The sequence below is a fragment of the Quercus robur genome, chromosome 12 (assembly GCF_932294415.1).
Source record: "Quercus robur chromosome 12, dhQueRobu3.1, whole genome shotgun sequence".
In the NCBI taxonomy this organism is placed as follows: Eukaryota; Viridiplantae; Streptophyta; class Magnoliopsida; order Fagales; family Fagaceae; genus Quercus; species Quercus robur.
The window spans coordinates 8,227,612-8,489,442 of NC_065545.1; the positions used below are offsets into that span (position 1 = coordinate 8,227,612).

Sequence of the window (261,831 nt, forward strand, 5' to 3'; positions counted from 1 at the left end):
ATATGTTAAATAATTTTTTTTTTTCCAAATAGTTGATGAAGAATTTTTTTATTTTACAATAATTCTTTTGAAATTGGCAAATGGGATAAATATAATATTTATAATGGTTTAGGGAAAAAGAACGAAATTCCTGCAAAAAATTAAAGAGGAAAGTAATACAGTAGTATTTTAAACCATTCCATTTAAGCAAAGTCAAACAATTTGGGTTTCCACGATTATAGTCCAAAAAGCCCAAAAGAGGGGTCTTGACTCGTGCCGTGACTGGCGTGGACATTACTATAGGACAAAAATATTATTATTTATTATTATTATTATTTTTTTATGGTCATGGCATTGAGTTTTCAATGGCCGCATATAATAATTGCCTAACTTTCACGGTCCAAACCTTCCAAAGGCAACAACAACAACGCGCCTAAACTAAATAATAATAAAAAACCAAAACAACAATCAGCCTCAAACTTGTTTAAATAGACTTTGATTATAAACCCAACACATCTTCCTCGTTTCTTAGCTTCGTGTCACTCTCTCTCTGTCTCTTACAAAAACACACACAGAAAATGAAGAACCGGAACTCTGGTTCTGGTAGAATCTCAGCCAAATGGATACCCATTATTTGCATCGCTTCCTTCGTTCTTGGCGTTCTCATCACAAGCAGGTTCATAGTTTTTTTTTTTTTTTTTGGACTAATATTTAGTATTTACATGTTTCATAGTTTGAAAAAAATAGAGTCAGTTTGGTTTTGATTATTTTAAGGTTTATTTGGGTTGTAGTTGTAGTTTGTTATTGTTGTTTTCGAAAGCCGACGAGATTGTGACTTCGGATCGTTGGTTGCACAGGATGTGGGCCCCACCCGAATCCAACGGTCAGCTCATGTCTCACCGTCGACAGGAACAGGAGTTACCAACTGTCGCCGACGATTGCAATACTAAAACGGTATATTTATTTATTTACAATAAAAAAAATTCTCAGCCCCATTTTTTTATTTTTTGAAAGTTGTATTTTGTATTTGAATTTTCATTGTTTTACATTAGTATATTTTTATTTATTTGGGATTGGTTTTTAATTAAAATCAGAAACCGGCACCGAATAGCGATGTAATGGAGAGTATTCACAAAACCCAAGACGCAGTTCAGTGAGTTCAAATTAACTAGCAATTGTCTTAGTTTCTTAGTTTCCTTGAATTTTTTTTTTTTTTTTTTTTTGGTTAACAATTATGAAAGCTCTTCATTACTTTGTGTTAATAATTTGGACGCTTTTGTGGGAATTTTTTGGAGGCTTGTTAGATCTCTAGACAAGCAGATTTCAATGCTCAACAAGGAGTTATCAACAACTCGGAGTTCTCGGGAAATGGGGATATCTGATGGCTCTGCTGCCACCTCTTTTTTGCCTCAAAATGGCGCACCAAGGAAGAAAGCGTTCGTAGTTATTGGAATCAACACTGCTTTCAGTAGTAGGAAGCGGCGTGATTCGGTTAGAATGACTTGGATGCCCCAGGGTAATTGTTACATCATATTATTATTGTCGGAAAGGCTGGCTACTAATCACATTTTTTATCCTGCAAAAGTGATAGTTTTGTGTTCTGAGTGACATTTGTTTATTGTTGTAGGTTCACTTGTTAAGAATGTCTGTGTTTTTATTTTGATTAGGTGAAAAGCTTGTCCAATTGGAGCGTGAGAAGGGAATTGTGGTCCGGTTCATGATTGGCCACAGGTAAATTACTTGCTTGTTTGGTTCCTTTTTGTAAGCACTAGCTCTATAATAGATATCCCTGAGCAAAAGAAACTTTTGGTATGCTTTGGAAGCTGGATTGATCATATGCTTCTTGATTTCAGTCCGCTCTCTATAGGATTTGAAATAATGGGGTTAATGGAATCTCTTTGAGTATTTTCATGCCAAAAAATCCAATAATATATATATATATATATTTTATTTTAAAATTCAATTTGGTTCAATAAAAGTTCCAGAGAAATTTAATTTCTCAGTCAATTAACATTTTGGATTTCTTTTCTCCATGTTATAATCCTTGCAAATGTAAAAACTTAACGGAAAGCAGAAATGGCTTGATAATGCTTTTGTATGTCACCATGACTTCATGTCCAGGAAGACTTTAATTCCTGAGCAGAAGAGATATTTATGAGGTTATTATGAAGTATTTCGATCAATGGAATCACTCCTTTTGCAGTTCTTAATGATGACTAAAACAAGTATGGGCAACAATACTAATGAATTCTTGGTTGCTTCATAATTATATATTTTTAGGAGCAAATTTGAGACAAGATTAGCTATCCACTAGCTCTGCTCCCTTTTTAAATGTAATTATGAGTATTGGTTAGTGCATGACTAGATTTCTGAAGTGTACTCTGCATAAACTGTTCACCAATTTATGAACTTGCCTGCCTAACCTTTTGAAACTTTTGGTGCCTTACAAATTCACTGTATTGTGGGCAGCATCAAGAAGGCTTGATGTATCTGCACATTTTTTTTTTTGCTCTTTCTTTCTTGCGTTGATGGTCCCTGAATATCTTAGTTTGGATTGATAGCAATACTTGCTCGAATTCTACCTGTATTTGAAGCATCTAAAGAGCAGCTTCCACATTAGCCTTAATAATTTACACCATTTTTTCCCGTCTTCTCATCATTTTGTTGCTAAAACACAATAGGTTTGCATGAAGCAAACTGTTAGCTATCCATTCTTTTCACTGATCTCTGCTACATTTGCTTTAACCTTCAGTCATTTAACCTGAATGTAAGCTGCTCTGCTCTGCTGTAACAAAGCCTTTTACTGAAATAACTATATTTAAATCATATAACCTTAGACCATGCCACAGAATATGACATGGTAATTCATGATGACTGCATTTGCATCTATAGGATCCATCATTTGTGACATTTGCCATATAATAATCTCTTTACAGTTTGTAGTATGTAGTTCTTCCGCTGCTGGTTCTTTTTGTCAGTAACATAATTGGTTTCACACTACTTATTAAAAAAAAAAAAAACAATTTTGGTTTCAGACTAGTTGTGTAACTTGTTAACCAATCAAGTCAATTATTCTGTATCAGAGTCATTTTGGTGTCTCCCAGTCCTGGACAATCAAACTGCCCATTTTTTGGGAGCCTGTTCAGCATAGCATGCTTCATCAATTTAGTTATAAAATCACATTTTGATTTTTGACATCAGAAATTATGGTTGAAATTTCTTTGCAGAATCTCTGTAGTGTATGCTGTGATATAACATTTGGGCTCATGCTTTTTCTGAACATTCAATTTAAGTATCATATTGTCATTGTTTCTTTGTTGCTTTTACTCAATGAAAAAAAAAATTCTTTTGCTTTAAATGGAATTGAACTGATTGATATTTGGATGATTGGTTCAGTGCAACAGCCAACAGCATTTTAGATCGAGCTATTGATTTAGAAGAGTCTCTGCACAAAGACTTTCTTAGGCTGGTAAAAAGATGTACATAAAGTTGTGTATTAAATATGTAAGACATTCTGCCATGAAAAGGGTAACAAACTTTCAATACGTTCCATTATGTTGTAGGAGCATGTTGAAGGGTATCATGAGCTGTCTTCAAAAACAAAGATTTTCTTTGCAACTGCAGTTGCAAAATGGGATGCTGACTTCTATGTCAAAGTGGATGATGATGTCCATGTCAATTTGGGTACGCACGGCCTCAACATCTCTGTTGTGTTATAGGAAAGAAAATATTATTTCACCCTTGCTTTGGTTGAGTTTCTTACATGTCTTACATTTGTAGGTATGCTAGCTACAACTCTTGCCCGTCACCGTTCAAAACCTAGAGTCTACATTGGGTGCATGAAATCTGGACCTGTTCTTTCTCGATCGTAATACTTCTCCAGATTATATGTTGAATGAAAATATTACCATTCCCTTTGTTTCTGCCCTATCACTGTAGTGTTATGTTGACATTTTAAGTTCCTTTTTTTTAGGGATGTCAAATATCACGAACCGGAGTACTGGAAATTTGGGGAAGAGGGGAATAAATACTTCCGACATGCAACTGGGCAGATATATGCAATCTCAAAGGATCTAGCCACATACATCTCCATCAACCAGTAAGGTTTCCTATAGGAAGTGCCTAATTTGGTACCCTGTGAGCTGCTATATTAAGGGTCATGGACCTCATCTTCATAGATTTTATGTTTAGAGCTTTTGTTCTGAGATAACCAATAACTTGATTTTTTTTTACCTGTTAAAGCATGAAATTATTTTGAAATTTGGACACTATCTTATATGTTTTTCTCTAGTCAAAAAGATATTCTGATGATTTCATTGAAACTGGAATGACAATTTTGACACTATGGGTTTGTTTGGGATTTGTTTATTTTGCTGAAACTGAAAATTTTTTGCTGAAAGTATTGTAGATAAAGGTAAAATTAACTGAAATAATACCGTAAGACCCATGAATAGTATCAAAAAGTGCAGTGGGACCTATGAATAGTAGTAAAAATAAGCTAAATAGTAAAATAAATTGACAAAAATAAGTGTTGCCAAAAGCACACTATATTTGGTCTTTGCCTAGGTCAAAAAGATATTTTGAAAATTTCATTGAAACTTAAAAATTATGTTCACTAGTTGAAATTGACATAAAATTTTGAGCGTTTAGAAGACTTTGTATTGGCCCAAAATAAAAACAATGTGCCCAAGAGTATTGAATCTAGTCAAAAGAGACCTGTTTATGGGTCTATATTTTCCTGGGAACGGCAAGACTTTTTGGTGTAGTAGTGTTTAAATTTGGAACATTTTCACATACAAGCATTCTTCTTTGTGAAATACACATAAAGTTATGAGAGGTGTTGATTGTGATTGCAGGCCTATATTGCATAAGTATGCCAACGAAGATGTGTCACTTGGTTCATGGTTTATTGGTCTTGAAGTTGAGCACATTGATGACCACAATATGTGCTGTGGAACACCACCAGGTACTGCTTTTAAAAGATATTTGTAATTAGAGAATACACAAAGGGGAAAAAAAGAGAGTATAATTTTCAGAACTAAAAAAGAGGTGGGGCACTAGTTTACTGCTACTAGATGATACACCACAAGATAATTAACATTGTTATACCAATCTGAGCTTTGATTTTGCCAGAAAGTCCTTTGGAAGTTCTTACTACTTAATACTTATTGCATCTTGGGTTGGATGTTTAAATGTTGGGGTCTTTAGATTTTGGTTTCTAAATGCAAGTCACCTCTCTTTCATGCATGAGGTGTTTATGGACATCGGTGTAAACTAATAGCTGTGTTTTCTCTCTTCTTAACTGAAATTAATGCCCCATTGTTGCAGATTGTGAGTGGAAGGCAGAGGCAGGTAATGTTTGCGTTGCGTCATTTGATTGGAGCTGCAGCGGAATCTGCAAGTCAGTGGAGAAGATCAAGTTTGTTCACTCGAAGTGTGGTGAAGGAGATGGCGCTGTTTGGAGCGCTGTATATTAAATCAATTCAAGAAGGTCCTTACACAGACAAGGTTTTGGAAAATTTATAAACCAGGTTCAACAACATAGACACAGGCAGTTCAGAGCATTAAAGTGGTGAAAGTTGTGCATATATTTATGACATTCAAGTCCATACGCTGTTCATTCAAACTTTTAGCAGTTCAGTTACATCAATACTTGTCAGATATCTCAAGATAGGGGTTTTTTTGGGGGGGTGGGGGGGTAGTATAATGTAGCCCCCGTTAGCAGAAGTAAATTACATGTATTATTGACGTTTGGTTGAACTGGTTTTACTTTGTGTAGTGAAATACAAAAATCGCATTGATTTTGCTGCAACACCATATTGTGTGATTGTAATTCCAATTTTCAAGTTTTGTGATGAAAATCATCAAGAGAAAAAAAAGAAAGAAACCCATCATATATGCAGGTTCTGAGTTGGGTGGGATTCCTAATTTCCTTGACTTAAAAAAAAAATTGAATTATTGAATATCCTTGCACAGACTTAAGATTAACTTAATGCACGATTGTGGCGGACCGAGTTTATGTACTTACTAGCTTGGACTTGTCCATCAAGCATGAGTTTTTCTGAAGGACCACCTCTATATACGTTTGGATTTGCGGCATTTGCCATATAATTTAGAAATAAGAGTGTTTAATTTGAATTTTTAACAAGTATTTTTAACAGGTTTATTACATTGTGATGTTACACAATTCTACTAAGCTAACTATAATTGTAATTTAAGGCAAGGGTTTTTTTTTCTTTCTCTTTGCTTAATTTAGATTTGTCTGGGATGTGGTATCAACATTGACTAATATTCGTTTGAAAATTGCTTATTTGCTTGAGACAAAAAACTAAAAGTTAGTTTATTTTTAAAAATCAAAAATTTAAATTATTTAATATAAAACTGAGACAAAAAGTAGTATGAGACGCACAAATAGTAATTTAATAAATGAATTATCCTAGTTTTTGTTTAACCCAAAAAAAAAAAAAACCGCCAGTTGGTCTTGGGCTTGGCCCACTTTGCCAGTTGGTCTTGGGCCTTAGCAATTCAATCGGAAGCGTGATTAATTTTTAAACGTTAATCAGAACTTTTAAATTTATTTTTATTTTTCTCCAAAAACTACACCATTATTATTACGGAGTACGGACTACGTATTATTTCTTTTCTTAGAGTCTCGTCCACGGTCCACCTCAAGAGAGAAAGAGAGAGAGAGAGAGACTCCGGAATCCGAGTTTGACAGTAATCGGACGGTGGCGGTGACGGTGGTGGTTAAATGGAGAACTCCGACGGGTTCTTAGGTTTGCACGATTTTCTGGATCGCATGCGACAACCCTCCGCCGCCGATTTCGTCAAATCCATCAAAAGGTACTTTCACTTTCACTCTCTCACTGTTACTTCCATTCAATTCCATCAAATTCATAAATGATCCAAAATGCATGCTCTAGTATAGCCAAGCCAACACGCCAGTGTGTCTCAGGACTTGGACTAGCTAAGCTATTTTAACTTACGACTTAGAATTTCAATTTCAATTTAGCATGAGTTTATGAAGTATAGATCATTAGCTTAGCTATCTTATTATCTATCAAATGTTTGCAAAAATATCATGGCAATTACAGACCAATACCTATTTCATCTATAAAATGTTTTAATTTCAAGTTTTTTTTTTTTTTTTTTTGGTACTTTAAAATTATACTCAAAGCATGATTTTTTGATTCAATTAACACGAAATTTGATGTGCATGTTAAGAACAAAAGGAATCTGTAATCCAATGGTGAGATTTCTAAAATATTATTTCGAAAAGTTTTTAAAACTTGATCGTCGACCCCAAAAAATTTGGGCCTAAGGCTTTGTTGTTGCTGTATATATATAAATATATATATATATATATATACATGCAAATATAAATGAAGTGTTAATTGGTGAATATATAGGGAAGCTGATCGGGGAGCATTTATTTATTACTATGGTATGTATGATGTATCAAAAGGATTTCTAGGCAATGGATGTAGAATTCCTAAGTTGACCTTACGTACATTTTATGGGGGAGTTATATTTTCGGCTGAGCCATCTTCTGTTATGAATTCCTTTGCAATTAGAGACTGTAAAATAGATTGCGTGAAGATACTTCCCCTAAACTATTGAATTTCAAGCACTGAAAATGAAAAAGACACATAATGGAAATCATATGGAGCATCTGAGTTTGGTCACACTCTTTTATAAAAGTTTGAGAATTGTGCTAGTCAAACATATTCAAAGGAGAAATAATTTTAAATGTTGATTGAGCGTGTACGATCTTTCATCAAATGTTATATTCATTTAAGTATTCTATCCATTGACTAGGCATGTGAGTCGTTATATGTGGGAGGAACCTAGAGAGGAAGAGAGCTCATAGAAGCTCATGGAGTCATGATGACTAGAATTCTCGATAGCCGTTCCATAAAAGATTTGCCATGTCTTTGTTTATATATTTATTTACCTAAAATGGTTCTTTCCTTCTGCATATTTTGGTTGGTGAGATGAAAATACATTTCCTTTTACAAAACAGTCATGTGCAATGTTTTGAATGTGACGTGTTCCATATGGCAGTTTTATTGTCTCCTTTTCAAACAATGCTCCTGATCCAGAGAGGGACGGTGCTTCAGTACAGGAGTTCTTTGCCAAGATGGAAGTAGCTTTCAGGGCTCACCCACTCTGGGCTGGTTGCTCAGAGGAGGAGCTGGAGAGTGCTGGTGAAGTGAGTTACTGGACGCTTACCTAGTATTTCCACACTTTGATAGCATGGTTGTTTTATTATGATGTCCTATTTCTTTTTTTGGTGGAACACATCTTTTCTACCTGACCATATTACAGAACAATACTATTTATAGGTTACTGAAAAGGTCTTCAAAAAGATAAAAATTTACTATATTGTGCAATAGTCAATCCAAGAATCTTGATTGAAATGACCAAAAAACAATTCTCTTTTTGGTCCTTATGGGAATTTCGCCAAGAGGTAATTGTAGTTGTTGAGGTGACATCACCATAGAAGATTGATTGTAGATACTTTTCAACTTACATTTTACTGTCTATGTCACTTTAGTTTGGATATTCATGAAACTAACATAAATGCTTACTGATAATAATAATACTTTAAAAAAAAGTACATGGAATGTAAGTTTAGTAAAAGTAGAAACAAAGAAGAGGGAGAGTTGCATTAGATGGTTTGGTCATGTTCAAAGAAGAACGATTAATGCACCAATGATAAAAAGTTAGTTAATTTAAGTTAAGGAAACAAAAAAAGGTAAGAGGAAGATAAAAAATAACATTAATAGAAATAGCAAAAAGAATATGTCAATTAAGTAAGTAATATAGAGTATGATTTTGAATAGAATAGAATGGTAGAAAAGAATACATGTGATTGACCTTGACTAGTCTGTTGATGATTCATAGCTAAACCCAAAATTTTGGGACTAAAGGTTGGTTATCTTAAATAATTATTATTAACAACAACAACTAACATAAGTTTTTGAAATCTTGAAAATAAACTAGTTCTGAGAAAGCTACCAAACCAACTAGCATTTTCCCTTACATTCACAGCTGGCTTTGCTCCCCTCCCCCCCCCTCCCCCCCCCCTCCTCCCCCCTCCTCTCCCTTTTTTTGATTCGCATGGCAGGCTTTACCATACAATGCAAACAATCTACCTGATTGCATAGAGTCATGACCCTTAACTTTGCACATTGCACGCGCTTATTCTTTCCAGAAGTATTGCGTTAAAATTATAGCTCAAGCAAAGAAGAAATAAAGACATAAAGGGATGGAGAAAGAAGGCTATATGACTCTAGATATAATTTCTGATTTATGTTACTTTATAAATAAATAATATCTAACTTCTGTATTTGGGGTTATGACACTGCTTATCTTCTTAGAGTGTGTACAGGGAAGGCCAATATAATGGCTCTAATAGAACAAATGAGCCCAGTATGTCTGCAATGAAGGTTGCAAAGTAGTCATAAAAAAAATATTAATTTAGCCTCAGTTAAAGCTACCAAGTTAAAATTTAATTTCTAGGCTCCTAGGCCTCAGGCCTTTGGCTAAGATGGTATTAGGGTGGGTGGGTGTTGGATTAGGTTCAAATTTAACTAAAGAAAACAAAAGAAAAATTGAAATGTCTGCGTTGTAAAAAGGTCTGTTTTCTGTTGGGAAATAGACTCCTGTTGTGTAGGTCTTTGTATCACAATAAGACTTCTTACTGAATTATAAAAAAAAAAAAAAAAAAAATTTCTGATAGTTCATAATCAGTTTTGATCCTCTGAAATTCCCACGTTTCTTTTCTCTACAGGGATTTATGTTATAGTTGCAAAGGGTATTATTATTTACCAAACGTCATAGTAAGAAAGCCATATACACTATACAGGAATTACTTGATGAGTTCAAAACTTCAAATTGAAACATCTGAAGAACTTTACACAGGCTGGTTAAGTAAAGATTTTAAAAGCTCAAAACCCTAGCAACTCTTTCTCACTCTTAATTGTATTTTTCTTTAAAATAAGTAGGAACTGTTTACTATTCTAGAGTTAGTTTACGTCTTTATGAGCTGAAACACAAGGTGAGCATCTCTGACTTCCTAGTTTTGGCAGTAGAGCTCTGGAAAATGAGTGGAAGATACATAGATAAAAAGGAAGCAAATTCTGATAGAAACAACTAGCATATAACCTTTCTTTAACGATACTAAGGTGCCTGTGATCACTGTTATGATCAGTAAACGTACACACCATGCACCAGACCAAAACACCACCTCTGTACAAAACTCTAATGAGTATAATATACAGGCAGACGGGCAGGTGACTGTGAGTCTGTGGGAGTCTCAGTAGAATTAAGGCCATGGAAGCTTTTTCTAACTCCTTTTTTGGTTGGTTTTCTCAGTGATTACCCCATCCTACATATATGACCAGCTTTTCCTTTTCTCTTCTTCTTTCTTGCTATATTATTTTTTGTAATAAAGTACATTAACATTAAAAAAAAGCTCATTTAAATTTTTTTTTTTTCCTTTGTATTTTTCTCTGTTGTGATTTTTTGAAGTTTGAACTGTAATTTTGATTTAGAGGCAACTTTACGACCCTTGATACCGTGTACTCTTTGAGATCAACAATTAGTATTTAGAGGCAACATTATGTGTCGTTGTAATAGGGAGACGGTGGATCATTTGCTACTACATTGTGGTAAGGCTTACCGGTTGTGGAGTTTGGTGTTTAGATCTTTTGGGATTTCTTGGGTCTTGCCAAGATCAGTTGTGGATACTCTCTTTGGTTGGTGGAATTGGCCTGGAAAGCATTCAACTGGCATTTGGAATTTAACTTTGCTGTGCTTAATGTGGTGTCTTTGGAGGGAGTGAAATTGGAGGACGTTTGAGGACATGGAAAGTTTTGATGACCAGCTATAGGCTTCTTTTAGTGGCTCCCTTTTTGACTGGTCTAGGGCTTGGGGACTCACCTCTAGTGATTCTCTCCTTATGTTTCTTAGCTCTCTTCTTTGTAATTAGTATCTTTACTTTCTGCTTTTTATCTTCTTTTTCTGTAATTTTTTATCTCTGCCTTATGACTTTCTGCATGAGGTAGTGTTCTTGAATATACATCTTTATTACTTATCAAAAAAAAAATGTAGCATATGGAGAGGGTGTGACCCAGGACACCTGATGTATACTGCAGGAATCTTTCTCTTGTGCCTGGAATTAGCAACTGGTTCAGAAATCAGAAATGACCTTAATTCTATTCTCTTCTTCTCTGAGTATGCTAAGCAACTTTATCTTTGGTACTTGCATTGTAGGGTAGTAGGATGGATTATGATTTCATCCAAAATGAACCAAAATAATGTCATTTGGTCAAGAATCAAGATGTATTTATTTCGTTAATTTTGCCACCTAAACTATAAGTTTTGGAGCTAAGGATAACTGAATGTCTAATGTTTTTTCACCCGGAGAACTAATTGAATTGTTGCGGGCAGAACAAGCAGGGCGCGCTTTGGAAGAAGAGATCTGTTACCGAACTATCTTATTGGGAATAACGAAAGCATCTCTAAATACTCAAAGTTTTATATCTGAAGCAAGTTTTCAAGAGACTGCTCGAGTTTTTGGCCTTTTGCCCAAAATGTCTGATATTTTCCCATTTGTTGGTGCAATTATTTATGGGATCGTGTGTGCAATAGTTAGCATATCATCAAAGTAGTAAGAAACTGGGTACTTCAGACTTACTGAACTGTACATCATTTGTTCGAATGAATTTTATGTATTTTTAATTTTTTTGGTAATTTTATTCTTTTATCTCCTTTTTTTCTTGGGTGTGTTTTTTCATAATGTATTTTGTTATAGGATCATACTTCTTCCTAAAATGATTTGTTACCTCTGGGCTTTATTGCAAATGCAGGGACTGGAGAAGTATGTCATGACAAAGTTATTTACTCGTGTATTTGCTTCACATCCAGATGATGTAAAACTTGATCACCAACTTTCTGAGAAGATGGCTTTGATTCAACAATTCATTCGGCCAGAAAATTTGGATATTAAACGGAACTTTCAGAATGAAACATCATGGCTAGTAAGTATAGATTCTATTCAATACTCCGTGTCTGTTCGCATGTTTGCATCCTTGGAGTGACATTCTTGGCATGTTTGTGTGTGAAGCAAGGCATTTTTAGATCTTTTTCTTTTTCCCATAGTCCAAAATGTCTTCAATGATTTTAGGTTTGGGATCCAACAAGACACACTCTGGTATTGTATATGTACTGTCTATTTCCTGTCCTTCTAACTCTAATTCCACTGTAAGGCGTAGCTTTCATAGTTCTTCAGCATGCGGACAAATAAATGTGCTAGTTATTGCACATACAAGCTTATATAAGTGGCTTTGCATATAGACAAAAATAAGCACATAGCTATTCTTTCCCTACGAAAGTTTTGTGACTAATTGCTTTTTAAGTTTTCCATCTGTGTCAAATTGTTTTGTTCTTTTGTCCAAGATGATTTGTTATAGTTAACCCCTCTCCATCCTAAGGGGTATATTCTTTTTTCAAATAAAACTTTATTTTAGTATCAGTTTTATATCTAAATAAATGGAAATCAACCTATCCAAAAAAGGGGGAGGAGGTAAGGCTGCTTACCATTCACCTCTCCTAAACCCCTCAAAAGTGAAAATTTGTGCACTAGATACAACCATTTAAAAAAAAAAAAAAAAAAAAAAGCCTAAATAGCATTTTGAAATTTAGTTTCCATAATAGTATTTTGGACAAGTATATGAATTGAGATTTTTCCCAGTTTATGCCAGTACTGTATGTTTTAACTAATAAATTACGGTTTCCATCTTTGGTATAGATTGACTGCTATATTTGTTGTACTAAAATTAATACTTTACCATGTAGTTGCATATCAGTTATGGCCAGTTTGGATGGAGCTAATTTCCGGCCAACTCTACTCTACTTCTCTCCACTCCCCCTCCCTTCCCCTCCATCCAAACTGGGCATTATGGCACAAAATATCCCTTTCCCCATTATTTCTTTTGGATTATTTTCTGCCTATGATTTATTACTTCATCTTCCTCAATTCTGAGCTTGATTGACCTTTTTTTTTTTTTTTTTTCTTTTAAGAGCAAAGTAATGAAAATCCTTCAAAAGAAAAAGCGCCAAAGGGAGCTCTAGTACACGGTGAGGTATACAAAGGAGAAGCCCAAAAAAATAAAATGAAAGTATATATATATTTTTTAAAAATAGTCCGAGAACTCAAGAAAGTCCACAGTGGAATAAGCCAGGGAAGTTGAAGTACAGTCATAGAAAATCTTCATGACTGAATACTTTAACTTCACCATATGCTTCTCTTGCCCCTCAAAGCATCAAGCATATCTGTCTCCAGCAACACTGCATTATACACAGAGGAACAATGTTCCAAATCTCCCGATCCCTTCTCTTACCAAAATTTTTCTTTCAACAAGATAATAATTCCAACACAGAAGAAGGCATTACCAGGGACACACCAAACAAGCAAAAAATCAGAGACCACATTTCCCAAGCCTCCCTACATTGGAGGAAACGATGAGACACACTCTTTTCCTGGCTTTTGCACATAAAGCACCAATCCATAATGATCAACCCTTGCTTCCTAAAGCACCAATCCATAATGATCTTACCTAAAAAGCCAGCCTTGATGGAACACAAACTTTCCAAAATACTCTGACAATGAATACCTTAAAAAAAAAAACTTCCGAGGAATAAAAATCATTCCTCCTCTTAGTGCTTTATAATAACTCCACTTTAAGTCCTTGTGTCTTTGAGGGATCTATTCTAATGTGTCTTCCTCCTGGCGACATAACTCTTTTGTGTGTAGGTCATCCTGTAACTGAACCGTATCTTCTAATTCCTGATTATACACCTATCTGATGAATAACAGGTTCCTATGAAAGCACCCATTACTGTTCTCTAAATAATCTGCCGCCATAGTATCTCTATCCTTAGCAATAAGGAAAAGGCTAGAATAAATCTCAATAAGGATAGTGTCACCATTCCACAGATCATGCCAATACCCTATTCTAAAGCCATCATCAATGACATTTCTAGTAAAGCCTAAAAAGCTGTCCCATCTTTTTCTTTCATCTAACTCATGAACTCAAAATAACTCCATCTAACTCATCATCAAATTAAGAAGAACTTATGTTTTCTCAATTCAAAAGAAATTCTTCCATGCTAAAAAAATTACCAAAAAAAAAGTATGATTTTATGCCGGCTGAAACAACGGTATAGGATGAAACACCCTGATATTTAAACCAGTACGTATCAAGGGGTTAAGCGTATGGAATATACCAATGCGGAATATTGTGGTTAATATGGTATTATATTTATAACTATGATTGAGAGCATATATAGGCTTGTTAAACTTCAATCCTTAACTTGGGGCTATCTATTTCTACTAAATTGAAACTCAAGGTGTTGAGGATCCTCCTTAAAGTGAGGATCTTTTCTTTAGCATGAAAAAACCAAATGAAGTGACAGGAAGAGATTGTAACTTGCTCCCATATAAATTCAGTACCTGTAAAGTGTGATACAACTAATTTGTTGGTTTTTATTGCACTTATTATGTAGATTTCACTATATTTGTGGCTAGTGAGCTCTAGCTTAAATGGCAGCTGCTCCCAATGTGCTAGACCTCCTGGTGTTTCCAACAAAGACGTCCAGTGTGCAAATCTGCCCACTCCCAACTATTAAATTATATGAAAAAAGAAAAAAAAAAAAAGACCCTTAATGGTTGAGAAGGGTAGCTGCATGTGGTGGCACCTTGCATCCATGTCAGCCACACAAACTTATGGGCATGAGGGAGGCATGCCATGGGCTGTGTAAGGTTCCTTGAGATAATAATAGGCCGTGTTGCCTTATTGTAGTGCATGAATACACGAGTTGGCATAATGTTAGTGTGATAGTGGCTTTGCAAAGGCAATGGTTTGTGGTCATGGCTTGGCAGGTTGCAAGCCATGCATGTGTTGTGGGCAGCAAGTGCAGTAGGATGAACCATGGTAGCCTTGTGTGGATTTAGTCTTGGGTAGGTTGTCATGCAGTGTGTGGCCTGTGTGACTGCTGCCTGAATGTAGCATGATGGTTTAGTGTACATGAAATTGGGTTGTGGTTTGCATGGCCAAGAAAGGTTGAATTTGCATATGGGTGGTGATGTGTGGTTAGACTAGAACATGGCACTGGCACATGGTGGTGCACAGACTAAGGAAGCATGTTGGCAAAGCTTTGGGGCTGCCATGGAAGAGCAAGGTCTGTGGTGGGCTGGAACATGTGCATAGGTTGTGCACGTGTCTAACAGGTGGCAGTAGCATGTTGTGGCAGTTATCAAGCAATGGCATGCTATGCGAACTTTTTTGATGTGCTAATAGCAGGGTAAAGGCTCCAAGACAACAGGGCAGTTTGTCCTGAAGACTGCTCCTGTGATATGGTTGCAAGTCAAGGGATAGTTATTTCCTGTGCATAATAAACATATGCTGTTGGGGGTGTCGACAACATGTAAATTTATGTATGAGGCAAAAACCAGAGTGTTCATTGTGGGGAAACATTGTAACACTCTTTGGGTTAGTAAGCATTGTTTTTGTGATTAGGCTAAGGGAGGTTTTGGTGAGGAAAAGCTTTTAGTGTTTCATCTGTGCTTTGAGTCCAAATAATAAAAGGTTGGAAGGTTTTCCATATGCTTTGTGTGTTTGATGTGCATGCTTGTTTATGTTGTGTTTACTTGATTCACACAAATTGTTATAGTGTCCCTTTATGTGAGTGTTGGGTGTTGGCTGTGACTAAGTAGGCATACTTAGTGCCATCACAAGGCAGAAAACTTAGGGTGCAATTCTGTCTTGTGGCACCTTGGAAGAGCAAGGTGGAGAATGAGGTTGTGGTTTAAAGGCCCAACAAGTAAATGTGTAACCTTACCGATCAAGGAAAAAAAAAGATGTTACTATATTTGTGAGTACCAATTATGGGATAATGATGTCATTACAAATTTACCATTGTTGAAGTTATACATCATTATTTGTTACCATGTTGATTCCACAAATGGCGTACTGAGTGTCGAGTATTTGCCAATTAAACAGAATCACTGGCTTCATATTGGTCCTTCCATTTTATATCTTTCGGTGACTGCTAGTTCCCAATATAAAAAATGTTGGCTGAATCATATCAAACGAGGCATGTTGATTAGATCATGAATACAAGATCTGTTATATCCATTACAGAAGTGCATAATGGAACACCCTTTAAATTGTGGGACGTGAAACCACAAATGGCTAACAAACTGGTTTCTATTCCCATGCACTTTCTTGCCCACTTAGTTGTATTTGGAAACTGGAGTAGGGGTTTATTTTGGGGGTCTTACCTGCATCTCTTGCTCTGTTTTGGCAGCTTGCACAGAAAGAACTGCAGAAGATCAACATGTACAAGGCACCACGAGACAAGCTTGTTTGTATCCTCAATTGTTGCAAGGTTATCGGTAACTTGCTGCTTCATGCTTCTATTTCTTCAGAAGACGTGCCTGGAGCTGATGAATTTCTTCCTGTTCTGATTTATGTTACTATAAAGGTGAGATTAAATATATACCATTACATGATTTACCTGTTGTAACCATACAGTTATATATCCAGAAGAGAGAGAGAATCTTACAATTGGTTCCAGATATAGGGTATTTGTGTTCAACACTAAAATTAGTATCTTCAGTCTGTTTTGGATTCTTTATGTTGATTGTTGCTTACTCTCATAATCATTGACTTTGAAGCATGGACATGGGAGATAGTAAAATCTTGAAAATAGGTTATGACATGGGGACAAGAAATATGTGAAATCTGTCGAAGTTACAGAAACCAGACAGGACCATCTGGTTGGACTGGTTGAATGAACTGCAGATTAGTCTTTATTTTGGTCTGGTCTTACCTCTGTTGACCCCTTTGACTATGGTCTCCTTTCTTAAGGTTTTGTGGAAAATGTTTTACAATTGCATGTAGGAGGATTTGAACCCAAACATCCGAGTAGTTACTCAAAACCTTCACCAAGAATTATACTAAATGAATAAAACATACATATATAATTTTTATTTTACAAATTAATTTAAAAATATGAAAATTTTATATATACAACTTTGAACTTCAAACCTAATAGAGGTTTATCACACCCCCATTATCAAGCTGATTATTTATATATTACTTCAATTTGACTATATATATAGATAGATAGATAGATACACACACAAAAACATTTATAATGTCATGTTCTGATCCAATTGGCTTGGTGACAGGACCTCGATGTCTATGTGCCTGCACGTCTTTATCCTAAAGATGCTATGCTTTCTAAAGTTGCATTTAAAAATAAAACCCCATTTAAAAATTTTGGATATTAGAAAGTTAGCTAATCTAATTCCTGATATTTTCATTAATATCAGTACTACTACCACTCAGTCCTGATATATTTTCAGGTATATTTTCTTTTTTTGGCTGTTTGCTTTCTACTCCAGTACTCCTATAAATTTTCTACTCATTAACCACCATAGATGGGTCTTGAAACATTTTCCTTCAGATTTTTTTTGGTTATATATTTTATGTCTTCCTATTCTTTCAAAAGTTAGAATTCAATGATGATAAAGTTATAGAAGTGATTCTACTATGGTGATACAATCAAAGACATTAATTATGTCTCATGATATCACGAAATGAAGTGTCCCTTTAAACTATCCATTTCAGGGGGAGAGGATGCGGAAGGTGGAAAGTTCAAAATATCAAAGGGCACAAAGCCTGATTTAGTATCAATAATGCTTTGCGAACTAGTAGCTTCCATGATTCATAAGATCACTGTTGGTTAATGGCCCTTGAAATGTGGCATTTAGAATGTTGTACTTACAATTGCATTGACAATATTATGCAGGCAAACCCTCCACAACTGCACTCAAATCTGTTGTATATACAAAGATACAGGAGTCAATCTCGCTTAGTTGCAGAAGCAGCATATTTTTTTACCAACATGCTTTCTGCTGAGTCCTTCATTTCAAACATTAATGCAAAGGCCCTTTCAATGGATGAAACCGAGTTTGAAAGTAACATGGAAACTGCTCGAGCACTTCTGTCTGGGATATCGTCTGATTTTGATGGTCAATCTGATCAAAGTGATTATAGATTTGGAGGAGACATATCTAGAGCAGAACCAATGGAATTCAAACATCAATCTTTGAATGTTTATAAGGATAAGGACTCCACAATACAACCCAAATCGTCTGAATCAAAATCCCGAAGTAAGGAGGTCCCATTTGCAGAAGATCAGTTAACAAAAATTCCATCCCTCTCGGATTTGGAGAATAAAGGGGCAACCATGCTTTTGAAGGAGGATATGGTAAGGCAAGTCTTTCGGGATTATCCATATGTTTTTGCCAGTGTTGGTGATCTAACAGTCAACGATGTAGAGGACCTGCTAAATAATTACAAGCAACTTGTTTTCAAGTATGTTAGTCTTGCCAAAGGGTTGGGTGTCACTCCTCTTGCTTCATCCAATTCACAATCTCAGAAACAACAGCATCCAGAAGCCACAAAGGAACCTGAAGATACTAGAGCTGTAAAACCCAACGAGTCACCTCTTGCTTCATCCAACTCAGAATCTCAGAAACAACAGCATCCAGAAGAAACAAAAGAACTTGAAGATACTAGAGCTGAAAAACCAAATGAGTCAAACAAGCAAGCTAGGACTGATGGTGATTCAGATAGAGTTACACTATTGGAAGAAGAAAATTTTGAATCCAAGTTGCCACAGGATGAGGCTCCTCAAGATGGGGTAAATGATGAGACTTCACAATGAAGTTTTTCTTAAATCATGTTTCTTCTAAAAGTTTGTTGAATTTTCGAATAAATGGCAGCCATCAAGCTATTTCCTTTCTCTTTTCCTGTGGTGAATGTGAAACTCTCGGTTGCTTTAACTTCTGTTGGCAATGAGTGGCTGCCATGCTGTCTGATTGGGAGTGCAATGAGAAAAATCAGGAAAGAAATGGGAAATATAGCCTATGGCTTGGAAATCGTTAATTAGCATTTCCATGAAGTTACAAGGTCACTGTAACTCAAGCTGGCAAAGCCTCAATCCTAACATGCAATGACATGTACTTGTAGATGCATATTTGTAAAAAGGTTGTACCCAATGCATAAACTTTTGCAAGGTCTAGGAGAGGTGATTGGTAGGTTAGTTTTATCCCTCCCCCCTCCCCCCCTGTTTTTTGGTAGAAGATGCTTGTCATCATACCAAGGACTGAGTTTTTTGTAGTTGCATATTTGTAGAATTGAAAATTGATAAGAAAGTATTAAGACACATGGAATATCTGGTTTTTGGTTTAGTTTGCCACTGTGCCATTGATCTTCCTCTTTGAAGGGGGCACATTTTTGCCTTTTGTTTCCCCCACTTCTTATGTGGATTCTTTTTCTATAGGCTCTTGAAGGCCTTCTATAAGCTTGGCCCCCATAGCATGCAAGCCCTTTTATGTTATTGGACTGCACCTATGAGTTCCTAGAGGCTTGACTGCTTTGCAGTTCTGTTGTCTGATTGCTCAAGTAAACCCAAAGAGAGTGAATTTTCCATGGTAAGCATGAAAAGGTTTTGTTAACTTCAATTTTCTGATTGTTACCTCAGGGGAAGAATATTTGTAGTACTTTCTAGTGAAATTTCATACTATATGCTCATTCCGGACCCATATTTTGAATGCATATTCACGCAATCAATGCTTTTCAAAGATTGTATGAACTACTACAATTGGGACTGCTTAGTCTGACTTTTGCAATTCTGGCACATGCACACTAGCACTACGATTAGATTAGGTATGGGCTTTGTAAACATACCGACCGCGACCAAGCATGAATAAGAGGAGCCCATGAAAACCATACCAGGATGTGTACAGTACAACTACCTGCTTGAAGCAACATTTGTCAACAAGCATGAATAAGAGGAGCCCATGAAAACCATACCAGGATGTGTACAACTACCTGCTTAAAGTAGCATTTGGCAACAGTCAAAACTAATACGTAGAAGATTATACAAGACTATTTTATTTCATACGTTGTTTAAACTAAACTGCCGGCAAAAAACAACACCGACTGATCTTTCGACATCTTGTGAATCTTAACTTTTGCAGCCAAGTCTTTGGTCAACATATATAGGCCAAAATGTTTTGAGTAGACGTGGTTTTTGGGTAGAAGATTGTTGTTGTACTCATGTTACACTCCTTAGCAAAGATAGCTGTATTGTCTTATGTGAAGATATGGAGGGTGAGGAATAATTGCACTCTGGATAGTGTGGAGATTTCAATTGTATTGTTGGAAAATTCGTTTTTCATAAGTTGTTGTAGTTGTCTTGAAAAGTATTCTGTTGTAGATTTCATAATCTCTCTTACTTTTATTTCTCTGTTGAAAATTTTAGGAAAGTTTATGCATACATTGCTGTACATAAGCTTTTCTTTTCTCAATAAAATAATTATTAAAAAAATAATAATATTTCACTTCTACTGTCCATATTAATAAGTCTACCTACTTAGCTTTCTTCGCCCAATTGTTTTTGCAATTGCTGTAGTTGCAAATTAAAATTAACAAAGATAAACAATAAAGTGATATCATAGTAGGCTCTTGTAAGAAAATCAATAACCACTAACCTTATTTTTAGTTGAAAACAAAAATTATGAAAATAAGTTGTGCAGTATTTTTAGGATACTGAAAATATGTCGGTTTGAGCTTTGAATAGTATTTTTCTGCCAGTAAAATTGGATTAGAATCTGGAGTCCTGGACTAAGAAATTTCCACAACCATGTGAGATCTAAAAGTTAATAGTATAAAAATTGAGTTGAGTCAGATTGCATGCATGGCATCGGATCTCAATCCAATAAAATCGAGTTAGAGTCAGATTTCTTAGGCATTTCCCAAGTTAATGTATCTTGGGAATTGTCCTAGTAAAATTTTATACTTACAGATTAAGACTTTAATGATTCTTTGACCAACAAATTTCGACATTCCATGTCATATCCAAACAGTAGCGAACAAAGCATTAAGACGCCGTCAAGGCTTTGCGCACAAAACTACAAAACTTGGTGGTGTTATTCCATCGTCTACTTAATACTTATTCTTTTGTGACCATAGGATAGGAGGGGAACAGCACCACACCTTGTCTGCTTCTCTCTGAAATTTTTCTTTAGGCCTTATTCCTTTAATAATTTTGTTATCATAGAGAATTTGACCCTTTCAACACAGTCTTCCAGAACAATTATTTTTCTTTGAAATAAATCGAATTTTACGTTTTGAAAGTATGATTTAATTTAAATTAAAAATTTGTGTATAATGAGTGTGCAATAAGATAAATATGGGCTAATTATCCAATAAAGCGTAGGGGTGCGATTTTCTAAACCTTTCCCTCACTTTTTTAGCTGTTGATCTGGATTTTTCTGGATCATGCTGGCTCGTGCATGCGAACCTGTTTGGCCGCTCTTATGTATTGTAGGTGGACAGACCAACAAGCAGCGAATCGGCCTCCATATCTCGTGCTTTACAACTACTACATCTTTGGGACAATGTTTCTATCAACAAAGGAACCTTTTTAATTATTCTTTTGGGACCAACAGCCTTTAATAATATGAACGTGGATGTGAGTCAAAGACAAAGCATGTTCTTTCTTACATAGCTTCTCACAAATACAATAGCAGTGTCTCCAAAGTAGTGCGTATATATAACTCTACTCTACCTGTACTTGTTTTCTTTCTGCACTTGCTATCCATTGCACACTCGCACTTTACCAATGTTTTTGGGCTTTTTCTTCTTTCAAAGCCTGTATAGGCTTATGAGTACCTTCATTCGTAGCCAACTTTATCTCCATTGCACTTTTCTTTTCTACTAAGTTTTCGAATTTGGGAGGAATATGAATCATGGATTGTCAAAGAAGATGATAGTAATAGAATGTGGTGGACTGGTGGATAGTCTTAGGACCTTGTTGGTGATAGTGGTGTTAACAATAATAATGGCGAGAAAATAATAATTGTAATGCCATAATAAACCAACAATTGTAGTAATGATTGATCAACAAGAAGTAATAGAATGAGACTATTGACTCGCTCTAATTTTGGTTTTTGTATTTTCTTAATAATAGAAGCGGGTGATTTAAGAAAGATGAAACTATAACAAGAATGTTTAATGAGATTCAACCTGAGTAGCTCTAATCAAAGATTCAATTCTCTACAAAGAAAAAAAATAATCTTCAGTACAGTTAGGATCAACTGGTGGGGGTTTGATCAAGAATGCTTTGATGGTTAAGTTAACACAAAAGTGTAAAATAACATGGTAATAGTAGTTGAAGAGTTGCATACCTTAGTTATTTATAAGGCAAAGATGACTTGGATTTGGCTGAAATGGTTCCCTAAAATCAGGTTTCTTGACAAGCAAGTGATTAATATTTTTGGTAGGTTGGGAGGATGGGTGCCAAGATAGCACCCCCAAAATTGCAATCATAACTACACAAGGGATAGGTTCAGTCATGTCAAATACAATTGATGATTAGTGGTGTGCAATAATTGTTGATATGCAAGGGAATTAGGGCTTTTTAAGGAGAATTGTACCAATCGACCAGTTAAGGAGAAGATGTCCTCAAAAAGGCAACTATATTACCTTCAGAAAAGTTGACCGTTATGGTCACTTGAGGTCGATAACCGAGTAAAGTCTAGCAACTAGACGTCCATTAAGGAGATCAAGGGTCCTCCATGAAGTTTAAGCCGCAACTCACTTTCGGTCAAGATGCCCTATCAAACCAATCCTAGTGGGCCTATAAATGGTGGGCTTGGCTGTGAGTTCAAAGGCTCTTTGGGGTGGACTAAAGTCCTGCTTTGGGCTTTTGAGGCCCAAACCAACCCCCCACCCACCCAACGCCCGCCCCCCCCCCCCCCCCCCAAAGAAAGGACAAAAGTTTTTATATGAAAATTCTAAAATCTCGTTCTTATTTCACAAGGAAGAGTTTTTCCACACAAGCTTCCAAGTTCCAACCATAGGCTGCTACAAATCAAAGTGAATTTTCAACTAGGCAGGTCAGTGGTCATATTTACTGATGGTCCTATCACCTCTGAGAAGCATATATTTGTCCTCTTATTCTTATAGTCTTAACTAATAGTAGCCTACTATTCTATTTCTATCCGGGGAAGGTAATAGTCTAATAGGCTTGTACTAGAAGGGAGAAAAAAAAAAAGAAGAAAAAAAAAAAAGTTAAAATTATAACAAAATTTACAATTTTTGTCATAATTCATCATGTGACAAGTTATGAGTGGTAAAAAATAATAATAATAGATTCATATAAGTTCATACCTTCACCAATCACCACTCACCATATAGTAAGTTGCGATAAAAATTGTGTAAATAATTGTTCCAGAATTAATTGAGGACAAAATGAGCCTTTCACGTGCCTCCCACATGTTGACATGCATGGCGTGTCGGTCAAGATGGATGCATCACCATTTATTTTCAATTTTCCACACACGTGATCTGCATGTGATCTGTCTCCTACCTGTGATTATTTTTTGGTACTATATTTTGCAACCAAAAATAAATAAATAAGATATCCTTTAGCCAATTAGTAAATTAATAAATTTACATATCTGAAACTTATCAAATCCGTACACGTGGATGAGATTAATATTTACAACAATATAACTATCAACACAACGGCACTCAATTTACAACCCGTTAATTTATACAATTGTAAGTGATTGAAGAAAAGTAGTGAGTCACACAAATTAATATAGACGCACTATTCACAACGGCATAAATTAGTAAGTTGTGAAATTTAATATATCTTTATATTTATTATAGTATTTAACATAGTAGTGATTATAGTTTTAAATTTTATTAAAGTGATTCAACATTAGCATTTTATTGTTCTCCTATAATAACACATTTTATCACAATTTTTGTTTAAATAGTACGTGCGATTGTGATTGGTGAAACATCATTTTTACATGGAATCTCTCTCTTTCAACATTGAAGACAAAGAAATAACTGTTCTCTCTCTCTCTCTCTCACAACATTGAAGACAAAGAAATAACTGTTTTTTTTTTTTTTTTTTTTGATAAGAAAATAACTGTTTTTTTTTTTTTTTGCTGAAAAAAGAAATAACTGTTTGTGTCTAAACATTGAAGACAGAAATAACTGTTTTCGAGAGGGATTTTGTAGTTACCACGAATGTGTGACGTGGCAAGGGCGTCCAGATTTGGATCCGACGGTGGATGTGGGGTATCTCTCTAATTTCATTGCATGTGGGCCACACTTTTGGGAGGCCACTTTGAAATTACACCAAAAAAGAGTGATAGGAATTGAGTAACAGTTACTCCAATTTCCTCGTGAATATGGTTAACAAAAGACTACACTATCTTAATCAAATCTCGAGCTTCACCATATCATCATTATTAGAAGAACCCAAAATCCAATTATGTTGGCGTTGGTCTTGTAATCTCTATATAGTATATGTTTACTCTCAATTAAATTAGGTCTTACTTTCAAATTTATATTTGAGCTTAACCATATCTCAACTTGCACATATATTGTTGACAGTCTTTTTAATGTTCTTAAATTTTTTTTTTATGGATAATATTTTTTAATGTTGACAGCTTAATTAATCTCATCTCAACTTGTACATACATTGTGTTGGATCTTAAAAAAAACATGAAATTTTTATTCAACTATTTATGCTTACTGTTCAATAATTTATTCCAGCATACATAATTGGATCTAGTATTTCAATTTCATCAAAACTAAGATTCAAAATACTAAAATAAAAATTAGTTAAAAAATAGTCACACTAATCAAATGAAAATTTTAAAATTTAGTTGCGAAATCCAAAAACAGTCACACTAATTAACTTTAAGTACATGTATTTGTTAAACTACTAATAGCATGAGTTTGGTCTATTTACTTTGGTTAAAGATATTGACAATCCAAACCCGAACCAACCTACCAACCTGTTAAAAACCAAACCAAAACCTAAGATTGAATTGGGTCAATTTATCAAGTTGGTGGGTTAAATGCACACAATTAACAAAACACATCCACTAAGCCTATAATTTGCCATTTAGCATCTGAATAAAAATTTTACTAATTCTAAAAATTAAATAATAAAAAATTCAAATTTTACTGTTACCATAAGAAAAATTTTCAAACCATTACTGGATTAAAGTTTGATCCAATGACATCCACACAACAAACTAGCAACGAGTGAAAATTGAAGGAGAAAAAGAAACCTTAAAATATGTGAAATACATTCCATAATTATTTCCCACATTGTATTATTAAATTCTCTTAGACCACATAAACAATAACAATTGTAGGGATGAAGGGCCCAGGAGTGTATATTGGGCCGTGGGCCCTATTCGAGGACAGGTATAGATTTACGACAAAGTACGAGTTAGTGAGTTATAGATGGATTATGGTCATGAGGATTTGAGAAGGCAATCCGAGGAGAAAGGCCTCCTCGGCTTAACAAAGTAGAGGTTAGAAAGGTTGACCTGCCATAAAGAGCAACGCTCAAAACAATTCTACTGGTAAGGATAAACATCAGGAGGGAATAGGACAAAGAGAGGCTAAGAAATATCTAAAGGAAAGCTGCTACCACCGCATTAAATGCTCTGTAACTAACTCTCTGGTCGCATTAATGTGGAGGTGATACCTGAACAGTAATATGCAGCCTTACAACTACCTCCAAAGACTTGAGGAAGGTGCCAAGGGGACAGGGATCAAAACAAGCTATTTGGCCTACACGTGGAGGGTGGAGATGAATCAGAAGAGGGGGATATAAGAAAGAAAGACACCATTATAGAGGGGCATCTAAGAATCTGTAGAAAGAAAAATGATTGTAGCACTGAGAACTGTAACTATAATCAAGTCCAAGAGAAATATATTCAAGAACTACTATCCTCGGACTTTGCCGAGGAAGGATTTCTTCACATAAAATCTATTTTTCTTTATTTTACTTCAATTTTTAATCTATTGTGAGCGTTGTCTAACTCATTGAAACCTAGTTTTCAACCCACTCTCTACAAATTCTTTGTATTGGGCTCTTTGGGTTTTAGTCCTTTTATCTTTTGGGCCTAGGATCCAAAAACAGCCCTTACAACAACAATTTGATTACTATAAGCCAGAAATACTACGTGAATGATACAACAAAATCAACATTATCAAAAACCAGCAATTTTACATGATGATATAATGTTGACTTGGAAAAATTGGACTCGAACCCTGTTAACTCGACCCGACTTTTAAAAAAAAAAAAAAAAAAAAAAAAAAAAAGAATTCAACTTAAAATGACTTAACCTGTTATCCTCTTTGAACGGTTCATGAGAAAAAAAGTACTATTTTTATGAGAGGAAAGTTCTGTTTATTTTGAATTGTTGTAACTTTGGGAATCATAATTTAACATAATTTGTTTTTGTTTTTGATTTTAGCCGAGTTCGGGGAGAGACGAAGGAAGAGATATGCACTGGCTAGCTAGTCATCATGATCGGTCCTTTAATTTTCAGAAAGAATTTTGAATTGCATATATAGATTTAGGCCACTTAGCTTTAAGAGCATTATCTACCCATAATTTATTGCTACTTAGACTTTGTGCTCTTGACCCTTGTCAATCATGCTTTCTTAAGTTCAATCTAAAGTAATTTCACCAAAAAAAGAAAAAGAAAAAAAAAAGTTCGAGCTAAAGGACCGCAAATTAAGAAGTAAGAACAGAAGTTTTGGATTGGTTTGTCAAATCAGAGAGAGAGAGAGAGCCAACTCTCAATGATTTGATAGGTTTTCAAAACCATTTCATAATGTGAAAAGTAAAGTACCAAATGGTAACTTTTGTCTAATAAGAGTGTAAAGAGCTTTCCAAATTGTCAAAGAAATTGATTTAAAGATATTATCATTGAGGGGGACTCCACGAAATTGATTTAAAGATATTATCATTGAGGGGGACTCCACAACCATACTTTCAGTAATTATAAATCATTAACACTCAAATAGATCCCGGGTAAGTCATTTGATTGAGGCTGCCAAAGGTGAGACCAAACACTTTAGAGTAGTAGTTTTCAACTATACTAACAAAAGTTGTAATAAAGTTGCACATACTCTAGCTTTTTAGGAGCTCAAAACTGTAAAAGTTGGTAAAAATTCAAATTAAAGAAACACCCCAATTCAGAAAAATCCGAGATTGATCAAAAGAACATTGCAATTAACAGATTAATTGTTACTTATGCCCTAAGTTAATAATTTAATAAAACAATTAAAGCAACGCAAAGGTTTTGGTGATGTAATGGAAAACTTTTGAAGAACTCTTTGAAAGAAAACTAATTTGGATTTTGGGGTAGCCAAACTCTGGGAAATTCACTATAGAATAAACACGTTACAATCGATCTATACTCACAAAACGTTTTGCAGACTAAACTCGATTCATATCCTTTGACAATCAACTTAATTATTAGCCTCCCTCTGTAGTGGGCCTAGCTAGTGGCCCCAAAACTCATAAATCTTTTATTGAACTTCCTTGACAAACAAACGCAGTCCGCATCAACTTGAAAGGAGAACTTACAATGTGAAAGGTTCTCTAACAGTTTAGGCTAAAATAATTGAGGTTCTCCCAATGTTAGAATAGTTGCATCCCCATTTTAAAAATATGAAATAGTTATATCCAAGAGTTAGGCCTTTTTGATATATACCACTGTTAGTTTCTTCAAGATTTTCTCAATCTCCCTATGTGTGTGTCAAATACTTAGAATTCACACCAAAAAAAAAAAAAACAAAACAAAACAAAAACAAACTTGATAAGAAATTAAATAAGGTAAAAATTTATGCAATTTTGCTCGAACAATAGTCAAGTGAATTCACGATGACACTACATTTGTGTTAACTTCGAATGATTGTGATTATATCCCTCTCATTTTAAATCTAATTAGGTTTAGATTTATGTATATTTTAAAATCTTATATATTTAATTTTAAATGAAACAAGTTTGACTAAAAAAAAATCATTATAGTGTAAAAGATTTTTTCTAAAAAAATTATCAATTCATCATCTTTAAATGGATCTTAATCCCGTCAAATTTGAACAACTTTTGAACTATACTCAAATTATGATAACAAAATTCTATTGATAGAGGTCAACAATAAAATATAAACGGTGTCTTTATTGAATCAAAAAAAAAAAAAAAAAAAAAAAAAAAACAAAAACAAAAACAAAGCTATAGTAATGTGGTCAAATAACAGGAACACACACAGATTTTCTTTCTATTATATATATATTCGACGGGGCAAGAAAAATTCTGATAAACTTATAGAGAATGGTTGAAATGAATGATAATGTGGATGCTCCGTACGAATTACGAAGATGAAAATGACAAACTTGCCGTCTTTTACTCTATGGTACAATCTTCATTTTTTATTATATTATATAGTTTTAACATGATGATAGTATATAATATAGTGAAGCCCGTGTTTTAATTGCTTCTTGGCAAACGTGATTCCACCTAATAATACGTGTTCCCATTAATTATTGTGAGCTGTCGGACTCTTTGACCGGTTTAAGATGTTTCCAGTCAAGGACGGTCATAGGTTTTTTCTGCAAAAAGGAAAGGAAATAATAGGGTTCATTTTAAATTAACATTAACTAATCTAAGTGTGTGCTTGATGACTTTGGAATTTGTACAACGACTTAAATATGCAATGATGTAAAATTACTAAAGTATTTTTCTTTGTATTTCACACTAAGGACATAGTATTTGATATGTTGTAAAAGTTCATCATGTAATGAATGACATAGTTATTCGATTATATGGTATAAATTGAAAAATAAATAAACTCATAAAATAATATAATATAAACTGAAAAAGTTCATATTAATTGATTTGGAGTTTAATCTATAATAATTTATAATAGTACTTTATGATATATATATATATATATAACATAAAACATTTAACTTTTAATTAATCTCATTATATTTTGCTATATAAGCTTTTGTCAGTTTGTGTCATCCTTTCTAAAAAAAAAAAGCTTTTTGTCATCACAATTTTACACATCAGTTTTCTATTATATATCTTTTAATTGGACTTAAATTTTATTCTATATTTAAACTCCTAATTAAATGATAGGAATCATAAAAACACAATTATAATAAATATTTACTTAATAATTATCACAATTATATTATTAATAGTTCCATATAAAAACACAATTATAATAAATGCTTATTAATAAATACCATAGTTATCACATTTCATATTTAATATTTCAAATATAAGCATAATCAAAGTAAATGTCTATTAATAAATATCATAATTATCAAATTTTGTATTTTATTTTACATACATAATAAAAGAGAAAGAAAAACATTTTTTTAATATAAAATTATTTTTTTTAATTTTCACGTGCATTGCACGGGTGGTTAACTAGTTTTTTTTTCTTTTTTTTTTTTTTTTTTTTTAATGAACAGAGTATCTGCTTAGTTGGGAGGGAGGAGAGATTAAAAATGATTTTTCATTGATAAAACACCCAAGTGAACGCCAGAATGATAGAGTCCTGAATCCTGATATTTCCTTGGAAAAATAATTTCTTAATTGATTTACATTATATGCTATTTTGTGTTTTGAACAATCACTAAACCTATGAATTACATCATGAAAAATGTGTTTTTTTTTTCTCCAGGATAGTTTACCAAGCTGAAGACAAATTGTTACTTGGGGCCCTAAGGAGACAAAGTGAGAGTCAGCGAATGATTCATCACAAGTAGCGTATGAACTTGGCATGAATCAATTGGCTATGGTTTGGTAAAATTGGTAGAAGGTGCATACTGGACCCTCCCTTTAATAATTAGTAACAAATAGCATTTTTTTTTTCATCCAATTTTACATGTACATACACAGCTACTCCAAAAGTCTCTAAAATATTGGTCCCCTTTGCTACCTCGTGTCCGAGACTAATTCGTCTTCAACAAACGGTGTCTTGGCCTTTTCCTTATGGTTTTAACTTTTAAGTTGTACTTCATAGACTAAGTAAACACAAGAGATAAAAGGGTAACCTCTCACTGTTGCGTAAGTACACAAAACTCTCTTCGTATTTGACAATCTCAACACTACTCTTTTTCTCTCCTTGCTTAGACCAAAACAAAGGCAAAGGAGACTTGAACAAAGATCAATTCCCCTGCCCATTTCCTTCTCTTGTTAACCTTTCATCTCACTGCTCTCTCTCTCTCTCTCTCTCTCTCTGAGTGTGAGTGTGTGTGCAAGCTCTTAAAATAACCAAGAAGGTTCGAGAAGTACTATTATATATTTATTATTATATCCCATATCCTTACTCTCTTTCTAAACTCCAAATGGGAAATGAATACGATCGATTCCCCCATCAAAAACTGAATCTCCATTCAAGAAACACATTCTTGCCCATGTTGTGTTCAAAACCATCCATCAAAGATGTTATAATTCCCAAATGGGAAGATCGCTGTGTGTCCTTCTCCAGCGACCCTTTGTCCCCCAGAATCAGCTGCATGGGCCAAGTGAAAAGGAACAACAAAGTAGTTGGCTTTCCAGCTACTCACAGCAAGCTCAACCAAAACACCAGACATAGTACTAACAACATCATCAACAACAATAACAGTGTCAAGTACTCCAAGCTCAAGAAAATGTTCTCTAGCAAAAACCTGCCCACCACAGTGGCCACCACCACCACTGCTAGCTGTGGAAGCAGGAGACAAGTGAGCATGACTGGTAGCAATGAGAATCGTACTTGTATAAGCATTGTTGATATGGATCCTCCATTGCCAGTCATCAAGAAGGAGCAAAAGCCTCAAGGAGAGGATGCAGACAGTCTTTGGAAGAGAAGATCTGGTGGGGTTGCACTGAAAACTTTACAGCTTCAACAAATTCATCATACTAGGCATCATCTTCAACCTACCACAGTTTGATGAGAAAATTTCATTGAGAGGTGAGTGAGATAGAATTGATGCATAAGAAAAGGGGGAGAAAAAAAGTAATGTAAATGTTCTCAGTTAGTTTTTACAAATTTTTTATTATATTATTATTTAATCCTGTGCTCAAAATTTGGTGCTGCTGATCATGATGTATGTGGTTACTGTTCTCATGTAGATCCAGGGATTTTTTTTTTTTTTTTCTTCTTAAACATAATAAATGAGTCAATGAGAAAAGCCACCAGTAGATCATCCTGCCTGAAGTTTTCTCGTAAAGCCTTTCAGAAGTTTGTTTACATGTAGAATTGACTTTGTGTAAATGAAACAGACAAGCCAAGTGATAGCAAAACAGATCGAACTTATCTCCTTATTTTATTTTTCCGGTAATAGGAAAAGTTAACATTACTCCAGTTAGAGAGAGAGAGAGAGTGAGAGAGAGAGAAAGAGTGCTTATGGTGATTGCCATAGTGTCATAGTGGGAAGTGGGAACCGAGTCTAAGGAAAGGGCAAAAGGTTTTCAAGAAAAAAGTTACAATACGTAATTGGAATCGATTGAATAGATAGTAATACTAGAATTGGATTGGAACGAAGACAAACCTAGTCTTTAAGCAAAGAAAAAGAGTGCAGAACGGAATGGGATATGAAAATTGAAATACCAAAGCTTTTTAGTTCATTTTTCTCTTCAGTGCATGGATTTCAAACGAAGAGCAAGAGAATTCAACTCATCATTTCAAGGAGGTTTCTCAAAACAGAAATCAAGCTGGAGATTGTAGGTGTCATCATCCGACTGTAGCATTAATAGGGAATTCAATGTCTTATCAAGGACAAAAAGAACCAAATGAAAAGGAAAGCCTTTTGCCCATAGTTTTCTCATGCTGAGAATTAAAAGGAGTACATGTACATGCGTTTTGCCGACATAAACAGTTCTTGCAACCACCACTCACTCCAAACCGAATGCAAATTTAGCCAAACCAGGATGACTCAACCAGTGGCAACACCAATATGGGGTTGTTTGCGTTGTTGGATTCCAAATGGCAGTCATGAAAGGAAGAAAGCCAGGGCATAATTTTTTTTTCCTTTTAAAGCTCAAACATTTACATACTTCCCCATATACAACCACACAAATTTGCTTCAAATTTCTGTTTTTTCCTTTAAAGCTCAAACATTTACGTACTTCCCCATAAAATCAAACAAATTTGCTTCAAATTTTGACAAGAAGATACTTCACTCATAAGTAAGAAGGATGATATAAATTATGCCTAAAATGATCTCGGACGTTTGGTTTTACAAAATATTTTCAAAGAGATGGAAATTCAATCTTATCCATTCTCACGGATCACCTTCCCAATTTTTTGTCATTTTGTCTCATCATCAGAAGAGAATTACAATGCATCTAAACAAGTAGTTCACAAATCTAAAATCAAAAAGTCAGTTGTAGCCTACACCTACTAAAGTAAGAATATACTAATCATTATTTGTTGATACATACATACAAAGTCATAAGATGGATAATGACAAGAAAGTCTCCAGGAAGAATACTCAGTTTCATACCCTAAAGCTTATATTTTATACAATCGGAGGTCAGTTACAAGTCTAAGTTGGCAGCCAGTATCTGGATAAATTGTTTGACATCAACCTTGTTCTTTATAAGGAGTCCATATCAATTTGCTAACATCAACCTCAAGACCCCCACGACCAGCAGCTTTTAGATGACGATCCAAGACCTTTGGATCAGCACAGATGACATGCTGCCCTTTCCTGTACTGAATCAGTTCTAAGCTCTGAAGGGTGGCCAGGATATCCTCCGCCTTAATGGCTGTCATGTCACTAAGTTCCTGTAAAGAGTGAAGGATTTATAGAAAAGTACTAATACAATAATAACCAGCAGAAAGCAGGTGGTTCACGAGAAAAGTTCATAAAATAAAAACCAATTGAATAACTCTAGAAATGTTTACCAGACAGAAAAAAAGATAAGATAAGATGAGATAATGCTAAGAGTGATTTGTCAAAGATCAACATCTACACTAATATATCGTACAAAATTATCAGGTTTTACTATATCTATAGACAAATCCAATGTTTTCTACTTTTCAGGGTGCGGAGCCCAATCTTTGCATTGCTCCTATTTTTCAAAAATCATTTGGTGCAGATTACTTATGTTGTCATTTCAGACACAGTAATGTGAGCAATTAGAGACGTAAAAATTCTAAACATAACATTTCAAACCATTTCTGTGGGATATTCACACGCCAAACAAATCCACAGAAGACAATAAGCAATTGAACCACAGAAGGCAAACTTGTCTGGATCTCAACAAACATTCAAACAAAGCTACCTTGATAGAAATATTGCCCTTGTGCTTTTTCAATATGTCCAAAAGAACCCGGGTCCAGTATCCTCTGTAGCTCAATAGCCCAAGATCAGAAAGGGGTCTTTCAGGTGTGCCGACTTTACCTTCTTTTTTGGAAAGTTCATAAGCTGTTACATGCAAGAAATATTGTTAGATACTCTTTCTGCTTGAAAATACATGACTAAAACAAAGACATGCAAAATAGAAAGTAGAATTTCCATAGGCAGATAACTTACAAAAGGCAATTAGAAATTTGCCATAGCCTTTCCTTTGATAGGGAGGAAGGGTGAGGATACATGCTAAATTATAAGACTCCTCTGAATGTTTTTCCTGCACCAGCAGATAAAACATGCTTATGTATATATGTAAATTTAAAAATTTCAGAAAGATTCAAACTCATGTCTATATTGAAAATTGTCCCTCTGCTTATCCATTATATTTAACAAACATTAACAAAATTTGTAAAATAAGGATCAAATGGTTCATGAGGAAGGTCAGCAATGGAACAACAAAGAGATGGGAGGTTGAAGATATTGCCTACAACTTGTAGTTCCAAAATTGTCATGAACCAAAAGATAAGAAGCACGTAGAAACTAAAATCTACCACTTAAACCTTGTATCTTCAAACTAATTTTAGTGCCCTCTATAATCAGAGTCCTGACAAATAAGCCAAGTTCAAACACAGTATTAACTTAGGGATATAGCCATTACTCTACTGTAACATTGTTATTGAATCGGGAGTCAGAAGAATCTCAGAAAGAAAAAATAATCACCACTAAATACATTTGTAGCAAAGAGGCAATACAAGATATAGTACCATAGTACATAAAAGCAATTAAATAAACTTACAACTTACAAGCATGCATTCCATACATGCCAATTAAGAATCCTAATGAAAATCCTACAATTTTTTTTTTTTTTTTGATAAATTACAATCCTAAAACATTGTAGGCCAAAAGAATCATAACTTGTAGGATTGTGATTAGCCACTGTTTGAGTAAATTCCAAATGAATGCGGGAGTTACCTAAATGCATGACCAATTAATTCCATGCTTCTCATGCCAGTATTCCTGCCTTCAGATTTTGACTGACAAAAATGTCATGATACTTAAGAAAATGGTATGAGACAACATTTTCACTCAGACAGCACATAAAATAAAATAATGGATAAATAATTTACCTTAGAAAAATAACCAACCATGTGGCATCCTCGATCATCGCATTTACACAATACATAGAACAGAAAGAGGTCAACGTCATAATAGAGGGTCTTGTGATCAAGTAACAATTTTGCCAAATAACAAAGATTCTGCCCATAAACCTTGTTCTTTTTGCCATCAACCTGTTTTGAAACATTTAATTAAAGAAAAACTTAAATCAACTAAAAAATTTAAGTACGCTCATATACAACAGGGTATCCTATAAAACAAATTATACAAAACAGAGTATGAGAAACAAGAAGAAAGGAAACCGTATATTCCAATATTGAACAAACTATATAACAAGATATTCTAAAAGTAAACCAAACTCATAGTACTTTTGATAAAATTATACATGAAGTCTGTTTACTGAAGTTATACAAATTGATATTTACATTTAACACAATATATCTTTTTATAAACAGATATATAATCTCCGATAGAAGAAACACATTTAAATTTTAAATGCCAAAAAATAATTGGGGAAAAGGAAATCTCAGATGAAGGAGAGCTACAAACTATAATTATAGTCACATGCAAAACAACTTACGTACAAACTGTACTTAGATGTTTAAAATTTATTAACCCAAATAAACCACCACTAATAACAAAACAACATACCTCAAACATTGACAATGTACCACATCAGTATATCTCATCTCCAGCCTCCAGGGGGATGCTTGAGATCACACTTCCTCTACACATGCAGAATAAGAATTAAATAGACCAAATACATTCAAAAATTGGAAAAAATTAAAGGAAGAAAGGGAAATCACTAACAGAAAAGATAGCCAAGAAAATGAAATCTAACCACTCAATAACACAAATTTCTATCTCCTATCTCTTCTTAAAATAATATAGTAATAAGTTATAGTAAAATTTAAATCTATTAAAGACATCAAAAGGAAGGGATCTAAATGCCCTGTAGACCAGGTTCAAACCATGTGGTTTCTATCCATCAAGGCTTCTGACAAACTATGTCCAGCACAAATTTCACTTAAGCAATCAAAGAACATATAAGAAAACCTAATAATATAAAGTCATTACAGTAGACTACAAATTGACAAACAAAATTCAGAACATTAACGTTTATAACCGATGAAATGAATACAGCTCAATCCTGCCAATACAATTCCTCCTTAAAGGCCAACTATACCACAAACTGAAAGTATATAGCGAGTGAAGACAGTGGAATATGAAGCACTGCTCACCATATGCCTCTGAAGTTGTTCTTTACGCTTCATGAAATTGAGGCAAAACTCACAGAAGTACAACTTCACACGATCATTGTATTCCGGTGGAAAGTACCAAGTCTCGATCTCATATCTTCCAAGCTCTATAGTTGCTATATTTTTCACTTTTGTGAACTCTTCATGTTCTCGCAAGCTGGCAGCATCAAGCTCTTCATGACCCTAAAAGTTGTGAAGAAAATATTCAGATTATATAAATACAAATTACAACATGACTTATGATGGAGGCAGGAAACTCGAATGACAGCCAGAGATTCAGCTCATAAAATTCTAAATGTAAGCAGCTCATGTCATTTGGTATTTCATTAAATAAATCATTTACTTCTCACAAGAAATTAAAAAGATGTTACATTATTTCCACTCTGTTATGAATTCATGTGTGTATGCATGTGTTGTGTGTGTGCACGTGCATGTGCATGTGTGTGTGTGTGTGTTTGTGTGTGTGTGTGAGAGAGAGAGAGAGAGAACAAGTGCAATCATGTGACACATGACATACCATGACATATTGATTACGGCTCAAAGTCAAAACTGATATATAAGTACCTGCTAAATCTTCTCAAAGCTTCATAAATGCAAAATCTAACTCTATTATTTTCCTCTTGTAATACATTTAACATTCAGGAAAAAAAGGCTCTAGCTTAGATAACACTAGAGTGAAGGCTGAGATAATGGAATTAAGACCCTCTAGGTGTGTGATGTAGCAAGAGAATAAAATAAAAGAGAATGAGACGAAAAGTATGTAACTTTCAGATTCCACTTCCATTTTAATCCTAGCTGATCACATAACCCATCCAGTACATGTACCTTTTGGTTCCCTTTATCTCTATGGTTTCTTTTTAAGCTTTCAATTTAGACAGGATTTCAGTACAAAAGAGGAATATAAATAAGATGGAGCAAAAAATATTTGAAAATATTTTTTTACTTGTATTTACCTCTACATGTGTCTCGTCAATCTTTCGCTTCTGGTGGCATGTCATTTTCAAGCTTGTAACCTGGAAAAACTCGTGCACAATTCTTGTGATTAGTATTAAAAATAAGAAAGAGTAAATTCTGTGGGAGAAGCAAATAAAAAAAGGTATTAGAAAAATATCACATACTCACTACCTAGTCCTCCACCTTCTCATCAACAACAGTCTCTACAGAATCGAGATCAAGTGGTTACTTCTTTATTTGGGTGACTTTTTTTGGGGGGAATTTTTTTTTTTTTTTTGAGTGGCTTATAGTCTTACATAACTCCACTCCAATCTTTCACTAAACACACAAAAATTTCATTAAAAAAAAAATAGTCCACCATGCAAAAACCAAACCCAAATCTCTAAAGATAAGTTCAGGTAAAAGGAATGAAGAATGATTACTCCGAAATATTATATGGAGCAGCAGAGCTGAGGCAACTTGGCGAAGAGAAATTGCTGAGGTTTTCTGGGCCAAGAAAGCCGTTGTGTTAAAACACAACATGGATAATATCAACCGATTGCAAATTTCGAGTTTACCATCAAATCAGGACACTATTTCTTACATGAAGCTAGCGGTTTAAGAGAGAGAGAGAGAGAGTCTTATCATAATCATTCATACCCACGGCCATAGGCAAAAACAAGAAATTTATTGGATTAATCTGTAATCTCGTTTAACCAAAGAAAATGAACAAACAGCTCTCCTTCGTCAGAAAAACAAGACAGCCGCGACTCCTTTTACAAAGCCAAGATGCCATTGTTGAAGCCAGAGTCTCACATCTAAGTCTCGTTCGATATGTAGAATATGTTAATGGTACAAAGTAACTGTACAGCGGCCACTGACAATGTTTCTATCTTTCGATACAAAAATAAATATAAAATATAGGGAACTCGAAATCTGACTGACAAAAAAATTGTCTTAACGTGTAAAAAATAGCTAATGAGGATCCTATTGCCCTGTTACAAACCCTAAAATGTCAAATTGCGACCAATTAACGAGCAATATAAACACAGTAAGGTTGCATTTAAACGAAAGCTATAATCAATCTTGAGCGCCATTTCTTTGATGATTGATATTGTGTAGGAATATATACACCGACTTTACAGAGCAGGCACAGTAGGTGATACCCTCTAATTCCCTCGTATACAACCAGAAGCAGGAATTGAACTTCCATTCCACCCCCTCCCCAAGAGAGACAAAGCATTAATACAAAGACATTCATGCCCTTCTAATGCATGCAAATGGAATAACCCTCACCCACTGTACAATTACTCTCACAATGAATATACAACAATTTTGTCAAAATTTCCCTGCCCAATCCAGTATGACTCCCATTTATGAGGACACTGGCCATAACCCAGAACCCCAGCTCGGTGTTCATTCTGCCCTTCTCTCTTTCATAATCAGATAAATGTGGCAGCCTCAGGGCAGAATATATTTGTCCTCGACAGGTGGTAGCCTTAGTAGGCAAAATCAGAACCCAAAAGAAGATGCCTCCCTTTACTCATGACGTTCCAATGGTTCACCAGAAGAAGAGGCATCCTGGTTTATCTGCTCCCCACTGTGAAGGATATCAGCAGGAACATATTGATATCCTTTAGGTAGCCGCATATTCTTCATAGATGCTTGATCTGATGTCATTATAATCTCTTTCTCAAACGTCTCAGCATGCTGTAAATATAAAATTACAGCAGGAGCATTAGTCCAGAACCAGTAGAAAAAAGAGAGTGAAACAATACAGTATACCATACCAAAATAAACAATACCTTTCTATATTTCGACCTCCATCCACCCTCATCAGAAAGATTACGAGATGCAACAGAAGAAGGCTTCTGAGGAATCTGCTTCCCAGAACATTGAGACCTCTCTGTGAGCTTTCGGGTAAAAAAAACATGGGAAGTGGAACAGTCATCATCTGTCTTTTGGTCAGTGTCCATGGAAACAGGAACTTTAATCCGGCGCTTAACAGAAGCTGTGCTATCCACAGTTATGTCATCTGATCTTTGGATTGCATCACTGCATGATTTATAATCATCAGTGTGCCCTTTAAGGGAGGTTGTAGCTGATTCAGAACTAACATCAGGAAGGAAGAAGGGATTATGAGCTAGCAGAGTACGAGCAATCTGATCTCTTCTGAAAGAGAGTATGTCATGAGAGCATAAAACCAACTCCCGCTGCAATGATTCAGAAAAGGAAAAGGGGAAAAAAATAAATCAAACAAGTTCCACCCATGTATAAAGATAGAAATTGCTGTTAAAAAATGGTTACATGGAATGGAGTGTCTAAAAGAGAGAATCAACAGAAAAAACAGTACAAAAAAGTGCAGTGAGCAGCCATAAATTAACATCTACATCTACGAGGTGAATCTGTAAAAGCAACAGCCACCCAAGAAAGGAGTATTATTATTTTTAATTTACTTTTGGCAGGGGGATGAAGGATTTAAAAAAGAAAAAAAAAAAAAAAGGTAACACACAACAACTAAGCATCAGGGGATCCAACAGATGGCATCCTCACAAGATAAGGGATGAAAATCAAAGCCAGCGATGATTAGTTATAAAAGGGAAAATTACGAAAAGCCTTCACAAGGAGTTGAACTTATGCTTTAATCTTTTAGTCTCGAAACCAATGATTCAATCCCAGTCAAAGTTGTCAGATGCGCAATAAACAGAAACTGTGATTCCAAAGGGAAAAGACCCAAATGTCCATATACATTTAAAAAAACCAAAAAAGCCTCTCTTTCAATTTCCCTCCCTCTTCTTTTTAACCCTCTCCCTCATATTTAGTAAGCTTGTAGATGATATTGCAAAATGTTTCGCAGTCATCTCCACAAGCACTGGCCAGGCATGGATAACTACTAGCATAGGATGTTATCTAGCTGGCCTGTCCTGTTATGAATCCTATTTCTCTTTTCTTCAAAAATCTAAATCTTATAATCCAGGAACTTTCATTCATGGTGCACAACCACCGTAACAGAAGTCTACATAGCATTCCTCATTTTTCCAAATCATTCTACACATGCCATCAAATGACCAAAGTTCAACCAATCTATACTAATTGAAAGTAGGTTTAATAGACCAATTGGCGAGTAACAAGAGTCAAAAGCAATTTGGGAGGTAAGCACCGTCTTCTAAATGAAATTCATTTTTATATTGTCTAGGGCAATTTGGATTTATTCTTCTACATCATTGGTTAATTAGTTGCATAAATTAAGTGAATGAGCTCTAACTTCAAATGGTACCTCCTTCCCTTACAAGAGCAAAGAGGAGGGTGAGGTTGTGTTTAAGATCCGCTTAATGCATTTGTTACCAATAAGATAAAAAATTAAAAATTAAAAAAAGGAGAGAGAGAGAGGGGCATAAATTATTGGCAAGTTAACAGGTACTTAATGGAAGAAGCTAAGTGTAGAGAAACACATAAATTGAAAGAGAAAACTAATGAATAGTCAAACTTCAAGGATCAGTGTAGGTTTCACAGGGAAGGGATTGTAATTTTGCCAAATTTTTTTCCAGTCTTGTTTTAACTGAAATTCATGACTCATGCCTTTGAAGTGCCCACTATAGGAGGCATGGAAAAGATTTCTTTCTTTTCCAGTCCTTCCCTATAACATCCCTGAAAATAAATAACTTCAGCGGATTGTAAAAAAGCAGTTCTGCAATGACTAACAGTTTACTGAAAAGAACATTCCAACCCATCAAGCTGGGTAGGCCAGTAATGGTCATAGGCCTCAACAATGACCTTAAATCTGGTCTTGTCTACCTTAAACCAACCCATGCATCCCCAGAAGACACGGAAAAAATGAGTCAGACTCCTCAGATGATATCAATACAATAGATAGATGTGGTTTCAAAATTCAGAATCACGGCAACGAGGTTTCATATCGACACATTTAAAAGTAGGCCAACATGGCAGCAGATATCTCGGCTAACTTAGAAATTATCAGAAAATAATAGGAATCTTTAGAGATAACTCTAGAAAACACACATCAAAAAAAAAAAAAAAAAAACTCTAGAAAACAATCATAGTTACAAATACAATATCAGTTGCCAACCACATTGTTTAATTTACAATTACTTACCTTCTTTTTTTCACGTCTGATTATTCTCTCGCAAATAAGGCGTAACCTCTCTAGTTCAACCTGAACAAAACATACAAGGATTCAATCACAAGATTACAGCAGTCTAAAAGTAGCAAAACCAAGTTTAAAAACATAGGTAGCGGTCAAATATCAATCATTGACAGAGCCTAAAAAATTAAAACCTGCCCTCTCCCCACCAAAAAAAAAATGAGGAGAGGAGAGGACTTAAATGTAAAAAATTGTGACAGGAACATATGACAAGGTAAGTTTTGATGTAGAGAACACAAAATGCAAGATAAGCTCATAGTATAAGTTCATACACCTAGACCACTAGCCAAGATGGGAACTTGAGGATTCTAATCACAGACTTACCATGGCATGCTTAGAAAGAGCATGGACTGTGAGAGTCTTCATTAGAGGCTATGACAACAATTGACAATGAACAGGTATCAAGCTATAATTGAAGGGCACTAGAAAAAAATATACCATGAAAGTGGGTAGCAGCACTAATCCTCATGTAGAAAGGTATAGTATATAATGTTATTCAGTAGATAACCAGTAGAAAGATTGCCCCTCAAATTCGCTCATAGGATCAGAACACTATTGAACTATCTGCCATTTAGATAAGATCTTTAGTGTGTTGACAAGCTAATGAAATGGAGGATATCTTAAGCTATAAGGATTGCTCATCTAGCAATGGATTTTTAGCTGCAATAGTTGCCAACAAAACTCCTCTATTTTCTTACAACTCCAGTATATTTGTTCCTTTTTTTCCTCTTTTTTTTTCCTAGTGAGTAATCAAATTTATAGAAAATATTCAACACAGTCGTTACCCTAGTACATGGAAATTCCACGAGGAACATTAAAAAAAACAAAGCAGAAAAATGGAAAATCAAGTCCCAAATTACACAGATACACACACACAAAGGGAGAAGCCACTAGTTGACTTCATTTAACCTCATATTAGCCTCAAAAACAACATCAACAACTTTAAAAACAGTCCTACGGTGCCTTTATTTTCACAATTCTTTTCCAAATTCATGCACCATATATGCGACAGCATTCAAAATCAACTTACTCTGTTATCACCCTACATATACCAAAAAAAAGAAAACACATCTCAAATGCAAATAGCACCAACCAGTATAATTTTCTCACATTTTCTAAGCAAGGGTTCTAACAACAAGAAAAACTAAGACCAAGCCTCCCTTCAACTTCTTAAACCCCTCATAAAAACCACCCCATCCCAATGGTAGATTTACTAGCTAGTTGGCAAGCCTATTCCGGGTGACATTGTAATAGTGAGATTTGGAAGGTGATTCCTCATCGTTTGATGTGTAGTATTTGGAGGGAAAGATGCCAAAAACTTTAAAGGGTGTAAGTGGTCAAAACAGATTTAAAATTGCATTTTATGAGGACTTTTTAAGTGGTTATCGGCCTCGGGGACTTTTTCTTTCTCAAACTTATTGGAGTTTCTTGATCATTGTACATCTAGTATACCTCCATTGTACTTGATGTTCATTATTTTTTTTATCAAAACAATGTCATTTTGCTCTCATAATTCAGATTCATGTGCCATTTAATAGAAGAAGGTTAACGAGAATCGACAAAAGGGTTACATAGATGATGATCTGCAAGTTCAAATTATAACAAACCCAAATTTTGAGAAACCAAAATTTTAGCCTAATTTAAAAATAAATCTTGGCTTCTAATAAGCGTTGTAAATTAATTGATATAGTCTACAACAATTGCTTCTATCTACTGCACATAAGTAAATATGAGTTCCAATGCAACCTCCCCACATTAAAAATTGCGCTAAAAGCTAACTCAACTACCATACTGAAAATCAAATTCCAAACAATTATGCATCCCAATCACTCCTAATACTCTTCCACAAGCTAACCACATACACTCTTCGGTAACTTCAGCAAAAACACTATTCACCCTCACCACTGTCCTCCAAAACCCATCTCTTGATAAAGCTCGATTAAAAATGAGAAAATCATACATCCTGACTGATCAGGAGAGCGGATTTCCCAAATGATACTTAAATTCATCACCTAAGTATCCCCTAAAACAGATTCAACCACAGTTTCTTTGACCTATATTTTCTGTATTAAAAGGCATGAAAAAATCAACAAGAAATACGCATGCAGACTACAGTACTTTTTTTTTTTTTTTAATAAATGGCTCACAAAGCATCAAATTAAAGCAAACAATAGTGTGTATAGGGAGCACCTCTAGGAAAAAAGCAACTTAGGAAATCCAAATTATCAAGAAGACTATCTAAAAGAGGCTAGCCAACAACCACCAAATGAAAGGCACGAAGAAAAAATTCCTTAAAAGCACAGGAAGAACACACAACAGGGAAATTATGGTAACTTAGTATAACACAAAACCCCAAAACTATCGGAAAGGATGGAGTGGGGGTTGGGGTGGGGGGATGGAACTGATGTCTTTGACACAAAATGGTAAAGGAATGAGGACTTGGAGTTTATTCATATTGCCACCAGAAACCAGAGAAAAAAAAAAGGATCCAATGAAAGGACTACAAATGTGACATATATAAATCAAATCAAGTATCTTCCCTTCATTTTACAGAAATAGCTCCAACAAAGTAATTTTAAGATTCCAATACATTTCAACTTCTTTTATCTGACAAAGTCATCAACATGAATGACATCCAAATGGATCCTAAATCTGAATATTACATAGAGATAAATATACGAGCATTAACAATAAACCTTACCCTAATTTGCTTGAATTTCTTGAATTCCTCAATTCCATGCTCATGGGTTTCAGCCTGCACAGATTTAATCAGTTAAGGAATTGTAAATCCTTAAATCCCCAAACAAACACCAAATAAAATATTATACCTTTGCCCTTTGTTCCAAGCTATGCTTTTCACAATAAGCCTTGTGCTGCAACTTGCCACCATAATTCTTTATATTCATGTAGAAGCCAGAACTTCTGGCACATGTTGGATGAAAAGTGATCTGGCAGTGGCCAAAGTTACACTGCAGATAAAGAGATTACAGTTGTTCAAACATGAAAAACTTAATTGCAAAGAACCCCTTGCAGTCCAAAATAGAAATGACAAAATGGAGAAATTTTAAGGTAGCCCTAACCTTTATGCATACACCATGTTTACGACGGCAGATATAGCAAGCATGAGCCTCCTTCAAAACAGTCTCCTGCATTCCATTGCATGAAATTGTAGATGTTACATAAAATCATTGCAGGGTTACACTTAAACTTGCGAAAATGTTCAGCACAAAGCACAAGTTCCATGCCTCATGCCAGATTCAATCAATATAAAAATATAGTCAAAATATAAATTATTTAAAATCGAGATTCCCTCACGACTTAACAAATAGACATACCATTCCTTCAATAGGATTTACTTGTCCCCTCCTGAATGTTGATTCAAAGACCCACTATAAAATGATAAGATTAAAAAATTATAATTAAGAATTTGGTCAAAATAAGAAATAAAAATAAGTAGACAACAAGAGAAAAAACTTCACCTCAGCACAGAAAGCATGGACCCATTCACCATTTGACGACTTCCTGAAGGCACCAGCAGTGCCACCACATAAACCACATTCCGCAACAAAATAAGGCTTCTCCCAAAAATTATGAGGTGTAGCTCCAGAGCTTCTAGATGACAAATCCTCACATAATTCACAGCACCATGGACCTGTAGATTCTTTAACACTACGATAGCAATCCAAATGAACCGCAACCTGTTAGAAAAATAATTCTTTAAAACTCAAGCAGAGAGAATATAAAGTCTTCAAATAATAAATTGTGGCTAAGACTAGACAACCTTGCAACTCAAACAGACTAAAATTGGGTTTAATATTGTCTCAGACCGTCGGCAGATATCACACGATCTAGGATTTTCCTTAGAAAGATCTGATACCGAATGAACAAAATCAGACTGCCTTTCTGATGAAACCCTTGGGGCAACCCTTGGAAGTGTCTCTGTTACCCGTGGCATCAACTGGGAGCTGATGCCAGACCTCCCATTAGACGTAATCAAATTTGTCAAACTCTGGGAAAGAGATGGGATAAAAAAGTGTAAATTATAAAAGATATCAAAAGGCAACAAATATTACTGATTGCTTAGATAATGGGTAAAAGAAATTTCAGAAAACAATAAATTAATAACCTCCTGTTGAGCTGAATCATCAAAGGCATCTTTCCTAAATGATGAAATTCTGGAGGATGCTGCAGCAGCAGCTGTCGCAGCAGCCAGCACAGCCTGTGCTTCCTTATGCTTTCTCTCTTTCCTACCCTGCTTCTTTGCCTCTCTAAGCTCACAGAGATATTGGTTAACAAGCACAGAATCCCATCTCTGCCAACGTGCCGCATCAATCTCCCGTGGTAAACTCTGAGCAACATTACAAATTAAATTATCTGCAAAGACCAGTCATACACAACGTGTCATACATCAGAAATATAACAATTACCCGTGCCCCTTGTGACAGGAACCAAAAATAGAGGTAGAAGAATTTATGAATGATAGAAAGTCCAAAATATTCTGAAAAAGTCAAGAGAACAAAGAAGAGACCAGTAAACTGCTTTCTTGCAGCTGCATTGCTGAGTAACCTATGCTGGAAATAAACAATTTCTCCTTCCACTTCATCTTTTGGAGACAAGTCTAAAACACCCATTTCCCTAGCCTTAGCCAATTGTTCTAAATTCAGTCCATCAGAGTTACAAATCTTGTTATTGCACTTTGAAAGTTGATTTTGGTGATTACAGCAAACACTGGCAGTGGAAGATGCCTCCAACCGAGAGATTTCTCTCCCCCTTGGACCTGCCAAGGGAAACATTTGTTAGAACCATCCAAAATACATGAAGAGAACAGAAAAGAAATTACCATTAAATTCTACTGGATGCTTTGAAAGCATCACCCATTCCATCTGCAACAATTTCTTGCAAATACAAGGGTGGATGTAAAAACTAGATACTGCTTCTGTTTTCCTACATTTCACGAATGAGAACAAAATCATAAAATTTCTTTTGAAATCACATCATCTTAGCAATACAGAGAAAAAGGAGTAGCTTGCCAGAGCTTCAAAAAATGACCACATAACAAATGCCAAGAGATCCTTAAAACAAAAATAAAAATAAAAGATCCATTGTAAAGCTTACATGACACCAGAGACTACTGAATTTACAGTGGAGCAAACTGGATTTCCCTGGTCTCCATTCACTGATGCTTTCTGCTCACAAATGGCAACGTCCTCCAAATGAACCCTTCCAGGAAAGCTGTAATTTGAGGGTCTATCAGAATTGCCTGTCCAAAAAATGCGATTTGTATCAAAGGACTCACCAAGAAGTACATAGTAAAGATCAGAATCGCCCAAGGTAAATCCATTTCCTACAATCTACTTTTTTTTCTCTTTGATTTGTTTGTAATTGTTTCAAGTGCAATTTGTTCACCATCATGAACATGATGTACTTTTATTCAATAAAAGTTTCTATTACCTATTAAAAAACTAAAACCAAGAAATAGAATGGATATCTAAGAAGGAAGAGGAAAAAAAAAGAAAGGGAAAACATAAGTACAAAAAATCAAAAATTTAGGAAATATAAAAATGCTCTAATGAAACCATCCAGCCAAAGAGTGATCCCAGAACATAAGCTTCAACTTGGTCGCGGGAAGTTCAAAGCCCTAGAACATGGAATAGTGTGTTCTAATTCAAACTTCACTAGTGCCCACTAAATCACTCTTTGCAGCACACCAGCATCTACTTTATCAAAACTGTAAAATGAGATTCTCAAAAAATTCACTCAATTCTACCAGATCACACCCTTTTTATTTTGATAAGTAAGAAAATTTTATTAATTAAAAAGATGACATCATGCTCAAGATCATGAGCACTATGTAACCTAAAAGAATTACAAAAAAGATCATACACAAAAAAGATATGATCCTGTGAATTCTATAAGCGTGCTACAATTTGTGAGACCCCATCCTTGAGACCAATCAAATAAAGTGTGCATCAACAATGCTTTCACCAATATGCTGCTAATTTGCAACTGGTAATTGTTAGATTGGTTTAGTTGTTTTTTATTTGATTGGTCTTGAGCATGAGGATTCTCTCGTACCAGTTCCCTTCCTGATTCTATGGAGTTGTTGACTCTTTGGACATAAGCTTAGCTCTTTTGTATTCTTTAGACTCCTGTGTCCATTATACATAGTCATCTTTTTGCAATAAAAGTAATCTTACTTGTCAAAAAATAAAATAAATTCATGGAGGTCCGAACTGTAAGATTCTACTAATAAACAAAAAATAAAAAATCATAATTCGTTTCCATAAATCTCTCTCACAACACTTCCTCATTTTGCTTTGGGAGAAAATGCTACTATATTTAATTTCACTATTTATTTCAAATACAAAAAATTTTACTTCAAAATTTTTTTTCAACAACTTCAAAGAGTGAAGCACTAACACACGTATGACCTAAGAAGCTGGGAAAGCTACATCCATGTAATAATAATAAGGTTAAATTACAAATTACAGCCTCTAACTTCAAACTTTTTTCAATTTAGTCCTTTAAGTTTCTTTTTTCTATTCTTTTTTTCATTTCAGTTTTTAACTTCCATTTTGTTTCTAATGAAGTCCTGTCATCCTGTTTGCACTGCTAAATCTACCAAAATGGTGTCATTTTAGAAAGTGAAAAATACTAAAACTAACAGCGAGATTGGACGGAACTAGATAGGACTAAATTGAAAATAGATTAGAGTGAAGGATTGAGATGAAAAAAAATTGAAGCTTCAATGACTGAATTGAAAACAAGTCCAAGTTAGAGGCTGTATTTTTTTTTTTTTTTTTTTTTTTTTTGGGACAAGTATATATACTTTAGCCTAATTATAATCATCATTTCAGCATCTATAGATACCGTGCATGATATGTGCAAACAAGAATAACTTCACAACTGCATGATCAATAAAGTAACATATATTTATACTATTAAAATAAATAAATAAAAAACTATAAAACACAGCAAGAAATAATAAAATTTACTAAAGTAATTATCATGAGATAGATTTTTTTTTTATAGCATCACAAATCGCGCAATTAAATTTTTTTCACAGGTCAACAACAATATTGCCAGTCTAATCACTTCCAAACAAATTCTCAAATGGAAAATCTGTGCCCTTAATTTAACAACAGGAGCTTTTCCTATGTCCTCTAGTTAATAACTATCATGCCAATATTTCAAAACTACTATTTTGCAAAACTACTATTTTGCAGCATCCCTCAGTGAGGACTTCTACGTCAATATCAGACCTCCACATTCTAATGTAACCCATACTAGTTTTTAAAAAAGAAAATAGATCTTATGTCAATTGTAAAAAATTGCATCAAATTTTGACAAGATATGCTAGAACCTTACTAAAATGCATTCACTAATAAAATTTTCTAAAATATAAACCAAAAAAAAAAACAAAAACAATAAAACCAGGGAAATATTTACAAAACACTTTTTATTCCCACTGCCATCAATTTGCTGAACTGCATTTTCATAATAAAAATAAAACCAAAATGTCATCCTGCAACAAACATATAAACGGCTGAGCAGATACCTGAATTGCTTGCAAAACAAAAAAGAAACATAAACCTGGAAAATGTTATATGTTTCAAATGACAATTAGAAAGAAAAAAAAAACAACAGTGTGTCAACCTATCAAAACTAACAAGGCCTCTCATCTGTAAAATAGTAAATTGACTAATAATCATGACCTCATAATAGACTTAAAACCACTTCAAGAGTGATAATAAAGAAAACTATGAACTTGAAACTCTTCTTCAATAAAAGGATAAATCAACATTACATTTTGCAGATAACTGATTTGTTTTCTATTGCTAAGAAAGGTAAAAGGACACTCAAGAACAGATATTAATAGAAATAAAATAAGATAAAAAGAGAACAGTAGACATAATCAAGAAGCAGGCAAACTACTATCATCTTCAAAAAAATAGAAGTGAAGAATTAAAAGCCTGAAACCACACGTAAAAGCAACCACAAACATGAACAGCCTTTTTTTTTTAAGTACAAATAAGAACAGCTATTTGACTGACAAAAAGGAATATAGATCACAGAGATGAGTGCATACCTTCAGATTTAGGTGAATGCCTCAGCAAAGAATCTACAATCCCATCAGCCTCAGTGGAGTTCTGCAGCCCCAAAATAATTCAATTGAAGTATAAAGCTAAATGTATAAGCTCTAGGACCAAAGTGCATAAATGCAACTCCAAAAAACTTCAGCAAATAATAAAAATTTAACAAAGCATATATGGAGGACAGGAAGTTTCTTAACAATCAACAGCGTATTTATGCCACTGTCAGAAGGGTAACTACAGGTTTTGCTTCGCACATTCCTATTTTCACCTTTTTCAATTGACCTCTCTCATTCCTACAAACACCAAACCATCTACCTCACTAGATCACTCTCACAGGACAGTACAACACAAAGATATAAAGAACACAAAGCACAGCCCACAGGTCAACAATGGCAGAAACCAGATCATCCACCCTTCAGACATCAGGCTACACATCCTAAAGGAATTCAGCAACCCAGATGGCCAATTGAGGATTCCTTCCATTAAATTTTGAGGCGTAAAAAATGAATTAGTTGTGATCACTAGTGATAGTTCTAGCATTTTCTCTTCAAGAAGTAAATTTTATATGCGCCAATGGCCTTTATGTCAAATGACACATCTTGGTGTTTCCAATGGAGACGTACAAGGTTTGAATCTCCCTCTCTCACTTGAAATGTATCCAAAAAAGTTTTTTGATAGGCAAAATATTTTTTTCATAGATAGACGTACTTTCCATGAGTCCTAGTTTTTTAGAGTTTTCCCGTTCACTTTGTACACTGCCTGTGAGCTTGGATTTTGTATTGTCATTTTTTTCAATGAAGTTAATTACTTATCAAAATAATAATAATATCTTTAAAAAATACAGAAAATCATAGAAATCAAAGTGAGTCTTGGAACTCAAAAATGGAATTACAATGTGTAAAACTGCATGCGTGAAACCAACCAAACAAGAAATGAATTAACAAGGATTTCAGCTGATCAAAAGGTCTCTCAATATCCTTAAAAGTATGGCTATTCCACTCCCTCTACACTATCCACATCAAACATAACAGAGTAAGATTCCAAACATCCAAATAGTGCTTCCCAAACCAATTCCTCCATCCAAATACTAGGTCTGCAATTGTTGATGGCACCGCCCACTAAGCCCCAAACAACTTAAAAATTCTTACCATACATATCTTAGATGCAGTCATAATACCAAAAACATAACTTAAGAGTAATGACCATCCTAACAATCAATACACAATTACACATGCCAACTTGAAATGAATTGAAGGGTTTCTATTTTTATAAAAAAGAGATTTTATTTTGAACGAGGGGTTTCTTCCTTCTTTTTTGGGGGGAGTGGAGAGAAGAAAAAACCATTTCCCATACCAAGGCAAAGACCAGACATGTGATTAACCGCCTTTATCAAACCTCAAAACAATCAGGTAGAAGACGAATAACCAGCAAAATATAAATCTGCATCAGGTTCTGTCAATTATGGAATCCTACAATAGTTACCTACCATTGAGATGACCATATAAAGCTGACTTTTCAGAAACGCCATCAATTATATATATGGGCCCCAGTACAGAAAATCTTCCACAATCATAAATGGGTGACGCAGGCAGGGACAAGCTTGTTTTATTTACATTTTTTAATTTGATTTTAGGAGATAGGGGCATTTACAAAATTACCAGAATTCTGGGTATGGCCTGTAGCTAGGTCCATTCGGCTATATCATGCGTTGCTTATGTTATTGGGCTTTTCATTTGTTGGTATTAATAGTTCTGTAATTTGGCTAACTAGTCAAAGTTCATGGAATCCAAATCATATAAGGATTAAGTTAGTTGCATATATCCTTTGATTTCTACTCAAAGAAGAGTTTTTTATTGATATCTCAGTAGCTATGAAGCTTTCTTTATCTTTGAGAATTGTGATGCAACCCTAGTTCAAGGTGTGAAGCCAAGGAAATCCTTGGTACAATGCATAGGAATTCTAGGTGTGATATCTAGCAACTTTCTCATCACACCTCAAACCCTGAATTATCCGTTTCCCTTCAGAGCGGTTGGGGGCTGCTAGCTTCTCTAGGGCTATGTTTGGTTTTTCTGATTTTGTTTCTTTGCATGGGTTGATGGATATTAATATGGAAGGGGGCCTTTATACCTGGTCCAATTCTTCCTCTGCTTCTCGGCTAGACCGGTTCCTTTTCTCCCCTTCTTTGGCTGATCACTTCACTCAGTTCACCCAAAAAAGGATGTCTAGAGTTCTTTCTGACCACTTTCCTATATTGTTGGAGGGTGGGAGGCAGCGAAGAGGAAAAATTCCTTTCCGTTTTGAAAATATGTGGTTGAGTGTGGATAATTTTGTCGACAAAGTGAAGATGTGGTGGGCTTCCTACTCGTTCCAAGGAACCCCAAGTTTTATTCTTGCTAAGAAGTTGGCTGCCTTAAAGTTGGATTTAAAAAAGTGGAATGAGACCGAGTTTGGCAATGTCACTTTTAAGAAACAAGACCTTTGGAACAAACTGAATGGTTTGGATGCTAAAGCGGAGACTCTTAGTCTATCTGTTGAGGAGAAGTTAGCTCAAACTAATCTTCGTACAGATATTGAAAAGTTGACTCTTATGGAAGAGACTAGTTGGAGGCAAAAGTCTAGGGTGTTGTATTTGAAGGAAGGGGATGCCAATACCAAATTCTTTCATAGAATGGCTAATTCTAACAGAAAAAATAATGGTATTGAAAGCCTTATGGTTAATGGTACCTTGTCTTCGGATCAGGGTATAATTGCAGACTACATTACTCATTCCTTCATGAATCTTTACTCTGAGCAGCAGGTTGAGCGGCCATTTCCGGATTCGTTGGTTTTTCCAATGATATCTGGTGAGAATGCGGATTGGTTAGAGAGGCCTTTTGAAGAGGCAGAAATTTTTGAGGTCATTCAAAGTTTTCATGGTGATAAAGCCCCTGGTCCAGATGGTTTCCCTATGGCTTTTTTCCAAGCTTGCTGGGGGATTGTTAAGCCTGATCTCATGGCTGTTTTTCATCATTTTTATGCCATTGGTCAGTTTGAGAAAAGTTTAAATGCAACTTTTATTACTCTCATTCCTAAAAAACATGCGGCTAATGAGATTGGAGATTTTCGGCCCATTAGTTTGGTTGGAGGGGTTTATAAAATTATTGCTAAAGTCTTGGCTAATCGTCTCCGCTCGGTGATGGGGGATTTAATCTCAGCTTCTCAAAATGCTTTTGTAAGGGACAGACAGATCCTTGACCCTGTTCTTATTGCTAATGAATGTCTTGACAGTAGATTGAAGTCTGGGATGCCGGGGCTGATTTGTAAGTTGGATGTTGAGAAGGCCTTTGATCATGTAAATTGGAATTTCCTGCTGCAGATGTTAGAAAGAAGTGGTTTCTCTGCCAAATGGAGACAATGGATCCTCTTTTGTCTATCCACTGTCCGTTTCTCCATCTTGATTAATGGCTCTCCTTGTGGATTCTTTGGTAGCACTAGAGGCTTGAGGCAAGGTGATCCGTTGTCTCCTTTCTTGTTTGTCTTGGTGATGGAAGCTCTTGGAAGAATGTTGGGTAAAGCTGTTCATGAAGGTCGCATGTCGGGTTTCAGTGTGGGTAACTTGGAGGGAAGATCCACGGCGGTGTCTCATCTCCTTTTTGCGGATGACACTCTAATCTTTTGTGAGGCTGATTTAGATCAGATTTTGATTCTTCGTATGATTCTTATCTGGTTTGAGGCGGTGTCAGGCCTAAAGATTAACCTAGGCAAGTCAGAATTGGTTCCAGTTGGGGTAGTCAATCATATGGACCTTTTCTTGGTTGTTCTTGGCTGCAAGCAGGGCTCTCTCCCAATGAAATATCTTGGTCTTCCTTTGGGTGCTAAATTCAAGGATAAGACTATCTGGAATCCAATTCTGGAGAAAATGGAGAGGAGATTGGCGGGTTGGAAACGCTTATATTTATCCAAGGGAGGTAGAGTCACCCTAATCAAAAGCACCCTTTCTAATTTACCCACTTATTTTCTATCTCTATTTCCTATTCCTGCTAGTGTGGCTAACCGAATTGAGAGGCTCCAGCGGAATTTCTTATGGGGCAGTTTTGGAGATGATCCTAAAATTCATTTGGTTAATTGGGCTACTGTTTGTTCTCCTATTTCTTCGGGTGGCTTAGGAATAAGGAAGATTAGACTCTTCAATGAAGCTTTGCTTGGGAAGTGGCTTTGGAGATTCGGGATTGAGGAAGATGCCCTTTGGAGGGAAGTGATAGAGATAAAATATGGATGTATGTGGGGGGGCTGGTGTACCAGAGCTGTGATTGGCCCTCATGGTGTTGGTTTATGGAAAAATATCCATCAGGGATGGCCTTCCTTCTCTCGCCATATTCTATATGATATTGGTGATGGGTCTAGAGTGAAGTTTTGGCAGGACCGGTGGTGTGGAGAGACTTCTCTTGCTGTTAGTTATCCGGACTTGTTCAGATTTTGCAGGAATAAGGATGCTAGTGTGGCTGAGCTTATGATGTCCACCAATGGTGTCCGCTTTTGGGATGTGAGATTCGTTAGGGGTGTGCATGCTCGGGATCTAGAGGCTATGTCTGATTTCTTGGAAACCATTTATGGTTCTTCTATAAGGGGGCTAGGTGAGGATAAATTGTGTTGGATTCCTAGCAAAGTTAAGGGTTTCTTGGTTAGTGATTATTATAGAATTTTAGCTGGCTCCGCCTTCTTTGGTTTTCCTTGGAAAAGTATTTGGAAGCAGAAGATTCCCTCTAGTGTTGCTTTCTTTGTTTGGACTGCTGCCTTAGGGAAATGCTTGACGATTGATAATTTACGTAAAAGGAAGGTATGGATTTTGGATTGGTGCTACATGTGTAAGAGAAATGGTGAATCGATTGACCATCTATTCCTTCATTGTCCTTTTGCTTCGGATCTATGGTCTATGGTTTTGGGTCTTTTTGGAGTTTCTTGGGTTATGCCACACTCTGTTTTGGGGCTACTGCGTTGTTGGCAAGGCAGCTTTGGTCGTCATCGAAATGGTTTTATTTGGTCTATCATTCCTCATTGCTTATTGTGGTGCCTTTGGAGGGAGAGGAATAGTAGATGTTTTGAAGATTCTGAGAGATCTATTCCGGACCTCAAGCTTCTCTTTTTTAGAACATTACGGGATTGGTTGTTTGCTTTGCAAAATAAATCTTTCCCTTCTTTTATTGTTTTCCTAGACTCTTGTAATTTTTGTATTTGATTTCCTATCCCTTGTTCACTTCCGGTGCACTTGGGTGTTCCTTTTTATCAATATATCTTATTACTTATCAAAAAAAAAAAAGTTCCATCTTTTTAAAATCAAACCTATCTTCCAAGTTTAAGACCAAAGACCTCATTATTTTCTCTAACTCCACCCCCCCCCCCCAAAAAAAAGTTCCATCTTTTGGAATCAAGAGTTCTTTGTCCTACTTCAATGGGTGGTTGTGATCATAGGAGTTTAGATGGCACCCCCCATGGTGCTGCAGGATCACACCATACATTCAATCATATATGGTTTGACCAGAAACACATGTTACACTCAAGTACATGAAAGGACCAGATCTCACCAAAAAATCACTTCCAAACCACTTTCAGAACTTCAAGAAGTGGCCAAGTGAGCAAAATGGCGGACGATTTCTACTCAAACTAGTAAGGGTGGAAGAATTTTGGAGGGTGGCAGGGAAGATTTCATGGGAAGGTACCTGACCATAAAGAGCTTGAAGAAACCAACTTTCCAGACGCTAAACAAATTCTATACCTACAATAATCATAATAAAATGACATCAAAACTAAAACGTTGTTATTGAAAAAGGATTTTACTAGGCTGAAAACAAAACTACAGGAACTTTTGATGCGACACAAAAACTGAACAGAAAATTTAAAACAACCTAGGAGTCAACACCAAGTGAGATAGAAAACCTAGGAGTCAGCACAAGACCATTGGAAAAATTCGAAGAAAATTTTTCTTAAACTAGTAACAACTCCCAAACAAGTATAACACTGTGCTTATATAGACTATGATTTTAACCCTAAGAAACATAGAACAGGAAACTCAAGGACAATCAAAACCAAAACAAAAAAACATTGCTAACATTCTCCCCTCATATCTCTCTAATGTTGCTCATTTACAACAAAATTTATATTCTAACAGGACAGCACAATAAGTGATAGAATAGAACCTTACCCCACCCCCCTCCCCCCCAAAAAAAAGGAAACGCAGTAGTTTGATGAGAAGAAATCAATGTCGAGAAGTAAGATTTCAAGCAGTACCAAAACACAGGTACCAAGAACCCATAAAACAAATAATGGGAATCACATAAAAGGTATTAGCATGCTTGCGAAACCCATGTTGAACTTCTATCAGAGGACAAGCCAAAACATATATATTAGATTTCTAATCCAAAAGCACTAATTCGTTGCTTGCCTATCCAATAAACAGAACATGAACCCTTCTGTAAAAAATATAAAATTCACAAATTGACTACTACAAAAAGCTGCAAGCTATAAAATTATTACCTTTTCAGTAGCATTTGGGATTGATATATTACTTGATTTTTCTGTTTCCTCACTGCCAAATTGATCTACTTTATTCTGAGCGATCATTATCCCATTGTCACTAAAGAATTCCTCCGGAGAACATATTACTTTGCTATCCTTCAAAATCCTAACGTTACTTTTGGTTCTTCTCCGTGGGGGCACTGACTTAACAGCAACAGAATCTGGATTATTAGAATCTGATACTGCTAAAGCATCAGACCCATCAGTTGTTCCACCTTGACCCTTGCATAAAATTTCTGAATTTGCTTTAACTTTCAGATTTTTCTCTAAAGTACTTATATAAGTATGATTTCTAAGCCATTTCCATATTTTGCAACGCAATTCCGGGACCATGCCATCATCCTGCAGGAAGAAAGCGAAGACATTACATACAAGAAAAGGCAAAAGAGCGACAACTACGTGCTCTTACTACTTACAGAAACTAATTATTAAACATAAAGTTTATGTATTACAGCAAGTGTGGCAGTTAATGAATCAGGTGATATGCCAATGTCCAATGCTACATCTTTCACACTGGTTTTTCCTCGATCAATCAACTGCAAAAATAGAGGACAAAAAACTAAAAACAAGCTGGAGCTAAAATAAAAGGTTGAGTATACAATTGACAACCCCAAGCACATGCACACACACACACAAGTACCTTCTTCAAAATCAGGGCAACATTAAGGGAGTCGGATAGGTTAACATCCTCAGTACTCCTCTGTAGTGTTCCCACATTAATGAGTTGCTGTGCATCACCACAATCTGACATAATCCCAGTATTTAATCCAGAAGAAGAAAACCCTCTCTCTTGTAATCCACTATCGCCCGATTTATTAGAAGTAGCATCAGGAGTTCCTATATGGACGGCAATGTTCTCTCCATTTTGACAATCAATCTTTGATTTGTGCAATTTGTTCAAAGAGACTGCCACCGGAAGATGATTAGCAACATTGGAGTCACCACCAACAGCCAAAGTCGGATCATCTACACGTGAGGTGCTGCTACTACTTTGTACATCTGAATGCTTTGGGCAAAAAGCTCGTAACTCCACCTGTAGAAGTATCAAAAACATGCAGGCTTCATAGTCAAAAAATCCTCCTCATATCATAAAACCAACTCTTAAAGACAAGTTGGAGGGCAAGAAAACTAAGAAAAATATCCCCTTAACTATATTTGTAGTAGCCGCAGTAGTAGTACTTATGTCAGAAGTAGTACTGATAACAACTATAAGAAGAAATTCTGATCCTAGGGTGCAAATAGAGATGGCTTACATTATCACATCCATATTTTCCCCAGACCTCCATTCTCAATCTTGCCTCCCTTGCACATAAAGGATGGAACGAAGTTCTGCAAGTTCCTGAACATAAACCACAACCAAAAAAAGAAACACATTAACAGAGGGAGAATAAGAATAAAGAGTATAAACACATCTAAAAAGAACGCACTTTAAGCCGACTGATTATCCAGCACTAAATAAATATTAACTGATGTAAGGCAATAAAAGAGGTAACTGTACGGCAAGATGCAGCAATTAACTCAAAGTATGTGTCATCAATTAAAGAACTCATTGAAGCAAACTTAAAAGCTTGCAAAGTATGTACAGAAAAGAAGTTGAAAAATCATTGAAATAGATAAGACAACCATTTAAAGGACCATAAAAGAGTAGAAAAAGAAGTCTATAAAAAACCCTTTTGGGGAAGTAATAAGCCTATTAAAAAAAAGTTAGGAAAACAGGCTTGCGCAAAAGAATACTATTCCACAACCTCAACAATTACATAAACCCTAAATCCCAAAAGATCATTATGTTAAGATCACTAATAAGCCAGGTATCCTTCAATATGCATTCACTGAGAGTTCTGGCCTAGTTAATGTTAACATTCTTTTTATTAAAAAAAAAGTAATAATGCTTCATTGAATAAAATTGAAAACATACAAGGAACCAAAGCACACAGGCAGTGTACTAAGGAACCAACAAAACATCAAAACCATGGTGTATGGAAAGTACAACTATCAAGCAAATCAGCCAAAGAATTAAAAGTAAAAACACCCTAAGCATTTGTCCACTCTAGCACAGTTTGGAGGAAAGATAACTTTAAATCATGATTCGATCTCTCACTTCATTCAAAGGTACTTAATGTTAACATTAAACAATCTTTAGCTTGCTTCTTTGTCAAGGGACACAGACAAATATACTATCTTGCAGACCTATGGTATGAACACATGGAAACCACTTTAGTACAGTGAAAATTCACAACAATGGCATTCTTACAGATGAGGCAACTGAAAGCTCATCTTTCTATGCAGAGAGAACAAGCATTAGACATTCACTAAGGCAAAAAGAGCTTGGGGTTTGAAGTGGATATTCTGTAGGAGGCTAAACTTGGAGTGCTGCTCCTTAATGCAATTTGAGAGTTTAATGGATACAACAGAACAAACTAATATTCAGAGTTCTATGTCTTTAAAGTCTTTGTATACCTAGATGGTTGTGTTAGGCAAAATCTAGCTTTTGTCATTTTTCAATTTTCTAGATCTCCTTAAGATTTCGACATACGCAGGCTCAATTCATACCCCACTTCCCACTCCATACATGCCAAAAAATTTAAAACATAGGCCATGAAAAGGGCTAGAAGTGAGTAGTGGTTGATTAATCAAGTTAAAGGGGCTGTGAGATTTTAATTAACTATCAGGAATTCCAAAGTCAGTTATAAATGAGAATCTATGCTCCTTTTGGAGGCTTCCTGATTCAGTTCATGAAGATGCTTAGTTATCTCTTGTTGTTAGGTTTTTCATAATCTTTTTTGTTTGGTGTAGCATGTTCCAGTTTATGGTAGTGTAGAGTTTAACTAGTTGCAGCTTCGCTGGTTTACATCCTGCTTTAGAGATGTCCTTGGTTTGGGGAAAAAATCTTGTATTCATCAAAAAGAAAAAGAGCAGAGATTTAAACACACCATATCATGCACGTACATGGTGCTAGAAAACATTTTTTATTAGTAATTTAGACACACACCCAATGGTCTTGAATCCACAACCTTGCCTTAACCACTACCTTGTTTTTACAAAAAAGGAGGTGCTAGAGCTCATTGACAAGAACAAAATGAATCCCACCTCATCTGTTGGTCTGAAATTTCCTTCCAAATCTGCCAGTGATGCTAGGCCTTGTGGCCGTCCCTGCCTAATCACTTGAGATGCTGGGGAAGCTGGCAGCTATGCCCTAACTCACTCCTTTGAGTAATTTTTTTCATTTTTCAAAGAAAGCCTAGCGTTCTTCAGCCTTGCATAACATATTGAAGACAAGCGATAGAGTTTACCTCCAAACCAGTTTGGAGAAAAATTCCTCCAATCCACAGTTGTTATTCTTTTTTTCTTTTTTTTATCCGAAATCCACTAAGATGTTATTCAAACATGCTATTCAAACAATCAACCACATGTAGATTTAGTCACTTGTCCTATTTAATGAGTCGCATAACTTGTTTATATAATTTAATGAGTTATGTGATTTAATACACGTGGATAATTTTATAAATCACCACATTATGGGTTGGAGGAGATTCCTGGAAAATCTGCCTTTTTATAAATTTCAAGAAACTCTTCATACAAATTGCATTTCTTTATGAGTGATTCAATATAAAACCTAAGAATGTGAACTATCTTCTCTGCTAAATAATATTAAATTTGCTCAGCCCAAAAAAAAAAAAATTAATTCAAAAGATAAAATGGTTGCGATCATAGACTTGAAGCTCCAAAGTAAGCAAGTAAAATATTGAAGCCCTTCACAACTACTAAGATCATCCTTTCCTATTTTCCTACTCCACTTGGTGACCTCAACTTTAGTTAAAGGACTGCTGCCTTATTCTTTTAGCCCTAACATCAACCGAGGCTTTGCAACACATTCAACTTAAGTTACACCTGTCAGGGTGCAACCTAGTGGTTGGAGGCTTGGGATGAGTTGTACACCCATACATCCTAGGTTTGGTCCCCACTAAGAGTTCCCCTGAGTAACCTGATACATGGTTCTGGCAGGTGGGGTAGTGCATTCGTGATTTAGTCCACAGGGGTGGGTCCAAAGGGTGCTGGCTTGGTGAGGATTCACGTCATAAAAATAAAAATAAAAAAACAAATTCAACTTATGTTATGTGCCCCATCACTTTTGCAATCATTGATCCCAAGCACACACAAGACATAAATTGGGGACATGGGATATAACTATCATTTTCGAAGGGTCAACTTGCTTGAGAAGTTGGAAAATTAGGAGGATGGAAAATAGAGGAAGGATAGACAATGTTCCAATTTTCTCTGATGTGTGTTTAGTAGAGAGGATGGAAAACTGAAAGAATTGAAAATGTTATTCAAATAAATTTATTGCTATACCCTTATTATATAAGAATAGGCAAAATATTAAATTTCAAGTTAAAAAATAAAAAAATAAAAACTAAAAAACATTCTCCCCACTTTTCTAATGGTTTTTGGTTGGGCCCAGGTGGTCCTTTTCCATCCTCCAATTTTTCAACTTCCATCTTTCATCCTCCTCCATTTTAATTCAACCAAACAGACCATAAATGAACACAAGGTGACAGACGTGGCGACTAACAAAAAAATTTAAACATGAGAACATGTATAGGAGTCTTTGAAAATTTATACTACTAAGCATATATATATATATATATATATGTTTGAACTTTTGCAAGTATTTATATTTCTCTTTGTTTAAGAGTTCACTAGCTACAATGCTTTCTTGCATGCTAAAGAACATTGTCACTAAACTAAGAAACAGTAACTATACATATTTTTCTAAAATGGGCCAATGCATTCTTGTTCAAATGGCACCTCCTCCCTTGTAAGAGCAGAATAAAGGGTGAAGTCACGGGTACTAAAAGACACAGTTGTGCGTGTGTGACTTACCAATCAAAATTCAAGTTTTTAACTAAATGTATAACAAATTATAATTCTAAACAAAGCAAATAAAGGTGAATACTTCTGCACATCTCAAAATGCATATTCGATAGAATCAGGCATCATGTACTCAAGTGCTAAACCACCAAATTTTTAAAAATAGGATAAGTGTCCAACAAAGCATAGCAAATGACAAGTGCTTCAATTTCCTATTTGCATGCCATTAGTAACACTTAAATGTAACTATAAATTAAAAAGAGTTAAAAAAGTAATTGGCAAGCAATTTTCTTAATTAGATACAAAAAGAATTTCATTAGAAGAGAAAAAATACCTGCCCTTTAATACCGTTTTCACTTACTAGGTTCATAAAGTTCCAAAATTTTTGAAAGAAGGCAAATAGCATATACATACATACATACATACATATATATATATAATAAATCCATCTGCAACAGATGCAATTAGTGCAATAAGCCAAATAAACATGTAAACCAACCCTTCATAATTGGCGTATGTATATTTAAAGTTATGACAAACAAGGAGAATGGAAGGAATGAACTTGATGTAACACAACCCAATGAGCTCCAACAAGAGAGAGAGAGAGAGAGAGAGAGGTTAAAAGAAGTTTGGGAAAGGAGGCCACAGATCACTTGATGAAATAAGCCACCACACAAGCAAACATTTGGGCCACAAAATTTTAGAAATGCATATGGAAGAGTAAGGTGGAGTGGAAAGAAACGTTGAATTTTTAAAAAGTATAAAACAAGCTAGGTGCAGGGGCAGCAACTAAAAAATAAGCTACTGCCAAGTTCAGTTTAGGATTAGTCAATATCTTTTTTCATAGTTCATTCTTTCCAGGGTTTTAGGTTTTATTATTCTTAAAAATACAAAGCAATAGGAAGAGTAGTTCTAGGATGGGGGACCTTGTAGGAAGTCCTTGTGTTGCACCCCTTTAATTTAACTTATCCCAAAAAAATAAAAACAGCAATAAGTAGTTTTGAATTATACATTATTTTCAGGTATTAATTGAGGTTTTCTTTTGCTTTCTTGTTCCATTGAGAACTCTAAATTTGTTAATTAAGCACCCAAGATGGATTCTCCTTTGTTTCCCTCTCTAAGGAACATAGAACTCAATGAGAAATCAATGTATGTTGATGTCTTCCTTTGCTTATCTAGTAGGTTAGAATAATCGTTGCTACTTAAAATTAATAATTAGATATAGGGGAGTTGTCAATGCAAGATAGAAAAATGAACAAACAAGAATCTCTACCCAACTCCCAAGTAACAAAACCTCAGGCATCCAACGATAAATAATGTACTATATAGCCAGACTAGCCTTAAAGACTTTAGAAACAGGGTCAATGATTTCATTCTTCCAATCAACTTGTACATCAGTTACACAAATCATGTAGACAAAACGAAATGTAACCATCATTTTCCTGCTCAGGGATAGACATATATCAAAAAGAATTCTAAGATCCAGAAAAACAAATAAATAAATAACATGTAACTTGAATTAACTGAAATTTGACCCAACACGGAAGTCAAATAGATGCACAACTAGGCCTCATATTCCAGTTTCTAAAATGTTCCACTGGTGTACCAACCAAAAATGAAATGAAGAACGTTATAAAGGAAGGAAGCAACAGAACATACCATGACTGCACCGAACACAAGCGCCACACTTCACCTTGCATACGTTACACACCAATTTTCTCCGGGTTTCCTTTATTCCTCCCACATTCATGATCGGTTCCATCTTTTTCAAGTCCTCTATATAAACCTCAGGCATCCAATGACAACAAAACAAGTGAGCAAACTCCAAAGCTCCATCATTTTCATTAGTCTTATGAATAGGTTTTAAAGCACCACCCTGCTTCGGGCAAAGCATACAAGGCTTCACTGAATCATTGCTATCACTCGTCTGCTTGCACCATGCACACAACCAAGACTCGTCCACATCCTCCTGAACACCATAGCACTTCTGATGAACTGCAACCTTACACAAACTGCAAACAATCAATTGGTTGGACTCCTTGCCCGTGTCACCCATACAGCAAAAATGGCACAAAGATGAATTCCCTTCACAAGGACAAGCAATTAAAACTTTCTCCAACCCTGCATCACTACCCAGAAGCCTTCTCTTCTTCGAAGGACGCTCCGAAGTTAAAGAAATCTTATTCCTAGTTCCTAAAAGCCACTCTAACCCACCAGAGGAATCAGAAACAGAACAACTCTTTTCATCCTGAGGCGAAACATCAGCTCCTACACTGTCAATTTCCATAGCCTGCTCAGCCTCACTCTTTACCTCCTCCTCTTTAACAACCCCATTTACATTCCCATCCTCATTCCCATTCTCATTGCCATTCCCATTCCCATTCCCGTTCTCGTTCTCATTCTCATTCTCATTCTCATCCCCATTTCCATTTCCATCTCCATTTTCATTTCCCTCTCCATCCCCATTTCCATTCCCATTCCCACCTTCATTCCCACCTTCATTCCCACCCTGCTCATTCACACTCTCATTTCCAAAACTACCTACACTCGCCCTCGGGTCATTTTCCAAAAACGGAATAAGAAAACACTTCCGAGTCACTAAAGAACTAAGAGGAGAAGATACCTCATACAAGGCTTCAATATCAGGCAATGTGAGGTCTCTAAAGTACTCCTCAGTCTCAACCCAAATGTTGGAACCTCGAGCTGGCCGAGCAGACTTCTTATCCGCACCCGAATGTGACTTCTTGTGCCGCCTTCGACTATCCGAACTCCTCCACAAGAAACTAGCCAACCCACTAGGCAAAGTGAGCAAACTCAAAGCCGAATTCTCCTCGGGAACAGCGTCGAAAGGCGAGCGCTCGCTGAGCGCTTTCCTAGCCTGCGAGTATAAATCAATATCTGGTGAAGTCCGCTGCTTTTCTTCAATTTCCGGTTGGGTCGCCGGATTTTTGGCCGGAACCCTAGAAACAGGGCAAGGCCTCTCCTCAGTGCCACAACCTCCGTCCGCACCCCTACCCATCATCTTCCTCTGCCGGTGACATCGGTCTCCGGTCATCAGCAACAACAACACCACCCACCACCGCATTCCATCCCCGGAGCCCCCAAAACTCTTAACCCTAAACCTAATCCCAATCCTTATCCTAAATCTGGCTCTCCTTCGAGACCTTCCTTACGCCGAAAATGAAACCCTAACCCTAATCTCACTGTGGCTAACGTCTTTCACATGCGGAGTGAGAAGAGAGAGAGAGGATAAAGTCGCGGCTAGGGTTAGGGTTTTCAGTTATTCTGGTTCGTATTTTGCTTCGGATCCGATTTTAAAAAAACGATTTTGTTTTTTCGTACTTCGATTTCGCTTTCGAGGTGAAGAGAGAGAAAGAGAGAGAGAGGGAAAAATATATTTTAGAGAGAGAAAGAGATTCGATTAGTGAGAGCGGTTCGTTTTGGGAGATATTTTTATAGGTGGGGTTTTCTTGTGTGTTGTCACGCCATAGATTTGCGTTCGTGTGTCAAAGAACTATTACCACGTGGCATTATGCTATTGGATTGGTGAAGTGATGCACTGATGCTTGCTCTTTTTAATTTTAATTTTTTGGGGAAGCGTGGAGGTCGTTTAAGTGATTGTGATCGTGACTGTGATGCAAACTCACTCGTCGTGTCAGTATTTTTAGCATTTTTTTAGGTGAGTGCTTAGCATCACTTTCTCTTTTTTACCGACGAATTTGTGTTCCCCTTTTATTTTGTTTTTTCTTCTTTTTCTTTTCCATTAGGGTGTACAAAAATTCACTCCGACCGCATGAGCACATCTAAACCGACCAAAATCAATCATTAAATGTGGTCATTACACTGCCAGCCATGGCGGAGGTGCAAAAATCATGGTGCAATTTGCTATTCTATTCGCGAAAAAGCGCACCATATCACATCTAATACTATATAATTATATTTTATATATTTAGTGTGCGTCTGGATATCGCTTATTTTGTTGAAAAATGAAAATAATAAAAAATAATAATAAAAAAGTTACTATAAAGGCACGGATTACTGTTCATTGGCCTAAATGCACTGTTCATGGGACATTAACAATGCAAGATGCGCTGAGCAAAAAAAAAAAAAAAAAAGTAAAAATGCAAACGTAGCAGACGTGAGACGTATCTAAATAGAGCTTTAATATATACAATTCAATAATTAAACAAATAAAAATTATTAAACCTTTTCAGCTATCACAACTAAAAGCATGTTGGGCTACTCTAAATTAGCCCCAAAATAGAGGCATTTGGCTTGACAACAAAAGTAAATATTCAAGCTCAGCTTCAACTTAAATCAATCTTACATACAATGTTCAAGCTTGAACTTTGCTTAATTCATTAGTCAAGTTGAACTCAAACTCAATATCAAGTTCTTAAACTCGAGATTCAATACAACGAACATTATCAAGTTCAGACTAAGCCTATTAGTGAGCTTGTTTTGTTTTGGACAAGTAGTTCCAACCCTTAATTAATTATCGGCTTGGATATGGGTTTATTTGTCGAGCACATTTCAAGCTCCTCACAAAGCCCACAACAAGTCTAGGCCGAACTTGTATTTTTATTAATCTTTGTTGCTTACAAGTTTGGGCTTGACTCATTTATTAAACAAACCAAAAACTAAGGCTTGGGATTGACTTGTTTATAATAAAAAAAATTTAAAAAAAAATTAATGAGTTTTGTATCAAGTCAAGTCAAGTTGTTTATGAACGGGCTTCATTCATTTACAATCTCGTGTATACACGCACAAGAGAGAAAGAGACTTTTAATGTCCACCTTCTTCTACTCTCCCAAGCATGCACTTCGCATTAGTTATAAAAAATAAAAAATAAATAAACAACTAATAAATGGGGACAAATGAGTATAACTAAATTTTAAAAGTAATAAAAAATGAGGCCACACATCATTTATCTAAAAACTCGCCCATTACCTCCATTTTGTGACTATAATTGTTTACAGTCATAGGCTGTTTTTTTTTTTTTTTTTCCCTGCATTAATTAATTATCTCTTTCTTTTGAGCACCCTATTACTTTTCTTTTGAGAAGAAAAAACACCTTATTACTTAGTTGGAAATACTTATTAAACACAAATTAAGCACATTAAGGAAAAAATGAGAAATTTAAAATTGCCCATTATATTATACTCCCACCAACAACACCACACACACTAGCAAAAAGGTCATTTTCTCAAAATTAGAAAATAATAATAATAAAAAAATAAAAGGATAAACAAATAATGACAAACATTTAATACTTAAACTATAAGTACTTCCAAATACAACTTCGTCTTTTTTTTTTTTTTAGAAATTTCCAATAACAACTTTAAAATATATTGCATTTTTTTTTAAGAAGGGCCAGTTATTGTTGTTACTCTTACTAGTTGCCTCATGCAATCGCTATGTGTGTGGTCTAATGCTTTTAGTTTTTTATAAGTGTTAGAAATATTGAATGATTGTATTGTATTTCTCAAGTAATAGAATATACATAAGTGCCTTTATATAGGAGGCAGAGTGTGCAGTACAAGTAAGTGTGCTATACAAGTAAACAAGGTGGGCCTAAAGCCCACATACCCTAATACACGTTAACAGCCCCCCTCAAACTCAAGGTGAATGTGAGACCAACTTGAGGTTGTCAACCAAAGTGCGAAGACGTCCCTTAGGATGTGACTTGGTGAAGATATCTGCAAGTTAATCTTTAGAAGAAACTGAGATCAGCTTGAGAGCACCATGGACAAGATGATAATGGATAAAATGACAATCGATCTCGATGTGTTTAGTCCGTTCATGGAAAATATCATTATGAGCAATATGAATGGCACTCTGATTGTCACAATAAAGAGGAGTAGCAGAGGATATGGATACACCTAAGTCTTTGAAAAGCCACCGTAGCCAAAGGAGCTCAGATGTGGTATCAACAAGGGCACGATATTCTGCTTCAGTACTGGAGCGGGCCACATGAGTTTGTTTCTTACTTCACCAAGAAATCAAAGAAGAACCAAGAAGAAAGCAATAACTAGTGGTGGACCTGCGATCAGTGGGATCTCCTACCCAATCAGCATCATAAAATGCACGGAGAATAAGAAGAAACTGAGTAGAGTAGAAAATACCATGGAAGAAAGTGTCCTTTAGGTATAAAAGAATGCACAGAACAGCAGCATAATGAGTCGATCGTGGAGCAGACAGATACTGATTCACCTGGTGAACAGTATAGGAAATGTCTGAACTAGTTAGTTGATGAACAGTGCCATAGGAATGCAAAACAGCTTGGAAAGCATATTGAGTGTACTCAAGAGTATTATCAAATCGAAAAATTTTGATACATTTGGAAAATTGAGTTTCAACCATTTTTGCAAAATTAGAATATACTTGCAATAACTCAGAACGATGTTTCATATTAAAAATTCAGCTATAGCGAGAGTAATCATCAACAAAGACAACAAAATATCGAGACCCACCAATACTAGAGACAGAGGAAGACCCCCAAACATCAGAATGAATAAGGTCAAAGATATCAGTGGATATTGATTCACTAGTATTGAAAGATAAAGCTGGTTGTTTTCCTAACTGACATGAAACACAATCAAAATTTTCTGTAGACACTGAACCTAACAAACCTCTAGAAGCCAATTGTTGTACTCGAGAAGAAGATGCGTGACCAAGTCGAGCATGCCAAAGTGCAAGGGAAGGAGTAGAAGAAATTGCAGCAGCTACAACAACAAAAACAGGAGCAACAAGTGGAAGACGAAGGTTGTCCACAGGAAACATACGCCCAACTCTGGGACCGGTCCCAAGCTTCTGTCCCGTCCTTGGATCATGCACAATACACCCAGAATAATCAAAGATAATGCGATAACCTAACTCAGCTAATTGTCTCACAGAAAATAAATTGTAAGAAAAGTCAGGAACATTAAAGACACCAGGAACCGAGAGATTGGAGGTCGAAACGGAACCTATATTATGACCAGACATAGTGGAACCATTTGCTGTGTGAATATTAAGAGGGTGTGGTGCAGGTTTAAGTTCAGAAAATAAAGACGAGTGAGGAGTCATGTGATTACAACAAGCAGAATCCATAAGCCAAGAGGAAGGAGACATACCAGATAAAGCTGAGAGAGAAAAGGAATAAGATGCATTACCAACCATACGAAAACTTCGTCAACTAACTTGTCTAAGTACCTCTCAGCAAAATGGTAGAGCCGAACGAAAATTTCGTCATATTCTTGACACTATTCATGCTCTTCTTCTCTCTGCCAAAGTTCTTGCTCTTTTTTGGTGTGAAGCTGCCCTTCATGCTGTTCATGCTATTAATCGCATTCTAAGTCCTGTTATTCAAAATCACACTCCATATGAGCGCCTTTTTGGGTCACTTCCAGACTATCACCACCTTCGCTCCTTCGGTTCTGTTTGTTTTGTTCTTCTTCAGCCACATGAGCATAACAAACTTGAGCCTCGGTCAAGACTTTGTTGTTTTCTTGGCTACGGCGAAACTCAAAAGGGGTATCGGTGTTATGATCCTGTCTCTCATCGTCTTCGTATCTCCCGCAATGTTGTCTTTTGGGAACATCGCTCATTTGTCAAGCTTTCTCACTTCTGTGCCTCCCTATCTTCCTCCTCTGTTTTAGATCTTTTTCCAGATGAGGCACATATTCCTTTTGTAACTGCTCCTGATCCTCCTGTAATTGCTCCTGATCCTCCTATAGACTTCTCTGTCCAACCACCAGATACCTTTGATCCCTTTCCTACTTCACCTTTTAATGAACAGGTGGAAGACGAGCACAGGTTGAAGACGCACAGGTTGAAGACGAGCTACCCAACCCTGAGTTTTGGTCCCCTGCTCCTGCTCCGCCTGAAGATCTTGCACAAGACATTCCACCTTGTCACTCAACTCGGGTAAGATTCATTCCTACACATTTATTTGATTATCATTGTTACACTGCCCTTACTATACTGCATGAGCCTCACACCTATCATGAGGCTTCCACTGACCCTTTGTGGCAGATTGCAATGAAAGAGGAACTTGATGCATTATCTAAAAACCATACTTGAGATTTGGTGACTTTCCCCCATAGGAAATCTATGATTGGTTGTAAGTGGATCTACAAGATTAAGACTTGCTCTGATGGGTCCATTGAGCGCTACAAAACTCGTCTTGTTGCAAAAGGTTTTACATAGGAGTATGGGATTGATTGTGAAAAGACCTTTGCTCCGGTTGCTCGTATCTCATCTATTCGAGCTCTCTTAGCTGTTGCTGCTGCCAGAAAATGGGACTTTTTTCAGATGGATGTCAAAAATGCATTCCTTAATGGGGATTTAAGTGAAGAAGTTTATATGCAACCTCCTCCTGGTCTCTCTGTTGAATCAAATAAGGTTTGTTACCTTCGGCGTGCTCTTTCTGGCCTTAAACAAGCTCTGATACCATGTTAGAAATACTGAATGATTGTATTGTATTTCTCAAGTAATAGAATATACATAAGTGCCTTTATATAGGAGACAGAGTGTGCAATACAAGTAAGTGTGCTATACAAGTAAACAAGGTGGGCCTAAAGCCCACATACCCTAATACACGTTAACAATAATATATATTTTTTTTAGAGAGTTTCAATTTATGATAAAGACACCAATCGTTTTTTGATGTATGCAGAGATTGAACCCCAGATCTCTTATTCAACCATCAGAGATTTTACCAATTAAATTAATCGGAACCCACTAATTTTTTTATAAGTTGTGATTGTTTTTAATGTTTAATTATTTATTTGTTAAAAACGCAAGTATTCTTATGTGGTTGAGTTTATTTTTGAGATATTTTGTGTTGTTTTAGAATTGAAATTGGGAATAAAATGAAAATATTTATTTTAGTTAGGTTTTGAAACACGTCAAATTACCATTTAAACATTTTATTTTGTCATGTTAAAAAAAAAAAAAACATTAGAACTAAAACATATTGGGTTTCCAATGAAATGCATATACTTTGGTTTTGAAACATGCAAATACTATTTTATCAATTTTAACTACTTCTAGTTTAGCAAGACTTTTTAACTTGTGAATACATCATTTAGCGTTCCAAACACTCATAAAGGTAGAAGCCCATAAAAGAAATTACTATAAAGTTTTTTTTTTTTTTTTTTTTTTTTTTTTGGGGTGTGGAGCAAAATTTAGTGTATTTTAGAATTAAAGAAGTTAGTTTCATACTAAATTAAACTGATAAATACATTTGGTTAGGTTAACTTGTACACTATAGTTTTTTTTTTTTTTTTTGGAGATAGTTGTACATGATAGTTTTAAAAATTATTTATCAAGCTACTTAGAGGCTAGAGACCAAATAATCTAGGTTTTGTTTAAGAGTTTAGAAATATAATTGAAAAAAATGACCATAAATGAATTAAAATGAATGAAATGTACTTAAGTAAGGGAAGGGAATGAAATAAAATGAATTGGAATTAAGTAACCTTGTTTGAATATTTTGAAATAAATGAATGGAAGGTAAGTAACCTTATTTTAGAGTAACATAGAGGGAAATGAATTGAATCATTTTATGGCAATATTATTATTAGATCCCTATTTTAAAATAATTGACTAAATATATAGGAGTATTTTAGGAGTTTAGTAAAAAATTCATTAAATTTAATTTCATACCCTCCAATTGCTCACAATTTTGGAGGGAATGAAAAATTGAGATTTGAGGGAATAGAGAGGAATGAGTCCCCCCAATCATTCAATTCCCTCTCACTTAAACTCCCAAATAAGAAAATGAATTTTTCATTATCTTCATTAAAACTCCAAAACAAGGGAATGAACTAATATTCTAAAATTATTTTTTTCCATTTTTTTCCACTTTATTCATTTCTCTCCTCCCAAACGAGGGGCTAGTATTTAACAACTGGCAATAGTAGCTTGTTAAAACTTGTGATAAGCTACTTATTATGACCTACTTAGGTGGTAACATAAATAATAATTTCTCATGTTGCCACACAACCTCATGAAACATGGGAAGATAAATAAATATATAAATTATAGATATTTAAAAGTTAAAACTACCGAATCCCAAAGCAATATTTAAATGCTTGTTATTATTGTAGTCTTCTTAGGTTTCACGGTTGGAACCTGTATGAGCATGATATAAAGGCCCAGTCCATTGTACAGGCATAATATAGAGGGCCAGTCCATTGCACCGACATGATATAGAGGCCCAGCCCATCAACCTCAATATTCCGAGAACCTTGAGCCCAGTAATAGGTAGTAGGACACATCGGTCCAGAAATCTGCTACATATTGGAGACACGACTGTTCGGCAACGATAATGTCTCGGGGGAAATTGCCTGTCAATAACTAATTGGCAACAGGTGTAAGTTTCAAGACTGTCACATATGTCTTGAGAAGTGGGCCCCATCTAGTCAGGAATATGTCCTAAAAGGGGTCCCACTTACCTAAAAAGTCTCTCCATCATCATAACAATCCCACTAATAGGAAGTCTATAAATAGGGGCCAAAGGAGTGAGAAAGGGGTTGAAAAAATTCAGGGCGAGAGACACACATGAGAGAACATTGTGAGGAACGACAAAAGAGGAGTAACTCACCATTAAGCCAAGGACTCCTTGGGGGATACACAAAAGGGGTAAGAGGATACGGGTTGGACAATAAACTCTTTCATTTGGGCCGCTAGATTGACCTCAAGAGGTCTTCCCATTGTAGGAATCTCATTACCCGCTTCATATAACTAAATTAAGGGTCTAACCAGTCACATTGGGGAAAAGGCTCGCACATAACCCAAATTAAGAAGAAAAAAAAAATTCAACATAACTTGGACTTTTATTTATTTTTATATAGAATCAAGTTAGTTTTAATTTGATTTAGATTCTAATTGCACTTCAACTTTAATATAATATATGATTCCATATTTAGAGAAAAACAAACCAAAGATTGCTACATTCGGTTAACGTAACTTATTAATAAACTCAAGTTTGTTTGGTAAGGAAACTAATCAAGCTTAAATGGCTAATCTAACACTTTCATAAGCTCAAGCTTAAGTTTAATTTTTGTTCAAAATAAAATAAAATAAACTTGTGGGGATAAAATTCATCAGTCAACAGCGAGCCTTGGTACTCGTGCGGAGCCCAGCCATAACAGGAAGTGAAGACACGGCCAGAGGACTCCCATCCCAGCCCAATCCTGTTGGGCCGGGTTTGTTTAAGGGGCGTCCGAGGAGGAGTGTCTCCTCGGACGAACCAAATGGGAGTCCAATTCACACCCTTTACATGGTGAGAAATCGTCCCAAATCAAAGGGAAATGCTAGACGTTCAGGGGGCAACCACAACTGCCGCATTAAATGCAAGGAAGCTACTTTTCCAGCCGCATTAATGTAGAAAGGACATGAAAACAGTATTATCTTGGCCAGTGCAACTCACAGAAAAGAAGGAGGATGTTTTATGGGATAGGCACTCAAGTAGAGGCCCAGATGGTTAACAAGTGTAGGGCCATTACCAATTGAAGGATGCTATATAAGAGAGGAAAATCCCCATGACTAGGGGAAGGGGAGAGACGGGAGAGAAGAGAGGAAAAAAAGAGAGAAAGAGAGAGAAGTTCTGTAAACAAAGCATAAGATTCAGTCCCATGAATTGTTATCCCAGGAAACTTAATGAAACGTCCCCACGTTCAAATGGTTGCATGACTTACTAACAATTAAGTTTACTCTATCAAGACCTAGTTCTACGACCTACTCTCTACAAATTCATTGTTGAGGGTCTTTTGGGCCAGAATCGCCTGCTTGCTGGGCCTGGACCCCAAACTCCGCCCTTACAAAACTAATTCAAAAATTGTAATAATCTCTAAAATAAAACATAAGGCTATTTTAGACAATCCTAATCTCAATTACATTTAGAGTTTTTTTTTTTAATGAATTATATTTAAAGGTTTATCTCCATCTATTAAGGATTTAGAAAGTTAGTTATGGTTTTTAAAAATGTAAAAAAAACCTCTAATCTAATTAAATAATCTGTATTCTTAAAAAAAAAAAAAAGGGTTAAAATTGTAATTCAACGAAAAAAAAAAAAAAAAACTATCAGTGAAACTTTTTTCTTAAAAATTAGCATACTCTTTATTTAAATATGAGAAATGATATGTCTACAACATTTTCACAATATTTTTACAACAAATTCTAAGTGGTAGGTTGTTACTGGTTGTTATTGTTAGGAGAAAAAAGTAATCTTAGTGTTAGGTTCAAATTTAAACCAATAACAATTAACCACCTATAATTTGTTGTGAAAATGTTGTAAAAATGTTGTAGACGATTGTGGATGTAGCATCTCTCTTTAAATATATCTCACACACATTTGATAAAATTTTTCCTAAAAAGTAGCAAACATTATACTAGCAATTTATTTCATTTTAAATTATAAATTTTAGGTTATATTTGGTAACAGTTTTTATTTTCTATTTTCAAAAACTTGTTTTTGGGAATATAAAGAAAAAACAATTTTCTTGTATTTTTGAAATCAAAAACATGTTTGATTAGTTGAAATTAAAAATATAATTTTTTCTGAAGAAAAAAAATAGAAAATAACAAAATATGTTGTTACTAAGATTTGAACTCTAATGCTAACTCATTAAATGAGACAAATTCATTAAATTAAATAGTTTTTTCACTGACTTTTAAAAATTATAAACTAAAAATAATCTTTTTTATGTTTTTAGTTTCCTTTACAAATTGAGTTTTGGGAATAGTTTTTGTTTTCTGTCCATTTTGGATTATCAAACAAGTTTTTTAGTCTCAAAAATAGAAAATTGTTTTTGGAAACAGAAAATAAAGAAAAAAAAAAAACAGTTACCAAACATACCTGTGGGAGGGTTTCTTGTCTCAGCCCCCAATTAGCAGGTATTGTTCGCTTTGGCTATGCCTCACGGTTTTGCTCAATCCCACATCGGGGAGAGACGCCTTCTACATGTGCCCTATAAGGCGTTGTCCGCTTTGGTGAGGCATCTTTTAATGTGAAAGGGTTTCTTGTCTTAGTTTCCAATTAGCAGGTATTGTTTGCTTTGACTATGCCTCACGGTTTTGCTTAACCTCACGTCGGGAGAAACGAGGCTAGTATTTATTTATTATTTTACGAGGACAAAAAAAAAAAAAAAAATATATATATATATATATATATATATAAAGTAAAGATAAAAAAGGAATACAGAGGAAAACAGAAATAACAGTAGAAAAGAAAGGATAGAATACTGGGAAGGAAGTGCAGCAAATTCTCAGTATTCATCACATTAGGCTTGGAAGTGGATCAGCTCAGCTCTTAAAAAGTAACAAACAAAATCCAACAATTCTTATCGCTCCAAAAGTCGCAGAAATGGATTTGTCGGAGCTGTGGGCAATATTCGGGCCAGGAGTGGCGGGCGCCGTATTCGGCGCCGGGTGGTGGTTCTGGGTGGACGCCGTCGTTTGCAGCTCCGTCTCGGTCTCCTTCGTCCACTACCTTCCTGGTGAGTCTCTTTTTTTTTTTTGTTTTTGGTTTCTGTGTAATTATATCGATTGTGTTAATTAGGGTTTGGTTTGATTCGATTGTTTGTTGTTGTTGGTTTCGTAGGATTTTTTGCTTCTTTTGCGGCTCTGATGTTCAATTGCGTTAGGAAAGAAGACATCGATTACTCTCCCTACGAAGAAGGCGAGTGGAGGTCTGTAATTTCTCTCTCTCTCTCTCTCTGTTTATTATTTGTTTATTTTTGGATTTTGTGATTTTTTTGCTCGAGAATTGTCATTGATATTTCAATCAGAGTTCAAATGGGTCATTGAATTTTGAAGTTCAATCTGAATGCTATATAATGATGTTAAACATCAAAATGAGAGCACCGATAAACAATGTTGTGGTACTATTGGGCAGAAATTTAAGATTTAATGTCTATAATAGATAATTGCACTAAGATTAATCATAAAGGAATGTAAAAATTGTTTTGGGTCTTTTAGAATTTTGGGGTTCGTTGACTCATTTTCTTTTTTGTTCATAAGTGTTCATCTTCATGAGCATGCGTAACCTGTTTCATTAATAAATTTGATGATTACTTATAATAATAATAAAAAGAATCTGGGGACTTGATGCAGTGGTCCATACCCATACTAGTTACATGCAATGAAAAAAATTATTGTAATTTAAAAGAAATTGGTATTGGTTTTTTAGAATATGTGTTCTTGAAGTAGTGGTGATGTGTAATGAAGATTTTGAATACGGGCAACAAATGTACTGCTGATTTTTCAAGGTAGTGTCTAGGTTTTACCGATTGATGGAAATTTAATTATATTGGTTGAATGCTAATCTAGAAATTCGAATGCTGAAGACAAAGACTCAATTGTGTGTGGTGAGAGTCAGCTAGACATTTTACTTGAGTGTGGATTAGTTTTTTTAAAGGGATTAGAAAGGTTAAAAGTAGGAGGAATAAGAGCAGGCTTAGGATATGGGTTGCTGAGGCATTTGTCCTTGGAAATTCGAAGGTGCGAGAGTGCAAACTCCATTCATTTCATAAAAATTGTCTCAATTGTTGGGCAACCAATCTCAAGTACAGAATTTAGGAGGGTTGTTGTTAGGCAGACAGTTGAAATTCAACAGTCACTCTTCATGAGAATATGGGGGTCATTTAGGGGACCTTAATTGTTAGGTCCGTCAGTGTGTGCATGCACACATATAAACACAGAACATCGTTATTTAGTACCTGGTTGTACATTATGTAATAAGATTTTGTAATTAGGAGTTAGGAGGGGGTGCGGGCTTTTAATGCATCTGGGGCTTTTATTTGTTGAATAGTTGCATATATTAGCTATAAGAATGCATACTAGCAAATGGTCCAGCTTATTCATATATTTTTTAGATTTTTTTTATTTTTATTATTTTTTATAATCAATTCTTTTGGAAAACTATATATCTTGTAGAGGTCAAAAAATTTCCAAATGATCTCATAAAAACGTTCTTGAGTATGTTCCCTTGTTGAAGTCTCGATTTTTTCATGTTCAAATGAAGTTGGAAAAGCTGAAAGAAATGAAGATAAATCCATACCTTATGATTCTTTCATGGTACCTAAGAATCATAACTTGTCCGATCAAGTGAATTATGCATATTGTTTTGGAAGTGCATAACCTCATCAATTACATGGAGAAATCAAGAAAGATGTTATTTTTTGATAAGTAAGATAAACACAAATAATGGGTTATGACCTTAGTACACTATAGGTATATAAAAAATGCTCTTAAGAATTATGAAGTTCTAGAAAATTAAAAAAATGTGTAGAGGAAAAATAGTTAGTGTTAGTGGTGTTTATTCACTTACAAATTTTATTGATGATATAAGAAATCAAATACAATTAATTACAATATAAGGTTTGAGAAATCCACAAACTGTACAAAGGAAATACAAGATACCCTGCCAATAACAATGTCATGTTCAAACAAAGAACACAAAAAAGCATACTTGATCTTGATATAGATTTCTTAACACCTTCAAAAATTCTATTATTCCGCCTTTCCAAATCTTGCAATGTGAACTTGCATTCCCAATGAGACTATTTTATGCTGACCAGACAACCCTTGCCAACAGGAGTTCAGCATGCTTTGAGCTTTTCATGATTGGGGCTCCTAGATTATTTGGCCTCCTTGAGATTTTCCTAGAATTTTATTTTTTTATTTTTAGATTTCTTGTTTTCTTTCTTGTCCTGTGTGTCCCTCTGTATACAGTTAGTGTACTTGGGCGGCACTTTTTTCTGTTTTTAGTAATGTTACTTATCAAAAAGAATAAGTTCCACTAGTAGTCTGGTTACTTGGGAGTGAGTCATTAAGGAAAGCCAATGAAGGAAAGTGAACGGAAAAAAAAACCTGATAGGCACTTCAGTTTGTTCTTAATGTGGGAAAAATACTGGCATTGATGTTAAAAAGATTTGTGATAAAACAAGATCAAGTTCATCATAGTGGGGAGTTGTGGGATCTTCTCTTACTGCAGTGTGAGTTTGCTTGTGAACTATGGGGCTATGTTTTCAGTCTCTTTGGAGAACACTGGGCTATGCTGTGTAGAGTGATGGATTTACAAGTTGGTTGGTAGAATTGGTTTGGGAAATGCTCATTTGGTGTGTGGAACTTCTCTCTGTTGTGTTTGATATGGCTTTTGTTGAGGGAGTGAAATTTTCATACTTTTGAAAATGTGGAAGCGTCGGAGATGTAATTGAAGCTCTTGTTTCTTAGAATACTTTGTGGGTGGTCCATGGTTGTGGGTCCCAATGACAGTGGTACCTTAACGGAATTTATGAATTCCATTTCTCTTTGCGTCTAATTCCTTTAATAGCAATTCTTTAAGCTATCTTGTGCTTTGTAATATTCCTGAGGTAGTTTTATTGCCATAAAACTTATCAAAAAAGTCCATTGTAGTTAAACACATGTCTATGCCTATTGTTTTATATAATTATTTCAATACATATTCGTAGTATGTATGGATATGTGAATAAACTTATAAGAATATATATCAGATGTTTATTTATGTACACTCATGTTACATAAGCATTAAATAAAACAAAAATGATGTGGGAATTATTTTGGGTTTAATCTTTCATGTGACTTTTGTCATTGGAGTATGATGGTTTAAAATTCTCTTCTTTTCGTTCCACATAAAGTTTTATTTATAAAAAAATTCTCTTCTTTTCTCCTGTCAGACCAAGCAATGACTGACTTAGGTAAATTAAGCAATGAGCCAGTGATCTGTATACTGTGATTTGACCTCTGATTGGTTGGGTGAAAGTGCAGACATCTTTAAGATTTTTATGCCTTAATCAGATGAAATTCAACCAAAATTATCTCCCTTAGTTTTTTTTTTAATAAATAATTTTGAAGCACTGATCTCTCCATTGTGGTGCGGGTATCTGTTCTATTGCATTATTCCTAGATTTATTTGACATGAGAAATTGCACCCTCTTCTTTTTTCTTTGAGTGGGTTGATGGCTGCTAATCCTTCCATTATTGCAACAGATTGAAGCTTTGGCTTTTCTTCGCATATGTTGTGTCCTTTGTATCTCTAGCGGCATCAGTGGGCCTATTAATACAAGATTCACTTGTAACAACTGGCCCTTCTGTGTGGACAGGAACTGCAGGTGTCTTGCAATGTGTGTTTGTGTTGATCAGGTAAAAAAAGGTCTTTCAGCTTAAGATTGATTTATTTGTGTACTTTGTCTCCTAGTTATAAATGTGAAGGCACAACTTCAAGAGCACATTACCATATCAGTACTGCCTTTTCAAGTATGTATTTTTAGGTGATGTATAAGTACTTTTTAGCCAAATTTTTTCCCTCCGCTTTTCCTAGTTTTGAGAGCATCTTTGGGAGTATTGTTTTGCCAATGAGTTCTAGTTCAAAGGACACTTCTTCCTTGAATAAGAAGAATGGGTGGAGGGTAAGGTTGTGGGTTCAAAACCCACCGGGTGCATGTGGAGCTTACCAAAGAATTTTTTGTTTTGAGAATGTTTTTTCAGTAATTAGGTTTGCTGGCTGGCTTTTTCTTCAATAGAATTAAATTTTAATCTTGTTAAAAAATTCCTTTTGGTTTAAATGACTTTGTTTTCACCCTAAATATCAGTCAACTTGCAACTCAACGCTGTGTCTGAGCACATTGATGATAACTCGTTTCTGAGCACACTCATGATAACTTAGAAGGGTTTTGCTGCCTTGTGGGTCTAAGATGATCATCTCTTTCTCTCTCTCTCTCACACACACACACATGTGCATGCACACTGCTTTCAGTTCTGAAGATATATTTATACATCACTGTAATGTTTAGAATGTTGTGCTACTGGCTAGTGTTTTCACTAACTCAAATTTTGTTTCTTGCAGTGGGCTGATTTATTGGACTTCTCACCCAGAGTAAACTAATGTGAATCATATGCTTTCCATTTGGTGCTTGAAATTACAAGTGGGGTAGCCATTTGTACATGTATCTTTTTACTTATTCAATCAATGAGATGGAAAATAGTTCACCTTATGTAAATGTGTGTTTTGGTAACAATCTTGAGCATCAAAGTAAACCCAAGGCAACTCTTGAATTTGTGATGACTGGTGTAGATTTTACTTTCCTTAACATTTTCATGCTGTTCTGTTGAAAATCTTTGGCCGTATGTTTGATTGTATAACATATTTATTGTGGAGTAACAAAACTACTCTGGAACGTTATTTTATAATTGTAATAAAACTGGATGGAGTATCCATAAGCTGTCTTTTTTGTGTTTTCCCTTTTTTGGCCAAACAAATCATCCTTACTATGAACCAGAAACATGAGCCAGCAAAGGCAACAACACCATTGAAAACTCAAAATCATTAGCACAAGCATGCATTTCACGGATTACAGAAATAACTTCTCAATTTAAGATTCATTGGAGTCCTCATGGAATGTGGAAGCCATTATTACCTTTACAGCAAAGTAAATAGAGAGTCACGAGTCGTGACAAGAAATGTTGTGCAACTGTTTCCTTTTCTTGAATAAATGCCGAACTGGATTAATTTTCTTGATGCTTCTCCTTTCTTGTTGTAACATAAAGATTGCCATCATCAGCAATCACCTGCAGTTCCAAGTCGTCCTTCTGGATCATGGCATCATCTCGCTTTGCTGCTTCTATCTCTTCAATAGCACTAATCCGTTTCATCTCCTTATTCTTCCCCCATAGAACAGCAAAGAGCCCCAGGACGATTAGAATAGACCCTAAAACACTGAATTAAACATATAGGTTTAGTAAAAAAAATATGCTGATTAAACTTGTCATAAACAACAGACTTGAAGCAACTTCTATGAATTCAAAATAATAATAACCAAGCAACAAGCTGAAATTAAAACTCAGATTCAAATGAATTCAAAATAATAACAAATTAGTAAGTAATTTTTTCTTTTCTTTTTATACGTACGTTCCAACATATAATTTCTCATGAAGCAGGGCCCAGCTGGAAATAGCCACGATAACAAGCAACAAGGGGCTGAACACCGAGACATAGAGAGGACCTTTCACCTGGATAGCCCAGGAAGTGATGACAAATGCTAGTGCAGAACAGAAAATCCCCTGAAATCAGCATGATTTTTAAATTAGGGCCTTAAACTATCTTGAATGTTCAAATAACTGATAATTTATAGGCTGTATGAAACATCATCTGGCTAACTAAAAAACTTTTTAGAACTCTCACAACTTAATTTGGTGTACAAACTCCTAATAGAAATGGCTGCTAGAAGTGTTTTGAAACATAAAAATAGAGAGCTCACTAGCTTAACGATATTTGACACCAATTATGGTGAGTGAAATTGTTAGCCTTGTCAACTCAGCTTTCTTTGGAGAGAATTTCCTAGGCCTGGAAATAAGCATTCATTGTCCCAAGAAAAATAAAAGAAAAGAAAGAAACACTAATACTGCAAATTATTGTTGGCAAATTGAGTGAAGCATACTGCATAGAGAGATGCAACAAGCCACATTGGATTGCTCAACGACCATGCAGAAATGTCGTGTTTGGCGAATAAGGCAATGATCCCACACTCAATGCTGGCCATGAAACACATCAATGTGGTGCTTGTATAAGGAGCTGGAAAAATCTTGTTCATTCTTGCCTGAAATTATAAAATGAATTAGTACAAGGAGTTATCAAGACCTGAAAATTTGCACTTGAACCATGCACGCAATGTGACACAAACCAATATAAAACTATTCTCACTTTATAAGTATGAATCTCAGTAATTGATTGAGCCATGGACCATATACCAAATATTTGAAGTAGAACTTGCCAAATGATCCAATAGTACAACCAAAAGAAAAACTTGGGTGATATTTGTTAGATCCATCTGAGCAGTTTATAGAATTATTGGAGCTAAACTTACTTGGATTATGAACCAAACTGACCAAGAGAGAGAACTAGCAATTATGAGCAAGGGGCCAATGATGGCGTTTCCATGGCTGCTAGAAGTGGAACTATTCTTTTCCATATTCTCAGCATATGTCCAGTGCATGCTAGGTACACTTATACCAATGGTGTGTCCATGGTAGAATGACAATAAAAGGGCTCCACCTACACATATAATTGTCCCTATTACCTTAGCTTGCCCTGGCTTGGTCTTAATTCCCACAGATTCTTGCCTACAAAAACATCAGCCAAAAACTTTCAATTCATACGAATTGGAAGAAAGAAACCAAGATTAATTTTCATGAACAAACAAAATTGAATAAACTACCTGAAAAGGACAGCCAGGATGAAAGTGAATGCTGGAAGTGTATTACTTAATGCACTACCAATTGTTGGGGTTGAGTGTTTTAAACCTACAAGGTAAAAGAGCATATTTCCAGTTCCCCTGCATTTTAAGTGTAATTTAGGACAACTTAATTTGTAAAAAGAAAACCAAAAGAGTAGAAGATAAAATGTACACATTAAAATGTTTGTGTTGGGCATGCAGACAAAAAAAGACTAGAAGATTTAATCTACCTATGCAAAGATTGAACAAATATTTCATCTCCTACATTTGGAATAGAATTGAAAACTCACCCTGTTAAGGAGCACAAAAATAACTGGAACAAAATAGGTATTGTTATCTTGGGTCTCGTCTTCCTGCAGGGAAATATGAAATGTCAATATATTGTTCTAAAGTTAATGATGAACAAGCATTTACTTATGCAGAAAGATATGAAATGTCCTGGCACTTGATTAGCCCATTAAAGAAAATGTTGACAAAGAGTACTTCTGCCTCTATAAACAAGCCTAGACTTGTGAACTGAATGCTAAATAGAAATGAGGAATCAAAAATTATGCAAGCTTCCCATGCAACATATAATATGAGAGAGAGAGAGAGAGAGAGAGTAAAGTGCTAAGATTTGTGGTCATGTAAAAGAGGAACTGCACCAATGAGAATTTAAAGAACTTTAGGAAAACCTGATGAGGATTGGTATGAGAAAAGGAGTTGAAAGCATTAGGTGAAACATATTAATCATACGTTTCTAATTTGCATAGCCAGGAAGGATCCTTCTTCCATGTGCTAATCATGTGGTACGCAAGGCAACCATGAGACTCACGCTAGCTATCTAGCTGGCCCTTAACACTAGCAAGAAGAAGTGACATGGTACATATATGGGTTGGCTTCAAGTGCATAACATTTGTCAAATATTACACTACTCAATAACTTTCTATTTCACTATTGAATTATTTTGTCTCTCTATAATTTATAGGCTTGTAGAATATCAAAATAATAACAAATCAATAACTATCTTATCTATGTATAAAATTTTAAGGGTTTTTTTTTTTTCTTTGAAATTTAAATTTATGTATTGAACATGAATTTATAAATAAAATAGTAAATTAAAATTAGTTCACATGAAATTTGGCATGCATGTTAACAACATAGAAAATATATAACTCAATAGTGTGATTTTCAAGATAGTGATCTAATAAAAAGTTTTTTAGTGATGTAATACTAAGCAAGAGTTACATCAGATGTAACTTACCTTTTATCTTTTTTGCGTAGCGCACTATGAAATCGTTTTTGTTTGTATGTTGTTAGAAGTTTCAATATCTTCAAGGAACTTTTAAAGATCTTTTCTTTTGAAATGCTCTCTCTTTCCACCAAGAAACTCTTTCTTTTTTTGGTAAGTTACTTAAGGAAAGCCCGAAAGAATGAAAAACTTGACTAGATATATACAACATATTGTTTTCTGCTCATTTCTGTTGTTTTCTTAGTCCAAACTCTAATTGATTTTTAATGAATACTGGTTTTCTGTCTAGAAAAAAAATTATATGTTACTTATCAAGCCCAATTCAAGAAATCAAAAAGAAATTCCTATTTGAAAAGTCTAAACCCCACCATACCAAACAAGCAAAATGTGACTAAAGTAAAGCTATGGTGAATAAATATTAACTCTTGAGTTTTTATAGTTACCACTCCATAAAATATGCAAAAGGAGCGATTGCTATGGTTGCAAAAACTAGCCGGTAAACGACGAGAATAAGAGGGTTCATGCCAGATTGCATGGCAAGCATTGATATGATGTTCAATCCTGCATAGCCCACTTGCAGTAGAGCAATGGCCAAGAAAGGCACAAGATCCCAAGCCATCGTTTCTTGTATACTATTTTTCAAAGCCTATAGAGCAATTTCTTAAAGAAAGAGAGAGAGAAAAAGAAAGAGAAAGAGAGAGAAAGAGAGTGAGAGATACGTAGATGTTAGAGAATAAGAAATGGGCAGGCCATGGGTGTGTGTATATATATATATATATATATATATAGAGGAAAGCTGGAAGATAATCTTGCATGGAAAAGATGGAAACCGTTGGAGAATGATTTCTTGCATTCTTGCAACACCAGAGCTTATCATTTGTGAACAAGTGGACGCCAAATACGTAGCAATGTAACATTGTAAGGCACTTTCAGTTTTGTCTTTAGGCTTTTGCCAACTTCGGTTACAATTTTACATTCACATGCTTCAAGCAATCAAATTCCTTTTCAGCCATGTCAGCATAAAGATAGAACAGGGTCCCACTTTGAATGATAGGTCCTGGGCCCACTGGCTTTTGATTACAAGCAATCATACTTTGTTGTTTAAACCTTTGATTTTACCAATTGGTGCAATGTGGTTAGGTGAGAAAAAAATTAAAATGGAAAAAAGAAAACCCATTGAACTTAGCTCTCTGTCTTTGGAGAAAGGATGGTCTCCTCTGCAACGAAATTAAACAGTGCATTGTGCATGGATGTTCAAAATTTTGAATTATACTGTGGATATTCTATAACATTGTCACATGTGCCCTGTTTCAAAAAGTAAAATTTGATGTTACTTCATATGACATATATATGTGTTTGCTACTTTGTTATGAAATTTGTTGAGGCATGAGTGATTGAAGTTAGCCACTCTTCAATTGGATCCTAATTTCAGTAAGGTGGTATCCAATTCATACAAGTTTATTGGTTGTTGATGCCATTAATATTACAATACTAATCTTTCAATGTTGGATTAATATGATTTTGATCCTAATTTTAGTAAGAAGGTATTCAACTCATACAAGTTTATTAGTTGTCGATGACTAATCTTCAAGATTGGATCATTATGAATTGACCTTTTAGCATTTTGTTCTATCAACCTTTCTATAAGGGTAGTACTAGCATGTAAAAATCGTTGGAATTTAAATGATAAATTGGGTGGAATAAGATCATTCCATTTCATAATAGATATTTTATTTTCTGGATTTAATAATTTATAGAGTGTCGTATATATCATTTAAAATCTGAAATGATGTGACACTAGATATATCTTTAAATTTGTAATATTTAATATAAAGTTCTAAACCATGAAATGTTATATATGTTATATCTGTTACATTTATTATGGTTTATTAATACCTCAATTCTTCCATCAACAGCCTATTGCCAAAGTTTAGGACTCTTGAAACCGTGTGGGATTTTTTTTACCTAAATGCTATAATCCTTTCGCACAATCCATCATTGCAATATCCAATCAAGACCCAAATTTATATTGACAATTTTTTTTTTAGAGAGTTTCAACCTATGGCATTCAAATCAATCTATTGTTGATTTTTGTTACTAGGTCACTAACCTATGTGAATAATTGCCTGCTACATATCTTCAACTAACTTGTTTAAAAGATGCAAAGCTAGTTGCAACTTATTGGGATCACCTTAAATTTATTCATTTCATGATGGCTATCCAAGAGGACTTTGAGCACACATGAGCCTATCTTTTGCATTGTACTCCTTTATTTCTAGAGGCTACAGTCAAACAACTCATCTTTGAAGAAAACCATTCCACTATACATATGCTATCTCCAAATGTTGTCATGACTACCCCTTCTCCCAATGCATCCAAATCTATCGAGGGACGCCTTATGTAAGTATCCCCTGGTGCCATGGTTACTTGGTTACTAAGCGTCATGAAGTGCAACTTAAGAACCAGTTCTAGCCTCCCTCTCACCAAGCTACTACTGTTAGTCCCTCTACACTCTTTGCTCCTGAGCCTCTTGCTAATAGTACATCAAAATCCCCTCCACTTATTGCAGCCTATGTCAAGGCACCAATTAACTAGGACCTAGTTTCTGTCCCCTTTTTCTACTACAATGTCTATCATTTCATATAAATCCCCTTGATTTATTGATTTTGCATGTTGCAATCATATGACTCCCGCTTCTTCCTTATTTCCACACAAGTAACTTAGTGAGATTAGTCTTAAGCTCCACTTTTTGCCTCAGCTACTTGAGATAGGTAGTAAAGTTGGACATATGTTCAAAATATTTCTTCTATATAGGTTTTTTTTTTTTTTTTTTTTTTTTTTTTTTTTTCACTTTTCTACCTTTACTGTTGTTGCTATTGTCCCCTTTGGGTCATTTGTATCTCTTAAAACATTAAACTCACTCTAATTTACCAGGTCTTTCATAAAATGGTTCAAACACAATTCTTCCATATCGTTAAAATTTTATATTTAGACAATGTCATGAAATACATCTGTTAAGGACTCTTTTTCAGCTCATATAGCATTACTTTATTGGTAGCCCATGCCACATCAACATATTATTGATTTTTTGATAAATCTCTTTAAAGCCCGAAATAGGCTCATATCTCATTCAACTACATGGATTGTGCTCACATGGCCCACAAGATCCTTACTTCAAGAGGCAGATTCATGGTCCACATTTTCTCTTCATCAATTGGGATCATAACCCCACGACATCATCAATATCAACGTATGAATTGGGCTCAAGCAATGAATCAAAGCTCACGGCCCATATTACCTCTCTTACACTCATGGCAAGCGGCTTCTTCAACAAAAGCCCATATTTACACAAAATGACATCAAAACCCAAGGTATGTCATCTCATCTTCGGCTTATGATCTAAGTTCATAAGTCTCTTTGGGGAAACTTTGGAAGTCGTGGTTTGGAGGGCCAAAAGGTATTTTCAGTAAAGCTCCAGCGGTTTAAAGTCGATAAAAGAAACATGTTGCTTGGCATGTCTTCTCCAATTCCCTGAACTTTGACAAGTCCGTGTGTAGTGAGTAATATATGGTAAGCATCTCTTATCACATAGCACTTAAAATGATAAAATTTCTCATTTCTCTTTTTCTAAAGCTTAATATTCATTATATTACAAATACTCAATATCTTCAGCCATCTAAATGCTGAACAAATAACTATTCATTCAACATCTAGCAGTTCCTATACAGATTTAGAAACTTCATTATATTATTCTATATAAATCTATATTGCTATTTTCAACTAAAATTCAACTCAAACACATGGCCTAATCTGATTGGCTATCTTTAATCTCCAAATACATAAAATATTCATGATATCTCCAATATCCAGTTGCTATCTGCCACAATCAGACCATATATTTCTTTGCCAGCTGCCAGAGCAGAGCATTAAATGCTCTTCTTGTTCACCAAGATTAAGTCACAACACAATGAGATCTTGACTAAATCTCTAAAGCTTCATTCACTTTCAATCAATCATCCTAATACTTACTAAAAACTTGTTGTAATAGAACCTTGGACCAAAAACACAAACACCCAAAAAAGGAAACATTTCTAGCAAAACTCCAGCAGTATGTTCAGTACTTGACACCTGGTTGGAAGTGACATCATTAGCCTTTTAATGCTCAAATCCCATCAGTCTAACATCTGACCTCATCTGCTTCTGCCCCAAGCAATAGCTGTCTTATGACAACTGTCTCATGATAGTTGTCACAGCTTTTCCTGACAACTAGGACAGCTTTTTCAGAACAGATGTAACAGTTGACCCAACAACCTTAACATTACAAATTTTTCCTTATTTGGCTAAAAACCAAAACCAACTAAAGTAACTATTTCTTTCTTGCTAAAATACTTTCATTTTCTGCTACTCTTTTCCCAGCAGCTCTTACCCAAAATAGCAAGAATACCTTAAAACTAAACATACCATTTTTGGCCAAATCTTAAGATGAATTATCTGAAAATTCATTGCTAATTGAGATAGATTTTGACTAATATTCTTTGCTAAAATACCCCATTAAACTCAGTTATAAATAGAACCCTTCATCAACACCTCAAAAGGACACACCAATAGAGAAGAACAACTCTCTCATAAACTTCTTTCTCCCTCTAATTATCTTCTTAAGCTCTTAATGAAGTTCTGAGCTTCTGAGTTTTTAGTTTCCAAATTAGTAACTAAACTCTTCAGCCCTTAGCTTATAACTACCCTTCATAAGCCCTCATTCATCCTCCAGCAGAAAATCTCAGCAGCATTACTAAACACACTACAACACTATTACTCCTCTTATACTCATTCTCTTACTCTCCATATTCAGAAAATACATCTATCTTATTGTTCCTATCTCCAAATACCTAAACACATCTCCATACTCTTCTCTTGCAAAATCTTTCCTCTTGGAAAGCAATCTCTACAACTTCTCCAACAGTTATAATCTCATATTTTTACTATCTTTAACCTTCATATCTCTCATACTTCCATATATCATACATATTACATATACTACATCCCACAAAATATTTATATCTTTTACTATCTCCACACTTCTCAAGAGATATCAAGCACTCATAATAAAATCCCTTCTTATAGAAGACATGAACTTCTATTACTAAAGTCTTTCTCCTAGAAGGCACCAAGATCTCATATCAAAGCATTTCTCCGAGAAGGCAATAATCTATCTTACATAAAGCCTTTCTCTTAGAAGGCACAAATACTTCATACAAAAGCCATTCTCATGGAAGTCAACACTATTCATAACTTCACAACAAGTAAAAGAGCATTATCAAGGGGGAAACTCATTTAAGTGCATGATAAGAGGGGCAAGTTTAACCAGCCTTTATACACAGCTGGACATACTCTCTCTCCCTCAAGTTGCACCCATTTTCCCCCTTCAATCTTGAAGTTATCATGGCAAACTGCCCTTCTATCGCTAGAGTCATTCTGTTGGAATCCTATCAGCTCACAGATACTACATAGTTGGAGCTATAGACCATATAAAGATAAGTGACTCTGCTTCCATATCTTTAAATTTACATCATTGAGTACATGATTACTTCATTTTTAAATACATATTACTTTATTCTAACTACTTTTACCACTATTAATCAAAACTTAAACTCATTTAAGTGCATGATAAAAGGAGCAAGCTTAACTAGCCTCTACATATAGCTAAACATATTTTCTCTCCCTTCAGTTGCACCCATTTTTCCCCTTCAATCTTGAAGTTATCATGGCAAACTGTCTCTCTATCGTTGGAGTCATTCTGCTAGAATCTTATCAACTCACTGATGTTATATAGCTGGATCTACAGACCATCAAAGATAAGTGACTCTACTTCCTTAACTTTAAATTTACATCATTGAGTATATGATTACTTCACCTTTAAATACATATTACTTTATTCCAACTACTATTATAACTATTAATTAAAGCCATTATATCAAACACATATTATATATTTATTCGACTATTATCATAATTCTTAAACTTTAGCATTAATGGTTTTGTAGGCCTAAAAATACGTTGGTAACCATTAGATCACGTGACCCAATGTTGAGTTTCAGACAGAACTCCCCAAACACAACCCGGCCCTAGCAAAGTCACTAATCCAACGAATAACACATGGCCGAGCAACCGAAAAAGGCCCCCGAACAACATCGACAAAACTTTTGTCAACTTTTTAAACCGCAAAATGGTACCCTTCTTCATTGTTAAATAGTGGGGGGAGAGGGATTGTGGGTTCAAACCATATAAATCAAATACCATAGGTGTTGTCATTATTATACTATCACTTAAACCCCAAGACCTAATGAAAGATTAAAAAAAATGATTGAAGTACAATTTCAGGTTCTATTTTTCATGCCAAAAACCTTATAATTCAACTTACATCTCTGAGTGTTTCAACAGAGATAGTTTAAATCTATCATTCTTATTGTAACTATTGAGTTTATCGGGAAAAAAAGTTATGTTTTTTTTTTTTTTTTTAATAATTATTTTTAGTGTTGTGTAAATTTCAACCTTAACATTTCGTTAAATTCTCATGACAAACATTTTCATGAAAGAACAAGATTTATGGGTCTCTCTCGTTCAATGGTGCTTGTCAAATAGTTTACTAACTTGGATAACCAGAATTTTTCATTAAAAAAAAAAATCATTCACAAGAATTATACTTAATTATTGCTTTTTAAAATACAATGTGTATGAATACGAACGGTTTCAAATTTTGGGTATGCATTTTAATCTAAATTTTTTGAAAATACATGTGCTTTCTAATTGGAAATCATTAAAAAAAAAGTGTAGTATGAGAAGCCCCATTAGTTTATAGTTTTTCATCCTAAGTTTTTTTAAAATAAATATAATAGGATTAGAAACTTATGGACCCATTCCATAATATTGTTTTTTACTACCAAAGACAAGATACCATTGGATTATTCTATTTGTTTGTGTAGATGGAGTTTAAACTCATTTATTTTACAACAACAAGTCTTTTACTAAATAGGAACAAATTCTCTTTATTTCATTAAAATAGAGAAAGTTAATTTAATGGTTAGGATTTTATTTTTTAGATCCAATAATATAAAAAAAAAAAAAATGCATGATCATGGTTATACTTTCAGTTTTATTCTCTAAACCAAAAAATAAATTCATTTCAATTGAAACACACAAAAATATTTCAAGTTGTTTTTGTTGGTGTGTTTTTAATGCAAAAAAATAGTCCGAGGTTGAGAGCCAATATACACAGACTGGCTCTCTCTTCCTAACAACAACCGACGACATCGTTGGCCAAAGTTCTTAGTTCCACAAACAATGTTTTACTCCAACACCAAACTCTTCCACTCTTCTTCTTCTTCTCTTCAAACTTTACTCAAAAGAGGTTTCACTCCCACTCTCAAATCTATTAACAAATTCCTTCTCTTTCTCTCCCAAACCCACAGATGCGACTCAATCATCCACTTCTTCTCTCAACTGAGCTCAAACCAAATCAAACCCAACTCTCACACCCACTCAATCCTCACATGGGCTCTCCTCAAATCCCACAAATTTGATGAAGCAGAGCATTTCATGAAGACCCATGATCAGATAGCCCCCAAAACTAGCATGTGGGACTCTTTGATTCAAGGCCTTTGTACCAAACAAAACAACCCAGAAAAAGCACTATCACTATTGCAATTTTGCTTGAGAAACAATGGTATTGTGCCTTCTTCTTTCACTTTTTCTTCATTGATTTTTAGATTTAGCTCTGAGGGAAACATGGGTAGGGCAATTGAGGTGCTAGAGTTGATGACAGACGAAAATGTTAGATACCCTTTTGACAATTTTGTTTGTACTTCATTGATTTCTGGGTTTTGTAAGATTGGGAAACCTGAACTTGCTGTGGGGTTTTTTGAAAATGCTGTGAGTTCAGGTGCTTTGAGACCTAATGTTGTGACTTATACAGCTCTTGTGAGTGCTCTTTGTAAGTTGGGAAGAGTGAATGAGGTTGGTGATTTGGTTTATAGGATGGAGAAGGAAGGACTAGGAATGGCATTTGATGTTGTTTTCTATAGTAGTTGGATTTGTGGGTATGTAGCTGAAGGGCTTTTAATGGATGTGTTTAGAAAGAAGAAAGAAATGGTTGAAAGGGGAATAAACCTGGATACCGTGAGTTATACTATACTGATAGATGGGTTTTCCAAGCTTGGGGATGTGGAAAAGGCAGTTGGTTTTTTGAATAAGATGAGAAAAGATGGAGTACAGCCCAATTTGGTAACTTACACTGCAATTATGTTGGGATTTTGCAAGAGAGGGAAATTGGAAGAAGCATTTTCCATTTTCAAAATGGTTGATGATTTGGGGATTGTGGTGGACGAATTTATGTATGCAACTTTAATTAATGGGTTGTGTAGGAGAGGAGATTTTGATCGGGTTTTTCATCTGCTTGATGAGATGGAGAAGAGGGGAATTAGTCCAAGTACTGTGACGTACAATATTGTGATCAATGGATTGTGCAAATTTGGGAGGACATCCGAGGCTGATAAGGTATCAAAGGGCGTAACTGGAGATGTCATTACTTATAGTACATTGTTACATGGGTACATTGGGGAAGAAAATATAACTGGGATTTTGGAAACAAAGAGGAGATTGGAAGAAGCTGGAGTTTGTATGGACATTGTTATGTGTAATATACTTATTAAAGCACTCTTTATGGTTGGGGCATTTGAAGATGCTTATGTACTTTACAAGGGAATGCCAGAAATGGATATAGTTGCAGATTCTTTTACTTATTGTACAATGATCGATGGGTATTGTAAAGTAAATAGAATTGATGAGGCACTTGAGATATTTGATGAGTTTAGGAGGACACCTATTTTTTCAGCTGCATGCTACAATAGTATTATTAACGGGCTTTGTAAGAAGGGTATGGTGGATATGGCCACTGAAGTGTTTTTTGAACTCAATGAGAAAGGTTTAACTTTGGATGGTAATATCCACATGATGTTGATCAGAGCAATTTTTGAAGCACAAAGTGCAAATGGGATCTTAAATGTAGTTTGCAGATTGAATAATCAAAGGCCAGAATATGATGTTATATGTAATGCTGCCATATTCTTCTTGTGCAAGAGAGGTTTGCCTGAGACAGCAGGTGAAGTGTACATGGTGATGAGAAGGAAAGGGTCAACTGTGACACTCAAGTCTTACTATTCAATCTTAAAAGGGCTTATTAGTGGCGGAAAAGTTTGGCTAAGTCAGCCTATTTTGAGTGCCTTTTTAAAAGAATATGGCCTAGTTGAACCTAGGGTAAACAAGATATTAGCATTCTACTTGAGTCTAAAAGATGCCAACAGCACCATTCAATTTCTTGACAGAATCAAGGAGAAGATTTCAGCTGTCACTCTTCCCGTTTCTGTTTTTAAGGCACTCATAAAGCATGGTAGAGTTTTAGATGCATACAAACTTCTTGTTGAGGCTGAAGATTATCTACCTGTTATGGATGTGATTGATTATTCAATTATAGTTGATGGACTTTGCAAGGGAGCATATTTTGATAAAGCGTTAGATCTCTGTACATTTGTTAAAAAGAAGGGGATTACCCTAAACATCATCTCTTATAATTCTGTTATAAATGGCTTGTGCCGTCAGGGTTGCCTTGTTGAAGCATTTAGGTTATTTGATTCATTGGAGAGAATTGATTTAGCTCCTTCTGAAATTACATATGCTACATTGTTAGACACTTTATGTAGGGAGGGACTATTGCTAGATGGCAAGCGTTTGTTTGAGAGAATGGTTCTGAGGGGACTCAAACCAAATACACATGTTTATAACTCACTAATTTATGGTTATTGCAAGTTCGGTAAAATGGAAGAAGCCTTTAGGCTTCTGCATGATATGGAGATAAAATGCCTTAAGCCTGAGGAATTCACTGTTAGTGCTGTTATCAATGGCTATAGCCAAAAGGGTGACATGGAAGGGGCTCTAGGATTTTTTATCGAATTCAAGAAGAAAGGTGTATCCCCTGATTTCTTGGGTTTCTTGTATTTGATCAGAGGTCTATGTGCCAAAGGAAGGATGGAAGAAGCCAGGAGTATCTTGAGAGAAATGCTTCAGTCTCAGTCAGTTGTGGAGCTTATAAACAGAGTTGATACTGAGGTTGAAACAGAGTCAATAGGAAGTTTTCTTGTTGATTTATGTGAGCAAGGAAGTATCCAAGAAGCTATTACTGTTCTTAATGAAGTTGCATCTATGTTTTTTCCTGTTCAAAGATGGTATAGTGCTCATCATAAATCAGATATACAAAGTCTTCATGAACGGCAGGGATTTGGTACAGTTGCTTCGAAGTCTTTAGCATGGCGTTCTGAAATTGATTTGGGGTTTGGATTGTCCGATGTTAAGGAGGTAGAGAAGGCGGTTAAAAATTATGATCGATCAGGGAAAAGATCTAAATTTCTTGACTTTGACAATTTCTACACTGTCTTAGCTTCACTCTGTTCAAGAGGGGAGCTGCAGAAGGCTGGTCAATTAGCAAAAGAAATGCTTTCTAATTTGGATACAGCTGATTAATGGAACTGGAAAAATTGGATTTCTGTTACTGAGCTTGGAACTTCCTCTCCCTTTTATGCAAGATAAGAACCATGCATTTCCACCTGCAGGTATATATTAGCCATTTCCCAGTGTTTCAGTTTTTGTAATCTTTTCACCTTATGTGATAATTGCTCCATTTAATATTCCAGGAAGTCATCTGATTAGTTTACAAGTCTTTTTTCTTTGTCAAATGAGCTGTTTTTTAGCCTTGGCTTCCATGATCTATATCTGCATGGAATAGTGCCAATAAGCCTTTACTTAAATGTCACTTCCTCCTCTCCCAAGTGTGGGTGGAGGGTTAGGTCGTGAGTTCAAAACTCATTGGATGCAAGTGTAACTTACCAATTTTAAAAATATTATATCCATGGAATAGCAAAACCCCCTGATTATGCAAATTGGATGATATTTTAAATTGCCATACTTATATGAAACTGTTAATGTATGATTTTATGTGTAAAAGAGAATTTCAGTTGATCAGTTACTATGTGTGCTGTCATCTAGGTTTGATTTCACTAAGGTAGGTGTATGTAATTCTTAGCATATAAGAAAGCCTTCTCCTTCAATCACTTTTGTAGCATTGATGGAGCATCAAGCTATCTAAGTGTAGCCTCATCAAATTCTATCTAGGCAGAAGATTACCATGTGATTCTGATCGTAATTTCTTTTTCTACAATACTGTTCTTCTCATTGGGTGCACAGTTCATTTGGGAAATTCACTAGATCAGCCTCAAAGGATAATATATCAATCGGGCAAGCATTTGAGTTTTCTGTTTCTTCTTGTCTTGGCTACTGTTGTATTTTGCCTATGAATAGTCAGGATGTTTAATTGGCTAAGCAGTTATTTTTGCATTGGTTTTCCACATTTGTGGTCTGGTATAGCTTCAACTGTTTTCTTTTGCAACAGATTGTTACCAATTAAGTGGATGTCAACTTGGCAGAAGTTTTATGTATGACAACTGACAATTATCATAGTGATAATTTTCTCCAGTTGGACTCCTACCACTCTAGACTCTGGCATGGAACATTTGGGAAAAGTTGGAAAGGTAACTAGCTAACGTAGAATTTAAATTTTTTAAATGTTTTAACCATGATTCCATCCTTATCCCACATGCTGCCACTACATATTCATGGTTAGTTTCTGAATTTTGTTTTTGTTCACATTTTTTACATTGGTTGAGGAATTGTGTGAACTGAGTATGAAGTTTCTCTTTTTCTGAGATATATATTGGTTCTAAGATTCTTTACTACTTAGCAAACACATACTGGTTCCTACATATTCATGTTCCACGTCTTACTAGTTTCAACTATTACACCCTTCATCTAGTTGCTGTCAACTGAGATTGACCGGCTATTGTTCAATGCAGCAGGCTCCATATTTGATGTAGCAAGGCAGAGGAGTTCTAGTGTGAGAGAGCATAGGCTGAATCCTCTTAAGGTTTGTATTCTATGAAAGAGCCAGGCTAGGAGTAGCTGATATTACTTACGAAGGAAGATCAACTTAATTTCAACCTGCATGAGTAGCCTATAGAACTAAATCTGGTTCCTTTATTTTCTCATGGTATTTGGACAGAACAACTTCTATGAAATAAACACTGATCTGAAAACTGCAATACATGAATGTCAATAAAATTAGTTCTTGAAAACTTATATCAAACAGATACTGACGGTTGATGATGCTAAAACAGTTTTGTTAATAAGGCAGGCACCTCTCACATTGGTGTCAACTATAGAAGAAATGGATATAATCTTCTCTCTCCAAAAGATGTAATAAGACTTCGTCAAAGATGTGGATTCATATTCATTACTATTCAAGCCAAACCCTGAAGTACTTGAAGCATTACAAGTTTCAAATCTCCAATTCTGTTTGGGCGTGGCAAGTCAAGATCTGAAAATTCTTGCATTGGAGTCAATATTTGGCCAATTAATGGGTTAGTGCTCAAATTTCCCTTACACAATTGACGATTTGTTTGGCTAAATCACATTAGGAAACAAGGTGATCCCTGGACGACGCCTAATGTGTTGCTAGTGTAATGAACAACATGGACCTTGCTGTTACTTCAGTCGGCCAGGCTAGCACTAGGATCACAGCGGTTGTTACATGAACATCCTCGGCACCTCTTATCCTCCTTCAGCTGGGGCATTCTCTGGAGAAGCATTTATTGCCACAAAGGATGACACATCATTTTTGGTACGCACAGTTTCACCCCTTATGCTCAAGGTTACCCTTACTTTGACTATGCCTCAGACCCAGAGCATATTTTCTTACGCCACATTCGATGGATAAATGATAAACTAGTCTCTTCATTGACATGGTTAATTCTTTTTGCGCAGAATTGGAGACAACATAGCTAATTTTTCTGTTGCCATATCAGAGACTGGTTGGCCAAGTGCCTGAAGGAATCCCTACATGAGCTAAGAAAATGCACTCATGTACAGATGACAAGGCAAACCTTACGTTCATTTGGTGAGGAGTGGGATGCCACGGACGCCAGACTGCCTCATTTTTACATTATTGTTTGAAATGCTCAATGAAGATAAGAAACCAGCTGGAGAAGAGCAGAGCATTGGACTCTTCAATCTGGACCCTCGGCCTGTTTATCAAAAATTTGAAAGCTGCTAGTAATACGAGAACGCAATGCATATCACTGTTGTATCAATATGATACAAGGTAGACTCTGCTAAAAGCCTAAAACAACTAACTCACCTGGATGATAATAAAAAGTGGGAAGTTGGCACATTATGCTTATCTTTCTTAGTAATTGATTCTCCTATATGCTAAATGGTTTCATGCAAACTGGTACAGTCCCGAGGGCCTCAAATATAATAACCCAAATGGTAAATACAGCAATTGTTTGATCTCTAGCATGGGGAAATGCATTGTTCTTAAATCTAATAATAGAGGAAATTTGTTGTGTTTTAGGCCTTTGTAAAAAGTGTGGACTTTATTATGAGTAAGCATCATTTTTCACCCAAAAAGAAGGGAAAAAAGAAGAAAAGAAAAAAAGAAGAAGAAGAGAGAGTAAGCATTACTAAGCCTATAATCATTAAGTACAAGATCTTTCAGAAACCCGGCCCTATTTCATATTAATCTTTTCATTTTTGGGAGACAAAACTGCTAGTGGTGTTTTTATTTCCCATGAGGAATCACTATTTGGACCTCAATGATATGGCCAGAGAGATAGATAACGTCTGCACATATCAGTTATTGTTAATGATAGCTTTGCTACACAGATATCTCTAACAACATGTCTATTGGGAGTACTATACACTCTCTTCTCTTACATAATAATAGATCTCACTATTCACTAATTCAATTCATGGTTGGATCCACTATTTATGTGAGTAAATAGTATGCCATCTATATTTTATATAATATCTAAAAGTTTAAAGGTAGTATTTATTTTTGCTACACTTATATTGAGTCACATCAGCATTTTCGGTCTAATTTGGTCCACTATGGTCCATTTCGGGTCACTGCAATCCATTTCAATCCAGTTCAGTCCACAATGGTCCATTTCGGTCCACATCTGTCCATTTGGTTCATCTCTCTTTCTCTCTCATAGTTTAAAAGAGTGCCTCTATAAATTATAAAATCCTAGTTGTAAGATCAAATTTGTAAACCTAATTTTTCGTGCTCTTAAAGTCCAAAACAAAATGATGCTATAAAGTAATTTACATATTTTTTTTTCCTTTTACTTCATATTTAATTTACACCAAAATACAAACTTCCTCTCTCTAATATCTAAAACACAGAAAAATTATGTTAAATAATAACCTCAAAAAAAAAAAAAAAATGCTGCAAAGATTCAATACCAAAAAAAAAAATAATAATAATAATACTACACATGAAATTCTACAATTCCTCTCCCAAACATCCAAAACACAAACTACTCGTATTTCAAAAAATAAATAAAATAGATGAAAAGAAAAATGAAATGATTAAGAACTTTCTATTTGTAAGGGCAAAATTAAATATAATCTACATTTTGTATTGCACAATTTTTTTTCTTCTCTTTTATTTTATGATTTATTTCTATTATGATGGTTTGTAAGTACTATGGAGTGTTCTTAATACGTACGATTGAAAAGACAGATAATTTTGGCATGTAGGAGAAATCGAAATTTTGCAAGCAATCTTCATGCTCTTGCAATTCAATGTATTTTTGCTGACTTGCAATTAAATAGGGGTAGTGTGATGGATAGGTGTATGAATATGAGTTTTTGGGCATGTATAATAGAAGTAATTTGCTACTAAATAACTTAAACAATACTAATGCATTGGTATGAGAGATTTGTGTAGAAAGAGAAGCGGCTTTATTGACAATTATATCACATATTCAGTATAATGTTTGTAAGTTTTAGATAAAATTATATTTTTTTATTTTTATTTTATTTTTTTATTTTATCTTTAGACCAGTCAAGATGTGTAAAGGATGAACCATTTGTAAGAAGCATTAAAAACAAATTTCAACTACACATTACATTATTTAAAAATATCTCGCCTTGTATAATAATAAATGTAAAATGTATTTTATGTTTCCTTTAAAAAAAATACTAACAAAATTTAAAATACTTTTAAATAATAAATATAGATAGCTTAATTTAGAAAATATAATATATATTGAATCAACTATACATTATTAGAAAATAATCACATCAATTTAAGAAATGTTTGGCTTATAGGTCTCGTATGCTATTTTCATTTTTCAGTTAACAATAAAATAAACCGTCAAATTTTTCTGCACATTGCATGAATCTGCAATGAGTTATTATAATTTTGGAGTATTGTATAGTTTTCCATAAATTAGCTTATAAAAATCTCAAGGAGTAATCCACTCAATCGAGATTCATACCTCATAAAACAGAGGCCACTAATATGAATCTCTCGAGACCAAACTCATTAAAAAAAAAAAATAATGATTACAAAAGGCAAGGAAAACACACGCACACGGAGACACTGATTTGAATCTCCCCTTATACCAAACTCACTCATTAAAAAAAACATGATGATTACGAAGCCCACAGGAAAAATAATTAGAAGAAGGTTGAGATTGGTGAATGACAACTTTACATGAACTGTATGATGTATATCTCAAAATGATTTGACCAAATTACTATCAATATAGATGCATGCACTAATTTGTCACCAATCAAAGCAAGATCTCTCTCTCTCTCTCTCTGCTAAGTAATGAATTAATTCAAACTGAGGGCGAGACAAAAACAGGAAAATCAATCAACCCCATCCCCAATGGTAGGACATGGAAATCATTCCAAAATAATTACACAGAACGATATTATGAAGTATGAATCACCAAATTAGCCTCTCTAAATATATGTTCAACCATCCCATTTACACAAGGAAGCCAAGTTACATCCATTGAGGCATGCATATGGGCCAGCTTTATGTTCGTGATTGCTATGATACTAATTACTAGTAACTCAGCTTCCCTTGATTCCTCAGACCCTTGAATCTTGGTACTTACAATTATACGTTTGAGGTTAGTAGAAGCAAATGGAAATTGATGGATGGTTGAACTTGTCATGAAAATTTTAACAAATAAAATGACTTCTACATTTAAGCTTATACTTCCACAAGCACTTTTCTAGCACAATAAAAATGACCTATTTACTGGCCGCTCTACATGCAAGCCAGGGTGGTTACAAGATGGTCCTGACTTACAAAAAATGACATATATACACTTGGCAAAAAAAAAAAATTTATATGTTAAACTAACCTATTGTGACTGCCCTAATAAAAATGTTGAACACCCTGACTTGAGAATTACCAAAAGTTGGGTTCAACAAAAATAAGAATACTGCTACATTTACAACATTTTTACAATAATTTTACAACAAATCCAATGTGATAAGCTATTACTGATACTAATTTGGGTTCAATACTGATATTATTTTTTTACCTACCAATATCAACTTTTTGCATAACATTTATTGTAAAAATATTGTAGACGTAACATTAATCCAAAATTAATTATGCCCCCAAACATAATCCTTAATCCCTTTTATAAAATTATAAAATTAAAAAAAAAAAAAAAAAAAAAAAAAACATAAACAACAACAATAAATATCAGCCCAAATAACAACAAACAAAAACCAAACAAAAACAAGAAAAGACCAAATAACAAGATCTAATTATTCAACAAAAAACCTATAAAACAAAAAGATAAAAATCACTAAACATTCAAATTTGTAGTTCGTTCAGCCTATTCAATAAAAATAATCTCTAATTTCACTTTTCCCTAAAAAGTGATACCAAGAAAATATTGTGGTTGTCAGCTTTTCTTGATGGTGATGACAGATATTCTTTTTGACTTTGAAGTCGCAACAATTTTACTCTCTTTAGTGACTTGACTCACAATTATAATAAATATTCAAATTATTGCTTTATTAGATTTTGTATAATTTAAATATCTCAGTGACTATCCTAAAAAAAATTCCTAAAGCCGCCACTACTGTTCAAGTATCAAAATCAACCTCCACAAAAAAGATTAGGAGTAAGACTACCTACTAATCACTTATTTCAGACTACGCAAAAATGAGAGTTTTGTAGACGGAAAGTACTTTCATAAGCAACTTTTCTAATGTTGGCCTTTTAATTTTGGATCACCTTAACAAACAATACAATTCCAGGACCTTAATCCCCATATATCCCTCAAGCAATGACCAAAATATATGACTAGCACTAAGTTTGACAACTTTTTATGGCGACAATAGCTCTCATATCCTCCCCCCGTGGGCTCTTTAAGAGTGCAGTTCGGGGCCATGAAGGGTACGACCGCATTTTTGTCACTTACTGGTGCACCACTATGAGAAATTTGTACTCTTATATTTGCTTAGGCCTCACACTAAACAATTTTTCTATAGGATAGAGATTATGCCTCACTATGTTAGCCTACTCGATGCTTATCGCTTCAATCCAACTTCGCAAGGAATTCATGGTCAACAGGGTACTTGTGTCAAAGCTCGATGACACAAGTACAAGGACATCAAAGGAGTAGATATCATACATAGGATATAAGCATCAAAGAGAGAATGCATGAAATAATTATTGATATCCAAATGACCAAACCAACTTATCCATTGTTCACTGAAAATTTGAAACCAGCCAGAGTTGAGCTCAACCTCAGATTAAGTAATCCAAACATCATTTCATTCCTCTCAAATTGTCCTTCAGATCTAATGCAAGACAGCAGGGTAATAGAGATTTTATAAATGTTCTGCCTTTTCCTATTGTCACTTTTCAAGCCTGAAATGGTCTCAAACATATTTTCTCGTCTGGCTTCTGCTTAAAGATCCAATATTTCCTGCTCAATCAACGCATTTTACTGTGTGAGCCACCACGAGAAATCAATTTATAAACTCAAATTCTTCTATTTTCTTCTTATTTGTGTAATTAGTGCTATCAACAGGATCTGCACTACCCAAAAAACCAAAAACTTGGAAAACATATATCGACAAGAGCTAAACTAAAAATAGAATTTTCTGATTTCTTTTTTTCTTTTTTCCGTAAAATTGACCAAAAACACATAAGCTTTATCTTGTAGAATCGAACCCTATTTGAAGGAAAAGGAAAAACGGACCAAAATACCCCCCAAAAGATGTGATTTCTCCAGCATCTTCCACTGCAGACAAAATATCCCCTAACCTTACCTATCCCAACCAATCCTGAAACCTAAAAAAATTCCCTGTTTTAGGCAGGCAGGCTTGAGGCACCTTTAACTTATTGCATTATGCAAAATGCAGACTTTCCAACCAATACCTGATCTCTTCTTTCACACCCACTCGTCAGCTTTCTTTCAAAACAATATAAAAAAAAGAAACCATCTGCCATCAAAATTTGGAACTCGTCGGATCTCTTGGGTGATGGAAAAAGTAAATCAAGCTTCAGATCCAGAGTCAGGTGGGCTCAACTCAGAGGATGCTCCACCCAAGCTAGTCAAATGAGATTCAGACAACTTTGAAAGCATTGGCTGCACACCTCGGCACAGCGATGGGTTCAGTTTCATGATCTGGATCTGCACAAGACAGAGTACACATAAAATTAGTAAAACTACATTTGCAAATTGCTGTAACAAACTTCTTATAATGGCTTTTTAACTTTCATATTTTAATACAGAAAGAACTCTGCTCCGTTGAATCAGCCAGTGGCACTAACACAGTCACTAACTACTCGAACCCTAACTTGATATGTTCAAACCTCTAGTAATAAAAGAAAAACTAATTCTACTCCCCTCCAAAAGAAAACAAAAGATGTAAATAGGAAAAAAAATTCCATATAATTCTTTGGTTGGATATCATTGAGTCAGGTTAGGATGTAATTCCACCTTCCAACTAATCCAATATAGAGAGCTCTTAAAAAGGAAATGTGAACTTAAACTGATCCCAGTTTTATGGTCATATTAGTAAAAAGTCATAGAGGCAAGAGTTCTTTACCCTTTGATAAAAAGAGTTGATCTCCTCCTCTGTAAGGCCTTCATCCTCGCCAGAATTTTCCTCCCAGCCAAGAGAACGAAGGAATGCAGCCTCTTCCTCATCTGGACAAATTGTTGCACTGGAGCTTATGTTGTCCTCTCCAACAACAGAAAACCTCTGAACCACTTCACAGGCATCACCATTGCTTGTGACCTCAGCACCATTTTCAGTAGCATGAGGACTTGCAGGAGCACTGACCACTTCCCCAATCATTTCATCAGATTTTTCCATGGTAGGAGATGAAATAACAGGGCCAGAATCTGGGAGAACTGTAGAAGTGTTTGTTGAAGTTTGCTTCTTTAAACGATTGAAAAAATCATTCCGGCTCTGTACTTGAGACGAGGAAGGTCTCCTTTCCTTAAATCCTGATTTCTGATTAAATGCAGCAACCTTGCGCTCCAAGGAGGAATTCTTAAGGTTGTTAGGGCTCCTCAAAGGAGTAGATGCAGCTGATGGAGTAACAGGAGGCTGGCTATTAGCAGTTCTGGGGGCATTATTTGTTGGACTAGCAACATCCTTTGGAGAAGTAGAAACACCATTTTCCCATGGCCCTTTCAGAACAAGAAACTTCCCATGAGATGTCTTGGAAGCATCAGATTTGACATGTCCACTGCGAAGAGATTGATTAGCGTTTTGTAGAGATGGTTGCTGCTGCCCACTCTTGGCAGCTGCAATGACCTCAGTATTTCTGACCGCTGTTTTGGGCTTTGATTTGTCAGTGGAATTGAGGGCCTGTAAAGGAAATCAGCAATAGATAACTTAATAAGAATCTTAATATGTATAAGGGTATGTATATGTTTTGACATATAGACAGTAGCCAACTCCAGGTGTGAACTGTAAGCAAGCAAAGTCCACTTAGACAATCCACAATCTAAGTTACAAAGCTCCACGGTTTTCATGAATTTTGAACCAAGAGTTTGCACAAGCATGAAGATAGAAGAAAATAAAAACTTAAAAACCTCTGTTTGGTAACATAAAAGTCAGCATCCCAATAATGATTCTATCATAATTAAAATGTTTAGAGCACAAACGTGCCCGGTTTTACATTCCTTTAAATGAAAAGTTCTATGGTCCACCAAGAAAACAGAAAGTAGGCTAATTTTTTAACATAATATAAGGATGCTTTCCAGGTAAATGTGTGATATCTCATTCATCTAGTACTACATTAATGCTTCTCAAGTATTCCATCTTAGTTATTCAGCAAAACAAATATTTCATCTTAGTTCAATCATTACTTAATTAGTGTGTAATAAGTTTCTAACAAGTAGATGATGAAACCATACAAGCTCCTAGTCTTGGCATAATGGGAAAACATATAGATCAATACTAATAAAGCAACTTGTTTGGCTTAAACCTAACATGTGCATCTGATAACAAAAGGTATACAATACACACACACTGTATTCCTGCCAACACCCTCACCAAGCAAGCACCTACCCACAACAGAGAGAGTATTAAAGAATCACAAATATTTATCTCTAACTTTACTAAAACAAAATTTAATTGGTTTAATTAAAAAAAATGAGACAAATGGAAAAGAGGATTAAAAAAGATCTATAAATATTTATATCTCATCCCACTAAACCATAAAGAATTAACTACAACAACTGCTCTTAACAAATACAATGTTTAAACAAAATATTAGGTCCACCAATGAGCAAAACTTAAATATCAAGATCATATTACATTACAATAACAATAAGGTCAGGGCAAACAAACACAAGGAGCAATATATCTCTGTTGTAAACTATAATATCAAGGAAAGACCCATTCAGTCATAGCGTATTGAATTTATTTACAAAATAGCACAGTTACTTCAACAGAAATCATCTGAAATTTGCAGAATTTATCACCCTTTTATATTAAAACCATTGCAAGACATCCTGACACATGCATTGCAATCTTTCACCTACCACATATCATTTTTAAGATTATAAAACACCGTTTGACAAAATAATAGCTTATGGCAACATCTATTACTTCAGATTGGACACCACTTTTCAACCAAAAAACAAAAACGACAATAAGAAAGAGATGGGTAGAGAAATTCACATTTGATATCTATTCCCATAGTCATATAAACAAAAACACACAATAAATGATGAAAAAGATGCATTTCTCTTTTTTCCCATTGAAATTGAAAAGAGCGAGGGCAAAGGGGGGAGAGGAGGGCAAAAGAGTTAAAAAAACAAAGATACGTCTAACAACATAAAAAGGAGCAACCAACCACCACAGCTCTAGGAATCCCATAGTCAAAAGAAAAAAGAAAATACTTCTAAAAAGCTGAAGAAAATTAAGAAGCCAAAAAACAAAACACTAAATTACAATTTAAGTTACCATATAATTTTTCAATAATCATATAACTAGGAATGGTTAGAGACTCGGCTAATTTTGACTAAAATTCATTTTTTGCAGCTCAATATTATTGCTTTTGCCATCAAAAGGTTTCTGCATAACGACATTTCTAAAATGAAGCTATTCAAGACAAATCTCTTTCTTTCACACAATCAGAAAATTTAACTTTTTAGCCATTCCTTCAACCTGAGACTCATGACAATGTTGCCTATAAAGGTTTCCACTATCTACTTCTTAAACAACAGCCCAAAAAAATTACACATCCAAAAGTAAAGAAAAGTGTCAATAGCTTGCATAGAGAGGGTACAACAACAACAACACAAGGAGAGGATCAAATGCAAACTAACAACAAGGTGATAAACCTATAAATCATGTCTCTGGCCAAAGAAAAGAAAATCCTCAAAATCACATCAATAAGCACATTCTACAAAAATGACCCAACAAGTAGAACCTGTAAAAGCATTCAAAATATCTGGTATACAGAAACATAACTTATAATGAATAGCCTGGATAAAGGAGGTAATTGTACAGAATTCATTACATAAATCTAAAATTTAAAATAATGATAATAATGGACAAAACAGAGCTGAAGTTCTAGATAGAGTGATAGCCTGTGGCTTTTAAGTGTTTTCCTCTAATGTCAAGTTACTTTATAACAATCTCTAGCCAAAAAAAAAAAATTATAACAACATTCTCCAACCTGCAATGACAGTAAAGTTTTCAAAAGATATATTAAAAAATGTACATGCATATTATTTATGTTCAACTACTCTTTTAAAAAAAGTTTATTGGAAGAGGTAAAGCATCAACAAGAAAAATGTACAAACATTTGACATTTCCTAGATCAATAATGAATTAAAAGCTAAAGTGAACTTCTACATTATTTATTACCTACAAAACCTAAATTCTAGGAAGGCTGCAAACATGTCAATCTTCCAATGTTATATTCTTTTCTTCAATTTTCAAATGTATACCAGGCATTGGGAGCCAATAGGGGTATAACATGAGTTCACCATCAGCAGTATTACATAGTAATTTCCAGCCTTAACAGCCCAAAGAAAAAAATGTGTACTAGAAGGAAGCGAAATACAGAACTTACAAACAGCAGACACATAAATAAATCGAGCATTTACCCCGGTTCAATGTAAAAATGCTATTTGGCTTATCACTTATGTTTCATAACTTTTATTTAGAATAAAAATAAAAGGCAACACCACCAATGACAAAACAGGAGGAAAACAAAGCTTACAGCCTCACCCAACTACTTAAATTATATCAAGTAATATAACATCAAAGATAATTTGATAATTACAACAGGGGAGGGCAGATTTGAACCCTGGATGTCTCTGTTAGAAACATTAGAAAGTGCCAACCAATTGAGCTACAAGGCTCTTAGCCTAATAAAACATCAAAGATAATACCAAAAAATAAAACAGTGCATCTCAGTTTCCTCAATGATAATTTCGTTTAGTCACTCTAGTCCAGAATACATTTTTGATATTGGAGTATGCCTAAATATTAGGTTTATAAGTGGCTCCTATCTGTAATTTGCACAATATCCAGAAGTCCTAAGGCTTATAGTATTGATGTTGGTATATACTACTTAACATAAAAGATAGGTTAAAAGGGACAGAAATCTCATGAATGAATGAAGGGAAATACTCTTACCGAAGTTTTAGGCATTGGAGGTGTAACTGGTATTAATTGCCTAGATTGCTTAATAGCCAATTCCTCAAGTCTCTGTGTATTGACAGATAACTACAAAGAAGAAAACAAAATAAAAAGTCTAATTAGATCAGCCACAAGAGTGGATTATGTAACCAAAATAGCACATAGGAAATTGAACAATGTAACTAAAGTAATGCATGGAAAACCTGCTCAATTACCTGAGGGGTAGTACGAACTCGTGATGGAGCTTGAGCCAATGCTTCAGCCATATTAAGACCAGCCATTGCACTTGAAGCCCCAGACCCTGAAGCTGGAGCAACAGTCTGTTGAACAGATAAGGATCCTGTGCTGCTGCTGCTGCTGCTGCTGCCACCAATAATGGTAGGCACCTCTGCCAGAGCCGATGTCCATCCCTCCCCACCAATCAAAGCTGTACTACCTACAGGTAAGCTATGAACAGCAGTGGTCAAACCCGGAGAAGAAACTCTTCCTATATCAGGCGCTCCTTGCTTTTCTTCAGTCCCAAGTGAGGGAAAATCCTTCTCAAACACTGTCTTTTGAATACTACTACCAATACCACCCCCAGAAAGCACACCATTGCCATTGTGATTGTTACTGCTGCTGTTTTTAGACTCTACAGAAACTTTTCGTGACAATGGTTCACCCTGTTTCCTGGAAACCATTGATTGAGAACGACGCAATGAGTCCTTCTCTAGCCTATTTGGATATATGCTTCCTAGAGGGTCAGAACAGTCACGATCCCAATGGTCCCCAAAGTTTGACCTCTCCTTTTCCTTCTCACGGTCCTTGTCCCGGTGACCTCTATTAAAACTACTGTATGCATGCTTTGCAGAACCATTACTAGAACTCCTCCGTGAATTTGATGAAGATGTCCGGTCCAGAAATGCAGAACGAGGGGCATCAAAATCACCCGTGCTCTTAGAAGTTCTATTTCGTGTGTTATGAGCCAATAAAGGACCATCTACAGAAGCAATAGCACAATCATTAAACATGCCTAGACTAAAGAACTACAATTTCAACAACAGAAATGTCCCAAGCACTAGTTTACCCCATGCCAAAAACTAAGCATAAATATACATACATACATACATACATACATACATACATTTCTGTGCATCAAAAGCAAAATAACAGTAAGTACAACTCGGACATTTGATAGTACCTGAATGAGAAGCAGTTGACGCAGAATGGTGGCTTGAACTGCCACCCCCAGTAACACTTCCAGTACTTCTCAACCATTCTGGAAATAATGTGGGTTCACTTCTTTCCATAAGGAGCACTGAACATGATCAGAATTAACAAGAATAACACTCCTACCCTTCACCGACTCCACCCTTTTCTCTTCCCCGACTTACTACACCGTAAAACCTAACCCTAAATTTCTTCCCCTCCCCAAAACCTGTAGTCCTCCAAACACACTCAATTAACTGTAATGGGTTCTTCTATTTTTTCAAATCTAGGACCTATATGTCCTTCATGTGTCAATCAAAAATAAGCACAAAATTTCTCAGAGAGTTATCCTTCTATACAAACTCACTTCCTTCCTCCCCAAAATCCAACCAATTTTGCTCCACAATCACCAACCAAACTCAAACCTAAACTTCAAATAGTTCCTCCTTTTTTTTTTTTTGTTTTGTTTATCAAATAAACCCCATGAATGGAATTAAAAGAAGCAAATTCTCATACAAGTTGGAACCCAAGGCACAAGCACAAAGGCAATGGCAACAAGAATATGCATGAGAGTTCAATGGGTTTAATCCATCTTTTGTTTGATTAAAGATGGATTTGAAAAACGATTGCCACACACTCACAAGACCCTCATCTCTGCCCCAAACCCCAGAAAAATTGGAAAAAAACCGATTCAAAAAGAAACAGAACCAATGTGAAGAAAACAAGAATGAAAAAAAAAAAAAAGCCCTAACGGAGAAATAGAATCAGAGTGAAAATGTGTGAAAATTTAGAAACCCTAGAAAAGATGAGGAAAATCCAAACGTGTTTTTTGTATTGTAGAGTCCCAAAACCTAGGGTTTGAAAAATATCACAAAAATTATTTTGGCGAAATAGAAGGAAGCTCTAAAGAGAGAGAGAGATAGAGATAGAGATAGAGAGAGCACTAACCCTAGCCTTTGCGGTTGGTTGATGAGAGAAAAAAAAAATTAATATATAAAACGTAACCGTTTTAATAACCGCCTCAGTGTATTCTCAACCAGAGCAATGCGTTTCGGGGACCAAAAAACAAAAACAAAATAAACAGAGAGAAAGAGTGTTTTTGTTTTTCACACTATGGGAAGCGAAAGCGGCACAGAGAGAAATAGAAATTCTCAAAATGGGGTTTGGGTTTGGGTTTGGGAAATAGGGTTTTGTTGGTTGGTTGGTTGTGTGCGAGTGCGAATGAGATATATGAGCAAAAAGAAAAACTAATAGCAAGGGCGAGAGAGGGTGTGTTGTTGTGTTTGTGTTGTGTTGTGTGTCTAATTTCTGTTAGTTGTTCTGGATACTGGGGAATGAAACGTATGAAGAACCAACAGCCTCTCCTCTTCTTCTTCTTTAAATTAAAACTATTTTCTTTTTCTTTTCTTTTTTTCCTTTTTTTTTTTTCTATTTTTATTTTTTGTGCTTGTTAGTAGGAGTAATAGTATATATATTTTGTGCTCATTTTTTTTTAAATTTTTATTTTTTGTGCTTGTTAGTAGGAGGAGTAAAAGTAGTATATATATATATATATATTTTGTGCTCATTTGATTTTTTTTTTTGTTTTTTTTTTGGTCGCCATCTAGTCTAGGGCTATATATGGATATGGACCTCCCAAAGAAATCCCTATTGCACCAATTTTAACTTGACTTATATTGAAAAAACACTTAGTTTAATATATGGTGTCTCTACGCTCTATGTTTCTTATGGTATGGCCATGCCAGACTTACGGTGTTCGGAGAGCCACCTATCTGTATATCTATTCTAGATTATTATAATATAACAACATGCACATTTTTTACCCCTTTTGTTTTTTCCTTTTTGAAAGCCTAGATTTTGCAACAGTATTAGACTGTCTAAGCTAAAAACAATTAAATCACTAGCTTTTTGGATAAAACGACCTAATAATAAAGAAATTCTTATTGAATTTAGGTTTGATTTTCTTTAATAATTTTTAATTAAATTATGTATGTTATTTTTTTATAAATTATCTGGTTGTTATCTAATTTGACTTTTTATTCATTAATAAATATGCACCGTATATAAAATATTTTTGTCAAACTTCCTTGTACATTGCACGTGGGAGTTAAATAAAATGAGAGGTTTTAACTCTTTATTGATTTTCTTATAATGTTGATACGTAAGTTTTTTAAACCCCACATATTTGCATGTCATCATTCATCATTCTGGCATGTCATCAATGTCTTTTTTACAAAAAAAAAAAAAAAGACCCAATACTATACAAATTATCATTATTAGGTTTCATATTCTCTTTTCATCAAAAAGGTTTCATATTTTCTAAATAAAATCAAATTAAATTAGGTAAGTTATTTTCTACAAATTAAAAAAGCTATCTTCTAATTTTGACATTTTATTTATTCAAATTTATTTGTTAAAGATATATTATTATATAAATATATTTTGTTGAATTTTCTCGTATATTGCATGCATTGTTGCATTGCCCCGGTAGCTAGGGCTTTATGAAGGTAAGGTTGTTCGTGAAGTTCTTTTAAGGTTGGAGTGTTGAATATTACTCTTTCTTGTTTGATGTTGGGTGTATGGAGAAAGAGAATAGGAGGACGATTAAAAATCAAGAGTTATCTCTAAAGAGCTCTAAATCCCAATTTGACGAATTGTTATCATATTGGATTTTCTTGAATTTTTGTAGACTGCCTATGTTATTCAATTTTATTTCAAACTATTCATTTTGAAATTATTTCCATATTAACATTAAAATATTTATATAAAAAATATATATTAATCTTATAGTAGAAAGTACCTCATTGCTAATGGAATTTAACCGATTTAGCTTTAACCATGCTAATTGTTCCACTTTACTATTATTTATTGATTGATAGAGAATCACTATAAATTTACCAATTGATTCTTTTGTGCTTTAAAAACTAATTTAGTAAATTTGGGGTATACATTCAATGTACTCCATCGTTATATATGTGCCTTTCTAACGCAAGGTTATAAGTTTTGATCCAGCATGGTCTTACTAAATTAAGAGTAATTTTTCCTCTCAAAATAAATTAAGAGTTATCTCATTTTTAATGTTTGAAAAAAAAAAAAGTGATTGGAGATTTTCGTGTTGGTACACGCAAGATGCAAAGTATAAAGGCCGCACAGGGCCCATTAATGGAGTCCAAACTCCAAATGTGATTTCTGTTTCTTTTGAAACCCAAATCCAAACTTCTTTGCTCACAGGGCCCATTAATGGAGTCCAAACTCCAAACTTCTATGCTCACCTCCCAAGTCCCACGCTTTCGAGTTTCCTCTCTCTTTCTCTCTCTCTCTCTCTCTCTAATCCCGTGACTTCGTCCCAATACCACCATTAGATTAGTCAAGATCCTCAACTAAGTTTTTTTTTTTTTTTTTTAAGGTATTTTAATGTTCCCATATAAGTTATCTTTAGAGTTATAACAAATAGTATTAAACTATGTTAATTTAAATAATTAAAATTTACAGTGTTTTATTCTTAAAAAAAATCAAAACCAAAACCAAAATCGTGTGGAATAAAGGAATTCAATACTAAACAAATTTTCATTAAATTGGATTTAATATTTTTTGAAGAAATTATAATTAAATTAGGTGTGTTTTTTCAACAGTTTTTAAATGTGGTGATTTATTATCCGTGTAATTTTTTATTTTCTAGATTGTAATTAAGAAACAATGCGTACTTTAATTTCTAAAATTTTAATTATGATATTACTTTGTAGTTTCTATTTCATGTAGTGGAATGATGTTACGTAAATCTTCAGTGCAATGTCATTTTTGTAAGGATTTTCTTTGATTTTTATCCAAACCAAATTAAGTGACAATTATAAGTCCATCAATATTAAGTGGGGGACAAATATTCATAATTAAACTTATATCATGGCAGCCAAACCTATTTTACAAAAAGGCTCATGCTGGAGAGTTGGTAATAGAGCTTCCATCAGGATTCTTCATGATTCCTAGATTCCCAATCATCCCATGAATAAAGTTCTTCACCCTCCATAAAACATTGAGGAAGAGATGACAGTTTCACAATTGTTAGACCCAAAACGATGTTGGTGGGATAGGGGCCTCATTATGCAGCTTTTTAATCAGGAGGATGCTGAAGCAATTCTTCGAGTGCCTCTTAGTCAAAGGTATATCTCTAACTCTTTTCTAGCTACACAGCAAAAATGGTGAGTACTCAATGAAATCAGAGTACCATGTAGCAAGACAGTTGGCAAAGGAGGGGTATTAGGCAGAGAGTTCAACTGGGGCTTTGGGAGCACAAGTATGGAAGCATCTATGGAAGCTTTATATACCGAATAAGCTTAAAATCTTTGGCTGGCGACCTTGTCGCAACATGCTACCAACCCTGGCAAACTTGGCACAGAAAAGAATTATTCAAGATAGCACCTGTGAGTTTTGCAAGAGTAATTCTAAAACTGGAATTCATGCATTGTGGGACTGTGGGGTGGCACAAGACATTTGGGATGGGTGTTCAATATGTTTGCAAAAATGTTCTGTTGGACAAGCAGACATGATTCTGTCAAAGATCAAGGTTGCAGCAGCAAAGTGATTCAAAGCATTCAGAGTAGCAATTAGAACAAAAAGCACATATTCTGGAGTAAACGACTTGTAGTTCTGTTGATTTCATTGTATATAGCATAAACTATAGGTAGTTTAGTTATCATTGTATATAGCCTTTGGTGATGCACGTGAGAGTTTATTTTTGCTGTTACAGGTTTTGTTGTATCTGTTAAATTAGTCACTAAGGCTCTGTTTTTGTATATAAAAGAGCACAGGTGTGTATCATTAAGCAAGTGAATGAGAAATTTTCATTTCTAACAAATTTCTCATTTGGTATCAAATTCTAGGGTTTCGTTCTTGAAAGCTTGGAGTTGCTTCAATGGCTTCCACGACTTCTACGTCAAATTCTTCTTCTACTTCGTCTGAGCAAGATCTAGCGGTGGTAGAGGATATCTCTAATCCTTTGTATCTTGATCATGTTGAAAGTCCTGGAGCTATGCTTGTATCAAAGGTCTTGATTGGTGAAATTTACCATGTTTGGGCTCGATCAATGAAGAAGGCCTTAATTGCAAAGAACAAGTTAGGTTTTGTTGATGGCACGATTACTCTATCTTCTCCATTGATAAAAACTCCAGCAACAGTTGAGGTTGGATTCATTGTGATAACATGGTTGGTTCGTGGTTGAAGAAGGCAATGTCACCTCAAATCAGAGTTAGCATCACTTATAGAGTCACAGCATTAGAAATCTAGAATGATCTTAGAGATGCACATTCTCAAGGCAATGGACCTAAGGTTTTTGAATTGCAAGGATATTGCATCAATCAATCAAGGTGATTCTTCAATTACTGCTTATTTCACTTAATTAAAGATGTATTGGGATCAACTCAAGAATTTCAGGCCTACTCCAACCTATTCTTGTGGAGAATGCACTTGTAATGTCTCACAAAGAATTGAGAACCTTCACTTTCAAGATTCAGTGATACAGTTCTTAATGGGACTCAATGATTCCTATTCTCAAATCAAAGGACAAATTTTGGTAATGGAACTACTTCCATCCATTAACAAAGTCTATTCTTTGTTGATTCAAGAAGAAAGGCAGAGGCATGTGGGAAGTTCTAATATTCACATTGAGTCCACTGCTCTTGCTGTGAAAGGTTCCAATTCCACTTCTGTTTTATTTGGAGGTAAGAATTCCAAAGGCAAAGATAGGCCTATTTGTACTCATTGTGGGAAACTTGGTCATACCATGGAGAAGTACTTCAAGCTGCATAGATTCCCACTTGGATTCAAGCCTAAAGGAAAGACTTCAATGATGAATCAAGTAGGCATTCAAGAAGACCTTGTAGAGAACAATCACTCAATAACTGATGCTAGCCAATTTCCCTTTACTAAAGAACAATGTCAGCAGTTCTTGGCTATGCTAGGTGATATCGTTTAGAATCAGTAAGGTGGATGCTCTGGCTTCAGTGGGCTATTGAACGGTGGAAGGCCTACAAAAAGCAAACACGCTGTCAAAAAGGGGACCGGAGAAGACCGGCCAAACCCCCTCCGATGGCAAAGTTAGTCTCACAGGAATGAAATTTCAACTTTTTGGGAGTCAAGTCTCAGAATGTTCTTACCTCTCTTGGGTTCAGACTGGTCCTTTATATAGAGATCCTAGGGACGGTTATTGGTCCAATAACCTCCCCAAAATTTGTGGAAGCCAATGAGTTTGGAGTTAATTTCCTCAACGGCTACTAAAGTTGTAACCGCTAACAGAAGTTAACTCATTTGAGGGATTCATGGCGATAGCTACGGGTTTAGTAACCGCTACAAAGAGTCGAAAGTTTTCTAAGTGTTGCGTATTCGTCCGTCTAGTGTATGATGATTTGATCATCCCTGGACATCTGATGATCGTCCATGGATGACCTTCATGGACGAGTTTATCGTCCATGGGAGACTTCATTGATCAAGAGTAATATTATCGTCCATGAACATTTTTTCTTCTTCTGGGGTGATTCTTGGTCCAATTTGCTCTATTGGCTCTGGACGACACCTTTGGATGAACTGGAGTTGGACTAATTTTCCACTTCCCCATCAGTTGCCCCTTTGTTCAAAGGGTCGTCCAGGATATTGTTATGATTATAATAAGATTTCACTTTTTTGTGAGCCATGTGTTGCGAAGCTGTTGGTTGGCCAGTCGTGTCGATCTTGTTTCCCAAAGGAACCGCCACGTGTCAATTTTTGAGTGGCGAGCGTCGTTTCACTGTCCCTGTTGCTGGGGCATATAAATAGTGCGTTCTCTTTCATGCCCCTTACTTTCCTCTCATTTTCCCTTCTGCCATCTCGTCCAAGAGCCTCGTCTAGCTCTCCTCCTAGTTCTATCAGGTATTTCCTCTTTCTTTTTAGGTTTTCATCTTAAATCTTTCTACATTTCAACCATGTCTTCGTCTAGTAGTTTAGAGAGGGAGATAGACGAGTACCAGGACGGTTCTTTTGGGAGTGAGGGTAGCAAGGAGAGTAGTGTAGATATCTCGTCCTGTAGCGATTCCTCAGACGAGCATTATTCGTCTGGGGTTCCTGGCATTCCCTTAGAGGAATTTCAGGAACTACAACGTAGGATGGCTTCTGGATCTAGGGCTAGCTCGTCCAGACAGCCATCTAGCCCTCCTCAAGACGAGGAAGAGGACGAGGAAGACATCATTTATAGTTGTGCCCTAGAGGTAGCATCCACCTTAGACGCTGCCAAGTTAAAAACTCTTGTAGATAGATACCAAATTCCTAAAGAGCTTAACCCTCGTCTACCCAAGGCTGGAGAATGGTGTTGTTCTTCTTCCTCCAGTTTAGGGGTATACACTTCTTACTTTTTAGCTGGCCTTAGGTTTCCTCTAAATTCCTTCTGCAGAAACCTCTTCCAAAGGTTGGGTATTGGACCTAACCAGCTCAACCCCAATGGTTGGAGGACGATAGTCACCATGCAAGTGCTATGGCGTGAGGCACTGGAAAGGAACCGTCCAATTACGGTGGATGAGTTCCTTTACTGTTATAAGCCCTCGGAGATAAAGAAATTTGCTGGTTTTTACCAGTTCTAGTCTAGGGGCTCTTATTACAGTTTAATCAAGGGTCGTAGCTCGTTTGACCGGCTCTGGAAAAAAGAATTTTTTATTATTTCTGGAAATTGGGCTGGGGACCTAGCTGATGTGGGTAATCCCCCCTTCCCACCTTTTACCAGCCCTCTAGGTCATCTTCGTCTTAAGGGTTTGTTTTCTTTCCATTTTATTTCGTTTTTCCTTACATTTTTCCTATCTTTCAATCGTCTAACCCTTTCTCTTGATGATGCAGCCGTTGTTCGTCCACGTTTGGACAAATTTTACTTGGATTGGATAGACGCGATTCGTACCTTCCCTGGGAGAACTTTCCACGATTTGGTAACTCTCAATCGTCTAGCAGCTTAGGGACTTGGCCCAGTGCCTACTGCAGAGAACCTCAGTCACGAGGAGACTACCCGTCGAAGTAAGTATCATCCACTTTATTTCTTTTTTTTTTTTTTTTTTTTTGATTTTCCTCGTCACAAGGATAACTACAATGAGGGAGAACAAAGAAAAAATAGTGACTAGTGGGGATAAGGATGTTGTTGCACCCCCAACTATCCAAGCGACTTCCGTCCAGGCTGGGAAGAGGAAGTCTAAGTCGATATCCAGTGCTGTGGACTTGGACGACCTTCCAAGTCATTGAGGCCCCAAGAAGCAAAAGCCTGGTAAGACTTCTCTTCCCAAGGTCCCCAAGTTTACACCTCTGACGGTGAACTTGGACGACCCTCTGGTGGATGTGGAGCCCGTCCAAACAATCCATCCCGTCCAGATTGATCCTCCCCCTCCAGCCAAAGCTTCTCGCAAGCCTAGTTCGTCGGAGCCCTCTGATCGTCCTTCCAATCTGGTTCTGGACGAGGGGTACGCATGGAGGACGTTTAAAGGAATCGTCACTGAGCGTGAAGTTAATGAATGTTACAACATGTCAGTGAAGGAATTTGAACGTTCTGGCATCCATGACCTTTTTAAGGTAAGTCTTTCCCTCGTCCTTGTATGTAAATTTTTTTTTTTTTTTTTTTTTTTAAATTTGAATATGATGTCTAACTCCCTTTTGTCCATATGCAGGCTATGTCAAAATTTTATACAGCAACCTGTCAGGCTAAGGAGTTTGCTACAGAGGCTAAGACGGCTAAGGACAAAGCTAAGGAGCTGAACAATGAAATTCTGCTAAAAAAGGGGGAGGTCCTTAGGTTGACCGAGGATTTTAATCGTCTACAAGGAAGTGAGATGAAGCTGAAGAACAAGGTGGAAGAGCTTAAAGCTGATAACCTAGAGAAGGATACCCGTATCGTCCATCTCGAAGGATAAGTCTCTGAGTTTGCCTCGTCCTTAGAGAAAGCACATGAAGAAGTCATAGTAGCCTTTAAGAAGTCTGACGAGTACAAGAATCGTTTAGACAGCCACTATGCAGCTGGCTATGAGGACTTTCCTGCTGATGCTAAGGAGACATATCCTGACTTGGACTTCAATTCTTTCAAGCTTCCCCTCGCTAATGAAAGTTCCTTGTTGCAGACGAGTTCTGAGGACGTCAACATAATGGACAATGCTAACACTGAAGTGACCCAGGACGACCCCAAGACTAGCTTGCCCAAGTGATTGCATTTTCCTTATAAAATTTATTTTACTTTTATTTACTTTTATCTGGAAGTGCCCGTTGTTTTGGGCTTTGTTCTTTACTCCTTTTATTCAAGTTCATACAAGTACAATTGTCTCGTCCAAGATTATGGACGAGTCTTATATACAATCAGTTTTATTTTCACAACTTAAAGGTTTTTTTCTTTTTTGGACGTGAGTCATCCACCCTTCTTTAAATTCCATGAACAAATAAATATTTTCTATTTTCACCTTCCATTGTATTTGAATACATACATTTCCAGCTTTATGTATGAAATTTTATTTTCATTATTCATATCATTTTTGTGGCTGTGTGGTTCGTCCACCCAGGAATTCAGTTTGCCTCGTCTTGAGTATAGGGGTGAATTTCTTATTACATCATCGAAATAAAGCAAATTGAATCCTTTTAACTTATCAAGTACAGTTTGTCTATGAATGACATTCTTTTTTGTTAGCTTTTATTCATTATTCAAATTTAGGGACGACCATATTTCTGTCCTTGATAAGACTTCCCAGCAATTTCTCGTCCATGCAATGGATTGTTACGCTGGTTAAATTCATTTATGGGCTTGTGCTTTTGCACAGTCTTTGTTCGTCCATGTTTTGGACGGCCATTTCTCGGGTTTCATCTCGTCTTAAGCTTTAGACGGATATACCTTGTTCTATTTTAACTTTAACTCAGGTTTCATCTCGTCTTAAGTTTTGGACGGATGTACCTTGTTTCATTTTAACTTTAACTCAGGTTTCATCTCGTCTTAAGTTTTGGACGGATGTACCTTGTTTCATTTTAACTTTAACTCAGGTTTCATCTCGTCTTAAACTTTGGACGGATGTACCTTGTTTCATTTTTCCTTTTAAGAAAAGCTTATGGACGATACATCCTTGCGTCCAAGGATTTCATTCGTCCATGCTTATTTGCTTCTTTCTGGATCATTCTGAATGAATATACAAAAATAAAGGATTCCCATACAATATACTTGAAAATACATCATATATATATATATATATATATCTGAAAATCCAAACTTATGCAAACATTCATCCACAGGCATGGCACATGCTCATGAGCTAGTGCCTTAGGGAATTAAAAATACAAACCAACTCGTCCATGAATAGCACAAAAGGGAAAACACTAATGTACTTTCTAAGGGATTATTGAAATACTTAAAACACATAGTAGTAGTAAACAAACATGAGAATACTTCCGCTCGTCCAGGTATCTCGTCCGTGGCCACTTTTGTCCAGAGTCAGCATTTATTGATGGTATTTCCTTAGGTACTCAACATTCCAAGGGTGTTCTAGCCTACGTCTATCCAAAGCTTCCAAATAGTAGGATCCTTGCCTCTTGCAGTTGATAACCCTATAAGGTCCTTCCTAATTTGGCCCCAGTTTCCCGTAGGCCGAGTTTCTTGTTGCCAAGGTAACCTTCTTCAGGACGAGATCCCCGATGTTGAAGCGCTTGAGCTTCACCATGACATCATATTGTCTTGCCATAAGATTTTTGCACCTCGCTATTCTCTGTTCTGCATCCATCCTGACTTCGTCCATAAGGTCAAGGTTAAGACAGAGCTGTTCTTCGTTTTCTTCAGTTTGATACTTCCTCATCCTGTGGCTTGTCATATGTACTTCTGCCGGTATAACTGCCTCACTTCCATAGGCTAGTTTAAAAGGAGTTTCCCCTGTTGGAGTTCTCACTGTCGTTCTGTAAGCCCACAAAACACCCGGTAACTCATCCGGCCATACTCCCTTTGCCCCTTCGAGCCGAGTCTTGATAATCTTCAACAAGGATCGGTTTGCTACTTCTGCCTGGCCATTGGCCTGTGGGTGGGAGGGTGAGGAGTAATGGTTTCTTATTCCAAACTGTTCACAAAATTCCCTAAAAGGTGTGTTGTCAAACTGTCGTCCATTGTCAGACACTAGTACCCTAGGTACCCCGAATCTGTATACAATGTTCTTCCAGAATAAGTTCTTGACATTCTGTTGTGTAATTTTTTTTAAGGGTTCGGCTTCCACCCATTTTGTGAAGTAATCTATTCCTACCACCAAAAATTTCATTTGCCAAGTTCCAGTTGGAAAGGGCCCCAAAATGTCCAGTCCCTATTACGCGAAAGGCCAAGGGGCCATCATTGGCCTAAGATACTCTGCTAGCTGTCTAGGAATGTTGCTGAAGCACTGACATTGATCACATACCTTAACATATGCCTTAGCATCAGCTTGGATGGTTGGCCAATAGAATCCGCTACGGATGACTTTATGGACGAGTGATCTAGCTCCCGAATGGTTACCACATGCTCCTTCATGAACCTCCCTCAACATGTAGTTTGCCTTGTCCGGAGCCAAACACCTTAGGAGAGGCTGGGAAAAACCTCTTTTGTATAACACTTCGTCCATAAGTATGTACCTGGCTGATTTGACCCTGAGCTTCTTAGCTTCGTCCTTCTCTTCTGGAAGCCTTCCGTCCTTCAAGTATGACACTATTGGGGTCATCCAATTTTCATCACCCTCTATCTGCAGCATCTCTGGAAGGTCTATACTAGGCATGTATTGTACTGCATCCAACTCGTCCATTGCTTCATTCGCAGACGCTTCCTTTGCCAGAATATCTGCTTCCACATTCTCTTCCTTTGGGATTTGAATGAAATTAGCTTATTTGAATTTCTTCATAAGGCGTACTACCTTCTTTAAATATTTCTTCATTCTGTTTTCATTGGCTTCACATATCCCATTTACTTGGCCTATGACCAACTGAGAGTCTCCCAAGACAAGTATTGAGTTTGCTTCTACAGACTTAGTCAACTCCAACCCCTTTAAAAGGGTTTCATACTCCACTTCATTATTAGTAGTTTGGTATAGCAAACAAGCCTTGTACTTTAATTTGTCTCCTTCTGGTGATTGCAAAACAACTCCTATTCCTCTAGCATGCAATGTAGACGATCCATCTACATGGACGACCCATTTTTTATTGTACTCTCTTTCACCAAAATCCTCATAACTCGGGGTGAACTCTGCAATGAAATCTGCTAGGGCTTGGGCCTTGATTGCATTTCTCGGTTGGTACCGAATGTCGAATTCACTAAGTTCCACCGCCCATTGAATCAGCTGTCCTGCAGCTTCTAGCTTGTTCATTACCTTCTTGAGCAGATGGTCCGTCATGACATTGATGACATGAACTTGGAAGTAATGTCTTAACTTTCTAGAAGCTGTTATTAGTGCAAAAGCCAACTTCTCTATTAGTGGGTACCTTCCCCTGCTCCTTTGAGTGCTCGGCTAGTGTAGTACACAGGTTTTTGTACTTTTCCTTCCTCCCTGATTAGAGCTGAACTTACGGCATGTGGAGACACCGCTAAGTATAGATACAGTTCCTCTCCTTGCATGGACGGACTTAATAATGGAGCTATAGTGAGATAGTCCTTCAGGTCTTGGAAGGCCTTTTGACATTCGTCCGTCCATTCGAATGCCTTCCTGAGGACTTTAAAGAAAGGTAAACATTTGTCTGTGGCTTTCGAAACAAACCCTGTTCAAAGCAGCAACTCGCCCAGTGAGGGATTGGACTTCCTTGATATTCTTCGGTGGTTCCATGTCCAATATGGCTTGGATCTTGTCTGGATTCGCTTCGATTCCTCTTTGCGAAACCATGAACCCCAGAAACTTTCCCGACGATACTCCGAATGCACACTTACTTGGGTTCAATTTCATCTTATATCGCCTAAGTGTTTCAAAGGTTTCCTGTAGATCGTCCAAATGGCTTTCCTTGTCTATGCTCTTCACAAGCATGTCGTCGACATAGACCTTTACATTCCGTCCTATCTGTGGACGAAACATGTGATTAACCAAACTTTGATAAGTTGCCTCTGTGTTCTTTAAACCAAAGGGCATCACTTTATAGCAAAACAAACCTTGGCTGGTAATGAAGGAGGTCTTTTCCTAATCAACTTCGTCCATCTTTATCTGATTATATCCTGAGAAGACGTCCATGAAGCTTAACAACTAATGGCCAGCCGTAGAGTCCACCAATTGATCAATGTGTGGCAAAGGATAACTATCCTTGGGACAAGCCTTGTTCAAATCAGTAAAATCTACGCACATTCTCCACTTGCCATTTGCTTTCTTCACCATCACTACATTGGCTAACCAATCCGGGTAATAGACTTCCTTAATAAATTGTGTCGTGGTCAGTTTCTGAACCTCTTCCTTGATTGCCTTATCCCGCTCAGGAGCGAACACCATCTTCTTCTGACGAACAGGCTTAGAAAAGGGGCATACATTCAATCGATGAGTGATTACACTTGGATCGATTCCCGGCATGTCGTCTTGACTCCATGCAAAAACATCGATACTCTTTTTCAGGAACTGGATGAGGTCTTTTCTTGCCTTCTCCTTCATACCTGTTCCAATTCTGATGAATTTCTCGGGATCATCTTCTTGCAAAAGAACATTTTCCAATACTTCTGTGGGCTTTGCAACAACTCTTCTTTCCTTAATACTTATTGTCTGCACTTGTTCGTCTAAAGCCATCATGGCTAAATAGCATTCTCTAGCTGCCAACTGATCTTCTTGTGCTTGCCCTATCCCGTACTCTGTAAGGAATTTGACTGATAGATGGTAGGTAGATGTTATCGCCTTCCAATTGTTCAGAGTTGGTCTTCCAATAATGGCATTGTATGAGGACGAACAATCCACCACGAGGAAATTGACTTCCCTAGTTATCTGCTGCGGGTATGACCCTACCACTACTGGTAATGTAATGGTGCCTATGGGCTGCACCTTCATTTCTCCGAACCCTATCAATGGTGAGCATACTGGACGAAGTTGATCCCGTCTAAGCCTCATCTGTTGGAAAGCAGGGTAGTACAATATATCTGCTGAGCTTCCATTGTCAACTAACACTCTCCTGGTTGTATAATCTGCAATAAGTAGAGTAATGACAATTACATCGTCATGCGGGTGATGGATCCTCTCAGCATCTTCGTCAGTGAAGGAAATGGCCGACTCGTCCATTGATCTCGTCCTTGGTGATCGTCCAGAGAGTTGGACGTTTTGCACCACTTTGAGATACGTCTTCTTTGACTTGGAAGATTGCCCCATCGAGTTTCCTCCAATGATAATCCTTATCTCTCCTAGTGGGGGCCGGGACGATTCCTCCATTTTTCCTTTCAACTTCTCATCTTTATGATCCCTTCCAATGAAGTGCCTCAGCTTTCCTTGTCTAATAAGATTCTCAATTTACTGTTTCAGGTCATAACATTCATCCGTGTCATGCCCATGGTCCATATGGAAGCGACAATATTTACTATTATTGCACTTATTGGGATCTCCTTTCATCTTCTCTGGCCATTTTAGAGAAGGGTCATCTTTGATTTGCATGAGCACCTGATCAAGTGGAGTGTTCAGGGGCGTGTAGTTCTGGCTTCTTCCCAAAGGACCCGTCTTCCTATTGTCTCGTTCCTTCTTATCTTCCGTCCGTCCCTTCTTTGGACGAGGGCCTTGTTCTGAGTAGCGTGTTGGGTGCACTTCCATCCTTTCAGCTTTTTTCCTCTTCTTGGCTATGATCGCATCTTCTGCATTCATAAAATTCTGAGCTGAATGGATGAGCTCAGCCATGGTTTGAGGCTCCTTCTCATATAGCTTATGGATAAATAGATCAGAATTAATCCCATTATGGAAGGCCGCCAATAGAAGCTTGTCGTCTACCTCGTTCACACTAAGGGCTTCTTTGTTGAAGCGAGTGATGAATGACCGCAGGCTCTCATAACAAGCTGGACGAAGAACGCTTGTCTCTCTGTCCCCCAATGAAATTCTTAACAAACAATTTGCTCAACTCTTCGAAAGAACCTACAGAACTTGGGGGTATTTTGCTGAACCAGACTCGTGCCAGACCTTTAAGGGTGGTAGGGAAAGCTCTACACATGATTTCATCAGGGACCCTTTGAAGGTGCATTGTCGTCTTGAATGTAGCAATGTGATCAAACGGGTCACGCATTCCATCATACGAATCCAGAGAAGGCAGCTTGAACTTTGATGGTAAAGGATGACCGTTGATAGAAGCCGTAAAGGGAGAGTCAGTTCTGTGGACCAAATCTTCTATAGGATTCGTCCTCCTCATGTTCTTTTTCATTTCCTCCATGACTTTCTTCATTTGGTCCATCTCTTCTTTCAAGTGAGGTACCGTCCGTGAAGTGGTGCCTCTTAACTGACTTCCAATTTCAGTATTTTCTCTATCACCATGACCTTATTTTTGTCCTCCTCCTTCACATTCCTCACGTGTCTGTCTTCTCTGATTGATCTTCATTCTTAACTCTTGGTTTTGGTGAGTCAACTCCGCCATTGCAGCCGCCATAGATTGCACATGTTGGACAGACGATGTCTGCATGACTGGTGCAGATTGGCGATTGCGTTGGGGATCGCTTGAGGCGCCTCTGCTTCCCTGACGACCTGGGCTAGTAGCCCTCGATCTGGTCCTGACCATCCTAACCTTTTGTCGCGGAAAAGAAAACTGCAAAATAATCTCTTCCTACAGACGGCGCCAACTGATATCGTTTAGAATCAGTAAGGTGGATGCTTTGGCTTTGGTGGGCTACTGAATGGTGGAAGGCCTACAAAAAGCAAACACGCTGTCAAAAAGGGGACCAGAGAAGAAATTCCAACTTTTTGGGAGTCAAGTCTCAAAATGTTCTTACCTCTTTTGGGTTTAGACTGGTCCTTTATATAGAGATCCTAGGGACGGTTATTGGTCCAATAACCTCCCCAAGATTTGTGGAAGCCAATGAGTCCGGAGTTAACTTCTTCAACGGCTACTAAAGTTGTAACCGCTAACGGAAGTTAACTCATTTGAGGGATTCATGGCGATAGCTACGGGTTTAGTAACCGCTACAAAGAGTCGAAAGTTTTCTAAGTGTTGCGTATTCGTCCGTCTAGTGTATGACGATTTGATCGTCCCTGGACATCTGATGATCGTCCATGGACGACCTTCATGGACGAGTTTATCATCCATGGGAGACTTCATTGATCAAGAGTAATATTATCGTCCATGAACATTTTTTCTTCTTCTGGTGTGATTCTTGGTCCAATTTGCTCTATTGGCTCTGGACGACACCTTTGGACGAACTAGAGTCGGACTAATTTTCCACTTCCCCATCACTAGGCAATTAGATGCAAGTTGCTTAACTTAATATGGGAACTAAGGAAGTTCATATGGCTAGCAATGTGATCAAGCCTCATTCAGACTCTCAGGAAGTATCTCAAGCAAGTCCTTATTCAGATTCTCAGGCAGCATCCCAAGCAGGTGTTTCCAAGTTTGAAAATGTTCTCACCATGTCAGGTATGACTTCCTTTGGAGGCATTCTATTTTTTCTGCCCATGTAGTGAATAGGACAGCCTTTAATGGAGATACTTGGGTTATTGACACTGGGGCAATTGATCACATTGTGCATTCTGTTCATTTGTTCACTGATTTTACTGCCATTAGTGGTATTATTAAACTTCCTAATGGTGAAACAGCTATGGTAACTCATATAGGTTCTATTTCTCTTTCAGCCACTTTAACTCTTCATAATATTCTTTGTGTTCCTTCTTTCTCTTTTAACCTGTTGTAAGTCAATCAACTCACACAATCTTGTTCCTATTGCCTTATTTTCTTGGCAAATCTTTGTTTTATACATGACCTTATTTGCTGGAGGACGATTGGTGTGGGTGAAGTTCATGATGCGTTGTATTTGCTGCAACACAGCTCCTCAAATGCTTATATTTCTCCAATTAACTCTGGTTCATCCTTTCAATCCATTTTTAATTCTGTTTTTAAGTCTGTTTTCAATAAGTCACAATCTCATGTAATCAATAATGTTGTTGTACCTTCTTCTTTATGGCATCTTAGGTTAGGTCATCCCTCTAATGCTAAACTTTCTTCCTAAAAAGAATGTACCTTTTGATGATGTTTGTACCTTTAATAAAGATTGTGAGGTTTGTCCACTTGCAAAACACAAAAAATTACATTTTCCCTTTCTTAATCACATTTATGAATTTCCCTTTGATATTGTGCACTGTGATATTTGGGGGTCCATATTTAGTTCCCACTGTTGATGGACACAAATACTTCCCTCACTATTGTTGATGATTGTACTAGATCAACTTGGGTCTATTTCATGAAGTCCAAGTCTAATACTAGGTCTCTTTTACAATCATTTTATGCCATGATCAAAACTCAGTTCAATAAATCCATTAAAGTTTTTAGAACTGACAATGGTCTTAAGTTTCAAATGACTAATTTCTTCAAGACTCATGGCATCATACACCAACATAATTGTGTTGCCACTCCTCAACAAAATTTTGTTGTGAAGAGGAAGCATCAACATATTTTGAGTGTTGCAAGAGCCTTAAGGATTCAGTCCAATGTTCCTATTGCCTATTGGGGTGACTGCATTCTCACTGCAATGCATCTCATTAATAGGCTTCCATCCTCTCTTCTTCATGACAAAACCCCTTTTGAGTTGCTTTATGCTAAAGTCCCTGATTATAGTTCTCTTAGGGTGTTTGGTTGTCTATGTTTTGCATCTACATTGGCTCATAATAGGTCTAAATTTGATCCTAGAGCTATCAAATGTGTTTTCTTGGGTTATCCCTTTGCTGTTAAAGGATACAAATTGCTTGATTTACACTTTAAAATGATTTTTGTTTCGAGGGATGTTACCTTTCATGAGTCAATTTTTCCTTTTCAGTCTATTCCATCTTCCACTTTACATTTTCCTTCTGATCCTTTGTCTCAGCTTTGTACTCCTAATGCCCCACCTTTACCTATAGATGATCCCATCAAACATTGTAAGGTTGATTCTCATGCTACTGATCTTGTTTACATTGTTGATGATCCTATCTTACACCCTGATCCTATTCCTTCCTCTTTACCTTCTACTTCTTCTGCTCCTTCCCGTAGTAGGTCTACTAGAGTGTCTAAACCTTCTCCATATCTTCAATCCTATAAGTGTAATACAATTTCTACTAGGTATCCTATTTCTCATTTTGTATCTTCTCAAAATTTGTCCCCTAGTTATTCTCATTTCTGCAATAGTATTTTTGCCCTTAAGGAACCTCAATTTATCATCAAACTGTTGGTGATCCTAACTGGGAAGCTGCTATGACAGCAGAAATTGATGCACTAGAACAAAATCATACCTGGTCTATGGTTCCTTTGCCACCCAATAAAACGATTGTTGGTTGTAAGTGGGTGTTTAGGATCAAATACAAGGCTGATAGTAGTATAGAGAGGTATAAGGCTAGGCTTATGGCCAAAGGTTATACCCAGCAAAAGGGCTTGGACTACACTGAGATATTCTCTCCTGTGGCTAAAATGGTCAGTGTTAAACTTTTCTTGGCCTTGGTTGCTATGCAAGGTTGGATCCTTCACCAACTAGATGTTAATAATGTTTTTCTTAATGGTAATCTTCATAAAGAAATCTACATGTCTTTTCCTCCTGGTTTGCACAGCAAGGGAGAGTTGGGTAGCAAGGGGGAGTTGGTTTGCAAGTTGCATAAGTCATTATATGGCCTAAAGCAAGTTTCAAGGCAATAGTTCTCCAAATTTTCAACCACTTTATTGCAGCATGGTTTTGTACAATTCAAAGCAGACTACTACTTGTTCATTAAGCAAGATGGTAAGCTTTTCATTGCTCTTCTAGTTTGTGTGGATGATATTCTCATTGGTAGCAATGATCCAAAAAATGCTCAAAAACATCACGGACTCATGGAAGCTAGTGGAAGTTATCGAAAGTCAAAATTGATTAGCTTTCCAAAATGAAAGAATGTCCAAGTTTGCATTCCTATCTACTATTAGCTTTTTCCAAATGGAGTTGTATTCTTTTTTTAGATATGCACAGATAGAAACTCATGCTTTTCACATGAAACAAATTCTAAAATAAAAAACCACGTCACTAAATTTCAATCTAATGTTTTCTTACAAATACAAAAATATCACATAACTCATTAAATTAAGGAAAAATTTAATAGGTATTCTAAGAGCATTGGCTTAGGAATTATTTTTAGAAACATTTTATGAGAAAATGATAGTATTTTATATTTCCCATAAAAGTAATGTCAAAATTTTCCTAAAATGGTTTATTAACAATTGCCCTAAGTGCACCCGTTACCATGATCCTTAAATTAAAAAGAAAATAAACTGCCTTCATTACCTCTCTAGTCTATTTACCAAAAGATTTGAATGTAATTTAAGGAATAGCTATTCCACCAAGTTTTTTAACAGGTGTGGTTTGAAGTTGGAGAAGCGTCAACCTATTACAGGGGTTTCTAAAAGTGTTGCTATAGTTTCTGAAAAAAAAAAAAAAAAAAAAAAAACAACGCTGTTGTAAGACAAGTTTTTTTGTAGTGATTCATGTGTATATGTTCCATAAAAAGAGAAAATAATTTCTCAATAGCATGTAAATATATGCAGGGAAACCACTAAATCTGTTTAACTTATTTTTGTTGAAATATGCAAATTAAAGCTTGTAAAAGGATCCAAGGTAACTTCTATAGCTAATATTATATTGAATTTTGACCAATACTTCTTAAAATTATTAGTAAGCATTTGACTGCGTTTTTTCTCCATGCACTCATCTTCCATAAAGCATGAATGTTAATATAAAGTAGACGCCAACAAAAGTAAAGGAAAGACTTTGTCAATTTTTTATTTTATTATTATTATTATTATTGATGTTATCCCATTCAACAGCAACAGGGAAATAGTTATTGTGTTTTGAAAACGCACATTTTATCTATAATTAGAAGTCAATTCTAGGTGACAAGAGTACAGCAATGGTAGAAAACACTCTAAGAAATATAGAACTCCATTTAGTATGAACATCTTGCCTTAAATCTCTCTAATAATCCAAAAACATTTAAATCATATACTCCAAGGGATTGTTTGGTATCAATTTTTAAATCCAGTTTTCCGCTAAAGAAAAAACATAAAACAATTGCTATAAAGCTCTTGTTTTCTAACTTATGACCCTTTCATGTATTTAATACTCTCTTTTTTTCTTCTTCTTCTTCTTCTTCTCTCTTTTTTTTTTTTTTTTTTTTTTGTGGTGAAAACATATTTAATACTTTCGCATATATTTTGGATAGCACTATTAATCTCTTTTAGCTAATCTTGTACTATCAATAATCAATTAAGAAATACGAGGATTCTAAAAAAAAATAATAATAATAAAATTAAGAATATTAGCTCAAAAACAAAGATAAAAAAATTCACCATCACAAATAAGTACTTTCTTAATACTCGGTTGAGTTCTTAACATCTCAGAAGAAACATTGGTAGAAGATGTTTCATAAAATGTCAAAGGAAAAACATTGTGCTTATACACATAAATGTTACCAACACCAAAAAAGTACGAGGACCCCAATCATTAATGTTTTCCATGTTAAAAATAAATAAATAAAAATTAAATATTTCCTATGTTAGAATAAAATTTAGGTTTACGCCATATGCTTCAGTGTCCAGTCCGATCTAGTTGCCCGTTTATTGAAGATTAGTTAGATTAGATAGAAGTTGATTTTTTGTAACATATAATTTTTTTTTTTTTTTTTTTTTTTAAGAAAGAAACTAGAATAAGTATCATATTTTTAAATTTCCAAATAATCTATTCACTTTTTTAGTTATTTTGAAAGCCAATAAATGAAAAGAGACAACATACAAGTGGCTGTGATTATGGGCAAAATAAGAATATCGCCTGATTGTATGACCGAGATTTGGTGTAATATCTTAGGGAATGTAGTATCTTATTAATGAGTCGAGATGAAAAGTTAAAATTTAGAACCTTTTTAGTAGCTATATTTGAAAGCAATTTTTGTTTTCAAATATGCAGTTTTTGTTTTCAAATACAGCAAATTGACCCACTAATGGTTAGGTCATTTGGCACCTATTTTCACAAAACAGTTTTTAGAAAATTGTTCCAAAAAGTACCATGAAAGTTTGCATAACAATTTTTGGAAAACAATTAAATTGTGTTTGCTGTTCTCCATTTCTTACAACCAATGGCATTTTTGTAATAAAAATAATTTTTTTTTTAATTCACAAGCTCTTCTCTGGGTGTTCTCTCTCTCTCAACCGTGACAAGCTCCACCGACTTTCAAAAGTAGCAACTGGTAATACACACAAATAAGTAACTTGCAAACTGCAAAGTCATTGGTTTCCACTTTTAAATCCCAAAAATAACCCTTTAATATGGTTTAAATAGTCAAAAAGAAACAAAATTTAAATTATTACATTCTCAAAAAAAAAAAAAATGAAATCATTAGTGTGGGGCCCAACAGTCTATGGGCCCAGCTCGCAAGCTTATGGGGAATCCACAGGTCACCAAATTAAAGGAGGCCAAGGCCCAAGCCCAAAAATAGTGAGCCCAATGTGGTTCAAAGGTACGTCCGAGGACCGCTCAGTCCTCGGAAAGCCCAGAACCCCATTAACAAGAATGGGATACAGGCAGACTTGAAAGATCAGAAAATATCTCACGAAAATAGTCTTTAAATATCCTTCATTGACATGACATCGCCCCAGACAGAGCCGGATTTTTAGGCTTTATGGATCATCTCCCACAATTCAGGGATTAGACTGATGGGACAGATATCTGCCCTGGAAAGATCGACCCTACACGTGGACGAAGGACAACGAACGTAGGCTAGTATAAAAGAGAATGATATGTGACCAAAGAAAGGGAGAAAAGAAAAAAGGAACTTGATGAGAGGGAATGTCTGAAGAATATACGCTGGACATCACCTAAAAAACCCGCCGACGGGCAATCGGGGACAACTCCACCGCTCCTCGGACAGTATCCGAGGAGCCATATCCTCCTCAATACAAGGTCGGAGGGCCTGAATATTCAGCCCAAAGCTTTATCTCATGTGGGTTCATCCAAAGTCAGGCCCAAAATGCCATCCTGTGATCCAACGCTGGCTTTTTAACCCCACTCTCTACAAATATTATTGTGAGGGACCTTCCGTGTGCGAGTCCAACATCGTCGCTGGGCCGTTACAAATTTTGTGTCCTTACAATTAGTTTTAGTCAAATTTCTCACTTGTCTATCGTTCTCATTCATATACATGTGTAAACAATAATAATTATTCAGTTCTATAAAAAAAAAATAGTTATTCAAATATATAATTACCTAATCCAAAAAATATTTTAATTGAATATGACTTAAAATATTATTGTTGCTCCCTTACACTATTTGGGTTTAGTTTATAAGTTAAATTTTTGCTTTTTAACTTTTATGTATAATTTGTTAAGATTCAATTTTTTCAAATTACAAGTATATATTAGTTGACTTTCAGCAAATAGTTTTTAACTAAAAATTAAATAAGTTGTTTCCAAACAAACATATATATATTGACATTCGAAGCTTTACAATAAAATATTTGTAATAAGCTAAAATTTAAAAATAAAAATAAAAAACAAAAAAAACTGACATTTAAACACAAAAAAGAAGAAGAAGAAGAAAGACAGGCCATTAACACGTATAAACCACATCTCCATGTGATGGTAATTATTAACAATTAAATAAGCAGTTGATGGGTAAATGAGTCTTTAAACACCCAATCTATCAGTGACCTGTCTGAACGCACACATACTCATCATGTGCCACTTTTCACGTCATCAACCAACCTTATTTCGAGAGTAATGCTTGAAATGTGATTATTGATAAATTTTACTATGGTAATCTTATATTCTTATATAATATCATATCCAACAACAACAATTTTTTTTTTAAAATCTTATAATATCAATTTATAAATATGAAACATAAAAATAATTATAAAAGTTATTCACAATGTTAATGGCACTAATTATTTTCATCGCAAGTTGCAAACTCCACCTGTAATTCATTTATGATAAATTTGATTTGATTTTAACATTTCCTTAAAGGTTTAATTACACTTTTTCCCCTTAACTTTTGTCCCATATTTTAAAATGATCTTCAATATTTCAAAATTTTGAATTTAGTTCTTAATCTTTATAAACATGTGCAAAAAAGTCAATATCATTAAGTGTTGAACGTAAAAAGGGTGTCATGGTAAATTGAGAGGTTCACTCAAACAAGATATACTTACTAACGTTTCCTCTCCCTCAGTTTATTTTAAGTTGAAAGGATTTTGATAGCAATAAGGGAGGCGGGAGATTAAAGTTGTGAACCATAAAATCTGGCACAAATTCATTCATATGCCATATCAAAGGCACAAGAAATGAGTAATTTTACTGAACAATCTCAACTCAAAATATACGAAAAGAAAAAAAAAATACTAATAAATATATATTTCTCTTATGAGGCTCCTATTGTCTTCCACAAATTTAAATGATTAAGAACTAATCTAACAACATTTGGAGGTTAGAAACTATTTTGAAATCAATATTAATACATTTTTTACGGAATGAAAAAAATATAGTGATTTTTTTTTTTTTTTTTGAGAATCAAAATATAGTGATATTGATTTTAAAATTAATACTAGTATATATATAACATAAACCCTATGTGAGAGAGTATGAGATTCTGTCATGCAATGCATTTCTTACAATTCTCTCAGCCTTCCACCTCACTAAATTTTGCACTTATGTTAGAGTAGTGCAAATTTATCACAACTTTTATTATATTGAGCTTACAAATTGACGTGTTACCAATTATAAAACACTAATTCAAATATTTATTTATGAGATTGTTGAAACCCACCAATCACCTTCACTACCAAATCAGTTTGTAAGTTTTATGTAGTAAAACTTGTAGTACATTTAGCATTTTGCTTAAAGGTATTTGCATGTGTGATTTGAAAATGAGATACTTTAGGCAAGAATCTTGTAGCTTAATTAGTATAGTAGTACCTCATGGTGTTTCCAATAAAGATATTCATGGTTCAAATCTCCACCCCCAACTATCAATGTATATAAAAAAAAAATGATATATTTTAGTTATTAAAAGCAAAATCTATGTTGTGGTTTATTTTAAAGGAATTTCTATGGTTAATTATATTTTAGACTTGTAAATGCCACAAGCATATTTAAATACCCGTTAATAATCATCACAATTATCAATATTCATATTTAGACTAATAAATACTGTAAGGACCGGATTTGGATTCCTGGCCCATAGGAGGGATGGACTCAAGCCCAAAATGCCCAAAATAATGAATTTATAGAGAGTGAGTTGGAAAACTGGGCTTTAACGAGTTGAACAAATATAATGGATTCAGGAGACAAGAAAAGGAAGATAGAATGATTTAAGCTAAAGAAAATCGTCCTTGGTGCAGTTCGAGGAGATCAGTTCTTATATATTTCTCTCAAGTGTGATTACAAAGTCAGTTCTTGATGGCTATAGTATTTCTCTCTTAATTTCTCGATCCCCTTCTCTCGTTGCTTTCTTCCTCTTTTATACTATCTTTCCCTTTCATCTCTACCCTCCACGTGCAGATTAGATGGTTGGTGTTGATACTTGTCCCATCAGCACCTTTCTGAAATCTTTGTGTACTAGCTGTAAGGCTGAAGACCACTGTTCATGCATCACTTCTACATTAATGCGGCCAGAGAGTTAGCTGCAGAGCATTTAATGCAGTGGTAGCAGCTTTCTCCTTAAATATTTTAGGAATCCCCCATGTCCTATGTTTCTGTAATGCTTATTTGTATCAACAGAATTTCCTAGAGCGTTCCCCTGGACGGCAGACCACTCCTACTAACCTCGGCTAAGCCGAGGATGCATTCATCCTCGGACCACCTTCATAGGCTCTTATGATCAAAACTAAATTCTTCATTTATTAACACGGACTTCCCTGACAATGTCTACTCCTCCTCGGATGACTTCACGTCCTCGGATTGGGCCCCAGACCCAATATATACGTAGATAATGAGCTCATGGGCCCAATATCCCTACAAATACCAACTAATAATTACCATAATTATCAATTTTATATTTAGACAAAAAATAAAAGAGGCTGCAACAAAAATAGTCACCATGCACGTGTTTCTCTTATAATTATCTTCAATTAGCCTGCCACCATTTCATACTTTGCATATATGTCAAAATGTTACACCATTGCGCATCCTTGGTGGGGTATGAGGGGCAAGGATTGGGGTTCAAGTTTCTAAGAGGGAGTTTCACACACACATACACTTAGATTAAGTTAGAGTATAAATTATATATTGTATAAAAAAAATGTTACTAATTTTTTTTTTTGGCAAGAAAAATGTTACTAATTAATTGCTATGTTTTAATAGGATAAAATGATTTATTACCATGTTTTAATCATCTTGGTGCACTAATCTTCAATAATATTTTTTTTTTTTTTTGAGAAAGTAATTTTCAATAATATAATAGTAATGCTACATCCACAATGTTTGACTTTTGGTTTACCCTATAGTATTTTGACACAAAAGTTATTGAGGTCTCACAATTTTACATGTCATTATTGATTTTTTTAATTAAAAAATTACTATCAAGTGATATATATATATATATATATATTTAATTGTAGAATAGATAGTTTCATATACAAAATATAATAATAATAAAATACTTATTAATAATTACCATATTTTTAAAATTTCATATCTAGACTAATAAATGCAAAAGGGCTAATAAATACCTATTAATTATCATGTATTAATTATCCTGGTATAATAATTAGAAAATTAGAAAATACTGTAGCCTCAATTTATGATATGTAATTACAGAGATTTTGAATAAGGTAAATGTTTTATTTTCATGTATTAATTATTTATATATAATAAATGTATATTTATATTTTTCTAATATTTAGAATTTTCTTATTTAAATATAAGTGCATTGGAAACAACAATTAGAATAAAGTCCAGCAAAAGATAAAAGGCAATTTCATTATGAAAAAGATAAAAACAAATTTAATAAAATGCAATCAAGAATATAAAAAATAAAAATAGACTGAATTTTAATTTTTAAATTGGAGGAAAATAATTAATTATTTATCTAATCACTCAAGTAATAAGTTCAACTTTTGAATGTTGACAATTTGTCTTTTTTTTTTTTTTTTTTTTTTTTTTTTTCTAATGACATGTATTAATCATGCGCTTGGATAAAAATGAAAAATTAAAATTATTTTACTATTCAGTTTATTTTTGCTACTATTTATGGAACCCACAATACTTTTTAGTACTATTCATGGACCCCATTATACTATTTCAATTAACTTTTATTTTTATCTATAATACTTTCAGTACTAAGTTTTCAATTTCAACAAATAAGCGGTATCCAATTAGTCCCTAAATATGAATAAATTATAAAATATTTTGTAATATTTCAAGATACGTCATGTATTGCGTGACACATTATGGGACAGCTTAAGGACCAAAAGTATAAACAAAACATTTTTAATTTTTAATTTATTATGAAATTCTAATAAACAAATTTTTTTTTTTACAAGTGTGGGACAAAGCGTTGAATTCAACGTAAACTCGAGTGCGGAATTGACTATGTTTCCTTCTTCCGTAGTTAATTTCAAACAATAATTATAAAATAACTTTTCTTTTTTGATGAACAATAAAATAACTTTTCTTACAAACAATAATAGTCCCCAGAACGATATCAGTAATAAATCAAAGTTAAAATTCTCTGCAGATTCTTTCTCATTATATACTTTGTAAGAGGAGTAAACATTTTTGGCAATAATTTAGAGCAGTGAAAGAGGAAGGAAGTGTTTAATATCCACACACAATTAAAAGTTGGATAGGGACTGACTGGGACGTGGGTTACAGCTCCTTCACACAATTTGAGAGAGACACAGAGAAAAACAAAGGCCCACAGTGTCAGTGTCACTCACTTTCTCCGCCATTTATGTCTTTTTGTCAGTCTTGATTTCTCCTAAGATAAAGGCCTGTGTTTGCGTTTGCATTTGCATTGCATTCTTACTTGTTTGTTCTCTCTCTCTCTCTCTCTCTCTCTACAGGGGTTGAGAGTGAGTCAGTATAGTTGAACTGAGCTGAAGAAGAAGAAGAATGAAGGTGATATTGACGGTTCTGGGTTATGTTTGCTGTGTTGTTGGGGTGGTTTTGAGTGGATCTGAGCTGGGTTCTTTTGAGGACTTTACTGCGATAGAAAAGCAGAAAGAGGGTCTGCTTTCTTTGGTGGAGAATGATAGAGCAGCTTCACCTGTCTCCTCAAAACCTCTCATGGTTCCCCTCACCCTTATTCAAGGAGCTGCTTCTACAGGAGCTGGTATATCTCTCTCATTCTCTCTGCTTTGTGTTTGTTTTGTACATTGTCTTCACTCAGAGGCAGCTTCTAACATTATTCCCATTGTTCATAGTTCATACCCATGATTTCTAACTTCAGGGTTTTATTTATTTATTTTATTATTAATTAATTTAATTTTAAATTTTAAAACTTATATATATATATATATAATTTTATATTATTATATTTCATCTTCCATTTGGGTTTTGTTCCTTTTGAGTTTTGCTTGTGTATGGCAAATTTCGTGTTTGTGTTAGCATAAGAAGGTCTAATTATTTTTACCAAAGGTTGCTTCAAACCTTTATGCAATCCAGTTATGACTTATGGATTGATTGCCACAATTGGCTTACTGCTAAATTTTACTACTATTTTTAAAGAAAATTACATTTTAAACCCTATAGTTTAGGGGTGTAACAAATTAAACCCTATGGTTCAAAGGTATATAACAGATTAGACCTTGAGATTTCAAAAACTAACAAAATTAAATTCTATAGTTTTAAAAGTAAGAAATTAAACTCTATAAATAAAAAAACCAAAATAGCCCTCAACACATTTAAGTTGAACGACTTTGGGGTTTAATTTTTTACTTTTTAAAATCTTGGGTTTAAGTTGTTATTCTTGAAATTGTACAGTTCAATTTATTGGGTTTAATTGTAGAGTTTAAATCTCATTTTTTCTGGAGATTTCATAATACATGGAGATTTCATATTATTGGGTTTAACCATAACAAAAAAGAGTTTAATCATAACAAAATTTAATTTACTAGAACTCCTAAATTATAGGCTTTAAAATGAAATTTTTGTTGTTCCTCAGACATATAATTAATAATTCTCCATTGTTTCCCACTAGATGATGTGGCTCTATTTTACATGCTTTATGAAGATTTATATGGTAAAAATTCAAAGGGGAACACAAAAAATGGGATAGAGGATTTGTATTCTCTTTCTTCTTCCATTTTAGCTGTTCATTGGTTAAGAAGGGAACAGGGGTTCAATTTTTTGGGATTGTTTGAGATGTTTGTTTTGTTGATGAAATTTGAGTAACATGAAATATATTACACGATTTATACCTGAAAATACCTTATATGGATCCCAAAGTCCTAAAGAAGTGGATTAATTGATTAAATAGTCTCATATATATATATATATATATAAAAGATTAATAGTTGAGTTATTAATTGATTAATATGGACCCCAAACAGATAGTTCAATCACAGTTATCAATCTCCAAATCTAAAAACAATAACAATAAAAGCATCAAATACACAAATTTTAGTGAGAACGTGGAAAACCAATGAATAAAATCATCAAAAAAAAAAAAAAAAAACTGCCTTAGAATCCAAACCTATAGAAAATCCACTATAGAAGAAACTGTACAATAAACCAGGAACTCTGGTGCTTCAAAGAATTCTTAGGAGGTTTTCTACCAATGAACACACTGACGGAGGTTTAGGTTTTGTGTAATTTGGATGAACAACACTCTTGGTGTTTTATTTCATGGTCAAGGCTCATGACGAGCAACCCTTAAAGAAAAACTTTGAAAATGTCTCATAAGGAGAAACACTATAGGGAGTGGAATTTAGAACTCTTTAGGTTCAAGAAGGTTTGGCTCATGGATTTGTTCTTGTATGGTAGCTTCTCTCTCTGTAGCAAGGATTGGTTTATATTAGAGAAAAGTTAAATAGACTGCACAGGATGTTGGTTTACCATTCTAGTGCTTTTTGGTCGAGTAAGTCTTGAGCAAAGCGAAAGTCTTGCAAACCTTCTGTTTAAGTTTTGGTCTAGCAATGGTCAAGCAAACTATCTATCTGCAATAGCTTATTTGCCCCCTAACCTTTCTATTATATTATTTATTATTAAAGCACTAGCTTGCCCCTTTCTCTAATAATAGGTAAGCTTTGATTCTTTGAAGCTGACTGCTCTGCTATGCTGTGCGATACTATACTAGTTGTAGGGAAACTAGTGTTTTTCTAATATAATATCAAGTAAAGGGGAATTTATCATGATCTTATGAATCTAAAATCTCAAAATGGGGTAGTTATAACATACCCCATACAAAGGATTCCATAGAAGACCTTCAAAGAAGTTCAATGGGAGCCCTTAAATCAATAGGTAAAGGGGCTAAGATAGAACCGTATTAAGGAATATAGCTTAAGGCCCATTGCTATTCCTATTATGAGATCATGCAATCCAGTGAGTCTTTTGAAACTTGAATTCTTCATTCTTATTCTTGACTGGACTTAATACAAATTAAGCTTGAATAAGTTACAATCCTTGCAATATTTTGTTTTGACACAAAAATTTAGCCCACATTCTAAAAGCTAGCATTAAATTATGGTGAACTGAGTTTTTGGGTACTGAGTTATCTGTTTGTTGTCTTAAACTGCAACAGTCTGCTTGGATGGGACGCTGCCTGGTTACCATCTGCATCGTGGTTATGAATCTGGTGCAAACAGCTGGCTCATTCAATTAGAGGTGTGTGACACAACATTGAAGTATTGAAATTCTAGGTTTCTAAAGAAGGCTGATCCTATTATTTATTCATTTAAATTTTTCTAGTGAATGCCATTTTGATTGCTTGTGTACCATGAAGTGGTTTTTAGATGTAAATGATATGTGGCTTTCACATGAAAAATTAGTCTTGCTTTCTATTTCTTAAATACTATGTTTTGGCTAATGCTTATGGCTTTACTTCATAATGTCATGGTCCAGGGAGGGGGTTGGTGTAATACAATAAGAAACTGTGTTTACCGCAAAACTACTCGACGTGGTTCATCAAAATATATGGAAAAAGAATTACCATTCACAGGAATATTGAGCAATAAACCTGAAGAAAGCCCTGGTTTATTTCCAAGCCTTGATGCTTACTCTATCTATGTGAAATAACTTTTCTTTTTGTGGCTACTGTTGTTAGTTTGGCTGAGCATGTTCATATGCATGAGCTTCTTGTGCTTTCAGATTTTTTTAACTGGAACAGAGTAAAGATCCGTTACTGTGATGGTGCATCTTTCAGTGGGGATGGCGGGAATGAGGTTGGTTAGAGCATATTCTTCCTTCACACTTTTTCCTTAAACATTATATTCCTATGGCATGAGTTTTTCTTAGAAGTTCCTAGCTCTTTAAGAGTTATGGTGCAATCAGTTTAAAAATTTCAAGCCAACTGGTGTATTATGATTAGAATGTTAAATTAGTACAAAGTAACACGAGTTTAGTGTTTACAAGGTCCTCTTCTGTGTGCAGCTATCAAGTTTTATACATATCATTGATTTAGACAATTTAGTTGATTGATAGGCATTTTTCTAGCCTTGGAAGCTCGTAATTCATCCTAATTATAGACTGATTGCAGTAGACTTTTGTGATTTGAGTGGCCTGTATTTCTCCTAGATACTAGGATAAAATTATATTTGGGGGAAGAATAGTGATTCATGGTTGTTTGACAGACTAAGCTCTGTTTTCTTCTAAACCAATTAAAAATATGAAATCTCCATGTGTTATGATTTTGTAAAATATCTGTTGGCATAGAGACTTTCTCTATTTATTTAACTAGTTATTTGTATGACTTCTTTAGTGCTGCATGTGGAAGTAACTGATTTGCTTTTAGGCTGCAAAACTAGTATTTCGAGGACAACGGATTTGGTTAGCTGCTATGGAAGAATTGATGTCCAAAGGAATGCAGAAAGCTAGCCAGGTTTTGTGTTTAACATATACTTTTTTATTGTTAGTCAGCTTTGATGTTTCAAGTTTTTATGTCAAAATCTATTTCAGGCTCTTCTTTCTGGATGCTCTGCTGGGGGACTAGCATCTATAATACATTGTGATGAGTTTCGGGACCTATTTCCAAAAACTACCAAAGTGAAATGTCTAAGTGATGCTGGACTTTTCCTTGATGCGTAATAAGCTATATTACTTAAAAATATTTTGTGACTTCTATTAGCATGTAAGTTGTTGATTGGCAATACTAATTATATTGATGATTTCATTTGACCATGTAGAATTGACGTATCTGGTGGGCACACTCTAAGGAATTTGTTTGAAGGTGTTGTTACCTTACAGGTATTGTGCATAATTTTTTCATTTCAATGGTTGTCAAACCCAGTTCAAAATTAAAAAGAGAAAATGTTTTCTTGTGACTTTTAAAAGGACCAGTTGTAAGGTTTCATTCAAACTGATTTGAGTGCTTCATTCTGAAAATTTTGAAAATTTAGTGCCATTTTACTTGTTAAACATTAAGCATTGGTTGATTCCTTGCCCAAGTTTTTTTTTTTCATTGTGACAAATAATCTTCTTGAAGACTTATTATTTATTTATTTTAGTTGAGGCAATCTTGAATTTATTGGTTCTGTATACATTTTCACTTTCTGTCTCTGAAGTTTTAATAATTGATATCTGTCTGAAATTTTAGGGAGTACAAAAGAATCTGCCAAAGAGTTGTACCAACAACAAGGATCCAACTTCGGTTAGTTACCATCTTTCTTGATTGTCACAAAATTTCATGAGTTCAATGTATAAGAGTGAATATTTGGAAATTTGATGTATTTGAACTCGTTCTCTCTCTCTCTCTCTCTTGCAGTGCTTCTTCCCTCAGAATTTGATTGCAAATGTCAAGACACCATTGTTTCTTCTCAATGCAGCTTATGATGCGTGGCAGGTATTTTTTTATAAATTTTTTTATTACTTTTTAAAATCTTCATGATAATTTTTTGTTCCTTAAAACAATTTATGTCATCCCAATAATATATCAGTGGCAAGAATTGACAATGAGTTATCTATGCTTTGTCAACGGTCCACAAGTTGCAAATGCTAGTTTGTTTTAGAGAATTCATTTTTGAGTCCTCCGTTGTATCTACTCTTTTGTTGAACAGCCATTGTTAGAAAACATCATTTCATCAAATGCTAGTTTGTTTTAGACATTCATTTTTGAGTCCTCCGTCGAATCTACTCTTTTGTTGAACAGCCATTGTTAGAAAACATCATTTTATTAGACTGCTATAAGACTATTTATGCTCTATGGTATTGAATGTTGGGCTACTAAGAAGCAATATATTCATTAAATGAGGGCAGCTGAAATGAGAATGTTAAGATGGGTAAGTGGAAATACATGGAAAGATAGGATTTGAAATGAGAAAATTTTGTTTAAAGATAAAGTTGGTCCTTATTGATGAAAAGATGAGGTAGAGTCACTTAAGATGGTTTGGTCATGTTCAAAGGAGAGCGATTAATGCACTGGTGAGAAAGTGAGTTGGTTCAAGTTGAGGGAACAAAAAAAGATTGAGGAAGACCGAAAATAACGTTTAGTAGTAAAAAAGGACATCTTAGTTAAGAAGGTAACAAAGATTATGACTTAAGATACAATGGAATAGTGGAAAAGAATACATGTGGCTGACCTTGATGAATCTGTTGAGAATTATGTCTACCCCAAAAAATTTGGGACTAAGGCTTGGTTGTTTTTGTTTGGTCATTGGTGGATTCAGTTGACTTCCTAAAGGTTACAACATCTTCCCTGTGCCCTTTGTGCTGTCATTGTATTCTGACTTGGAATGGTGTTCAATGACCCAGATAACCTGAACTAGGACTAAATTTCTTATATTTGTTTTCATCAGCTCCAAGCTAGCCTAGCTCCACGATCAGCTGATCCTCATGGCTCTTGGGATGACTGCAAATCAAACCATGCACGGTGTAATTCATCACAGATCCAGTTTCTTCAAGGTAGTCTTGAATTATTTATTATTATTTTTTGGTCATGTTTTCATTTCCTTGGTTCAGCAATCTTTGTTATGAATGTTTATATAAGCATATTATATAATTCTTTTCTTCTTCCTTTTATTTCTATGAAGCAGACTTTAGAAATCAAATGCTCAGTGCCGTTAGAGACTTCTCAAGGTCCAGTCAAAATGGATTATTCTTAAATTCCTGTTTTGCTCATTGCCAATCTGAGAGACAGGACACGTGGTTTGCTGCTGATTCTCCCCTAGTTAAAAACAAGGTATGCAGTGTCTCAAAATCTGCAGTTCTCTCACACAGCGACATTGTAAATTATTTATATCAAATTTTACTCATATCTGTTCATTTTCTGGCTTCCATCTAGGTGCATGCCTTAGTGTCTTGACACATTTTGTAAGCATAACTTTACTGTATGATACATAAATAGGAGTTCAATAAGGTATAGGATAAAATTAAGATGTTTGACGACATCTATGAGTGAGATGTCGCAAAGCTAGAGATCAACGTTGCAGCATGTGTGTGAAGTCAACTGTAAAAATAACTAAAATAATGTTAGAAGGAAGATTGTATAAATGTTTAATAAAGCAAAACCTGAAAGCCTGGAGAAAAAGAGAAAAAAAAAAGGGTGGGGGGGGGGGGGGGGGGAGAGACTGTGGTACTTGCTGTATTTCCACTGTACAGTTTAGTTTTGAAAGAGCCAAAACTTAAATCCGACTCTACTCCCTTAATTAATATCTTTACGAAATTCTACATGCACACACAGACGCACATATATGTATATATTGCTTGAGTAAAAAAAAAAGTATGAACCTCTTCCATATTGATTTGGTTACATTATTCTTTATGCAGGGGGTTGCAGAGTCAGTTGGAGACTGGTATTTTGATCGGGTACAGGTAAAAGCTATTGACTGTGCCTACCCCTGTGACAATACCTGTCACAATCTAGTTTTCAAGTGAGTGCAAAATTATTCAATGTCACCTCATGTGGCTTTCTTATTTGTCATGCTCCTATTGCCAATTGTGAATAAATGTAACATTCATTTGTCAAAGTGACAAATTCATGCTTACTGAGGAGTGCAAACTATAATAGCTAGCAAATTCTTACTCATGGATTTTGGCCATGATATTTATAAATGAGATTCTATTGTCTCAGTAGAAGGTTTATCAGACTCAAATTTCCAGAAATGATGCCCCTTATGCACAAACCCATCAGCACTTCTGCCAACCTCTACGTGAAACGAAATCTAATTCATTCGTTCTAAATATTGTATAGCCGGGAAATCTGCAACTTTACACAATTGTTAACTTTATAAGTCCCAAACTGTACATGAATAACCTCCCCTCTAGGCATTAAGCATCCACTAAAGGATGCTATAATTTCATAAACTTAAGATGTGTGGCAAGAACAACGGATTTGATGTCAAAAACTTGTTGCCATTTAGAGGTTTTAATTTCAGATAACTAAGTTCCTTACCCAGAGGATTTTTGAATGACCATGAATTTAAAAAACAGTGTTTTCACCCCTTTTCTTTTTAGAGGAATGGTGCCTTTTATTTTTAAAAGACTAGACAACGTGTGAATGACACTCAAATGAGAATTTTTTTTAGTTATGTTGAGAAGAATGCATTTGATGGTAGAATAAGGCTGGAGGGAGGGAAACAAAAGCAGTATCAGGTTTTCACCATCAAAGTAGAATTAAGCTGCATGACGGGAGGGAGATGATATAAAATGAAGGTACCCATCAGACTGTTTGTTAAGCCCCATATAGGTGATACGGTTGCATGTTGCCCACCATTCTGTAGTCTAGGAATTACTGATTTTTTGTTTCAGTACTTGCTTACAATCCTCCTGCAGGGGTGTCTTTATTAGTAGACAGAGATCACAATCTCATATGGTCTTTCTAGTTTCTTGGCTTGAAGTAATCCAATACCCCTTTCAATTTCTTCTCTCCATTTCGAATGAAGAAACTGAGATTAATATCTTCCTATGCAGTGATGATTTATCCACCATGACATATTCCCAGTCCACAAGGTTGACTTTTACCCAACTGTATCTGCTAAGTGCCTTCTTGATGCCCATAACATGTTCTTGATTCACAATGGGGTCTCAATTTTTCCAGCGAGAGTTGATTATATCTTCAAGTCTATCTCCATCTCTGAGTGTTAGTCATAATTAAGGTACATTGGCACCAGAGGGAAAGAACACCGCTAATATATATTAGAAACGGTAATTCTGTAACATGATTAACACGTGATGGTGTAGTGGTAGTTCCCCGTTTAAAACATGAAAGTGGAATGTGCTAATTGCAATAGGGAAAATATTGTGTACTCCAGGAGTATACTCCTCTCCCTCTCACGTAGGGGTGGATCTCATGGCTCGATGATAACTCAATGGAAATGTCCTAGAAGATTAAGAATGAAGCTACACGTATTGCAAATAACCATCCATAATTGTCGAAGCTCAAGTATAAATAGAGGCTTACATCCTAGGTAAAGGACACATTTGAAATTGATATTTCCTGTAATCTTACTTATATTTTGTTAGCTTAGGATTATGTATAGTTGGGGATGGCAAAAAAATCTTAATCCTGCTTGACCTGCCCTACCCTGCGTGATTTTCTCTACTCAAAGAGGTGGCGGGGCAGTGATGGGATTTGCTCACCTTGCCCTACCCAGTATGTGTATACATCTAACCTGCTCCTGCCTCGAGTGGAACTATATCCTTGATCCGACCCTAATAAGTAGTCTTGTAGCTGTATCTTCTAGTTTCTTAATTAGATTTGTAATTATCCTATTGCTGTGATTTTAGGTTCTGCTTAATAGCAAGCATTGATAGATCAGTTTTCATTGCATTGTAGCAGAGTTCATTGTAGTTTCTCAATTGCATCAGAACGTAGTTGTATGGTTTTCTCCATAGGATTTAGTTGTCAGTAGTTACTCTTGATACGAAAGAACCACACTTTTGATCAAAAGAAAAGTCCTATTCGTTGAGGCAGAAACAGACCCCTAATATTTTAGAGATGAAGTCAAATTATGAAATCGAAGAAGTGTTGCAGACAATCAATTTATCTATGACCAAATTGACGCATAAACCAAAAAATAAATACAAACACAAGATTTCATTGCTTGATATCCTTTCAGAATCTTCCACTCCCAAGTCCTTTTTACGTTTTTCTATTTGATTCTGATATTTAATAAGGTGGTAGTGGATGTAGGGAAACTGATTATGAGAATCCCAAAGGTGCATTTGGGTTTTAATGCCTGTAATTTTTCAAAAATGACTATTTATTGTATAAATCCAGTCAGTCTATACTCGTTAACAGCGGTGCCGTGTCCTGGCTGATGTGCTTCTGCACTTTACAGTCTATATTATTGGCGTAGAATTTGAACAATTCCCAGGCTTTTTCATACACTCTAAGCATGGGGTATAGAATTATTATGGCCCATTGTGCCTGTTTACACATTTCCTATCTCTCTTGAAAATTGAATTTATGCAGTCACCAAAAAGATAAGAAAAAGAAAATTGAATTATGTGCTAAAACACCTCGGAATTGAGATCAAACCTGGAATCATTTTTTTTTTGTTTTTTTGGGATGAATGAGAAACTAAGAAACTTCATTAAAGCCAAATAACATTACAAAACACAGCATCTTAAGCTTGTTGACACAGAGCTACCACCATTACAGCTGCAGCCAAGGTTGTCAAAATCGGGATCCTACGTAGGATCGTGGAAGGTAGGTAAGATCGTGGATCGTAGGATCGGATCGTGGATCGTAAGATCCTACTTATTTTCAGATTTTAAACAAAAAACCTATTGATAGTGACTTTGTATGTTATATAATCACTTAAAATATGAATCCATCCATTAAAAAAAAATTTACATCATAAAATGTAATTTGCACGCATTACATCGTTCTTATGTCATTCTAATGAAACAAAATATATTTAGCTTTTGACGTAATGTATCTAAAAAATTCAATACATGTTTAAGTAGCTAGTAAGTACCAAAATATTATCTACACATATGGAAAATGTTTTCCAAATTCTAAGTTCCAAATCCAAAATAAGTTAGGCTAGTTAGCATATAAAAACTAGTTAACTACAAATTTATAATATGTAATCCAAAAGAGAATTCTCAATCTAAGGTAAACTAGCTAATTACAAATATGAAATCCAAAAAAGAATTCACATTCTAAGGTTCTTCTAATCTAATCATTGTCATTGTCATATCTCATTTCATCATCTAAATATTTTAGGTTTTGTTTTTGAAAACGTTAAACTTAAGTACTATAGGTTTTTTTGAGATTTTATGTTGATATAGGGGTAAATTTGGGCTTCAATTTATTATTGGGCTTTTGATAACCCATTGGGCTTGTGGGTTTAGGTGGATTTTCTTACCCAAATGAATCCAACTTAAAAAAAAAAATAAAAAAATAAAAAAAATCAATCCAAATGGTAGGATCGGTAAGATCGGTAGGATCCCATACGATCCTACGATCCTATGCGATCCTACACGATCCTACATACGATCCTACCATTTTTGCGATCCTGCTACGATTTAAAACTTTTTGGTGAGGTAGGATCGTAAAATCGTGCGATTTTACGATCCGGATCACGATTTTGACAACCATGGCTGCAGCCAATATAACAATAGAGCACTCTACCTCTGCCTCTCAAAGACAGAATCAGGTATCCTCCAAAGGCTACAAAGAAATGTATTTTGAATTAAGTTTTTTACATCATTAACCCAAGCAAGCCTATGCCTAAACATCAACAATGATGGAATTTTTCAACTCAAACTCAGTATGGAGTTTGTCATTATAAATACTTGATTTTGTCCAACCAAAGATGGCAAAATGACAGCAGTCAATACTAATTTCCAAAGATCTTTTTAAAAGCAACCTTAAACTTCCTCAAATCCCAATCAAGCTCAACATTTTAATGACCAACCTGTCTAAAGTATTAGGCATCCTCTTAAAATATCTTCTCATACCCTTTTAGAAAAGAGGTATTAAAAAAATAAATGATATCTTGCCTTAGTTAGTGCAACTTTTTGCAGAAAAGACACACAATAAGTCATCCTTGTAGCCCAGTCAGCTAGCATTTCCCTTGTGATCAGTTTTTTAATTTTTATATATAGCTAATCAGCAAATAAAAGCATTCTTAGGAATATTCTCAAACCAAACCGGATTTTTCTTCTCACGCACTGCCTTCCAAACTTGTGATTGCTTCTAATATTTTCCTTTTTGCTGTATATGTGTCTAATCCACCTTTGAGATTCACATCAACTTTGGGTCAACAACATCATCATGTAAATCACTGAATGAATTCACACATTTTTTTGAACACACGGTATTTTACACAATCCAATCCAATCCAATCCAATCCCAATGCAAAAAGCACTCAAAACAATCAACTTGCAAAAATTGAACAGAGTAAATACAAGGGCAGATAGACCAAAACTCAAAAATCACACTAGTAGTCAATTGTGTTTTCCATCCTCAATCGTGCTATATTTACAGTGATGTGATTTACATATCAAAAGTAGTGCATAACCAAAAAGGATACAGAACACTCCCAGAAAAAAAAAATGAAAAAAAGCTTCCAAAAAAGAGAGGAAAAACTCTTTCGTGGAAAGAAAAATCAGTAAGCAACTTTCTTCATCCAAAATCGGAAAATAGGTAGTAATAGTTTGACCAGCAATCAGTTGCCCTGTCTAGGAGATGCAGATGCTATTGCCACTGCCTGTGCCCAAACCTTAAGCCGAGCTTTCACATCTCGTGGATCATCACCTAAGTTACAAAATTTAACACCCTATTAGATGTTTTGAATGTAATATGTGCTCCTATTCACTCAAAGTCAATCAAGAGCAAGTACTTCAAATGCACACCACAAGTTACATGTGCAGAAACTGCTAATATCATGATTTATGTTTCAATTTTGCAAATTAGCTTTCCAAAAGATCCACTCTTTCCCACTTTTTTCAAATAATTATGTGTGTTTGCGTGGCAATGAGTCAATGAACACTAGTACTACTAACCTGGGCTGGAGATGCGCCAATTGGCGATTGGGGAATTACCACCACTGCTAGTGTCAAGTGTGGAACCAGAAACAGAGCGATGTGAAGGTATCTCCAACATGCGCTCATGTTCCAACTCGAACCCGAGATCCCTACAAGCCTTCACTTCATCCAAGTCCATACACAATGACCTTCTTCCACCTTTAGGCCTAGTTATCACCATCAACCCTGCACCACCATTGACACCACCTTGGTCACTTTCCCCACTGAAGCAGTTGCAGTTCTTGCTCTTGTTGTTGCAATCAAAATTGTCACAACTGCTAGTACTGCCTTTATTTTCCAACACCCATCTATCCCTTACGATTCTCCTTCTCCTCCTTGCATTATTCCTCGACTTATCTTGCTTTCCTAGAACACCCTTTTGAGCTTCATTCTCACTTGCATACTCTTTCACTCCCATCACTTGCTGATGACTCAGTAAGCCACCTCGGTTTCTACGTCTTGGTGGTGTTGCAGGCAGTGAATAACAACCCAGTTCGTTATCAGAGTCAGACAGCAAACCTGTCAGTTCTTTTCCTTCTTTGTCATCAGAGAATTCCTCGTCTGCATCAAAGCTTTCAATGGACAACCGTGATATGAACATCCTCATACCATCGTCTCCCACATCAACATCATCATCATCATCATCATCTTCATCATTCCCATACATGGAACTGCTTGTACACACTGAAAGCCTTGACAAGTTGAGCGGATTTGGGTGTTGATCATGATCAAACCCATCAAAGATATCATCTTCATAGTCATCTTCTTGCATAGAAGAGTGGATAGCCATAGTCTCATATGAAGCCATATCCAACAATCTAGCTATTGTTTCTCCTCCACAAATTTGGTACCAAACAATTGAAGTATCAATTATTGATACTAGTAGTAGTAGTAGCAGCTGCGAAGAAGGTAAAGCGTATAATAAATATAATCAAAGCGTTTGAATAATAAATGTAGAAAAGAAAAGGATAGTAAAGAGCAGAGACTAGAAGATAGTAGTATAGTACTACTATATGGCGCTTGGGCTCTTGTGAATCATTCGTTTTTCTCACTTTATGATAAGGTAAAAAGGAACCAAGACAGCTCTAGCCAACGGACCCTATCTATTTAAAAGAGCAAACCTTTGTGCTTCTTCTGCTATAGGTATTTCCTAATGTGCCCTCTACCCTGTCCTTTCATGACTTCATCTTTAAATTCATTTTTATCTTTCTATAATGACACCATGTGTCACTTCGCAATCTACGTGTCTCATCTTTTTTTTTTTTCTTATCCTAAATAATATATCAAAATTCAAAAGAGATTGAGAGTGGGGGAGGATAGAATAGGGTAGTTTTGACTGATGACTTTGAAGTTTAATTTGTTGGTTATGATATCGACTCGGTGTTGAAAATTTAGGTAATTCGTCATTTTAATTCAATCTTCTAATTCCTTCATATTTTTCATTGGATATGCAAACGCATGATGTTTATTTGACTTTTAAATATCATATATCTTACCTAATTAGTTTATGTGTTGTGTATGGTACGTAAATATTTGGTGTATGCACTTAATAGTTAAAGAAACTCGCCTTTGAAGTTTGGATTCCAATAATAAACGTATTTTTATTTATTTAATTGAAAGTTCAAATACATATATAAACAAAGATATGTAAATTTTTATTTACTTTCAACTTCTTTTATTTATGTAAATTTCTTTAAAACCTTAAATTTTTAAGTACAAATGTACATAATGGTCAGTTCGAATAGAGGTGGAGGGAGAGAGAATAAAAAATAGTTAGCCGAAAATTAGCTAAACAACATGAAAAATGGCTGGTGGCATATTTTCTATTGAAACAAGTAAATTGAGTGAAGTAAATGCCTTTCTAACAAAAGAATATGCTCAACATTCCTTATGTAATATATCTTAAGTTTTTCAATTGAATATAACCACATGGTATTGATCAATACACTAAAAATAATACTATCTTTAAATTATATATATATAATTTCAAAATTTTATGGTTGAATTAATTTGAATTCATAATACTAATTTTAAATTAATCACGTCCTTCTCAAAAAAGAAAAAGAAAACAGAATCATGATATTTATTGGTCAATAGCCCGGTTGAATTAAAATGGTAAAGTCAAAAAAGTTTTATACTATCGTTAAATTTATGTGATGTTAACGTGCTTTACTAGTAAGTGTTACAGTGTGTGTGTGTAAGGTTAGAGCTTAGAAGTTTCGGAGTGTAAAGGACTTGGATCGGCTGATTTTAGTACAGTAATTAGAAAAGAAAATCCATCCACACGGGAAAGATTGACGGGCTGTTTGGAATGATATTTTAAACAACAATTTTTTAATTTTTAAATAATATTATACGTATTTTTACATATTCTTTCAACCATATATATTTTTAAAAAATACAAACAACATTTTTAAATAACGTTACAAAACCATACAAGCCTGAAACTTTGAGTCTTTGAGAGTGAACTGAAGAGTAGATGAGGTGCACAATCAGCTTAAAACATCTTTAATGAGGGTATAGTGTCCCACACCACTGATCAATAGACACGTACGTCGGCTGCTTTTTTTCTCTATTAAGAATACTGCTCATCATTCATTAGTGGGTCACTACTCTCTACTAGATATTACTCACCATCACCAGTTGTGAGATAAAGCCAAAGCTAAACCTGCCTACATGAATACCTAAACAATTGGCCAGAATGGCAAAATCCCAGCCCAAAATCGACAAAAAAACAAACTCGTTTGAGTTTGCTGATTATTGTCAAGAAAATATTCTAAATTATTCAAGTATATTCCCTCTTTTTTTAATTCGAACTGGGTGAGAATGGATTTGAACCATTGAATGGTTTTGTTGAAAACACTAACAAGCATCAACCAGTTAATTTAATTTTATGCAAGGAGAAAATGTGATATTAATTTGCTTTTAAAATATTGTATAATTACTCATTTTGAAAGTAACCTAACTTATTATTAGGGAGAGGAGGGGGAAAAAGGAAACAATGAGAATAAGATGTAATTTGTTTTGATAATGTGTTGCAAACCTTGAGAAATGATACAACTTTTTGAAGAGTTATGACTTTTTGTGCAAAGTTATAACCTTTATGAGAGATTCAACTCCTCATAGCATTACAAGATTTCATGAAAGGGTAGATGTGTATTTATAAATAGGATATTGTGGATTATTGTCATTTCATTCTAAACATATTTCTTCTAAAATGATATTGTATGCAAGGGTGAATCTACATTTAGGTTTCACATGGCCCCTTAAACTTTCTAAGAATTTAATCTTCATCTTTATATTTAGTTAGAATTTCAAAATATATATGGATTTTTCTATAATCTCTTTAGATTTATTGTATATTATTTTTAAATTGGTTGTTTTTTTTAATTATTTTTTTACTTTAATCTTCTCAATTTTGAAATTCTAGTTTTGCCCCTAATTGTATGTATGGGATCACCACTCCCACGACTCACGAAATCCTTGTCCTTATTTGGGACCAATAAGATTTACTCACAACAACAAAAGCATTATATTTAAATAAATCAAATCCAGATAAAATGTGACATATTATAAACCAAATACGAAATCGTCCTTAGAAATTTCAGAAAATAGAGACTATAAATCATGTAAACCATAATAAAAACAAGATAGCACATTGTTTAGTAAAACATGCCCAATATATAGAACCTACCATATGACTAATTGATTATGATATTTCTACCCCACCCATAGATTCCATGTTGATTGCATACCCACGTGATTTTGGACATAATTCATGACAAATATGAGTTATAATGGATCAAGATCTTCTATATATTTTGATATCAATTTATATTATTGATTACATAATAAGATGCAATCCATTCATTCCAAAATGAAACAATAAAGTTTTTAAAACTTTATGATAAAGTTACCATAAACAATTCTAATCCAATGAAGACTATACTAATGCTATACTATTATTTATTTATTGTATTACATTGTTGAGGACTGCTTTGCCTACTAATTTATGTACCAACAAGAGAAGTTACCTGTATCACATTGTCACGTAAAAAAAAAAAAAGTATTCCAAACCAACAACTTTATGTTTGTCGCAGACTGAGCCATACCAACCTAGAATGATGAACTCTTAAGATGACAATTGCTCTCTGAATTCAAAAATATTTTAAAATTAAAAGAATTTTAGAGGAATCGCACACGTCAATCTTGGAGCCCAATGGTAACATGGAAAAGTGGATAAAAAATTTAATTAACAAATCCAACAATAAGGTGTGAACCGCGTTCACTGTTTTTGTTTTTAAGTGTTGTGGAGATTTGTGACTTTGTGAGAGAGGAGGGGACACGTGTGACGTGTCCACGTTTTCATTCCGTTAATTACCTTTCAATTGTTATCAATCAATTAATTATTATGACAAATCAAAACATATTACAGTTAGTACTAATTATTCTGACAAATCAGAACACAGGTGGAAGGAGTGGAAGATTTGCAACACACCATGCCCCTAGTGGGACCCACTTGCACACCGCCTTCTTCCACCACACATCCTGTGTCCCCTACTGAAAGAGAAGTGCAAATTTGATCCTTCACCGTAAGATCTTCTACCAATCACAATATTTGCTGCAATTTTTGTCATCCCCAAATAGGAACGTTCATGAAATTGCTTGAACTTCACCGAAACCGACCAAATTTATTTGCAAAATGGAGTAATTGCATTGCATCGAAGGTGGAGGTGAAAAAATTGCACCACACCAGACGATGCGGTGAGGTTTGTCATTCAGTGTTAAGAAATTGCATAAAATCATACCCATATATATATATATATATATATATATATGAACTTAGGAGTGTTTATGGACCATATTTAGCATTGCACCAATAGGAAAATAACATATGTTCTGTCATGTAAATTTTCATTTGGTTGGTATGGTCAAGTGAGAATTTTTTTTTTGAATAGGGTTAAGTGAGTCATACGCATTGCACATGACAAAGACATATATCATATTCTTATTGATGGTTGGATTTCAAACATGTTTGGAGATAAACTTTGTTTTCAAATAAATATAAATAATTTTATATTTTCTTATATACATCATATACTTCAAAAAAAAAAAATTAATTGAGCTTTTTTCTAACAATAATTTTAGTTGAGACTAAGGATGATATGACTTAAAATTTTAGTCATCATGTCATTTCATATTTACAATAATAAAAAAAAAGAATTATACATATTTAAGAGTTTTTTTTATAAGATCTTTTTAAAATTTTGGTGGCCCTCCTCCAGCGATTATACATTTATATGAAGGTATCTGTTACCGACCAATGATGAATAATACACGACAAAAACACATGTCATATTCTTATTGATGGTTGGATTTCAAACATGTTTGGAGCTTTTTTTTTTTTGAGAAGAAACATGTTTGGAGCTAAACTTTGTTTTTAAATAAATGTAAATAATTTTATATTTTCTTATATACATCATATACTTCAAAAAAAAAAAAAAATTTAATTGAGCTTTTTTCTAACAATAATTTTAGTTGAGACTTAGGATGTTATAACTTAAAAGTTTAGTCATCGTGTCATTTCATTTTTACAATTAAAAAAAAAAAAGAATTATACATATTTAAGAGTTTTTTTTTATAAGATTTTTTTAAAATTTTGGCAGCCCTCTGCCAGCGATTATACATTTATATGAAAGCATCTATTACCGACCATTGATGAATAATACACGACAAAGACACATGTCATATTCTTATTGATGGTTGGATTTCAAACATGTTTGAAGCTAAAATTTGTTTTTAAATAAATATAAATAATTTTATATTTTCTTATATACATCATATACTTCAAAAAAAAAAAAAATTAATTGAGCTTTTTTCTAACAATAATTTTAGTTGAGACTTAGGACGTTATAATTTAAAAGTTTAGTCATCGTGTCATTTCATATTTACAATTAAAAAAAAAATTATATATATTTAAGAGTTTTTTTTTATAAGATTTTTTAAAAATTTTGGCAGCCCTCCGCCAGCGATTATACATTTATATGAAGGCATCTGTTACCGACCATTGATGAATAATACCGAACATTATACCGAACCCATCAACAAAGCTGGCTTTGAACCCTTATATGAATAATACCGACCATTGATCTCTCTGACTAGTCGTCTTTCAAAGCCAGCTTTGTTGATGGTAAATTGGCAACAACGAAAGGACGGCTTGATGTTGTCACCGTGGTTGTTGTGATGCTTACACGTGTTCAATTGTATTAAAGTAGAATTCTTTTGCAATATATGTATTATACACAAACGAGGAAATGTTATCCCCAATAATCAATGTGCACGCCTTTCTTTTATTTTTATTAATTATCTTTCTTTTAGGTAAACTTCAAATCCATTAAACTATACCCCAAAAAAAAAAAAATCATTAACATAATTATTTTAATTATACTTTGCTCTCGAATGGTATTCTTGTGGGGCCGTACTGCCGTATATGCAATCTCTCTTCAATTGATGGGTCCACACACTTGGACCAAATTTAGATATACATGCCTATAACTATTACACAACAATTAAATTTAATTAGTAAATTTCAAGAGACATGTAGTTCAATTAACATTTTTTGGTATTTTCAATGGTCAACCATTAAATTCCCCTCTTTCAATGATCGAATTATTAAAAAAAGTTTTTTGAATTTAGTAAAAGGAAAACAAGTGCACACTGAACTTCAATAATTTTGTAGGTTTCAGTTAGTTCAATTAATAAAATCTTTGATGGTTGAATAAAAGATCTAAGATTCAATCTCCGCCTACACTAAAAACAATTGGTGTCTTGATTTGATAATAAAAAGCCACCATTTAAAGTAGACGTCATAGGTTGAATTTTTTTTTTTAAAAAAAGAAAAAATTCTTAATAATCTTAATATTGATATAGAAAAAGTTAATGAATACCCTAAATGTATATATTGATTTGAAAAATATTTTTAGAAAATTTTTATGAAAAAATAATTAATTTTTTTAACAATTTTTTATATTTTTCATAAAAATAATATACAAAAATTTTAAATTATCTATTAACAAATATTTAAAAACACCCATTAACCTGACCCAATTTATATTTACTACTATAACATGATTGAATTGATTGGAAATCCTAAAATATAACACCTTTACTAATTCTTCTTTTCCTAAATTTTGTCCAAATAGGCTTAGTTTGGATTGGGCTGAAAACCAGCGCGTCTGCGTCTATTTTTTTTTTCTTTTTTCATGCGTTTTTGAGACTTGTGGCTAGTGTTCATGTCCTGTTCAATGAATAGTAACCGTAAAGTTTGATTTTTCTAATTTTTTTTCAGCTAATCAGTGCACATCATGTACTGTTCACGGATCCACAAATTTCATTTTTCAGCAAATTTTTCATTAAAAATGGATCCCAAAATACTATTCACACAGTTAAAAATTATTTTACTACAATATTTTTTAATTTTCAATTTCAATTTTTAATTTTTAACTGTATCCAAACGAATCTATGGAATATCCAAGAAAAAAATTATGCTGGTATTTGAGGACAACATAGTGACGTACCGTCCGACACTACACAAAATCCCATGGCCAAGAGCCTTCTGGGAGTTTGTGTGGATAGGATTACACCTTCGGTGAGTAGGCTCATCCGGTCATCCTAGTTTACATCATCATCATGCGATGCTTTGGCTTTTTGCTAATCCCCAAATCCAATCACTCACCTGATCTATCTTCAAAAACCATAGTCATAGTCTCATAGAACATTGTGGAACCCTTGGTGGACATCACCAATCCTTATTTTTTGTTTTCTCTCATTCTTTTGTTTATTTTTTTGGTGGGAGGGATTGTTGTTTTATTTTTTAATCTTGAGATTTTATAAATTTTTTTAATCGAGTAGAATGGAAGGATTTGGTAAGGGATTACGACATTCATTGTGTATCAAGAACTTTCCTTGATCTTAGGGACTACTTGATTAGACAAATATGCCAACCTACTTACTTTTAAATTTACCCATGGTTGCATACCTTAGAAAATATACATTAAAAGTTTTAAAAATTTTAGCTTTTAGTCACTTTATCTATTTAAATATCTCATTTTACAATATACCCAACATCAAATATTTTATTTTATTTTATTTTTTATCATTTCATTTAACACTTGAGTCTATCTCTAACTTTCATTTAAATATATATATATATATATATTTTTTTTTTGTGTTTACCATCTAGTTACAATAAAAGACCAAAGATGGCAGTTTACTATAGTTAGGTGTTAAAAAATTTGTCTTTTAACACCATTAATGTAGTAGGTTTTTTATAACTATTTTAACACATTTGATGTGAATGCTCTTACGTTGTTAATTTTTTTGTGCTCTTATATTTATTTTTGATAAATCTAAGTCCAAATATTAAGACTCTCACTCTTGACTAATTTATTATCGCATTGACCTTGTTCAAACAGACAAATATATAAGAACAAAAATGTTTGCTAAAGTTTTTAGGTCTAAGAAAAGATAATACTACCCAAACATATCTAGCTGCATCTTTCTAACCTTTCTTGAGAAGATCAAGTTGATAAGACTACAAGAAAGATAACTAAATATACAAATGAGATGTTGTAGTAAAGTAGTAACCAATTGATGCTCAACAAGAGGCTTCAATCAGATGAAAGAATGCAAATTTGGTAAATAGTCACATACTCACATTAAACAAAAGATAGCTTACTAGGGGAATCCTTTTATATACACAATATAAAGCCGAAAGTTCAAGTTTTTCCGCGTTAAAAAGTCAGTAGGCAATGAGTCCCAAAGTTTAGGGATTGGTTGAAGGAAGAGCGGTTTGTTTCAGTTAGATAAAAGGGACAATATCTTTTGAGGGTTCCATTGATATTTTAAAAATTGTAAATAAAAATATGGTGACCCACACGTAAATCTTCTTCCTTAAGAGTCATGAGGGATAATGTAGCTTTCAGAATAGGAGACGAGAAGTTTGAACACAAAAGAGGACGGTGGAGGAGACTGGTTATTTGAAAATAGCTTATTTCTCTGTCCTTTTGCTTATAAAAGGTACAAGTTATATGTGTAGGCCTATAGCAAAATAATAAACAAAATTATCATTGACATATTATCACTTGTAATACTAAGTAAATTGGACTCGTGTCCCCCTCTTATGGCCACAGGAAATAAAATTTCTGTCGGCCGTGGAGACAAAGTCTTAGTACTATACTTATTTTATATTATTAGTTTTATTATTTGGCAAATGAAATCATTTGCTTAGTGGTGATGAAAAGCAATAGTAACAAGACTATTTGAACTATTAAGAAATAATTAGATAACGAAAAAATATATATATTAAAAAAATGATTCAAGTATAGAAGAATAATTAAATGATGATAAAGATTAGGATTACGTGCATAGATAACTCAAAAAAAAAAAAAATCTGATTAATAAATATGTGGTTTAGAGAGGGGAAAGGATTTGGGTTTCTTTTAGGGAAGTGACCAAAGGGCTCAATAGGCCATAAACTGAGCAAAGCCCAAACTAAAGCGATTAAGAAAAGAGGCCAACCCGTTTATATACACTGTAAATGTAGCTGCTAAATTGGAAATAAATGACAGGCCATAATCTATAAACCTCTTTACTGTTCTTGGTATGTTTATCTTATAAACACTTTGTGAGCGATTGGATTCAGTGGAAAGTCTCACGTTTTCCTTTCTTTCTTTTTTTTTTTTTTTTTTTTTTTTTGCTTTCACGCGTTTAAGGAGCAAAATTTACCGTTCATGAAACAAATTTTACTGTTTACGCACTGTTCTGTCACTGTTTATGCACTGTTCATTACTGTAGTAGTACTATTCATACATTAAAAAATATTAAAAATGGGTCCCACGCACTATTTACACATTTAAAAATTATTTTGCTACAGTGTTTTCAGTTTTCAGTTTCAGCAACAATAAGTTCAATCCAAACGGACCTTTTATGTAGTTGGTTCAATTTGTAAAACTTTTTATTGTCTCACAAAAGATCCAGGATTAATTTCTTCCTACACTTATCTATTTGGTTGATGAGAATTTACAAGACTTATAACTCCTGCGAGTTAACATTTATGTTATTTAGATATATTTAGGATTTGAATTTATATATAAATTCAATCGGTATTTGGACTTTGGAGTTTGTGATAGCCTTTAGGGGTTTTAATGGAGGAACTTCTTTGTGTAGTTTGATTCAATTCAATTTAGAAAGAAATTTGATATAAAGAATGTTATGTCCATAATATTTTTACTACACTTTGAATACAAATTTTAAGTAGCAGATTGTTATTGGCTGTTATAAATGGGCAAAAAAGTCATTTTAATAGTGGGTTCAAATTAGAACCAGTAACAACTTACTACCTAAGATTTGTTGTGAAAGTATATAGATGTATCACTTCTCTACACACACATGTGGAGCTTTAGTTTACTCCCATTTTATTTTTGTATGCCACCTCTAGGCAACTAGGCAAAGAGAAATTCTTGTACCTTGTCGTGTGCTAGTATTAATGTGAGAGAATTTTTTGGGTGCATTTACCTTTTGCTTTCTTAAGTGAGTCATTATTGTAATCTCCTAATTTTCTTTGCAAAAATTTCTTCTCATTCTTGTCTGTGGATGTAGATAATTTGCTAAATCATGTATATTCTTTCATTTTATTATACATACATACATACATACATATATATATATATATATATATATATATTAATGGCAAAAGGGATAAGGTGGGTACCTAAGTTGCATAACTAAGTCAACTTCAGGTGGGTAAAATAACACTTTTCAAACCATGTAACATGAAATCGGGCTTAATAATAGGTAAGAAAAAAAAAAAAAAACTATATTTAACCCTTTCTTTTTTCTCTTTCTTATTTTTTGGCCTTGAGACAAGGTAACTATGAATTAGGCTAAACTCAAGAATGAAATGGTATGTTGATGACGTGTATATATATATATATATATACACATAAAAATTAAATTACAAGCCTAAGTGTTTTATTTTATATATCTATATATCTATATATATATATATATATATAAACACAGACATTGAGATGGAAAATGTAGATATATTTATGATTTTGCAATGGTTTGCTCTAATTATAATTTCAAGAAATCTAAATGTTTACTTGGGAATATTTGCCTTCTTATCAAGTAAAGATTACTTGAATCAGGCGTAGAAACAGGATATATTGCCATTGTGAATTGTCTTTTTAATCTGCATATCAAACAGAACAATATCATACACAGGGGCAGCTCTACCCTTTGTTCAGGGGTTCAAATGAACCCCCTGGCTTCCCAAAAAAATTATATATATATTTATAATATTTTTTTTTGTAAGTTTAATATTTTAATTTATTCTTAAAAATATTTTTGCACACCCTAACTTAAATTTTATACACTCTTATTACAAGTATTTCCAACTTTAAGAGTATGAGTAAGTGTTTGTGAAGTGTAAGTGACACTCTTTATTATAAATTCATATTATATGTGTGTGAGTGTGTCTAATATTAATTGTGTGCATTACTTTTTATTATAATGTTATTTGTGTGAATAATGATGTGTGTGGATATTTGTGAGTATAGTATAAATATAATATAATTTTATATAATTTAATAATTAGGAAATATAGAGGGTTTATTACATGTGTGTGTATTGTTATCATGTTATAATTACCTTTTGTTATAAAGTCAGAAAAATTCAAGAAGAAAAATTGTAAAGTTAGTGATTGTTCAAGCATTTAATTGGTTAAGTAGACACTTAGTATATTATTTTATGTATGAATGAGTGTCATTGTGTGTGTCAATAATTAATACAGAGCTAATGAGTTAAGTTTATTCATTTAGTTTAAAATATTTTTATAAAAACAATGACAAATTTTTTTTTTTTTTTCGAGAGAGGAACAATGACAAATTAGTAGATAATAACAACTGCATAAAAATAAAGATGTTAGACAAACTTAACAAAATAAAATGGTCATAGTTACCCACATTGGTAATAAATACTCATAATGAACTATCATATAACAATTCAAAATTTGAAAATTTGTTAAAGAAAATTGTAAAACTTCATTTTGTTTGGTCGATAACTTGATATATTCAAGTTCTCTTTTTATTAAAAATTTTTTAATTTACGTTTCTTAATGATCCTCCTAAACAAAATTCCTAGAGCTGCCACTGATCATACATAAAAAAAGAAAAAAGAAAAAAAAAGGATTGAAATAACAAAAAAATACCCAACAAGAAGAAGATAAAAGAATATCCCACTAAATTAGAAAACTTGACAACAAAATTGTTAGCAGTAAATGGTAATGGCTTGTGGTATAAAAGTTTTGTCCTGGGGTAAAATATAGCCATAAAGGCCCCCATTTTTTTTAACCAAAAAAAAAAAAAAAGTTTTGTCAACCATCATAGGCTAGCTATGCCCCAATCATCAAAATTGGATTGGCGATACAACTTCTCTAACTCTCCTATTACATTCTAAATCACTTTCTTTGAAGTAATCGGACTTAGTGTGTGTTTGGATACCAATGAAAAATTAAAATTATTTCACTATTTAGTTTATTTTTGTTACTATTTATGGACCTTACTACACTTTTGTCACTATTCATGGGTCCCACTGTACTATTTCAACTAACTTTTACCTTTATCTATAGTACTTTCAGTAATAATTTTTTAGTTTCAGCAAAATAAACAGTATCTAAACACACTCTTAGTGTCACCTAAAAAAAATAGAATTTATGCATGCATTACAGTATATACAATTTAGTACAAACAAATTCCATTAGCCTAGTTGAAAAGTTAGCCTTCTGTAGGGGCAAGATTTGGAGCCCAAGCCCAAGCCCAAACGTATGGAATCCTGGTCTAATAAGCCCAATATAATGAATTTCGTAAAGTATGAGTCAAAGAACTAGGTCTAGATGAGTTAGGCAACGGCTAGCATGGAATTAAAAATCAATCGAACACAAATAAGGGCCATCATTGTCAATGGATGTTCAGTCTGAGGAGACCAAAATTTAACGTATACAGATCACAACATTGAAATTGTTTAGCATGCTACAGTATTCTCTCTTTCTCTTTTTCTGCCTCCCATTTCATGGGGGCTCTTCCACATTATATAGCCCCTTTCTGGTTATCTGGATTTTACACTTGTCGATCATCTGGATCCCTACTTGAGTACCCATCCCATTAGACACCCTTTCTAGCCCTCTGTGAGTTGTGGCAGCCAAGGCAGCACTGTTCAGAGGTCTTCTCCACATTAATGCGGCAAGAAAAGTAGTTGTAGTGCATTTAATGTGGTGGTGGCAGTTTTTCCTAAGATATTTTAAGTTTTCTTCCCTCTCAGGTGTGCAGGGGGCGCATTTCAACTGCTTGAGTACACACTTGGTTTGAGTTTGCCGTGTCCGAGGAGGAGTTCCTCCTCGGACCTTCTTCCCTTTGTCCCCCATTGACGAGATTTGTAATGTGGATCATTTAAGTCGTATTCTCCTTCTCGGACTTGTTAGTGTCCTCGGACAAGGCCCAAGGCCTAATACATTATTTTGGGCCTTAGCCCCTACACCTTCAATAGGAAATATAAAATTAAATAATGAGAAACAAATATCCGTTTATGTTTTCAAAAAAAAAGTTTCTCCATTTATGGACCTAATTTACATAGAGACGCATAAACTTTATGCATTTAAAGACAGTGACGGCTCCAGGAATTTTTCCTAGAGTATTCTTTAAGAAATATAAATTATACAATCTAATAAAAAGAGAAATTCATATATTGATAACAATAACAATAAAAAAACCGCAAATAAATAAAGTTTACAATTGCCTTTTACGAGTTTTCATATTTTGAAATCAGTGCATAATAGTCTCATTATCATTTATCAATGCTACAAGTTACATTTCTTTCAATGTACACAACTAAGCAATCATTTATCCACTAAATGTAGAACAAATAATGGGGCAAAATTTAATTTTATTGGCATAAAAAAAACTGAGGGTGTTCCCAAATTTTTTTTAAAGGGTAGACAAATAAAATTTTTTAAATTATTATATATATATATATATATAAAATTCAGATACCAACCATACATTATCTTATAACAAATTGATATAAGATAATGTATTAAGACACCTAATATAACACTTAATAGACATTAAGTGTTACATTAAGTGCTATCAAGAGGTTTATAGCACTGGTGTAATCACAGAAAACACACATTGTATTATGAGGAATCCCATAGTCATGAAGTAGATTTTTCATCCAAAGGAGTTGTGTGCAGCAACTTCCAGCAGCTATGTACTCTGCTTCAGCAATAGAGAGAGACATGAAATTTTGTTTTTGCTCATCCAAGAGACAAGATTGTTTCCAAGATAGAAGCAGCCACCTGAAGTACTATTTCGATCATCTACACTTCTTGCCAATCTGCATCTGAATAACTTGCAAGGCAAGAATTAGAGTTCTTTGAGTACCACAAGCCATAATCCGGAGTTCCATTGACATATCGTATGATTCGCTTCACCGCAATCAGGTGGGATTCCTTCGGAGCAGCTTGATATCAAGCACAAACACCCACACTAAAAGCACTAGCCAGTTTTCTTGTCTATGTTTAAGATAAACCCGAAAATAATTAATTGGCTTGGATGGTGACATAACCGACTCAACACATTTTGTGCTCTAAGACAACTGTACGGCACCGAGATTCCAAAGCCCACACTGGCCTTGGGCCCAGACCCATCTAGGCCCCGGGCCCAAGCCCATACCGGCCTTGGGCGCAGGCCCAGCAGAAAGGTCCAGTTACCTTATGCCCTTCTTGAAACTGCCTTAGAGTAAAAACAAGATTTAGGTATTGAGTTCCCAGAGTTGACCGGTTAAGCTTTCCCGGTAGAGCGTATGAGTCGTATCTGGGAAAATCATGATATGCACGGGAACGTGAGTTGCCGAACATAATCGGTCAAAATGGAACCAAGTTCCAAGATCATAAATGCTGCACCGCCCTTTCACCTAAACACCCACTTTAACCAGATAATACTGGACCTTCAGTAGCACTAACGGTGACTGTAATCATAATCTCCCCACTAACCTTGGCTATAAATAGAAGAAAGTTGGGAGAAGAAGGGGTTGAGAAAAATTGAGAGAAAACAGTCAAGGAGAGGGTATCAACTGAGTGTTACTTTGAGTCTCTCTGTCGAGAACGACCCCTTGTAGGAAATCCTTAAGCCCACTACAAATAAATTGTGAGCCCAAGTGACCTAAGGCCCAGAAGTCTTGTGCTTGGTTCTTACAATTGGCGCCCACCGTGGGGCTCTCCTACGAAGCTGTGGTTTGAGTGAGACTCAAGCAAGGGAGATGTCTGAGGAGCGTTCAGGGGGGCACGTTCCGAGCAATTCTGCAGGATCTTCTCGGGGATCGACGTGGAGGGAGAGAAGGCAGAAACGGCTGGAGGATAGGGAGCATCCAAGAGGAGAGGAAAGGTTCGGATTGGGAGAAGGATCGGCCCAGACACACCGGACAATTTCAAGCGTCTCAGCACATCGGCAATATGATGATAGAGACCGGGAGCTGGAGCGGTTACGCAGATTGGTAATGGACTTGGAGCTGGAAGCAAGGGGTCGGCGCCACGAAAGGAACCACAACCCTCAACCTAGGAGAAACCGTGGCGAGGAAGGTTCCAGCCGATCTGTTACGCAACAATATCGAGACCGATCACGCTCTCAAGAGTCACATCGACGCTCCCGGGAGACGCGTCGTAGATGGGACCGTTCCCGGTCGCATGGATATGATAACCAAGGGTCAGAGTCGCCAGAGAAGCGGCGGCACCACAACGCCGCGATGGACGCCATGAGCAGAGCCTTGCGGATGGCAGCCCGGTCTCCATTCTCTGATGAGATTGAACGGGCACCCATGCCGAGCAGATTCACGCGTCCACCATTCAATTCCTATGAGGGGAGGACAGATCCCGTGGAGCATGTCAGTCATTACATCCACATGATGTCTTTGCATGCGCACAACGATGCATTGATGTGTAAAGTATTCCCCTCCAGTCTCGGCTCTACCGCACTGAGATGGTTCAATGGGTTGCAGAAAGGTTCTATACACAGCTTCGCCGAACTGATTCAGGAATTCGGCAGCAGGTTCGTAACATGCAGCCGAGTGCAACAACCGGTCGATGCATTGCTTTCCATGAAAATGAGGGTCGGGGAAACCCTTCGGAGTTATGCCAGCCGATACTGGGAACTCTACAACGAGATTGGTGGAGGAAACGAGAAAATTGCGGCTAGCACCTTCAGGATGGGGCTCCCCGAAGATTCTGAATTGCGGGAGTCGCTGACAAGAAGACCCTCGGAGGATATGCGGCAACTGATGAGACGCATAGAGGAGTACAAACGCCTGGAGGATGACCGGCTGCAAAGCAGGGGGAAAGCTCCTTTTACGGGGAGATCTCGGCAAAGCATCTTGCCGCCAAAGCCAAAAAGGGACTTCAGAATGCAGGAACCAGAGGTGCAGATGGAAGGGGTTAATGTGTTGTTTAAAGAGCCCGTGTACAAAATATTGGAACGGATAAGGAACGAGCCATTCTTCAGATGGCCGAACAAAATGAGGGGCGACCTATCTCGGAGGAACCAAAACCTATACTGCACCTATCACAGAGACAAGGGGCACACCACCGAACAGTGTAGGGTATTGAAAGATCATCTCAGACAGTTAGTGAAGGCAGGGCACCTGAAAGAGTTTGTAGCAGATTCCACCGACCAGGAGCCCGGGCAGGGCGCCCAACAGAAAAGGAACCCCTTTCCACCACCCCTGGGGGTAATCAACGTCATTCATGCCGCACCGAGAAGAGCAGCAGCGGCAAAAAGGGTAATGACAGTGGCTTGCGCGGAGGGAGAATCATCTAAGAAGCAAAAGAAAGTTGGACGGCTGGACATCTCGTTCGGAGAAGATGATTTGGAAGGAACGATCCAACCTCACGACGACGCTTTGGTGGTGACAGCCCGGATAGGCGGATTCTTAGTGAAGAGGGTGATGATTGATCAAGGTAGCGGGGCTGACGTCATGTACCTGGACCTCTTCGAAGGGCTCGGGTTAAAAACCCAGGATTTGGCAAAGTATGACACGCCATTGGTCTCGTTTGACGGGAGAGTTGTGATTCCCGAGGGGCAAATCTCTATCCCAGTGGACATGGAGGGCAAGGAAGTTATAGTTACATTCATAGTAGTCCGATCATTCGCACCATACACCGCAATCCTGGGGAGGACGTGGATTCACGCCATTGGGGATGTTCCGTCCACCCTTCACGTGAAAGTAAAATTCCCTACTGAGTATGGAGTTGTAGAGGTAAGGGGGAATCAACAGGTGGCGAAGCAATGCCTCGTAGCCGCGGTCCGGTGGGAAAAGGAACAGCTTGGTCAAGCTGAGCACGCCGAGAAGGAGACTGCATAGCAATTACAGAAACCCCGGGAAACTAGGGCGGACGTTGCCGAGGAGGTGCTGAAGGTAAGAATTCTCCCAGATAGTGACAAATATTTCCAGATAGGTACAAGCATGAATGACCGGGAAAGGATAGAGATGTTGTTGTTCTTGTTGCAGAACATGGATGTCTTCGCATGGAACCCGTATGAAGTGCCCGGCGTAGACCCCGAGTTCATTGTTCACAAACTCAACGTGGACCCATCATTTCCCCCGAAGAAGCAGAAGCCGAGAAGAGCATCAAAGGAACACGTCGATGCAGTAAACCTGGAGGTCGAGCGACTGAAGGAAGCCGGGGTCATAAAAGAATTATTCTTCCCGAGATGGCTAGCAAACACTATCGTAGTGAAGAAGAAGAGCGGTAAATGGAGAGTTTGTGTGGACTTCACCGATTTGAACAGAGCGTGTCCCAAGGACCCATTCCCGATGCCCAAGATTGATCAGCTAGTGGATGCCACGTACGGGCACCCGAGAATGAGCTTCCTGGACGCCTTCCAAGGCTACCACCAGATTGCCTTGGCGCCCGAGGACCGAGAAAAGACAACATTTATATCCCCGAACGCAAACTATCACTACGAGGTCATGCCGTTTGGATTGAAGAATGCCGGGGCCACCTACCAGCGTATGATGACAAGGATGTTCCGAGAAAAAATTGGATGCACGGTTGAAGTTTATATCGACGACATGGTGGTAAAAAGCAGAAAAGAGTCGCTGCATACTGAAGACCTTCGGGGAGTATTCGAGATACTACGACGACACAAGCTGCGCTTGAATTCCGAAAAGTGCACTTTCGGAGTGGGGGCTGGCAAGTTCCTGGGTTATCTGATCTCCACTCGGGGAATAGAGGCTAACCCCGACCAAATAGAGGCCGTCAATCGCCTCAAACCACCGAGCAATCCTAAGGAGGTGCAAGTGCTCACTGGGATGTTGGCCGCCCTGAACCGATTCATCTCCAAGTTTGCCGATCGCTGCCGGCCATTCTATCAACTTCTGAAGAAGTGGAAGGGGTTTCAATGGGACGAGAGCTGCGATGAAGCTTTTCAAGAACTAAAGGAATATTTGGCAAAGGCGCCTAGGTTGACAGCCCCGGAGCCCGGGGAGGATCTGTTTATGTACCTTGCAGTCACCGATCATGCCGTAAGTGCTGTGTTACTAAGGGACCGGGGAGTGCAAATGCCGGTGTATTACGTGAGCAAAACCTTAGTCGATGCCGAGACAAGGTACCTGCCTCTTGAAAAGTTGGTTTTGGCCCTGGTGCACGCCACGAGGAAGTTACCACACTACTTCCAGGCACACACAGTGTTCGTCCTCACCGAGTATCCATTGCAATCACTGTTGAAAAGATCCGACTTCACAGGGCGGATTGCTAAATGGAGGACACGGTTGGGATCGTTTGACATAAGATACCGACCTAGAAGCTCGGTGAAGGGACAGGTTCTCGCTGATTTCATCGCGGAATTTACACCCAAGAATGAAGGCAAGGTAATCTGTAGTGCGGAGATTCGCTCGTGGAGGTTATTTGTGGACGGCGCATCAAATGCTATGGGGGCCGGGGCTGGTATTGTCATAATCACCCCTGAAGGTATGCGACTGGAACACTCCTTCAGATTGGGGTTCAAAGCCTCGAACAACGAAGCCGAATATGAAGCCCTACTGGCCGGGTTGAGGGCAGTATTGCATCTAGGTGCAAAGGACGTGGAGATCTACTCGGATTCTCGGCTGGTTGTTTATCAGATAACTGGGGACTTCGAGGCTCGAGACCCCCGAATGAAAGCTTATCTAAGTACGGCAAAGCAAATTATCGGTCAGTTTGGAACTGTAAAGATATCTCAGGTAGCCCGGTCACAAAATAAGCATGCTGACTCTCTTGCCACGTTAGCCTCATCGGCTATCGAGGACACGCCGAGGCTTATCACGATAGAACTTATAAGGGAACCAAGCATCTGTGTGAAGACTGCTCTCGACCAGGCCGGAGTAGAGGTTGCGCAGGTGGCGGTCGCCGGACCATGCTGGATGAACCCGATCATAGACTTTCTTTCCGAAGATAAAGTTCCAGAGGATGAGGCCGAGGCCAACAAGATTCGACGAACGGCTCCCAGGTACAGGTTGTCTTCGGACCGAAAGTTGTACAGAAGGTCCTTCGCGGGCCCTTACCTCTTGTGCCTGCATCCTGAAAGAGTCAAGGAGCTTCTAACCGAGCTGCATGAAGGAGTGTGCGGCGGGCATGCTGGGGGACGATCTTTAGCACACAGAGCAATGACGCAGGGGTTTTGGTGGCCACAGATGCAGAAGGACGCCGCCGAATACGTTCGGAGCTGCGAACAATGTCAAAAGCACGCCCCAATGATCCATCAGCCGGCAGGACGTCTAAATCCTGTCAGCAGCCCGTGGCCATTTGCACAATGGGGGCTTGACATCCTCGGGCCATTCCCCCGAGCAACGGGGAACCGCCGATTTTTACTGGTGGCAGTAGATTACTTCACAAAGTGGGCTGAAGCTGAAGCCTTGGCCAATATCCGGGATACTGACGTGAAAAAATTTGTGTAGAAAAACATAGTTACAAGGTTTGGGGTGCCGAATTCGCTAGTAACAGACAATGGGCTACAGTTCGACAGCAACGCTTTTCGGACCTTTTGCAGCGAGCTCGGCATCAAGAACAAGTATTCAACCCCGGCATACCCCCAGAGCAACGGCCAAGCTGAAGCAGTAAATAAGACTATTTTGAACGGGCTCAAGAGAAGTTTGGATGGAGCGAAAGGAAGATGGGCAGAAGAACTACCCAGTGTTTTATGGGCCTACCGCACGACCCCCAGGAGATCCATAGGGGAAACCCCGTTTTCTCTGGCATACGGAGCAGAAGCAGTGATACCAACCGAGGTGAGCTTATGCAGTGCACGGGTCGCCGGGTTTGACCCCGTACAGAACGCCGACCTGATGATGGAGCATTTGGATTGGCTAGAAGAATGCAGGGAGGCCGCGACCGTACGTCTTGCCGAGTATCAGCAGAAGTTGGCCCAAAGGTATAACCAAAATGTAAAGGCCAGGGAATTTAGTGCCGGGGAATTAATGTTAAGAAGGGTAGTGGGGAACATGCGGGACATGGCTGCAGGGAAGCTTGCTCAGAGTTGGGAGGGACCATACCGAGTCACAGCCATCGCAGGTGCAGGGGCCTACTACTTGGAAGACCTGGACGAGAGACCGCTCCCCCGACCATGGAACGCCAACAACCTGAAGAAATTCTACGCGTAATCGTCGATGTAAGCCAAAACTTGTATTCTATTAAGATTAAGAGCATGATGAACTTTCTTGTCTATGCTGTTTTTGACCCTGTAACCGCACACCAAGAGAATCGCCAATAAATCTTAAGGACAGAAACCTGACCCTCGGCTCGATCAATATCGCCGAGCAGGTGAAAACCTTGCAAATAAATCTTAAGGACAGAAACCTGACCCTCGGCTCGATCAATATCGCCGAGCAGGTGAAAACCTTACAAATAAATCTTAAGGACAGAAACCTGACCCTCGGCTCGATCAATATCGCCGAGCAGGTGAAAACCTTAAAAATAAATCTTAAGAACAGAAACCTGACCCTCGGCTCGATCAATATCGCCGAGCAGGTGAAAACCTTACAAATAAATCTTAAGGACAGAAACCTGACCCTCGGCTCGATCAATATCGCCGAATAGGTGAAAACCTTACAAATAAATCTTAAGGGCAGAAACCTGACCCTCGGCTCATATCGCCGGGCAGGCGAGAACCTTACAAGTAAATCTATAAGGACAGAAACTTGATTCTCGGTTAAAATCAAATATCCGGACAAGTGGAAACTTTGCAAACAAATACTCGAAGGACGAAAACACAATTCTCGGTTAAACCAAAACCTGATAAAAACCTAACCCTTTTACAAATACTAAGTCCAATAGCGCTCTCAAATTACCCATAGCGCCGCACAACAGGTTTTCGGGGGTACCATTCTATTAAGCGGCCATAGCACTTGTATAATTCAAGCAAAACGCAAACAGATATAAATTCATTCAACCAATTGAAATGCAAAAAGAAAACGGACTACTAATTAAAAAAGTAAGAGCAATTGTTCAATCACCACATCCCGGTGACATGGGCAAATAAAACCGATAAGTTAAAGCAATTGTTCGATCACCACATCCCGGTGACGTGGGCAAATAAAACCAATAAGTAAAAACGATTGTTCAATCACCACATCCCGGTGACATAGGCAAATAAAAATAAAATAAAAATAAGCTAATAAGTAAAAGTAAAATCAGCTGGGAGGTTGGGTCGGCGGTGGCACTTCCTGCTGGACGGTCAGGGGAAAAGGCTGGCCCTCACCAAGAAGCTCCTGCACAGTAGGTATGCTCGTGGCCTCCATTTCCTCGGGCTCGGCGTGAGAATCGATTTGCTCAACCAACTCCCTCATACTGGCCGTCTCCTCCTCGTCAAAAGCAGCCGGGGCGTCCTGGACGGCAGGTATAGGGTTCGGAAATGGAATTTGGCCGGGGTCTCTCAGCGGCGAATCTTCAGGAACTCCCATTGCCTGAAGAGCGGCAAACCACCCTGCCTCGAAACCCATATGCCGAGCCCGAGCCACCACCGGCTCTGCGGAATTCTCGGCGTCGGCAAAACCTACGTCATACCACTTTTGTTCCGCGGCCGCCAAGCCTGCCCTGAGATCGGCTTTCTCCTCGGCATTGGAAGTGTTAAGGCTGAGGGCTTCGGCTAGTTTGAGTTCCATCTCATTTTGCTTGGTCAGGAGCTCTGCATTCCTTTTTTCAGCCAATGCCCGGAACTTCTCCACAGCAGCAGCCTTCTTCTCAGCAGCCTCAGCAATCTTCAGCTTTTCCTTAGCCGTTTTTACTGCTGACTCCCGCGCCCCCTTCTCGCGCTCGTTTTCCTCATCAAGCTCCCGTGCCCGGGCAGCCACTATGAGAGCCAGTTGAGCGGCCTAGCAAGCACGGAGGTTAGCAAAGAAACAAAAGGAAATCTATATGGAGTAAATAGACAAAAGAATTACCGCAATGGCGTGCCACTCTAACCGGCGCCCCACAGACTCCTCGGACCCATCATCGAAAGCGTGTACGTCCTCGGGAAGTTGGAGAGCTTCAGCCAAAGTTTGGGCAATACGGCCGCCCTCGCCCTTATCCCACATCCGAACAGAGGCGGTTGAGGGCAATGGCTTGCCGTCCAGAAGGAACTTTGGCTCCCACGCTGGAGCTACTTGGGAGGAGGACGCGCCCCCCGTGCCAGCTTCGGTTGGCGGCTCGCGGATAACGATTCCACCTGTTGGTCGGGGAGGAGTCTGGACTGCGGCATCCCCCGGGCCCGTGGAAGGTTGCTCGGTTACTTTCTGCTTCTTACGGGCCCGTCCAGATTGCGGAGGGGGAGGAGGTTGAGACACTGGACCCCGACCCTGAGTAGGCGGGGGCTGGTTGGGCGGCCAGGCACCAGGCACGAACCGGTCAAGGGTCATGACTCTCCTTGCCACCATTCTTGCACCAGGTTGGATCGCTTCAGCTAGCAAGTTAGCCGCTTCTATTACTTGCTGTTGAGGCTCGGCGGGTGGATCCTTGGGATGGGGGTGTTCTTGGGCTTGGTCCCCTTGCTGTATGGCTTCGTGAGCTCTCTCTCTAAGGCGCTGAGATACCTGTTCCGCGGAATCGTCTCGCAGGGGAACTAGTTCGTCCGCGGTAGTGAACCGCCGACCAAATTCCCTCGCTTCCCCGGTTGTAAGCTTCGGCGGCAAAAAATTCACGTACCGGACGTCTATGTACGATTGCAGGGGGCTGTCAACTATCAGCGCCTGCTTGAAAGGCTGCCAAGTAGAATAAACCGGCTCCACTCCGAGGATCAGGTGTGAGGCCCGGAGTTGCCCGTCCCAATGCACGTAGATCTCAGAACGGAGGACGTAGTTTAAATCCCTGGTGTGGACGGCTCTGAGGTCCTGAACAAACACTTTGCCGTCTGCAAAAGAACAGGTGACGCATTAGCCTTTAACAATAAATTTTTTTTTTACTCCAATAAGAAGAAAGGAAGAGGTGGTGGAAAACAATTATATGAAGGGGATGGTACGAACCCACTTCACGCCGTGTAAGGGGGCAAGGGATCTCCCCGGCAAACCAATTGCCGCGCACCCTGACAAACTCCCCGGCGGAGTTCCTGTTCGAGTCGGGTAGGCACGATATCAGCCATACCCGAGCATCCCTTGTCTTTAAGTAATAATTGGTGGATTTGCTCCCACAGAGGCTGTACATTTGGTTAATATCATGGTGGTCTAACTGTAAGTTAAAGGTATGGTTCAACTTGCTGACACAACTAACTACCCGGTAAAAATTGGGGGGAAGCTGGTCGGGGCACAGCCCATAGTAAGTGAGTGTGCTTATCAAGAGGGGATCTACGGGGAACCTAACCCCACCTTGTAAAATGGACATCAAAGGAAAGAAGGCTGTACCCTGCCCTCGGTGGAGTTCCATATCACTCTCATGGCAGTAAGCCACGTCCACGTCATTGGGAATACTAAATTTACTCCTAAAGGTGGCCAAAGCAGCCGGGGATTCTAGAAGGTAAGAGTAACCCATCTATAAAGCCTCAAACTACAAGAGTGAACTCAAAGAAACAAAGCTGAAGGAACAGGAAGGGGAAGAAAGACTTACTTTGGGTTCTAAGGAGGAAAAGAACGCTGAGCAAGCAAGCGCACAGAAATGTGGTCGGCAGAGAGTAAGCACTAAAGATCAGAGGCGAAGGAAAAATGGGATGGTGTTCAGAGAGGGACTATTTATAGAGCCAAAAAGAAATGGGGGAAGAAGAAACGCTTAATCAAGCAATAAATGGGCACAGTCTGCGAGCGACCCAGCGAATGCCAAGCGTAACCGATTCGCGCGCCGCTTCGGTTCACGAACCGTCAGACAATAATGACGACTGCGCCTGGCGCCGCGAAACGGCGCGTCTTTTGAGATGAATATTAATAAGAAGTGACAGTCAGAAGTCCTAGGCTAGAAGATTCCCGAGGTCAAAAGGCCCAGGCAGCTCCTTGATTCTTCTCGGCGACCGAGTATGAATCAAGGGGGGGCTATTGTACGGCACCGAGATTCCAAAGCCCACACTGGCCTTGGGCCCAGACCCATCTAGGCCCCGGGCCCAAGCCCATACCGGCCTTGGGCGTAGGCCCAGCAGAAAGGTCCAGTTACCTTATGCCCTTCTTGAAAACTGCCTTAGAGTAAAAACAAGATTTGGGTATTGAGTTCCCAGAGTTGACCGGTTAAGCTTTCCCGGTAGAGCGTATGAGTCGTATCCGGGAAAATCATGATATGCACGGGAACGTGAGTTGCCGAACATAATCAGTCAAAATGGAACCAAGTTCCAAGATCATAAATGCTGCACCGCCCTTTCACCTAAACACCCACTTTAACCAGATAATACTGGACCTTCAGTAGTACTAACGGTGACTGTAATCATAATCTCCCCACTAACCTTGGCTATAAATAGAAGAAAGTTGGGAGAAGAAGGGGTTGAGAAAAATTGAGAGAAAACAGTCAAGGAGAGGGTATCAACTGAGTGTTACTTTGAGTCTCTCTGTCGAGAACGACCCCTTGTAGGAAATCCTTAAGCCCACTACTAATAAATTGTGAGCCCAAGTGACCTAAGGCCCAGAAGTCTTGTGCTTGGTTCTTACAACAACAATTTTAAGTGAGTTAAAGGGTTATTAGTTTTTTTCAATATCTCAATATTAGTATTTGTTGAACACTCGGTGGCAAAAAGAAAAAAAAAAAAAGAAAAAAGAAAAAGAAAAATGAAAACAAAAGCATCAATTTGATATATATATATATATATATTGTAGGGACTGGGTTCGCGCATTTTTTTCGTGGTAGAAGTGGATGCAAGCCCAACTAGCACAATACAATAAATTTGTAGAGAGTAGGTTCAAGAGCTGGGTTTTAGCGAGGAATGCAACGTCCGGACATGGTCATGAATGGGTCGAATAACAGATACGTAGATTAAAAAAGGGAAACTTCGTCCCCGGGCCTTTGGTCCGAGGAGCTTAATGTTCTTATTACTTCCTTTATGCTAGGTTACAATGGGCCTAAAGACGATACACAATGCTGCTCACCTCTCTCTCTCTCTCTCTCCCCTTTTTCATGGGGGGATTCTTACATTATATAGCCCCTTTCAGTTGATCCTGACCTTTCATCTGTTGATAAGGCAGGTAACTACTTGAGTGCTTGTCCCATCAGCTGCCTTCGTCCACCTTTTGTTAGTTGCAGTAACCGAAGCCATACTGTTCAGGGGTCATTTCCCCATTAATGTGGCCAGGACGTCTGTTGGCGCATTCAATGCAGAGGTGACAGCTTTTCCTTGAACCGCTCCTACACTGTACCCCCGTGCACGTCCTACTGTACTCGCCCCTTATTCTAAGAGCACTCTGGGGGTTGCCTTTGATGGTGTGCCGTTCTTTCCTTTTAGGTTTTGGGATGCCGAGGACAGGATCGTCCTCGGCTACATTTCGAGGTCATTTGGACTTTCGTTGCATGTCCTCGGTAACATCTCTCCTCGGCGTGGGCCTTGAGCCCCAATGTAAAGTGGGCCGGGATCACAAATTCTCTGGCCCCACATATATATATATATATATTTAAACAACTTGAGCTTCAATTGAATTGGTTTCTTTGTGCTAATACAACTAAAATCATGCCAAAAAAAAAAAAAAAAAAATTAACCATGTTATTGGCATGATAAATGTCTTCATGCAAAATATAACAACATTTCTATGAAGATTTTTCATATACGTAGAGTATTTTAAATATATATATTTTTTTAAAAGAAAACTTATAAATTCAAAACGGTGTTGTTTCTATTGAATATCTCAACTTAGTTTCAAATCTTGCTTAGATTCATAGTCCACAAAATTAAGGCCCAGTCTAGGGCTGACTCAACACATTTTTAGACCAAAAGTGAATGTAAAATGTATTATTACTTAATATTTTATAAGCGATATATAAATTAGAAAAAAAAAATCTAACATTTTCATATAAATACATTAATTGGACTATTTTCAAAAATTTATAAAACGTACTATAAAGCTTTTGATTCTAAAAATATTGAAACAATCAGTACTAGAATAAATACTATATTTTAGATGGCCACTGTTTCTCTTGGAAATGTTAAACTTCAATTATTGAATAATGGATTCCAGTAATGAATTTGTCTTAAAAACTAATAATTATACTTCTAACTCCTTGTTTTTTACATTGAATTAACTCGCTTGACTCAAAAATTAAAAAAAAAAACTTATATTAAATGAGACACGTGATGCAAATTAAACTCTAATTGAATTCCAATTTATATACTAAATTAAGTAACTTGGCACAAAAATTTATAAACTTAGATTAGATGGAACACGTGGCATAAAATTAGACTTTAATTGAATTTCAATTTGAAATTTAATTGAATTTTCTCACTACTTTACCTATTAATATATATATATATATATATATATATAGATTAGTTTGATTATTTGGAAAATGAAATCATTTGCTTAGTGGTGATGAAAGCATTAGTAACAAGTCTATTTAAACTATGAAGAAATAATTATAAAAAAAATTTTAAAAAATTAAAAAAGATTCAAATATAGAAGAATAAGCACCGCGCACCATTGGTGTAGTAATCATTTCATAAGTATAAGTGTTTGTGTGGTGTGGAGGGTAAGGGCTAGGATTTAAGTCTCCAGGAAGAAGCTCCGCGTACATATACACTTAGATTATGATAAAATAAAATTTATATCTTATATAAAAAAAAATAGAGAAGAATAATTAAATGATGATAATGATTAGGATTACGTGCATAACCTTAAAAAAAAAAAAAAAAAAAAACCTGAGGAATAAGAAGTATTTGGGTTACTTATTGAGAAGTGACCAAAGGGCCCAATTGGCCATAAACTGAGCAATAAAGTCCAAACTAAAAGCAATTAAAGAAAGAGGCCAACCCGTTTATAAACACAGTAAATGTAGCTGCTAAATTGGAATTAAATGACAGGCCATTGTCCATAACCCTCTTCGGCTCTTTCTCTCCCTTTTCCTTTTCTTGGTTAGTTTCTCTCTTTCTTTTTTCTTTCTTTCTTCTTCTTTTCCTTCCTTTTTATTTTTTTTATTTTTATTTTTTATTGTTGTTGTTGTTGTTAAAATTGGTTAGTTTCTCTTATAAACACTTTATGTAGTTGGTTCAATTTGTAAAACTTCTTATTGTCTCACAAATAATCCTAGATTGATTTCTGCTAACACATATTTGTTCTGTTGATGAGAATTTTAAATTACAAAAATTATAATCTTGAGAGTTGATATTTATGTTATTTAGATATATTTAAGATTTGAATTTTATATAAATTCAATTGGTATTTTGGAGTTTGTGATAGCTTTTAGGAGTTTTAATGGAAAAACTTCTTTTGTGTAGCTTGATTCAATTCAAAGATTAAGACCAAAATTTGATGAGAAATATACACACATATTTGGAGTTTTAGTTTACTTTTAGCTTTCTTAAGTGAGTTATTGTGTCATTATTGTAATCTCCTAATTTTCTTTGTAAAATTTTCTTTTCATTCTTGTCCGTGGATGTAGGTAATTTTTTAAATCATGTACATTCTTTTATCTTCTCTTACATTTATATATATGGTTTAGGTTCAAGTTACACATGGCGTAACTCTAAGTAATGTTACACTACCTAATAATTTTTTATTAGATTAATATTTCAAAAATCATACTGTTGAATTATACGTTCTTCATGTTTTTAACAGCAAAAGTGATAAGGTGGGTAATCAATTGCATAACGAAGTCAACTTCAAATGGGTAAACTAACACTTTTCCAACCACAAATCGAGTATAATTACAAGTAGAAAAACTATAATTAACCCTTTCTTTCTTTTTTTATTTATTTATTTATTATTTTTTATGGCATGAATTAGGCTAAACTCAGAATTAATGAAAGTGCTTCTGACGACCTAGATATACACACTTAAAAATTAAATTACAAGTTTCTCAAAAAAAAAAAAAAAAAATTACAAGCCTAAGCATTTTATTTAAGCCCAAATATTTGCCTCTTATGATAGGCAATGATGGATATGTACCCTTCATGATATACTTTGATGGCTAGTAGGCCGGTAGGCCCAACTAGTTCAAAAAAGGCCCTAGCTGTATAATTTACTTGCGGCCACCTCTAGTTTACTTGCTAAATTGTTTGTATTTAGATCATCTTCTCAAAAAAAAAAAAAAAAAAAAAAAAAGATTATTGGGCTGATCTTTGTGTTTAGTTTGACAGGAAATATTTTCCATAAAATATTTTCAGGTGAAGAATATTTTTTGGAAAATAAATTATTTTCAAATGTTTGAATGTGTTCTTGAAAATATTTTGAAAAATATTTTCTACTTTTTGAAAATGGTATGGAAAACATATTTTCTATTACTTTATCATATTTTCTTATCTCCTAAGCATGCACATATATAAGTAAAAAAAAAGGAAAAAATTTTAGATAAAAAAATCGCAATTGGAGACTAGCGGTGGCGGTAGTTTGCCACCAAAGATTGACGACTTTAGTAGAGGGTGATGCATGGTTGGGTGGCAGATAGTGGCGAAATGAGGGTGGGGGTTCATTTGATAAGTTTTGGGTGAGGCCGAAAATGGTTTGTTTCGAAATAAAACATTTTACTAAAAATGTTTTCATTTTATAGTGTTTGGTTGCATACATGAAAATACGCAAGAACTCATTTTTAAGTTTTCGAAACAATGTAAAATGAAAAAAACAAAGTGGTACATGTATAAAATATTTCATTTCAAAACAAACGGAGTAATGTTAAGCCAACAATCAAGTCATTGGTTTTGAATTTTTTTCCCCTGTATTCTTGAGAAATGCCTAATCCAACACATACTGCACTACTAAGTTTGCAACAAGAGCTATAATACATTTCATATTGCACGGTAACTCATGAAGCAGAACATAACTGAAATAGCTTTCACCGACAACATCTCTGCAAGCAAAATTGAACCATATAAGATAATAACAAACAAATCCAATTTTTCATGACAAAAACAAATTATGTCTAGAACAAATTATACCTGTAAAATATAATCCTGTTGGGTAAACCCCTGTTTAATTCAGAGAAGGTTCGAAGTAATTTCCAAAGAAAGAGTGATATAAAATTAAATGAGAGAAAAAAAAATGATATAATATAAATTTTCTTCTACTAAGGTAACAAAGCATCAGGCATGACTTTACAAGAATGATCATGCCTCCAGTTGCAACTTGCGACAGTGCCACCCTCTCTCTCTCTCTCTCTCTCTCTCTCTCTCATTTTGGGGTTTGGTTGTTTAAGTGGATTTGGGTTTAGATTTGGTTGCTTGTGGGTCGTAGGGGATCAATGGTGGCTATGATCATTATGGAATCCGAATCTGTGGTGTTGGGTGGTTGTGATTCTGATTTAGGATTTGAGAAAATCAACAGTTCTTTTTTTTTTAAACAATGTTTGTTCTTGATTTTTACAAAATCCTAACGTTTTGATCTATATTTATTTATTTATTTTTAAATATTTTATTTATTTATTTATTTTTTATATTTTGAAGCAAGAGACATAAAAGTATAACAAAAAGACATATTTTTCCAAATTTTTTAATGGTGAGAAGTGAAGTAGGTTACAAAAACTTGACGGAAAATACCTCAAAAAACTAGATAAGTTATTCTCAAAATCACCCAAGAAATAAACCCAAGTTACAAATTTTCTTCGGCCAAACTTAATATAACAAAATTCTTAAGCTAAAAGAAAAAATCCATGACCATTTTTTCCCCATAAATTAACTTTTATAATGCTAAGAAATTACTATTTATTTTTTTAGGGTCATATCTTTGACTCTTTATAATATTTATTGTTTAAAGTTTCAAAATTTGAGACAGAGAATGTTTTCCATAATATTCTGACACACTTTAAAACTTGAATAAGGAATTTATAAATTAGTTATACAATCTTTTGCCAAAAGGTTAATGTGGTTGACTATGGATAATTGAAATAAAGTTATGATCCATGTGAAAATGATTGTCGATTAGCTAGAATCAATTACTTCAACAAATTATAGCAAAAAATTGTAGGAGTAGAATATGTGCATATAAATATCAAATAAAGAAAACAAGAAACATAACTTTTGATTATTATATCCATTAATTATCAAAACTAATTAATGGATATAAAATAAAATAGAAACATTAAATTATAAAGATGTAAGTTGGCAAACCTCATATCATATACACGTCATAAAAAAAGTGAATAGAAAACAGTAACACATCCCATCAAAAAAGAAAAAAAAAAAGAAAAAAAGAAGACAGTAACACACACTAGTTAAAACATTAAAAATGCAAATTGTTCGGCACCATATATATATGTGTGTATATGTATATATATATATATATATATATATATAGTACATGTTTATCAAAACACTATACTTATGACGTGTTTTGCCTGTGCAATAATGCTATTTTTTATTTATTTATTTTGTTGATTTATAATTTTTAAAAGTGATATATATATATATATATATAACTGTTTGTAATAATTTTATTTAAGAAAAAGATAAGGTAACGTAGAATAATGTTTAAAAATGAGATAGAGATAATGTCATAAGTTTTAGGTTAAATGGAGAAAATAAAGGAAAAAACCTAAAACTTAGGAATAATAAATTACTCTTTTAACCGGTTTGTATTTTAATTTGTGTGAGGGTATTTTAGTACACAAATATTAAAACCCAAATGAAAAATCCTGTTATTAATAATATAGATAGATTACACAGTTTTAGTCTTTTACTCTCTTTTTTAGTTTGAGTTTCACATATAAATATAAGTCAGCTTTATTTTTTTATTTTATAACAAACAGAAACTTCATTAATTAGAAAAAGTCATAGATACATCATGGAGAAGAGTTTGTTTAATAAAATAAGAATTTTCTTCAATTCAAACACAGTAATCGACAATGCCTAAAACAAGTTTAGTTAACAAATAAGCAGGAATATTTCCATTGCGACAGACATGGGAGAAATTCACAAATAAGTTAGCTTTAGTTATTCAAAAAAAGAAGTGCTATATTTACAACATTTTCACAATATTTTTACAACAAATTATAGGTGATTAGTTGTTATTAGTTCTAATTTAAACCTATTATTGAAATTACTTTTCTATTCTACTAATAACAACCTATAACAACTTGTCACATAAAATTTATTATAAAAATAATGTAAATATATTATTTTTCAAAAAAGAAACTTGCACTCAGAATACGGCGGCTTAAAGTGATTTTGTTTTTCTAATGAGATTTGGGTTTATAAGCCGGATCTGTTATTTTTATTTCGAGGGGTTATGGGCTAGCGAATGGGCTATAGATGTTTTGTTTTGTATGGGCTATATATTACTAAAAGGCCAGATCTTTTTTTGTCTTATATGGGCTATAGCGAATGGGCTATAGGAAAAAGGCCAGTACATATTATGTCTTTTCTGAACGACAACAAAGGTAATTCCTGGCCAATATTCTGGCTGTATTTCTTCACTGACCTAAAAGAAACAGTATAGCAAATTAGATAATTGCATCAAACTGATCTGTGTCAACATAAAGAAACAACAACAAATTAATATTCACCACCATAAAAAAAAATGACCGGTTGCTTTTATATTTGCAAAGTTTACATGTAATGTTAAGCCAACAATCAAGTCATCGGTTTGAATCTTTTTTTCCCAGTATTCCTGACAAATGCATAATCTAACACATAAGGGCACTACTGAGTTTGCAACCAGAGCCATAATACCTTTCTTATTGCATGCACAGAACTTGACCGAACTGGGTTTCACTGACACCAGGGATGGAGTCAAGACTCGGAGTTGGGGGGCGATTATGTTACTCGTTGTGAGGCAGCTCTGGCCTCTGACTCTAATGCTTCACAATTGAGGGATTTTTATTTTTACTTTTTTATTTATGTTTTTATTTTATTTTTATTTTATTTTTTGTCTTTGTTGCGTGCTTATTGGATAAGGAAAAAATTATTTTGTTTAAAACTTTTTAAAGGGGTAGGTTGTTTGTTTTGGGTAAAATAGGTTGATTGAGCCTAATTTTTTTTAGCTTTATTATTGGTAATTTTTTTTTTTGTTGGGCTTCTATATTTTGTTTTAGATTTAAATCTATTAATTTTTTTTAATAGCCTTTAAAAGGAGGAAAATGCTAAAACTACAAAAATTAACAAGAATTTGTTATCTCAACAGTTTGTAAAAGTATTGTAAAAAAGTTTTTGGCTATAACATTACTCCTAAAAAAATTGATGAAATTGTTAAGGGAGACAAAGTGTAATTTTATTGAACAAAATTACTACCTATTAATATACTAATAGTTTTTTTTTTAAAAAAATTGGGGGGCATTGCCCTTAGGTCCATATCTATATTCGTCCCTGATTGACACTATCTCTACGAGCAAAATTCAACCATATAAGATGATAACAAACAAATCAAATTTTGCACGACAAATTAAAAACAAATTATACTTGTAGAATATAATCCTTTTGGGTAAATCCTTTTTTTTTTTTTTTTTTTTTTCACAGAAGGATCGGAGTAGTTCCATGAAAAAAGAGTGCATACAATGAAACGAAAAACAATAGAAAAAACAATATCATATAATAGTTTATAGAGATCTTGGATAATTTCTTTACGTTTCTCTTGTGTAGAGATTGTGCATGCGTACTTAGTTGCCTCCGGACAATCCATGAAAGTTACTGTGTCAATCATACAAGTATGTGTGATATACAAGTAAACAAGCCTATTACACGTGGCAATGATGACAACTAGGGCTGAGATGGAGATTATGTTAGCAAGGATGATGTCACAAATGACATCAGTAAGCAGAACATGGTGCATGGACGACAAGCCAAAAACTTCTAGCGGCGCTTGAGGGCGTGTGGAAGCTCTGATGACGTCGATTCTTCTTCCAAGATGTAGATTGGAGGAAGACGAATCTAATGGTACTAGAGGTGACAAGATCATAGTAGAATTGATGGCAGCAACAAAAGGCAATGGTTGACGGTGACGGCGGAGGCAACGGAAGACATCAAGGAAGACAAGACTACAAAGAGCACACCAAAAAGTCAGAGCAGTGGCTAAAGCCCACAAGTAAAGTAAAGTATAGGAGGCAAAATGTGTATAGTATAAGTATATGTGATGTACAAGTAAAGTAAAGTAAGGTGGGCCTAAAGCCCACAAGCCTACTACATGATAACAAACATGATTAACTCATAAAGGTTAAAAAACTAGATAACATACCGCAACTATTGAAAGGCTTGGGTCATCTCCCGGCGGTGGATGACTCACATCTGTACCAAATACAATTGTACGATTATTAGATAAAAGAGTAAGAGTTTTTTGAATAGCATCATTTAACACAGTGTTACGTTCCCCAACCTATAAAAGTGTTCAATCATCAGATTAAAAATTCAAATCCATCAATGACTTCAACATGAATAGTCAATCTGAAATCAAATAGAACAAATTTTCACATTGATCTTGAGAACGAAATTTTCAAGATACACAACATTAAACCCCACTGCACTCTTAGGCTTACTGCGCGGAGAAACACTTTCTATTACTTTTTTGGGCTAATAGCATTGAGAAACAATTACCAGCTCTGTGTAACACATTCGTTTAATCTTCCTTGAAAGCAGCAAAAATTCTTTTAAACAAAAAAAATCCAACTCTAATCATAAAATTTGAAAATCGATAGAATTGCTCACCATATGACCTAGTGACATCAGGCAAAATAATTATCAACAATTGAAGCTGCTTTCCTAAAAACTTATCGTGAATATCCTTGAGAGCTCAATCAAATTGATTAGGCTCAGTCGAATGTATTGGTATCAAAGTGTCTCTAGCAACACTCTGGTGAGAAATGCAAATAAGTCCACATAATCAATTATCCAAATTCAATACACAGTCTCTACATTGGATAATAGATAATGATCGAACACCAAGTCATACCACCCCTTTGTTGGTCATTCTACCATCGTTGACCATTTTCTACAAAATTAATATTAAAAATAAGGATAATAAACTAAAAATAACTTTACGAATAATACAAACACTATTCGGAATATAAAGGGAGACAACCTTAAATACTTGGAAAACACCCATTTTAACCATCAATACTTAAACCCCAAAATTTATGGACTTTTCAAGCAAACTAATGTCAGCCCTATTATCAATGCACATGCAAACAATCCTAGCAATAACCCCCCCTCCCTTTTAATTTTCTTTTTCCCACACGCTGCAATATTTTGCATGAACTTTCTGTACATTTGTTAGTTATTAAAGTAGCCCAAATGATGTAGCAAGTACTATTCTTGATAGTAATCACTAGATACATGAAATAGAACAACAAATCTTGGAAGATTGCTAGAGTGACATTCATATACCCAAAAAATCATAGTTGCATTACATGCATTAATTAATTCATTGCATATTATAAAAATGATATTGAGATTCTAACGGTCGCGACGGTATGCCCGATTCCTAAATCGGATCGTTGGATTGAAAGAAATCACATGATCAAGTTTTCACGGTCTGCATGCATTTTGTTTGGGTGGAATTGATCACGCATGATTAATTCTTCTTTAATTTCAAAAATCTGCAATAAAAAAGATATGTATTTTCATTAAATACGGATTTGAATTTTTTTTTGGTAAAAAATAGATCTGTATTTTCATTAAATTTTGATCTGAAAATTTTTCTGGTAAAAAACAGATCTATATTTTCACTAAATACAGTTCTGAAATTATTTTTGGTAAAAAAAAGACCTGTATCTTCATTAAATATAGATCTGAAAAATTTTCCTGAAATAGTTTTCTTCTTAAATAAAAACTATAGATTTTGAATTTTAAAGAATGAATTAATCGTTAGGTTAAAGTTTGTTTTATATGTCATTCCATAAATATGTGATGCATGCATAATAGATTTGAATTATGATTATGAATCTTCTTCTAAAATCCCATTTTTTTTTTTTATCCTTTACAAAACATATCTGATTTTTATTAACCAAATCCCATTTTTTTTTATCCTTTACAAAACAGATTTGATTTTTATTAACCAAATCCCTTTTTATTTATTATTATTATTATTATTATTTTTTATCCTTGACAAAACAAATCTGATTTTTATTAACCAAATCCCATTTTTTTTATCCTTTACAAAATAGATCAAATTTTTTTGTTAATCAAATTTCATTTTACTCAACCTTACAAAACAGATCTGATTTTTCTTTGAGAAGAGGGCATATTCATAAGATGAATTTGTTTAAATTAATTTTGTCAAGTAAAATGTTTGTTACATGTATTACAACATATCATTCAATGTCATACAAAAGGGTATATAATGGTTATTAGAGACTAGAAGACCAGACTCTGTCTCAGCAGAATGGGTGCCTAACACCTTCCCATTCCATAACCTAGCCCCCGAACTTAGGTTTTTTGGATAAGTAGACTAGTGTTTTGTCTTTTGTTTTTAGTAGATTGTAACTAGGATCAAAACTTTGTAATTTTTACATAGATTGTATTAGGACCAAAGCCTTGTAAAGTTATTCTACCATGATGTAATTGTATTTCCATAATCCATTAATAACATTCGAGGAATTTTTGGACATGTAATTGTATTTTATTTTTTCTTATTTTTTTGTATAAAAAATAAGTGGCGACTCCACATAATTACCCCAAAAGAGAGGTGCCCTAAGCACTCGAATCTCTTTTTTGAGAGCACCGCTTAAGGAGTGCGATCTCTCACAATGGCGACTCTGCTGGGGATGTTAAGGGCTAAGCTTTGTGCTAGACTTTAAGCGATCAATTATATACCCTTGTTTTTCGTATGATGTTTTTGTTTGTTTGGCTGTCTATGTCTTGAGATGTTTGTATAATATTTTTTGTTTGTGTTGCCATGTTAATTGTTAAAAGCTTTCCCTAACTGTCATAGTGTGTGCCATCAAAAAAACAAACATTGCATGTACCCGTCTCAACATATGGTGGTAGGAAACATGGATTACCGGTTTTCATTAGATTCGGGTACCTAGTGGTAAACTCACCAACTCATAGCCCAAATTCACTGGATCTTTTCTTGTTGACTAAAAAGGATAGACCATGTCGTTTGGACTAATGTAATGTTCATCACATTACAAGTTGGGAGGTGTAACGTCCTAGCTATGGGAAACAATAAAACAACAAACCCACCTTACAATGTAATGACTTAGAACTTGTCCTTAGGCCAGTCCATGTTAAAATTGCATTGCGTACTGTGTGTGTTTGACCATTGTTTGAGCCATGGTGAGCCCAAGTTCAACATTTGGGCCCATCATAATTGTTTGAATGTTGTGTGCTTTATAGACCTGATTTTGTTTTCCTAGAAAGAAAGGTATGTCATGTGTATATGCAGTTTAAGCCCAATCTTGCTAAGCCCAAAGTCCATCAAGCTCATAAAAACTCAAGCTCATCAAGTTCAATGAGGATTCAAGCCCAATTCCATCAAGATCAAGCCATCTTCATAGAGGTTTAGGTCTACCAAGGTCCAATTTTCAAAATTTCAACTCAAACATCCACAATGGACCAAGAAGAAACAAGCAGCCTAACTTTGCCTCATTTCACAAGCAGTTAAGCCATATTTGGGTTATCAAGATCATTATTTTATTTTAAAGTTTGTTGTTTACTACATGTTTCTAATGAGAATATTTGTTGAGGTTTATTGTATTTTTGTTGATTATCATGTTTCTTGCATTTTGTTTTTAAACAAATCCAAAAAAAAAAAAAAAAAGATTTCAAAAAAAAATTCAAAAAAAAGAGAGAAAAAATTTTCAAAAAAAAAAAGAGAGAAGAGATTTCGAATTTTTTTTTTTCAAAAAAGATAAAAAAACAAAAAAAGAGAAAAAAAATTTCAAAGAAAAAAAAAAGAGAAATTTTTTTTTTCAAAAAAAAAAAAAAATCTTTTGGATTAGGGGCATTGGGCCTTCAAGCCATTTCAATTCAAAAAAAAAAAAAAAAAAATCACTGGACTAGGGGCATTGGGTCTTCCTAGTAATCTTTTTCTAAAAACTTTTTTGTTCTTTCAAAGACTCCAAGATTTTCCCAAAGCCTTCTTTTCAAAGACTCCAAAAGTTTTTCAAAATGCCTTCTTTTTAAGTGAATACAGGATGATCCATTTGACAAAGCTTCTTCCAAATCTTGATGATTGATTGCTCTACCAATCAATTTGTTCCAAAGAGGGATTTAACTTCATTCAATCTATGTAAGGACTTTTGCTAAACATTCAAAATATGATAAGAAAAGGTCCTAAAAGGCAATCAAAGAAATTCATCAATTCATCCAAACTTCTCAAACCACATACACTCAATCCATATTTGAAAAAAATTTTGTCACATCATTGGAGCATTTATACTTCTATTCCAAGAATAATTTATTAAAAGAGTTTAAATCACTGTGCTTACAAGAAAGCATCACTAGGGATAAGAGGCCGCCTTTGGTAACCCACATTATTCCTTGATACCTATTACAATAATTATCCATTGCTAGCCAACTTGAGCCTATAAACAGTTAGCCTATTTTTCAATGAACCAACTAAAAACTTAAACCTTGGTGGGAAAATTAAGTATGCATGCTTAAATCTCAAGATGAGGAAGTGTTGACCTTATGGATTCAGCACCACTTGGTAAGGTCCTCAATGAAGACAATGGGACCGATGAAGAGTTCATCAAGTTCAGAAAAGAGAGTTCATCAAAGAAAGGGATAGTTCATTCCATCAAGGAGAGATAAGATTTTGAGAAAGCATCAAATTGTAAGAAAAAAAAGGCCATCAAGATAGAAAAGACTTCAACAAAAAAAGAGAGAGAGAAATGAATGCAAGAATTTTCATTAAGTTGTGAGAGAATACTGATTCATCAAAAAACACGAGAGACATGAGATTCCATGAAAGATCATTCAAGTTGAGAAGGATGAGCAAAAATGAAGATTCATCAAGAGAAGAAATTTAATCAAATTGAGGAAGATGAGGAAAAGAAAAAGTAAGATACATTTCATAAAAAAAAAAAAGTTTGTTCAGTCAAGTCAAGAAAAATGAAAGTGCATTAGAAAGGATAAGAGGGTATCAAGGAGAAATGCAAATTCATCCAAGAAAGATGAAAGTTTGTCAAATTGAAAGAACAAAAAAATGTAGTTGAGTGAAAGCTAATAAAATTTCAAAAAAAAAAAATTCAAAAAAAAGGCTCACTAGGCTGAAAACTCGAAAGGGCGGTCTAGACAAAAATTAGATCAAAAAAAGAAAAAAAGAAGAAGAAAAGCTTGCTAGGCTAAAAACCCGAAAGGGTGGTCTAGGCAAAAATTAAAGCAAAAAAGAAAAAAAGAAAAATAGAGAGCCTACTAAGTTGAAAACCCGAAATGGCGGTCTAGCTAAAAATTAGGGAAAAAACAAAAAAAATTCAAAAAAATGAGAAAAAAGAAAAAGAAAAAGAAAAGAGTGAGTGATCTGACCATAAGATAAGATGCTAAGAAGTCCAAAAAGAGGAAGTTGTCAAGCTATAAAAATCAAGATCAAATGAAAGGAATCAATGAAGACCAATGAGAAGATGATGAACATGACAAGGATTTTAGCACAAGTGTCAATGATGGAAGATGTGGAAAAATCTTCCAATGCTTGAATTTAAAGTATTGCATACTTTGGAAATATCATAAGGGTTTTGAGCCTTTTATATCATTCCTTTCAATAACCTGAACTCAACCTACATTACAACCTTTGAATAAAACCCTCCTCGAAGTCTTGCTAATTGAAAGCACACATTTAGCTCTAATAATATTTTCTCTTGGATTAAGAAGGAAAATTGCTTAAGATTATCAAGCCCTATTGGCTGATATCTTCCAAAGACAAAATTTCACAAATTCTCAAGTGACTGATTTTTTTTATTTATTATTTTTTCTTTCTAAGCTACAAACACTCACTTTGTTTGCTTCCAACAAAAAATAACTCTCATGAGAACAAATTTCCAAATTCTCAAAAATTTTCAAATCTTCAAACTTGAGATTTTTCCTTTTCTTGCTTGTTCCCAACATGTGTGATTCCCAAGCATTTCATTTCTTTGATTGTCTTTGAAGACTTAATCTAAAAATTTTCAGAATGAAGAAGCAAATTTGATTACATGTTTTTAATGATTTTAGATCTTTTCTAGCCAATGAGATCGAGCTAACAATTGAGCATTATGATTGGTCAAAGAGGTTGTTCAAAGGATCACCTTTTGGTCATCTGAAAAAGATAAAATTTCAAAAAATCTCATTCTCAGTAAATTGCTTTTTTTTTTTCAAAAAAGAAAAGAAAAAAGAGACTCATTTCAAAAAATTCATTTTTCAAAAATAATTTTTCAAACTACGTTTGGACCTGATCCTCTATGAGAGAGGTACGTAGGCAACCTTTTCAAAGGCCTGGTCCCAGTTACCCAAAAAAAAAAAAAAATCTTCATTTCAAAATTAAAAAAAAAAAAAAATCATTTTTCAAAAAAACTTTTTTCGAACCATGTTTGGACCTGATCCTTTATAAGAGATGTACGTAGGCAACCTTTTCAAAGGCCCGGTCCCAGTTATCAAAAAAAAAAAAAAAAAAAAAATCATTTTTCGAAAAAATTTTCTTCAAACTACATTTGGACTTGATCTTCTATGAGAGAGGTACATAGGCAGCCTTTCCAAAGCCCGGTCACAATCACTCAAAAAACATTTTTTCAAAGGCTCAAAATCAAGACATTTCTTTATGTAAATTTAGGCTAGGAGCATATGTTTTGCATTAAACATATCATCAATTTTCTGTGCAAGCATGTCTAAACTAGGGGTATTGGCCCAAAACATTTTTATAATAACTGATTACTAACAAGCTCATGGAAAGAATCTTTTGCAGGGGTGGACATGGATCTTTCATCTACTCAACAATCACCATCAATCTTCAGTTTAGATGCTATCATCATTCTCGCAGTCCTTGTTATGCCTAGTTTTGTGATTTTGATCTTGTTTTACTCAAATTTTCTTTATTGAAGGTCCCTACACAATAAGATTTTTCAAAATTCACATTGATTGTTAAACTAAGGACATTCGGCCATGCCTCATCCATTTTGAAGAAAAAAAATAATCTTTTCCTCAAGTATCAAGGTTTTCAAAAAGTTATGCATCAATATGCAAACTAGGGGCATTTGGCCATGCCTCATTCATTTTCAAAAAAAGATCATCATCATCATCATTTCAAAAAAAAAAAAAAAAAAAAAACAAGATTTCCAAAAATCATGCATCCATTTCTAAACTAAGGGCATTCGGCCATGCCTCATCCATTTTGAAAAAAGAAGAAATCATCTTTTCCTCAAATATCAAGGTTTTCAAAAGTCATGCATCAATTTGCAAACTAGGGGCATTTGGCCATGCCTCATTCATTTTCAAAAAGAAGATCATCATCATCATCTTTCCAAAAAAATAAATAATCAAGATTTCCAAAAATCATGCACCATTTCTAAACTAGGGGTATTCGACCATGCCTCATCCATTTTGAAAAAAAGGAATCATATTTTCCTCAAAAGTCAAGGTTTTCAAAATCATGCTTCAATTTGTAGACTAGGGGCATTTAGCTATGCCTCATTCAATTAGTAAGATCACCCATGTCAAAACCTGTTAGGTAAATTCAAACCTTTGCACTACAAAACTTCATTAGGTAAACTCTAAACTTTTCTGCAACAAGCTCTTACAAGAAGAAGTCCATACATATCAAAGCCATGGAAATGCAAAGATGAAGATTTGAAAATGGGTTTCAAAAAATGGGTTTTACAAAGATGATCAAAAAACTCATAGGATCGACAATAGTTCTCCTATACATTGTAGGATCGACAATAGTTCTCCTACCTTCAAGGGATTGACCTTAGTTCTACTAAAACTCATAGGATCGACAATAGTTCTCCTATATATATTGTAGGATTGACAATAGCTCTCCTACCTTCAAGGGATCGACCTTAGTTCTCCTAAAACTCATAGAATCGACAATAGCTCTCCTACCTTCAAGGGATTGACCTTAGTTTACTTATACACTATATATAAGTAGCTCTCATAGGATCAACAGTAGCTCTCCTACCTTCAAGGGATCGACCTTAGTTCTCCTAAAACTCATAGGATTGACAATAGCTCTCCTACCTTCAAGGAATTGACCTTAGTTCTCTCAAAACTCATAGGATCGACAGTAGCTCTCCTACCTTCAAAAGATTGACTTTAGTTTTTCAAAATCAACAGGATTGGTAGTAGTACTCCTACTCTCCCTAGGATTGACATTAAATCTCTTACCTTCAATGAATTGACTTTAGTACTCCTAGACCTTTGAAAAAATCAACCTCAATTCTCCAGCAGATCCCTTGATTGATAAATTCCAAATTTGAATAATCTGAGTTCTCAATTCTCATAATTCTAATATAAATTTTCTCGGTTATGGCAGGAAAATTTCAAACTTCAAAACATAGATTGGGCGAATAGAGTTCTCAATCATTCTAAGTCAAAAATGGGCAAATAGAGAAGCCTCCCAATTGGTCCAAATATAGACTGAGATAGAGAAGTCTCTCAGTCGCCCCAGATTTGGATTGAGATAGAGAAACCTTTCAATTGCCCCAGATTCAGATTGAGATAAAGAAGCCTCTCAATCATTCCAAATTCAGACCAAGATAGAGAAGCCTCTTGGTCACCCCAAACACAGATTGAGATAGAGAAGCCTCTCAATCATCCTAGATTCAGACCGAGATAGAGAAGCCTCTTGGTCACCTCAGACACAGATTGAGATAGAGAAGCCTCTTAATCATCCAAATTCATACCGAGATAAGAGAAGCCTCTTGCTTACCCTAGACACAGATTGAGATAGAAAAGCCTCTCAATCATCCCAGATTCAGACCAAGATAGAGAATCCTCCTGGTCACCCCAGACATAAATTGAGATAGAGAAACTTCTCAATCATCCCAGATTCAGATCGAGATAGAGAAGCCTTTTGGTCACCTCAGACACAGATTGAGATAGAGAAACCTCTCGGTCACCCAGACACAGATTGAGATAGAGAATCCTATTAATCATCCCAGATTTAGATCGAGATGTAGAAGCCTCTTAGTCATCCCAGACACAAATTGAGATAGAGAAGCCTTTTAATCGCCCCAGATTCAGACTAAGATAGAGAAGCCTCTCAGTCACCTCAGATTTCAAGATTTAATTCAGGTTCATCAATTATCAAGTAGATCAAGTATTCATAGCTCTCATTTTTTAGAATAATAAAACACTAGTTCTGTGTCCCAAGCTTTTAGGTTTTAGGGCTAGGTAATCGTTGAAAAGTTAACCTGGATTAAATCATGGTTGCTAAAATCAGTGTCTTTGTTTTTACATTGACATTTGCTTTTCCAGCTCTGTTAATGAAGGGCATTCTGTAGACACTCAATTTTCCGCCTATAATTTAATCTTGAAAGATGGCTAGAATGACCATTCATATACCTGAAAAATCATAGTTGCATTACATGCATTAATTTATTCATTGCATATCATAAAAATGATCTTGAGATTCTAATGATTGCGATGGTATGTCCGATTCCCAAATTGAACCGTAGGATTGAAAGATATTACGAGATTAAGTTTTCATGGTTTGCATGCATTGTATGGGGTGAAACCGATCACGTGTGATTAATTGAAATTAATTTTGATTGGTTAATAATTAAAATTAATTAAATGAATTTTTGTGATTGGTTAAATATTTTTCTTAAAGTGAGATTTGTTGCATGAGATTAAAATAAATAATCTGATAATATTTAAAGGTTGTAGATAATTAGGCTTTTGAGATAATTATATTCAAAATAATTATTTTAAAAATCCTAATTATCACTTTGGAATGAGGTTTATCATGAAAATAACTCTTAAATTCGTCCAAATACAGTTTTAGAGTTGGAAAACACTTCAAAAACGTGCGAATCAAGTAGCATATTTCAGATACACGTTCCAAGGCACTTTTGGTATAGTAGAACTCAAAATTAGGATTAGGCTATTTCTGGAAAAGTTGTAGAGAATTGAATTTCCCTTCAGATATAAAAATTTCAGCTTAATCAGAAATTTGAGTAAAACGATATGATCAAAATACTGAAGATTATTCTGATCTAAAAAAGTCAGCTTACTCTTATCCAAATTTCCTTTTTAAAGGATTTTCCCCATACGTTTTTTGCTTATTTTTTAAGCTGATTGGACTTAATTTTTAAGTAAACCTAGCTTATTTTCTAAGCAAATAACACCTCTATAAATAGAGGAGGCCTCCCAACATTCAAGGGCCTTCTTTCTACCCTTTTTTCTGACCCCTCTTTCGGGGCCCTTCTTTCTGACTTCTCTGCTCCTCTTACGTTAAAGGTGTTGTGGAAGCCAAGAGCCTTGACTTTAAGAATTTCTTTTTTGTAAGTAAAGTATTTTAGACCTTAAAGAAGTGAAAATTTCTTTGATTTCTAAAACATTCTTCCATTGGAGGGTACGCTCATGCAAGTAGGTATTTGATGTTGTTCTTGTGTTTGTTTTTCTTTTATCTTAAGTAATATGTTGTGTTGTTTATTCCATGAATTTTGTTAATATGTGTTTTGTGGGGCCAGAGAACTCGTGGCCCAGGCCCACTCTACATTAGGGCCCAGGGCCCAAGCCGAGGAGAGCCATTGCCGAGGACGACCTCTTGCTCGGCACCTCACGAAATGCCTGAAGAAAGGGGCAAACTGAGTGTAGGGGCAGGGCAAGGGAAAAAGCTGCCAACATCATAATGCAAAACCCTGTATCTGACAAGTTCATACTCTAGACCATACCCCTTAACTTTCCCAACGACCCCAAACCACTCTAGGCATGGGTTGACAAGACAGGTCTGCACCCCAGAAAAGTGAAACTTACACGTGGACTCTAAAGGGGGAAACAAACACTCGTATAAAAGGAAAAACCCCCCCAGAAGAATGAGAGAGTCTCTCCCCCGGGAAAAGGGAGAAAGGGGAGGATATAAGGCTCCTTGGACAGCGTCCGAGGACTTAAGTCATACAACCCGTACTAATGGAGGGCTTAGCTAGTCAAGCCAAGCCCACCCATATAAGAGCTTCCATAGACGCCATGATTAAACCGTCCACCTGTGCCCAAGGTCATGCATTTCAAGCCCACTCTCTACAAATCATATTGTTGGGGCCCTGTGCATACGAGCCCAACGTCATACATGGGCCGTTAAATAAATCGAGCCTCTACATGTTTGATTTAATCATGATCTTGTTCATAATTCATATATGCCATGTTTATATGCTTAATTGGAATTGTCTTTAACATGAGTGCGATTTAATTCTTCTTTAATTTCAAAAATATGCAATTAAAAAAGATTTGAAATTTTTTTTGCTAAAAAACAGATCTGAAAATTTTTCTGGTAAAAAATAGATTTATTTTTGTGGGGGTGATAGACCAGGGAGCCCATATCAATGTATATGTTGGGCCAAGGGCCCAGTCCAAGGAAGAATTCCTCCTTGGCCAGTCAAGGCCGAGGACAAACTGCCATTGAGAGTGACACTCCGGACCATTCCATGGAAGAGGATATGTATTAAGAAAGAAAAGGACAAAGGAAGGCATGAATATATCTAAGAGAAAGCTGCAATCATTGCATTAAGTGCTCTGCAACTAACTAAACTCTACTTTTCAGCTTTTACAACAACTCCCAATGATTTTGGGGAGGGGCTGATGGGACAAGTATCAGTACTATCAATCTAAATCTACACGTGGACGGTGGAAATGAGAGGAGGATAGTATAAAATAGAAGAGAAGGGAAGAACAAGAGGGGGGGGACTGGTAACAGAGGATGAGAAAATATATATTAAGAATCAACCTCCTCGGATCCGAGGACGTCTCTTCCTAGCAAACATATGTTATCTTTCTTTCTTTATCATTTATACCTGTTGGTCAATCGTTTGATTCACTAAGATCCAAGTTCCCAACCTATTCTCTACAAATTCAGTCCCAACCCATTCTCTACAAATTCATTGTATTAGGCTCATTGGACCAAGACTCCATACATTTTGGACTTGGGCCCTAAAATTGTGACCCTACAATTTTCATTAAATATAGACCTGAAAATTTTTTTGGTAAAAAAATAGATCTGTATTTTCATTAAATATAGATCTGAAAATTTTCCTGAAATAGTTTTCTACTTAAATAAAAAACTGTAGATTTTGAATTTTAAAGAATGAATTAATAGCTAGGTTAAAGTTTGTTTTATATGTCATTCCATAAATATGTGATGCATGCATAATAAATTTGAATTATGAGTATGAATCCTCTTATAAAATCCTTTTTTATTTTTTTTATCATTTACAAAACATATTTGATTTTTATTAACCAAATCTCAATTTTTTTTTTCTCTTGCAAAACATATATGATTTTTAATCAACCAAATCCCATTTTTTTTTTATCCTTTACAAAACAGATCTGATTTTTATTAATCAAATCCCATTTTTTTTTTATCCCTTACAAAACAGATCTGATTTTTATTAGGCTCATTGGACCAAGACTCCATACATTTTGTACTTGGGTTCTAAAATTGTGATCCTACAATTTTCATTAAATATAGACCTAAAAATTTTTTTGGTAAAAAAATAGATCTGTATTTTCATTAAATACAGATCTGAAAATTTTCCTGAAATAGTTTTCTTCTTAAATAAAAAACTGTAGATTTTGAATTTTAAAGAATGAATTAATAGCTAGGTTAAAGTTCGTTTTATATGTCATTCCATAAATATGTGATGCATGCATAATAAATTTGAATTATGAGTATGAATCCTCTTATAAAATCCTTTTTATTTATTTATTTATTTTTTTATCATTTACAAAACATATTTGATTTTTATTAACCAAATCTCTTTTTTTTTTTTTTCTCTTGCAAAACATATCTGATTTTTAATCAACCAAATCCCTTTTTTTTTTTTTTTTTTTTTTATCCTTTACAAAACAAATCTGATTTTTATTAATCAAATCCCATTTTTTTTATCCCTTACAAAATAGATCTGATTTTTATTAGGCTCATTGGACCAAGACTCCATACATTTTGGACATGGGCCCTAAAATTGTGACCCTACAATTTTCATTAAATATAGACCTAAAAATTTTTTGGGTAAAAAAATAGATCCGTATTTTCATTAAATACAAATCTGAAAATTTTCTTGAAATAGTTTTCTTCTTAAATAAAAAACTGCAGATTTTGAATTTTAAAGAATGAATTAATAACTAGGTTAAAGTTTGTTTTATATGTCATTCCATAAATATGTGATGCATGCATAATAAATTTGAATTATGAGTATGAATCCTCTTATAAATTCCTTTTTTTTTTTTTTTTTTTTCATTTACAAAACATATTTGATTTTTATTAACCAAATCTCATTTTTTTTTCTCTTGCAAAACATATCTGATTTTTAATAAACCAAATCCCATTTTTTTTTTATCCTTTACAAAACAGATCTGATTTTTATTAATCAAATCCCATTTTTTTATCCCTTACAAAACAGATCTGATTTTTACTAACTAAATCCCATTTTTTTTTTATCCTTTACAAAACAGATTTGATTTTTTTTAATCAAATCTCATTTTTTTCCCCTTATAAAACAGATCTAATTTTTAATCAATCAAATCCCATTTTTTTGTCCTTTACAAAATAGATATGATTTTACTAACCAAATCCCATTTTTTTAATCCTTTACAAAATAGATTTGATTTTTGCTAATCAAATTTCATTTTTCTCAACCTTACAAAACATATTTGATTTTTCTTTGAGAAGGGGCATATTCATAAGATGAATTTGTTTAAATTAATTTTGTCAAGTAAAGTGTTTGTTACATGTATTACAACATATCATTCAATGTCATACAAAATGGTATATAATGGTCATTAGAGTTTAGAAAACCAGACTTTGTCTAAGCGGAATGTGTGTCTAATACCTTTCCATTCCATAACCTAGCCCCCAAACTTAGGTTTGTTGGATAAGTAGACTAGTGTTTTTTGTCTTTTGTTTTTGGTAGGTTGTAACTAGGATCAAAGCTTTGTAATTTTCACTTAGATTGTATTAGGACCAAAGCCTTGTAAAATTATTCTACCATGATGTAATTGTATTTCCATAATCAATTAATAACATTCGAGGAATTTTTGGACATGTAATTGCATTTTATTTTTTCTTATTTTTTTGTATAAAAAATAAGTGGCGACTCCACACAATTACTCCAAAAGAGAGGTGCCCTAAGTACTCAAATCTCTTTTTTGAGAGCACCCCTCAAGGAGTGCTGTCTCTCACATAGACCAAGAGTTCCATTTTAAATACTTTAGAAGATTACAATAAGAATATAGCTGTTGTGTGTTGATTATTGATTAGAACAAATAACAAATAAAAAAAAAAGTGCTAAGCAAAAGCATAAATCAAATAGAAAGATGTACTATGAATAACCAAGTCTTAAGTCTTAACGCTATACTTTTTTTTTTTTTTCTTAATTTTAGTTTGATTATTTGGCAATAGTAACAAGACTATTTAAACTATAGAAGAATAATTAAGTGATGATGATAAAGATTAGGATTACGTGTATAGATAACTAAAAAAAAAAGCCTGAGGAATAAGGATGTGGTTTAGAGTGGGGAAAGGATTTGGGTTCCTTCTAGAGAAGTGACCAGAGGGCCCAATTGGCCATAAAGGCATAAACTGAACAATAAAGTCCAAACTAAAGTAATTAAGGAAAGAGGCCAACCCATTTATAGGCACAGTAAGTGTAGCTGCCAAATTGGAAATAAATGACAGGCCAATGGCCATAGTCCATAAATCTATTCCTCTCCCTTTTCCTTTTCATGGTAAGTTTCTCTTATAAATACGTTATATATGTAGGTGGTTCAATTTGTAAAACTTCTTATCTGTCTCACTAAAAATCTCGGATTAATTTCTGCCTACACATATCTGTTTGGTTGATGAGAATTTTAAATTGCAAGAATTATAATTCTTGAGAGTTAACATTTATGTAGGGATGGCAATTTGTGTTTGCGTGTCAAGTTTGTGTCGTGTCGACTTATGAGTATTCGACTATATGGATTAACCTTGACTTGATATATTTATTAAACAGGTTAGGATTCCTCAACCCTAATACAATCCATTTTTTAAACGGATCAATTGTGTTGACCTGTTTATCAAATTTTATTAAAACGAAAAGAAAAAAAAAACTAATTTTAGTATTAACCAAATTGATATGAATTAGGAAAAATCAAACAAATTAATATTTTTAATATAAAATTCAGAATTAATGAATAACTGCCTCATAAATAATCATTCAAAATTAAAGCATATCTCAATATCACAAATAATCAATCATAATATGTCAAAAAAAAAAATCATAACAACTAATAAGTTTATATACCTAAGGTTTGAAGGTTATATTCGTAAAATATCATTTAATTAAATGGGTCAAACAGGTCAAACGGGTTCAATGTGATGGACACTAACCCAATCCGTATATTAAACGGGTCAATCGTGTCAACCTGAATATGACACAAATCCATTAAACCTTAACCCATTACTAATTTCATGTCGTGTGATGTCGGGTTTACGGGTTGTGTCCAATTTTGCCACCCCTACATTTATGTTATTTAGATATATTAGTTTATATATAAATTAAATTGGTGTTTGGACTTTGGAGTTTGTGATAGCCTTTAAGGGTTTTAATGGAGGAGTGACCATCGTGCCATGGTACGTAGTTTCTTTTGTGTAGCTTGATTCAATTTAAATTAAGACAAAAATTTGATTATTCAATTTAAATTAAGACAAAAATTTGGTTATATATACACACATAGCTGGAGCTTTAGTTTACCCCCACTCTATTTTTGTATGCCACGGCTAAACAACAAGGCAAAGTGAAATTCCCTTACCTTGTCATGTGCTAGTATTAGAGTTTTTTGGGGGTGTATTTACTTTTGGCTTTCTTAAGTGAATCATTGTGTCATTATTGTAATTTGCTAATTTTCTTAGTAAAACTTTCTTCTTATTTCCGTCCATGAATGTAGGTAATTTTCTAAATCACCTACAGCTTTCATTTTGTGTTTGTTCATATTGATTTTTCTTTATTCTCATTGGCTTTAATCATGGAACACCCTAGGGTCTACATATAATTCAATCACAAAATCATATCAATCGTAGAACAAACCCATGTAGACATCCCATTATTGACTTCAATATAAAACTGCTATGGTAATGTCAATATTATCAAGTTGTCATTATCAGTATAATTCAATCATAATCAAATTGTATAATTAGTAACTTGGAAATATGTTCCCATCTTTTGATAGCAAGAACTATGGCAATATGTGTTTTCATATTGATTTGATACATGATACCGAAACTTTCAACTCAGTTTGAAGTTGTGGTTTTTAATTTCAAACTAAGAAAAAGATAGCTCCAAATTATTTTGAAGCTTTCTTCTTCTAATTCACTATGTAACGATTAAAGAAACTATTCGTGTGTAGTTTTAATCAAATGACATTTTTAATGACTCATATGACTTATTTAAGGAAAATTATTGTGTACTCTCGGAGTACCATAAATGCGTACTCCCTCCTTTCACATGAATAGTGGGTCCTACTAATTAAATTCATGGTGGGACCTACCATTCATGTGAGAGGAGGGAGTACGCATTCATGATACTCCGGAAGTACCTAATAATTTTTCCTTATTTAAATAATACATATGAATAGTATGTAGTGGGTTGAATGAAATTAGCTCCAAAAGGGTTTGAAAATTGATATCTTAATCCTTAATCTTCAAAGTATAATTTATTAAAATCAAAACCTCAAAAAATTATAGAGGATTAGTGAGACAAGTACCAGAACAACCCTGGGATTGCATCCGAATTTCAAGAATGATGCTTGAATTAGCACGCACGTTTGACGTCACTAAAGTCGTCACACAAATAGTTCCTCTCTAAAATAGTAAAATGTGACAATGAAGGATTTTCTATATCTGTACAACAACTTTGCAACAAAAATTGCTACTTTATAATATTATGTCTTCTAGTTCTAGCTTCTGTTTCATTTTCCAATGAAGACTATATATATAGGCTCTATGAATTTAGTTAACAAGACAGAATAGACGAACAGTGTGACCTTTTGAGTGATATTCATACGCCATGAGGGCAAATGTGCATGTTAATTTTCCCGTGGCTTCTTGATGCTCCAAATTTCTAGTTTGCATGTGAAAATTTAATTTAATTTATATCTATATATATATATATATATTTTTTTTTTTTTTTTTGGCTCTGAAAGCATGGGGTCCATTGCCAAGTGTGTTTCCATTTCTTTAAGAGATTTTACACGAAAGTTGGCTATTTCAAAGTCCCATTCTCACATGTATACATTCCAATTTCCGCCAATGTATGTCCATGTCAATGAAATTATTGGATTTTTAAGAAAGAAAACAATTGATAGTTAGTTATATCAATGTTTTGAAATTGCCTTTCCAATGTAAATATCTTTTTCTTTGGTTTACCGTTAGAGTTCTTCCCTTCCTCATTGCTTTCAACCATTTTGGTCTTGCATTTTGAAGAAAACTTATCTTTCAGATGGTATCATATAGGTTGCTGTTCTTTCATCCCAAGGGTAAATTATTAGTCTCATACTAGCACTCTAGGTCGAAATGTACCCGTGCATAAACAAGTTTATAAAAAGTAATTGATAGACAATCTTATCTTTCATTTACCTTTTTGGAGAGGATGATTCTCATACTTGAAAAAAAAGTTAAGGTAAAATTACCTACCAACTCTAGGCAAATTAGCAAATGGTGTCTACGCGAGTGCCCTTAAGTGGGTGGTACGGATTACTTGCTGTTGACTTCATTTACCATAGGATTGACTTCATTTTTTACTCTTTAATTGGAAGTTTCTTTCTCTTTCATCTTTTCTTTTTTCCCAAGTGTTTTTGTTTAAGATAATGCTATTGCATTTGAAGAAGCTACAAAAACATCAGCAAACATATGGCCCTTACAAGATTGAGAGTCACCATCCCTTTGCACGGACACGAGAGCGAACATCTTACAATTCATTTGTGGAGCTTATATTCTTTTGAGTATGAAGTGACACCTTTCACACACTCGCGTGTGTGTGAGAGTATGCGTGTGTATGAGATAGAAAAAGAATAGAGAGAGGGGTCAATAGCTCTCTAAGTCTTGCAAATCAAGCAAGCGAGACGTAATGCATATGTCAACATGGTTAAATTCAATAGGCAGCCAACTATATCACTCATTTTTATCAAAATAGTCTAAATTCAAAGAGGGGGGAAAAGTGAAAATATTGTTATAAAGGTGAATAAGATTCTGTCCTTTGGAGACAGTGATAGACAACCATTTGAATCTTAAGCTTGAAAAAGAATTCATGTTAAAGGATTTATCCAATTTTTCAATTGTCTATGGTGGGGTTTAGGGGGGAGGGGGAGCCATTGTCTAACAAAGAGATTTGACACTATGCCATTGGTTTTTCCCATTGAATTAAGAGTGATTTAGATATCGTACAGAATTGATAAAAGGAGAAACTGAAAGATTCCCATGGTTGAGTAACAGAAATTTTTCCAAATTTTTCACCAGATAGAACCGCAACATTATAGACCATATGCAATAAGGCAAAGAAGAGTAAAAGACACCAGTACAAGCCTTATTTTGCAATTCTACCCCACACAAGAAGAAGGACAAAGGTAATAAAAAAAATATAGCAAAAACCAGAGGCTGAGAAATGTTTTTGTATCATCTGACCTATATACAAGAGAAGAATTTATGTGGCACACACACCTGTATTAAGAAATCAGCTAGCAATTGTTGAAGCCTCTTGTAACTGAAAATTCTGCAGTGTTTTTTTTTGTTTTGTTTTTGTTTTCCTTCCTCTGACATGTTAATTCAAGCTAAGTATGTTCAAAGGCTGCAGTAAGTCTTTGGATATCCTTACCACAAATATCAGAAGTTTGTAGAGTTCCTTGCTGCTTGCTATGAGGCCACATAGCACTTGAACTCTCAGTTACCAATTGAGTTTCTGATTTTATCTCATTGTATATAGACTGTGGAGTTTGATTTTGTAAAGCAGCCGCCACCAATAATGGGTTATTAAAATAGTCAGTCCACTTGATATCTTCTGGTTGGCTTTCCAATCCCCAAGAAAACATGCTAGTCTCCAACAAGGAACTGTTGTGCTGTAGCTCAGCACTGCTACTGCTTCCACTGCTACTATTGCTATTGTTTGTGGTTGTGGAGGCACTGGTTGTTTCCCAGTAACGGGATCCATTAACATTGAAAGAGCCAATGGATATGTTATCTGTGGGAAAAGTAAGTGAAGGCTTGTAACCAATAGAGGGAGGTAGAAATGAGCTGGTTGAAGGTGGGAGAATTGTGGATATTGCATTGGAGGTGTATTCAGAATTCATATCAAATGTTTTCCCAGTTTGGATGAACCACTGATTGGAGTTGGAGTTTGAGTTTGTTTGGAGCCTGGCATTGGATGCATAATTCAATTGCTGAAGTGGGTAATGCCCCACCAAATCATTGGTGGTGGAACTTTCTTGGTGGGATGTCACAAACCTTTCTTGAAAGAAGTCCTTGTTAGCTCTGGGTGTCATTGAATTGTTGTTGTTGTTGTTGTTCGTTATTTTGGAGCTGGAAGAGCCTTGCACTTCCAAAGGGTAGCCTTGGGAAGCAATTGAAGATGGTCTTTGCTCAAGTAAAGTAGCTTCTTGGTTTGAATTCTCTGCCTTGAGGAGATTCAGTTCATTGGACAACACCGACATTTTGTCTCGGCTTTTGGCTGATGTATCTATGTCCTCAACATTCTCAACCTCAGAAATTGGTTTGTGAGTGACTGGGTCAATGCCTCTCTGCCTGAGCTTCTTTTTTAGGCAAGAGTTCCAAAGATTTTTAATTTCATTGTCTGTTCTCCCAGGCAATTGTGCTGCAATTTGAGACCACCTAAGGAAGCCACATAATTCCAAGAATATTAACAAACTTAAATGAATGCCCAAAAACCAAATGAGAAACAGTTAATAAGACAAGAAGAGGAATTTTTACCTATTCCCCAGAACTGCATGAAGTTCAATTATAAGGTTCTCTTCCTCCTGTGAAAATGTGCCTCTCTTCAAATCAGGCCTCAAGTAATTGATCCACCTCAACCTGCAGCTCTTACCACACCTTTGCAGACCTGCCAATTCATCACATACAAATAAGCCATTAAAAAAGTTCTCTTTTTTCAAAACTAAACATTGCCGAAAGGCTTATTAGAATGAGAGATAAAAAGCAAATACCAGCTTGCTTGGGCACAGAGCTCCAACATCCATGACCATACTTAGTAATATGCCTCAGAAGCTTCTCATCCTCCTCAGGTGACCATAGGCCTTTCCTTAGCTTCTGCTTGTAACAGCAAGAGTGCCTACCCATTTTGGAGCAAGACCCACCCGCTATGATGGGATAAATTATCCTTAAACAGCAAGTTTTGTTGAATCCTAGGTGAACTGTCAGCAACGGGTAGAAGGTGGCTCTGAATAGAATTTCTATAGGAGCTAGCTGTGGTAGAAAAGATGGAGAGAGGTGATAGGGAGGTTGAGAAAATGAAGTAGCAACTGAGAAAGGGAGTTGAATTAAATATATAAGGGAATACCCCAAGAGAGAAAAGTCACACTCAATTAATAACCCATTCTTGTCTCCTATTTGAGTTGGTGTTTTTTTTTATTCTTTTATTTTTCACTGCCGTAACAAGTAACATTTTTCACAAATGTTAACTTACGGTTTATTGTGATTGGAATAACATTATTTTATTTTGATTAAAACTGTAAAAATATTTAAACTATGGTAGCTTTTCTTTTTCCCAACAGATAGAGAGAGAGAGAGTCCCGGGGGAGTTGTCTGTATAAAGAGATGAGGAACTGGGTTAACAAGTCAAGTTGCATGTGTCTTATCAAAGGTTTGGGGATTAATTTCTCTTGCAAGAATGGTGGGGTATTTTTTCACTGATGACTGCGAGCTGAAAACAACCCATGCTTGCAAATGAAGTCAGGAAAAAACTAAACAGTACTTCATAACATGAACTCATTACACAGTACACTACAAAACACAACACTACGCTACACACACATACTTGGAATGCGTGTACAACTATTTATTATTTTCATTGTGATTTCAAAAAACACAAATTTTGAATATAAATATATAATAAAGAAGTGAAAATGATATAGGAGAAAGATGCGTCTGAAAACAAAATTACCATAATTTGATTAACAAACGGCATGGAATCTATGGTTGTGATATGTCAAAAAGTGAATTTTTTTATAAAAATAATCCATTACTTGAGCTGGAAAACTTGTCTCCAAGAGAAAACAGGATGGCCTCTCTTCTTTACTTTACGCTTTCAGCTTTATATGCAGAATTCTTGCCAATAATAATACACTTTCGAAAAGTCTTATCATTACGTGGAAAGACAGTATGTATTGGTCATTTTCAAAAATAGAGTATGTATAGCAAAACTTTTTTCTTGATCCTATCCACTCAATTTAGGAGATTACTTCTACCAACATGGTTTCCAATTGGATTCTTAACTCTCTCTGATTTTTCTTTCCTTGCTCTTGGATTTGTGCAAATTCATGAAAAAGAGACTTTCCCTTCCTGGCTACGACCAAAGGGCAAAGGTGATTACATTTATATAACTATAGTGACGTGACCAAATATATACGAGCACTGAAGGTGACTAAGGCAATTGTATTCAGTGAAATTGGGAAACAAGTGCTATGAAGAGATTGTCCTCTGTCATGAAGTAAAAACAATGTTTGGATATACATTTTGGATTATTCATAATTAATACGAATGCCTGTTTATATAACCTACTACTCTGGCAAATCCCTTTCATTATCAATATCTATGAACATAACTAATTAGTGGGCGCAAAGGTAGATTTATTACAACCTAACACCGAGTACGCTTTAAACTAGTAATTAAGTTAGCTCAGGAGGCCAGAAGAAGAGAAGAATCTAAGGTCTGGAAAGGGACTTATCCTTCCATGAATCATGATCTCTCACTACCTGATCCAAAACGATTGTATTTAGATGTAATCCCTGCTGGTTGTACTCACTGTTGTTTTTCAATTTCATGATTAATGGAAGTTGACGTTTTCATATAAAAAAAAAAAAACTAGTAATTAAGTTTAATAATAAAAACCTCATTAAAATCACCACCGTCCCACCGTCGTTACAATCACACAGCTGTCATGAGCACCTTATCTCCACCACTTAAACCATTCTTCACATGAAAATTTGTACGAATGAAAATAATTTTTTTTTTTACTTATATATATGTATGTATTCTTTAAGACATTATTTGCCAATTAAAGATTATGGTGAAAAGCAAAGCTTTTGCTTAGGCCACGAGGTGTAAAATATTTTTTCCAAAATGATTTCATTATTTTCAAATGTTTGGTACAATGTAAAATCTTGATTAAACCAAAAATATCACACATTTGATGGCCTCATTTCGGTTTTTGAGTTTTTAAATTTGGTGACTATGTACGATGGATTTGGGACATGGTAGTGGTGATTTCGATGGTGTTTTTAGAGTAATTTCACTCCAAATAAACACACAAAAATGTTTTCCAAATACGCAACAAAATACCAAAAAATAATTAGTTTTCCTTGTTGAATTTTTTTTGTTCAAAAATGTTGTACATCAAAAGAAATGAAGCCTAAAAAAACAGTTACTAGAAGGTTGTTAGTGTTGGTAAAAACAATTATAAAGTATTTTCTTTGATAGAGTTTTTGAGACTTCAAAGTTCTTTGACAAGAGAAGGTATCTCATGCATTAGATATATGAATCGTCTTTTTCATAACGTGTGAGTCTCACACGACTATGGAGCCCACACATTGTAAGAGAGATCATACATTTGGTGCATGAGATAATAACCGCTTTGACAGTCCGTAACGAATCTTTGACGCACGCGTTCTCTTAAAAGCACTAAATAAAACTAAAAGTTATAATTTTTTTTCCATGGAAAGGATGAGTGCTCATGATATTAAACTCACATAATATACTTTCTCCTTCAATCAATTTATCAGTAAAAAGTACAGGAGAGAATTACAGTTTCCTTTTGAATCATGAATAGCTTCCTTTGAAATATGGATGACATTCATTATGTAAATTGTTGAAATGGCATGGATAACCATACTCCCACTATGCCTTATTTTATTTTATAGAAACCCACTAATATTATATAAGAAAGATATGAAATTAATATCACTTATTTTTTCCTTTTTTTGTTAACTCCTCAAATAATAAACACTTTATTTCCTCCCTTATGTAAGACTGCACTTTTAAATAAATGAAAAAGAGATTCATCAATTTGAGTACACCAAAAACTGATTGGTGTCTTGGTCTGATAATAAAGAGCTATCATCAGGAACGGACGCCATAGGTTGAAACTCTCTCAAAAAAAAAAAAAAAAAAAAAAAAATTTGAGTCATGGAGTACTCTCCCAAGATATAGCTGACTTATACGAACCAACTAGCAAATAACAACATGGATGAATCATGAATGAAAACTTTACAATGCGATTCTGTCATCTTAGGTACAGGTTATATCACATTGTAATGTCAATGTGCTCAGATATTTAAGCTAAAATAGCAAATATGAAATTAGGAAAAAAAATTAGAGATTACTCTAAAATGATTGCTAAACAAATGTATCTGAAAATTCAAATGGAAAAATTCACAATATTCAACTTCTGGCTAGAAAACTAATATTGCATAATGCTTTTAAATTCTGAACATTCCAATCATTTTTCTCCCATGTATACTCCATGTGCGTGGTATTCAACGAGGGACGATGAATTGAACCCTAAATTTAGGTTCTTATATATCTCGCATTGTCCACCAATAGACATTACTTATAATTAAGTAACCACAAAGTCTAGTCAACTAAAACTTAAGAAATTTAATCTCACCCATATTTAGGTTAATCTAAATAAGGAATTCATTTGATCAGCAATCAACTGTCTTGGTTTGGAGAAAGAGTCCAAGTACTTTTGTTTTTTTGTTTTTTTTTTTTTTGAGAGAAAAGATTCTAAGTACTTAATTGCATGTTCTCATTCAATCCAATAAAAAGGGGCTCTACAATCTATATTACACAAAAACATATAAACTCAAAAAAATATATATTTATATGATATGAAACATGTGTCAAATCTTTTGTTGGCTTAGGCATCAAAGACTTCCCATTGGGGCTCAACCCTATAATTTCTTTAATTCCCTTTCTTCTCTTTTGCAGTTGTTTGAAGTCAAGATCAGAGCATTCATATCAATTTGTGCAAAAATTTCTATCTATTTTAGTATAAGAATTTACATTATTTTTTTTTTTAAATTTTATACAACCATTTATCAAAACCCTCACGGTTAGATTTTCTATTCTACATTCTATTTTATTTAAATAATCATTCTTTGTTTAGTATTATCTTCACAGAGAGAGAGAGAGAGAGAGAGAGGAATTTGATGAGACAAGAGGTGAGAGGTGAGAGAGTTTTTATTTTTTTTAAATGATATACAAAGCTACACCTTAATATTTTATATTTACACAATTACTATAGCAACATTGTAAATTTACACATCTTTAACTTGATTGATGTGAGTGACTTTGGAGCTTGAATGTGTAAATTTAACACATTTTTTTATTATACACATATTAATGCAAATGCTCTTACCTCTGCAAATTCTTGCATCATCAATTACAATTGAAAGAAAGATATATATATATATATATATATATATATTGCTTAGAACAAGTTGGGGGATTTGTATTTAGATTCTTGTAGTTGGGGAGACCGAACAATATCCATTGAACCACAAAAATTCAAATTTAGCGTTCACTTTTATGTGCTTTTAAATATGCACCTAAACTCACCTCATTTTCTTAACATTCTTCTTATGAAAAAATAATTGTAAATACGGGGAAATTAGTAAATTTTTAAAGTTTTTGAAAAAAAAGTATTTGCACTTCTCTGAAATCTTAAACATATCCTTTAAATAGAGTTTAAATTTTTTTACTCCACAAATAGGAACTAAAAGCCACATAATGGGGTTAAATAGTCCAAATAAAACAAAATCGAAACCCTTAAATTTAGCCATATTTTCTGTTCTATACTTCTATGCTTCTTTTCATACATCTTAATAAGAACATTTGTAAAAAAATTAATTTTAACCCCTAAAAGTAGATCAATTTAATAATTTATTATTTTAGTCTAAATAAATAGTGCAACATAGCAATTCACCTGCAGTTGTAGCAGTTAAGAGTCTTATAACTTAACTGATTGACATATTTTAGTGTTTCCAAAACATATAAGGTTTAAATGCTTCCTCCCCCATTATAATTGTCATATCATCACAAAAAATACCTACAGTTATAGCATAACAAATCTAAAGCAATAAACAACACATTAATTCGGTAATGAAAATGAAAAGTAATAAAAAACCTCTTAATGGAAGGAACAAAATTGAAGTTAATAGTTTAAAATATCAAGATTGTTATGCACCCTTACCCCACATTTTGATGATATATATATTTTTCTTGAGAATCATTTTTGATGATATTTATTTTGATGATATTTAAACTTCAAAATAATCAACTTTAAGACCTTAAATTAAAATAAAAAGAAAGGATTAAAGTTACCGAATAGGCGCAAAACACGGTGAAGAGAAGCTTAAGTTTGTTTGTTTCAGTAAACTTCCACATGTCGACAATGGGAATAAAATAAACGAATATAAGATATGCTGTTTTGGGATTAATTTTTTTTTTTCAATCATTTGAAGTACAGCGGTATGATGGTTCGAATTATTCTCCTAAGAATGTTTATTCAATTCCAAATAAATGTATATAAAAAATACTTAATTTTGTTTAATTATATAAAGTTAAAGAGTCATGCCAAGTTCTGTTTCATTTTTTTTTCTTATAATAATTTTTTAATCCTCTAATCCTCGCTGTTTCCATTTTTCACTGGGGCCTAGATAAAATCATTTATCCAAAAAACTTAAAGGTATATTAGCAAGTCACGCTAATTTGACAATCAGCGTGAAAGAGGGGACGTGAAACAATTTATAAAGCAAATAAATAATTGATAATTGCACTAATACAAAGCCATACAACGTATTTATTTACCTATTAAACAGATTTTAATTATTAAAAAAAAAAGAACTTCTTTTTTATTATTATTATGCACTATTTTATTGCAAATCATTAGCTGTCTAGGCTGTGGCCCGCATTGAGTTGTGAAACCTTTTGGAATCTGAATAAAAGATTCGAAAATATCGAGTTTAGAAACTTCATATGAATTGTCAATCATTTTGACATAAAGAAATAACAAATTATATATTTTTTTTTTGTATGATGGGCTTGTCAAGATAAAATATTTTTTAAAAAAAGTATATTTTTCACAAGGAACTAGTAAGCAACTTAATATAAATTAAATTAAATTAAAATGTATATCATGAAGTGTAATTTTCTGCATTTAAAAGAAATTATATGGAGCTTTTTGAGTGGACCCAATAGATACCAGTCACTACACAACATTTCCATGTGCTACGCAGTGCAGATATTAAATCTATACGCCATCTTTCTGGGCCCAGAACTGTCTCAAATTATGGAATGGATACAATTTTTATGAGGGTGATGATGATTGAAGGCCAATTGACCTTTAATTTTAATTAACATGGATTGTTTTCCTCTGCCTAAACATGTTTCAACGTAAAAATGGAAGTAGCAAAGGATTGTATATACTTGAATTAGGGAGACTAAAATGGCTTAAATTCATATGCACCATATATTATATATCATCCAAAGATTATATATGAAATTTACAACCTTTACCAGTTCATTGATTTTACTTGTATTGAGCTATTTTCTGAGTGTCCAAAAATTATTCTTCATTTCCTTTTGGTTTGACAAGCATGTGTTCATAACCAATCATATGGCTGTTTATAAATATCTAAAATAAAGTGGTTTTGTGACTAAAACGACCTATAGTCCTATAACTTTCATCAACGTATACACTATTTATTTTAGGGTGGTCCTTAATTTGAAGACTATGGCACCGATGTGAATAGGGATATACATACATATATATATATATATATATATATACATACACATTTTGGATTGTATATCTCCACCGACAGATATAATTTGGTTTTGTGAAACGACTCTTGAAACTATACACCCCATGAATTTGATAATTGTGATAAGAATTTTCTTTTCTTACCTTTCGCTTTCTTTTGAAATGGACTAGCTACTTTCATATTGTCATATATATATGATAATGTGGCTTTCACAATAATCATATTCAACACATTTGATTGAACCTTTTTCAACATCATACTAGAAGATTGTAAGCCCCAAAAATGAATTTATAAGATGCGTCTACACAAACTATCACGTGATGTTTTACATGCAAAGTAGGTGTTATCTTCCTCAAGTAAGCTTAAGGATATATGTTAATACAAAACTCCATTTTTTCATATAAATATAGAGAAGATCAATTTTCCATATTGACTTAATAAGGTGGAATATAGCTCATCTTATCTCTTCAAAAAAAAGAATATAGCTCATCTTATAAGTTCAAGGCATGTGAGGCCACCGATGTTTCCTCTTTTCTTGGACTTTTTTTATGTGTTTGCCACTTGAAAATATTGTCAAGCTGCTTTATTTCTCTCCCTTAACACTTTTTTTGGTTACCACTTACCAATCTTATAAAATGGCATAATTATCATTTATGGAGTGGCGACTTATAATTACAAGCACATAGAAAAACCTTTTTCTTTGCTGGTAATTAACACAACGTTGACCTCCACACACACACATACAAATTATATGTATATATATTATCTTTAAGAGGATGCAGCATGAACATTCTAGGCTTGCCAGTTTGTATTATATATGTGCAAACATTCAATCTTCAATATATGTTGGTGACTCCATAAAAATCATCAAGGTTGTCCGTTAAGCATCATTAGTAGGTCATCAAAAAAAGATGAATAATTGCTCAGACATATTCAATAATGACCATCAAAAGGTCTTAAATTCTCATCAAGACAATTATGATAATAATCACTCCCAATTAAGTTGCCTATAAAAGGAATAATTTGCCTCACTTGCTAAGGTACTTAAAAAAAGACTACAAAACATCATCTATATACAATATATATGGGCTGATACTAACTCAAGTATCGGAAGCTCCTCCATCAAGCATAATTCGGTAGTCTTTTCGATCAATTTTGTTTATTCTTGCAAATCTTAAAAGCCCATCAAAAACACTGAATTGGACGAGTGACCCGATTGATGATTTTTGGCATCATCATATGTTATTATTATTACATTACTTGTTTTAATTAGAATTTCATCATAGAAAAATTCCATTTTTTTGGGCTTAGATTACTATCAAAACTTTAATTTCTTTAAATTAAAAAACACTGTTCACGTCTAGAACTGTACATATATACTTCATCAAAAAAAAAAAAAAAAAAAAAAAATCATAAAAAAAGGAACTGTACGTATATACAGACAGCCAGAGCCACCAAGGAGCATCTTCAACTCTTTCTCTTTCCTCTTTCCTCTTTCAAGCTTTTTAATTAGGAAAAAAAAATTATTACTAATAGGATTTTAGCAACTCTGAGCGCTTTCTAGGAAAACCCCCAAAGAGAAAGGTAGAGAAGTCTTTGTTTCGTTTTCGTATTATTGTTTGTCTGCTTGTAAACACCATTATGAGGTTTTTTTGACCTTAGCAATGTCCCAGTTCACACATCCAATAAGAATCAAATTATAAAATTAATTAATAAAAACCCAAAAAATAGATACTACTTGTTAATCTCCACACCTCATCATATACTCCCGTGAGCTTATCATATTCAAGCACATGATGAGCTGTTTCCTTTAGTCAACCATGCTTAGATTTTAAACAATTCCTATTTTCTAACGGTACCCAAATTAAAAATTTTCTCCACCAAGTTGGCAATGATTTATAATTTTGGTTCAAATTCATTTACTACACATTTTCTGGCTTCTAACTCACAATAAATTAAAATAAATAACTGATGTTTTTTCATTTTATTATTAGCTTAATTAGTTGCCATTAAAAGAACTTTAATGGCATTTTTTTTCTTTTTCTTTTTTCCTCATAAAATTAAGAAGTTAAGATAATTGTGAAACAAAAAATGTGATAAAAAGTGTGTTCTTAGAATTAGTCATTTCCAAATACCACAATTATTTGAGGTTGTGTCATACGGACATTCAAAGTATAGTGACATGCACTTTACTAACAGTGCCAACTACCAAGTCCAAGACTATTTGAGTTTTGAGCCATCAAAAAAAAAAAAAAAAAAATGAAACAAACAGCCTGAATTCCTTAAGAGACCAAAATGTGCAAAGCTCAAGTGAGAATTTGAGCTATTCACCCAAAAAGATATTAGCAAACAGTGACAATTTGAGCAGTGGGGACAGTTTTGACTGAAAGAATAGACAATGGCCTACCAGAGGGTGTCAATTGAATGACATGAAGACTCAACCATAAATGTGGCTGTGAACTTTCAGTTGTCTAGGTTCACTGCCTGCACGGGGTGTGCTAATGATCGGATCTGGTCTCAATCAAATATTGGTGTGTTTGGTACGTTATACGTGTCCCTTCAGGTGGCTGAGCTGGGCTACATGGAGATCACAAAAGATATAAGATCACCGCCATTTGCTCTAACTTTGTCACAATTGTGGTGTAATTGGCTTAGAATGATGAAAGAAAGAGTAACGAGAACAGACAGTCAATCACGATCTATCGTATAAAGTAGTTGCCATTAAATCTTTGAATTACTCTATATACAGATTGAGCATCCTGAAATCAAAGAGCTATATATGCCAATTTTATGCTTATCCCCACAAGATTTTAAAAAAGAAGAAGATTAAACGCGGAGATAGATAAGGTATGGTACGGGGTCAGGGTGGACTCTATGAATATGTGTGGTGAGTCCAATTAGACCCCACCATAGGGCCAGTCCCCTAATCATTCTGCCCCTATGTAAGGATCAGATGCAAATGCCAAAAAAGGGAAGTACGTACCAAAGAGGTTTTTCATTTTTCTTGGAACTCTTCCCATCGCCTTTGTTAGCATCTCTCAAAATGGTAATCCACATCATAAAGTGGGTCTAAAAGTATGAGTCTATGACTCAACTGTATATGTATAATGGGAATTTTTATTTATTTATTGATATATATTTTTTGAGGTCCTTCTAAATGGACTACTGTTAAGTTCCTTAAAACCATGTAACTTCATTTTTATTTTCCAATTTACCTTTTTTTTTTTTTTTTCGTCTCCTCTGCCACTGCCTCTTCTTTTTGCATATCTTATACTCAAATTTCTCTCTCTCTCTCTCTCTCTCTCTTTTGTGGTGGGATTTGAAATTAGAAAAGCAAATTGGGTCTTTTGCAAGCAATGTGGAATTGATGTTTTGTATATTGATCAAATTTAAATGAATGAGTTTTCTGGTTAGGACAATGGATCTCTAAATGGGTGGTCAGTTTGGGTGTTTCGGAAGTTGTTAGTTGTGTCATACTAGAGCCATAATTTCTCAATTTTCTTTATATGTATACATATGTATGTGTGGCACCTCTTTCAAAATTTTGAACCATCACTTGCTTAGGATAGATGTATATGCTAGACACATGCCACTAGGATAAACTCTAGAAGTAGGAACACCCACCCTGATTTATAATATTTAGCCCTAGTGTGACGATCTAAATATTTTACTTAAAGATATGATGCCTGCTTTGGAGAGATCCCTTTTAGGAAAACCTTATTTGAACATGGCTAGGAGGTACAAGTGAAAGGCTAATCCAATGGATTAAATAGATTAGGATGCTTAACATCATCTCAAACATATACCATAATTCTAGACTTACAATTCTGTTATGTACTTAAGTTAGACTTCTGTGTAGTGGTCAAAGAAGTGATTCTCGGACTTATAACCAAGTGGTAACTCTTAATTTCTGTCAGCACTTTTAAATTAGTGATGTATTCTTGAACTCGTGTTACCAACTAAGCAAGTTGTTCACGTGACAGTCGTGTTGGAATTCATGGGCCATGCTTGGGGTGCTCATAGTGTTGTTATGGAAATATGAATGGAAGAGTAATTGGTTAGGTAGATAATGAAGAGAGAGGAAACAAGAGAATTAGGGTTTATAGTATATATCATGTGGGGGAGAAAAATAGAAATTACGACCTTATTGATTATGAAAATTATTGACTTTGTAATTAAGGATTTTTTTTTTTCATAAAAGAATTAAGGATTTTTTTGGATCAGTTCCCAAATAATCACTTCATAAAAAAATTTAACATAGTTATGTTTGTGTGTGTGTATATATATATATATATATATATATGTTTTAAAGAAGTTATGTTTGTACTTAAATGGCCTTAATCAATCATTTCAATGTGCACAAGGGCCCTAATTCCAATTACCATGAATACCCAATATTAATATAATTATTATTGAACATATATATTTAATTATTATATAATTCATCCCTAATAATAACAATAATCAAATAATTGTAATCTCCAACAAAATTAAGAACTGAGGTGTTACAATATTGGTGTTTTTGTGGAATTTACGTGGCGTAGGGATTGGGATGTGATCACATCAAGATTGTGTTTGGGTTTGGAGTGACGGTTGGAGATTTGACTGCGTGATTGTGGGTGTGGTGATAATGAGCTGGTGAAAAGTTGTAAAGGGAGGCAGTGGGGAAGAGAGGAGGAATTCAGGGCGGTTTATATATATAAAATAAAAAAGGCATTTAGAAAAAAATGGAAAATAAATTACGAAACTATGTCATTTTGTAAGGTTAAAGGCAATCAAGAAGGACTATATTGAAAAAAAAAAAAAGGAAATTTAAAGATGAAAATTTAAATAAATAAAAAAAACATAAACTTTATGGATTAAATTAAAAACACACCAAATTAATTAAGGGGTATAATATGTAATTAAGCCTAACAAATTCATATACAAAAAAGCCCTAAAAATAATTAGCTTTTTTTTTTTTTTTTTTTTTTCTAATTTTTTTTTTATATAATAAAGGTAAATAGTGGTAAAGGCCCAGGGATAGTTGTGTGTTTGAATCACATACATAAGGGATCTCAGAATATACTAATACCACGGAGTTATCAATCATACCCCAAAATTTTAGTTTATATATGGTTCCATTAAATATAACATTCTTTTCTAATTGTCCAGAAGGCTTGTGAACTATTATGTTTGTAAATGTACTTTGCTTTTGAGTCTGGTTTGTACTTTGTAATGGTTTGATCATAATTTTCAAACTATGCAGTAAAATGCTATTGTTTTAAAACTATTTAGTAAAATGCCCATATTTTTGAAACTCGATTAGTGTAAAACTTAATATCCTCAAAATCGAGTTCTTTGTATATTTTTAAGTGCAATGTCGAGTTCTACCTATAACTTGATTTTGTTGAAATCAAGTTTTAAAAACAGAAATATTTTGCTAAATAATTTCAAAACAAAAACATTTTGCTATATAATTTATAAATTAAGGGCAAATGCCTATTTTACCCCTCTTGTGTGTCCTATGTATCTGTGGTGGCATTGGTTCTATGAAATACTTCTTGAAGTTCTTGATTATAAAAAAATAATAAGGGCATGTTTGGTAGGCAAACTTAAACTTACATTTTCACCTTTTAAATAACCTTATATACATTTTAACACATTTTGTCACCCACACATATATCAAAAATATCCCAATAATATTATTTAAACTCCTTTATCAAACAGTCCTAAATCATCCCATCAAATATGCCAATTTTTAATCTTAAAAAATTGAAAAGGTGTGCAACATAAAATATTTGAATACTATTTTTTCTTTTTACTTTTTAATCATGTCTATACGTCACATTTACGTCTAAGCCGGTCCTTAGAGAGAGAGAGACGTAGAGGAAATGTAGCAGAGCCATAGAATTTGAATCTGAACCATTCATTCACCTTTCATATTAGGCAGCTCCTGTAATTGTAGGACCCAACCGACCCAATACACACAGATACACACAACAATTTCAAGAACATTGCTCCAATTTCACGTGGGCCTAATAAAGATCAATCAGTCCAAGCGTGGGACCCTCTGATTAATTTTTAGGTGCCGACGTTATCAATTGCGCGTTGATATATAGACAGTATACGTACAATAATTCTCTATATATTATATCATATAAATAATAATTAAGAAATTATCAACACCATGCAATGCACTCATGTTTAAGATGAAACCACGACTATATATTATGGACAAGATCAAGTGGCACTTTTTTCCTTTGCCCTCTAAAGTTCAAGATTCTCAAGCTAATTAGCTATAGCTAGTAGTACTATAGGTTTTATCTGAGACCTTCACATCGAATTACTGCAATTGTTTCACAAAATTGTATAGTTTATAGGGGGGACAGTTAATATTTTAGCTTAATTTATTTGAAGTTTTTCAAAAGGTAGTAGGGTTACTATAGAATTAAAGTTGATGCCACTGTTAACCATATATTATTTCAACAGTGATTGTCGGCAAACCCCAATTTTAACTAATGCTATACTCAGTGTTAATCACTATTTGCTCCATTATTTAATTTATTCTCCCAGTGATTAAACTGAACTTTGTCTGTAATTATTGTAATAATGACTATGCAAAATTCACCTATGGCACTACATACTGCCTCTTTATCTACTGACATGAAATATTTTATTAAAATGCCTTTTTTTAGTTTCAACTTTCTAGCTCTAGACTTGTCTATTATGAAGGTAGGGTCGGTAAATTAACTTGTCAGCTGTTGATTGACAAATCTACGTAGCATTGGAGATCTCTTTGACTCTAAACTAAATAAATAATAAAGAATGATCTTTTTAACTGGCTTGCATTGTACTTTCACTCTTTCAGTGCATTATAGACTTGAGTAGAACTTATATACTATTTATTAGGTGTCATATTTTTAGGTCCCTCAATTAAATTTAATCATGACCACCACACATCTTTTATGCGGTGGTTACTTGATAAGTATAAGTGTTTGTATGATGTAGGGATAAGGGTCTGGGTTAAAGTCTTTAAGAGGGAGATTCATACATATATATATATATATACTTAAATTAAGTTAGAGTAGAAATTTTATTTTGTATAAAAAAAAAAAAACTATGGTATTGATCAAGTACAAATTAAATTGGATTTGTCTTTGAAAGAAGATATACCATTTTTACTGCATTGGTAAATTCAATCATGTGGTTGAATTCAATTGAAAACCTATATGGTCTGTTTGGATAGAGGGGGAAAGGAGAGTGGAATGGAGGAGAGTGGAATGGAGGAGAGTAGAGTGATATTGGTTAAAAACAAGCTAATTTTGTACTAAATTTACTCTACTCCCCTTCCATTCTCTCAATCCAAACAGACCAATAGTGTAATACATAAATCTTACTATATAAAATTTTATTTAAGTAGAAAAGGTTTTACTAATACTTTTCAGTATTGAAATGTATGTCAATTTTCAATTCATAACTTCAAACAAATTTAACAATAGCATTTCTTGTTTTGTTGGATTTAAACCTTTTGATCATCATAATCAAGAGCTTTGTGATTGAAACTCAATAGAGATATTTAATATTTAAATTCCCCTTACCTCATATAAGTAAGAATGAAAACAAGAGTCAAACCTATCCTGACCTATTTTTTCTTCTTCTTCTTCTTTTCAGTTATCATTTTTTACTACTCTGAATGGGTTATCTAGGTAATGGGTTTATTAGTTTAGAGTTTTTTTTTTTTTTTTTGAGGATAATTTTAGAGAGTGATACATACTTATAGATCTCATATTTAATTTATAACATTTTTGATTCATTTTCGAAATGTTTCAAGGGAAAAAAAAAATCAAATATCCTAACAAAAAGCTAAGACATCATTTTCTTATATAAAACAAAATAGTAATAATAAAAATTCATCATTCACTATCACTATTTGTTGCATAGTTGCATTGCATGCATGCATGTGTTCAAAAGTGTAGAACCAAATTGGTTATTTCCAAACACATTTAATGTTGAAAAAAAAGGTAGGATTAGGACTAATGGTTTGGACCCATTTAAGTACCTAAAACAGCTAAGGCCTAGAGCCTTTGGCCAAGACAATCACAAAGGAAGCTACCTTTTTAGCTTTTTTTACCCTCCATAACAATAGACTCATCAAAGATTGACTGCGATACGAGCGACCCTTTTTCCCCCACCCTGCTGGCGCGCTCTCCAACACAAGTGTCTCGCTTGATAATTGAAAAATGAAACTGATAGATACGTGTATGTGTGTGTGTGACTGTGTGGGGCCGGGCCTACCCAACAACCTCAGCCAACTGCAGAATCCCACGTCACGTCTAGACCGTACGTCCATCGATCTAGGTCTTTCAACTCTCAACTCATGTACGTAAACGACCCCATTAACCCAATTTGCTGTCGAACCCCGCTTGGTCGTTGTGTCTTGTGAGCCCTTTTGTTTTGGCGCTCTTCTTCTGCATGGAATTGCAGTAGTACCTTTAAGATTTAATTAGGAACATTTCTACTCTTATTGTGTTATTCTATACATGCATCATCATTATCAACATCATCCCAAGGTTCAATGAATGAGAAGATTGTGCCCCACATGCTTGTAATATATGGAGAACTGCTAATGGAGGTTTGAAGGATATATTAATCACCATTTGCCACGTATGTGGCCATAACTTTCTTTATGCCTCTTCGAGAGACCCATTGTACATGAGAGTTTTATGGAACAAATAATAGTTGAAGGTGAGATAATTTGAATTTTAGACATTTTTTTTAGATGTAACAAAAGGTGCCCATGGAGCTACAAATTAGCAACAAATTTAATACTTAAATGTTTGAAGCAACTAAGATATATTTGTGTAATAACAGATTGATGCGAGATCCAAATAAATGTTTAAATCTTGAAGTTTCAAGTTATGAAATAGTTTCTCCAAAATCAACATGTCATTTTTGAATATAACATATTGATGTGAGATCCCAATAAATTTGCAATGTACATTTTTAAAATAATGATTGATATAGCTAGTATATACTTAGATAAGGTTAAAGTAAAATTTCTATAAAAAAAAAAAAAAAAAAAAAAAAAAATTAAATTAGTAGTAAGAAAGCCCAATTGAAATGTTGGCTATTTTTTTTTTTTTTTTTTTTTTTTTTGAGAATGGATATGTTGACTAATTAGGTTGTGCCCAATGAGAAGATTGAACTTTGCGTCGAAGTGGCCGACATAAATTCCAACTGAAGAGCTAGATAATAGGTCTCTTTCCTTAGTGGGTTGAAGAGAGAGAGATTGTTGAGGTTCATATACCTTAATTAGATGTAACCCACGCCAAAGTTAGCCAAGCTAGGTCTCCTTATTCGATTTGAAACAAGAGAATAAAAACATCTTGCATATAGAATAAATAAATGTATATATACATACACCAATGGTTGGAAAAATATCTGTCGATGTTGTGCTAACAAGATTAATTTTTTCTCTGCCTACTAACACCGATATAGGTGGTAGCCGCTATAGGCTATCAGTTCAGCGTGGTGTCGTCAATCTTGGTCGGTGTTGGTTGGTATGTGCACAACCCTAATGTGTGCATTATGTGTATTCCACAAATTGGGAGAAATTAGGTAAGTTGTACATTGTTAGTGAGAGAAAGAAAAAGGAGTTTTCTTTCTTTTGTTGAGTCATACTTATATAAAGAGATGAATTGAGGGATTTTCGTTTATAAAAGTTTTAGGTGCTACAAACGCTTTAAACACCAAAGAGATCAACCTGTTGCGTTGGTTTGCTAAGGTTCTTGTTTCTTTTCTTCTTCTTCTTCTACATTTTTTTTTTCATGGTAAGACTGTATTTATTCCTAGAAAGATAATATTTTGTAATTTCCTGTTATAGTGAACTCAAATTTTGGGGCATAAATTTGAGTGTTGTAGTGAATTTGTTAGATTTATCCCCTTATATTTTACAAATATCCTACAATACACCTTTCTTATTATTTGCCTTCATTTACATAAGACCTCATTAATAATAATAATAACAACAACAACAGCAACAACAACAAAACATATGCTTATTTAATAAAAAGAAAGGTACCACTGCGCATCCTTGGCGCGATAGTCACTCCATAAATATAAGTGCTTGTGGGGTATGGAGAGCAATGATCAGGGTTTAAGTTTTCAGGATGAAGCTTTACACATATATACACTTAGATTGAGTTAGAGTAAAATTTCTATCTTATATAAAAATAAAAAGAAGGGTCAAATTGTAATGTTATTATAAAATTATTTCTTTACATTCCTTTTCATAGTACTCCCAAATAAAATTACTTAGAATTTGTGTTGTGCTTTTATGTTAGAAGTTAGAACCATATTTCCTCTCTCTTGTATGTGTATTTGTTTTAAAAAAAAGATTATTTATATTTCATTTCTTTTAAAACATTCAAATAAGGCAATTTAGTTCCACTTCATTTTTTCTCCCACCCAAAAAAAAAAAAAAAAAAAAATTCCAATTCATTTTATAATTTCAACTAATTTATTTCCCTCTCTCGTACACATTGTATTCGTTTCTATAACTTCAATCCTTGATGACATCTTTTACCAAAAAAAAAAAAAAAAAATCCTTGATGACATCTCAATTATCATCTTTACGTTCAGTTTCTAGGAAAGTGGGATTCTATGTAATCACTTTCTTTATGGTCTTAATTCATTGTATTGTGGCGAATTATGATCTGTAACTATCGCAGTATAGCGTAGTACCAATTATTAGTTTTTATAAGAAGCGTTGTACACTAATCAAGGGCCTTTGTAAAAGATTGCTACTCTTCTGAACTTTAAGCATTGCAAAGGTGCATCGAATGGACTGCACACGTGTCCTGTCTTGTATGTGCCAAATTTATATTCCTTTTTTTAAATTAAAAAAAAAAATTAGTGGCGTGGAAAATCTAAGGTGGATTACAAAAATTATATATATATATATATATTTATATAAATTATATGTTCGTATTATAAATTCGATACAGAGGGAGAGTATCACCCAACTTACAATTAAGTTCTAATGTTTTTTTTTTTTGGGTATATATGGTTTAGACTTGAGGATGGAAAAATAAAGGGCTGAAAAATATAGGGAGGATAGGAGGGAAAAAAAAATTGATTTTTCTAATAAGAGGGGTGAAAGAGTAGAAGGAGAAAATTTAAATTATTACTATATTTTTATTGCTTTTTGAAACAATGGAAATGGTAATTCGTATAACAGTTACATGCAACATTCTTCTCACATGGAAGTGAATTTTACACTTTTGGGGAGAGAAGAATGTTGTATGCAATGGTTACACATAATAATAAATTCAAAAAAATGTTGTATTATGTGTAACTATTGCATGCCAACATCCATCTTAGATAGAAGTGAGTTTCACGTAACAAGATCCACCCATTGTAAGAGATCCACCTATTGTAAGAGGGAAGTTGCATGTAAGAACCCACCGCCCACCCCATAAGGATAATTTTGTAATTTCATTACTTATGGTCCGTTTCTCCCCAATTTGAAAGGAACCAAATTGGTAAGCTTAGGTGGGAAATCCCCATCCTCACCATTTTCTTTACTCTACCTTATTTTTTAAGGCCAAATAGTGGAAAATCTTATTGCGTTTTACCTTTCTACCACACACTTCCTTTACACCATAACCAAATGTGTTGAGAGAGAGAGAGAGATAATAGTATAATACAGATCGGTGCATTCTTGATGCACTTTGAGTTTAGAATACACAGGCCCACCTAGTATGCTTTTCAAGTAGCTAGACTCGTCAGCTAGCTAGTGTGATTTGATACCTTAATGAGCCTATTTAAGGTACTACTACAAGTAGAATATATAGGCTGTCCCTCAATTGTGTATAAATAGACATACTGATATTTAGCATTCTATTCCCTTAATTTCAAGTTCTGAATCATTGTATACCATGTTTGCACTTCCAATATAGAAGACTAAAAGAAAAAGTCATATATGGGGTTGGAGACCTAATAAAATCCGCAAAAAGAAAACTAGATTAACAAAAACGATTTAGGACCGAATGGCTGCTATCGGAGTTAGTGATGGGATAGCAGTGAACCAAATTCACGAAGATAACGATTTTTTTTTGAAGATCCTAATCAACGAGTTGTTTGAAATCTCAAGTGGCATCATCGATATGTCCTTGAACAACAAGAGGTGCTTTCCTCAATTCATTATCTTTATTAATCCATCTCTTTCCATAAAGTATGACAACCAATTGACAAGAAAGATCAACTATCACTTTGGGATAATGGGATTAGACATTGTGCTAAGCTCTCATTAAATTTGCTAATAATTTCGTGGATGCGATTGGACAAGTGTTCGAGGCTGATGGCTTTGATGTTTACGGCCTACGATTATACAATCCCCATGGCCATGACCCACATTTTATTTATTTATAGGAAGCACACCACGTTGCTCTTGGAGTACTTATAGGACTAGCACTATAAGATGGGTCTATTCGAGATGACCCTTAATGTAGCCCACTTAAATAAGGCTCAACTACACTGGAGGTAACATTAGCACATGCATATGACATATATGTTTTTGTTTAAAGCCTGTAACCAATACAATTATAGCCTTAAATTTGCGATTGAGAAAGAAAAAAATGTTGCTGTTTTTTTTGGTTTTTTTTTTATTCATTGAAGTGACAGAGATTACCACATATGAAATGCCTGCAAACTCAATTACCATCATAATTAGTGAAACAACTAGCTAGCATTTTGCTTTTCGTCATTGTGACAAGCCTTCAAATCTTTGAGTTAGTCACCATTCTAGACTGTGATTAAACCCAAGTGTAAAATGTCAAAAAGAGAAATGAACATCAAAAGAGGGATTTAGCTTTTGATTATTATATATTATTTAAAAAAAAGTTTAAACAATTTGAGGGAGACCGAAATTATTATGGGCAATTTGACTTTAGCAATAAGAAACACGGCATTACATGAGGGTTAAGTACCTTTAACCCCCCCCTATCAATTATCAAAAGCTTTGTCAAAGTTTATGAAAGCCTTGTCGAGTTAAAATGCTCATCCTGTCCCCCTAGAGTCTCTGAATAATTACATCCTCCCCTTTTTCTTTCTAGTGGGAAATGATAGTCAACTTTCATCACACATTACATCATTGACCTCGAATTTGGGAGGTAATTTGACCCTTAATTCACCATGATTATAGTTTCTTTCACTTACCATTGAGATTCGGTTATGATCTCAACTTGTCTTATCAGCTAATGATTCTACCAAATTATGTGTCAATGTCCAATTGGGGCGTGCTTAACCGATTTTTATCAATGCTGTCTCACCAAATATGTAATATGGAGGGAAAGGAGAATCCCACATAACATGGAGTCCGTTGAAATTCCAATTAATTCACTTTTAACTCTAATATTTTTTTTCTCAAAAACAAAAAACCTCTAATATTTTATATATTTTCATCTACTCATATCTTCATTTAATTTAAGATCTACAAGAGCGGTTTAGAAAGATTATTTCGTTTCTAAATTCCTACCTAACTATTTAAAAATGGGTGGCTATAAGTCTATTATGTCATCAACATTTAAATAAAGATGGTCCATCATCATTTTAGTATCAATTTATATTAATCAGCAGCACTTGAGTGTGTTTAGTTGACCTTATTTTCATTGGTTGACTTTTGTAAAAAAAATTTATGCAAGGTTTTAAATTGTAGGCTAAATTTTATTGTCAAAATGAAGTTTTGTAAGGGTTGTAATTTAGTTAAATTTGGGTTGTATCTATAGAGTTGTCTTAGAGTTGAGATGCATTCAAAAGCTGCTCAAAAACAAAGAGGTTATGATCTACTAAAAGATGGTAAATTATGATTATTTACTAATCTCCTACATACCCTTAGGTAGTTTTGAATGAAACTTGTTTGATTGGAAGGTTTTCAAAATGGACACAATTTGTTGAGAAATAATTATAACATGTTACTAACCCCACAACTCGAACTCTTTCTCTCCTAGACTCCTAAGCACTTTGTACATGGAGAGGTGCTAATTCAGCTACAAGGCCTTTGGCAAAATGAACACAATTTTGATCTTCCATAAATTGTCTCCAAAAGTTTGCTCGACACTTACTGGAGTGAAATTGCGGCAAACAGTAAATTGACATTGAAGGCTGAACGAATTATGAGGCTACCATATCAGTATTACACTAAGAGTAAACCTTCTTAAGCCTAATATTTCTAAATTTCTCTACATAGTGTGTTACTCATTGTTGTGAGAATTTATCCTTGAACCTAAATCATTGATTCCTTGTTTTCATAGAGATAGTTCCTAAATAGTGGGCTGCTATCTAGTGTTCTGAGTTGCTGATGAGGTTCACTCATAGAGGAAGTTCGCGTAGAAGGATTCTAAAGGTTTTGCGGCCACTGATCAACAACAATCACCACACATCTAGATGGTTTTTCATTTATTGTCAGCATTCACCACATATTGTGCTAGTTTTCCAATTCGGTGGTTGGTCTGAGTGGCAGTGATAAAGGCAAAGGGAGGATTAGCTGAGAATGGGGAAAGTTGGAATAGATTGGAGAGAAAAAAAAAAAAAAAATATATATATATATATATATATATATATAAAAGTAGAGTAAGAGATTTGATGGTTGTATAAGAGATCTGGGGTTTAAACCCCGCCTACACCAAAAACTGATTGGTGTTTTGGTCTGATAATATAGAACTATTATCAGGAGCGGACGCCATAAGTTGAAACTCTCTTAAAAAAAAAAGTAGAGTAAATTATTAAATATTGAGTATGATATAGGAGTATTTATAAATCAATTAATTAAAATAAATTTTTAGAACAAATTGAATGCCGTTCTCAAAAAAAGGTCAAATTGAATGCTCTAAGATATCTTTTTGCATTATCTAGGTTGAATAAATGGTTAAGTTAATTAAATTAATCAGTTGCATAAATGATTGGGGCCCAAATAATACTTTTTTCAAAATATAATTTGTAAAAGTATAACTGTACATAGAAAAAGAAGTTTCAAGATATTATTTATAATTCAATGGTAAAAAAAGAAATTGGCACTTTTTTTTTATCATTATAAAAGATGATAATTTTATTGATAATTGGAAAAAAATAAATTACAAAGCGTTTAGATCTGCTAAACCTAGGATGCATAAAGGAGGATACTCCTCCATCCAAATACAAAGAGACGCTACTATTGTTTGGCTACCTGGTTTAACTATGAAATGCATTTCTGTAAATTAATTGGTGATTTTCTAGAAATGACCATTCAGCAAATTGGCCTGGCATTTGGTAAAGAGATTTTTCTGTATTGCCTTATAATTTTAGGGGCTGATCCATTTTCCTTTGCATTTCTTAATTACGCCCCATCCTGCCAGCATCAATATATATATATATATATATATGTTAGAAATACTGGAAGATTGTATTGTATTTCATAATAAGAGAATATACATCAGAGCCTTATATAGGAGGCGTAAGTGTGCGGTACAAGTAAAGTGTTGTACAAGTAAGGTAATTGGGCCTAAAGCCCATAATATAATATAATATACATTAACAGCCCCCCTCAAACTCAAGGTGGATGTGAGACCAACTTGAGGTTGTCAACTAAATCACGAGTGCGTCTCTTAGGAAGTGACTTGGTGAAAATATCTGCAAGTTGATCTTTGGAGGAGACGGAGAAGAGCTTAAGAGCACCATGGACAAGATGATAACGGATAAAATGACAATCAATCTCGATTTGTTTAGTCCGTTCATGAAAGACATCATTGTGAGCAATATGAATGGCACTCTGGTTGTCACAATAAAGGGGAGTAGCAGAGGAGGTGGACACACCTAAATCCTTAAGAAGCCATCGTAGCCAAAGGAGTTCAGATGTGGTATCAGCAAGGGCACGATATTCTGCTTCAGTACTAGAGCGGGCCACAAAAGTTTGTTTCTTACTTCGCCAAGAAATCAAAGAAGAACCAAGGAGAAAGCAATAACCTGTAGTGGACCTGCGATCAGTGGGATCCCCTGCCCAATCAGCATCAGAAAATGCACGAAGTACAAGAGGAGACTGAGCTGAGTAGAAAAGGCCATGGAAGAGAGTGCCCTTCAGATATCGAAGAATGCGCAGAACAGCAGCATAGTGAGTAGATCGTGGAGCAGACAGATACTGGCTCACCTGATGAACAGCATAGGAGATGTCTGGACGAGTAACTGTGAGATAAACTAGGCTGCCAACCAATCGTTTGTAAAGAGAAGGATTAGACAATGGTTTCCCCCCCGAGGGTGTCAAATGCGCATTAAGTTCAACCGGAGTGTCAACAGTCTTGCTGTCAGTGAGTCCAGCTCGAGATAAAAGGTCAGAAGCATACTTGGCTTGAGTAATATAAAGACCATCTGTGGAATGAGTAATTTCAAGACCCAAGAAATAACTGAGATGTCCAAGATCTTTCATCTCAAATTGCTGACTGAGAAAATCCTTGAGGTCTTGAATGCCACTGAGGTCATCACCAGTTATGATCATATCATCCACATATAGAAGAAGCAAAATGGTGCCTTTATCAGTACGACGAAGAAATAAGGCAGAATCATACGGACTGGCAGTGTAACCCAAGCGAAAGATAGTGGAGCTGAACTTGGCAAACCAAGCTCGTGGAGCTTGTTTAAGACCATAAAGTGCACGTCGAAGATGACAAACCTTGTTTGAGTCAACAGAGAGACCAGGAGGAGGTTGCATATAGACTGCTTCACTCAAATCCCCATTAAGGAAAGCATTTTTAACATCCATTTGAAAAAGATCCCATTTACTAGCAGCAGCAACAGCTAAGAGGGCACGAACAGATGAGATACGAGCAACTGGAGCAAAAGTCTCTTCATAATCAATCCCATACTCCTGTGTAAAACCTTTTGCAACAAGACGAGCCTTGTAGCGCTCAATGGACCCATCAGAGCGAGTCTTGATCTTATAGATCCACTTACAACCAACCACAGACTGTCCAGGAGGGAGAGTAACCAGATCCCAGGTATGGTTTTTGGTTAATGCATCAAGTTCCTCTTTCATTGCAATCTGCCATAAAGGGTCAGTGGAGGCCTCACGATAGGTTTGAGGCTCGTGAAGAGTAGCAAGGGCAGTGTAACAATGATAGTCAAGTAAATGTGTAGGAATGGATCTTACCCGGGTTGAGTGGCGATGTGGAATGTCTTGTGGAGGATCTTCAGGCGGAGCAGGAGCAGGGGACCCAGGCTCAAGGTGGGGTAGCTCGTCATCAACCTGTTCATCTTCAACCTGTCTAGGAGAAGCATCAAAAATATCTGGAGAGAAGTCCAAAGAAGGATAAAATGTATTTGTAGAAGGAACAAGAGACTCGTCTGGAAAGATTTCTAAAACAGAGGAGTTAGTCAAGGAAGAACGAAAGTGAGAGAGCTCAACAAACAATCGGTGTTCCCAAAAGACAACATTACGAGAAACACGAAGACGATGAGAGACAGGATCATAATACCTATACCCCTTTTGAGTTTCGCCATAACCAAGGAAACAACAAAGTCTAGATCGAGGCTCAAGTTTGTTGTGCTCATGAGGCTGAAGAAGAACGAAACAAGCAGATCCAAAGGATCGAAGGTGATGATAATCAGGAGGTGACCCAAAGAGACGCTCATACGGAGTCTGATTATGGATGACAGCACTTGGAATGTGATTAATCGCATGAACAGCATTAAGAGCAGCTTCACCCCAAAATGGGGCAGGAACTTTGGCAGAAAGAAGAAGAGCACGAACAGTGTCAAGAATATGACGAAGTTTTCTTTCGGCTCGACCATTTTGCTGAGAGGTACCTGGACAAGTTAGATGATGCACAGTGCCATAGGAATGTAACAAAGCTTGAAAAGCATATTGAGTATATTCAAGAGCATTATCAGAACGAAAAGTTTTGATACGTTTGGAGAATTGGGTTTCAACCATTTTGGCAAAGTTGCTGTATATTGGTAAAATTTCAGAACGAGATTTCATAGGAAATATCCAACTATAACGAGAATAATCATCAATAAAGACAACAAAATATCGAGATCCACCAATACTAGCAACAGAAGAAGGTCCCCAAACATCAGAATGAATTAACTCAAAAATACTATTAGAAATGGATTCACTGTTATTAAAAGGCAAAGCTGGTTGTTTTCCTAACTGACATGAAGTACAATCAAAATTGTCTTTGGACACAGAACCCAACAGACCCCTAGAAGCTAACTGTTGTACCCGAGAAGATGATGCATGACCAAGACGAGAATGCCAAAGTGCAAGAGATGGTAAGGAAGAAACTGCAGCAGCTGCAGCAGCAACAGAAACAGGAGCAACAGGTGGAAGATGAAGATTGTCCACGGGAAACATACGCCCAACTCTAGGGCCGGTCCCAAGCTCTTGTCCCGTCCTCGGATCCTGCACAATACACCCAGAATAGTAAAAAATAAGGCGATAACCTAATTCAGCTAATTGTCCCACAGAGCACAAATTATAGGATAGGTCAGGTACATGGAAGACTCCAGGAACAGAAAGGTTAGAGGTTGAAACAAAACCTAAACTATTTCCATGCATGGTGGAACCATCAGCTATATGAATATTTAGAGGATGTGGTGCAGGGTCAAGTTTGGAGAATAAGGATGAGTGAGGTGTCATGTGATTGCAGCAGGCAGAATCAAAAAGCCAAGTTTGAGACTTACCGGGTAGAACAGATAGGGCAGTGGAAAGAGATGCATTACCAGCCATACGAACAGCCTGAGCTATGATTTCCTGTAGTTCAGTGGGGGAGAGGTTGATAGTGGATCCAGAAGACTGGGACTCAGCTGAGGTGGAAGCCATTGGCGGAGTAGGCTCAGTATTAGCAACAGCAGCAGTAGATTTGTTGCGACGGAAACAAGTCTCAATGGTGTGGCCAGAACGCTTGCAATAGTTGCAGACTTTTTTGTTGGACTGCTTACGACGATTGTGAGAGCTAGAGGAATCACTTGATTGCTGAGGTTGCTCTATGAGTGGAGTAGATGGAGTAATAGCCAAAACATTGAGCTTATTCTGGGCTTGAAGGGTTGCAAGACGAGCTTCTTCTCTAACTAACTCATTCACAGCAGTATCAAGAGAGGGAGCAGGACTGCGATTTAGAAGCTGACCTCGAATGGGCTCAAAGTCCTTGTGAAGTGACATCAGGAATTCATAGAGGCGAAATTCATCTCTGATGGAAGCATATTGCTGAGCATCCTTTGAGCATGCCCAAGTTGGATCAGAAAGGTCAATTTGGTCCCAAATGTAGCGAAGCTGATCATAATAGTCATTGATGGATTGCCTTGGTTCTTGCCTGAGTTGATGCAATTCAACCACTAACTGATATTTCATGGATCCATGAGTAGTGGAGTACCTTCTGGCCAACATATCCCATGCAGATTTTGCATCATCAAAGCTGCCCAACAGATTGGAAATAGAGGGAATGGAAGTGTTTCGAATCCATGTGAGGATCATGTGGTTATGACTATCCCATTCAATCATGCGACCAAGAAAAACAGCATCTTCTTCACTTGCTCCCTTGACAGGAATAGTCATTGCACCAGTACAATAATGCCAGAGCATGCGTCCCTTAAGAAAACTGCGCATAGCTTGAGACCAAGATAAGTAATTTTTATTCCCCTCCAATACAGTATTGATGGGGCGAGGAACAAAATTATCCTTTTTATCCATTTAGAGACACAATATGCAAAAACAGACAGCAAAAATGAAATCTACGCGAAAAACTAGGTAAGGAGAACCTGGACTGAAAAAGTCAACCCTGGAAAAGTCAACGGTCAACGGTCAACGGTTAACGGTCAACGGCCAGTCAAAGTCAACGGTCAGCCTGAAGTCAATGGTCAAATCCAGATTCAGAAGGTGACGTCAGCGGATGACGCAAGCAGTGACGTCAGCAAGCTGTTAGGGCTGACGTCAGCGAGGCTGTTGAGGCGCGTGACGGCGCGTGGCGGCGCGTGACGGCGCGTGGAGGCGCGTGAAAAGAAGCTGTGGCGCGTGGTGGCGCGTGATCGGCGGAACAGCAACTTTGAGAGGCGCGTGGGGGCGCGTGCAGTCTCCGATGGCGACGAGGCTTCCACGAGTGTGTAGATCGGCGCTAGACGATCTCAGTGGTACCTTTAAAATCGTAATCGGAGCAATAATTGCAGCGGAGCAGTGGTCTGTGCAGTGTGAAACTCCTTAACGACGGCGGCTGCAGGTCCGGAACCCAAGGACGACGGCTGGATGACGTCGGAAGTTCAACGGCGAGAGGCTGCGGCGGCAGTGTGATGGCGGAAGCGTTTAAAAAGAAAGCCACACTAATGAAGACAAGACTGCTAAGAAAAGGTCAGAGCAGTGGCTCTGATACCATGTTAGAAATACTTGAAGATTGTATTGTATTTCATAATAAGAGAATATACATCAGAGCCTTATATAGGAGGCGTAAGTGTGCGGTACAAGTAAAGTGTTGTACAAGTAAGGTAATTGGGCCTAAAGCCCATAATATAATATAATATACATTAACAATATATATATATATATATATATATATTTATATATGCCAACATATTTCATGGGGGAAGCCAGAAATCTGTTTGATCTGCTGGTGTCCTTATTATCCTTTATAAAATAGAATTTAGTTTTTTATTCTTTTTCTTTGTATCTCAAGAATAAAAAAAGAGAGTGGATGATTATTGTTGTATGTGAAGAGAAAGAAATAATTATAAAAAAAAAAAATTTAATATTTTAATGAAATAGAGTTTAAAATATATAATTTGATATGGATATTTTTGAAAAATGATTGTGTAAAAAAAAAAAAAAAAAAATCTTTTACTAAAGTAGACAAAATTTTTTGCACGATTTGCTAAAAACGCTATAATTCTTTTGCTGAATTTAAAGGAAAAACATGAAGTAGCCATGTATACCATATAATTTACCAAGCCTTTGTTGTGTCAAATAGTTAGTCTTAGAACAAAAACAGAATATTTCTTTGCCATAGCTCATTCAGTTTCAGATTTTACTGGTTGGAGCAACATGGAGAGTTTAATTTGGCCAGACCATTAATGCAAACCCCTCAAAAGCTCTTTAGCTAGTTATTAAAGGACAAAATCACCTTTTTCTTTGTCACATATTCCGAAACCATTGACACCATCACCATGTCAATGCCTCTTGCAATAACAAATCCACTGGTGCGGAATATAAAGAATGTGCATTGCTTGTGGCTTGCACACTAGGGGAAAAAGAAATTGATATTAGGACGTGAAAACTTGACACTCAAATCATAGGAAATTTGGAGGTGAAAATATCTTCCCCAATAGAAAAAAGAAACGAGGTACAATGCGTAAATTTAGCACAATTATCTTACTGGGTTTTAATGTTGCAGAGGAATACTTAGCTAGATTGAAGTGTTCACTAGATAGAGGCACAAATCATTGCATACAACAGTCTCTTACTGGATTTTGACCAATATCCTTCTTGATTGATCCTCAATCAAAGATGCATTGGTGTTGTATGGGGATTTAAATTAATAGTGTTAATGAGGTTTAAGTAATAGCTAAATGATATATAATAATATTTTTTGTGGTGTCTTAGCAGAAAGCAATTTCAAAAGTGAGATATTCAAACAAAGAAGAAAAGTGATATTCAATACGTGGACCTTTCGGTGAAGGAATGAAACTTTTTTAGTGATAGCTTTATTTTGTATTCTACTCCTCCTTCATGTATTTTGTTACTGTTTATTGCTGATACTTGGAGCGTTCTACACTCTAGACTTTGTAATCCTAATCTCCTTCAATGCATTTCCATTTCACGAAAAAATACAAAACAAAACAAAACAAAGAAGAAAAGTGTCGAGGTGGCCCGTGGTTTGAAAACAGCCACACAAAACCACAGCTATTGAAGTCGGTAGCAACTTTTTTGACTTGTACTAGGTTTAACAAATTATGCTCGATCTAATCGAATTCAAGAAGTATTATAGTAATACTGCTTCGCTGCCAAAATGTTATTCGTAATACAGCTTTTGCCAACCCTTTTTGTGGCCTAGCTAGCTAAAAAAAAAAGAAATAAGTTGTTGGATAGAAGAAAAAAAATATGGATGTCGTATTAAACTATTAATGGTCTCGAATTACAAAATTATTTTACCAAAAAAAAAAAATACAAAATTCAGCCAATCACTTGGCAAGTCTCAAATTTATTGGATGTCTCATCCCATTGTCCATATCACAGCGGAATCAAGAATTTGGTTTTGGGAATCAATATATGAAGAAACAAATTTGATCACTCAAAATTAAGAAATTTACTAAAGGACAAAATTTAGTTACAAAATTAGTTGTAGCCTTAGGCTACAAACTTACTTAATATCTTTTTATTGGATGTGAATTTTGACAAATTCACCATTAGATTACATCTTCTTCTTATATTTTCCATATTTGCAAAATTTTAAGAAAATTAAAGATCAATAGCTATGTAATCAATAAATTTTTTAAATTGCAAGTTTTTGTAATTTAAAATTATGCACAAAATATAAGCTTATAGATCATATAGTAAATGATATTCGATTGACAAAAAATTTAACATGTGTATTAAGAGCGTAAAGAACATGCAATTTAACGGTTAGATTTTCAAAATATGTTGTAGTATTTATTTTATTAAGTGAGTTTGTAGCCTTAAGTTACAACCAATTTTGTAGCTAAACTTTGTCATTTACTAAAATTCAAATTATTAAATTAATAGAATAAAAAAATATAATTAGTATCTATTTGGTATTAATAAAATATAATATAAACACAATAAAAGACACAAATAATTAATTTTTTATACATTTTATCTAAATCATTTATGATATATCAAAAAGTTCTTTTAAATTTTGAAAATCATTTATAATTAATTTTAATTGAATTTTGGAAAAATTTCTCTTTTAATATACAAAATCATATGTCCTTTAGAATATCATCTTTCATTTTGTTGCAAAATCTAATTTTGATAATATTCATAATTGAAAATATTTGGTACAACCACATTATAAACAAATTTTAAAATTTTTAAAGTCCAAATGTCCAACCATATTAGGCTAAAAATGGTGAAGTTCCATTTTCAATAGTAATTTTTCATTATATGTGAATTTTTGCAAGTAAAAATTTGGTTACTAACAAAAATATATTATTAATAGAAAAAAATTCATGTGTCTTTTGAAGATATAGAGCATAGTTAAGAATAAGAAACTCTATTATATATTTACTAAATTGATGAATTTTCTTTTAATGAACACAAAACTGATTATTTAGTTATTGTAATTGAGAATTTATTATAGCATTAAAAAATATATAAGACATATAGTTAATAAAAAAATTAAATTAAAAAAAAAAAACATCAAAACAATCCTTTAAGTGGAGCTAGATAGCATGACAACACCAAATCTCAAAATCCCAAACTTTTAATTTTTGATTCCAACAAAACTAACAACCAAAATATAACATGAAACATAATTATAATGCGTCATTTGCGTTTTTTGGTGAGTGAAGGTTTATGTATCTTTATAACAATTTTGTATTTGTTTCCTTAGTAAAAAGAGATTGTGTTTTTGTTTTGGAAGGGGATCACCAAACACATATTTGGAATAGGTGACCACTTTAATTTTTAATTCTTTAGGAGACTAAATTTTAATTTGAGGGGTCAAGTATAAGTTTTTAAACTAAAAATTTAGGGATAATTATAGATTATCTACCTGTGATTTAGCCCGAATTTAACTTACCCACCCGTGATTTCATTTTTGACACTTTACCCACCTGAAGTTACTTTCGTTTAGTCTCTGTTACCCACCTTAGTTAAAAAAGAAAGGTAAATAAGTCTTTTTACACCCATTTTATGTCTCTCTCCTCCCAAAACAAGGAAAAAAAAGAAGAAAAGAAAAACAAGATTAAAATGTGGTATTAGTTTCTCACAATTCACAAACATGAAGAACATACGCAAACATGAAAAACATACATCTAGAAAACTAATACAAATCAAATCAAGCAATACCATCAAAGTACAAACCACAAATCTATCAAAATACAACCCTAAAACCCAAGTCAAAATACAAACATCAAAACACCCACAAACATCCAAACCCACGAATCCATAAGTAACCATGCCTCAAATCCCATTTTTCAAACCCCAACAACCAAAAGAAACCCAATACCTAAATCAAATAAACAAAGAAGAAGAAAACTGTAGCACAACATTTGATCCCATGTTTTATACTAGATTGGCTTCAATATTATGCCAACTACTTTTTTAAGGTTGCCTATTTCTTGGACATGGTGGTATTCTTGAATTACGAAGCTTTTTCATGTGCTTGTGGGCCCATGGTGACATTAAAAGGAGAGAGATCTACTTGGTAGTTGGAATTTGGGTTCATCTCCTAAGTACCCAGCAAATGCCTCACTTACAATTTCTACGGCTAGAGATGAATTTGAACATGCTTTGCTTGGTTTTTTTTTTTTTTTTGGTTGTGATTTTGGTATGGGTTTCACGGTGGTTTGTGTGTTTGGATTTGAGTTTTGACTGGGTTTAGATCTTGTTGTTGCTAGGGTTAGGTATGTTGTGGTGGATCTGCTTGGTTTGTGTTTAAACACGCAAGACATCAATTGAAAAAGAAAAAATATATCCATTGAGTGAAGAATAAATCAAATCAAACTCCACACAGAATTTTCACTCAACACAAAACCCACTTTGATCATGCCCAAAAAAAAAAAGCAATCACATTCATAGTTCCAAACACACCCATTTGCCAAAAAAAAAAAAAAAAGTACAACAATTAAACAAAACCCAGATGAGAAGATTAAAGTGGGTTTGTAAAACAGAGAGAGAGAGAGAGAGAGAGAGAGAGATCTTCTTGGAATGATTGATCTGTTTGATTTTCAGCTTGTAACAAGCTTAAAATGCTGAAAATTTATATGCGTGGATGGGAGTGTGTTTTGGGAGAGAGAGGAGTATTTGATTTGTTTTGAGTTTTGTTTTAGATAAAAAATGTGTTAAAGTAACGTCTGAAAGGAAGGTGGGTTCCAGAGTAGTAACGGAGGGAAGTACAGGTGGGTAAAGTGTCAAAAATGAAATCACGGGTAAGTAAGTTAAATTCGGGTTAAACCACAAGTGGGTAATCTGTAATTATCAGTATCTAGACTTTTATATATATATATATATATAAAAGGTTTTGATATGTCATTCGCACAAACAGAATTTAAAATACAGCTGGTGCAAAATTGGCCTTCTGCTCACTAGCTTGATGTTCTTACGCTCTATTTTATACAATCCAACGAGCATTAATTAGTTATTAACGAACTTATAGTTTCATTTCATTTGTTTCATGGGTCGTCAAAATTAAAATTGTTGGGCCAAAGTTTATAGAGACTTGTTATCAGATCGGATATATGAAATTGTTGGGCCCATCTTAATTTTCCTCAAAAAATAAAAAATTATCTTATTCACTTCATTTTGGACCATGTTTGAAATGTAGGCCCACTTGGTGATCCATAGAATGAATTGGGCTATGCCTTGACCTATAAAACAATTTAGATCATGTTGGATCTGCTGGCAAAAATGGCCCATTACCATCAATTTTCAAAATAATTTGCCCAGAAACACTGTTTCCAAACTATATAGCAATATACCACTTTTTTAGGTACTCGAGCTTGCCAAGCTCGAGTACCATGTTTTTTTAATCTACTATCGCCCCATATTCAAGGAGCCCTATAGTGGCGTTTTTAAGCCCTATAGTGACGTTTTCGGGTCAAAAAACGCCACTATAGGGTCCCTTGAACCTGTTATGGGGACTTATAAAAAAATTTTGCAGGAAAACGCCGCTATAGGGCCCAAAAACGTCACTATAGGGATCAAAAAAACGCCACTATAGGGCCCTTGAACCTGTTACGGGGACTTATAAAAAAAATTTTTGCAGGAAAACGCCGCTATAGGGCCCGAAAATGTCACTATAGGGCCCCTTAACCTGGTATGGGGGCTTAAAAACGCCGCTATAGGGTCAAAAAACGTCACTATAGGGCTTAAAAACGCCACTATAGGGCTCCTTGAATATGGGGCTATAGTGGATTAAAAAAACATGGTACTCGAGCTTGGCAAGCTCGAGTACCTAAAAAAGTGGTATATTGCTATATAGTTTGGAAACAGTGTTTCTGAGCAAATTATTTTGAAAATTGATGGTAATGGGCCATTTTTGCCTGGATCTGCTAGTTATCTTGACCTGTTGGTCCCAGACTTGTCGTTGGTCTCAGAGTAACTCTAAAACAGTAAGGCAACATTTTAATGGCTTATGGACTTTGGCATATCAGGCAAATCACCCGACGGACAAAGTTTAGCTCCAAATCAGTTTGAAAATATCTCTTTCAACCAACCATATGACAATTTATATGTATTATTTAAACAAGTTATATGACTCATTAAACATATTATGTGATTAAAATTACACATAAACGATATCTTCATTTGTCATATAATAGGTTGGAGGAAGATAACTTCAAATTAGTTTAAAGCTAAACTTTTTCCTATACCCACCACAGGATTCTGGTTCACTAAATGCTTATGGAAAAATTATGCATGCAAAAATCTCACTTATTACAAATGGTACTAAAGAAATGGAAGTCTCGTTAAGGTGAAAATCATATTAGGATCCGCCCAAGGTCCAAGCTTAAGGCCCATTAAAAACTGGTCTCATTCCCTATTACAAAAATTCCAAAAATTTTATAATAATTTTATCGCCTTAACTCTTAAAATATATGGAACTGGCTTTAAAGCATATATATTCAGTTTTTCTTCAAATGAGAGATGACAAAGATGAATTAGCTTGAAGACCTGGGGTCTATTTATGAACACTCTTATGCCATTCCATGAAGATACCTTTCTTGAAGGAACCGATATTACATGGAACTATTACACACTTTTGATGCTCAGACCCATGTGAATGTGGTTACACAAGTAAATATTACATAAAATAAAAATTCCTTGAAAAGTTGTAACTTTAGGAACAAACACAATTGTCTGAGTCATATCCATTTGCTAAAGAAACTAACTACATGTAAAGTTATCACTTATCATGACTGCTTTAGGAGTCGAGGTATGAAATCTAGTGTGAGGGAATGCACAATTGTTATGGTTCTGATCATCTCTACAATACCAATAGTTTGAGCCTAATTGTAGTTTGACTCCTAATAGGTCTAACACAATAGATGATTAAAATTTCTAAGTAGAAGTGAACTAAATGCCAACCAGGTGTAGTAGACAAAAATTCATGTGATTAAAAGTATGCATTGATTACCATTTTGAATTGACACATAATGGATTGAAAGAAATATTCTTACAATTTGTCTGGAAGGAGAGAAAGAAATGAAATGGAAATGAATGAAAAGAATAATACTAAAATATTTTTCCCTTCTCTTGTTTGAGAGTTTTAATAGAGGGTATGGAAAGTTCATTATCTTGTTTGAGAATTTAAGTGAGAGGGAATATAATAGGTAGAACCGTAGAAGGGAACACTTATTACTCTTTATTTCCTCAAAACCTCAAAATTTTCATTCCCAAAAAAATTGAGAGGATTTAGAGGGAATGAAATTAGATTTAATGAATTTTTTACTGAAACTCTCAAATATCCTCATATATTTAGCCCTTTATTTTAAAATAGGGGTCTAACAGTAATATTGTCATAAAATAATTTCATTCATTTCCTTTATGTTAGGAAAAGGTATTTAGTACCAAATGATACCATGTCAGCAGTGTCAAAATCCAATAAATATGAGACATGTCAACAAAAAATAATTATCTTGTTAACAAATAAAAAACATGTGTTAGAGGGTAGTTATTTTTGTACATATGTCTCTCATTTATTGGATTTTGATATGGATGATGTAGGAGCGGTTTTTGGGGCTCAGGCCCAACAGGCAAGCGATTCTGGCCCAAAAGTCCCTCAACAATGAATTTATAGAGAGTAGGTTACAGAACTAGGTCTTGACAGAGTGAACGTAGTTATAAGCAAGTCATGCAACCATTTGGACGTGGGGATATTCCTTTAAACTTCTTGGGATAACAGTCCGTGGGGCTGTATCTTATGCTTTTTTCCTCGAATTCTTTTCTCTTTCTCTCTCTTCCCCCCCTCCTTTTTCTCCGATCCTCTAGCCATGGGGATTTTCTTCTCTTATATAGCATCCTTCCTACGATAATGACCATACACTTGTTAATCATTTGGGCCTCTACTTGAGTGCCTGTCCCATAGGACATCCTCCTTCTTTTCTGTGAGTTGCACTGGACAAGATAATTCTGTTCTCCTGTCCTTTCCACATTAATGCGGCTGGAAAAGTAGTTTCCTTGCATTTAATGCGGCAGTTGTGGTTGCCCCCCCCCCTCCCCGAACGTCCTGCATTCTTCCTTGATTTTGGATGACCTTTCACCATGTAAAGGGTGTGAATCGGACTCCCATTTGGTGCGTCCGAGGAGGTACTCCTCCTCGGACACCCCCAAACAAGCCCGACCCAACATGATTGGGCTGGGGGGTCCTCTGCCCGTGTCTTCGCTTCTTATTGTGGTTGGGCTTAGTACAAGTACTATGACCCAACGTTGACTAGCGAATTTTACCCCCACAGATGACATTGTATCATTTGATACAAAATACATTTCCTTATGTTACTCTCAAACAAAGTTACTTACTTTCCATTGCTTCTATTTTTTTTTATTTTAAAACATCCAAATAATTAATTTCATTTTATTAATTTCTTTTCCATTTATTTCCCTTACTTGAATACATTTTATTTTTGCATTCCATTTTATTTCACTCTCTTACGAACTCTCAAACGAGCCTTAGAGAAGAATTACAAGTGCAATAGTTTTACAATTATGGGGAGGCCATGTTGTGGTTGCAAAGTGATAATCTCCACTATGGGGAAAGGCATATAGAAAACCTTTGACAAATCAAAGCAATCATTGATTTCGCTTCCAACATCGCAAAATTCTAACCAATGCAAGTTCTTGGACCCAGGGAGAAAGTAAGTAGAGCATTTGGGTGTTTTGCAGCTTTGGAAATTCCATTTATGAATCTTATTGGGTTGAACTTGTTTGCATCTTCACCCCAGTATTCCTTTCTTATGTGAATCTTCGCTAATAGAATTGATATACATGTACCCTTTGGGATCATGACATCGCCAAGCTGTTGGGAAAAAATCCTAATCCCCTCTATGTCTATATGTGAATTAAAATATATAACTACCAAGTAATAGCAATATTATGGAAACAAAAAAAATTCCAACAAGCACCACATAAACATAACCACACAAGAACACTAAATTTTATGTGGAAAACCCTCTAGTGTAGAGGGAAAAACCATGGGGCAACTCCGAAAAATATCCACTATGAAATAGAGATTACAATTATCAAGTTTACACTAAACTCGATTTCACAATAAATTGGATATACAACAAATAAATCTCAAGGAGTAAATACAATCTCACCACAAAGCCAATAGCAAAATCTTCCTTTGAATACTCCAACTCTCCATGGTTGTAGCACTCAAAAACTCCATGAGAACTCCACCAATTTATCTTCCTTATGTGTAACTTGAGTAAAGAAAAATGTCTCATTTTTCTTTTTCACTCTCTCACAGTCTCACTCTCTATCTCTTCATTCGAACTGCACCACTCAAGCTGAAGCATTCTCTTTCTTTGTGTCTTGTTCTCTCTGAAACTTACACACAAAATGGTTGAATATGGCTCTCTGTTTAAGCTCTTCTCACTCAAGGCCGAATGGCCTTTGCTTCTTTCTTTTCTTTTTCTTCAGCGTGTCCCACACGCCTAGCATTACTTCTCATTAAGAGAAGTCAGACCTCTCACATGCTTTGGTCATTTCTCAATAAATGAAAGAGCAAGCCTTTGAAGACTTTTGGAACAAGCTCATAAATGAGCTTTGACAAAGGTGTGTGCCAGAATCCAAGGGTGTCATGTGCACCCAACAATCTCCCCCTCCAGCACACTACGGAGGAGATCTTCTACCCAAGTCTTCAATCAGAATTCATGTCGGCCAACCCGACACAATGCTTTAGCTTCTCTCTAGACACAACCTTGGTTAACATGTCAACTGGATTTTCATCTGTGTGAATCTTCTCTAATTCAAATGACTGTTAGTCTCAACCAATGGTATCTCACCTTAATGTGCTTCGAGCGTGAATGGTACATAGAATTCTTGCTCAAGTCTATATAAAATTCTTGCTCAAGTCTATAGCACTCTGACTATCACAATTAACTACATACCCATCTTGCTTCAAACCCAATTCTTGGAGAAACCATTTTAACCAAAGCATCTCTTTACCTGCTTCATTAGCTGCAATATACTCAGCTTCAGTTGTAGATAAGGCAACACACTTCTGCAATCTTGACTGCCATGATACAGATCTCCCTGCAAACATAAATAAAATACCCCGATGTAGATTTCCTACCATCAAGGTCACCTGCCCAATCTGCATCTACATAACTCTCCAAAAATGGTTTGGAATCACCAAAAGTCAAGCACAATTTAGAGCTACCCCTAAAATACCTAAAAATCCACTTTACTACTTCCTAGTGATCTTTACCAGGATTAACCATGAACCTGTTGACAACACCAACTGCATGAGCAATATCTGGTCGTGTGTAAACCATAGCATACATCAAACTCCCAACTGCTGAGGAATATATAGTTGATGCTATGTCTGTTTTCTCTTTCTTGGATGAAGAACAAGATTTCTTTCTTAGCTTGAAATGAGCACCAAGAGATGTACTGACTGGCTTGGCATGCTTCATATTGAACCTTTCAAGAACCCGCTCAATATACTTCTCTTGTGATAGCCATAGCTTCTTGGCTTTTCTATCATGCAGAATATGCATACCCAAAATTTGTCTTGCTGGACCCAAGTCTTTCATATCAAATGACTTGAACAAGTCCTTCAAATTTCCAACCACACCTACATCTTGTCCTACTATCAACATATAGCAGAAGAATAGCAAATTTACCATTGGGAAATTTTCTGACATACATACAATGATCTGCATTTGTCCTCGTGTACTCGTGACCCACCATGAATAAGTCAAACTTCTTGTACCACTGTCTTGGAGCTTGCTTCAAGCCATACAAACTCTTTTTTAACTTGCAAACCATGTGTTCTTTCCCTTTCACTTTGAATCCCTCTGGCTAATCCATGTAGATTTCTTCTTTCAAATCACCATGAAGAAAAGTAGCCTTCACATCAAGTTGCTCAAGCTCAAGATCCAAGCTAGCTACTAATCCTAGAACTATCCAAATGGAACTCATCTTGACTACTAGAGAGAATATCTCATCAAAGTCAATCCCTTGTTTCTGACTGAACCCCTTGACCACCAATCGAGCTTTATACTTCACTAACTTGTCACCATCTTTCTTTAGCTTAAACACCCATTTGTTTTTCAATACCTTCTTGCCTTTAGGAGGTTCCACCAAGTCATAAGTTTTATTCTTATTCAAAGAATTCATCTCTTCATGCATAGCCTTCAACCAGCTTTGCTTATCCTTATGAGACTATACTTCCTGAAAACTTTCTAGCTCCCCCTTTTCAGTAATTATAGTATAATCAGAAGTGGGGTATCTAGTCGATGGACATCGCTCTCTAGTAGACCTTCTCACCTGAGGTTCTACCATCTCTAGTGGAGGAGGCTGCTCCCCTTGCTCAACACCATCTGTATCTGTCACATCATCTCCATCAACACCTGCTGGCTCATCAGCATCAAATTCAGTTGGTTCATCACCATAATTCTCATCTTGTACCTCTTCCCTTTTTGTGGCTTTATCTAAGGAAGAAGAGGTAGGTGTAAGATCAGGAACACCTTCAACTGTAGCTTTAGGCTTCTCAGTTTTCTCAAAGTTTGCCAAGCTTTCATTCTCATGAAAAACTACATCTTGACTTTTGATCATCTTCTTTTCTTTTGGATCCCATAGCTTATAGCCAAATTCTGCATCTCCATATCCAACAAATATACAAGGAGTGGATTTGCTATCAAACTTTGATCTTTGTTCCTTAGGCACATGAACAAATGCCTCGCACCCAAATACCTTCAAGTGAGAGTAAGAAACATCTTTCCCTATCCATACTCTTTCTGGAATATCAAAATCCAAAAGAAATGATAGAGATCTATTAATTAGGTAGCATTCAGTCACAACAGTTTCACCCTATAATGACTTAGGCAGATTAGCCATTCTCAACATACATTTGATCTTTTCAACAATAGTGTAATTCATCCTTTTTGCCACACCATTTTGTTGTGGGGTACTAGGAACTGTCTTCTCATGTCTAATGCCTTTCTCGAAATAGTAACTCTTGAATTCATTAGATGTGTATTCATCTCCGTTATCACTATGGAGACTTCAAAGGCTTTCCTTTCTCTCTTTCCACCATGGCATGAAATTTCTTGAAGTGCTTAAAAACCTAGTCTTTAGTTTTCAAAACATAAACCCACACCTTTCGTGAAGCATCATCAATAAGTGTAACAAAATATTTATTGCCACCTAAAGTCTCAATATCAATGGGATCACATACATCAGAATAAACAAGATCTAATATATTAGGTTTTCTAGTAGAGGGTATATTAAATGAAACTCTATGTTGTTTACCAAATAAACAAAAGTCACAAGGATTTAGTGATGTACCTTTGGCAAAGGGAATGGGAGACTTCTTTGCCAAAATCTGCAACCCTTTTTCACTCATGTGAACTAGCCGCCTATGCCACAAGTTAGGCGAAGAATCCTCCTGAGTTGCACTAACAATATCCTTGCATAACTTTACTTGTGTCTTGTAAAGTGTACAACAAATTTTCCCTCTAGCAAACACCAATGATCCTTTGCTAAGCCTCCATTTTCCATCACGGAAATAATTACCATAACCTTCTTTATCAAGAACATGAGTGGAAATCATTTAGGCGAATATCCGGAACATGTCTCACATCCTTCAAAATCAAGGTGTATCCAGTGTTAGCTCTAACACATATATCTCCAATTCCCACAATATCCACATAACTATCATTGCCCATCTTCACTCTCCCAAAGTTTTCCGTTTTGTATGAAGTGAATGACTCCTTTCTTAGAGTGAAATGGCAGGAAGCAGCTGAATCAATCACCCATTCAACATAAGGATCTGAAACTGAACAACAATCATCTTGTCCTATGACTAGGACCTCATCTTCCAACACTATAACAGTAGTAGTGTTCTCATCATCCACCCTTTTCTGATTTTTATCCTCTTTCTGTTTTTTCTTCCAAGCCTTGCAACTCCTTTTTATGTGACCTTTATCACAGTAAAAGCATTTGAATTTTCCTTTTGATTCTGATCGACTTTTGGATTTACCTCGACCTTTAGAACTTCTACTCTTACTTCTCCCTTTGTTCTCTGTGACAAGAGCATGTGCAATATCCTTGCCCATATCCTTTCTTCTAGTTTTTTCATTAAGCAAACTATCTTAACCATGGCAAGTTGTAACACACCATTCGAAGTAGAATTACTAAGTGACGCTACCAAAGTCTCCCAACTGTCAAGTAAGGAACTCAAAAGCAATAAAGCTTACAAATCATCATCTATTACTAGCTTCATTGTAACCATCTAATTTACCAAGTCTTGGAACTCACTAAGGTGCGGCAATGGACTTACCCTTCTTAAGCATCAAATTCACAAGCTTTCTAGCAATAAAAGCTTTATTTTGAGCTTTCTTTCATAAAGACTCCTTAATTTTTCCCAATGAACCTCTTCATTTGTTTCCTGAGACACATGGTGAAAAACACTAACATCAATGCATTGTCTAATACACCCGATAGTTTTTCTATTTAATTTCTCCCAATCTCTATTTGGCATATCACTAGGCTTGGCACTTTCACCCTCAATAGGGTCATGTAAATCCTTGCAATAAAGGACATCCTCCATCATTGGCTTCCATATCGAATAATTCGATGCCAAGAGTTTAACCATATTATTCATAGTCATATTCTCCATTTAATCCAACACAAGACAGTCAAACCCAAGCAACCAAAAGCTCTGATACCACTAGTTGGGGAAAAAATCCTAATCCCCTCTATGTCTATGTGTGAATTAACACAACTACACAAAAATACCAAATCTTATGTGAAAAACCCTCTAGTGTAGAGGGAAAAACCACGGGATAGCTTCGAAAAATATCCACTATGAAATAGAGATTACAACTATTAAGTTCATATTAAACTCGAGTCCACAATAAATTGGATATATAACAAATAAATCTCTAGGAGTAAATACAATCTCACCACAAAGTCAGTAGCAAAATCTTCCTTTGAATACTCCAACTCTCCATGGTTGTAACACTAAAAAACTCCATGAGAACTCTAGCAATTTATCTTTTTTGTGTGTAACTTGAGTAAAGAAAAGGCGTAAATGCTTTTTTCGTCCCTACATTTTGGGGCCATTTCTATTTTGGTCCTTACATTTCTATTTTACCACTTTTAGCCCCTAATCTAATTAACGCGTGTTATTTTAGTCATTTTCGTCAATCAACAGACGGAAATAGCTGATGTGGCTGACAGAAGAATTAAAATATTATTTAAAAAGCCACATCAGATAAAATAATATAAAAAATTTCTAACCATCTTATTTTTTAAAAAAAGAAAAGAAATAAATTAATTTTGTTTCTCTTTTTTTGGGAAGAACATGAAGAATCTAGAACTTGTATTCTTCCCCGTCAATCATGTTCTTCATTTTCTTCCCAGCAAACCTTGCCCAAAAATTTAAAAAATCAATATTTTTTTTTTCTCTTTTCTTATATTTCCTTAGCAACAAAACCCATAAAATCAGTTAGATTTACAACACAAAGACATGCCCACAGATTTACAAAACACAAAAACATTCAACAATTACTCTATCATTCTTTCACGTTCCCATTACAAACACAAAGACCTTCAAGGATTCAAAATACCTTCAACAAACCCAAGTCTTTACACGCCTTAATCCAAATTTACAAACCCAAGCAAACCCAAATAGCAAAAACCCCAAACTCAAGATCGCTTTCCTCTTCCTCACCAACTCCAACCTCCACTTCGCCCCTCTCTAGCAGCAGTTTTTCCAAAATGCCCCTTCCAAAAACCTCTACAACGTGTATGTTCACGCCGATCCTTCCGTCAATGTCACCCGCCCTAAGGGCACCATCTTTGAATTTCGCTTCATTCCAACGAAAAGAACCTATCGCGGCTCGCCGACGCTCATCTCTGCCATGCATCGTTTGCTCGCCACCGCCGTCATCGACAATTCGGCCAATGCGTTCTTCTTCTTCTTTTTTCTGTATCGAATCTCCTTGGAGTTCGGATCCAGGTTAATGGAGCCAGATCTGTCTCTGGGAGCCATTTGGGTTTGTAAAAGTTTTGGAGATTTGGATTTGTTTGGAACAAGTGAAAGAGTCAGAAACGGTGTTTGAGGAAAGGAAGGAAGTGAGGGTGTGGGTTTTTATAGAGGTAGGTTAGAGAGAGAGAGTGTGCATTTAAGAGGGTGTGGGTTTTGTGTTGTTGTGATCTGGGTCTGTGTTTGTGTTTGATCTCTGTTTTTTTTTTTTTTTTTTTTTTTTTTTTTTTTTTTTTTTTTTTTTTTTTTTTTTTTTTTTTTCGTTTGTGTTGTTGTAATCTAGATTTGAGTTATTGGTTGCTGGGTTTGTGTTCTTGTAATATGGGTTTGAGTGTTTGACCTCTGTTTTTTTTTCTTTTTTCTTTATTCGTTTGTGTTGTTGTAATCTAGGTTTAAGTTATTGGTTGCTGGGTTTGTGTTGTTGTAATCTGGGTTTGAGTGTTTGATCTCTGTTTTTTTTTTTCTTTTTTCGTTTGTGTTGTTGTAAACTGGGTTTGAGTTATTGGTTGTTGGGTTTGTGTTTTTGTAATCTGGGTTTGAGTTCTTCATTGCTGGGTTGGATTGGGAAGAACAATGAAAATTAATAATGATAAGTAATATTTTTTTTTTAAAAATAAAATTAGATTTAAGATTTTTTTTAATTTTAATAATATTTTAATCGTCATATTAGTGCCACATCAGCGCCACGTCAGCCAATAGAATGCTCCGTTAGCCACATAAGCTATTTCCGTCTGTTGGTTGACGGAAAGGACTAAAATAACACGCGTTAATTGGATTAGGGACTAAAAGTGGTCAAATATAAATGTAGGGACCAAATAGAAATGACCCCAAAATGTAGGAACGAAAAGAGCATTTACGCCTAAAGAAAAAGTCTCATTTTTCTTTTTCACTCTCTCACATCATCACTCTATATCTCTTCATTTGGACTGAACCACTCAAGCTGAAGCACTCTCTTTCTCTGTGTCTTGTTCTCTCTGAAACTGACACACAAAATGGCTGAATATGGCTCTTTGTTTAATCTCTTCTCACTCAAGGCCGAATGGCCTTTGCTTCTTTCTTTTCTTTTTCTTAAGCGTGTCCCACACCCCTAGCATCACTTCTCATTAAGAGAAGCTAGACCTCTCCCATGCTTTGGTCATTTCTCAATAAATGAAAGAACAAGCCTTTGAAGACTTTTGGAACAAGCTCATGAATGAGCTTTGACAAAGGTGTGTGCTGGAATCCAAGGGTGTCACGTGCACCAAACACAAGCTTCATGTCTTTTGTTGCTTGCCTAAATAATTCTACCACCGGGCCTTATTGCATTAAAGCTTCCAGCAAAACCATATTCACATGAAAATTTTAACAACTATGCTTAAAGGGTATGGACATGGCCACAACACAACACGAGACATGAAATTTTTTGAAAAACTAAGACACGAGACACAATAGGGGCACGACAATTAATTAAGTAATTAATATGCATTTTTAGGTATCTTACCAATTTTAACTTTGATAACATATCTGCATCAAGAATGCCCATCCCACATTCCTTCAATATCTCTTGTTCTGAGTTTCTCCTGCCATTCAGGATATAAGCTTAACAAGAACACAGTCCAAGTTAGCAAATTGGAGGAGGTTTCATGCCCTGCAAAGAAGAATGTCTTGCACTCCTCTATGATTTCATTTACATTCAACTTAGGTTGCCCATCACTTTCATTCAACTTAGGTTGCCCATCACTTTCTGAGGCTTCAAGCATCAAACCAAGTAGATCATCGGCTTCACAAGAGCTTCCAATAGCTTTGGAATTTAATCTACTCTTAATGATGCACTTCAGTGAAGTTTTCACCTTCTTTGTCAAGCTTCCATATTTGAAGATTTAATGGGGTAGGAAGATATCTACAAAGAAGAAGAAATTAAAAGTCAAGCACTTGGCATGGAAATATGGAAACTGCTAAAGCTGTTAATTACAAAACACTTACAAATTGACTAAAAAATGATTATGATTGGTATCACTAAAACAAGATAATAAATAAATGTTTAACTTACTTTTGTGATTGGTGATGCATCAATTTATAAGATTTATAGTTATAGTATATATCTCTAGCATCACTCATGGAGATACAAGTGTTTAACCCCAACATGCTGAATCATAAAAATAGATCAAAAAGGTTAAAGAGTGAGCAATTACTGGCTACCAGGGATGATAATGTCAGTATGTGCAGCTGCATAATATTTTTGAAGCTCTTCTTGTTCCTCAAAGACCTTTAGCCCTTGGGCATAGCTAATGCCAAAGGCAGCTTGGGCGATTATATCAGCTGTTAGTTCTCTAAATTCTCTATTCATTTCTACTAAGGGTGGCAATTTTTATCCATATCCATGAACCCGCCCATTACCCACCTTATTTGGATAAGTCTTAACCCAACCCATTTGAGTATTTGGGTTAAATGGATAAAGACCCATTTGATTATTTAATTAGATGGGTCTAAATGGATAAATCCACTAATACCCACCAAGCCCATCTAAAATTTAAAATTAAATAAACCCACTAAACCCTTCTAAAATCTAAAAGTTAAATAAACAGTATGACCTCAGTCTCACTCTCCTTTAGATTTTCTCAGTAACCAAACAGAAGGAAATTCGTCCACGTGTAGGGTCAATCTTTACAAGACTGATATTTGTCCCGTCAGTCTAATCCCAGAATTGTTGGGGATGGTTGATAAAGCTGAAGAATACGGCTTTGTTAGATGCAGAGTCTTATCTGGGAAGGGTAGTAAGGGTAACTTTCCCAAGATATTTTAGATCTCCTTACAAATTTGTTCCTATACCTCTTTTTTACCCCTCTTCTCAATGGAGCTTTGGGTCTGCCGAGGACTAAACTGTCCTCGGCTGCATCTCCGGGCCATTTTTTGCCTTATATTTTTGAGCTTGGGCCATAACCTTTTTCGGCTTGGGCCTTTGGACTCCCCATGAGCAAGTGGGCCTGGCCCATAAATTATTGGGCCCCACAATAGCCCCTCAAAACCCTGCTGTCCAACATCCTGGTTGGAGTGGGGGGTTTTGGTAATACCAAGCCTTTATTATGACTCATTTAATTCAGCCTTTGACTGACGCTGGCGACTCTTCACCTGCCCGGGAAGTGTACCGGTCTACAAGATGTTCCTCTTAATTTGTTCACGATGCGCCTATGCCGTTTGGTTATCCAAAGCACGTCTTTAATATCTTCCCTTTACGAGACCTCCCAGATTTAACGGTTATTGATGGCGTGGGGGAACGAAACGGACGTATTCTTGTTTGCAGATTTCCTTGGAGATCTGAACACATTAAATACTCTCCTCTTCGTTCCCTATATAAAGAGAAGAAACAAGAGTTGTTTCTCCCACAGATGAATCCCTTTAATCCCCCCAAAATTTGAAACCCTTAGATTCCTTCCGGAGTTTACTTTTACTCTCCGATTATATCTTAACCTGAAATACACTCACCATAGTAATAAGCAATGAAAAAACCATTCCCCTCCCAGAAACACCATGTTCTAACGAAGCTCGAAATGGCTCGATCAGGGCAAGGATGGCGGAGAATCAAGATTTGTCTCGCCTTCCTTTCAGCCAAAATCCGAAGCAGGGACTCGTCATGTCACACTTTCGGCGTGACTGAGCCGAGGACACACATTATCAGTACCACCCACTCACTCATGAGCATATCTAACATGGCACCAGTGTGTTAGGAGTCAGGACTGGGGCAGGGACTAAGTGCCCCTGCTTCTTCCTCTCTTCGTTCACTGGCGCCTCCCTTTGCCTCCCTTTCTTCTTCTTTCCACCACCAGATCCATCCTGGTTCTTTTCCTTCTCCCTCTTTTGCTCCTTTCTCTTTCTTTTCATCTCTTCCCTCTTCTTCTCCTCCTTCTTTTACTCATGTCCTCCATCTTCCTCATTCATCTCCTCCATCTTCCTCATTCATCTCCTCCATCCTCTTCTTCCTTCTCCTTCATCTTCTTCTTCCTTCTCCTTCATCTTTTTCCAAAGAAGGTTCTTCTCTCAATATGAGCAATACTGAGGCAGAGATTGGAGAGACTTTGAAGACGAGTTTAAAAGACACCTGACTGTTTACTTATCTGTATTGCGGATGTTATCGTTGTTTCGGCAGTTCACCTTTTGTATAGGCTTGTTTAAGCCCCTCTTTGTACGTTGTAATAATTTTTCATATTAATAAAAATTGTTGTTATTTTACTTCGCATGTTCTGTCTCTATGTTTTTACAAATTTGCAAGCGCTGCTCGGCACAATAATATAGCATTTGAATCAATGACAACTAAGGCCAAAATACTTGCTAATAAAAAGATGTCACCATAACTTTAATAAAATTGTTTGACACAGCAATGCGTACCTGTGAATAACGATACTTACCCGAAACAATGCCGAGATTAGAACTGGATGCTCTATGCGGTGTAGGAAGTAATCATTCGAAGACATATCACCCGCAAAAATGAACAGCCCCCTTAGGCTACCGAATAGTGGGGCGTCCCGCCATCATCCTAACACTCTTATTGGCCTTAACATTTTACAGTATTTGAGCCGAGGACTTTCCCCATCCGAGTAGTTGGCGTCCCAATAGGCTTGAGTCCGAGGACTTCGCAACGCCTTGGTTTTGTCCAAAACTTTTTGAGTACTTGGTTTCCCCATAGGCTTGAGTCCGAGGACCATGCAAGGCCATCCAAGTAGTTGGTTTCCCCATAGGCCTGAGTCCGAGGACCATAGTTCAGTTTCTCCCTTTCCTCAGGTATTTCACAAGGTGCCGAGCAGGAGGTTGTCCTCGGCAACGACTATTCCTCGGCGTGGGCCGTAGTCCCTGGGCCTCCATGCAGAACGGGTCTGGGCCGCGAATTTACTAGGCCCACAAATTAAGAGGTATTTCTGTAGTCTTTGGTCACGCGGTACTTTTTGGCGTCCCAGTGTTCGAGGTGCGCCTTCACGAGACTCCTTTAATCTCATGGTTGCAGGTGGCGTTGGAAATTGAGCCGGAGACATTTTGTCTGTAGCGTTCCTTGGGACGCTGCGTGAATTAAATGCCACTACCTTATCTTTTTAAATAAATAGGAGAGAAAGTTACTTTACCTACGCACAAATCCTTCAGTTTCCTCCCTTAGTATATCATGTTTGAGGCGAGGGTTGGGGAAAAGGAACTCTCTCCGCCACAGAGGCGCCGTGTCCTCCTGAGACTCAAAATAGTGAGGTACGGGCAAAGGAGGCATAAATTCAAGAGAATATTCCGTTTCGACATAAGGGAAAGGGTGTTTCTCCCTCTTTTAGTCAAAATCCGAAGCAGGTTCTGTTCATGCCAGAATTTTGGTGTGTCAGAAGAAAGATTCTCCGCCATCATCGCCTCTGCCTTGTTGCAGGCAAATTTTTGGTGAAGGCTCCTCAACTTCCGGCTCCTTGCACCTTTCCTTTAGCGGTGTGAGGCTCAACTTGGGTTTCATGCACCTTTTCTTCAGCTACGCTAGCCTGAAGCTGGGCTCTCTCTGCACCTTTTCTTCGACGGTGCAGGCCCCAAGCTGGGTTCTTTTGCTGCCTGAGTTATGGGCATGTAAAAGCATTGAGGAAGAATAAGGTCTTGAAGCAGTAGCCAACCTCTCCTCTGTGCCACCTCCTCAGCTTTATCTTATTCTCTTGTATCTTTCCTTTTGATTATGTGGTTAGCTTTAGAAGCCAACCTCTCGTCTGTACTGCCTCCTCGGCTTTGTCTTATTCTCTTGTATCTTCCTTTTCAATTATGTAGTGAGCTTTGACATAAGCTAATTCCAGCTTTTCATTGTACGCTGTACTATTTCTTTGTTTTAGTAAAAAGGGAAATTTATTTACTTGTTTTGAATACTATTCTTTTTGCAACACTACTTTGTGAAAGGGTGTGCTCCATGTGTGTGTTTCTTCAATGATACTTAGAGCGGGAAACCTTGAAACATAATCCAACTAATTCTGATTTACCAACACTACCAGGCATTACGACAATAATTCATAGTAAGTTAAACTTAGGAAACTAACCGAAGTAACAATTGAATATTCTGTGATAAGTGCGAGAATACCGTCCGAGAATGATAATCTCTAAATAATCCATCCGAGGAGTTGACTGAGCAGTAGAGAACTCAGATTGTTTTTCAGGCGACATATTGCTCTATATTGCATCGATCCCTTTGGTGCTGAAGATCCGAAAGCAGACTTGAGAATCCTCGCAATTTAGGAACTAACCCAATTGTTAGTGGAGGGTTTTCCTCGGATAAATCCTAAGGTCCATGTAATGTAGTTTTTCCTTATAAGTAGTTGGTTTCCCCAAAGGCTTGGGTCCGAGGACCATGCAAGGCCTTGGCTCTGTCCAAAACTTTTGAGTACTTGGTTTCCCCATAGGCTTGAGTCCGAGGACCATGCAAGGCCTTGGTTCTGTCCAAAACTTTTTGGAGTACTTGGTTTCCCCATAGGCTTGAGTCCGAGGACCATGCAAGGCCTTGGTTCTGTCCAAAACTTTTTTTTGAGTACTTGGTTTCCCCGTAGGCTTGAGTCCGAGGACCATGCAAGGCCTTGGTTCTGTCCAAAACTTTTTGGAGTACTTGGTTTTCCCATAGGCTTGAGTCCGAGGACCATGCAAGGCCTTGGTTCTGTCCAAAACTTTTTGGAGTACTTGGTTTCCCCATAGGCTTGAGTCTGAGGACCATGCAAGGCCTTGGTTCTGTCCAAAACTTTTTTTGAGTACTTGGTTTCCCCATAGGCTTGAGTCCGAGGGCCATGCAAGGCCTTGGTTCTGTCCAAAACTTTTTGGAGTACTTGGTTTCCCCATAGGCTTGAGTCCGAGGACCATGCAAGGCCTTGGTTCTGTCCAAAACTTTTTTTGAGTACTTGGTTTTCCCATAGGCTTGAGTCCGAGGACCATGCAAGGCCTTGGTTCTGTCCAAAACTTTTTGGAGTACTTGGTTTCCCCATAGGCTTGAGTCCGAGGACCATGCAAGGCCTTGGTTCTGTCCAAAACTTTTTGGAGTACTTGGTTTCCCCATAGGCTTGAGTCCGAGGACCATGCAAGGCCTTGGTTCTGTCCAAAAAAATTTTTTGAGTACTTATTTGCTTTTTCGCAAGTCAGCCCCTTGACCATGGCGGGGAGAGCTGACTTGAGGTCGGAAGCCCCTAGAGCTGCCCGTGCCATTGGCGCTACAGGACGTAAGCCCTGGCACAAGTTTATGTCGGAACAACAACTGCATGTCGCCGGAGATGGGGGAAAACCCGCGAATCTCTGCTTGCTAGAGAGTTGACTCAAACGCCACCTGTGCCAACGTGCAAGCCTCCCCACAGACGGCGCCAATTGTAGGGACACGATTATTTAACTGCCCAATAATGATATTGGGCTCGCACATGAAAGATCCCTCACAATATGATTTGTAGAGAGTGGGCTTGAAAGGCTTGCCTTTGATCACGGGGCGATGGTCCGGTCTTGATTTTAGAGGAATTCATGTAGAAAAAGGAGTTGGGTTTGAACATTTAAGCCCTATAGCATCGTATCCTGTGGGGTTGGACTCCTCGGACTTGGTCCGAGGATCATTAAGGTTTTCCTTGGTTACCCAACGGTGGGTTTTTTCTGTGACGTGCATGTGTTGTTAAGGTGTTTTCACCCATGGAGTCTTTCTCCTGGAGGTGGGATGGGAGGCTCTACGTTTTTGGGCCCTCCTCCCTCCTATCCAGATTTACTTACTTTTTCTTTTATACTAGCCTGCGTTCGCTGTCCTTCGTCCACGTGTAGAGTCAATCTTTACAAGACTGATATTTGTCCCGTCAGTCTAATCCCAGAATTGTTGGGGATGGTTGATAAAGCTGAAGAATACGGCTCTGTTAGGTGCAGAGTCTTATCTGGGAAGGGTAGTAAGGGTAACTTTCCCAAGATATTTTAGATCTCCTTACAAATTTGTTCCTATACCTCTTTTTTACCCCTCTTCTCAATGGAGCTTTGGGTCTGCCGAGGACTAAACTGTCCTCGGCTGCATCTCCGGGCCATTTTTTGCCTTATATTTTTGAGCTTGGGCCATAACCTTTTTCGGCTTGGGCCTTTGGACTCCCCATGAGCAAGTGGGCCTGGCCCATAAATTATTGGGCCCCACAAGTATCTTAACCTAATAATAAATAACAATCCTAAAAGAGCTAAAATCTTTTATATATATATATATATAGGGAAGTGGAAAAGGGAAGAGAAATTAAACACCATATAACGAGGACCACTTGTGGTAGTGAGGGACAACAATAGGAGTGATATCATGTGAGTTTGCGTCCCAAACAGTTTGGATTGCAGCTACTTTCAGCTTCTTTAATTGCTTCGTGAAGAGAACCATGAAGGAAAGAGCAAGGTGGCCCTACGATCCCTTGTTTTTTGAAGTGTTTAGTCAAGGCATATGGCCTCCAGAGGAGAATCCTACAGATTTGTAAAATCTTTGACGTAGGATTGTGTATAAAGTGAGTGTAAAAAATAATGTAGGACTCTCATTTGTCCTTGGCAATGGCTATTCGACATCTGATGGTTGCACGCCATGTGGACCTAGGCTGAGGTCATTGCTAAGGTGAGAGCCTTCGTGTTGGCACTTGGCAACTCTATTTCTATCTGTGATATCTTTGGATCTACAACAAAGTTAATTTTCTTCCGAGGGTCAGAACCCATGAAAAAAGGATTAAAAGCCCTCAAAAAATATTATTGTGAGGGTTTAATTGATCTTGACTGTGTTTAGATTGCGCGTTTGCGCGTCCACGTTCACTATTTCCACGTTTTCCTTTTTTTTTTTTTTTTCTTTCCAAGCCGCAGTTGTTGACCAGATTTTTCATGAATAGTGCTCAATGCACTGTTCATGGACCCACAAATTACACTTTTTAACAACTTTTTCATTAAAAAAGGGTCCCACAGCACTATTTACACATTTAAAAATTATTTCGCTACAGTGTTTTCAGTTTCAGTTTTCAGTTTTAGCAAAAATAAGCTCAATCCAAACGAACCCCTTGATGATTTTTGAAGCAAATTCCCTCCCTTGATTACCTTTGAAATAAATTCCCTTGAAACGGAAATTTCTACAGCCTTCGTGACCCTTGAAATCGAAATTTCAATAGCCTACATGACCCTCAAAACAAAAGAACAATAACCTTTTTTTGAGGGTCTCCCAACCCTCAAAATAAGGTTTTTCTCTTTAAAAAAAAATAAAAATAAAAACCCACAGCCATGCACAGACTTTAAAGAACCATATATTAAAAAATCTATATTATACCAAAACACAAATATCAAAACAAAATTCAATTAGCTTTCCAAATTACTAAATTCTTCATTCTTGAAGTTTATGTAGACATTTTCATATTATCATAAAGGAACTTAGTATTTTGACTAGAGAAAGGAGAGAAAAAAAGGAAGAAGAAGAAGAAGAGAAATGAATTAGTACAAGAACCATGCATGATCAAAATCCTAATCTTAATATTATTCTATTTCAATGCAAAACAACCTGATGTACTAATGTTTAAAGGGTCTCACATAAAGGATTTTGCCTTCTCCTATTACTTCTCAAAGACTGATGCATAACCACCAACTTTCCCTTGCATTAAGAACTGCAAGAAAATAGACAAACCAATTAATCATGAACTTCTTATACAGTTGAGGTGTTTGATTTAAAAATTGTCATATAATGAAGTCCATATCACTACAAGAAAAAAGACTTAATGCAACAAAATAAGTTGTTGCAATAACAAGTAATGTCATTGTAATAGGTGTTATTGCAACGATAAACAAGTCGATGCAAGCCATTGTAGTAAACTCTGACGCAATAGGTTTATGCAACACTAGATTTTTGTTGCAATAAGTACCACATATTGCAATGATTTATTTTGAAAATCTCGTTGCAATAGGTGTTATTGCAATGACAAAAAAGTTGATGCGAGCCATTGTAATAAACTTTGAGGCAATAAGTTGAAAAAAATCTCATTGCAATAGGTTGATTTTTTTATCAAAAAAAATTTATAAATAAATCATTTTCTTGAATGATAATTTTTTCATTAACCTATTTTGCAATTCAAAAACCATATCTAGGAACTATACTAACAATATAGTTCGATGTGAAATAAAAAACTACCTATTGCAACAACATATCTCAATGTATAAAAAGAGTTACCTATTACAACAACACATTTCGATGTAACATAATAATTATTGCTACAATCTCATATTGATACAATCTCATATTGATGTAATAAATTTAAGTTACTATTACAACAAAAAACAACCTAGAGATGCAATAGTATATATATTACCTTCATTATTTTTTTTGTTGCAATAATACTTGTTGTATTATGTCTTTTTTCTTGTAGTGTATTGACATGTGATTTTCAAAATGCAACATATTTCTGAAAAAGCAAATAAATGATGCATATAAATCACTGTACCAATTTAAACTATAGACATGAATAATTCATTAACATAAAAGTATACACACTTAGCCACTTTGTTTTGAACTAAAATTTAGGATTTGAAATGGAGTAAACTGCTGGGTTTAGTGTATACTAATTTTTAGGAAAAAAATGTATAAAACATACATGGGATATGTTTAGATAGAAAGTATACTAATTTTTAGGAAAAAGTTTATCTAGTAGTATTTTTTTTTTAAATTTTGTGTAATTACTATTTTAACCTTTTTTTTTTTTTAAGAACAAGAATTATCTAATTAGATTAGGGGTGTTTTTGACATTTTTTGAAACTATAACTAACTTTCTGAATTGTCTTAATATATAGAGATTAGAATGTAATCCACCACCACTCAAAATCAATCCAACCACTACCGACTACCGTAGCCATACCCCAAAATCAACCCATCCACCACCACAACTACCCACAAATAATCATCCAAAATTGTACGACACTTCCACAATCCAAAATTGACCATTAATGGCAAGCCACATCCAAAACCCATCATCTGCGAGCCTTAGCCACAACCCATAAGTCAAACCAAATAACGAGATTGATGACCACCAAACCCATAGCCACCAATAGTAGAGAGAGAGAGAGAGAGAGAGGGAGAGGGAGAGAGAGTAGCAATATAATGCTAAAAAAATTAGCATTTGACACATTTAATGCACATCATTTTTTACTTTTAGGTATGCTAAATAGCATTTTGAATGTTTAACATGCAATATGCTAGTGTTATTAGCCACTCCTTAACAAAGTCTCATAAGTATAGATTGAATTATTTGTTTGCCACCTTGTGCAGTCGTGCTCTTGATTCTCTTGATTCTTTAATTATTACACATATATAATGACTTGAACAAAGCCACCACCTTGAAAACCAAACATACTGAGACTCTCACTCCATAACATTAAATTTATTGATGCCTCGAAAAAACCTATTGCAAATACTACCTCAAATTTCTCTCATTTAGAAAGCCATGATAATCCAAAAACCCTCACACTACAAGTGCTAGAAAAGCAGCCACGTTTTAATTAATTAGTTAAGTGGAAGTTAATAACCACATTTGATTCTAATAAACCAGGGGAAAAAAAATGGAGGTTTGTGACACACACTTCCATAATACTATATCATGAGAGTGATAACACAACAAAGAGTAGTGCTCAAGTCACTGTAGTTTCATAATAATTTTAAAATAATAAAGCTTAGATGATAATTTAAGTTGTTATTGATCCTTGTTTGGGCCACCTTTTTTTATCTACGAACAACTTAACACCAATACTTTATTATGCAAATATTGTAAAAATAGAGGAAGTCTAAAGATACAACAAAATGTTACAACATTTTTTACAATACTATTGTTTTTAATTGTGGTGCGTTCCAAAGTCTAATATTTTATTATTTTATTTAATTTTCTTTTTTGACCTATGAGAGATTGACATAAGTTACAATACAACTTGTGAAAATATTTTTTTGGTATCTTTATTCATAAAAGAGAAAATGTGTCTACAATATTTTCATAACAAATGCAAAGTACCATATTGTTAATAGTGGGCAAAAAAATAAAAGAAGTGCTATGTTTACAACATTTTTATAACATTTTCACAACAAATCATAGGTGGTGAGTTGTTACTATTTACAAGTTTTAATTTGAATTCACAATTAAAATTATTTTTTTACCCACTAATAATAGGCAATAACAATCTATCATTTAGGATTTAGTGTGAAAGTGTTGCTAATAATAGGCAATAACAATCTATCATTTAGGATTTAGTGTGAAAGTGTTGTGAAAATGTTGTGAATATAACATTTTTTTAAAAATAATTTCAATTTGGTTCCAATTAGAACTAATAACAATTTACATCTAGGATTTATTAAAAAGAAAAAAGAAGAATCTTATGAAACATTCTATATGTATACTATCACCGCCCTTGCTTGCCATGTATGCAAAGATAAAATAGTCCACGACACATCACACACACACGCTAAGCCTTTACAGTCTATGAATCAATTATAGCAGCTAGTCAACTACATAATATTAACTACACATGTCATAAATGTGTCATATTCTGACTGGTTTCTAATATCTTGCTAATATGCTCTCAATATTTTTAAAATAATAAACTGCTTTGATGATTTCCTAGTACTCTGCTCCTTTATTCATTTTCTGCCACCTAGCAAATATTTCAATTGTCCGTGCAGGTCTATTACGTGGTGCTATTTTATTTGTTATTTTCCTTACATGCAAAGCACCAGATCATATATAACACACACACACACACAAATATAAATAAAAAGAAAAAACCAACCCCTCAAAAGAAAGCAACCCAATAAAGAAAAAATATACCTATAATAAAAAAATGCTTGCCATTTTTAAGCAATATGCTATATATGGCAAGAACAACATAGACCCACATCTTTCATTTCAGGACTCATAATTTTGTGTGCGTTGTTGGATTTTGAAGAAGTCTATAAATAGTGGGTTCTTGTTCTTACTGTGTGTGTGTGTGTACAGAAGTATTGGTGGTCGTGTTGATAAATTGTTATTGGAAGGTATGAGGAAAGTCAAGTTTAGGACTATGAAAGAGCTGTATGGTGGTACTAAGGAGGAGTTTGAGGAACCAACAGTGGCATGTAGTTTTGCTGCTTCGCTCTTTGTTTCTTTCTGAATTCTTATTATTTTCGTGGTTTATTCTGTGTCTGGTTCTTGTTTGGATTAAATTGGTCATGGTTTTGGATTTCAAGTTGTAATTTTGATGAAATTTATAGTTTGATTGTGAACATTTGGTGTAGGTTTTATGTTTTTGGTTTGTTATTTTTGTTGGGTTTTATAGGTTTCTTTCATATTAAGGGAAAATGTATTCTTTTTACTTTACTTTACTTTTTTTTTTTTTTTTTTTTTGGTGAGTGCAGAAATTGTATTTTTATAGTTTGCAGTTGATTTGAGTGGTTTTAAGATTGTGATTGAGATTAATTTATAGTTCTAAGATGATTATATGGGATGATATGAATGTTTACGTCTAGTTCAATAATGTGTTTTGATCAATTCATTTAGTTGTTCCTTGCTTGTTGGGAATATCAAGCAAAAGCTATGACAACACCAATGTGTCATCATAATGTTGTACTGTTTAGGTGTTTGATCTTGCTTGAAGTAATTCAGTGTCGTATCAATTCTAAATGAATAGTTTGTACGAACATTTTTATTTATTTTTTCCCCTTTACATTTTATTGGTGATGGTAACAAAACACAAGAAATAACAACCAAGTTTCTTTTGATTACTTTCTAGTCTCTATTTGAAAGGTTTATTGACAAAACATTTTAAATCAAAAGGATTGCTTAAATGCCGTTGTAAATTTGTAGGCGTCTACAATAGTCACTTTACTACAATAGTAATAGTATTAATAAGTATAGGGACACTATATTATTAATAGCTTTTTTTTTTCATAATTGTTGATATGGTTTGTTGTGATTCCTGCATAATAAAAGTGGCGTTAGTGGTGAAGTCATGTGAAAGTGATGTTCCAATCACAACCGGTCATGTCAACAATTGCAAATAAAAAAAATAAAAAATTGTGGAAAATGTTGTGTTTCTAATACTGCTCTAATAACATTGGTACTTCTTCTTTATTTTCTTTTTCTTTTTTTAAAGTAAAAGCTAATAGCATTGGTATTGAGACACAATCAATAATGAACACTGACATTTGACTTACTTTTTAGATCGCACCAATTTTGAAAGAGGATTTCATATAGGAGGGAGGGCCTTTGGGTGAAGTGGAATGTATTGTTTGCTTAAACATGATGAACCATATTATTTCGGTGTAGTTATTTATTATGAAGTTTTTTTATGGTATTCTTGTGGTGTTACTTATTATATTTTTGAAGATATTTCTCTTGCAATGATAGTATATCTAGGTGAATGTTGTTTTAGACATACCAATAGACCTTTTCTTTTTATGATAAGTAATGGAAAGATTATTGATAAAGACAATGATGAGCACATAGTACTTGAAACAATTACAAGCTAATCAAATAGAAATTCTAACAAAGTGTTAGAGATAAAAAAATAGAAGTACATTGTGTAAAACCCTAAACCCGAGACCAATCAAATTAGCCGATTTATGGTGTCGCAAGATCTTCAAAAGTGCGGCTATTATGTTGCCCCCAAACTATCCACATCAAACACACTAGTACTAAACTCCAAATATCTAAAGAATGTTTCCACCACCAGTGCCTCCACCCAAACAAAAAAGATGCTGCCTTCTTCGACATCACCCATTGAATCCCAAAAATCAAGAAAACTTCACTATGAAGCGCATGTGCAAACTCATAGTGAAGTGAAAGATAAACCATAGTTTCCCTATAACATCGACATATGCAACACCAATTAACTAGGGGGAGTATGCTCTTAACAAAGTTATTAATGGTAAGAATCTAAACCAAAGCTGCTACCTATGAAAAAAACAACACCCTTTTATGGGTCTTTACACAACAAATGCTCTTCCATGGGAAAGAAACAGTGAGGGAACTAGAAATATAGTTGTGGGGCTAGTGGATTCGCGGCCCAGTCCCACTCTACATGGGGGCCCAGGCCCTACGGCCCAAGCCGAGGAGAGCCATTGCCGAGGACGACCTCTTGCTCGGCACCTCATGAAATGCCTGAGAAAGGGGGGAAACTGAGTTCAGGGGTAGGGTAAGGGAAAAAACTACCAACATCATAATACCAAGTCCTGTATCTGACAAGTCCATGCTCTAAACCATACCTTTTAACTTTCCCAGCGACCCCAAACCATACGGGAGTATGGGTTGACAGGACAGGTCTGCACCCCGAAAAAAGGGTGAGACTTACACGTGAGCTTGAAGGAAGAGAAGAAACGCGGATATAAAAGGAGGACTCTTTCTCCCCCCGGAAAAGGAGGAGAGAGGGAAGGACACAAGGATCCTTGGACAGCGTCTGAGGACGAAAGTCCCACAACCGGTACCAATGGAGGGCTAGGCCAGTCAAGCAAGGCCCGCCCGTACAAGAATTTCCATGGATGCCACGATCAAACCGTCCACCTGTGCCCAAGGTCATGTCATTCGAGCCCACTCTCTACAAATCATATTGTTGGGGCCCATTGTATACGAGCCCAACGTTACTCTTGGGCCGTTAAACAAATCGTGTCCCTACAATTGGCGCCGTCTGTGGAAATGGCTTGCGCGTTGGCTCAGGCGGCGGTGGAGTTAAGCTTTTGTCAAGCAAGGGTCTATGAGGATGCCTTTATGACCGGCGACACATTGTTGTTATTCCAACGTAAGTTCCCACTAGGGGCTACGCCTCGCAGTGCCAATTGCATGGGCAAGTCTAGGGGCTTCAAACATCAAGCTAGCTTCCCCCCACCTTGTTCGAGGAGCTAACCTTCGAAAAATAAATAAATAAAGAAAAATACAAGTTTTGGACAAAACCAAGGCCTTGTATGGTCTTCGGACTCAAGCCTCTGGGGAAACCAACTACTTATAAGAAAAAATACAAGTTTTGGACAGAACCAAGGCCTTGTATGGTCTTCGGACTCAAGCCTCTGGGGAAACCAACTACTTACAAGAAAAAATACAAGTTTTGGACAGAACCAAGGCCTTATATGGTCTTCGGACTCAAGCCTCTGGGGAAACCAACTACTTACAAAGAAAAATACAAGTTTTGGACAGAACCAAGGCCTTGTATGGTCTTCGGACTCAAGCCTCTGGGGAAACCAACTACTTACAAGAAAAATACAAGTTTTGGACACCAAGGCCTTGTATGGTCTTCGGACTCAAGCCTCTGGGGAAACCAACTACTTACAAGAAAAAATACAAGTTTTGGACAGAACCAAGGCCTTGTATGGTCTTCGGACTCAAGCCTCTGGGGAAACCAACTACTTACAAGAAAAAATACAAGTTTTGGACAGAACCAAGGCCTTGTATGGTCCTCGGACTCAAGCCTCTGGGGAAACCAACTACTTACAAGAAAAAATACAAGTTTTGGACAGAACCAAGGCCATGTATGGTCCTCGGACTCAAGCCTCTGGGGAAACCAACTACTTACAAAGAAAAATACAAGTTTTGGACAGAACCAAGGCCTTGTATGGTCTTCGGACTCAAGCCTCTGGGGAAACCAACTACTTACAAGAAAAAATACAAGTTTTGGACAGAACCAAGGCCTTGTATGGTCTTCGGACTCAAGCCTCTGGGGAAACCAACTACTTACAAGAAAAAATACAAGTTTTGGACAGAACCAAGGCCTTGTATGGTCTTCGGACTCAAGCCTCTGGGGAAACCAACTACTTACAAGAAAAATACAAGTTTTGGACAGAACCAAGGCCTTGTATGGTCCTCGGACTCAAGCCTCTGGGGAAACCAACTACTTACAAAGAAAAATACAAGTTTTGGACAGAACCAAGGCCTTGTATGGTCTTCGGACTCAAGCCTCTGGGGAAACCAACTACTTACAAAGAAAATACAAGTTTTGGATAGAACCAAGGCCTTGTATGGTCCTCGGACTCAAGCCTCTGGGGAAACCAACTACTTACAAAGAAAAATACAAGTTTTGGACAGAATCAAGGCCTTGTCTGGTCCTCGGACTCAAGCCTCTGGGGAAACCAACTACTCACAAAGAAAAATACAAGTTTTGGACAGAACCAAGGCCTTGTATGGTCCTCGGGCTCAAGCCTCTGGGGAAACCAACTACTTACAAAGAAAAATACAAGTTTTGGACAGAACCAAGGCCTTGCATGGTCCTCGGACTCAAGCCTATGGGGAAACCAAGTACTTAAAGGAAAAACTACATTACATGGACCTTAGAATCTATCCGAGGAGAACTCTCCATTAATAATTGGGTTAATTCCTAAACTGCATAGATTCTCAAGTCTGCTCTCGGATCCTCAGCACCAAAGGGATTGATGCAATATAGAGCAATATGTTGCCAAAAACACAGTCGGAGTCCCTTACTGCTCGGTCACCCCCTCGGATGAATTATTTAGAGTTTATCGTTCACGGACGGTATTCTCGCACTTATTACAGAATATTCAGCTATTATCTTGGTTAGTTTCCTAAGTTTAACTTACTATGAATTATCGTTATTATGCCTGGTAATGTCGGTAAATTAGAATTAGTTGGATTATGTTTCAAGGTTTCCTGCTCTAAGTATCATTGAAGAAAAACACGCACAGAGCACACCCATTCACAAAGTAGTGTTGCAAAAAAGAAAAGTATCCAAAACAAGTAAATAAATTTCCCTTTTTATTAAAACAAAGAAATAGTACAGCGTACAATGAAAAGCTGGAATCAGCTTATATTTAAGCTAACTACATAATCGAAAATAAAGATACAAGAGAATAAGATAAAGCCGAGGAGGTAGTACAGAAGAGAGGTTGGCTGATAAAGCTAACTACATAATCGAAAAGAAAGATACAAGAGAATAAGATAAGCCGAAGAGGTAGTACAGAGGAGAGGTTGGCTGCTGCTTCAAGACTTTGTTCTTCCTCAACACTTTTACATGCCCATAACTCAGGTAGCAAAAGAACCCAGCTTGGGGCCTGCACCGTTGAAGAAAAGGTGCAGAGAGAACCCAGCTTCAGGCTAGCGCAGCTGAAGAAAAGGTGCAGGGAACCCAACTTGAGGCCCACACCGTTGAAGAGAAGGTGCCGAGAGCCGGAAGTTGAGGAGCCTACACCAAAATTTGCCTGCGACAAGGCAGACGGCGCTGATGGCGGAGAATCTTTCTTCTGACACACCAAAAATCCGGCGTGAACAGAACCTGCTTCGGATTTTGACTAAAAGAAGGAGAAACACCATTTCCCCTTTGTCAAAACGGAATATTTTCTTGAATCTGTGCCTCCCTTGCCCATACCTCACTACTTTGAGTCTCAGAAGGACCCGGCGCCTCTGTGGCGGATGGGGTTCCTTCACCCCAACCCGCGCCTCAAGCATATTACACTAAGGGTGGATAACACCGGATACGGAGGCTGTGATTATGGCTTAAGTATTATGGTTTGGGAGGAAATTGAAGGATTTGTGTGTAGGTAAAGTAACCTCCTTTCCTATTTATTTAAAAGACCAGGAGGTGGCATTTAATTTACGTAGAGTTCCAAGGAACGCTACAGACAAAATGGTTTCGGCTCAATTTCCAATGCCACCTGCAACCATAAAGTTAAAGGATTCTCGTGAAGGCGCGTCTCAAACACTGGAACGTCAAAGGGCACTGCGTGACTGAAGACTAAAGAAATGCCTCTTAATCTAGTGCATTTCCTATGCAAATGGAAAAGCCCAAACATCAAAAAGTACATAATCAGAGTGAGTCATGATGTGGGCCCAGCATTATCAAAATCCTCATCCCCAACTAAAGGTCAGGCAGCAGGATTTTGAGGGGCTATTGTGGGGCTAGTGGATTCGCGGCCCAGTCCCACTCTACATAGAGGCCCAGGCCCTACGGCCCAAGCCGAGGAGAGCCATTGCCGAGGATGACCTCTTACTCGGCACCTCACGAAATGCCTAAGAAAGGGGGGAAACTGAGTTCAGGGGTAGGGTAAGGGAAAAAGCTACCAACATCATAATACTAAGCCCTGTATCTGACAAGTCCATGCTCTAAACCATACCTTTTAACTTTCCCAGCGACCCCAAACCATTCGGGAGTATGGGTTGACAGGACAGGTCTGCACCCCGAAAAAAGGGTGAGACTTACACGTGAGCTTGAAGGAAGAGAAGAAATGCGGATATAAAAGGAAGAACTCCCCAGAAGGAAAGGAGGACTCTTTCTCCCCCCGGAAAAGGAGGAGAGAGGGAAGGACACAAGGATCCTTGGACAGCGTCTGAGGACGAAAGTCCCACAACCCATACCAATGGAGGGCTAGGCCAGTTAAGCAAGGCCCGCCCGTACAAGAATTTCCATGGATGCCACGATCAAACCGTCCACCTGTGCCCAAAGTCATGCCATTCGAGCCCACTCTCTACAAATCATATTGTTGGGGCCCATTGTATACGAGCCCAACGTTACTCTTGGGCCGTTAAACAAATCGTGTCCCTACAATAGTTATAACAAGAACATACATCAAAAGCTCAGCCGCCAACTCAATCTATCATCTCCATCCCCATTAGGCAATTTTGAATAAAGAAACTCAAAGAAAGAATACACATCCTCCAACTCCCAATCTTGAAAAGCTCATAAATTCGAACTCCTACTCTCCTGTTTTAAGAAGAAACCAACAAATACCATAACTTCTTTAGAAACAGAGCAAGCAAATAGATCAGGGTAAAGTTCCCTTAGAGGAAGGTGTCCACTCCAAGGATCATACCAAAACCAAATACAATTTCCCTCTCCCACCTCATAAGCATCATCCTAGTATACTTTTAATCAATGTGAAATCAATTTTGTCAAAGATTTGTAACAGAGTTAGAGGCATTAGTTTGGGAAAGGACAACTTGAAATCAAGGGAATTAAGCCTAATTTTTGCATATTTTCAATAGTTTTTTAGACTTTCCTCTTATAAGGACGGAAATGAGGCAAGAGAGGGTTGGGGCATCGGTGCCCCGATCTTGCCCTAAAGCACAAATTGGGTATAATTCCCCATGCCAACCTTGCCCCTATCAAACTCCGCTTGTCAACCTACACCAAGGAGTCCATGATACCGTTAGTCACCTACATTAACCACCCAACCGAGCCTTATCATGCTACCAATGGCTACTCCAAACCCACTTGAAGCTTCACCCATCAACTACTGCTAACCATCACCAGCCATTAAGGCCACCAAACCCCCATCACCATGCATGATGAGAGAGACAGAGAGAGATGAATTGGGTGGAGTGAGTCCATTAGTACACTTCTTCTGTTGAGTGATTGAGTTCATCACTTTGAACCTGTTTAAGGTTTCTAGGAAATAACATTACATAATTAAGCCAGGACATGCAACTACCCAAAAAGTAGATTTCGAAAGGGGGAAGGATGCAGTAAATGCAACATA

The 261,831-nt window shown here is 35.5% G+C and overlaps 12 protein-coding genes and 2 pseudogenes across 18 annotated transcripts; 6 read left to right on the top strand and 8 right to left on the bottom strand.

Annotated features, from left to right (window-relative positions):
* The first annotated feature begins 424 nt into the window (after positions 1 to 424).
* LOC126709315 (beta-1,3-galactosyltransferase 7) lies at positions 425 to 5,791 on the top strand. Of its 4 annotated transcripts, none has more exons than XM_050409513.1 (11): positions 425 to 655; positions 771 to 933; positions 1,074 to 1,132; positions 1,275 to 1,495; positions 1,647 to 1,710; positions 3,376 to 3,448; positions 3,543 to 3,663; positions 3,760 to 3,847; positions 3,953 to 4,078; positions 4,836 to 4,945; positions 5,308 to 5,791. In XM_050409513.1, the coding sequence occupies exons 1-11, from the start codon at positions 558 to 560 to the stop codon at positions 5,454 to 5,456; spliced, it is 1,272 nt and encodes a 423-aa protein (XP_050265470.1). In that variant the 5' UTR covers positions 425 to 557; the 3' UTR covers positions 5,457 to 5,791. The 4 variants fall into 4 exon arrangements, with proteins under 4 accessions (XP_050265470.1, XP_050265471.1, XP_050265472.1 ...); XM_050409514.1 differs by having other exon boundaries at positions 1,284 to 1,495; XM_050409515.1 differs by having other exon boundaries at positions 426 to 655; positions 837 to 933.
* An 834-nt stretch (positions 5,792 to 6,625) lies between these two features.
* On the top strand, positions 6,626 to 19,312 carry LOC126707988 (vacuolar protein sorting-associated protein 9A-like). Of its 2 annotated transcripts, XM_050407771.1 has the most exons (5): positions 6,626 to 6,822; positions 8,044 to 8,191; positions 11,856 to 12,026; positions 16,357 to 16,533; positions 17,866 to 19,312. In XM_050407771.1, exons 1-5 carry the CDS (start codon positions 6,731 to 6,733, stop codon positions 18,784 to 18,786), a joined length of 1,509 nt encoding a protein of 502 aa, XP_050263728.1. In that variant the 5' UTR covers positions 6,626 to 6,730; the 3' UTR covers positions 18,787 to 19,312. The 2 variants fall into 2 exon arrangements, with proteins under 2 accessions (XP_050263728.1, XP_050263729.1); XM_050407772.1 differs by lacking the exon at positions 8,044 to 8,191 and having other exon boundaries at positions 6,696 to 6,822.
* Positions 19,313 to 30,029: 10,717 nt separating this feature from the next.
* On the top strand, positions 30,030 to 31,180 carry LOC126708671 (uncharacterized). Its single transcript, XM_050408525.1, has one exon. The coding sequence runs from the start codon at positions 30,327 to 30,329 to the stop codon at positions 30,912 to 30,914; it is 588 nt and encodes a 195-aa protein (XP_050264482.1). The 5' UTR covers positions 30,030 to 30,326; the 3' UTR covers positions 30,915 to 31,180.
* Positions 31,181 to 32,366: 1,186 nt separating this feature from the next.
* Positions 32,367 to 36,726, bottom strand: LOC126708670 (histone acetyltransferase of the MYST family 1-like; annotated as a pseudogene).
* Positions 36,727 to 37,703: 977 nt separating this feature from the next.
* On the bottom strand, positions 37,704 to 63,732 carry LOC126708669 (uncharacterized). The gene is made up of 19 exons (XM_050408524.1): positions 61,967 to 63,732; positions 56,692 to 56,777; positions 56,079 to 56,471; positions 55,891 to 55,974; positions 55,397 to 55,780; positions 48,880 to 48,940; positions 45,906 to 46,050; positions 45,631 to 45,734; positions 45,319 to 45,567; positions 44,917 to 45,164; positions 44,572 to 44,799; positions 44,270 to 44,488; positions 44,126 to 44,179; positions 43,871 to 43,936; positions 43,619 to 43,759; positions 43,492 to 43,545; positions 40,743 to 40,802; positions 38,434 to 38,841; positions 37,704 to 38,338 (listed from the first exon to the last, which is right to left on the bottom strand). Exons 1-19 carry the CDS (start codon positions 63,390 to 63,392, stop codon positions 38,168 to 38,170), a joined length of 4,581 nt encoding a protein of 1,526 aa, XP_050264481.1. The 5' UTR covers positions 63,393 to 63,732; the 3' UTR covers positions 37,704 to 38,167.
* A 9,623-nt stretch (positions 63,733 to 73,355) lies between these two features.
* LOC126709089 (uncharacterized) lies at positions 73,356 to 78,380 on the top strand. The gene is made up of 4 exons (XM_050409177.1): positions 73,356 to 73,794; positions 73,899 to 73,986; positions 77,309 to 77,461; positions 78,165 to 78,380. Exons 1-4 carry the CDS (start codon positions 73,662 to 73,664, stop codon positions 78,196 to 78,198), a joined length of 408 nt encoding a protein of 135 aa, XP_050265134.1. The 5' UTR covers positions 73,356 to 73,661; the 3' UTR covers positions 78,199 to 78,380.
* A 247-nt stretch (positions 78,381 to 78,627) lies between these two features.
* Positions 78,628 to 82,436, bottom strand: LOC126709090 (WAT1-related protein At1g09380-like). The gene is made up of 7 exons (XM_050409178.1): positions 82,225 to 82,436; positions 80,841 to 80,903; positions 80,533 to 80,649; positions 80,182 to 80,437; positions 79,756 to 79,914; positions 79,227 to 79,378; positions 78,628 to 79,034 (listed from the first exon to the last, which is right to left on the bottom strand). The coding sequence occupies exons 1-7, from the start codon at positions 82,398 to 82,400 to the stop codon at positions 78,824 to 78,826; spliced, it is 1,134 nt and encodes a 377-aa protein (XP_050265135.1). The 5' UTR covers positions 82,401 to 82,436; the 3' UTR covers positions 78,628 to 78,823.
* Positions 82,437 to 89,003: 6,567 nt separating this feature from the next.
* LOC126708867 (pentatricopeptide repeat-containing protein At5g57250, mitochondrial) lies at positions 89,004 to 95,108 on the top strand. 3 transcript variants are annotated; one of them, XM_050408853.1, is made up of 6 exons: positions 89,004 to 92,439; positions 93,276 to 93,414; positions 93,739 to 93,806; positions 94,074 to 94,299; positions 94,433 to 94,559; positions 94,703 to 95,108. In XM_050408853.1, the coding sequence occupies exon 1, from the start codon at positions 89,120 to 89,122 to the stop codon at positions 92,348 to 92,350; it is 3,231 nt and encodes a 1,076-aa protein (XP_050264810.1). In that variant the 5' UTR covers positions 89,004 to 89,119; the 3' UTR covers positions 92,351 to 92,439; positions 93,276 to 93,414; positions 93,739 to 93,806; positions 94,074 to 94,299; positions 94,433 to 94,559; positions 94,703 to 95,108. The 3 variants fall into 3 exon arrangements, with proteins under 3 accessions (XP_050264810.1, XP_050264809.1, XP_050264808.1); XM_050408852.1 differs by having other exon boundaries at positions 93,736 to 93,806; positions 94,074 to 94,559; XM_050408851.1 differs by having other exon boundaries at positions 94,074 to 94,559.
* A 4,743-nt stretch (positions 95,109 to 99,851) lies between these two features.
* Positions 99,852 to 107,448, bottom strand: LOC126710592 (uncharacterized). The gene is made up of 5 exons (XM_050411130.1): positions 106,068 to 107,448; positions 105,103 to 105,866; positions 104,885 to 104,974; positions 100,823 to 101,593; positions 99,852 to 100,404 (listed from the first exon to the last, which is right to left on the bottom strand). The coding sequence occupies exons 1-5, from the start codon at positions 106,174 to 106,176 to the stop codon at positions 100,267 to 100,269; spliced, it is 1,872 nt and encodes a 623-aa protein (XP_050267087.1). The 5' UTR covers positions 106,177 to 107,448; the 3' UTR covers positions 99,852 to 100,266.
* Positions 107,449 to 117,387: 9,939 nt separating this feature from the next.
* Positions 117,388 to 119,163, bottom strand: LOC126708095 (uncharacterized). The gene is made up of 4 exons (XM_050407916.1): positions 118,801 to 119,163; positions 118,614 to 118,749; positions 118,018 to 118,487; positions 117,388 to 117,909 (listed from the first exon to the last, which is right to left on the bottom strand). Exons 1-4 carry the CDS (start codon positions 119,161 to 119,163, stop codon positions 117,388 to 117,390), a joined length of 1,491 nt encoding a protein of 496 aa, XP_050263873.1.
* A 13,798-nt stretch (positions 119,164 to 132,961) lies between these two features.
* On the top strand, positions 132,962 to 140,386 carry LOC126710508 (pectin acetylesterase 6-like). The gene is made up of 13 exons (XM_050410992.1): positions 132,962 to 133,086; positions 133,228 to 133,496; positions 135,906 to 135,988; positions 136,226 to 136,355; positions 136,472 to 136,545; positions 137,115 to 137,201; positions 137,279 to 137,403; positions 137,506 to 137,566; positions 137,916 to 137,969; positions 138,084 to 138,161; positions 139,114 to 139,219; positions 139,351 to 139,496; positions 140,084 to 140,386. Exons 2-13 carry the CDS (start codon positions 133,277 to 133,279, stop codon positions 140,189 to 140,191), a joined length of 1,272 nt encoding a protein of 423 aa, XP_050266949.1. The 5' UTR covers positions 132,962 to 133,086; positions 133,228 to 133,276; the 3' UTR covers positions 140,192 to 140,386.
* Positions 140,387 to 144,685: 4,299 nt separating this feature from the next.
* Positions 144,686 to 146,377, bottom strand: LOC126710509 (uncharacterized). Its single transcript, XM_050410993.1, has 2 exons — positions 145,274 to 146,377; positions 144,686 to 145,025 (listed from the first exon to the last, which is right to left on the bottom strand). Exons 1-2 carry the CDS (start codon positions 146,100 to 146,102, stop codon positions 144,937 to 144,939), a joined length of 918 nt encoding a protein of 305 aa, XP_050266950.1. The 5' UTR covers positions 146,103 to 146,377; the 3' UTR covers positions 144,686 to 144,936.
* Positions 146,378 to 197,465: 51,088 nt separating this feature from the next.
* On the bottom strand, positions 197,466 to 199,522 carry LOC126709282 (transcription factor MYB61-like). Its single transcript, XM_050409457.1, has 3 exons — positions 199,198 to 199,522; positions 198,965 to 199,094; positions 197,466 to 198,865 (listed from the first exon to the last, which is right to left on the bottom strand). Exons 1-3 carry the CDS (start codon positions 199,328 to 199,330, stop codon positions 197,812 to 197,814), a joined length of 1,317 nt encoding a protein of 438 aa, XP_050265414.1. The 5' UTR covers positions 199,331 to 199,522; the 3' UTR covers positions 197,466 to 197,811.
* Positions 199,523 to 234,888: 35,366 nt separating this feature from the next.
* LOC126708096 (cytochrome P450 709B2-like) lies at positions 234,889 to 251,210 on the bottom strand (annotated as a pseudogene).
* Positions 251,211 to 261,831: the final 10,621 nt, after the last annotated feature.

What these genes read in the sequence shown, in the direction of transcription:
- LOC126708095 (XM_050407916.1), bottom strand. Translation starts at nt 119,163, where the DNA reads ATGCCCTTTGGTTTAAAGAACACAGAGGCAACTTATCAAAGTTTGGTT. An exon ending in GAGTTGCTGCTTTGAACAGG is followed by an intron (nt 118,750 to 118,800) that starts GTTTGTTTCGAA and finishes TAAAGTCCTCAG; the next exon opens with GAAGGCATTCGAATGGACGG. An exon ending in TAGCGGTGTCTCCACATGCC is followed by an intron (nt 118,488 to 118,613) that starts GTAAGTTCAGCT and finishes CACTAATAACAG; the next exon opens with CTTCTAGAAAGTTAAGACAT.
- LOC126709090 (XM_050409178.1), bottom strand. Translation starts at nt 82,400, where the DNA reads ATGGCTTGGGATCTTGTGCCTTTCTTGGCCATTGCTCTACTGCAAGTG. An exon ending in TTTTTGTGCTCCTTAACAGG is followed by an intron (nt 80,650 to 80,840) that starts GTGAGTTTTCAA and finishes CTTAAAATGCAG; the next exon opens with GGGAACTGGAAATATGCTCT. An exon ending in CAGTTTGGTTCATAATCCAA is followed by an intron (nt 79,915 to 80,181) that starts GTAAGTTTAGCT and finishes TTATAATTTCAG; the next exon opens with GCAAGAATGAACAAGATTTT.
- LOC126708669 (XM_050408524.1), bottom strand. Translation starts at nt 63,392, where the DNA reads ATGCGGTGGTGGGTGGTGTTGTTGTTGCTGATGACCGGAGACCGATGT. An exon ending in GAAAATATGGATGTGATAAT is followed by an intron (nt 56,472 to 56,691) that starts GTAAGCCATCTC and finishes ATACTTCTACAG; the next exon opens with GTGGAGTTACGAGCTTTTTG. An exon ending in GGAGGTCGAAATATAGAAAG is followed by an intron (nt 38,339 to 38,433) that starts GTATTGTTTATT and finishes TTATATTTACAG; the next exon opens with CATGCTGAGACGTTTGAGAA.
- LOC126709089 (XM_050409177.1), top strand. Translation starts at nt 73,662, where the DNA reads ATGGATTTGTCGGAGCTGTGGGCAATATTCGGGCCAGGAGTGGCGGGC. An exon ending in TACGAAGAAGGCGAGTGGAG is followed by an intron (nt 73,987 to 77,308) that starts GTCTGTAATTTC and finishes TTATTGCAACAG; the next exon opens with ATTGAAGCTTTGGCTTTTCT. An exon ending in TGTGTGTTTGTGTTGATCAG is followed by an intron (nt 77,462 to 78,164) that starts GTAAAAAAAGGT and finishes TGTTTCTTGCAG; the next exon opens with TGGGCTGATTTATTGGACTT.
- LOC126708867 (XM_050408852.1), top strand. Translation starts at nt 89,120, where the DNA reads ATGTTTTACTCCAACACCAAACTCTTCCACTCTTCTTCTTCTTCTCTT.
- LOC126707988 (XM_050407771.1), top strand. Translation starts at nt 6,731, where the DNA reads ATGGAGAACTCCGACGGGTTCTTAGGTTTGCACGATTTTCTGGATCGC. An exon ending in AGAATGAAACATCATGGCTA is followed by an intron (nt 12,027 to 16,356) that starts GTAAGTATAGAT and finishes CTGTTTTGGCAG; the next exon opens with CTTGCACAGAAAGAACTGCA. An exon ending in TGATTTATGTTACTATAAAG is followed by an intron (nt 16,534 to 17,865) that starts GTGAGATTAAAT and finishes AATATTATGCAG; the next exon opens with GCAAACCCTCCACAACTGCA.
- LOC126709315 (XM_050409513.1), top strand. Translation starts at nt 558, where the DNA reads ATGAAGAACCGGAACTCTGGTTCTGGTAGAATCTCAGCCAAATGGATA. An exon ending in GGACCTGTTCTTTCTCGATC is followed by an intron (nt 3,848 to 3,952) that starts GTAATACTTCTC and finishes CCTTTTTTTTAG; the next exon opens with GGATGTCAAATATCACGAAC. An exon ending in ACATACATCTCCATCAACCA is followed by an intron (nt 4,079 to 4,835) that starts GTAAGGTTTCCT and finishes TTGTGATTGCAG; the next exon opens with GCCTATATTGCATAAGTATG.
- LOC126710592 (XM_050411130.1), bottom strand. Translation starts at nt 106,176, where the DNA reads ATGGAAAGAAGTGAACCCACATTATTTCCAGAATGGTTGAGAAGTACT. An exon ending in GTCAACTGCTTCTCATTCAG is followed by an intron (nt 105,867 to 106,067) that starts GTACTATCAAAT and finishes TTGCTTCTGTAG; the next exon opens with ATGGTCCTTTATTGGCTCAT. An exon ending in TCAACTCTTTTTATCAAAGG is followed by an intron (nt 100,405 to 100,822) that starts GTAAAGAACTCT and finishes TGTCTTGTGCAG; the next exon opens with ATCCAGATCATGAAACTGAA.
- LOC126708671 (XM_050408525.1), top strand. Translation starts at nt 30,327, where the DNA reads ATGGGAAATGAATACGATCGATTCCCCCATCAAAAACTGAATCTCCAT.
- LOC126709282 (XM_050409457.1), bottom strand. Translation starts at nt 199,330, where the DNA reads ATGGGTAGGCACTCTTGCTGTTACAAGCAGAAGCTAAGGAAAGGCCTA. An exon ending in CTCTGTGCCCAAGCAAGCTG is followed by an intron (nt 199,095 to 199,197) that starts GTATTTGCTTTT and finishes ATGAATTGGCAG; the next exon opens with GTCTGCAAAGGTGTGGTAAG. An exon ending in CATGCAGTTCTGGGGAATAG is followed by an intron (nt 198,866 to 198,964) that starts GTAAAAATTCCT and finishes TGGCTTCCTTAG; the next exon opens with GTGGTCTCAAATTGCAGCAC.
- LOC126710509 (XM_050410993.1), bottom strand. Translation starts at nt 146,102, where the DNA reads ATGGCTTCATATGAGACTATGGCTATCCACTCTTCTATGCAAGAAGAT. An exon ending in TTGGCGCATCTCCAGCCCAG is followed by an intron (nt 145,026 to 145,273) that starts GTTAGTAGTACT and finishes TTTGTAACTTAG; the next exon opens with GTGATGATCCACGAGATGTG.
- LOC126710508 (XM_050410992.1), top strand. Translation starts at nt 133,277, where the DNA reads ATGAAGGTGATATTGACGGTTCTGGGTTATGTTTGCTGTGTTGTTGGG. An exon ending in GCTGGCTCATTCAATTAGAG is followed by an intron (nt 135,989 to 136,225) that starts GTGTGTGACACA and finishes GTCATGGTCCAG; the next exon opens with GGAGGGGGTTGGTGTAATAC. An exon ending in GAATGCAGAAAGCTAGCCAG is followed by an intron (nt 137,202 to 137,278) that starts GTTTTGTGTTTA and finishes AATCTATTTCAG; the next exon opens with GCTCTTCTTTCTGGATGCTC.